General features: G+C 38.3%; 16 protein-coding genes and 1 long non-coding RNA gene across 30 annotated transcripts in view; 2 read left to right on the top strand and 15 right to left on the bottom strand.

Annotated features, from left to right (window-relative positions):
• The window catches only part of atp2b3b (ATPase plasma membrane Ca2+ transporting 3b), a 66,587-nt gene extending 30,104 nt beyond the window's left edge, over window positions 1–36,483 (bottom strand). Inside the window, exons 1-9 of one of the 5 annotated variants that reach the window (XM_065286006.2) lie at window positions 36,019–36,483; window positions 22,342–23,003; window positions 10,370–10,567; window positions 9,720–9,977; window positions 8,830–8,955; window positions 6,061–6,186; window positions 4,638–4,679; window positions 2,075–2,239; window positions 1,684–1,898 (exon numbers count right to left, since the gene is read on the bottom strand). In XM_065286006.2, coding sequence (XP_065142078.1) covers window positions 1,684–1,898; window positions 2,075–2,239; window positions 4,638–4,679; window positions 6,061–6,186; window positions 8,830–8,955; window positions 9,720–9,977; window positions 10,370–10,567; window positions 22,342–22,570 — 1,359 coding nt within the window. In that variant the 5' untranslated portion in view covers window positions 22,571–23,003; window positions 36,019–36,483. The remainder of the gene's footprint in view (window positions 1–1,683; window positions 1,899–2,074; window positions 2,240–4,637; window positions 4,680–6,060; window positions 6,187–8,829; window positions 8,956–9,719; window positions 9,978–10,369; window positions 10,568–22,341; window positions 23,004–36,018) is intronic. The other 4 variants (XM_065286002.2, XM_065286004.2, XM_065286003.2 and 1 more) reach the window with 4 other exon arrangements.
• A 3,980-nt stretch (window positions 36,484–40,463) lies between these two features.
• ccnq (cyclin Q) lies at window positions 40,464–44,858 on the bottom strand. Its single transcript, XM_065286000.2, has 5 exons — window positions 44,555–44,858; window positions 44,220–44,403; window positions 43,994–44,126; window positions 43,604–43,822; window positions 40,464–41,799 (listed from the first exon to the last, which is right to left on the bottom strand). The coding sequence occupies exons 1-5, from the start codon at window positions 44,658–44,660 to the stop codon at window positions 41,710–41,712; spliced, it is 732 nt and encodes a 243-aa protein (XP_065142072.1). The 5' UTR covers window positions 44,661–44,858; the 3' UTR covers window positions 40,464–41,709.
• Window positions 44,859–45,085: 227 nt separating this feature from the next.
• On the top strand, window positions 45,086–46,358 carry cfap126 (cilia and flagella associated protein 126). 2 transcript variants are annotated; one of them, XM_065285999.1, is made up of 5 exons: window positions 45,086–45,153; window positions 45,251–45,313; window positions 45,640–45,717; window positions 45,835–46,023; window positions 46,134–46,358. In XM_065285999.1, the coding sequence occupies exons 1-5, from the start codon at window positions 45,127–45,129 to the stop codon at window positions 46,347–46,349; spliced, it is 573 nt and encodes a 190-aa protein (XP_065142071.1). In that variant the 5' UTR covers window positions 45,086–45,126; the 3' UTR covers window positions 46,350–46,358. The 2 variants fall into 2 exon arrangements, with proteins under 2 accessions (XP_065142071.1, XP_065142070.1); XM_065285998.1 differs by having other exon boundaries at window positions 45,640–45,735.
• Window positions 46,359–46,470: 112 nt separating this feature from the next.
• Window positions 46,471–59,122, bottom strand: b4galt3 (UDP-Gal:betaGlcNAc beta 1,4- galactosyltransferase, polypeptide 3). 3 transcript variants are annotated; one of them, XM_065285997.2, is made up of 8 exons: window positions 58,379–59,122; window positions 58,009–58,097; window positions 57,236–57,675; window positions 56,338–56,543; window positions 55,732–55,922; window positions 52,830–52,952; window positions 49,159–49,263; window positions 46,471–49,072 (listed from the first exon to the last, which is right to left on the bottom strand). In XM_065285997.2, exons 3-8 carry the CDS (start codon window positions 57,495–57,497, stop codon window positions 48,748–48,750), a joined length of 1,212 nt encoding a protein of 403 aa, XP_065142069.1. In that variant the 5' UTR covers window positions 57,498–57,675; window positions 58,009–58,097; window positions 58,379–59,122; the 3' UTR covers window positions 46,471–48,747. The 3 variants fall into 3 exon arrangements, with proteins under 3 accessions (XP_065142069.1, XP_065142067.1, XP_065142068.1); XM_065285995.2 differs by having other exon boundaries at window positions 46,477–49,072; window positions 56,308–56,543; window positions 58,379–59,119; XM_065285996.2 differs by lacking the exon at window positions 58,009–58,097 and having other exon boundaries at window positions 46,477–49,072; window positions 56,308–56,543; window positions 58,379–59,119.
• A 577-nt stretch (window positions 59,123–59,699) lies between these two features.
• bgnb (biglycan b) lies at window positions 59,700–82,541 on the bottom strand. Its single transcript, XM_065285994.2, has 8 exons — window positions 82,297–82,541; window positions 69,833–70,107; window positions 64,650–64,762; window positions 63,606–63,819; window positions 63,370–63,480; window positions 63,058–63,151; window positions 60,759–60,897; window positions 59,700–60,668 (listed from the first exon to the last, which is right to left on the bottom strand). The coding sequence occupies exons 2-8, from the start codon at window positions 70,080–70,082 to the stop codon at window positions 60,471–60,473; spliced, it is 1,119 nt and encodes a 372-aa protein (XP_065142066.1). The 5' UTR covers window positions 70,083–70,107; window positions 82,297–82,541; the 3' UTR covers window positions 59,700–60,470.
• A 6,964-nt stretch (window positions 82,542–89,505) lies between these two features.
• LOC135775621 (extracellular matrix protein 2) lies at window positions 89,506–106,240 on the bottom strand. Its single transcript, XM_065285993.1, has 9 exons — window positions 105,975–106,240; window positions 104,191–104,252; window positions 103,392–103,854; window positions 103,084–103,199; window positions 102,396–102,528; window positions 100,714–100,871; window positions 100,299–100,438; window positions 91,695–92,021; window positions 89,506–90,133 (listed from the first exon to the last, which is right to left on the bottom strand). The coding sequence occupies exons 1-9, from the start codon at window positions 106,159–106,161 to the stop codon at window positions 89,956–89,958; spliced, it is 1,764 nt and encodes a 587-aa protein (XP_065142065.1). The 5' UTR covers window positions 106,162–106,240; the 3' UTR covers window positions 89,506–89,955.
• A 4,013-nt stretch (window positions 106,241–110,253) lies between these two features.
• On the top strand, window positions 110,254–115,541 carry tnnc1b (troponin C type 1b (slow)). The gene is made up of 6 exons (XM_065285992.1): window positions 110,254–110,443; window positions 111,420–111,450; window positions 111,603–111,749; window positions 112,250–112,364; window positions 114,921–115,057; window positions 115,138–115,541. Exons 1-6 carry the CDS (start codon window positions 110,420–110,422, stop codon window positions 115,167–115,169), a joined length of 486 nt encoding a protein of 161 aa, XP_065142064.1. The 5' UTR covers window positions 110,254–110,419; the 3' UTR covers window positions 115,170–115,541.
• Window positions 115,542–115,616: 75 nt separating this feature from the next.
• On the bottom strand, window positions 115,617–123,640 carry tktb (transketolase b). Its single transcript, XM_065285991.1, has 15 exons — window positions 123,489–123,640; window positions 123,280–123,390; window positions 120,657–120,774; window positions 120,456–120,569; window positions 120,278–120,375; window positions 119,876–120,067; window positions 119,366–119,493; window positions 119,084–119,280; window positions 118,820–118,984; window positions 118,507–118,663; window positions 118,238–118,368; window positions 118,048–118,131; window positions 117,658–117,754; window positions 116,522–116,641; window positions 115,617–116,370 (listed from the first exon to the last, which is right to left on the bottom strand). Exons 2-15 carry the CDS (start codon window positions 123,381–123,383, stop codon window positions 116,198–116,200), a joined length of 1,878 nt encoding a protein of 625 aa, XP_065142063.1. The 5' UTR covers window positions 123,384–123,390; window positions 123,489–123,640; the 3' UTR covers window positions 115,617–116,197.
• A 1,271-nt stretch (window positions 123,641–124,911) lies between these two features.
• lrrc23 (leucine rich repeat containing 23) lies at window positions 124,912–128,963 on the bottom strand. Its single transcript, XM_065285990.1, has 7 exons — window positions 128,593–128,963; window positions 127,876–127,985; window positions 125,935–126,197; window positions 125,732–125,862; window positions 125,496–125,632; window positions 125,127–125,345; window positions 124,912–124,958 (listed from the first exon to the last, which is right to left on the bottom strand). Exons 1-6 carry the CDS (start codon window positions 128,671–128,673, stop codon window positions 125,153–125,155), a joined length of 915 nt encoding a protein of 304 aa, XP_065142062.1. The 5' UTR covers window positions 128,674–128,963; the 3' UTR covers window positions 124,912–124,958; window positions 125,127–125,152.
• Window positions 128,964–129,165: 202 nt separating this feature from the next.
• LOC135775616 (uncharacterized) lies at window positions 129,166–132,343 on the bottom strand. The gene is made up of 5 exons (XM_065285988.2): window positions 131,358–132,343; window positions 130,863–131,257; window positions 130,628–130,788; window positions 130,416–130,548; window positions 129,166–130,331 (listed from the first exon to the last, which is right to left on the bottom strand). Exons 1-5 carry the CDS (start codon window positions 131,668–131,670, stop codon window positions 130,161–130,163), a joined length of 1,173 nt encoding a protein of 390 aa, XP_065142060.1. The 5' UTR covers window positions 131,671–132,343; the 3' UTR covers window positions 129,166–130,160.
• Window positions 132,344–136,600: 4,257 nt separating this feature from the next.
• usp19 (ubiquitin specific peptidase 19) lies at window positions 136,601–162,458 on the bottom strand. 5 transcript variants are annotated; one of them, XR_010543912.1, is made up of 27 exons: window positions 162,117–162,458; window positions 160,863–161,189; window positions 156,695–156,826; window positions 156,437–156,573; window positions 155,468–155,962; window positions 154,930–155,266; window positions 154,680–154,836; window positions 153,283–153,354; window positions 153,078–153,193; window positions 151,591–151,814; window positions 151,281–151,470; window positions 149,484–149,617; window positions 149,235–149,393; window positions 148,865–148,975; window positions 148,637–148,747; window positions 148,459–148,560; window positions 145,791–145,931; window positions 145,580–145,698; window positions 145,353–145,496; window positions 144,807–145,144; window positions 144,261–144,374; window positions 143,952–144,168; window positions 143,701–143,853; window positions 143,410–143,576; window positions 143,164–143,339; window positions 138,076–140,968; window positions 137,576–137,712 (listed from the first exon to the last, which is right to left on the bottom strand). XR_010543912.1 is itself a non-coding variant. In XM_065285986.1 (26 exons), the coding sequence occupies exons 2-26, from the start codon at window positions 161,023–161,025 to the stop codon at window positions 137,572–137,574; spliced, it is 4,350 nt and encodes a 1,449-aa protein (XP_065142058.1). In that variant the 5' UTR covers window positions 161,026–161,189; window positions 162,117–162,456; the 3' UTR covers window positions 136,601–137,571. The 5 variants fall into 5 exon arrangements, 2 of the variants coding, with proteins under 2 accessions (XP_065142058.1, XP_065142059.1); XR_010543913.1 differs by having other exon boundaries at window positions 151,591–151,808; XM_065285986.1 differs by lacking the exon at window positions 138,076–140,968 and having other exon boundaries at window positions 136,601–137,712; window positions 162,117–162,456.
• Window positions 162,459–163,052: 594 nt separating this feature from the next.
• Window positions 163,053–204,991, bottom strand: lamb2 (laminin, beta 2 (laminin S)). The gene is made up of 34 exons (XM_065285985.1): window positions 204,841–204,991; window positions 204,578–204,657; window positions 192,379–192,548; window positions 192,155–192,290; window positions 186,227–186,300; window positions 185,609–185,797; window positions 183,882–183,945; window positions 183,026–183,228; window positions 182,551–182,671; window positions 182,193–182,381; window positions 181,534–181,713; window positions 180,909–181,021; window positions 179,472–179,551; window positions 178,305–178,440; window positions 177,916–178,074; window positions 173,328–173,455; window positions 173,031–173,160; window positions 172,754–172,946; window positions 172,521–172,664; window positions 172,150–172,381; window positions 171,283–171,446; window positions 169,440–169,664; window positions 169,122–169,339; window positions 168,717–168,813; window positions 168,234–168,606; window positions 167,969–168,153; window positions 167,568–167,809; window positions 166,333–166,536; window positions 165,281–165,425; window positions 164,943–165,150; window positions 164,642–164,783; window positions 164,382–164,558; window positions 164,151–164,310; window positions 163,053–163,807 (listed from the first exon to the last, which is right to left on the bottom strand). Exons 2-34 carry the CDS (start codon window positions 204,606–204,608, stop codon window positions 163,671–163,673), a joined length of 5,349 nt encoding a protein of 1,782 aa, XP_065142057.1. The 5' UTR covers window positions 204,609–204,657; window positions 204,841–204,991; the 3' UTR covers window positions 163,053–163,670.
• A 485-nt stretch (window positions 204,992–205,476) lies between these two features.
• lamb2l (laminin, beta 2-like) lies at window positions 205,477–262,459 on the bottom strand. Of its 3 annotated transcripts, none has more exons than XM_065285983.2 (35): window positions 262,387–262,459; window positions 245,129–245,204; window positions 234,635–234,804; window positions 227,965–228,100; window positions 227,749–227,822; window positions 227,350–227,538; window positions 227,192–227,255; window positions 226,019–226,221; window positions 225,784–225,904; window positions 225,512–225,700; window positions 223,352–223,531; window positions 223,156–223,268; window positions 220,761–220,840; window positions 220,369–220,525; window positions 217,605–217,745; window positions 217,353–217,514; window positions 217,076–217,197; window positions 215,377–215,497; window positions 214,981–215,173; window positions 214,654–214,797; window positions 213,382–213,613; window positions 212,996–213,159; window positions 212,690–212,914; window positions 212,305–212,519; window positions 212,114–212,210; window positions 211,671–212,043; window positions 211,404–211,588; window positions 208,457–208,704; window positions 208,044–208,259; window positions 207,816–207,960; window positions 207,496–207,703; window positions 207,255–207,396; window positions 206,976–207,152; window positions 206,618–206,771; window positions 205,477–206,331 (listed from the first exon to the last, which is right to left on the bottom strand). In XM_065285983.2, exons 2-35 carry the CDS (start codon window positions 245,157–245,159, stop codon window positions 206,195–206,197), a joined length of 5,508 nt encoding a protein of 1,835 aa, XP_065142055.1. In that variant the 5' UTR covers window positions 245,160–245,204; window positions 262,387–262,459; the 3' UTR covers window positions 205,477–206,194. The 3 variants fall into 3 exon arrangements, with proteins under 3 accessions (XP_065142055.1, XP_065142056.1, XP_065142054.1); XM_065285984.2 differs by lacking the exon at window positions 262,387–262,459 and adding an exon at window positions 248,013–248,102; XM_065285982.2 differs by lacking the exons at window positions 245,129–245,204; window positions 262,387–262,459 and having other exon boundaries at window positions 234,635–234,841.
• LOC135776074 (uncharacterized) lies at window positions 240,938–241,868 on the bottom strand. Its single transcript, XR_010544028.2, has 2 exons — window positions 241,342–241,868; window positions 240,938–241,032 (listed from the first exon to the last, which is right to left on the bottom strand). It is a non-coding gene; the product is annotated as an uncharacterized lncRNA (long non-coding RNA).
• Window positions 262,460–263,226: 767 nt separating the features above from the next.
• On the bottom strand, window positions 263,227–266,148 carry LOC135776073 (uncharacterized). Its single transcript, XM_065286687.2, has 5 exons — window positions 265,571–266,148; window positions 265,106–265,195; window positions 264,885–264,985; window positions 263,624–263,709; window positions 263,227–263,500 (listed from the first exon to the last, which is right to left on the bottom strand). The coding sequence occupies exons 2-5, from the start codon at window positions 265,189–265,191 to the stop codon at window positions 263,324–263,326; spliced, it is 450 nt and encodes a 149-aa protein (XP_065142759.1). The 5' UTR covers window positions 265,192–265,195; window positions 265,571–266,148; the 3' UTR covers window positions 263,227–263,323.
• A 7,892-nt stretch (window positions 266,149–274,040) lies between these two features.
• LOC135775610 (phosphatidylinositol 4,5-bisphosphate 3-kinase catalytic subunit gamma isoform) lies at window positions 274,041–284,785 on the bottom strand. Its single transcript, XM_065285981.1, has 11 exons — window positions 284,638–284,785; window positions 282,241–284,153; window positions 282,095–282,160; window positions 281,756–281,981; window positions 281,582–281,676; window positions 281,278–281,424; window positions 281,109–281,199; window positions 279,658–279,788; window positions 279,367–279,478; window positions 277,653–277,810; window positions 274,041–274,915 (listed from the first exon to the last, which is right to left on the bottom strand). The coding sequence occupies exons 2-11, from the start codon at window positions 284,146–284,148 to the stop codon at window positions 274,658–274,660; spliced, it is 3,192 nt and encodes a 1,063-aa protein (XP_065142053.1). The 5' UTR covers window positions 284,149–284,153; window positions 284,638–284,785; the 3' UTR covers window positions 274,041–274,657.
• Window positions 284,786–286,607: 1,822 nt separating this feature from the next.
• LOC135776072 (olfactory receptor 2AG1) overlaps window positions 286,608–288,358 on the bottom strand; it is a 1,801-nt gene continuing 50 nt past the window's right edge. The window contains exon 1 of the mRNA XM_065286686.1: window positions 286,608–288,358. This exon is cut by the window's right edge and continues 50 nt beyond it. Within this exon, the coding sequence (XP_065142758.1) occupies window positions 287,186–288,283 (1,098 nt within the window). The 5' untranslated portion in view covers window positions 288,284–288,358 and the 3' untranslated portion in view covers window positions 286,608–287,185.

The raw sequence follows: 288,358 nt of genomic DNA, 5'->3' as shown, positions 1-288,358 counted from the left end.
CAGAATCACAGTTTAAACTTCTGAAAAGTGTTCATTTTTATATCTACGTTCAAGGTTTTAATGTATTACGTTCATATCAGACGCAAAAATTAATTAATGATCATCTTCTCTACTTTGGTTTTTGGTGTCTAATATTACATGATGGTCTTGTCATAATTATTAAATAACATCCTAAAATCTTTACTTTTTCATTCTTAAACACTGCACCCCTTGTACGCTATTTGCATAAAAATACACTTGTTGATTATGTTTATAACATTATATGGTGTGTAATAAGGTGAATGTTTATCAAGACTATTATTATTTTCTTAAGCTAAGTCTTACACAATGATTTTAAATGTTGTTATGGGGTATTTTTTAATGTGCATGATTAATTTGAATGTGTGACAGCCCTAAAAATACATGATTTAATTTTAGACTGGGCTTATGTTCTGCTTTAGAGATATAGGGGCAGTTTCCTAGTCAGGTCTTATCCTAGTCCCAGACTAAAATGCATGTTTGATCTGTCTTAATTTAAACACATCTTGCACTGATATATCTTAACATTGTCTCAAGACGCACACAAGTAATGTTTTTTGTAAGGTTTGTTTGTAAAAACTACTTGAATGCCCTAATAAATACCTATAGCAATAGGCCTAGTGCTGGATTAATCTAAACCCTGTCGGGAAACTTCCCTAAAATATAGTTCTATGATATATTTTTTATTTTAGGTTGTTTACTGTATGTGTGCACTCTCAGAAGATAATTTACACAAGCTGTCACTGGGGTGGTACCCTTTCAAATAGTACACCTTTGTACCTAAAGAGTGCATGTAATGGGAACAAATGTATATATCTGTACCTAAATAGTAAATATTAGGACCCATTTAAAGGGTACCATCCTAGTGACAGCTTTTGTACCTTTTGTTCTGAGAGTGTAGGGCCCAAAATTTATTCAAGCCCAGGGGCCTCCACCCTGGTAAGTCCTGCCCTGATAGAAGGTATGTGACTTTATTAAGTGCAAAATGATCCAGAAATGATTTTAAATTTCCAAAATTTGTCCACAGAATGAAATGATGTATTCATTATCATGAATAATAATATTAAGCTCTGCTCTGATTGGCTGTTTCTTAGAGCGGCTTATTTCAGTATCAGACGAAGATACATATTTTGAGAAATATTAAATTTTTTTGGAGATGTTGACTTTGCTGAGTGATAGGTTTGTGTTTTTTTAGTATAGACCTGCAACTTAGGCTAGTAAATAAACGCTAGTAAATAGCATTAATTAGCATATAACGCTAACTCAGCAGTCACAACTTTGTTTTTAGCATTGTAACAACATTGTACTTCATTTAATGTGTAATTTAATGTTGGGGCGCACATCCTGACTGTAACTTCACAGTTAGTGTTATGTTAACATTGGTGTGTTTTCCAGCTTGTGTCTTTTGCATGCACAAGGTTTACATAAGAAGGAGGAAACACTCATCTTTGAAGCTAACAATATGTCATTAACCTATTACTGTATGTACAAAACTATTATTATTCATCTATGCCTAGGTAAATAGTTTTACATTCTATGGCACCTTTAAAATATTAGATGAAATGAAAAAAAAGTTGTGTAAATGTGCTTACATAATCTGTTCTACAATAAAATATATTTTGCTGAATTAACACACACAAATACAGTGCACCTGGTCTGTCTCACCTTGACTGAGTAAGCTAGTGAGATGGTAACAGCGAGGGGAAGACCCTCAGGCACAGCCACCACCAGCACAGTCACCCCGATGATAAAAAATTTGACAAAGTACTGCACGAAAATGGGCGTGCACTCTGGCAACCAGCTCCGCCCCTCCACCACAAATGTCTCAATCACAAAGTACAAGACCAGGATAATAACTGTGATGGCCGACATCACCAGACCTAAAAACAATACAGACTTAAGTAAATTTTTACGTATCATTTTGTCTTCATATTTATGTAGCTTGCAGAAAGTAATGTTAATGCATATAAGCTATAACATCACAGTGATGCGACTGCAATCAACAGAAATTATTTATCCTATCACCTCATAATTGACCATGTGAAGTACCACGCACCTGCTTTGCCAATCTGTACAGCCAGTTTTGTGAGTTTGCCCTGTAGTACAGACTTCTCCTTTTTGGGCACGTTGGCTTTCTTCTTCTCTCTCTCCTCTACTTCGCCACCCTCCGCACTCTTCAGAGGCTGCATCTCCATGGCAACAGCTCCATCCTGCTTTTTGGCTGGTGGGCGGGACATGAGTTAGCGTCACTACATATGGACAACAAATCTGTCGTGTCACAACTCAGAGGCATCGTGAAAGGCCTCCACTGATAAACAATACTCATTTAAAGCTCTACATACATTCAAACATTTCACCTATGTTTTCTGTTTATCAGCAATTTGTTTCTGTTTTTATGTCTAACAAGACATTTTAGGATAACCATGTAGGACAAGATTTAGACTCAAATTAAAATCTAACTGAGATCTCAAATCTTCAAGGTATGAAAGAACAGCAATTCAGTTTTCCTCTAGAGAGACTCTATGTGGCACACACACACACACACACACACACACACACACACACACACACACACACACACACACACACACACACACACACACACACACATTACTAGACAAACAACAAAGGAAAGCAGGACAAAATGTGGACACACTCGTTAGCACATTTACCAAAGATGCACTATAAACAATGGCATTGAGTCAGATCACAACAGTGTCACTCTTCTCATATTCCACAGAATTTGCACTACAGTACTAAGCAAATGTGTTTGACCACATTTCCCTGGCAATGAACTATGGTTACGGTTTAGTAAACTACACTCTTTCTTTGGCTACATGGTTGCATAAAAAAACGTGAACATCAGAAGAAACTTTCTGTTTCATAAATGGTTCTTTGTGGTGCAAAAAGGTTTTTCAGATTATGAAAATGTATGAAAGAAATGGTTCCTTAAGGAACCAAAAGTTCTTTGGTTTTTTGAGGAACCAAAAGTGGTTCTACTATGGCATTGCTGTGAAAATCCCTTTGCAACACATTTTATATTTTTAAGAGCGTATGCTGTTGAGCAACCATCTGAGTTACACTATAATGTGTGGCTTACACAAAAAGCGTGTTGCAAACTCTTAAAAATAAGGGTGCTACATGATGCCATAGCCTAGAAAATTTTTTTTTGGTTCCATAAAGAACCTTTAAAGGGACACTCCACTGTTTTGAAAATATGCTCATTTTCCAGTTCCCCTAGAGTTAAACATTTGATTTTTACCGTTTTGGAATCCATTCAGCTGATCTACGGGTCTGGCACTACCACTTTTAGCATAGCTTAGCATAATCCATTGAATCTGATTAGACCATTAGCATTGCGCTCAAACTGACTTTGCTGCCGTACCATGGCTGCAGCAGGCACATTGATATTATGCAGCACCTGAAAATAGTCCCCTTGGTAACTTTCAATAGCAGGGGACTATTTTCAGGCACTGCATAATATCATTGCGCCTCTTGCAGCCATGTTACAGCAGCAAAGTCCTTGATTATTATGCCAGAATGAGAGTATAGTTCCTAGCCATATCTGCCTAAAAATCGCAACATTTAATTTTCTGTCGGTCTTAGTACGCGATGTAACTACAGAAGAGTCAAGTTTTAAGTAGGAAAAACTCTTTGGTTATTTTGAAGGGTGATGCTAATGGTCTAATCAGATTTAATGGATTATGCTAAGCTATGCTAAAAGTGGAAGCACCAGACCCGGAGATCAGCTGAATGATTTCAAAACGGTAAGAATCAAATGTTTAACTCTAGGGAAGCTGGAAAATGAGCATATTTTCAAAAAAAAATTAACATCCAAAGAATCTTTCTGTTTAACAAAATGATCTCTGTAGTGGATACAGGTCCTTTCTTGTATAAAAACGGTAAGAAATAAATGGTTCTTGGAGGGAATGGTTCTTTGGGGAACCAAAAATGGTTCTTCTATGGCATAGCTTTAAAGGTGACATAGAATGACTGAACGGGTTATTTATCCTTGTTCTGTGATGTGACATGTAGACAAAAATGTTTTTGTTTGGGTCTGTAATGCCTTAGAAGCTTCCTAAAACCCTCTCTCAGATAGCTCTATTAGGGTGGGGGATTTTAAACAAATGGTTTTGCACCTATTTGGCTCCCCCTACTGGCTTAACTTGCAATCTCATTACTGATTGGCTGACTTTGCTGCCACTCAAAAAATGTAGCCAATTATTTTAAATTGGAGGGGAAGTGAGATGCCTGTGATGTCATAAGCATCAGTTTTTCACATTGGGCCGTTTTCTGGCTGACATTTCTAACAGAGGAATTTCTATGAGACTGAGATGTTTAGCATGTCTAACACTTTTTGTATGTTTGTGAATGCGGGTAGACAACCATTATTCAACAAAGACAAGGTAAAAATTGTTTTTCATTCTCTGTCCCCTTTAAAGAACCTTTTGCAGCGCCTTTATTTTTATGAGGGTTGTCAAGCTCTATAGATTGTGTGTTTATACATGCTTATATTACACTTTGTTATACTCCTGAGCTGTGCACAAAAAGATTCCACAACATGAAATAAATTAACCCTTTATTCTCTCCATTCATCTACTATGCTGTCCTCGTGATACCTTTATTCTGATTGGTCTCCACACCAGGTTCTGGCTGCTTGCCTGTGAGTGAGTGAGAGAGAGAGAGAGAGAGAGAGAGAGAGAGAGAGAGAGAGGAGAGAGAGAGAAAGAGTGGAGAGAGAGAGAGAGAGAGAGAGAGAGAGAGAACAGGGGAATAAAAAGCAACAGACAGAGACAGAATGAGAGACAGAGCACATAGTGTTTGATGGGGAAAATGGGAGCACACAAAACTATGGAAACAAATGCAAACATATGACACACAAATACAATTCACCACACTACAATTCTGCTGAGGAGACTGGGCCAATCTGTCTTTATGCAGCTCTAAAAGTCCCTTTATCGTTATTGAGTTGTGTATTTATTGTGTATTGCTGCGTGCTATTTCAGTGGATAGTGGATTACATACCATTGGTGATGCTGCTCTGTTTGGCCATAGTAGTGGGTGAGTAACTACTCTCTTCTGATTGAATAATGAAACAAAGGGATAATAAGGGTCGGAACAAGGGAACCATGGGAAATTTAGAGGATTGGGCAAAAATTGAAGAGAAAGGGGAAACCAAAACAGTGGCAGTTATTCGGCAGGGGAAATTGATAGAAAAAAAAATTGCATGTGAGTTGTTGACATGAAACAAGCAGTGTGACTTGTTATATAAAATCTACAATAATTGTAACATTTTCTAATAATACTAGATAAAATGCAGATTGTGTAAAGATGACTTAAAGTACCCGGATGAGGCTGTGTTATTAGTTTCAAGCGCTTGATATCTGGGAATGTTCCCACTGGCCAATCAGAATCAAGCATTCCAGAGCGTTGTTTAATAAGTACGGGTATAAGATAAATGCAGGTGATGTCAAGTCATGTCTGGATTACAGAAAATGATTAAATCATCTTTGTGAGGCAGCTCGGTGACTGATGGCACATGTGAAGCGATTCACTGGGACAGTAAAAAAACATGGCGCCACTTCATTCTTCATCCACCCACATCCAACCCTCTCTCTCTCTCTCTCTCTCTCTCTCTCTCTCTCTCTCTCTCTCTCTCTCTCATTCCCTTTCTCTGAATAATTAATCAGCCTCCTCCAGTATAACTCCTAATCCCATTCCTCTCTCTCTAGACTTCTCACTAGGTTAAATCATCCATGACACGATCCATCCACGATATAAAGCTTACAGCAAAGCAGCTTGTATCTTACTGTACATTCCTCTGACCATTCATAAAAATTCCTTCAGGCTCCTCCATTCATATCAAACCCATCTTACTCTTACGTAAGGTTCTCCCACCCCATCTCTTCATTCTTTACTGGTAGCACTGCTTTCAATGTATCAGCGTGCATTTATTCTCAAGAGTCATCCTACACTCGATTCATCTTATTCTGTGATGGTGTGTGTTGGTTTTTCTTTGATGTTTTTCGTTTTCACACTTACCTTTCTTCTCTTTCTTCTCTTCCTCCCCTTCTCCAGCTCCCAGCAGAGTGAATATGATGCCAGTCTGAGAGTTGACTCCAACTGCAGTCACCAGCATCCTCCCTGAGCCCTCCATGACATGAGTACCTGAGAAAGAAAGAGAGATACACAAAACGTTACAAAAGAAACATCATTTTCTCTATTATTATTTTTGTCTTGGTTTTCATATCAATTTTGCTTAATGGGTCATTGACATGACATGCATATTTTTATGTACTATATTTTATGTACTATAAAAATTGTATATTTATGACTCAATTTATTCTATAAAACCTATTTAGTTTAAATAGTTTACATTTTCAGTATTTATAATAATAAAAAAAAAAAATTGTTTTGGTATATCAAACTTGCAGACAGTAAAATGGCAGACAGGGCAACTGTCTGTAAAAATGAGCAGTTTAAGACAACAAAATTCTAAATAGGATACTTTGGCATTATTTTATGTCCAAAACCTTTCCTATAAACACATGTCACAAATATCATTAGCCTAGTTGTTGGGAGGTTAGGATAATTGAAAACATTTTGTCCAACAATTTGGATCTTCTCAAATGTCTGGGTAACCGCAATCATGGGCCTTTTATTAAGAAGTTAATGGGTATACACAGTAAGCATGATGTCACATCATCGAGTGAACTCCAGGTTGTCTTTATGGCTAAATATAAAGTTTGTAAATTTCTCTCAAATACTGAAAAATAGCCACTTTAATGTAATGGGTAGGCTGGTACACTTTCTGTGTCAGGTGGTACAACCAATGTAAAATAGATGCAATGTAAAACCATGTTTTATTTGTTTTTAAAAAGATTATTTATGAAATAAAATGATATTTTTATGAAAAACTTGAACCAGCATCCAGGTTGTTGTCGGTTAAATGCAAATTCATTGCAAAGGTCAGGTGGTGCAACCAGAAAGTTAAAGGTCGCAACTGCTATAAAGGCCTCTAAGAAATAAAAAACATTACAGTAATAACATAGCTTATCATTTTAGTTTTAATAAATGCAAGCTAATGTTGGTATAATTTTATTATACCTTTTAATACTATTGTTCTTAAATGTATAGTTCTCAAATGTTCATTTTATGTTGAAGTTACTCATTTTCAGGATTATAATTTTAAATGCCACGATTTATAAATAAACAAACAATCAGCATGACACGTGGAGCGCATTAAAACTCATATGGCAATATATAAGCAAAAATTGGTTGAACAACCTGACATTTTTTAAATGTATATTTAAATAATAAAAAAAATTAAATCATTGAAATGTACTCAAATGGTGTTCAATAAAAAAACTTTTTAAACACATCCCCTCCAAAATATGCATTACATCAATTTTTTTATAAAAATAAATGCTTATTTTGTCATTGACCCGATTGTTAGTTCATGTATAATATGCATTTACTAACGAACACAACCTTACTGTAGCGTTACCAAAATATTTAAACATGCTTAAAACAAAATACATGGATTTGAATAGCAAACCCACACCCAGAGTCAGCAACAAAGTATTACAAATGCAAACACACAAACATTGTATGATTTATGGCAAACAACAAAATTCCACAGACTAACTGGCCAGCTACAGTTCATCATTAGCATGACTAATAAAGACAAACAACCCTACATCGTCTTCGCAACAGTATTATTGGGATATGATTCAATAACTTCATCAGTAGAGCAGGACAGTGTCATAAAGAGAATGGAGTCATCATTTCACGTGTCTAAGAATAGCAGAGAGGAAGGGTGAGGGCATGCACCAGCGCTCGCAGCAGGAAACACACATCCACAGATCTAATTAACAACATCTGGATGCCACTGCAGCATCTCTGTTATTCTGACATACAGAACATGTGTGATCTGAGAGACATTTATCTGTTTGATGGACAGTTCAAGTCCACCAGTGCCGAGAACACAAAACAATCTTTGACCAATCAAAACAAGAAGAAATGTTTTCTATATGTAGGCATCAACCTTTGAACAATTATGTTATTATATGTTTAACACACAGTAACTTTAATCATGAGACATTTTAAAGTTGCTTCAAGCGATTTCAGACATTTTGCAAACTTCCACCTTCAAACGCCCTCCAAAACTTTGCCAACCAGATGAATGTACAAGGCACAATATTTTGGAATGGCAAGTTGCTTAAAATAGTATTTTATTATTGGTATAACATGGCCAATAGTGCATCACTTACTGCGTATATAAGGTAACTTTTAAACCATACTTGATTGTTTTAAACCATACTGATTATTTGTTTTTTTTCTCAAAGTGATCTGCTGAAGATGGTGTGATCGGTGTCGATGTGTTATCTTACAACTTTTTTAAATGAATTTTAATAATATGATTTTCTACAGAAAAAATGGTCCCAAGCTGTCACTGGAGCAGTTTCTTTTCATATGTACAGGAAACACTGTTGCACTATACAATGAAACTCATTTCATATGCAAGTGTGAATGTATAGTGAATGTTATTTGGTACCAATACCTTTGAGGTACTAATATATGAACTCCTGATGTCAAGAGGTGTACTTTTTGAAAGGGTAAAACCCCAGTGACCACTAATTTAAAATGTTAAAGCCTTCACATAGACCCTCTCCTGGTGCTAAGTTTCTGTATGAGGTGGCATTACATTGAGAAATGCAATGAGTGAAATTTTAAATACTGCCTGCTGCAAATATAATTTTAGAAGTATGTACACTGCAGTGTTTTGAAGTGAGCAGCACGCATACTTACCAGAGAGAAGCATGGGGTCCTTGTCCGCTGACTTTCGAACATGATCTGATTCACCGGTCAGAGAGCTTTCGTCAATCTTCAGGTCATTCGCCTGAATCAGGATCCCATCGGCAGGTAGAAGGTCACCTGACAAAATAATACAAATGAGGACAAACTCAATCACAAAATAATACAAATATCATGCGATCACTAGAGTATCACTGCAAAAATAAATGTGTTTGTTTTTAGTATTAATTTCCTGCATAAATATCTAAGTAATCTTAAATCAAGATACATTTATTGACAAGCAATTAATAAATTATTAAGTCTTCAATTATTAAGTTTATTGAATTATTGAAACTTGAATTAAAGAGATTGTTCACCCAAAAATTTACATTTTGTCATCATTGTTCAAGCATTTTCTCACTCTCATGTTGTAACAAACTTGTATAAATTTCTTTGTTCTTATGAACACAAAAGAAGATATTTTGAGTAATGTTTGTAACCAGATGATCAGAAGCACAATTGACTTCCATAGCAGTAAAATAATCCTATGGAAGTGAATGGTGCTTCTGATCGTTTTTTTTTTTTCAGAAAGTTTTATTTTGCTTCTTAAGTAGATTTATCTCAATTTTTTATATTTTATATTGGAAAACAAGACATAAATACAAGTAAGAGATTTATTTTTTGCAGTGATCATTAATATCCCAAAAAGCATCCTAATTCTACCAGTAATGCAATAACACACAAGGTACATTATCAACAAATGAGTTTCTATCCTGATTTCTGCAAATGTGAACAATATTCTAAAAATATCTCTGTTTTAATCCACACCTTCCTCACTTGAGTTAAGCCTAATCTAAGCATTCATTTAATTTCCTGAGCATAATAGGAACCCAACAGTAACTGACCGTATTTGACTTGGGCCATGTCCCCAACCACCATCTCAGCAACGGGGATCTGGATGACGTTGCCATTGCGCACTACGGCGAATCGCTGCTCCTGCTCAATGCGGCTCTGTAGCCCCCGAAACTGTTTCTCTTTACTCCAGTCGTTAAATGCGGTCACAAGCACCACACAGATGACGGACAGCAGGATGGCAGCGCCTTCGATCCACCCAGCCTCCGCCTCCCCCTCATCTTCGACTCCTCCTGACACATTTCCACAGGCTGCGACGGTAAAAGGTTATTATTATAAGACACTTCAATAAAAAGGTTTTGGCTGTACATTGTCCCTAACCTGTACATACCTGCAGTGACATTAAAGTTACCATACAGCACTCAAAACCTGTTATTATAATATTATAAACGTACTGTTTGTCTTAAGCACTGCTAGACTCCTCCCCCTCGTTTTCTCTTTCTCTGCATTCCTGCCTGACATCCTCTTTCTCACTCCATTTTCTCACCTTCATTCTCACCTTTCTCCTCCCACACTCCCTTGATTCAGTTCTCTCTCTCTTTGCCCTCCCACTCTTTCCCTATCATTCCCTCTACCCACACCATCCCTTTAAATCCCTTCCATGACTGTTACATTCCTTAACATCTATCTGTCACTGTCTCACCCTCGCTCTCGTGTCCGGGTGGCTGATAGAAGGACAAGCCGAGAGAGATGATGGCTGCAATCTCCAGAATGATGAGAGTAACGTCTTGTAACGCCTCCCACACCAGCTGAAGGAAGGTCTTGGGCTTTTTGGGGGGTATAAAGTTTTGTCCGAATGCCTGTCTGCGCTTTTCCAGATCTGCTGGGTTATCCGACAATCCTGAAAGAAACATGAAAGGGTTAAACTCAGACATAAAGTACATTCACCTAAAGGGTTTCAACTAGATTATACACCATGCCGCATGTATCAAGTGGTCGTGGTTTGTCTGCTAGACTGCGGAACACAATCTGCACCTTAGTTTCATTGCATGTTTGATTCAGTGACTGCTGTACAGATATTATTTTTTATCATCTCAAAAGTAATATCAGTAATTTTACATTTTCAATCCAATATTGTGCAAATACATATAAACATTTAGCTGTCCAATCAAATTCATTTCTTCTTTTTAGCTACACTGCACATTTTCATGTCATTCCATACATGCATTGAATGTGCATACTGTGCATGGTATACATATTATATACTGCAAGTTTAGCAAGACTAGCATGTTACAATATTTAAAACACAGCCACTAGTGCAAGTGATATTTCTTTGGTGGCCATTTAAAATTAGTTAAATTAGTAAAATCCCCAAATTCAATTTTTTTTTTTTTTTACATAGAATGATCTTAAAAAATGAGCATTCTGTGAAAATACAACCTTCATATCTTTAATATTGACTTAGGCATTCAAATTAATGTGATTATGCAGTCTGATTTCACAAAAATTCCAACATATTTTACAAGTTGGCTAATTTATATGAATTAGTATGAAGTTAAACATTCAAAAATGCCCCTAATCCCAACGTTACAGGGCAAAGGCAAATCGTACAAAAATGTACAAATGTGGTTGTATGAATACAAATTAGCCACCTTTTAAAATATGACTGTATGAATTGCTATGAGATAGTGCTGGATTATGATATTATGAGACTGTAGCCAGGATTTCACAAACAGGGTCAGAAATATTTAAATATTTATTGAATTATTATTATTTATATCACAAATATTTGATTATATTACAGCTTGCAGGGCTTTTACAAGCATAATATTAGAATTAATCCCTACACAATGCCTTTTAAGAAACTGCCGAGCTCATGAAAAGACACCAGATTAAAAACTGTGTCCTTTTGAGGGGTTCTGCTCTAAAAATGATACAAACTAAGACTAATACAAAATTATAACAAATAGATTTCTCTAGTTATTTTAGACCTATTTAGACTTTGTGTTGTGAATTAAAGGCATGTGAGTGAAGAGCTAAGTCAAGTCTGTGAAAAACTCCTTTCCACACAAGGCGCCACAACTTCACACACACAAGCTTTAAATACACCATTGATCTAAATGACACCTTTAATAGTGCAGTCGCTCTTTCCCTCTCCTATCACCCAACATTTAAATAACTCTCAGATAAAAGAGTTTAGCCATCTCACAATCTCAAAGACATAAGACAGTTTCAGTGAGGGTCACTAAGGCATTAATGAACAAAGTGATTTCACAAGATATAATTCGTACAACTGATGATATATAACAGACTGTTATATATCATCAGTTGTACAAATTATATCTTGTTATTAACAGTATAACACAAACTTTTTTTTTGAATGAAATGAAATTAACTGGCCAATTTTCCCTGAAACTTAAAGTAAGTTACTTAATATTAATGTATCCGTTGTATTAAATGAATATTGGGACTTTTATTCTAAAATTCTAAACATGCCATGGCTTTTATAATATTGCTTATCATTATGCTACAAACTAGGGGAATAAGAAAATATCAATATATGCAAGTACTGTGATATCTTGTTTGGCAATACGACACCGATTAAAAAAAAGCAATATCGATATACTGTGCAAAAGTCTTAGGCCACCATGCCAGACTTAGATTTGTCGTTTTTGTAATGTTATAGTGATCATATATAATTGTTTCTCAGTCTATTTAATAAAATACATCCAGAAAATACAGGAAATGTGCATATAGTATTAAAAACTGTATAAAATGTAAACTGATGTGTCAGTTTTTAAGGCAAACTCCCCTTCCACTTGAGCAATAGCAGGAAACTTTTTTTTTAAAAAAGAAATTAGTCTTTTAACTTCATTCTGCTAAAAAACACTCAATATGCGCCGATGCCTAAAGAAGACATTTAGTCCTGAAAATGTAATTTGTTATTATTAATTTATAATTTTTTACATATTTCCTGTATTTTCTGTTTGTATCTTAATAAAATAGATAGAAAAATAAATATGAATGGACATTGAAACTTCTAAAGTCTGGTGGTGGTGGCCCAAGACTTTTGCACAGTACTGTGTATAAATATGTATATATATATATATATATATAAATTACCTATAGTAAATACCTATACTGTATAAAGTATGCTGATTGAAAATAATGAATTGCACATTTCAAATATAGCTGCTATAAGAGACGAAGACCAAGGGAACTAGATATGACGATATAAAGGCATGATGACACACACTGCATTTAATGTTACCCCCATCCATCCATGTCTTTCAATGTTTCTGAGTCTTTCTCTGTCTCTTTCACTCTTTCATAGATTTGTGCAGTTTCCATGGCGATGAAGACATCAAGCACAAATCGTGCCGTTTCTCAACTTCCTGTCTTCAGGCACCTTTTTCGCCCAGCTACAGATGATGTCATTGATTCAGTGCTGTCCGCGCTCGCCTCATAATAGATTTTTGATTGGTCTGCCGTTGAAGCTGGATTTTGCAGCGAGTTCTTTCAAAGCCGGAGAGAAGATTCATGATGTCTTTACTCCAAGTCAAAAGAGACGCTCAGAGCGAGCTGTAACCGAGCTCAGCTGAATAAGGCACTATTGATGTCAGGCTATGACTGTGTATGTGTATCATGGACGGATGAGGACAAGATAAAGTAGGAATGTATGGACTGTAATGTATGACTCGGCTGAGTCAGAGCGTCACACAGACTATGTAGCACCTGAGGGTTTTACACAGAAGATCATTCCATACTGGAACTTTGCTATTACCATTACTAAGTGCACGATTATACAACACTCCAGATAACAAGTGGATATGAAAATGAATGAGAGAGCAAGCGGGAGATAGACAGAAAGAAAGAGGGTGACAAAAAAGTGGATACTGTACTCTTCTCTAAATTTACAGTATAAAGCATCTATACTATGCATATTTAATGCATGCTTGGAAGGTCATGGGTTCAATTCCTAAGGGGCACACCTATTTTTAAAATGAATAACTTGTAATACACCATCACTATGGATATCAGCATCTGCCAAATGCATAAATGTGCATGTACAATCAAATGATTGTAACTTTATCCTGTGCTCGAAAGTAAACTAACACATACATTTTTAAAAAGTAGTTAGTAAGCTAGCATTTCATTATAAATATATAACCCACCAATGGTGCTGCAAGTGGAAAAACTCATGACACCTGAGGAAGGGGTTAAAATAAAACTGCTGACTAGCCATACCGCATCCCTTCGCTTAAAAGAATCTTTTGCTTTCCAAACACCCCCCTCCACCACCACTCACTCTCTGTCTTCATCTCCCCTTGGTGCGTCCTTGACAATGCGGCAAGCTGCACTACAATTCCTTCTCTCCCCCATTCATTCTTTACCTCTCTCTCTCTCTCTTATTCTCTCTCTTTCTCCACCCTTCATTTCCACCCCCACTGCTCTGAGATCTTAATGTCCTATTGCAGCAGGTATCTGTGTATGTTCAGCCTGATAGATTGATACGTACACGCCTTGCGCTGAAAATAGTGTTTACAGCAGCAGGGCTGAGATACGAGGAATCTGCGATGCGCTCACAGCTCTCACACTGAACACGTTGCTGGAGAAGGAGATGCATTAATGGACCTCCATTTTCGTGGCCTCATCTTCACAGTGTCAGACTTATTCACTGTCACATCTCATCTCCACCCCCTCTGATTTCTTCTCCTCTCCCTTGTGTCTGCTTCGTCATGACCATGTAACAGAATTAGTTCAGCTTCCACTTGTACTTAGAGGAAAACTCCACATAGAAGTATTTGCATCAGGAGACAGGTTTTATCTCCTTTCAACAACAAAGTTCCAGATGACAGATATTAGTTATTATCTCCATACATTAAAGTATTTTAAATTGTAACTTTGGTAGAGAGTTAAAGGTTCCTAAACACATGTTATTCTTTGGTTTACAGATGATATTTGAGGGCAACATTCAAAAGGGATTAGACATCCAAAGACTTGAGGTACATGTACTACAAATGTAAAAGTTTAACCTTTGCATCAAAAAGATACCGTTTATACAAATGACTAAAAATGACTTAAAATGCTGTATTATGCATGCCTGACCAATAGCTGATGGCTATAAATGTTGATGAAAATATTATGTTTAAACATGTAATATGCATAAATTTTAATTTTTGAAAACGTAAATTTTTTTGTAAGTTCAACTTTTTTACGTGCCTTGAGCACGAATATCTTTTTTGTGTCACTCTATATAGGGGATTATCACGCTTCCGGGTTTCGTGGGCGGGACTTGTCAACTTTGTGCATGTCCAGTTCCGGCGCAGTTAGGTTAGGTTAAGGCTATGTTCACACTGCAGGGCTTAATGCTCAATTCCAAATTTTTGAATTGTTTTTATTTTTTTGCAGAAGAGTACTCACCGGTCAACGACGCCACTCGTTGTTTGCGAAAACCGCCTGGTTCCGATAAGAGCCCTCGAGTTTGGCCTGAATAGAGCTGTCACCCCAAACATTAATTAAATCTGTGACCTCGCTTCCCCTCCATTGACTGGTTTCAGCAGCATTGTCTGCCATGGTTGTTGTTTATCTTCTCATCCCGCCTACTTCAACGCAGAATTATGACGTTTGTAGCTTTTCTATGACGTATGGGTCGGATACATGTGGCCTGGCCGTTCAGACGGAGATCGCATTTTAAAAGATTGGATATGTATCGGATTCAGGAGCACATACCCAAGTGGCCTGGGTAACATTTGAAAAGATCGGATCTGTGTCGTTCAGACTGTCATGAAAAGATCAGATACAGGTCGCATAGGGGCAAAAAATCGGAATTGGGTCGTTTCAGCCTGCAGTGTGAACGTAGCCTAACATCCTGATAGGCAGTGGTGGAATGTAAGTTAACGATGTACAAATACTTTGTTACTGTATTTAAGTAAATTTTCCACTTATTTGTACTTTACTTAGAATCTATAGTGCATACTTTTTGACTTTTACTTTGTTACATTTTGCAACAAATTATGTGTACTTTTACTTTACTACATTTCTACAACACCATTGCTCCTTTACGTACCTTTCTTAACAACTTTTCTGTTCAATCTGGACCAGCAGAACTGGCATTACGCACAAAGATCACTGAAAGCGGAAGATAATCCCACCATTTTCAATTTAGAATTTCTATAAATAGTTTTTTGTGGCTGTGACAAGACTTTCTTTTTTGTGTCATTTTATGTATTGTTTTCTCATTTCCCCCCCCTATTTTTAAATCATGGTCGTTTGGAGTTGGGGTTAAGGGGATCGCACACCAGCCGCGCAGCTCAGCGTCGCGTCGCGTCGAGTCGCGTCTAGGACAACTCGGGGGTATTGTAAACCGGAAGTGCACATTAAATAGCGCGAGCTTCGTCAGATAGCGTCTACTTCAAAATGCTAAATATACGTTAGCAGCCAATGTTAATCGTTAATGATTTGGGACAAATATGATGTTATTTAATGTTAAACTATGTGAGTGGCGCTGTGTGGTGCGACAGGGATTTGAGCAACTTCCTGAGTCACAGCTGGGCGGCACGGACAGGCGCCACCTGGCGGCACCGGTGGGCGTATACTCATAGAAAACAATGTGTTCGGTTTTTTTAGAACGGCGTGACGCTGAACGGCGCGGCCGGTGTGTGATCCCCATCAGAGTTGGGGTTTGGGTTAGGATGTCTAAAAATGTAACAGAAAGTGATTCTAACCCCAACCCCAAGCAACAATGGTAAGAAAATAGAAAACAATATTAGAAAAAAAGTTGTGCCACGGCCATGAAAAACTATTTATAGAAACTTGTGCAGAAGGCTGCAAAAGCTGAATTTCGTGCCATGGACACAAATAAATTAATTACAAATTTTTATGACTAAAACACGAGTTTAACTGTCAAAAAATTGCACTCTGAAACTGATTTTAGAAAGTTTGCATGCTTTACGTCAATATGCTGAATGTGTTTTCAGTTTTTTTGCTGAAAACGGTGTTGTGTTAACACTCTTATACTAAATATTCAGTACAGAATAGGGGTTTCATCGGAAAAAAAAACATAATATTTACTATAGTAAACTGTGGTAATATTTCACAACAACCATTATACGTCTTCAATTTCAAAATATATTATGCAAAATATAATTGCGGCTCCGTAGGTTAAAATGACCTAGTTTTGTTGTTGTCGTTTTAAGTATTTTTTGAATATTTAATTTGTTTCTATCAATGATTTTTAGTAGTTGAAGGCAAATATAAAGTATTAAAGCATACTACTCTTCATAGTTGGGGTACCTTTTAAGACAACTCTGGGTGTTTAAAATTTGACGTTTCATAGTGTACATTCTTGAACCCTGGGTTAATGTTCTTATTTGATCGAATGAAAAAGCGGCGCCAAACTGACTTAATAAAAACAGCCAATAACAAATAAGCGTTCGTCTGGCACTTCCGCATCAGTGACAAAACAGGTTGCCAAGTAATCCTTTTTAGCTGTTTTAAGTCTCCTATAGGACATCTTTTACTCTACTTCAGGGGTTGTCTGTGGTATTTAACAATATTTTTTAATTTCTCTCAAATGACAAAACAATGCACAGTTTGTAGGGTGCAAAGATTCTGTGACCGTACACACATGTGTTATGCGGTTTCTGATTGGCTTTCTCGTTCTGATTTGGCAGCGCTTACCTTGCTTCAGAGCAGAGTTTTTTATAACCCCTGGTAAAATGCGGTGGTAACCTTGATCAGCAGTGTGAGAAGCCCATTAGGGAATGAATTAATTTAAAAGGCATATAAACTGTTACTGACACTGCTTGAACAGTGAATGTCCTGAGCAATTTGTGATCATACTGATTCAGGCCACATCCACACGAAGCCAGAGCTTTCCCTATCCAACATTATTTTTCCTCATTATAAAAAAGTCTGTCAACACGGCTTCATCTCAAGAAGTATCTGCGTACACACGAAACCACTGAAACTGACTCAAATCGATGTAGTTTACATGCCAGACCACTATGTGGCACTGTAATTCTGCCACAGGGATACACTAAAAACCGAGAATACGACTTGGAGCATGTGCATAAACCTTGTTGTTAATCATTTGTTACTTATTGTAGTAACAACAGAGCAGAAAACTAATAGGCTTACTACCTTCTGCAGCACAAACACAAGCATGAAGTCCGCCATTGTTTTTGTTGTTGCCGTTACGTAGCAGTGTATTACTTATGTCGAGGCGCAGGGTAAGGACATTATTGTGTCATAAAATATATGGATTGCTTGGACACATAAAACCGCATGGGTGTTGTGTTCATAGTTATACACTCTGGGACCCGTTTTCAAAAAATTGCGGTCTGCTCCCAAAATGCCAGATTCGTCTGAATAAAACGCAGATACGGTATGGTAAAACGTTTTTACGTATACAACTAAATGCGTCTCCGTGTGGATGGCCCCTAAGATTGATTGAATGTACTTTTAAGTCAGATAAAATGCCAGCTGTGCACCACACATTTTGCTTTAGTTCCATTATTAAACAAATGTCAAAAGTCACAAAGTAAATCTGTGAAACCCAAATTCATCTGCCTCCAGGCAAACCTACTTCTCTTGAACAGGGCCATATACTCTAAAAACAAAGATCATTTTGCACTTTCATCCATCTATGTCCACTTTCACTTAGTTTTTATTTTAGGCCTGAAACAAACTCTATACAAGTGTGTAAAAGTTTCCAGCTAGGTAGGCTTGATTTCATGCGTCATTGCATTCTGAAAAATGTCAGAAACAATTCATAACTCATCACAGGTATGAGCTGCAGTCTCAGCATTACCACTGTAGTGGAACTGTAGGAGGTATCAGCATAACCTGTCACAGCAGCACGAAAATTAAAGTTAGCTAAACTACAACTTGTCAATGATGACACTTCCAGTTTAATGGTTACTTGAAAACTGAGGTTTGCCAACATTGTAATACCAGAAGCCTGTTAAAGACCCACTGAAATGCTTTTAAATGCACAACTTTATTAGATGCGTTGCTAAAATTTCCAAACAAACAGGAAGCTAGTGCAGTGCATCTGGTGGCTCCTCCCATTTTAAAATAACCAATAGTGTTAAGTCTGTTTCAAAGCCTGGCATCTGATGAAAAGCTGAAGCAGTGTTGCCAAATGTATGATAATTATTATATTTGTACCATAATGTTTACCTCTGTACGATGTACAATCAATAATGAAAAAAATACCATAATTATATCCCATAATTTCCACATTTTGTAACACCTCAAATGGTCGTTGCAATCATAGGGCTATATTATTGATCTATTTGTTGATCCTACGTCTACCATCGTAACTGTGAGGAGAATGCAAATGTATGTAACGCATGATTCTATCTCTTGGTTTTGGCAAGAATGGATACAGTCCTAAATCTTGCAAGATGTTAGGTTACACGCTAAAAACAAACGGTGCTAAATAGCACTAAAAGTGGTTCTTTGCCCGTGATCATAGAAGAACCATTTTTTGTACCATATAGCACCAGTGAAGTACCTGTGTAGACCATATAGTGCTATGTAGAACCATATGTGGTGCTATAGTGGTGCTATATGGCCCCCGTATGGTTCTTCATAGGTGCTTCACCAGTGCTATATGGCACTAAAAATGGTTCTTCTATGATTACGAGCAAATAACCACTTTTAGTGCCATTTAGCACCGTTTGTTTTTGGAGTGTAGGTTTGGGGAAGGATTAGGATAAAAACAGCGCTCATTTGGCGAGAATTCATGTGATTTCGGCAGTTGCTGTTTTCCTTCTTGCCACTACTCCATCTCTTCTAACGTTATGTCTTCTCGGCCAATCATCATTGAGAATGACTCTCTTTTTCTTTTTCCAGTTGTTTTAACCCCCCGACACTTAAGGGAACACTTAGTCATTTATCTACTGGGAAAATCTACAGGCTATCAAAAGTTGTTTGTCTAGATAAAATAGCTGTATTCTGCACATTTGACTTGTGTACGAACATTTTCTTAAAACACTGAAGTACAGAATCATGTCATTAAAATCATTGATCCTTCTATACTGGAAAAAGTAAGAGACTAGGTTTTGAATTCCTATATTTTCTAAATGCAAATGTTGTCAGTGAGTGTCTTTATGCAACAATTATGCTTAATAAACTAAAATAATGTGTAAGATCATGCAAAACGCATAAAATGGTTTTTGTTTATCAGCAAAAACCGATCGGCACAGGTAGTTTTTTGCTCATTACCTCGATTTCATGTTCGTGTAAACAACTTAACCGGCTTTCTTGCTATTTTGTTCATGTGCGCATGTCTCCCTAGCCTGGTTATACCATCCTCTGCTATTTTGCTTCGCTTCATAGACAGAGGCTGTTTCTCAATATGCGTTCTTCAGCGATCTTGTGTCCTTGTGTCCTCGCTCTACGTCATCATTAACAGTTGAAGTTCAATTCCAATTCTCAAGAACGCAAGTACAGAGGACGCATGAAAATACCCAGATGAGTTCTTGATATCGAGGATGCATCGAGTGCAGACTAGCGCGCTGAAATCTAGGGAAGTCACGTGACCAGCAGGAAGATCGCACACGTCTCAATTCTCACAGGTGCGTTCTGTGTTCTCGCGACCTTCTGAGTTCGTTCTTCCGAGGTCGCCTGGCAAGACCAGTCTCCACGAGAACACAAGTCCGTTCTTTGCGTTCTTGGAAATAAGAAACAGCCAGAGTCTGGCTGGGCATAATTGACAATCGTTTTCCTTCTCGTGGGAGGGGCTTGTCTGAAGTTTAAAATCATTGGTCTAAACGTAAGCCAATCACATAACGTTTGGATATGATATGATGCCTCCATGTCCACTACAAACTACAACCGTACATTCGGCGCTTAGCGTCTACGTTGCGGTTCTCAGCCCGACCTCGTTAATTGGGCCGTCGGTCTTGAAGCCGGGGGAAAACGGTTTGAATTGGAGGTATCTCAGACTGAGTACAGAAGCGTAATGAAATTTAGCAGAAGTACAAAGTCTTACGTAGTCAGGCGAAATGTAAAAGTCTCCATGTAAAAGATAAATGTCATAAGCGGAAGTATGCGTCAAGTAACACATAAAAGTCTGCAGTCAACTTATGCAGTTGGCAACGAAACTACAAAAAAAAGGTCATGTTACATTTAAAGTTATTGCAGAAGAGATACAACAGTATGGCTTAAAGATCACCTATTTTCCGATTTACGTTTTTACATTTCCTTTTGTGTGTAAGTGTGTATTAGTACATGTTAACGATATGCAAAAGGTACCAACCCCAAAGTAAACGATGACGCGAGTTATCATCTCCAAGTAAATCTATTTTCTTGGACTACAACAAACACACGTATTTTAGGCAACAGTTTACTTCTTGAGATTGGTGATGTAGACAAGACCGACATTATCATAATTCCTCCTGCTTTGGACTCACAGTCTGTAAGTTAACTACTGTTAGCATTGCGTTGTGAGTAAATCTTTTAAACATGGTAAGGAGCGTTACATTTCCAGCTGATGTCAGAGGTATTCGGCCTAATCACGACGTACAGATTAGCTGGCCAATCAGGGACACAGAGCTTTGCAGATCTGTGCATTTCAGTAAGAGAGTGAAATCTGGAGCTACAAAAATATACAGTATGTAGAAAATAATGTGTTTTTAACAATAAACCACGCGAACACATGGTATTATACCAAATACACAAATAACATTGTTTTTAGCAATGAAATAGATGTACTTTAAGACCAACTTTTTGAATGACTAGACATACTATAGGTGGTGTCACTGCCTGGGAGAAACCTGCCAAATCTCCAAATCCCTTGTGAATGCAGTTTTCTGCACAGCCGGATTATTTGAAAACCGGTTTCTATATATAATAAGCAGATTTTTGATGGTTATCTGCTTATTCTGTGCATGTAAACGCACTCAGTGTTTTAAAGCACACTAGTTATTTTTACAGCAAATATATTCATAATAAAAACTTTTATTTTGATTTCATGGGTGCTTTAATTATGCAAAACGGAATCAACGTCGGCCAAGCATTTAGGTCTGCATTTACGTAATTTCTTTGAGTGCATTGCACTACACTTCTAAAAATACTCACAATCAATAAAATTCAATTTGACTGCTATGGAGTTTATCTGTTTCTCGTGACTGAGCCTCATTTCTGCCGCTATCTGAATTTGTATCTACAGCCATCACTGTGTCATTACAGCAACACATTCAATTACGACTCTGAAGAGAATGGATAGATATGCCAAGATTTGTGACGGTTCCAAAGACCTTTAGAGTGACTGATGCTAGTGAGTGAATCTCTCCAACACTGTTTACCCACTAACCCCTCTCTCTACACCCACCTCACCACCGACAGCGCCGTCGCCTAGCAACCCAACACGACGCGTGCACCCAGAGTGGGAAGTTGGCCGAGTGAGACAGAGAAAGAGGTGGTGGACAAGTAGTGTGAGAGAGTAATAAAGAGAGAGGGAGAGAGAGATGGAAAGAAAGAATGATAGGACAGTCTTTGGGGTTATATGAATAATAAAATCTGATTTAAAGCCTAACGAGAGAGCAAGGAATGCTTGGTACTGTAACACTTCCATTTGGTGTGATTGAGATGGTGTGTATGACATTACACTTATACATTACTGTACATCTGAAACAGGAAGAACATATAAAGGACTCTCACCATCACTGGTGGAAGACTTGAGTCTCTGGCACAGGCCCTCTACATCTCCAAAGCTTTCCTGAATTTTCTGCATGGCCTCTGGTCCTCTCAGCTCCATCAGGGTTCGGAGCTCATCCAATGTCACCCCAAAGTCACCAGCATGGTTGGTTTCCACGCTACCTCCACTCCGTTTGGGGTAAAACTCCACCGCACTGTTTGCCATCTCACCCATGGTTGCCGTTGTAGACATCTTGGGCCTTTAAGGTGTTCAATCCACAATACTTGATTTAGATTTAACCGTGTCTATACAGCTTCACCGTCGTCCAGATCTTCAGATCTCCGTATTTCTGGCAATGCTTGACTTGACTCGTTTTTTGGTTTCGGTTTGTCTCCTCCACTCCTCTCCCACCCCAGTAGTGGCTCTTAGTTTTCTAACTCTCCATCGGTGGAGGGAAGTCGAACAACAGCACTTTGTGTATTTTGAGAAGTCCACTCTCTACCCTTTCACCCCAAGGGTCAACAGAACGAGGGATCTGGACGCTTCCAATCCATCAGGACACGCGGAACGACAAAGCGACAGAAGAGGACGAAAATAGAGAAAGTCGAGCAGAATATTTTGCAGATATGGGGCGTCGATGCGTTAAAATTCAAAGGGTGCAGGATGTGGGGATTGGTGAGGAAGCCTGCAGAGACAGACAGAAGAAAAGCATTACAGTCTTCAAAGTGCTGGTGTGGGCAGCACATTGAATTGCAGAGTACAGTAGGCATTTCTTTGGAGACAGAATTAATGTATAGCTCCTAGATGCATTCAAGCACACTAGGTACAAAGTCTCTTTTCTTATTTGAACTGAGCATTACCCTTTTCTTACTTTCATTAATGAGGTGTTACATTGGTCTTCAATATAATAATTATACTAAACAGATAAGTCCATCTTAAGCACAAAGACTAAAATCTCTAGGCATACGGTGAGGTATACAGTATGAGGAACGTGTGATCTCGCAGATGGTGATGAATGCATATAGCATGTACTGTATCTTTCAGTGATCCAGACCACTGCATTGGCCCATAGTTGCCATGGAAACCCACAGATGCCTCTGACTCCCACAAAGCTTCTTCGGCCTCGCTATACCCCGACACGTACACACTTTGTTCTTATTCACGCTGTTTTACAAACACTAACAGTTTCCCATCCGTCATTTTGGTTTTCTTATCATCTCTTGGCATCAGTTTCTCAGTGTCTCACTATCACAAAATCTCATCACTCTCTAAAATGTACTTATTAACCTCATCAACCTTTTCTGCTTCTCTTCTCAGATGAGCTGTTTTAAGAAAGAAATGTCAATTGATAGATGATCAAGTGTCTCCAGAATCTGGAGATTTTTGAATTTTCTGCTCTGATTCTAAGGCTTTTGCGGAATAGATGTAAAGGATTTTGTTAAAAAAAAAACTTACTGCTATGATTTCCGTGAAACACCAGAGAAGCCATCTAAAAAAATGAAGCAATAAAACCTGACCTATAATACAAAAACCTTTGCTTTTTAATAATGACCCTATTTACACCATGTTTATTTGTTGCAACTTTAAACTTTTTCTTCTGGTTTAAATAAATAAAATTCCAGATTTGTAGATTTCAGTAAAGCTTTGGCAAACAAACAAACATTCACGTGCACAAGTGGATCTATGCAGCCCCTCACTAACAAACTGCTTAACCATGCAGTTATGTTTCATGTGCAGGAGGCAGATGGCCCTGAGATTATGCTGAATATTCATATTGATCCATGTTTTCTCAAACCTTTCAGCAATTTACTGAGCTTTCCCAGGTCTCTGCCTGGCCCAGACAGCCCTGACTGCTGCTACCCAACCCAATCTTCTAAGTTAAAAGGGAGAGACAGTGGGCCTTAGCATTACATAAATTGTTCAGTGCCTTATGTAATGTGTCTAAGTACCCAACAGAAAAGTGCTCACTCTCACGCCCACTCACAGGCGAACACACACCGCATACTACCCCCTAAAGCAGGATGGAACACAAACCCATATTTAAACATTAGGACCGCAACGTATCCACAACATCAGCTGCGAAACAATGCAGGAGATGACATTGCTGATGACTACATCGGGAACACAACATAAAAATGGTCTGCTGCACATAACGGAAAGAGAAAAAAATAAGCAAGCAAGGGTTGATGAATCAGTGCGCTGCTCACTTTGTTCTGACTGCAGAGACTCAAAGGCACAGTCTGAACACGGAGTCTTAATGCTGAGCCTCAATGCAGAGTTAAACATTAGAGTCTTAACAGAGACTGAACACAGTCTCTCAATGCAAAGTTTTAACACAGTGTCAACATTAGAGTCTTAATATACAGTCTCAATGCAAAGGGTTAACAGATTGTCAACAGAATCTGAACTCAGATGCTCAGCGCAAAGACTCAACACAGTCTTAGTGCAGTGTCTAATCACAGAATCTGAACACAGAATCTGAACTCAGAAGCTCAGCGCAGAGTCTCAGAACAGAGTCTCAACACAGAGTCTCAACATTAGAAGTGAACACAGAATCTGAACCCAAAGTCTCAACACAGAGTCTGAACACAGAATCTGAACTCATAGTTTCAACGCAGAGTCTCAAAACAGAGTCTTATTGCAGAGTCTCAGCGCAGATTCTCAACACAGAGTCTGAACACAGAATCTGCAAGTCTCAAAACAGAGCCTCATCATAGAGTCTTAACACAGAGTCTCAACATTAGTCTCAGCATTAGAGTCTAAAACATTGAGTCTGAACATAAAGTGTGAACATAGGGTCTCAGAGTCTGAATACAAAGGCTGAAGTAGTTAATCCACACTTCTATTTACTTATGTCTCTCTTGCTTTGAATATGTATTGGATTTTGTAAATAGTACCACATGACCAATCACTGGTTTATTTGTCATTTGTTTTACAGACTGTTAAAACCATAGACATTATATACGTAGACACCTCATGACGTGCTGGAACGCATCAAGCGCCGGCGCCATAATGGATGGGTCTCCTCGCTGTACGCTAGCATCAGAGTCAATGGGAGTTAACGGAAAGAAAGCCATACTATGGCCGTATTTTGTGCAGCTTACGGTTGCAATAACCGGCGCAGTATTGATTCCAGATCACATGGGATTACATTTCACAAGTAAGATTGAACAATCATTTTGGTTATTTATTTTACGTTATTATTTATAATATTATGTCAATGTTCAGCAGGAACTGGTACTCTCTCTCATGATCTCTCGCTGTTTTTTCTTCACATTTGAAGGTTTCCCAGTGATACAGGCATGAGGAGGCAATGGGAAGTTGCTATAAAACGGGAGGGTTTTGTTGTGACAATCGTCAAAGCTCATAGAAGAACAAGAGGCGAAACTCTGATTCGTTTTTGGAAACAGCCACTAGATGTCGCTTCAGTAGCGCGACCGCCATAGGAATGAAAATTCTCACAGCCAATTCATTCTCAATTCATTCATATTAAAATTAATTTAATACCTAATTACATAAAATACTCAAATACGTAAAAATTACATAAGTAAAATATACTTTAGTACAAAATGTTTAAGTAAAAGTAAAAAAGTAGATGTTTAATGTACTTAAATATTAAATATAGTTTTCCAAAATAAACACTGATAAAATACAGATACTTGAAAATTTACTTCTATGTAGAGAGTAAAACACTTAAGTTGTGTCTGCCTCTGTCAATATGCCATACTTAAAGAGCATAATATAAAGTATTTTAGGATGAAAACAGTATTTTTCAATGTGTGGCAGCGTCCTGTATCATAACTAAATCTCTGCCGCTTATAACAACTCAAACCGTGTAAGAATCCAGTAAAAATTAGGGGAGTTATGATTATTCCTCTTTAGAAATGAATGCAAGGGAGCGCACTGGAGACCCATCCAAGATGGCGGTCCCCCGATACGTCAGCTCCAATAGGCAGCTCAGTCTACGAGGTGTCTACGTATATAGACCCTTTTACTGTTTGTACACAATGATGACGTGGCAGCGTATGCGCGCGCATTTAGGCAACGGAAGTATCGTAAGAATCAACAGTGAAGCAACACAAACAGTAAGTTATTTTAAAAAAATTGACTTTATCAACATTTTCAACACAGCTACCAGATCCGTGTACTATAGTGGAGTGGATAAAAGACGTTAGCAGATGGCCAAAAATAAAGTTGCCAGATACATATATACGTATATTAGTATATTATATTAGTGCAACCAAACGCAACAACTGGACATTTTGATGTTGAGAAACCGTTTTAATAAACTTTCTGAGTTGCTACCACGTTAGAACCAATGGGGAATAACACCACTTCTGTTGCCCAAATGCGCGCGCAGGCTATTTGATCACGTGAGCTGTAAAAGGGTCTATAATGTCTATGGTTAAAACAACCTAATTTGCATACATATATACTGCATTATATATAATCAGGTTAATTACATGTCATGTATCAGTATTTACTGAGAAAAGCCAACAAATTAGGATGTTTTTTGAAGGAAGATTATTGTAGCAAACATAGCAAAAAGTGTCTTTGGCACTGCTCATAGAGCGCTTAACGTAACAGCGCAGAGCGGCCATCTTGGTATGGTCAATTGGCAGAGGGCGTCATTAGCCTCTTTCACACAGTAATTTTGGTTAATTACCATGAATTTACCAGAATTAATTTACCAGTAAATACAAAAATGTGTTGTTCACACACGCAGTTACATTCCGTCTGTTTACCAGTAAGACATTCACACATCAGTATCAAAATAGCGGTAAATTCGTTGAGAAAGCGGAAGTTACCTGTGGAGCGTGGTGAGCTCAGTGTTGTATTTGTAAACAATCCACGTCGTTCATTTACACAGTCCGTATTTTGTTGTTTTCACGTCTGTGGTAAACGCTGATGGTCGTGAAGTTGCTCGTGACCAAACAACATTGCATTAGGCGACGTCAAACCGAAATTGCATCTTAAACAACAGTACTGTTTGCACATTAGGCTTTATGGGGGGCATGCTAAGGACGTCGGCAGTTAAGTAGATGGTAAGCTGTTAATTTCTTCACAACTTTAGTGAAGAAATTTGGACGTAAACTTCAGGTGTGCTCAACTTTCAAGCAGCGTGCGTGAAAACATCCGTTAACAGTGTGGGGGTAAATGCAGCATCTGTATTAAAACGTTATGATTGGTCCAAAGCTGTCAGCGCCGTCTGACGTCATACTTTTTTAAATGCCGTAATCTATATTTTGTGTTCACACATAGCGCTTACCAGTAAATTACTGGTAATCTTACAACCTCTCTTTCTGGTAAATTGGCAGTACTGATTTACCGGAAAGGTTCTGTTCACACATGACCTGTTAACTGCAATTTACCAGTAAATTACCAGTAAAGACTGTATGTGTGAAAGGGACTATTGACTTACATTCAAAATCATGATGTAAATTCACCTGGTTTACAGCGTATCAGTCACACAAGATTATTTTTTAGGATATGTGCACATAAATTAATTGTTACTTCTGGTGCAATGTTTATGTTTATGTTTAAATCGAGATTTATAGAAAACGTTAAGGTGAGTGTGTCCGCTGCATTCTGTTAATGACGCGGCAACGGGTATACATTTTTTGGCATTAAGCTACACCGTCAGCGTTATTTCTCTGAATAAGTTTAAGTAACTTGTAAAGATAACATAATTACAAAACCAAATTATTGCATGCACATACGGTACAAAGCATGGTTATTTATTTTGATTTCAGAATGAGCACGTTTGTCATTAATACTAAATATGCTGTGGTCTGTCCACTGATATGATACTGTAATGAAGATGAATGTATAGAAACTTACTGTTTAAAAAGCGAAATGTACAACTTTTAGTACTAACTATGTACATGCATGTCGTTTACATTGTAATAATGTAGAGGGAGACTTCCCTTATGAAATTAACCATGGTTTTACTACATTTAAAACCAAAAAACCATGGTTACTGTAGTAAAACCATAGTTACAACAAAGTAACCATGGTTTTAACAATCATGGTTTTCAAAAACCATAGTTAAACCATAGTTAGTGAAGTAAAACCATGCTTTTGCTGATAGTAATCAATAGACCAAAAAAACCATGGCTACTATACTTTTACCACAATAAAACCATGGTTAATATTCGTAAGGGTTAATCAGATATAAAAACGGAGACTAGTAAAGTTATCATTAAAATCTGATAACATCCATTGATTTAATAGAATTTGAGCATACCAATATGGCGGAGCAGTGGATTCGTTTCAATTGTGATGTCTTGTGCAATCCAGTCATTTATATAGATCAGTGGTCTTTAGAGGTCTAAGCATGTTTGTTTTGTTTCTTATGATTTAATAAGCCTATCACTGGCCTACAGTCCACATCAAGCAATCCAATCAAGGTTTTCAATTGTAGGACGTTCCTGCAAACTCTAAAAAGAGTCTGTGGTACTTCAAGCTTACAGAAATGTTCATTACTGTTCAAGGGCACGACTGATTGCACTTATTGTATATACTGCCACTTAAAGACTGCACACCCAAGACTTACACTCATGTACAAAAAACATTACAGTTCATGTTTTTGTGATAATCAAGTGATCTTAATACTTGTTAAACTACTCATGACAGTTTTGTAAAAAATGCTCAACACATCCCTAATTAAAATGGATACGTACACCAGTCGAATGGGACTGTTGCGGGTGAGGCAGATTAAAATAGCCCTCAAGAAAAGAAGCTGTAAGAGCGTACATTGAATCTGAACAGACATCAAATCTCTTAACAAATTAATATCCTGAAGCTAATTCACTAGTTACTTTAGTCAGAAAAAACATTTCCTCTGTTCTGCTTCTAAAAATAAAAATAAAGAGTAATGTTGCTCTGATGTGAACAGACAGACATCACTTGAGTTATTTTTGTACAAAGCCAAATGCAACTACACTTTACAGGATTATTTATCAAGTTGCCAACCGGTATTTAGTTATTTCCTCTCTACTACTTTTTTAGAACAAAAAGAAACTTAAATTTCCCATGAACTCTTTGCTCATGGTGAGTCTCATAACAAGGATAAATACAGCACAAAGGTCTGCAGACTCCGCTGATGATTAAACACAGTGATGGTAATGAATGTACTGTCATACAAAAGGAAGAGAAAATAGTTTTATTAAACTGATGGACTACAGCGTAGTTGACATATTCCCCTTCTGGAATATGCTATAAACTAATAATTATAAATAAACAGCACACAATATCGGCACACACACACAAAAACAACACCAACCAAAAAGTTTTAAAAATGCCATATTTTGACACACTTTTACACTCATTCTTTCACATACTTCTACTATGTGACACTTACAAGCACACAGTTGCATCTACATTTGCTGTTGCAGGTCTAAAATATTTGATTAACAAAAACAAGTTAAAATTGGCTCTGAGGAGTGAATAAAACCCATGTCGTTGCACTAATATTAATGTGGCACTCAATTTACATACTACTATATTAATCTATATTATTATTATTATTATTATTATTATTATCTTATTATATTTTATTACACGGCTCTCTGGAATGCTTGATTCTGATTGGTCAGTTGAGACATTTGCAGGTTCGTTCTTTTCAAATAATAACCGCTCCAAAGTAATAACGCATAGCCGGTACTACTTGTACGATTTAAATCGCTCCGCGCCAATAAAGATTATACTGTTTGGCGCCATCTTGTGACAAACACTGGACAACCACAACATTTTGACATTAATTTTAACATGTAAAAAACAAAACATTTAAACAGTGGATAGAAGAACGAACAACGACATAGAGAGACATAGAGAGCTTACTGAGACTGAACTTGACAAAATAGAGCATGACAGCTACGAAGCCAACACACAAAAAATACAGAATGGGCATTAAAACTTCTCAAAGACTGGTTAAAGAGAAAAAAATGGAGACAGACAAGTATGAAGCAGTGGATCTTAATAAGGTATTACGATCATTTTATGCATATGTGCAAAGTTTCGCGGAAAGATAAAAATGTTAATTCAAAACAAATATGCCAATAAAATGTTTCAAATTCATATTCATGTCCAGTTTTTTTTCTTATGTGGCAAGTAGCCGTGAAATAAGCGGGATAATGTAGAGGCAGCCGGTAGCTATCGGGAAATAAGCCCCTTCAGTGTGATACAAGACCCTCCGCTTCGCGTCTGATCACACTGTCGGGGCTTATTTCCCGATAACTACCGGCTGCCTCTACATTATCCCTTACATATTATATATACTGTGGCAGTGGTCTTTTTAAGAAGCCGTTTTGCTTTCCTGTATGTAGTATTGTATGTTAAGGTGACCAGACGTCCCCGTTTTCCGGGGACAGTCCCGTTTTTTTGGTGTTCTGTCCCCGACTGAAGCTGTCCCCGGAAATGTCCCCGTTTTACAGCATGTACAAAACAACCAGCAAATACACTGAAAACCCCGATCAACATAGCGTTTGTAGTACCAGACCTGAGAAATCATGTAATGATTATTTTTACCAGCAGAGGGGGCCGCGAGCTACGTATTACTTGCACACGCCACTGTTGTAGCGATGAAGAATTTACTACGAGACACGAGAAAGCGTCATTATACTCTTTGTTATCATCAATCAAGTTATCATAAGATATGAAAACAGTTTAAGTTATGGTGGCTTAAGGTACTAAATACTCATGTTAAATTAAAATAATAAACCAATGAGGTGAACTGATCACAGTATGTTACGGAGCATTTGTTTTGGCTAAATATGTTTACATTTTGCACTATTCCTTCTGTTCTTCACGTTTACAATGTTATGAAATCAGCTGAAGTAGTTTTGATGGGGTATCTCTTTTTTAAAAAAAGAAAAAAAACGTGAAAAAATAGATTTTTAGGATACAGAAATTGTTCAATTAATTGAATTAGAAACACTGCAAAAAATGACTTTCTTATTAGAATTTTTCTCTTGTTTTCAGTACAAATATAAAAAATTCTTAAGTCAAGATGTATTTTCTTGATGGGCAAAATGACCTAAGAATATAAGTCTAATTTTTAGACCAAAATATCAAATTTGTGCTTAAAACAAGCAAAAAAATCTACCACTACTTAATTCAAGAAAAAATTTTTTTTGCATGTTTTAAGCACAAATTCACTTCATTTTTTGTCTTAAAGATAGATTTTTCTTAGGGGATTTTGCTTACAGTATCAAGAAAATGCATCTTGATTTAAGATTTTTTAGATATTTGTACTGAAAATAAGACAAAAATACAATTAAGTAAGAAGTCATTTTTTGCAGTGAACCCACAACAATAAAAAGAAGTAAACTTTCAAAAAACATTTTGTCCCCATTTTTTAATTCATAGATAACAACAAATGAGATTTTAATAATATTTTGACCATTTAACTAGGAAATGTCCCCTGTTTTCATTTTAAAAATCTGGTCACCTTATTGTATGTGAGTTGTTATGTGATTTGTGATTTTGAAGATGCAGCATACATTATGCCCGAAATTCACTGTAGGGACAATAAAGTTTATTGTATCAGATATAAAATATACTGTATATTATCGTTTTACTGTTAAGCAAGATATAACTGGTTATATGATCTCAACATGTCCCCCATTTTTTAGGCATTAATGTAATTGGACACTTCTCTAAGAGTTATAGTGTTGCAGAAAATGATAGATCATCACTTTCATTTTGGACTCTGGATGTGATCATTTATTGGGTTCATTTCTCATATTGTTACAGGTCCTGGACGCTTGGATGACTGTAACAGTTTAAACTCTTTAACAAATAAAGAGCAGAGAGAGACACAAGAGTGTTGCTGTCAATCGGTGAACGTGATTTCACCTAGTAGGATGTGATGCTGAATCTGGAATATTTATTATTATGAATAAATATAATATAGGGGAGAGTGGGGCACAAAGTAACGCTTTTTGGCTTTGGCTCTATCATTCAAAAATATTTAAATTATATAGATTAATTGTTTTTTTACATAAGCAACAAACATCTCTGTTATAAATTAACACTTAAAGTTTGTTTGTGGGACCTACCATTATCGTCAGACTGATCTTACGGAAAGTCGTGTAATAAATTTGGTTTATTTATTCGTGTCCATGGCACAAAATTTAGTTTTTTTGTGCCTTGAGCACCATTGTCTTTTTTGTGTCTCTTGCACAAATTTCTATAAAAAGTTTTTTGTATCTGTTGCACAGCATTCTTTTTTATGTCATTTTATGTATTGTTTTCTCATAGTTTTTTTCTATTTTCTTACCATTGTCCCTTGGAGTTGGGGTTAGAATCCCTTTCTGTTACATTTTTAGACATCCTAACCCAAACCCCAACTCCATTCGAGAATAGTTTTGGAAGAAGTGGAAGAAAAACATGTAGAAACCAATACGTAAAAGTACATCCTAACACTAACCCCAAATCTAACCCCAAGCGACAATGATTTAAAAATAGGACAAAAAATGAGAAAACAATACATAAAATGACACAAAAAAGAAAGTCGTGCCATGGACATGAAAAACTATTTATAGAAATTAATGCGGGTGACACGAAAAAGACGTTCGTGCTCAAGGCATGAAAAAAATATGAATTTCGTGCCACACGAATAAATTAATCAAATTTTGAGATAATGTTGGTTATCGTACAATTACACCAAAAGTAACAGGAGTGCAAATGTTACAACTTACCCCATAGGTGAGGTTCATTGTAAGAAACTGAGGGTTTGTTTTAACACCTGCCAGAAAATTTTGTTTAAACACAAATAATTCAATATAATTCTGTCTATATACTAAAGGTGTATATTGTTTATATATCTGCCTATAATAAATAGATACCCACACATTCATCCATCCATGATCCTTCATCTAACCATCCTTGTATTATGCATCAATGCATAATTTTTTTTTTAAGAGCTGCACAATTAAGACAAAAAAATCATAATTGTGAATTATTTCCCCTGATATTGTATTAACAGTTATCATTTTGATTCATATTGTTTTCATTTCATTATCATTGTATAACTGAGGACTAATTGTAACACCGTGTTACAACTAACCCCACTGTGTAAAAAAATTTTCAATCCCACCTATCAGCTACTCGCAGTTGCTGACATGCGTCAAATGGTGTTATGTTTTCGGTAACAAGACAGTGATTAAAATAATCCACCCACGCCATTATCCTCAATCTTACTCTTTGTTCATCGCTCTTTTATTTTTACCTCTCCCCTTCCACCTTTACTGCAGTGGCCTGTATACATTGCACTGGTTACACTTTCGATGCGAGATGTGGACTGCATTGGCGTAAGAGCCTGTAGGAAGTAACATAAGCTCATTGCTCATTGAATATAAATACCTGTCATGGCCCAGGCAATTCTGTGATGCTGCCTTGGCATGTTTGAAGTTGACTGAATGGACGAGGATGAGATATTTGTTCTATTTAAGTGTTGCAAAGAGGCAGGAGTCATTTTTATCTGATGGAGATGAAATGTAACCTCCATCCCATGGACAATTTGTATTCACCAGGCCTTGATCTATTTACACTATATCTAACACGGCATTAGGCCCGCCATTCAGCATGCTTTAAAACTGCATTTTCTTGCAATTGTTCTTCTCTGGTATTAAGGTTTGTATGAGTATTCCAGCTGCTCAATATCTTTCTCATTACTTTATTTATATTCGATCAACCATGTAATAATTCTCACAAGATATCTCACCAACCCCGTCAAACGCATTTATGTATAAGAGTCAGTGATTTATAAGCATAGTCTGTAGCTGATTGTAAAAAGATGAGTTTCGAAGAGTGTGATTCATTTTCTGTGGCACTGAATTCGTTATATAATATAATGTATATATAATGTACATAATGTAATTCATACAATTTTCTAGGTCAATTTTCTTCATCTTTGCACAACGGCATTTAAAATAGGACAACCTGGACAAAGAACTGGAGCACCAGCAAGTTTTAAACTACTTTTAGTAAAATAAATAAATAAATAAACGAACGAACGAACAACTTAATAAATAAAAATACATGCAGCAATTAGTTTTAACTACAAATATAAAGTTATAAAACAGATAAAAGCAAAAATAATCTTAATTTGGGCTAGTTTTTAAAAAAGAATTAAACTATAAATATATTAAATGGTATATGACATAAGTGACAACTGAATTGAGATTTCAGCATAACCCATGAACTACAGCATTACTCAGCATAGACTCACATGGGAACATTTAAACATACCTATAGATATACATATGAAAGGATGTAACCACATATTGTGTATTGTACGGTATATGCAGATAGCATAACCCACTTCTTTATTTGATGGCATGCGGTATACCCACTTCTACTTTTTTTTTTTAAATGGGTGCATGAGTATACCCACTTTTCCAGGCACCACTACACCACTGATTGAGGAGACCAAATAATTTAAAAAAAAAATCACATTTACTGGTCATCCACTAATACGACAGCTCCCCAAGATGTCTTTGTCTGTAACAGTCCTGCATGTATAAATAAATAAAAATGCATGCAGAAAGTGATTTAACCAAATAAACATGTAAAAGCATTTAGAGAGCTGGTTTATTGATTTTTTCCTCCAATCAAACGTGAATTAAATGCTAATGTAACCATAAATTTGTACAGAGAGTTCAAATTAATCAGCATAGTGGTTTTTAAGTCAAGTAAAAGTGAACATCTCAATTGCACTAAAATGATGTAAACCCCCAGAACCGGGATCGTGACGGTCACATGTAAATAGCCAATCAGAATCGAGTATAGATTTACCAACTCATTACATGGTCACCGGTCTGTCTGAGCCATGCGAGACTACAACCACCCCTCCTCTACTCGTCCCACACCCAGCATACTCCTGCACCTTGCAGTAAGGGTCCCCGTTCCCTGTGAAATTTAAAGCGGAGCGTCCTTAAGCATCTCAGACAGTGAACTTCACAAATACTGGAAGGGATGCTGGTCAGGTGCCTCTCCGGCAGCCACCGCGCGCTTTCCTAAACAAAATGACCTTTACTGGTCACCTTCACGGGGCGTCTGGATACGCAAAACCCATGTGATAGTATCCTACTCGCAAACTAAACGCATCTCTGTGTTTCGTAAGTGTCTTGAAATGTTAATTGGACGAATAGCGCGGGTTTCCTGCTTGTGAGAGGATGGTGCGCCACTCGCATCCGGCACAAGCGCAATGCCCCATCCGCAAGGTGACCAGTGTGGTTACCAGTATATGAGCTCCCCACTCGTCGATTCGTAAAAACAACATGTTGTTTAAGCTGTACCATAAAGAGTAGCTATATATTTCCTCACAGATTTACAAACAAAATAAGAGTGCATACATTTTCTATTTAAGAAAATGTGAGCACTCAAATGTGGCAAAGCACACAGGCGCAACTAAACCGGTAAATAAAGCTCAACATTGATAAAAAAGCATAGACGACGTCTTTGTGAATAATCATATTCATATGAGCTTCAATGCAGTAGTTTTAACGTGCTTGACAGCTATCACTAATCACATGAAAAATGGCAAATTTGCAAAACATATGCGGGGGCAAATAATCAATTAAACAGATTGGCCCACAATAACGATTGTGTAATGATAACTATTCCAAAAGAAAGAGATTGGGGATTCCTAATTTTTCTAATAACTGGGATTGGTGTAAATGCGAGACACTCACCAGGCCATGCTCCAAGGACATTGCCGCGGTTCGCTGAGAAGGAAAAAATCCTGGATGCGCTTCAGGGAGATACAGATGAGCGACTGCATTCACTCAGTAGCTGTTATCGTGTCGTCCTTTATCACACAGGTGTTCAGCGGCGCATTTACCACGGACGGAGATCATGCATCCTAAAATAGTGCAGTTGCTGCCTGGTTAGATGGAGGATCCGCAGAGGAAAAATTTGGAGAACATCGTTTTGAGAGGACTGTCCCGACCAATGCCAAAACGTATTTTGTTCGCGGACGGTTTAGACGCTTAATCATTAAAGTGAAAATCAAAGAGGTGATAAAACGAGGTGATTTGAATTTTATATGCGATGTGTGATGAGTGCGCCCTCGCTGAGCTGCGCGCTGAGGACCGTGGACGCAGCATCCGCGCGGGCTGCTATGCGCGCAGTTGGAGAGGAGAAGGAGGGGGGAGACTCTCTCTCTCTCTCTCTCTCTTTCACTCTTTCTCTCTCTCCCCAGCCTCCGCTTCATCGCTCAAATCCCTCCCACTCTGCTCCGTTACAGTGTGATCACGTCAGCTCACACACACGTGCCACATGTACCGAGCTCAAACCCAGAACAGATCGGTATCCTTGTATGTACCTAATTGACTGTGAAATTTTGGGGCACAGGGGCAAACCTTGCTATGGGATGCAGGAGGCGCAGAGCATCCCATGACAGAATGCAACCCTACGTTCCCTATGAAGGTCATGCGTAATAGATGTGCAGAATTTGCACGCACAGATGATAATTATGTGATAATACATACATTATGTATGAGGCCTCAACACCAGATGCAAACTCCAGGCTTTTTTATTGTTAAGTGAACAGCCAATACGTAAACAGATTGGTAAAGTTGGGCAGAGCAAACACTATAAACAAAAAAGACAGGTTTTATATATGGCCTAGCCAAATCTGGATTGTAATCCTCTCCGTGTCACTGATAAGTCTTCCTTTCCCATTGTTTTCGATTCATAAATTCAGACACTCCATCCCACCCACGCAGGTGTAATCTTCTGCCTGTCTCCACGCATACAGGCCTCAAATCTAATAGCCCTAATGCAGGAGGCCTTTCAGACCAGCGAGGAAAAGCTTTTATGTTCTGACTCAAGTGTGCCTCTCCTGAAGCCTTCATATGCAAACACGCGCGCACACACGCAAGTGCTACATTCTCCTCACCAGATGTTCTTGTACTGTAGACACAAAAGCGCAATGGAAATACCAAGACTTACATCTGTTTTTTAACCATTGTTAGTTTGCACCTAAAGCAAAAAGCCAAGTGGATTTACCACTGCACATTAATCTACACTTCAATGCAACTACATTCTGGCATGCAAAAGAACATACATGGAGTTTAATTTTACATGCATGAAATTGCACCATCATCAACACTACTGTTTCTAACACACTGAAATATTTGTAAGGCACGTCCGGTAGAGTAAAGGGAAAGTTTCAAATGAGTCGTCGTATCTATAATTCAGAGGTGAGGGTTTAGGAGATGGCTTTCCCTCTGGGAGCTGCTGTGCATTTGCCCTGCAGGTAGTGCAGGAGCTTCAAGCCCAGCATTGCAGCCCAAGCCAACAGAAGGAGTCTCACTGTCATTCAAAACGCAATCCACCCAATCATGTGTTACATCTTGCCGTTTTACCGAGGAACTCCATCCACAAGCTACCCGCGTGAGACCGTTCCATGTCTATGAACTCCAACCCACATCTCCAAAACATAGTTACTTTCCTATAAATTGTGTTGCATCCAACTGCTCTCTATTCGGTGATGAAGATTAGATTAAAACCGACCACAATTTCTGTAGCTATTTTAGTGAGGTGGCTGAGCAGAAAGATTCGGCTTGCAGTTTTGCCACCTATGGACACAAACCTTGTAAGACTATTGTAGCCTACCCTGTCTCTGCTTATTTTTGAAAGGTAGCCGATTCAGCTACCCTACCTTTTAATTAGTCTTTGTTCTGTACTCACAAACGTATACATTACAACACTTTTATTTAGCTTTTATAGTTCGCCTCCTTGCGAGCTGATTGATTTGGCTGCAGTCCAAAAGCTGTCTGGTGTCAGGAACAGAAAAACACTTTATATCTTTGGTCTGCAAAAGATACTGCAGTACCTCCAAGATTTCACTAATACTTATACAGAAGGCAGAGGTATCCCAAAGGGTGGATTTGGTTGTTTGTAGGATGTTTGGTGCGGAAACTGAATTATAGTTAAACAACCTAAAATAGGAGAAGAGTTGAAATGTATATTATGAGACGAATTACCACCTATAATGTCCTAAAGCAGCTAGCTTGTTCTTGATATGGTTCAGAAAAATCTCAGAGGCAGTAGCAGTTTTAACATAAAGTGGCATGGCATCTTACGCACAGAAGCCACTGGCACGTGCCACTATGTTTAGTGGCACTTCCGGTTTCCATTGGCTCGTACCAGTGGCTCGTCGAGTGGCACTTCCGGTGTCCAGTGGCTCATGCCACTTTTTAGTGGCTCGTCGAGTGGCACTTCCGATGGCCAGTGGCTCATACCACTCCGTTTGGTTGCTTGCACACTGACACATGTCAGTAAAACTTAGGTCTGTTTGATTGAGGCATGTGGCACTGATAGTCACCGATCGATCATTACAGATTCGAGCGTAACTTACGCGTGCTGCTGCTATGTTCATTTAATTATGACACAATGATTTTGTGTGTCCTTTCTGACTCTGATGTTTCAGGTAACCGAATGCGTAAATTGAGTCGAGAGATAAATATATCATATTGACGCTCATTCATAAAGGAATTGTATGATCACAATATTTAAAATGGAAATGCATAATATGCAAAGTGTTTTCATTTAATAAAGCACAGTATTTGTCTGAGCCATGGTCGTGTGAACATTGTGCCTTTTCTTAATATTTAATCAGTTTTTGTAAATCTTTTTTTTTTAAGTAGTATGCCTAATTTAATTGAGTCTACTAGATACCCTTTAAATGAAAGACGAGATCGAAGAAAAAAACGGACTCCTCCTTAAAGCATACTGTCGGCAACATTTAGATCCAATGAAATGCATAAAATAAAGGAAAAAACTGTGTTTGATTTAATCGTTTGTAAAGTGTATTGCTAAGTGCTTTGTAAATCTGTTTTGCTTTGAAATAATCCAACAATTTATTTAAAATAATTACCATCTCATAAATGTTGTGAAATAATAATTTGTTCAAACCCTTATTTCTTATAGACAACAATCTATATAGACTATATAAAATGTAATTTTGAAGGGCACGTGACGTATCTGCACTGTCAACATCGTGTAAATATCAAGTTGTAAAAAAATAAAATAAATATCAAGTTGTAAAATATGTAATAGGACATTGTTTTTAAACATAAACATGGTTAGACTGACACCTACTGTTTTGGCGTGCATGTGTGTAAATGCGGTACTTTGCAGAAAAAAAATATTATAATATTCTGCGATATTCTTATAAATGACACTTTTTATTAAATACAACACATTGGCACTGTTTACAAATAAAAACATGGCACTCACAGACTACATTTTCACAAATAATACAATTAGAAAATTTATATTTAAAACTATTATACAATATACAATATAGCTCAGACAAATGTTGTGCTTTATTAAATGTATAAAATATTTGCCTTCCCATTTTAAATATTTACATTTTTAATACTTAATTTTTGAATTATGATCATACGATCATCAAAATGTCCTTTTTAGCTCTCGATGCATTTCAAACATTCGGTTACCTGAAACATCAGAATCAGAAAGGACACACAAAATCATTGTGTCACAATTGAATGAACATCAGCACGCGTAAGTTACTCTCGGTTCTGTAATGATCGATCGGTGAATATCAGTGCCACATGCCTCAATCCAACAGACCTAAGTTTTACTGACATGTGTCAGTAGACAAGCCACAAACGGAATGGTATGAGCCACTGGACATCGGAAGTGCCACTCGACGAGCCACCACTAAACAGTGACATGAGCCACTGGACACCGGAAGTGCCACTCGACGAGCCACTAAACGGAGTGGCATGAGCCACTGGACACCGGAAGTGCCACTCGACGAGCCACTGGTACGAGCCAATTGAAACCGGAAGTGCCACAAAACGTAGTGGCACGTGCCACTGGCTTCTGTGCGTAAGATGCCATGCCACTTAATGTTAAAACCCCTTCTCCTCAGAGGGTGGGACAGATTGAAAGTCAGGAGAAATGTAAAAAGAGGAAGATTTGAGGTGCAATCAATCCCATCCTTCCTATTCCCAGCACTGTGTCCCATAGTGAGGGCCATGCTGATGTTTTATTGATGGAAGAGAATCCGGCTGCACATGTACTCTCTCCATTATTCATGATGCCCAGCATTAAGGCCTGCGTGCTGAGAGATGTGTGTGTTTGTGTGTACATACTTGAATGTGTGTGAGGAAAAGTAAAACAGGAATGTTTAGATTTTTTTTAATCCCCAAATGACTAACAGCAAAGACGGGTTATCTATCTGCACTGCACTATACTGTGAATAGCAAAATTGTAGTTTTTAACACAATTTATGCAAATACATCCTCAAGAATGTAACGTTAGATGTACAAATAAAAACAATGCACGTGCATTCATTTTGGACGGATTGTAATGTGCACAAGTGAATTTTATGCAAAAAATCACAAAAATGCCTCTCTACACAATCTACAGTTGTACACTATAAGGAAAATCGGCTGCTTAACGTGTAAGCAATGACTAATTTAGTAAATAATGACTGAATTAGTACATTTTCCCAAGCGCAATTATTTGACGTGCCGAGGTTGACAGGTGTGCTATAATGGAGTCTCACATTTGTATGTTTCAAAGGCTTCCTTCACAATAGCAGTTTCCATAGTAACTTATTAAGATCCACTCGAGAGCCATGTCCTGACATAACTACATACAGGAATTTGATGTGATGTAGAACATCATAGATAAAAAAGGCTTTAGTAAAAAAAACATTATTTATTAAAAATTACCATTTTGAAATACAAAGTCCTTTAATCTGTTCATGTCTACATAAGGCAACGGAAATGGTGAGTTTACAGTCCCGAGCTAAGATGATGATGATGATGACGTCTACTACAATTGTGATATTTTGCATCATGCCATACATTAATACTGCCTTTTAGATAATCTTATTGGTATCTGTAGGGAAAGTAATTAAACTATAAAAGATCAAAGCAATGGCACATATCCAGTTGCATGTCAGCTCAAAAGGACAGATTGGCAGACTTCTTTTGTTTCATTCTACCTTCATCCAGCTAATGTTATTTCACTTCCTCTCTTTAGGGGGAAAATAGCACAATGTAGGAAGAAAGTAGGTCGGTAGCTGGGAAATGATTGATGTGGTGTGGCTAAATTCTGTTGTTTTTTCACACTGCCACGCTCCCACATCCAAACCTTATTCTTATCTAAATTCTCCTCATCATTCTTCACAATCAGTCCTGGAAAGCTTTTCTACACCTTCACGCTCTGTGATGTAATTAGAGCTCATTGGGTTATATCACAACATCAGGAGATGGCAGATCCAGCTTGTGTTAAACCATCGTCATAGACCTCAGGCAGTTACAGTCTCTGTGGAATATGGACAGTGGGAAGTGTCGGATGCCACGCCAGAGTTTTAATACCTGCTTATTTATTTTCTCTCAAGTACACTTGGCCTCCATGTCATAGAGCTGAAGTAATTCATTCATGATGGTCTCAATGTCATCCTTGGTGATATCTGCACAAAACACCTGCAGAAAAATGAAACGGCATCAGTGCAATTACTACCTGTCTGAACTAACCCTTTAAGTAGCATAACATAATCCAGTCATGGTTAATTTTATCATATTACATGTTTATTATTCTATTCTATTCAATTCTATTCCATTCTAAATAAAGTGAAAGAAAGGTGATGCCAGTCTAAAGCAGACTGTGGAGCACAGTGCATTTAATGAATTTTATAATAGTACTAAAAGCCTGTTAGTCTCAGACTCAGACTGCCCACCCACAGACTGCTCACAGTCCACTCACTAACAGACTGAGGCATATTAAACCTGTCTAAAACGACTACTTCCAATCTGACTGGCTGGCTTTATGCATTATCTAGGAATAGGGAAACAAACTTCTCATTAGTCACGTTCTGGTAGGTAGACAATGATGCAATAAGAGCTTTTGAGGAAAAGCTCATGAATAAATTTGCCTAAGACTGCAAGGTCAGTGCCATTAAATATTTAAATAAAAAAAGCTTTGTTTTAGGGAAATTATTGGCAAGTGCCTTACACTACTCTGCATAGAGCCCTTCCCCCAGAGAATCGTCAGTTTTTATTGACTGATGATTGGTTCTTTTAACTGGAAGGCGGGACTTCCGTAGCCAGAGCGGCCACATTGTCCCACTAGCAGTGCTCAATCTTGTAAAAATTCAATATCTTTAAGTTAAGCAAGATAAACACATGTCTGTAGAAAAAAATCACTATATTAAAGTTACTATGAAAATGATATAAAAAAAACATATTTTATGGAATATTGTAGTGTTTTTATAAATGACTTATCTGTGCACTTCCTTATTAGCCCTTATAATCAAAAACATTAACCTCCTCCCATTCTTGAAAGAGTGAGGGCAGGGCTATTAGAGACTTGTTTGTGCCCCGGAAAAGATCGCAGTGATTAGCAAATAGACACATGGCCCAACTTTCAACAATCCAATCTAGGGATGCTAAACAATTAATCGCGATTAATCGTTAGCAGAATAAAAGTTTTTGTTTACATCACATATGTGTGTCAACTGTGTATAATAAATATGTATATATATAAATATGAACACATTCATGTATAATTTTAAGAAAAAAATGTATATATTAAGTATTTATATTTAACTGACCCTTTGTGCTATTTTTATATGATGTTAATACAATTGGTTTCAATCACTGACATTACATTTTTTTATATTTTATTATTGTGGTGTAAACTATCTCAGATAGATCCATCCCAGCATATAACAAAATGTCACATTTCTGTCTTTTCTTCAATATACAGTCAAAGCCATTTATTTACAAAAAAATTATATTATTTTAAGTTTTGTAATAACTGAAATTAATCTGTTTGGCACAGGACTATTTTTGGCATTTTGCATTTAATCAGACACCTTTAGATTAAACTGTTTTGAAGATCACTGTTAACATTTCAGTCATGTATTTTAAAACGTTTGATCGGTAGTGTATGCGAGTTCCTTGAAATTTTTTTATGATTCTTGGTTTTACATTTTTAAAACTATTATTGGGGTTGTCACCAGGGGAACACAACTTGGAGGACAATACTATCTCTCTCAGACCAAGCGGAGACCATTAAGTGTCACTATTGCCATGGGAACAACTTTCAGGAATCTAAAGGTTACGGCATTTGTGGCTCTGCTGATGCTTTAATTTGGCCCTGGAACCATTGAGAACCAAAGCAGTCAACATTCACTCTCAGTGACTCAGTGCAGACAAAGCATTGCCAGCATCAAATGCTGCCAGGACAATTTATGTTGCTCTTCACATGAAACTTCGTAAAGCTTACCTGCCACCATTCTAGCTCGCCCCTGGGAAGCTGCACTCCATACATCTGGAGAGCAAGATAGAGGCAGGTGAGGGCGAGGTGTTGAGGCTTATGTCGGACACACACAAAACCGTGATAACTGTCTTTTAACATAGCCAAGGCCGTTTCAGCAATTGGGGTTCGAGACCAAGCATGGCGATTCAACAGACTCTTAACAGAAAGCAGAAAGTGTAGCAGGTACTGTGAAGACAAAAAGCGGAAGTGAAAGGTAAAAATACATTCATGTCTGCTCCAAAGAGTAGGTTTCATTCAGGTTATCACTGGGGAATTGCTCATAAACTTAAAAGCTAAATCACTTACAATAATCATTTGTTTACAACAAAAATAAGTATGCTTTAGAGTCATCATTACCTTGTGTGGATGCTCGAAGGTCACTTGAAAGTTAAGCTGTCGTAGGATGAGCAGCTCACACTGTACTATACTGTCCCTCAACTCCCAAAACTTCCCATCCAGTTCCAGTGGATCACTTTCTGGATGAAAATGCCTGACACACGGATTGAAAGATGTTGAATTGAGAAATGGGAGCTACGACATGTGGTCAAAAGGCAAAAATGCAATACTTTTCTACTTAATATACCTGTGACAGACATTGATGATGTCTCTTGTTCTGAGATGCTGCTCCTCTACTTTGCCTGCGAGGTAGATTGCAGACATGGCCACCAGGTATGGCTCATAGACCTGCAGACTTGCAGACTTGAAGAACTTGTGATACACCACACATGCTGTAGCCATGGGCACAGACCTCATGCCCAACTTTACCCCTATTAAATATATGAAAAGACATCAGGTGCGTTTAACAAACAAGTCTAAACATTCTTATACATCATGATAAGACAGAAAAGTGAGCAAGCATGCAGACACAACATTGCAAATCTGACAGGGATATAAATAGATCAGAAAGATTGCTAGTACCTGTTTCCATAATAAAGCGGCAGACTTTGAAGTGTATTTTTGACTCATTTTCAGTAAACCTGCGGTCTCTTGTCTCATTGTTAGCTCCAGATGTTGACGCTTGCATGTCAACTCTACCATAAACACGCTGTGACTAAACGCTTAAACTTATAAAGTACTGTTGTCTTTAATGCTGTAAAAATACAAGGTGTATCAATTTATATTGTTTGTGTTTATTTTATAAGACTAGTTTGCTTAATTAAATCGTTTGTAGTTGCAGACGTTCAGAATTCAGATGATTCTTCCTCGGTAACCTGCGTGGTGGTATGACGCAGTGCTTGAATGATCCACAGCGCCCTCTGCGTACGGGAAGACCGCTTCGCTATAAAACAGAACAATTATTCCAATAAATAATAAAATAAATGATTGTTAATAAAACAATCAATTCATACTTAAATAGTATTAATATAATAAGTGTTTAGAGGCTTTAAATAATATTTAAGCGACATCATTTAGCAAACTTCAAATGCGAACGTGCCATTTTTCCTCAGGTTGCTAAGAGACCACTGCCAACAACAAATTCAAGCAGAAACATGTCGACTAGCTTCTCTGCAAACCAGGTACAGAAATTCTCTTTTCGTTCCGGTAATATTGATTTAATTTTTAATATTTTATTTAACATGTTTACAATTGTTTATAATGTGTGTATGTATGCAGTATGAACGTGCTTTTAAGTCGCAAAAGCTTCAGAACTGGACCATCCCAAAACAGTTTAAAGAGGTAAGTTAACGTTAAAGTAACTAGTCTCTAACTTACTTTTCTAATAAATTTGTTTGTTTGTTTATAAAACTGTTGGACAAATTGGATTGCTAAAAATAATTGCTAACTTATTGAGAACACCAGTTCATATAGGAAGGAACCATACATACCGGTATTTAGGCTAAACCTCTATCTATCTATGTTGATCATCTTTTTAAACACAGCTCCTTAGACAAAATATTAAATGCTCTCTAATTTGTAAGTAAGTTACTTTGGATAAAGACGTCTAATAAATATATACACATACTGTATGTGTGTTGTTGATATTTACTTTCTTATTTATTTAGAGACCATCGGCAGCAGAGGGCTACACTACATTTATAGCTACAGATCGTGGCCACCTTCTACCTGGTTTGAAAACAAAGGTTGGCATTCATTTTTGCGCGAGTTTCATAGAATTTACTCACCAACCTTAAACAACACACAATGCACAGTTTACAAAAACAATAATATTTTTTCAACATATTTTATTTAATTGTCAGCGTGGAAGTGCATGGCCATCATTTCAGGGCACGTGGGATTTACCACGCCATATTCCCCCTGTTTATATAAACCCCACTGCCCGCTCACAAGAGGGCCAGGATCGACTCAGGAGGACCTGGGGAAAGACTAAATCCATCACAAGTCAGGCTCCTGAGGACCTTGGTGGGAGCCGAGCCTCTCAAAATGAGGTGGGCTTTAGTATCTTTTACTTCTCCCTCTTATGGTTACATGTTGTCATTTTGTCCCACTGGTGGTTTATACCTTTAAATAAATATAATCCTAATTTATATTCTAATAGGAAAATACAAATGTGATCCAGCATGCTGAAGAGTCAAAAATTATTCAAAGCAACTCAGACCAAGAAATACCAGAGATGCACACAGAGCAACCAAGGCCTAACTCACAGGACAACCAACCCCATTCTAGACCAACAAGCCAGTCTGGTCAACAAGTCCGGCCTGAAGAGGTAAACCTAGCCTGCTCCAGACCGGCCAGTCGGCACAGCCAAGTTTAGACTAACAAACCACAGCAGGCCAGCATTGGATAATCAGATGACTCCTTTTTGTGTTTTATTTTCAAAAAGTTAACGTTACAGATATTATTTTTGTGTTTCTGTTAATTTACAGCTGTACTCAGCTTTTCCACTACTACTTCTACATGACATTGTTTGTTTGCGTGTCTGTCTGAACACATTAACTAAATTGTTTCAATGAAGATAAGAGCTGAGCAGTTTTACTAAATAGCTTTAGTAATGAAATCTATTCAGATAAAATGCTGCCAGGCTGCAGGGTCAAGTATCACCAGAAAATAAACCCATTTCACTTTCATAATGCCTTAATATCTGTATTTTAATCATATTTTTAAGCGATGAAAACAACATCAGATATTTTCAATATCCTTTATTTGCTCTAATAATTGAATGCAATGTAGTCTCACTAGAACACAGCTTGATTCACTAGTTATCGGTTGATCTTTCTAGTACTTGGAAGCAGATGGATGGATTTTAACACTGACAAAACTTTAACCTTGAAGAACTTAAGAATATGTCCTAGTCATTCACAAGATTAAACGTAACTTATTCAACTCTCTGTTGAAAAACATACAATAAAACAGGTACGTGATCACAACGTTACAAAGATGTCCTCAATGCGTTTATTCACAACTGCACCGTATCTGGGGTTCTGTGTGATGATGAGTAACCTTCAGCAACATTATGCAATCTTTACATACATATAAAATCAACAGTCATCATAGTCAAACATATACACATTCAAAACATAACCAAACATGTCATGGCAGTAAACATACACCCTAATCCTAAAATCCTTAACATAAATCTTTTTTTCAAGAGTAGATCACAATATAGCTATTGAGTTCTCAAGTCAGAGACTATTTCTTAGTATAGCAGTATAGTATATCTGATATAAAACTATGTATTAAATATATACTTTATGTACTGTATACAGGAGTTTTAATGTACAAGATATTCCTGCAACATGCAACATTTTAATATTTAATTTACTCACTGTAAACAACTATAGCAGTAAATAATATACATCCATCACATAAATGTTTGTAATAAAAATGCGTAAGGAAAATACAGTACTATTGTCATGTACTTCAATGATATTCTGACTCTTTACACTAAGAACAGCGCAACAAAATCAGAACACATAAAACAATGATTGATTTATGAAAATGTATGTCCAGGTGTAAAATATGTTGTACATACAGTCCTAGGTGAATTTTTAATTATTTTGCAATAGATTGTCTCTGTATGCCTTTCCGCAGAAACCACATTAAAGCATGTTTAGACTATTATCTACACCAAATTATAAAAAATCTGTTAGTTGGTAATACTGCATGAATGTTCGTAGAATGTCAATGAAATGTGTTATGCAGCATGATTTTTATTTTAAAATATATATAATTTAACATTTTTAATAAGGTGATACAATTCAACCAATTTTTGACTAAAAAAAGGTAACTATGAAACTACATACCCATCACCTAAACCAATAATCTGTTTAATGTTTATAATATAAAACCATCACCTAATGCCTCACACTAAAGTCACACTCTAAACTTAATGCATAAAGTCTATTTAACAGAAATATATCTATATGCATATGTATTACATATGCAGTGTATAGAATAGTAATCTATAAGGTTTATAAATATTTACTTCATATGATTTGTTATCCCAATGATTGTCTACAACCAAAATGTACTCCAACAAAGGCACCACACAATACCTAAAATAATGTTTTATACTATAATAATAAAAAATATCTCAGCAGCTAAAAAAAAAAGAAACCAGTGCTCACTATTGAAGATCAAACCTTTCTAATTTCTAAGTTGGTACAGTACAACCATAAATAGACCACAGTGATACAAGTCTGCTCAAGCAATAAATCACAAAGCAGCATGTGCTGATAAAAGAGATTAAAAATTGATCTGAAATATGCAATTAAACTCTTATTATTTGTAAATAAATAACAGTGATGTGCAGTAAACATATTTTAACTGAGTTATGGCAGGTTGATAAGACATTAGTGGAAGGGCACGAAAAGGCACAGAAAAACAGACCCACTGTGTGGGGTGAAGAGCAGCAGCTGGCAGCAGATTGGCTCGAAAAATATACGGGTCTTGTACTGTTCACTACAATGATAGGTCACTGCTGAGACCGTTTGCAGCTTCACCCATTATGATAAAACTCCTACAGCAAAGATCTTCAGCGGATGCTTGCGGATTTGGGCAAATGTCACCAATAACAGTATTTAAAAAAACAACATTCAGAGGGTGGCCGAACAGCGTCTATTGGCGTTTAAACAGAGTAAACTTCCATCCACTCTCTGTTATCAACTCACCCTGAGTGTAGTCTTTGTGGTAACGACTATAGATGATCAATATCATCCTGCTTCTGCTTTCTGTTTCACAGCAGCCTTTTGAACAACATTTGAACTTTCATTATTGGCCTTTAAGTGTTTGGGTTCTAGTGTTCTAGCTTCAGTGACCACGCTCTCGTTTTTAGTCTTCGTCTTATTGGTTGGAGCAGGCTGGTGAGGCTCTAACTTTGGAATTTGAGACTTTCCAGAGGGATGGCGTGGATCCTCCCCAATGTTCACAGACAAATTCGTGTACAATGGCTCCAACTTTTTGGACAGTAGCTTGTAGGTCAGGGTATTCAATCCATCCGATCGCCAATTCATCCTCGTGCGCTTAAGCAAGTCAAACCTACGAGAATAAAAATGAATGGACTTCATAAACAAGGTGGATATACACAGAGATGGTCAAAAACAGAAGTGGTCATGTGACATCACCTTCTAGGGTTCTGCTCATTACCCTTATCTCCTTTATGTCTGATCATCTTAAAATGACCAATAGCCAAAGGAGGACGCATGATCTTCATCCCAGAAAGGCGCACTCTGAAAAAAAAAAACACAGGGCAAGTAGAAATAGTAATATAAAGACAAACATCCAGAAGAAATATTATATGAATTATCACTAGGGCTGCAAAACAATTAATCACGACTTATCGTTTGCAGAATAAAAGTTTTTGTTTACATCGGACTATGGGCCCTATTTTAACGATCTAAGCGCATTGTCTAAATGCACATGGCGTACGGTCTAAATGGGCATGTCTGATGACGCTTTTGCTAATTTAACGACGGGAAAAATGGTTTGTGCGCCGAGAGCGCACGGTCGAAAAGGGTTGTTCATATTCTCCTAATGAGTAATGGGTGTGTTTTGGGCGTAACGTGCAATAAACCAATGAGAGTCTCAGCTCTCATCCCATTTAAAAGCCAGTTGCGCTGGCGCTATTTCTAATCCCTATTTAGATGACGGACTTTGTGAACTAAAAACTTAGCAGAGGAAGAAGATCCTCATTTATGTCCAAGAGACTCAATAATAATCTTTTACCTTTCAATCCTTTAATCTTTCATATTTAAAAGCGTTTTTGTGCTGCTGCGCATTATGTGATAAGCAAACCCACATTGTCGTCCCGTTTATAGGCACATATTACTAATGCGCTCTTTAAATAACAAAAAAACATATTGCGACTTGACTTTAGGTTTTGGTTGGTCAATGGCGTAGTCTATTTTAGTTGCCTCAAAATAGCAACGCGCCAACAATGCGCCGGAACACACCTCGTTTTCAGACCAGAACGCCCAAGGGAGCAAAAGCGGGCGCAAATGCATTTGCTATTTAAACAACGTGTCGCTAAATGTGAAAATGATCATTGCGCCGGGTTGAAACTATCAAAAGACACTTGCACAAAGATATATATTTTTTATAAATATTTACATATACATTTTTATATTCATATATAATTTATATAATATATAATTATAAATACTTCATGTTGTCTTAAAATTATAAATGCATGTTTGTGTATTTATATATACATAATTATTATACACAGTACACACACACATATATTATGTAAACAAAAACTTTTATTCTGTAAACAATAAGTCGAGATTAATTGTTTGGCAGCCCTAATTATCACACAAGGACAAAAGAGTGCAGCATGAAGCAAAGCAGGTAAACATTTCCAACACTTCCTCAAGGTGGAGTACATGGATGTTGTTCACAAACTAAAATAAAAATGGAGGATTTGTGTGCTTCTTTAAACATAAAAACACATAATATATAACTAAACAACCACACCAGAAGGAAGTAAAGGTGAAATGAGATAAGCTATTGATGTTCACCACTAAATACTGGAAACCATGTACGAAATGTTTCATGACCCAATAACTCAAACCACATTTATGCTACATTTAACATTATGCAATGTTGAAATTTAGAAATGGGGCGCATACAACATAAGCTTGTAGCTTGTTAAAGGCGGGGTGCATGATTTTTGAAAAACACTTTGGAAAAGAGAGTCGGGCCGAGTACCAAAACACACTTGAAGCCAATCAGCAGTAAGGTGCATGTCTACTAACCGACATTGCTGCCTGGGTTGCTTATGTGTGGGGTGGGTCTATCAAAAGAAGAGATTCTATTGCTCCCCTTAGGTGGGGGGTCCCTCAGGGCTCAATTTTGGCTCTGATGCTCTTTTCCCTTTATATGCTCCCTTGGGGATCCATATTCAAAAAATTTGATGTGTCATTTCATTGCTATGCAGATGACATTCAGATTTATGTGCCAATAAAACGGACAGGAAAAAATTCACCTGAGCACCTGTTGACATGCCTAGATGAAATAAAGAAGTGGATGTCTGCTAACTTCCTAAAATTAAATGAAAATAAAACGGAACTTATTCTTTTCGTTCCTACTAAAAGTAGTTTAAACCAGCTTCTCGATGCATACACTTTTTTTGCCAGTAAATACTTCTTGGCGTTTCACTAGATAGTTCTCTGAATCTGGATAAGCAAGTAAATTCTGTTGTCAGATCTTGCTTTTTTCATTTACATATGCTGACAAAAGTGAAGCCTTTTTTATGCCCCCAATCATCTAGACTGGACTAATGTAATTCCTTATATTATGGAATAAACTCAACAACTCTTACACGTCTTCAAATAGTCCAAAATGCAGCAGCGCGACTTTTAACAGGCACTCGCAAATGTGAACATATTACTCCGATTTTAGCATCCCTTCACTGGTTGCCGGCCCGTTTTAGAGTTGATTTTAAAGTTCTTTTATTTGTTTATAAGAGTCTAAATAACTTAGCCCCCCTTTATCTATCTGAGCTTTTAGAGCAGTACAATCCTCCCAGAAATCTTAGGTCAGGTGCACAGCAACTTTTAACTATACCACAGTACAGAATAAAACAGAGGTCACCGTGCCTTTGCCATTGCGGGCCCGACATTATGGAAAACTCTGCCTAACCACGTACGTTCTGCATCTTCCCTGTTAGTTTTTAAATCACGCTTGAAAACATATTTTTACTCAGTTGCTGTAACCTGTTTCTTAATTTTCCTTGTTTATTGTGTGATATTTTATTGTTTTGTAAACCACATTGGTCAGCTTGCCTGTATAAATGGTGCTATATAAATACATTTTGACTTGACTTGACTTTTGGGGTAGGGGCGTGTTTGTTTAGGTGATTTCAAATATCAACATTGGCTTTCAAAGATCGTGCACCCCACCTTTAACAGCAGGTTTAAATGGAAGTCCCGTCTGAGATCATCTGAGATATAAACTTCACACATTTTAAGCAGGTTCATCTGAGGCTGTAGTAGAGTCTAATACAGGATGCAAATTTGGTTCTTGCCTCTGGTTCATCTGTGTCATCCACATAATGCACAGACAGTAAATCTTATTCCAATTGGGTTCTTCACAAGAGTATTCGCAGTTATATTCCCAATTTGATTTCTGGAATACTGTTATACTTTATTGTTCTTCTCCACATAACAAATTGTTTGCTTTCCGACTTGATCTGAAAACTTGCTCATAGTGCACTGAACTGTAAACTCATTCTAAACAACATAATGTAAAATACGAATAATCATTCATGCATTAAGAGGTCCAGCCTTGTCAAATAAGTTCAGCAGGCCAGTGTGAGCATTAGAGACCAGGACAAAGACACAGAGGAAAGAACCAACCACAGGGGAAGTGCGTCTTAAATCTACAACGCTATAAATAAACTACTAAACCTGACTCACTCTGGATTCGAGGCTTCAACACTTTTTACATCCTCTATAGTACACTAAGTTTCTAATTATCGCAGCAATAAAATTACTTGGAATTTATAATCAAATCCAAAGCAAACTGAAAGCTAAACTGTCTGAAGCCTCGAGTCCAAAGTGGTGATTCATGCATGTACTTACTTATCCCTCCTGTGGCTATGCGGAGGAGGGCATGAGGAATAGATGGATGTAATGAAAATGAGACAAGAAACAAACGCGAATGTGAACTGCAAAAAGAAAGATGAAGGACAGACGACAGACATGCGACACAAGTGCAAGACAAAATGCAATTTTGATGCAGACGTTCCAGTTATGGACATAACGTCTCATGAGTGCGTATTTTAAAATCTCACCGAGCTGCAATGTCATCATCTTCTCCACCCCAGCCCCAGTATTGGTTGGGGAAGCCGTTCATTTTGAGGTACTGCTCTGGGGTTACGGCTGAAACCCCTCCGAAGTATTGAGAGTATGGAAGTCTGCAGGAGAGAGGAAATAACTTCCTTCATCAATCATTCCTGCTGAAGTGTCACAGCATCCCCTGCAATTTAATGCCTGTCTGTACCTGTGCATAACATCATTACAGAAATTTCTAGAGGTGGATGGAAGACCCGGTGCCCTTATCAAGTTACCAAGAAAACTGATAAACTTGAGTCCTGATCATTTTGTCAGGAGCTGTGTTGGGAAAGAATACTACATCACCATACATCACTCTTACGGTTTCTGTAGTATACAGTAGTATGCATTGCATACCATAAATAGTATGGATAACCACATGACCTTTACCATTTACCAAAGGTGCACAATACAACAGAGCTTACTCTGCCAAAATAACCAAAAACAGTATTGGTTGAGATTTTTCTTAGCTATTTTTTTACCAGGGTGGCAAAGTTTGCCATGCTTAAAGAAAAACACCACCGTTTTTCAATATTTTACTATGTTCTTACCTCAACTTAAACAAATTAATACATACCTATCTTTATTCAGTGCATGCACTTAATCTTTGTACAGCATGTTGTGAATGTGTTAGCATTTAGCCTAGCCCCATTCATTCCTTAGGATCCAAACAGGGATGAATTTAGAAGCCACCAAACACTTCCATGTTTTCCCTATTTAAAGACTGTTACATGAGTAGTTACTTAGTTTGCAGCACTTCGACCTTGAGCACAGTAAAATTAACAGAAGTTTAAGCGAGAGAGGGAATAGTCAGGAGGAGTAATGATGTTACTGCGCGCCGAGGTCAAAGTGCTGCAAACTAAGTGCTCTTCCACCGTACAATATAGTTCTCATTTTTTATCCACTTAAAAATTTTGCCACTTTTTATTTTGTGCCACCATACTTACTCGTGTAACTACTCATGTCTTTAAATAGGGAAAACAAGGAAGTGTTTGATGGCTTCTAAATTCATCCCTGTTTGGATCCATAGGAATGAATGGGGCTAGGCTAAATGCCAACACATTCACGACGTGCTGTACAAAGATTAAGTGCATGCATGGAATAAAGATAGGTATGTATTAATTTGTCTAAATTGAGGTAAGATATTGAAAAACTTGTGGTGTTTTCCTTTTAGCCTAGGGCAAATGCAAAACCTTGCAAAGCATAATTTATTTGACTGGTACGTGTCCACCGTCATTCGACGCATGCGCATTGGGACAAAATGCAATGCATCTCCCGGCCTACATAGTCCTATACGCGCATACACACCCTAAGTGTACAAATTACACTTGTCTACAAAAATCCTGCGACGCACGTACAGTAAGGCATACTATTCTGATGACGAAATTTTTGTCACATGCACCGTGCACACACCCTTGTCTATGCGTATAAATGGGATTATACCTTTAGCTTTACAGAACTTGGGTTGAAATGACACATTACAAATGAATTATAAATGAAGGGCTACTGCTGCCTATCTTTTATCTCTGTGTAAATCTAACCAAGGACTAACTCAAGGTGTCTAAATGCTTTACCTGCATCAGTGAATATATCCTAGAGAGTTCCTGATGTCAGCCTTGGAGGCCTGAATATATACGAGTTGTTTTTTCTGCAATTTTGTCTTTTTCAGCAAATGTTTATATCTGGGTGGACACTGTGACTGCAGACTATAGACTAAATACTACATGAACTGAGATGTGCAGACCTGGATGTCAATTTAAGAGACCAGACCCATGAACTACAATGTTTACCTATGTCAGCTCGTATAATGAAGCGGAGACATTAATAAATTGATTGTACCATGCATGAAGAGAAAGAGGTTTTTGTGTCTGTTATATACCAGAGAAAATCAGTTTTTTTATTTCTTAAAGGGATAGTTCACCCAAAAATTTAAATTGGTCACCTTCTCATGTTGTTACAAACCTATATAAATGTCTTTGTTCTAATTAACACGATCAAAGATATTTTGTGTTTAGAAGCCCCATTGACATCCATAGTAGGAAAAAACAATACTATGAAAGTAAATGGGGCTCATGATAATTTTGGGTACAAACCTTCTTCAAAATATCTTATCTTGTGCTCATCAAAACAAATAAATGTATACAGGTTTGTAACAACATAAGAGTGAGTAAATGATGACAAAATGTTCAAATTTAAAGGAAAACACCACCGTTTTTCAATATTTTATATTGTTTTTACCTCAACTTAGACTATTTAATACATACCTATCTTTTTTCAATGCGTGCACTTAATCTTTGTACAGCGCATCGTAAATGTGTTAGCATTTATCCTAGCCCCATTCATTCCTTAGGATCCAAACAGGGATGAATTTAGAAGCCACCAAACACTTCCATGTTTTCCCTATTTAAAGACTGTTACATGAGTAGTTACACGAGTAAGTATGGTGGCACAAAATAAATATAGCGATATTTTTTTTAGTGGATAAAAATTGAGAATTATATTGTATGGCAGAAGAGCACTCAGTTTGCAGCACTTTGACCTCAGACATGTCTTTGGACTGTGGGAAGAAAACCGTAGTAAACGGACTTAACTCACGCTGACACAGGGAAAACATGCAAAATCTTCCAACCCAGTCGAGATAGAACCATTCAAATCTTTTTGCTCTGAAGCAACAGTGCTAACCACTGAGGCAGTATTATCCGTGGCATTTACAGTATACATAACCTTTGCACTGCTTTACCAATTGAGCTACAGGAACAGTACTTGACTTTAAATTCTTTATACTACATACATGTAAGAGAAATTGGTCAAGATGAGGTAACCTATAAACAAAAAAAAAAGTGGTAAGAGTGGGTCGGGTACCTGTATCTGAATTTGTCCATGGCCACTGACATATGTGTTGGGTACTGCGGGTGGCAGGTATAGGTATTGTGGTCATTTTCAGGCAGCAGATCTACATCATGAAGGAAAATACAACTCCAGTCCTCCTCTTTTAGTGCCTCGCGCACACCCACGTTCAGCAACTTTGCTCGGTTAAATGTAGAATTCCCAGACTGAAAACACAAACAGTAAATCAAGAGTAAGCAAATGCATTCGACAGCAAAAATTAAAGCCCGACAATAACCTATGATGCACACTTCAAAGCCAAATATATGGACACACCTATTATTTCAAAGCAGCAAATAACAGGGAAACTAAATCTGAATGTTAAAGCAACAACATTTCTGGGAACACAAAACCCAGACCTGAATTTTGTTGGAACGAATTGGAAAGTGGACTGCCTTACTGAACTAAAGCTTTAATTTATGAATAGGAGCAAATTGTGAAATTTAAGTTCAACGGACACAAAGTTGTGTGGTGCTCATTAAAACTATTTCCTCTACTAAGATTTTCTCATACAAAACATGCATCAAGTCAGCATATCAGCAAACAAGAGACCTGGTGCACAATGTAAATGCCGTAGTGGACCTGCTGCCGCTGCAGAAAGGGGTGCAGATGGTAGAGAAGAGCACGAAGGTGGGTCTGGCGGTTCCGGTAGGGGACCACGATGGCCGTGTGGTGCCGCGGCTCACAGTCTGGTGGGCGGTAATGACCCCCTAACGTCACCAAGGGGTTCTTCTCTTTTATCTCCTCCAGGGAGGGAAGTGAGGAGAGGTGGACTGAAATAGGACCCACTGCAAACAGCAGGAAAAGAGCACATGTGCACATGCCGTTTTTAATGTTGTTTATGTCTGTGGTGTTCCTCAAATGCTTTATGACAAACAATGTGAATGTTCATTCGCTAACAACACCAGAGTATTATCTCCTTTGAACAGCCAATTACAAAAGACAGTTTAAAAAAAGCGGTAAATGTTTGATCCGGGTAGATAAGGTAGTCTGAGCTGGTGTGATTGAGTGGAGGTGGGGTTAATTTGCATATTTATGAGTCAACGAATACTAAATTATGCAAGGGGGTACTGTAGAGTTATATTATAGCCATTTAAAAAAAAAAAAATCATAATAATAATAAATATATAATTTGATGTTCAAATGTGAGTTTTATGGAATAAAATTATTGACTACAGTGGGACTTTAATGGACCCGTTTTTAAATGGGGCATCAATTTACTTGGTAGTAGTTCTGTATGAAGCGAGAGACATGCAAGTCTACTATATACATTTAAATGCATAAACAGCTAATTAATTAAAATAATCATGCTTAACTATCAAAAGGTACAAAAAAAATTTCGGAAGGTGCATTCAAAATCCACTTTGTGCACACTTCAGGTCTATAAGCTATATTAATTTCTCATTTATCCAATGTAAAATTATTTAACCATTCAATAATTAATCATAAACAGATCAATGGGAATATATATACAGTATACCCAAGAATGGAGAGGGCAGTGCGCAGTCTCTGAGCTGCTGTTCTGGTCCACTGGGTCCTGGATGGTGGAGCAGCAGTGAACTGAGGTTGGTGTAGACGTCATGTGGTCGTGAGTAGTCGAACTCGGGCTCAGTGGAATGAACCAAAACAGACACTAGGCCCCGAAAACCTCCCAGAGAGAAGTAGAGGACAAATGCAAACTGGAAGCCTACCAACAGAGCCAGAGTGCATGGAGAGTCCAGTGCTCGACCACAACACATCATTATGACATCTGACACAGAGTGAGAGAGGAAGGGAGGTCAGGAAAGACACGGGGATGGACAAGGGAGAGATAAGGGAAGAGATGACGTGATGAGGAAGCAAGAGGCATCAGGTGGAGGAATAGCGGGGGTGATTCGGAGAAATAGAGAAGTTGTACATCTACGGCATGAGCGGATGTCACTGGAAACAGAGGAACAGAAAAATCAATAGCGACAGATCCATCACATCTAACTACAAAGGGAAACTTTAAAGCACCAGTGTGCTCAGTATTAAAGTGATAGTTCAGCCAAAAATACAAATTCTGTTATCATTTATTCACCCTCATGTCATTTTTTCACTTTCTTTACTTTGAGAAATTTCTGTTTTTTACAATGGCCGTCAATGGGTTATGTTTAGTTACCAACGCTCCCTCAAAATATTTTATTTTGTGTTCATACAGGTTTGCACTGACTTATTTTGGGTCACATACTATCCCTTTAAAACCATCAGTGATAAAAGAAACCAGCACTGTACCTGTAGTCTCTCTTCAACAACATGGGGGGAACCATAAGTTAAAGAGACCACTGTTCTCCTCGTCTCCACAATAACAAAACATCGTGCACCTTGAGATTAAAAACAAGCAGACCAAATCTGGACTCATTTGAATGCGCGTGATTACATTTATTTAGAAATGCAAACATGCCAATCCAATTCAAATCACAGAAGCATCAAAGACCATTGTAAATATACACCACAACCAGATGATAATAATAGTCGTAGGAATTATATTAATAATTATTTAATAATAATAATAACAACAACCGTACAATACGTTTTAACACGTTTAAACATCAATATTCTGGTGAATTAGAGAAGCTCAGGTCAAGCGTTGCCTTTGACTCACCCGGAACACAGCGTCGCATCAAATCAAGCCTCGGGGTCCAGGCACAGTCAATAACCAGGCCTTTTATTCAATATTCATTACACGACTGTCAACATTTATTTTTCAACGATGCGCTCGCAACAATGTGTCAGATACTGTAGCCTGTTGTCGCGCTGTGCGCAGTGCTGAAACGCGTCCTCCGCGCAGACGCTCGTGCCAGATACTGTACCAAACACAGGGCACGCGGCGCTGTAGAATAAAAGCCCCTTCGATTAATACACAGTTCATTGTGAAATCCTAAAATTGTGTACTGTAGGTTGTTTTCTACAGTACTATGGAAAAGGGGACATTTCGTGCATTCAGGTTAATTGCTTTTTTATTAATATTATTATAAAGTGAATATAAGGCTGTGAAATCGTTTCTGTTCAGCAAATTTAATCTAATCTTTATTTACAGAGAAAATTTTTGTGTTAGTAGTACATATAAGCAAGCATGATCTATTGGCTAACACCACAGACATTTAAAAATTGTATTAAATGTAAAAAAAATATTATATATGAATTATCATGGTACTGAATAAACAGTGTAGGTTACAGTGTTTTGTTATTTTGGTAAAATAAGGACTTTTTTAAATTAGGCATTAAAATTATAATTTTTGTAGGCAAAAAGTAGTTAAATAAATTACCTTTAAGTTTTTACTATTAAAAAAATATATATTGTATTTAAATGTATGCATTTGGTATATGCTTTAGTCAAAGGGCAATAGGCTTTGTAAGCAATTGAGCGACATAAAATTTTTTTTAGCGATTAATCGCATCCAAAATAAAAGTTTGTTTTTTACATAACATATGTGTGTGTACTGTGTGTAAATATTATGAATATATAAATACACAAACATTCATATTTAAGAAATATTAGCATTTATATACTGTATATACATTTATATAATTTATATTATATAGAAATATAAATATTTTATATATTAATATAACCAATTTTTCTTAAATATATACATGATTGTGTGTGTATTTAGATATAAATAATAATTATACACAGTACACACACATATGTTATGTAAACACAAGCTTTTATTTTGGCTGCGATTAATCACGATTAATCTTTTGACAGCCCTTATGTTAATGAAATGTGTAATTTCTCAGACGTGGTTTATCATTGAAAAACTCAAAAATACTGTGTTTGTCATTTAATCAATCAATTTGATTAAATCAATCAAAACACTGCAGAAGTTTTACTCCACTGAAACCCATCAAACTTGTGTTAACTCAATTTGTATTAGTCACAGCTTTCACACCTTGATGTAATTCCACTTCTGCTCCGGATGTCAAGCCATATAGATTATTTATTGGAACATGCGGCAGTGAAGAACACAGTGTGCATATGCATACAGAGCACTGCCACATTCAGCAGAAAAACGAGAAAAAAAGAACAAAACCCCACAAACAAAAGATTTGGAATTCATATAAACTGTGCAAAATAATAATACATTACAATCTTTTTTTGAATCAGCCTCAAACCCAATAGAGCTGGGTAAGGACATGAGACATTTGATTGACTGAATCATAAAGCGCCAACTGTATAAAGCGTGAAGAAAATTGCCACAAAAAAGAGAAAAAGAGGAATAAAACATGACACAGAGATGCAACTATTAAGCACGGTGAGTGAATTAAAAATCTAGTGTACTGTTGATTCAACCTTTCTATTTAAACAGTACATCCAAGCTTCACCATTAATGAAAAAACATAAATATATAAAATAATAACAATATAATAGCACATATCAATTATAGTAAGCCTACTATAAAAGTGTTGTTCAAACAAATAGCCCTTAAATTGATAATACATTGGCAAGACCTTGCTTTGAAACCATTATTCTGATTTTGGAAATAGAGACAGAATGTCCCAGCTGCCTCTATTTCTTTGAGAAAAAAATACTATTTGAACTTTTATGATTCTTTATTTCTAAATTCTCTGAAATTGTCCTTTGACCTCACAAAAACATCCTAACGCTGCAGAACAATCTGATATTGCCCCATGCACCCTTCTCTCTGTTTTGCTTCATTTCCAGCATTATTTGTTTCTCCTTCATTCTATATTTATTTCCTATAGTTTCCAAACTGAATGGCCAATCGGTCATTCACACACCGGAAGGTAGCAGGCTGCACCTCCCAGTAGTTAACTGGGTTACCATAGAGACTGATGCCATTATAGAAGCTTCTCTTTATACCAAAACCTTGGGGACAGAAGTCATCTATGTCCACTTGGCTGATGTTGTTGGAATGAAGGTAGACCACCTGAAAAAAGCACAGATCAGTGGTGTACATGTGTGAAAGGTGATCATCAGCATGATGCTGCGCACAAACTGTGTCCTGAGTATCCCTCACCTGAAGGTACTTCATATCAGGCAGACCCTTTGGGACTTTGCTCAGGCGATTGTTTTCCAAATGCAGCTCCCTCAGATTTGGGACATATGATAGACTCCCATTCTCAATCATGCGGATGTGGTTGTAACCCAAGCCCAACCTGGCAAATGAGGACAAGCACAACAATAAGCAACAGACAATAGATGGAAAGCAAATACTGCGGCAGGCACCTAGTGAGGTGGAAACACAATAGACTGATTTTTCTGAATAGGCAACGGGCCGACTGCAGCCACATAGCGGACGTCGTACTATACAAATGCAACATATGCAGGAATTTTAAACGGGACTGTTTATGTGAATATTTAGAGTGGAATAATGTAAGATGGCTAAGATGAGAGAGCTATTATGTCTAAATGTATACATTTGCTTTTATCCAATGTGACTTGTAGGGTATGTGGGTGATTCTCATGAAATTAGACTTATGAGGTGTCATGAAACATTTTGATAAAAAAGTAAATGCAAAGTAAGAGTGTCAAAATAAGAAGCATTTTGCACATGATTTCAAATGACATCATACAAACCAATTTTGTTGTTTTTTCCACATATAAGGGAAGATTTTCATTACCGCAACGTGTCCATGACTGGATTTGGGTTCTTTGACATGGAAATATTTATAATTAAAAAATCTAAAAAATAAAAAGCTTCAGTGCATGTTATACTATAAACATTTACAGTAAAGAAACACGTGGTGTTTGGTGATCATTGGTAAAGAGACAATAATAAGGAATATAAATGTGTCCAAGACCAATTTTCTCATCCTCCGCAACAATTTTCAATCATTGTTTAAGCCCTCAAGGATCTAACATTTAAAAAAAAAAAAAAAAAAAAACATTGTTGGAAGGGACATAATTGACTGTGACACTCAAGATGGCTACCAGGTAAGCAGTTCTTATTTTTTCTCTCCAGATAAAGTTGAAATTTTGTTTGTCATTGTACTTAGACACCTTTCTAGTTCTCATTACCGAAACATGAGTTTGTAAATGCATATATTTAATGTAATATCATGTTGCGGTAATAATAATTTTTGATAATGATAATCTAAAAAATGTAATTAATTCTATAGGAAATATTTTTTAAATCCTCTTAAAATAATGGTTGTAGTAACCCATGATCTTTGGCACTGCCAATGCAGTTCTCTACCAACTAAGCTACAGGAACACAGTTATGCTAAAAAATATTATTAATATCGAAAATATCTGTTTTGTACAAAAAAAGCTAATTTATGATTATTATCATTATTATTAATAAATTATTATTATGTTTATTTAATCATTTTGTCTTTGTAATCTACAAGCTAAACTCATACAGTTTTTCTGAATTGCTAAAACACTAAACCCCAATCTCTGAACCAAATTCATAGTGGCCTAAACCCATTTGTCAAATCATGCACTCTTTTTGCAAAATTCTAAACACAAACCTCTCACTAAAACACACATTTCACACTGCAATGCACTTGTTTTATAAATTCTAAACACAGGCAGGCAAAAGTTGAACACAACTAAAACACCGTTATCATCGAGTAAACACAACAACTCAAAATTCTACACACTTTTATCTAATAGTATTTTTTACCAATTGTGTGGATTGGAAACAGTCTGAGAGGCAGATGAAGAGTATGAGGAAGAAAAGGACACCAGAGACAATGCAATTGGCAAAATTTGCAGTTGGATTGATGACTTTTTACAAAATACAAGTGCTGCTTACAGTAATGTTGAAAACTTACTATTACTTGCAGTACTTACAGTAAAGTATTCACTATATTCACTGAACTAAACTTGTGGTTACAGTTATAGAGATTTTTAACAGTATTTGTCAAGTGTGTTGTTATGTACAATAAACATGTATTTTTCTGTAAGCAGATCTTCTGGATGTTGTGTTTTCCATTTTTTAAGGTAGTGTCTAATGGATGCTTGAAGTGTTTTATATTATAGACTTATGTGTGTATGATTTGAAAGCTTAGTTTGATTTTGAGTATAAGTGAAATGGTTTTGAAGCAATTGTTTGATTTTGCTAGAAGAGTCAGGGGTTCTGTGAATTTTGTTTAAAATTGGGATTTGTGTTTAAGGTTTTGAGAAAATGAGTGATGGTTTCAAAAAATGTGTTTTAGCAATTCAGAAAAACTGTAATACGCACAAGTCATAATATATTCAAATACCAATGTCTTTAAGTTTTCAGACACCAGGTGGTGCTGTTGCTTCAAAGAGATGGAAAATAAAGTGCACAATGAGTACTGGAGTTAATAATGTCCAGACTAACCCACCTATACAGGTGTTTATAGCGCTTCATGTCCTCTAGTTCGATGGCTTGGATCTGGTTATTGTCCAAATGAAGCTCATGAAGACTTTCAGGAAGATCTAGTAGAAGAAAAATGTATAAATATATTACGTAACGTAACCTCTAAAAACTTTTCAAATCATACAAATAGTGATTTATTGCTGAATTTATTTCCTAAAGCTCATTCAAGTAAGAAATTGTAGAGGACAATCAAATCAAAGTCAAATTTGAGGTTCTATTTAAAAAAAAATATGCACCTGTCATTTGACACCCTCAAGTTTTTATTAAAATGAATCACCTTTAGGTATTCCAGTGAGTTTGGCCTCAGATACGCGCAGGTAGTTGAGTGTTAGCCCTTTAAACGCCCCAGGCTCGAAGCCACTGTTCTGAATAGGGTTCCCGCCCATCTCTATAAGAAGACCAACATCAGACAGAATATCCCATCACAAAAACCAGCAGGCTCCATCTAAAAAAGGAAATGGTTTGGTCAGGCTGTAAACTCTGTACCACATAATGGCAAGAGTGCATACAAACCAATGCAGTTCATGCTGCCCAGACCAGAGAACGTTCCCTTTTCAACCTTCTTAATACGGTTGTCATGAATGCGCAGCTCCACCAGGGATGGGGGCAGGTTTTGGGGTACCACTGTCAGGAGGTTATGAGAAAAATAAAGCTTTTTCAAGCGTAGAAGGGGTGTGAAGCTTCTTGGGTGGACTTTGGAGATCTGGTTGTTGACCAGTGACAGGGCCTGGGGAAAGACGGTGAGAGGTTTTTGTTAAAAAAAAAAACATTATTAATACCATGTGGAAAGATGGTATTAATAAACTAATAATTTGTTATTTTTTTAGTTTCTTTTTTTCATAGACCATGTTAAATATTTTGGTTGGTTGGGACAGACTGCATAAATATTGAGAATAAATATTGTGAAAATTACGAGCACTAAGAAGGGAACTTAAATATTCAGTTTGGCAGTGGCATGTCTTTACAAAACTACAAGACCATTTTGCTTTAGAGACGGTGCAGACTGTTTTATATAGAGTGCCAAATGTAAGTAATGGGTGCTATAAATGACTGACCAGCCCAAACATGCTAGAAAAAAAGTTGACAGATGTCTTCAATATACATGTTATAATCTAAATATTAAAATGCTAAATCTTAAGCACAAACTAAAGCACTCAGCAAATATGGAATTTGATGACAAACGGCCATTAAAACTGACCAAGCAAAGTTTGAGACATCAATATATAGCACGTAATCCATTCAAAGAGTTACAATATTATAGACTCTTTTTTTTTTTACTAAAAATAAGTACATTTTATTGCTTTAGTGTACAGATATAGCCTCATTTTTATATGCATAGACTGTTTTATTGCTGTCATCTGTAAAAACTATTTTCAGCACAATTTACTTTGAATAAAAATATCGCTTTATCATACAGCGGTCTTTATCTTCCCACGTATTCATTGTTTCATGAAGAATTGGTTTATTATTTATTTATATTCTTATAGCCAAACTCAGCATTGTGTTTACTGATGCACCCTTGTTCCTTCAATCACGTCTCCAATTACCGTGCCTTACATAAAGGTTGGCAAGTCCTTTGAAGTCATTTTCCTTCAGTTCTGTGATCCGGTTGTTTTGTAGGTCCAGGAGTTTGGTGTCTCTGGGAATTTCCTTGGGGACTGCAGTCAAACCTACACAAAATGACAAAATGTTTATACGCCAGCTTACGCAAGCTATATACATCTCTGTACACAAGTCTGTTTACAGAGAGAGACAAAGATCATTAGCCCGCCATCTGGTTTACATTTTCTAGAGCCTCTTAGGACAGAGCTTCCTCTGTTTCATCAAATTAATAGTAAATACAATGGATTATCTTCAAAATGAAAAAAAAAACTAGTTATTGCGCCCATATGGTTATTTATGAAGCATCCCACCCAGAGTCTGATTTACATTCACATTTCGCCAAGTACACTCCTGTATAAGCACTTTTGAATCATTTGGGTTCGTTTTCCGCACACGAACCACATCACAAACTAGATCGAATTTATACCAGAGCCACATCGAAGGCATCAATTCAACACTGTGTCTGTTTAGGGAGCGCAGTGTCCAAGAATCTAAATCAGGCCAATGATTCATGATGACATCCAACAGAGCCCAATAATTTATAGTAGGCTGGGTTTGACCCCTGATCTCCATCCATTTATAATGTGCTTGCAAACCACGACTGTTAAGGCATCTTGCTGATCAGACGGGAGAAAAGTACTGTAATGTAGGAGGGGTGTGATGTATGTAACATGTTAAAGGGACATTCTGGATTATATACAATTTATATAAAACTTAAAGAGACACTCCACTTTTTTTGAAAATAGGCTCATTTTTCAGCATTTTAACATTTGATTTTTACCATTTTGGAATCCATTCAGCTGATCTCCGGGTCTGGCGGTACCACTTTTAGGATAGCTTAGCATAATCCATTGAATCTGATTAGACCATTAGCATCACGCTCAAAAATAACCAAAGAGTTTGGATGTTTTTTCTATTTAAAACTTGACTCTTCTGTAGTTACATCGTGTACTAAGACCGACGGAAAATTAAAAGTTGCGATTTTCTAGGCAGATATGGCTAGGAACTATACTCTCATTCTGGTGTAATAATCAAGGACTTTACTGCTATAGCATGTCTGCAGGAAGCGCAATGATATTACGCAGCGCCTGAAAATAGTCCCCTGCTATTGAATGTAACCAAGGGGACTATTTTTGGGCACTGAGTAATGTCATTGCTCCAGAATAGGCAAGTTTTAAATAGGAAAAATATCAAAACTCTTTGGTCATTTTTGCGCCGATGCTAATGGTCTAATCAGATTCAATGGATTATGCTAAGCTATGCTAAAAGTGCTAGCGCCAGACCCAGAGATCAGCTGAATGGATTCCAAAATGGTAAAAATCAAATGTTTAAAGGTGAAGCGAAGGATTTTCTCAAATTTTAGAAAAGATCCTACTTCTCCACTTAAAAAAAAAAATGCAATTGCGCAACACTCCTGATTTAGGAGGACCAATAGTCTTGATGATCCACCCGGAAAAAGAAAATCCTCCACAATATCTTTAACCCTAGCGGAGCTGGAAAATGAGCATATTTTCAAAAAAAGTGGAGTGTCCCTTTAAACTCTTTTGGCAACATCAGTGGCCTGCTGTCAAAATACATTTCACTGCTAACTTAATTTAGAGCCATAACCACATTGGTTACGCACATGGTAATCCAGTATGCCGATCATTGATCTATCAATATGGGTTTTTGCAATGGCATAGGCTTCATGGTCTTTAACTTTTACATTTGGTTCTATTCACATGCTAAAAGTATAATGAAAGCAAACAATTTTCCATAAGGTTTTAAAGTATGAGAAATAAAGCCTGTATATGCTATTCATGAAGTAATTGCTTATTAGTTCCTTTAATTGCTCTTTTAAAGTGGGTCTATTTTTTCCTAGTGATAGGCGATATTACTTTATCTCAAAGTGGACATTCGGGATGATCTAGTAGTTGCTTGTGTGTTTGTACAATAAACACCTCCATGGGATCCTCAAGAGCCATGCCTATCATTTGAATGAACAGGGTCCAGGAAAACATTTTTATATAAAGGGTCGCTCACATTAAAGACACACTTGGTGTTCCTCTTCATCACATTGCCCAGAAAAACGCTTTTGGTTCCAGTTTCTTTCCATCACCGAAAAGAAATGAACAGCTTTATTAGTCTGTCCAGCCTATGTGGGTTAAATATGATTTCCCTTTATAACTATTCCTCTTTAAAACTATTTCCCCACCTGCCACCCAAACCAACCAGTGCTCTGTGAATTATGCCAGTCCAGAATTGGCAGAAATAAAGCCAGACTACAGCTGCCCAGAAAATCCACATTTTTAAATATGGGCAAATTTAACAACGATGGAGGCACATGACTAACAAATATATACAAGCATATAAACATGTGTTATGAATAAGAATAAACAGCAATTAAATTGTAAACCATATGAGACAACAACTTCCAGATACAGAGGAAAATTAGAGAGCACAAACATAAAGATTCTGTGAAAGGGGCCTTTATAAAGAATCGCTAAAGAATCACAGAGAGAGAGAGAGAGAGAGAGAGAGAGAGAGAGAGAGAGAGAGAGAGAGAGAGAAAGAGAGAGAGAGAGAGAGAGAGAGAGAGAGACTATATATGTGTGCAGTGTTTTGTGTTTATGTAAGTCTTGTATGTTTGTCCATCCACAACTTGTGTATTTGTATTTAGAATAGTGATCATTCTTTAACTTCTAATTCTAATAACAATGGGAGTCTGCATGCCTCACATGAACAAATCACTTGAGTAAACAATAATGTTTTCTCTGTGATTGGGCATCTGTTACTTCCTGTTGGACAAATTGAAAGCAGAGCAGCCTGAAACAATCACACTGAAGTGAACTGCCTGTCATATTTAGGCCGTCAATTATGGGGCCTTGATAGCATTTTTTGTTGACATCATATAACTGCTGTTGACATAAAGTAACCAACATTTTCTTCCTGCCATTTTTAAATAAACAAACACTGTGAAAGACTTTCAGATCTTCGGTGTGCTGCACTCACACTCAACATCCTGTGTGTGCATCACTAAAACAACACAAAACTCCTGCAGTTCAATGTGCACAAGACCTCTGCTTGTACCCCAAGACTGTTATACAACAAGAACAATGATGATTATACTGATGATTAAAATGTATAACTAGAATACACTATAAGTCATTTTGTATAAAAACATTTACCAAAGAAATGCATATGATATCATTTATTGTGCATAGACGGTATCATCGGACGCACGTGCAGTGACGAGATTACACATCTGGTTGAAACTTTACTTCCGGTTCTGTTTGTTTAATAGTCTGACTAGTTGCTAAACTGAACTCTTAATAACAAAAGATAACAATAACACATTTTTTGGTTTCCTAATCTGTGTTGTTTATTTAGCGTGTTATATAAATAAACTACTTTAAAAGGACTTTGTTTTTATTTATTATTAGCGGAGTTTACCAGAAGTTACGTGTGTTCCACGAAAGCCGTTAGTTTATTAGTTTACTGCTGGAACCGTCTATATGAAGACTTTAGATTCGTCTAACATTTTTTCTTGTAAATGAGCATTTTTTCATGTTTAGGTTTAGTAAATTTTACTTTAATGGCAATGAAAGGGTTATTAGTCAGTAATTGAAATGCCGTATTTTCACAAATGTCATTTTAGTCAATTCATTGGTATTTTACAGATTTGACTGTCTTTCGCTGCAAAAGCCTCTAAGTACATGCAAGCTTTTAGGCAAAAATCTCCACTTCTAAAAAAGTCTCCAGATACTTTTCACCGTCCTTTCTTAATACAGGGAAAAGGCTTAAAGAGCACCTATTTCATTGCTAAAAAAACACTTTATTTTGTGAATTTGGTATAATACAATGTGTTTGCGTGGTTTATGGTTAAAAAAAGTTGATTTAAAAAAAACTGTATCCCTGATTGGAGAGCAAATCTATACGTTGTGATTGGTCTGAGTACCTTTGACGTCATCCGGAAATGTGACATTTGAAAGATTCGCTCACAATGCAATGCTAACAGAAGTTAACTTACAGGCTGTGAGTCCAAAGCTGGAGGAATTATGATAATGTCGGTCTTGTCTAACATAACCAATCCCAGGAAGTAAACTGTTGCCTACAATCCATGTGTTTGTTGTAGCCCAAGAAAAAGAGATTTACGTTGGAAAATATAACAAGCGTCATTGTTTACTTTCGGGTTTGTACCTTTTGCATATCATTAACATGTACTAATAATACACATCAAGGAAAATGTAAAATCGTAAATCTGACCATTGGTGCTCTTTAAAGCATAACTTAACCCCTGGTCAGAGCCTGACTGTACCCACTGGCAATATTTGAAAAATGCAAGAAAAGTAGGCAGATCCCAACAGAGATAGAGGGGATGAACTAAGAGATCGTGACAAGGGCGTGGTGAGCTTGAACCTGCTTACGTCACGAGGCATTTTTTGGACCCAACATCCAATAGGAAAATTCAACTGCAGTAGCCACCATTCAACCTGAAGAGGGCAACACTCAGACGTTTTTACACCATATATTGTAATATTGAAACACTTTATACCTAAATGTCAAGAAACTTACTAAAATCAATGAACAGCACTAATAAAGATCCATTCTTACAGATCATTAACTAAAAAAAGTTGGTTTAGGGTTTAGTTACGCTTTAAAGCATTGAAACATGCAAGAAAAGTGGGCAGACCCCAACAGAGATAGCGGGGACGAACTGAGCTCGTACCAAAGGTGTGGTGAGATCATAAAAATGGCGTGGTGAGCTTGAACCTTCTTACATAATGCAGTACCACAACATCCAATAGGAAAATTCAACTGCAATAGCCACCACAAAACAAGCAAAAAAATCGGCCAAATATTCTTGAATTTAGTGTTTATGAAACATTTTCACTTTTTTTGCTTACCCCATTGGCAGATTTTTTTGCTTGTTTTATGCACAAAATCACTTACATTTGATGCCTAAAAACTAGACTTATTTTCTTGGGTCGTTTTGCTCATCAAGAAAAAGCATCTTCATTTAAGAATTTTTTGATATTTTTACTGAAAATAAGCCAAAAATACTAAGCATTTTTTTCTTGAAAATAATTTTTTGCAGTGTATATACCTGACATGTGCATATCACACACACACACACAGACACAGAGCATGCTACTCACTAAGGTCTGAGCACTGGATCACATTAAGTTGACACTGGCAACCAAAAGGACATAAGGGCACATCGGGTGGCAGTTCCTCCCCCGAAGACCCCGAACCTTCTTCGTCTCTCATCATCATCGTCGTCAGATCTCCCCCGTCACCATCCATGCCGAAATCCCAGAATCCTTTCTGCTCAAAGGGCAGGGTCAGCGAAGAGGCCATCAGGGTGCAGATATGCAACAGCAGCAGAAGAGAGCGGCCGGAGAACATGACTGAGATACAGACACACACTGACCTACAGGATAAGAGAAAAAGAGGGGGAGAGACTTATGAAACCAATGACTCATAATAACTTACAATGTCTCTATTATGTATTAAGTGCCTTATAACCTGGCACTTGCTGATGTTATGCATGTTATTCACATCAAAAGCAAATACAGTAAACAGAGTCACTGGAACATTTGCCACCAGGTGTTTACAGTCTAAAATGTTTGTTTTTTTTCCTTCAAAAGCTAATGTTTGGACACATCTGTGGAATAATTTTTGCATTAACCCAAAATGAAATAAGAGACAAAATCCTCATTGATGTTGATCATCAGACACTGCCTCATCTGTAAAAATGCATGTTAGGAAAACAATTAAATCTATTTTCATATAAAGACCTGCAAAATATGGCTTCGTGGCTGAATTTTCTCTATCCACCCACTATTGGCAGATGTGGCATAAAGTTAATGTTGGAGCCTGCATACAGTTCTGTTTATGATGATTAAGGCTGTCTTCAAGTTCATAAGAGGAAAAGGGTGGTTCACGTTTGATATTTGAGTTTTTCTAGGAGGAAATTATAACATTGGCATCTGAAGGTAAGTACATCATTTAACACCGGACATGCCCTTCCTTCATAGAAAACTTTGACATATAATTTAGGCCCTGAACCAACAATGTGCCTTATTTTATATCTTTGACAAAGATATCTGACCCTGCCTGTGAAGGCTAAAGTGTCTTAAATATGAGATCAGGATCATCAAAGTTTCATTTCAATCGTTGGTTTTAAACTCATTCATGACCTTACTCAGTCAATATTAAATATATCAAGATTATATTTCACCGAATGTTCTTTACATTATGTAGGATGATTTTATGCAACAACAAAAAAATGTAAATCAACTGCAACACATGTTTAATGTTCATTACAATATCAAACAGGGCAATAAACCTTAAAAAACTATTATGTGGTTTGTTAAAGCCATGACCTAACAGTTAACACATGTGAGAAACAACACTGTTTTAAGACTGTCAAATATTGCAAGGGATGTAACATCATGATGAAGTCTGCCGTGCAATTGTTACAGAGACCCTACAAATAAAATGCTAAGTAATTTTTACTGTATGATACGATTTAGCATCTCATACACCAGACAGACAGTTTTTGGGTTTGTGTACATGTATGTCATGGTCCTGTCTTCAGGTCACAGTTTAAGTCATAGTGACAGGATCATGGCAGCCCAATGTTTTGTGTGAGAGCACTGGCTTTGTTTTTTCATTGCCATGTGCTTTCTGTCTCGTCTCCTGACCCCGCCCCCTTGTTTCCTCATTAATTATCCCATCATTGTTTGAATCATGTCACCTGTTCCCCTCTTGATTTGTTCCCTTATTTAATGCCCTTGTGTTTGCTGTCCTGTGCTTGTTCGTTTTGTACCAGTCCTGTTTGAGTTTATGCTATTGCTAGTCCAGTGTATCTTTTGTCAAGTTTATTGTTTTGCCAAGTCTGTTTAGTGTTAAGTCAAGTCTGTTTAGTGTTTTGTTTGCATAGTGTATTTCGCCCCCTCGTGGGTTTTGTTTTCTTGTTTTGTCTCAAATAAAAGTTTCTGTCAAAGTGTCTGCACCTGGGTTCATGTCGTGTTCCTGACAGAACGAACGAGCCAGAATCAGAACCCAGCAGACTTTATGGATCCGTCCTTGGTTGCTCACCGCAGCCGTTATGTTCACCGGCTGTTTGCCATGCAGCAGAAGGGTGCAGAGATTCTGCCCTTCGCCCAGAAGTTCCTGGACGAGGCTCGTCTTGCCGGCCTCAACGGAGAAGAACTTAAGGTGATCTTTTACGCCTGCCTCGATGAACCTCTTGGCTCCAGGGAGGTAGAGATGCTTAAACCCCTGGACTTCATTGATATGGTCCGTTATGTGGCAAACCGATCGGAACCCAGGGTCTTAGCTAAGGCTGCACCTCCATCTACTATGTCTACAATACCTGAGGGTCTTGTCATGGGAGTGATGACAGTGGGAGACCCGGCTATCACCACCTCGACCCCAGAGAGTTCAGTCCAACCTGTTAGCCTTCGAGGTAAGCGAGAAAGAAGGGTCTCATGGGAGTCATCATCTGGAGGGTCCTCTTCAGAGCCTGTCACTCCTGTCTCAGTTCCTCTCCCGTTTCCCGTACTCTCTGCACCTCGGCCAAAAAGGAAGAAGCGGAAGAAGGGATCTGCGGCCCCCCAGCCGCCGCTGCCCTCAGCGCAGCCTGCCCAGCCGCCGCTGCCCTCGACGCAGCTACCGCAGCCAGAGCCGTCTGCGCAGGCAGCCCAGCCACCGCAGCCAGAGCCGTCTGCGCCGCAGCCGCAGTCTGCGCAGCCACCGCTGCAGCCCCTGCCGTCTTCGCTGCCGGCCGCAGTGCCCCCTGTCATGGTCCCTGTCTCATCACCGCTGCCAGCCACAGCGCCCCCTGTCTCACCGGCTCCTGTGTCTGCCCCTTTCCCGCCCGGAGACCCTGCCTTGTTTCCCATTGTGTCTCCAGTCCTTCCTACCTCAGCCTTGCCTCAGTCTGCCCCCTCTGGACCTACCCCACCTACCAAGACCCCCAAGCCTGCCCGGACTCCTCGTCCCAAACCCTCTACCTCCGCCCCAGGACCCAAGATTCCTTGCCCTCACAGCTCCAACCCACCTGGACTTCCTCATGTGAACTTTTTTGTTCCCCCACCCCCCCTCCCTTTAATGATGTTTTTGTTATGTCACCCCAACCCTGTTATTTTAAGTTGTTGTTTGCCTTTGTGTTTGTGTATTATGTTTTATTGGTTTTTCTCTGTTTCCCAGTATGTCTTGTCTCGTGTCTAGTGTGTTCCCTTGGGGGACGCCCGGTGGCGTCCCTTAAGGGGAGGGTCCTGTCATGGTCCTGTCTTCAGGTCACAGTTTAAGTCATAGTGACAGGATCATGGCAGCCCAATGTTTTGTGTGAGAGCACTGGCTTTGTTTTTTCATTGCCATGTGCTTTCTGTCTCGTCTCCTGACCCCGCCCCCTTGTTTCCTCATTAATTATCCCATCATTGTTTGAATCATGTCACCTGTTCCCCTCTTGATTTGTTCCCTTATTTAATGCCCTTGTGTTTGCTGTCCTGTGCTCGTTCGTTTTGTACCAGTCCTGTTTGAGTTTATGCTATTGCTAGTCCAGTGTATCTTTTGTCAAGTTTATTGTTTTGCCAAGTCTGTTTAGTGTTAAGTCAAGTCTGTTTAGTGTTTTGTTTGCATAGTGTATTTCGCCCCCTCGTGGGTTTTGTTTTCTTGTTATGTCTCAAATAAAAGTTTCTGTCAAAGTGTCTGCACCTGGGTTCATGTCGTGTTCCTGACAATGTATGCAAGATCAATCCGGTCAGACAGTAAGGTGGTGCTGGAAAAACTCAAGACTGACCTTCTTAAAACATATCTTAAAACAAGCCATTCATTAGACAGGAAAGAGTAAGGAGGGAATATTTCTGGCTGTCTCTGTATTTGTTTGCAAGTGTGTGTATTGATGTCTAGGAGGGTGGAAAGCCACACATGATGTCACATCTGAATGAGCTCCAGCTGACTCATGTGATGTCATCACTAGAGTAGGGCTGAGATGTGGTTAAGGATTTGGGGTCTGTTGAACCCGCATTAGGGCTTTACTGGTACAGTCAACCTAAACCTCAAATCCACTGTTTCCACCAAACATCCTACACCTGTCCCACATTTAACTTGAATCACACACAATTTTAACACCTCACATACTGAATGGCAAAAGCAGAACTGACTAAATAACTAAGATTGCAGCAACATTACAAATAGTGTAATTCATGTTACTCCCTATATTAAAAATAAACACATATGATTGTGTAAGAGATCCCAGATGTCAGAAGAAATCAATTTGAGATGTCACATGACATTTGCTTTTGGAGAAACTTCAGTGATGTTTTCTAAAGAAGAGAAGTTCAATGTATTCTGTATTATTGCCCCATTACTCTTTACAGTCACATTCAAATATGTTTTCTCAGCAAAATCATCACGATTCAGTGTTTGAAAACTGAAAAGGCATGAGAGGCATGCGACCTCCCAAGTGCTGAATGATATTTCCTGTTATTGGTCTGGTTATTGGCAAAACTACCCACAGAAACTTTGCTTTGCATTCTATTAAAATTCAAGAGATAAAGGTGAGGTTTAGTATGTAACACTCATTACAAATCAAGTGACCTTTTTTGATTCATTTTTATTTTATGGTGTCTTTGTTACAGTGCACATTTAAGTACTAATAAGTAAGAGATAATGTAAAGGCAGCAGGTTGTAATTTATTTATTTTGCGATAACAACCGGCTCTATCCCGCTTATTACATGGCTATTAACCTCATAAGTAAGGTAAGGAACATTAAATATTGATTTGAAATATTTTATTATGAATGCAGACCTTCCGTAAGGGAAAACCTGTTTACTTTCAGTTTTTAGAAAACAAAAGACGTTCAGATGTCACAAGTACACTGTTTGGTTTAATAATTTGTAAATATAATGTCATATATGTTATTAAAAGACATATTTATATTTAATTTAGTTTAAAGGAATATTCAATTTTCTTAAAAGAAAAATCCAGATAATTTACTCACCACCATGTCATCCAAAATGTTGATGTCTTTCTTTGTTCAGTCGAGAAGAAATTATGTTTTTTGAGGAAAACATTGCAGGATTTTTCTCATTTAAATGGACTTTAATAGAGCCCAACATTTAATACTTAACTCAACACTTAACAATTTTTTTCAATGGAGTTTCAAAGGACTATAAATAATCCCAAACGAGGCATAAGGGTCTTATCTAGCAAAACGATTGTCATTTTTGACAAGAAAAATAAAAAATATGCACTTTTAAACCACAACTTCTCATCTAGATCCGGTCGTGATGCGCCAGCGTGACCCCACGCAATACGTCATGACGTCAAGAGGTCACAGAGGACGAACGCGAAACTCCGCCCCAGTGTTTACAAGTGTTGAGAAAGAGGACCGTTCCTACGTTGTTGTATGTCAACTGATACTAATTAATGTCTTTGTGTCAGTTTATTGTTTACAATGGTCCGCAAATGTGCGTTTCATATATGTAACACGTGACCTCTCTACGTCACTACGCATTTACGTTAGGTCATGCAGGAAAGGACCTAGACAAGAAGTTGTGGTTTAAAAGTGCATATTTTTTAATTTTCTTGTAAAAAATGACAATCGTTTTGCAAGATAAAACCCTTATGCCTCGTTTGGGATTGTTTATAGTCCTTTGAAACTTCGTTGAAAAAAACTGTTAAGTGTTGAGTTAAGTATTAAATGTTGGGCTCTATTAAAGTCCATTAAAATGAGAAAAATCCTGCAATGTTTTCCTCAAAAAACATAATTTCTTCTCGACTGAACAAAGAAAGACATCAACATTTTGGATGACATGGTGGTGAGCAAATTATCTGGATTTTTTTTAAGAAAATGGACTGTTCCTTTAATATTAAACTGTCAAAATGATTTGCAGGCAGTTGTTATATTGGAATGTCGCAATTGGCCAATCAGAATCAAGCATTTTAGAGTGCAGTGTAATAAGTAAGGAATAATTGCAGACGGGCCGTTGAATTATTAAAAAATAATGTGCATTATTTTTTAATAATTCAAGGACCCGGAGTCAATTATTCCACTTATACTACGGTTACCACACATCAAGACATCAATCACATGATATATTTAAGAGATTCGTCTGGTTTTTGTATTTAAATCGCTATTGTGAGTAGGACAATTTCTTCCAGTGACTCTTTTGCTTGTTCCTAAACATCATTTTAAAGCTGGCAATGAAGGATTGAGCCGTTGATAGCATTCTAATGCAGTTATTAATGAATTAATTAGAAAGAGAGAAGAGCGACAGAGACACAGAGAGAAAAAGAAAGGAAAAAAACAGCACTGTTATTGCATTGGAAAATCGTCTGTCATGTTGTTTTTGTTAATCCGTTATTACAGTTAACTATGCGAAGTGATATGGAACTGTTAAGCTGTCAAGAGAGCTGCCTGGAACTACGTTCGCCGTGCGTTTCCCAGAAAATAATTGCACACATAAGAATGTTCATCAGCCAATCAGATTCAAGCATTCAATGGACCCATAGTATAATAACAATTATACCACGGGCCTGTTAAATGCTTTATTCAGTAATGTTTGTGGTAACTGTGGTATAACAGGAATAATTGACTTCTGTCCTTTGAATTTTTTTTAAATAATGCACACGCAGTGTAAAGATACTCCGCTTCGGGTTGTGCCACACTACCACCTTGGGTGTGCATTATAATTTAACGGCCTGTCGTCAATTATTTCTTACTTAGCAACAAGTACTAACTATAGGGTTGGGTTTAGTATAAGGATTAGGTTTAGGGTTTTAAGTTTTATTTAAATATGCATAATTTACTGCTATTACTATAGTATTAACATGTAACAAAGACAACATAAAATTAAGTGTTACCCATTAGTTCACCAAAGAAATAACTTTTATTCTCATCTTAGAGGCTCAAAAGTTACAATTTGCTTTCAATACAGTTTCACGGCTGTCTTAGGAAAATAATGAAAATCTCATTTGTAATTTTTCTAGTCGTCAATTCATAAAGACCTCATACAAATTATTTAGTAAGATCATGTCTGCCTAATGTTTGAACTTTAGGGAGAAACTAAATGATTTCATTCACATCTAAAAGCCAAAAACCAGTCGCAGTTGCTATTTATATATAACAAACTAACAGTGAAGATTCCCATTAGATTCACAGGATCCCACACAAACATTATTCATAAAACCATGTCTCCATTGAGTCCTTTAAACGTCCCATCAAACACACCATTACACACAGTTTCAGGTTTAACTAAGTAATGAGAGTGAATGCTTTGGCTGTTCCTCATGGCAACTCCTAAACCATCAATCATTCTCAGACTCAATTCATCCGTGTTGTTTAAACCTAAGTCAATACAAGATCTTAAAAATATTCTCACAAAGAGACAAATACATTAAAAATTTGTCAAGGTTGCTGACAGTTTCCACAACTGACCATACACAACGTTTGCTAAATATCCATGGTAGCCATAACATCCTGAAGTATCATCCAAAGGTACAGCATTCTTTAACCTGTCATATCTACAACTATGTGTGCTCATGTCGTATTGTCTGCCCATCACTCACTTAAAAGTCAAACACATGGGACAGCGGCAGCCATTTTCCACGGTGATGACCTGAAATAAAGGCAAACAGGGAAAGAAAATGTACCAATTTGTAAAAATAGCAGCTAAATTATACCATGCACCCCAAAAAAGGTCTGGTTTGGACTGGCCAGAGGAATGCGAGAAGAAGGCAGATGCACAATTATACACAATCTCTCCACGGAGGAGTCTATATGCGTTATTTATGAACACAAGCAGCACCATAATATGCATACATAAGTATATGTGCCATTTTTATGGGATTAAATACTGTTGTGCTCAGCATTTTCACACTGTGACTTTACAACACGCAGCTGCTCAACAAAACAAAGTGTCTGTGTGAGATCTTAACAAGCGTGTTCACACAGCAGAGGAATATCGTTCGGTAAAGCAACAGTTTCTGTTTATATTTCGGTTATGAAAGAGACTGACATCCGCATTCGTTTTCCAAAGTGATTCACAGAGGTTTTCAGGCCTCATATACAGCACATACAGTACAAAGATGACCTTATTTTCATTCTGACAAAGGAAAGGAAAACAAACATACAGAAATATCAGCAGAGACAAACATAATCCTGTCCCACAGCGTGAGCCAAATGCACATAAAGAAAAACAATGCTTGCGGTAAGCACTTTATGCATTTGGCAGACGGTTTTATCCAAAGCGACTTACAGTGACTTCAAGGTATATATTTAAGCAGTATGTGTGTTCCCTGGGAAACAAACCCAATGTTAACACTATGCAATAGCAAATAAGCTACAGGAACACATAATCCATATCATCTGCATTCCTCTCCTATGGTGACTTCAGGAACGGCATCGTTTAGATCAGTGGTTCCCAAACCTTTTACAACAACAATAAACATTTCTGGACTCACACACGTTACAGTCCAACCCTATATCACGAAAATGCGTGACTATTTCACGCATGGACCAGCGTGACAATGTCACGCTTTGCCGCGTTTGAGCGTGAGCATGTCACGCTTTTCTGTTTGTGTCACTGTCACGTATTGGTTACTCAACTTTTTTGTCCTATTTTCAAACCATTGTCGCTTCGGTTTAGGGTTAGATTTGGTGCTTGTGTTATATGTCACTTTAAGTATTTGTCACTTTAAGTATTGGTTTATAAAAAAAAAAAGATACAATACTTATTCTTTTATATTTTCTAAACTTTAACCAATTGTCACCTGACGTTGGGGTTAGAGTTTGTTTAGGTAAGGGTGTCATTTTATGTAAATCTAACCCTAAACCGAAGCGACAATGGTAAGAAATTAGGACAAAAAAGTTGAGTAACCAATACGTGACAGTGACACAAACAGAAAGCGTGACATGCTCACGCTCAAACGCGGCAAAGCGTGACATTGTCACGCTGGTCCATGCGTGAAATAGTCACGCAATTTCGTGATACTGGGTTGTACAGTCATATAAAGGATACATGCTAATATATCATATTGTACAATATTCACTAGTTCGCCTGCACATTCAGGTCTTAATGATTAATGGGAAACAAACTTGGCTTGCTGTCCTCGAAGGGAGCTCTGTACCTGAGCTTATTTACCATGTACCTTATATACGCATATGATGATGATAATTGACAGGCCTGAATGTTTAGGCTCCTCCAGAACCTATGTTTAGAACTGCATTTATGTATAGTAGGTTATATTAATATTAAAAAAAAACATGCAACACATACTCTTGTTAGACCAAAATAATATATAGATTGATTGATTGATTGATTGATTGATTGATTGATTGATTGATTGATTGGTTGGTTCATTTAATTAGACCTTTTTATATTTTATCTATTGACACTTTTACTGTACACAGGAGAGTGCACACTAGTTTTGGGGAAAGTTACTTTTAAAAGTAATGCATTACAATATTAAGTCACTCTCCAAAAAAAAAGTAACTAATTGCATTACTTAGTTACTTTTCATGGAAAGTAATGCTTACGTTACTTTTAGTTACTTTTGCGTTACTTTTCTTGGCTGACGCTTGATCTCTTTCAGGCCTTGCAGGTGTTTTTATTACTGAAAAGTTCTGCATACAGAAATTGAATGCTTTATCTATGCATGCGTGTGTGCATAGAGTGCATAATGTGAATACATTTAGTTTAAATCAGTAAATAATTTTTTTTAATCAAATGAATTAAACTAAAAAGTAACTTGCATTACTTTTTAAAAAGTAACTAAAATATTCATGTGTACATTTAAAAAGTAATGCGTTACTTTACTCATTACTTCAGAAAAGTAATACTATTACGTAATGCATGTTACTTGTAATGCGTTGCTCCCAACACTGGTGCATACATTAAATATTTGCCTGTGAGAAATACATGTTAAAAACCAGGCCAAAGTCTCATCATCCATTTATGCTATTAGGAGCATTAAAATGGCCTTACTCTGTCAATGTTAAAGATATCAAGGTTATATTTTCACAGAATGATCCTTACATTATAGAGGATGATGTTATGTATAAACAGCAAATGACCTTAGCTGGGTTTTCACAGACACAGTCACATATGTGAACTCAGTTTCAATGTTGTTTTAGTCTTTAAAACGGTTTGTGTACCCAATTTACATTTCCATTTAATCTGGTGTTTCTGACAAAGCGAAACAGTAATTAATGAAATGTTAGATTTTAATAATAGAGCACATTGCAGAAACCTGTAGAGAAATAAAAACAGACCTGCGCAGTAGTGCAGCTAGAGTAATGTCTGCGCAGAAGAGCATGCAGCTACAGAGAAATCTTCCTAAATGCTTGAGAATGTTTGCTATGATTACTATAATGATAATCCTGAAACCCAGCAGTAATGCATTAGTCAAAGGGGGAATTTCCCTCAGCATTATCAGCCATACAGTACTGTTGTCTATATTGGATGTCTTTATTTAATTGTCTTGCTGTGTGCAGACATGATCATATAGCATCGGCATTAACATATACTGCTTATAAAAATACAAATCTATCCTTCCCTTTTTAGATGTTTGAATTATTAAATGTAAAAATAGTAAAATGATGCATCTTGTGATAAGATGAAGAAATTCAAGTCTTAATATTGACATCAAAAATGCATTTTTTACTTACTGGAAATTATTATTAGAAGATAAATGTAAAAAAAAATTATAGCACATCTCTAACTGACATACCAGTGTTGGGAGGTGAAAGTTGTTTGGTGTATTGCAATAAACTCACACGATGAATTTGTAACACAGTACATTAGAAAGGTCACCAATAAAAAAACCTCTCAAAACCACAGCTTTAACACAATACATAGGTTTAAAGCAAGCAAGAACACAGTTACTTTCAGTGTTTCCCAGCCAGTGAATGTTTGATATCATCAAAAAAGCTATATTCAAATGCATGCACCTCCTCTCTATCGCCTCATCTGAATTATAGCAGTGGGTAGCTTTGGGTTCATGCACTTGCCTGGAATGAAGTGCTTGCTTGACCGTGATTTTTTAGCAAAAAAAGCTATTGCCTGACAATGTCTGTGACCACTCTGCATGAATGTGGTGACAGAGACAACACAAAGTGAGGTCAGACCTGATAAGAGAGCACAGAATGAAGCCTCTGAGTGGGTTTTTTTTTTTCTCAACATTTTTGACTTATACCCTCACATCCGTGGGATTCAAGTACTCATTCATTGAAACAAACCAGAAGTGTTTGTTGTTATGGAAAGTGTTTTGTTATTTTATGCAGGTTGTTTGTTACTTATATCATTATTATGATAATATACCATTGATTCATCATGATTTATAACAATTGATTTGGTAGAAAAAAGTTACATAGAGCAGCTTCCTCTCTTTCTAATGACTCATGTGAGATTTTGTCTTTCACAGGTTTTAATAGGGTTTAGGTTTGTTAAAGGTTGAATTCACTTTAATAAAATCCAGATGGAACATTTATTAAAGTAATATCATTTGCACTTCTTGAATGATGTAATTTAAGCTCAGTTAAATGAAATGTCACCAATTTTAATAGACCATTACTGTCGGATGAATACAATTTCTAAATGAGAAGTACTGGTTGAAAAAGGGCCATTTCCACACTTTTTTTTTAATTATTGGAATGAAATAAGAAAAGGTAAGAACTTAAAAATGTATGTTTTAAAGTTGTCTAAAACTAAAATCTCAAATGATCAAATTATTATTTTTTTTGGTGGGGGGGGACACAACATGGTCACAATTAATATTAATGCAATATAATGCATCGCAAGGAATTGAAAACCTCTTAACCAGACCAAGACTAACTTCACTCAATATCTAAGCCTTCCTGTGCATCCCATCCCCTAGTGTGTCTCAGTGTTCACTGCATCCACTCCATATCCTATAAATATTTCACAGAGGTACTTGGAAAAGGTGCAACACGTCTGTATTAAGTGTTGTTTCATTAATCACTTACATCATGTATATAACAGCAATGTATTATCTCTACTCTCAGTCCCTATAATGATCTTAAAACACTATACCTATAAAGACAAACACTGAGAGTTTTATGTATTTATTTTTAAGAAACATCCATGAAGGTTACATTTGAATTTATTTGATTCTAATGCAAATCTATACAAGCTTATTATTTTAAAAATATATATTAGTGTATTTCTTAATGCACTTATCTATCTTAACCCAAAAACCTCTATGGACGTAACTCTAACCCTAACATTATAACGACAATGCCCAAGAGACCCTTCAGTATTAAAATATTCATTATTCACTGTAAGTGCAACAAGTTTGCACAGACGTGACCTGTATATGTGTATCATATCTCGATATATACGTCATATAAAATGGAAATTAAATCATTAATCATAAAAAAAATCTATTAAAACTAATACAAAAAAATCAAAAGGGTTAACGTTAGAAGGTAGCTACAGTAGGCTATATTCATCGAAATAACATTATCAAAAATAAGCCCACAAAATCTAATTTCGAGTGAAAACTATAATTAAACCAAATTATTTGTGACAAAGACTTTTAAAAAAGTTTGAATTTGGTGAATATTAAGACTGCATATCTACTTACCTTTAACTGAGGTGAAATATTTCCACACTGCGCTCGTGCGTCTGATGATAAATGCTTGCTATTTGGTTTCTGAATGTCGGACTTTCACACAAAGATATTGACTTCAAAGCGTCTTTGCCTCTCATGTGTCAGTGAGCAGAGAGCTGCACACTGTTGAAATGGGCGAACACGCGCTTGTGGGTTTGGGGTGGGATGAGCCAAAAACTCACATTGACTCATGTCCAGATACCGGTAACACCAAATAAACGCATTTAAAGATCAGTTATGTTGTTGTTCTCAAGTGTAACCAATCAAAACATGTGTTTCTAATCACGTGTTTCTAAGTTAAACTTATTTATACTCAAGAAAAAAGCATCCTATCAGATAGCCTACGGTTATTAAAGGGATAGTTCACCCAAAAATAAAAATTATGTCGTCATTTTCTCATCCTCATGTTGTTCTAAATCTGTATGAATTTCTTTTTTCTGTTGAACACAAAAGAAGATATTTTGATAATGATGGTAAGCACACGTAACTGTTACGATGGGATTTAATGGGTACCGTGGCGGCTTACCATCATTTATCACAATACTTACTTAATATTTGTTTTTTTCTACTATGGAAGTCAATGGTTACAATCAGGCGTTCATAAAAATAAGTAAATGTTCATAAATTTTAAGATTTTAAGTTTAAGTAGTTAACAGTTAATTATTAATTTTAGAAGAAACTCAAGTTAAAAGATTAAACTTTTAAATTAAAATATTTAGTATTAGTAGATGTTGAAATTAAGATGAGCGAAGATTATTTACAATGTAGAAATATTGTTCAGTGCAGTGGCGGCTGGTGACTGCTCTTCCGAGGGGCGCAAATTCAAAATATGTGTTTGAAGTGTCGTGTGTTGCTTGTGTTTTCAAAATAAGTGCCTGCTGCACATGTGTTAAAAGCGGTTATGATAAAAGAGACACTCACGTTCACAAAATACACGCAAGACACTCCCTTAACAGTAATCTCTGATTACGCATGAGATTATAGGAGTATCTGGCAAACGCGAGCGTCTCTTTTATCATAAACCCTTTAGATGCATCTGCAGCAGGCACTTTCGCACCGAACACATATTTTGAAATTACCAACCACACACATGATGGACTACATATATGTTGTGACGAACTTTGCATCAATTGCCCTCGAAAAAATAAGTCACTGGCCGCTACTGGTTCAGTGTTAGTTTATCTTAACTAATGTAGATATGATTAGTTAATGCTACAAAATAGATCCTTTTTGTTAAGTGTTACTTTTTTAAATCATTATTCACTGGGTACATGACAGAACATCAGTTTTACCAGTTTAGTAGGCTCTAATAAAAAACTAAACACTGTAATAAAACATGTAAACTAAAGTTTAGTTTATGAAGATGTTACTTCAGGTCTGTTTTCTATTTTCCATTGGCAAATTCTGCTGTTATTCATTTTGTTATACTGCCAACACCCACTTACCAACGCAGCTGGAGAACATGAGAATTATTCTGTACCCAACTGTTCCTCTAAATGTATTTGTGGACATCAGATAATCTGGACCTGTATATGAAAGCAAGGATTATCTTCTTTCTCTTGTTTGTGGGTTTGCACTTTAGTGTATGTACTGTTTATGTCTGAGGTCATTCAAACATAGGCTACTGAACTACACTGTACTGGATGCAATGTAGTGATGTCTGTAAATACCCCTGTGTTATGAACGCTGCCTGCTTTCTCTTATCTTTTTCACTCACTCATTTTTTGTCACTGTATGTAAGGCTGGAATGCTGCATGCTGCCTTTGGGTCCGAGCGAGGGGTGGTGTTTTAATGGGCTGCTGCCCCCTTCTTACTTTTCTAATAACAAACACAGGAAGTTGCTCTTGCTGGATAAGGGAAGAAGAATGAAAACATGGATGGATAAGATTTTTGCACTGTTTGAAACAAGTTTAATTCAAACCCGCACCAAATAAAATGCTAAATTTTATGTCAATGTATTTATATAGCACAAATGTTCTGTACAACTTAAAAAAAAAAAAACTTAAAGTTAAAGCTTTCTAATAGCCTATTTGGTCTCAATGTAAATAAATGAATACATACATTTGATAAATATTGATGGAGACAAGTTTTAAACAAAGGTAACTGGCTTACCAAGAAGGTAAATGAGGTGCTAAGATGCAGTTTTGGCATATCTGTGAGTCTGTAATGTGACTTGCTTTCAATGGCAGAGCACTTTACATGCAAAAACAGCTTGAAGAGTAAACAGAGCGTGTCTATGGGTCAAAAAGGTAAATGAAGGATGAGTTGGATCCCTCTGGGTTAAAAAACTTCTTAGAGCTCCAATTCTCAATCCAAAAATTTGAACCAGAATCAAGAATCGGTTTAGACCAGTTACTTACACCGCCATATACCCATGCCATCATTAGTATATTTTGGAGATGTTCTGATAGACTTGAAAATAACATGACTTTTTGTTTTGTTTAATTATGCTCCCTTAAACTAAAAAAAGTCTGATATATAGAACATGAAAAGCAAGAACATATCTGGTTGTGGTGGATGCTTGCTAAGACCACAATGCAGACTTTTTTCAAATGACTGTACAATTATGTTAAGTCAAGGTTATGCTGTGTGCTGAGAGGATAGCCAGTAGCTCTGGCCAGTTCAGTGATGCTTATAGAGGTAATGTGTCATTACATGCTCAGCTCGTAGAAAAGACTTGCTTTGGTTACAATAAATATTGTGAGCTGCACTGTGTATTGTGTTCCAGATGCATGTATTTTTATTCTGGGACAGCTGGCTTTTTGAGCATTATGACACACCATTATCATCTTATTTTGTAATTCTTTAAAACCAGACTCAAGAGAGCAATACATTTGGGCATGATGTCCATGAAAGTGATGAAAATAGTGAAAACAATTGTATTTATTATAAAAAAATTATGTATTTAAACTAAAAGCGACACATGATAAATGCATCAAGTTAAGATCATTATGCCCACAGAAATGTCACTGACCCTTGTGCTGAAGAGGTGCACAAATACGGTACAGCATACTGTATTGGACTCAATACCTTTAAAAGTATTTTTCCTTTCTGCCCCGCTGCTCTAGGAACAGTGAAATGCTGTGTGAACACAGGCTTTGTGCTTTGCAAGCAGACCATTTACTTTGAAAATGGAAAAATGGTAAATACTTCAATCATGCACATTTTTATACCTCAGAGCTATTATCAGTGGTGCAGATAAAATGCACGTTTAGCTTAAAACATACAGTACATAAGACCTTTATGTGAGATCTCATTCCATTTTATTTTAAATCATGTAACTTATATTTGCAAACACAAACATTCCTGTTTAAAATGTCCAGCTGCTTTCTTGATCCCAGGATGTTGATGGGGTCAGTGTTTACAAGATGCGAGTACACTGTAAAAAATAATATGCCCCATCTACTCAATAAAATTGTGGCAACAGATTACAAGCAATATCATTAATTACATTAAACAAATCAAAATTGATTTAGATTTACTCTATAAACTCCTTAATATTTACATATTCAAAAAGCCAAACTGCAATTTGCAATTAAATTTTTTATTAAAATTTAAACAAAAATATTGGGTATACTAGACAAAGATCTAGCACTATACAATAAAAAATATTATGTGATATCTACCCAATAAAAGTGTGGCAACAGATTACAAGCAATATCATTAATTAAATTCAATAAATAAAAATTGTGTTAGAATCACTCCATAAACTCTTTAATAGTAACCCATTCAAAAAGGTAATCTGCAATTTGCAATTAGAAATTAATTTAAATTTAAACAAAATATTGGGTATACAGGACAAAGACCTAGCACTATACAATAAATACTATTCAATTATACTATTTTAATTTAACATAATCCATTAATATTTTTATTAGTAATGAGTATTATATCTGATTTCAGAATGACAGACAAAGATGAATCAATTCTTATTTTATTGCAGTCAAAAGAACAGGAAAGCATCTCATTTTAATGATGTATTTGTAACAGTGTAAACTTCAAAAAGTATTTTACAGTCTTTAAAGAAAACCGTCCACATTTCCCGACGAAAGGTTCCATGTTTGTGTTCTGTTACATTGATTCACACCCAGAAAATCAGACAGCAGTTTAGACTTACTGTACTGTAATCAGTTCATAAACTTTGAAGAATCCAGCTCCAAGAAAAGTTTCTGAAACACCTGAAAAGATGCCTGGGATACTGGAGATTCAATGCATAGATCCAAGGATAAAGCATGCCCTGTGAACACCTTTAAGGCCTCAATAACAATTCCAGCATCCTTTGGGCTTCCACTCCTAGAAGATCCATTCTTTACAATTACAGCCATCACAAGCTGCTCAAGTCCCGCCTCTTCATCTTTATCCTGCAACATTAAACAGCAAATATGTCTTAAAACCTTTATAAATGTATACAGCTTGAATATTGAAATAATCCACACATTAAACTTGTATATTAAAATGTTTTAAAGAAAACTGGAAGATATGTGTAATGGAGTTCATCTGAGTTTGTGGCTTATTAGGTATGTTTGAAATGTGCAATAATATTGAAAACTGATAAAAAAATTCTCATTGGAATCACAAATAATATCAAAAAATGTTTGAAAAGATATATAATCTATATTTATAATTAGGACAAATCTTTTCCCTACATTTTTTTCTGTCACACGACAGTCACATATTTATTTGTTAACCAAGTTACTCACATGTGTATATACACACACATACACTATATACACAATATAATATGTACAATTTATTTATTTAATAATATTCCTCACCTTTTGTTGTGAATAAAGTTCTCCCTCAGCAATGTTTCACGTTGCCTGCAGGAAGCTGCAGTACGTTACAGGCCTTCATGAACACACAATTTAGATAATAGGTCGCGAAATTAATAGTGAATGTTCAATTTACATTATGTAGAAAGCTTAAACATTTTAAAAAGACAACTTATACATTTAATATCTTACTCACCTTTTGTGGAATTAAATGAATAATGTTATATTTCCCCTCAGTAATGATACTGTACTCGCGGGAAAATTCAACACAGGGCGTCGCAATTTAGCACACAATTAATTTACAGCGAAGAATAGTTTTACATTACCAATTTATTCGAATATAGTTAACACAAAACTAAATAAACCGAAAAAGACCGCAGTAAAGTCACATTTATTTTTATAACACGAACCAAGCGAGAGAGCGAGCAGAATTTGTCATAATAGATACATACATGATACATATCTATGAGAGTTAGTGATAAGAGAACCCACCCATTCAGAGGAACAGTATGATTGGTCAGTTTTTCTGTCACTCAAAATGAGTTGCATCTGGACCACCAATCGCAGCATGCGAATCGACGAATGCATCCTAGATATGCGACCTCCTGGGTCCTAAAGCTGAAGTTACGTCCAAACCCAGTTCATATTAATCCTTATTGTAATTAATATTTACAAATTACAAACAAATTATACAAAGAAACCCTGCTTATAGACTTATAAGACTAAATATTGCCCGTTAAATTTACCCGAAATGAATTTTATCCACAGTTTAAACACTACATTGACGTCACAGCCAGCGGAGATTTTCAGCGACACTGGCCGAGGTGAGGCGACGTTGTCCGGTATATTTACGCGCGGAGCGCCCGCTGATTATCTGGAGCTCCCATCGCCACAAAACTCGAAGGAAATGTTTAAATAGGCGATATCTTTATGAACCTACTGCAGATTCTTGTTTAAAAAACATACATTCTCGACTGAAATGCTTTCAAAACTTTGAATTTTGGCACAATAACAGAAATATTTCCTAAATCCGTCTGCTCAGCGCTCACGACCTGCAATACAACCCGGAATGGTTTTTGATTTAAAACAGCTCATTAATATTACGTTGGATTTATTCAGTATTCGCTACATGCGCAGATACACAATAAGAATAGCTAAATCCTTCACAAAAACAATAAGTTGTTTTTATTCCAGTCATTTTTAAAGAATTTTAACACAAAAAAAATAACAAACTACATGAAATTAATTTTATTAAATAAAGTTTACATATTCAATTTCATAAAATCTACAAGCCTGCAGAATGACTTTTTACAGTGTATACATTACATCTAAAGGAAGCCGGAGACGGTATGCAGCAGAGACACAACTCATAAAACATAAATGGGGCTTCATTGCAACACTCAACGTGGCAGCTGTAGTAAATCCAAGCTAACATGTAAATAAAGCATTTTTTTGTGCCTGGTCCTTATTCCATAGTGCATGCATACATTAGCTGTGCTAATCCTAAAGTATACATTTTTTTAATCTGATTAATAATTATGAATATTATATATTATAAATAAAAAGTTTTAGAGATTTTTCTGAACTTGCATGACTCAAAAAGTACTTTTAATGGGCTTAAATGTCTTCAAAATAATATAATTCAAAGCAAATGTATTGTGCCTCTGAAGTATCAAACTAGGACATTGATGTCATCCACAGCTTGATGCTAATGATACAGAAATGTGATTTAGATAGAGATGTCCAAAACAAACTTATCTTGAGGTTAGGAAACAATGTTTTAAGCTACACTGAAGTAAACCAGTCTGTACCCAAAAGCAAATTGAGGCCTCATTTAGACCTGCAGGCGTCAATTACCGCTGAACCCAGCAGACATCCCAGCTCATAAGTTCTGTCTCATTACCTGCCCATTCAAAATCACATCTGCTCTGTGACTTCCAGCTGCTCACCTGAGAAATCCTGCAGTGCGTCTTCAAGGTCATTGATCATAAAGATGCTGCATAAACCTTCACAGGGAATGCACATAAAAATTGCTGTGAGCTTTGCTGTCTATGAAACACAGCTCACAAAATACAGCGGTGCCTTAAAAGTCAGACCATGAAAAATATGGGTCTAAAAAACTCATGTAAACCTGAAATAAGGTAAATGAAAATGTTTCTGTAAAAAAATTATGAATTAAAAAATAAATTCCATTTTATTCTAAACAATTTATTGGTTATAAAATGTAAGCAAATTTGTGCTATTGGCCATTTTTACCCTTAAAAGTTAGATTTTTCCAAATACTAGGAAGTGTTGAACATTTTTACTTTCATTTTTAAGCACTTTATAATAAAGTTTAAAATAACAGATGTATTTCACAAGTGATTTTAGATTTTTAGACCCTATTGTATTTCCAGATACACAGAAACTGTTGTAATAATTTACTTTATTGCATTCAAAAATAAATACAAGCCAAGGTCATTTCAAATTATAGTATTATAAATTAAAATGGTATAACATATCAGAATAAAAAAGATAAATATATTATTGCAGATGCAAGTGTAAATGGATATAGTGCAATAAAAGCATTGAATAACTAAAGTTTCTGTGTAATGTTATGAGCTTCACTTAAAGGAAACCAGAAATGATATCTACCCAAATATAACCATTTCAAGAATCATGTCAGCATGCGCATTTGTAAAGCTTTAAAGACTAAAGCTTTATAGTCAAATCCCTGGAGTGACACTGAAGTTTCCAAAATAAAAGGTCACTATTAGCACACAATTAGATCTAATGGACATGAAGTTTACAGTATTCAAGTAGGATAAAAGTGGATGAAAGGAGAAGCAGAGAGTGAAGTGACAGATGTTTCTGCGGGAGTTTACTGTAACACAGCGGGGGTCTGGGGCTCCAGAATGATCCTGTTGGGGTCCTGGATGCAGGAGAAAGCTTTACGAGGGATTTTCTTCACGTCAATGTAGTTGTACTCTAAATGGACATCTGACAGCAGAGACTTCTCAGTACTTATAGCCTTACATACAGACCTCACTGGAACAGAGCTGAAAAGACAAAGCAATACATTTGTTTTATTTCTTGAAAGTTTTGTTCCAGGCTGTTTGCTGCAAATATACAAAGGGGAAACCCAGCTAAACTAAAATGTATTTTTCATATGGACTACATACAATAATGCAAAATATTTTTTTATTGACAGATAACATGACTTATGGTCAGTATTTCTTCTCAGTTATTTCACCAAATGTGTGTCATAAAGTTCATTAAGAAAAAAGTAATCTGATGTATATCAGAAAACCCATAAAATTACTGGCAAAGGCCCAAAGCAAAAACACAAATATTCTTATTAGCATGGGGTTCATGTAGTTCACTCGGCTGAGTCTGAAAGTGAGAGCGCTCACTATTTATTCTTTCATACCAATTCCAATATAGCCTGAAGGTGCAGACAAGTTTATGGTTTTGAAATGCAAACTAAGACAATAAAAAGAAGTGAGATTAGAGAGTAAGAAATGAGAATGTTTTAAAGCAAAAATCTCAGTAGTCGTCTGAGCATAAAGAACAAGCTGGTTAACTTTTCAGAAATCTCTGAATCTTAAGGTATGGATTTGTTCCAAATACGAATATGTTTTCTACACATTTAAAGGCATTGTAGTGTTCCAGACATGAATAATGATTAAAAGAGACAAGACTTTTAATATGTAAAATAAATCTTTGGTGTCCCCAGAGCACAAGTGATGTTTTAGCTCAAAATACCATATAGATAATTTATGCTAAAATGGCCACTTTGTAGGTGTGAGCAAAAATGTGTCGTTTTTTGGTAGGGATGCACCGATACCGATACTGGTATCGGCCTCGATACCACATTTTCTAAAGTACTCATACTGGTTAAAAGTCCCCCGATACCTGGAATCGATACCACGGTCTGAGAAATGTTTATGTTTGAGCGGCGTGTAAGGGGTTAATGCCTCTTGTGTTGTCCAAAGAGACAGAGTTTACAACAAACTGGAAAACTAGTCCCTTGTTTTTTTTTGTTAAATTATATGACTAAAGCTGTTACCTGTAAATTTAAATCATGTTTTTTTTAAGTACTCGGTATCCGTATTGGCAAGTACTGAAATGCAAGTACTCGTACTCGTATTCAAAAAAGTGGTATCGGTGCATCCCTAGTTTTTGGGTGTGTCCATTAAAATGCAAATGAGCTGATGAAATGCAAACACTCATCGCCATCAATTGTGGTGTCAATTATTTTTTTCTCTTTCCCCCTTTCTGCACTAAATGGCAGTGCCGTGGTTGGAAAGTGCAGATTAAGGGGCGGTATTATTATGAATGGTCAGAAAATGCTCTCTAGCTGTCACTGGGGTGTTCCCCTATTTTAAAGAGGACACATTTGCACCTAGAATTCATATTAGTACCTCAGAGGTACATAATGATACCAAAGAGTGCATATTAGTACGTAATGTTTGCATATCGGTACCTAAATGGTACATATTAGGACATTTTATAAGGGTAGTACCCCCAGTGACATCCTAGGACCATTTATTGACCATATTTTTGTGTGAAGGCAGCTGCGTACAGTATGTAGGCAGTATGCAGGTTTCGTGTACAAACCTTATACGGTTGTGATCTAGACGCAGTAGCTGGAGATTCTTGAAGTGGCGTATGTTGCGTGGCACAGTTTCAAGCCTATTGTTGTCCAAGTGCAGCTCCACCAGTGTTTGATAGACTCCACGAAACGATCTTCCCAGCACTCTCTCCTCCTCCAAAAGGTTGTGGGAGAGATGCAGAGACTGTAAGCCTGGACGAAGGTGACTCAGTGAGTTTGGTGGAATGGCGTGGATGTGATTGTGCTGAAGGGAAAGCTGACGCAAGGCTCTCGGCAGGTGTGAGGGCACCACGGCCATCTGGTTATGAGACAGGTCAAGAACTTCAAGCTTCCTGAGAAACAAGAGTGAGAGAGAGGTGACGTGCTTACTTATTTTCAACTAATAATGGTAGCAGTAGTCAAATAATATGAACTGTCCAAATATTGCACTTAGATGCTCATTGTAACTTCAATGTGCGTATTACTTGTATAAGTGTAAACTATGTGAAAATATTGTTTGTGGTAAGCATACATTAGTCACATCACATTATAAATAAGGAGTTTCTTTCAAGTGTGTCCAAGAAGAAAAATAATCAGCAGTGTTTGCACAGAGACCGGGCCCCTGGGTGGGTCATTAACCCAAGGCGACTGGAGCCAAAAATACTGTGTGCACAACAAAGAGTGTGAACTTTAAAAATGTGTGTGTATGAGAGAGAGAGAGCGAGAGAAAGAGAGAGAGAAAGTGTATATGTGAAAAGGTCTCAAAGTGGAGTCAGAAGCACATTTAATATGCAGCATTGATGGTTAACCAGCACACAAGGACACTCAAGATAGCTGCAGCAGGTAATATTATTAATAAATCAAAGCTACTGTACAGTACAATGACCTCTATGTGGTTTTTATTCACCTAACAAGCTCTGCTACTATCCATGAGATGAGAATTGCTCACTGCCTATCAATTAGGAATTTTCTGTGGGACATTTTCAGGAGTACATGGGAATACTGTGCTATTATTTTCAGCTCTAATCTAAAGTTGTTTAGTGTGCAGAGAATACAACAATAATAATAAAATGCTTATTTGTATGTTATAATGTTATCTTATGCTATATTATATTGGTAGTATTTGAGATCCTTAAGTTCTATTTGTGAAATAAGTGTAAATGCTAATAAACAGTGGGAATTCTTTCTCTTTTTAGGAGATTTTTTATAGCAGCTGGGTTGTTTTATAACGTGAATATTTCCACAAATGTTTCATAATGTGTGTGTGTGCTGTTGAAATGAAATAAAACTATAAAGCAAACAAATAATTTAAAATAATAAATAAGGGCTGTTCAGTGTTGACGTCAGTTCATAGGTGAACTCAGAAGACAAATATGTTTCTCTCAGAATTTGTAACAAATGCCGCCAATGTTGTTTTGGTAATAGGTCTAGATCCTTATACTTCACTAGACTGTGCATTATGTCACCGTTATTACAGATTTGCATTTACTGTATGTAGTTTTAAACGGAGACAACAAGGCGTAGGTTTCAAAAAGGTGCACTTTGAAACAAAAAAAGTCTTCAAAAGTTTGCGTTTTCAGGACCCCAAAATGCCATTGTCATGTAGACAAACAGCCAAACCGAATAAAAACGTTTCCATTTACGGTTTAAAACATTGTCGTGTAAACTGTGGTTAAAGGGATGGGCCAAAAATTATAATATACCCATGATTTCTTCACCCTCAAGCTGTCTGTGATAACCTGGTTGAAACCAGGCCATTCTCAGTAGTAACTGAGTTATGGTCTGGCAAAGCTTCATAGACAAATTATTTCCAAAGGGGCGTCACCAACGGACGTCTCTCAAATGCTTCTGTGTCCAATTGGATAGACCTAAAACCAATCACAGCAATGAAGGAGATGACGTATGTAGAGCTATATCAGACTTTTGCCGGATCCATTTCAGTAAGACAGCGATAACATATTTTTTTAAATATGAAGGCTTCAAGTGTTGTTCTTTGCTCGGGTCTGCTTCACCGTCGCTGCGCTGTTGTGGTTCTCCTGATTTTGCCAAGTGGTTGATGATGGGCAACATTATGTACATTTTGTTTTAAGTTTAAGCTTCCAATCAGGATTAGCTTACTGTTTTTCACTTATCATGTCCCTCTGATTTTAGGGTTTGGTTATGGTTAGGGTTGTGGTTTGGGGTGGGTTTAGGTTTTATTTAGAAAAATGTTGTCCTTGGGTCAACACAATATGTTGCCCTGAAGACATCAACCACTTGGCAAAATCACTTTGAGCGTGCTGTCGTCATCGTGTAAAGCCCGCCCCAACATTTCTGATTAGTCCAGCGATTTCTCAGCACTAGAAATGGCCTTGAATGGCCTCTTTGCAAGACTACTTGCAGAGCAAATCTAAATTTGCCGGAAGTTGTCTGGGTTTTCCCAGGCTACGTCCGAGATGCATAAGTCCATACGATCACATTTTTAGCTTTTTTTAGAACATGTCCTAACTCTTCCAATTATAATGTATGAATATGCGGGTCCACCTCCTTTAAGGGCGCACTCACATTATCTCAACCAAACCAAACCATGCCTGGGCGCGATTGCCACCCCTCCCTACTCCCCCAGGTGCACGCACTCACCACACTGTACTTCTTATCGATCCGAGTCCGGGCGCGCTTTCGTCATTAAGATGCGATTGTTTTGAAAAAGCAGGAAGTAAAGCGCTCTCTTAACACTGGAACCCACCGTAATGATAAGTCTGTGTTTTTTATTCGGAGTCGTTTGGTACGCGATTACAGACAGCCCTCTCACATGTCATCATATTGCTTAGTTGATCTGTCACGTGCGCAGCTCGGACATTCACGTAACCCCGCTGCGCGCATCAAAAGGTTTTTACGGAGGCAGATGAAGGTGAGTGGTCGCGCAACTGACGTCTTCACCTTTTGAATCGCGCTCAGGCGCGATTGCGCTCACACCACAGCCTTCCGCGCCTGAGCCCAAGTGAACCGCGCTCCGGCCCACCTCTGCAACCCGGCCGCGGCGCGATTAAACAATCCGCGCCCGGGCGCGGAACGAAGCGATCACACTAGTCAAACAAACCAGGCTTTGGGGGTCAAACGCGCCCGAGCGCGGTTTGGTTTGGATAATGTGAGTGCGCCCTAAGCCCAAAGATTGTGTATCCATCTTTCACATCAGTAATCTAAACGGCTCCAGGGGGATAAATAAAGGCCGTCTGAGGGTAATCCATGCAGTTTTGTCGTAGAAATAACCTTATTTAAAACTTAACAAACAAAAGTAACTAGCTTCTGATAATGCCTCCATCTTAGACGTCTCTGCATCATTCATGCAGAGGGTTCTTTGCTGCTGCTTTGTGTCTCCACCCTCCCTCTGCATTTGTCATACGTCATATTATCATTTTTGGACCAACTATCTTTTTAAAGCAATAAAGCATAAGTACAGAACAGGACAGTCACATTTTGTAAAGTGGTTTTGCTCTTCAGAATTATTGGCTTCCTGTTGCTGAGTAGTGACATTGTTCCTCCATAAAGATCCCCTTACCATCAAGCCAAGTGCAATAAATGATAGCAGTGATCCTCAGAAATCAAAGCAGTAATGAGGAACAGAGAACTCGCCTGCCACCACATGAACTCAATCACTGGTGCCAGTGCCAGCATTGCACAACTGGCCTTACGTAACCTGGCATGCAGGACAGGAAGACCACTGCTACCACAATGCAGATTTCATGCTGTATCATTCTGCAATGGCCCTCTTTCCTGACAGGACGAAGTTTTAAAAACATTTTTCACACTCATGGCTTTATCTACCGAACCAGTGGCACGGTTGTGTCCTCAGTCATTACAAGATGAGAGTCGACTTCTTTTTGAAGCACAACTGCACCATGCTGCGCACTAACTCGTGTTTTTGTCCCCCTTTGAGACAACTTGGGAAAATTCATGCGAGTGTCCTCTGTTTCACCCTAGTGCCTCTAGGCTTTCTGCTTATTCCCGTAAGCTTAGTCCAGCAACGCATCAACACTGTCCTCTCCATACGCCTCCTCTGAGTCTCAGGTCATTGGCCCTTTAACAGCACACCCTGTTCTTGACCCCAGTCTTTCCAGAACCCAACAACACTTCAGATGACATGGGCCACATTGTGTCATTCTCTCTCACGCATCAACAATTGTGCACCTATATAAACACACAGGCATATGAAATCCACATAGTGTTCTGCACAGTTTTCTAACCTCACTCGGCACAGATTTTGATATGAACCTGGTCATGTGACACTATGCATCACAGAGAGACACACTATATGTGGGTCGTATATGATATTTTACATTTACCGGGCATTACAAAATCTTTTCTTCAGTATGTGTGTCCCCTGGGTACAAACCATAAACTATAAAAAATATGGACGACACGTCTCCATAGAATTTCACTGTAAAAAATGAAGCCAAAGTATCTCAAAAATTGCAGATGACATCATTTGGAGCCAGAGTCTCAGTGGTATCAAGGCCCCGCCCATTTTCCATTTAACTCAATCACGAACACACAAATCAAGTCATCACACCCCTTTAAATCTTTTAATTTTCTAAGTGCATGATTTTTGAAAAAAAAAAAACACTTTGGAAAGGGAGTCGGGAGTAAGGGACATGTCTACTAACTGTCATCGTTGCCTAGGTTGCGTATGTGTGGGGCGGGTCTATCAAAAGAAGGTCCAGATTCTATTGGAATAGGTGATTTCAAATATCAACATTGGCTTTCAGAGATCATGCACCCCACCTTTAAAATAACTAAAACAGTAGAAACCATCCTTGGGAATTTTTTTTAAGTGTAATTAGATTTTTTTTAAGTTTGGCTCTCGTCCCATTCGTTTACATGAAGAGGGTGGGGTTTATGACCTATATTGCAGCCAGCCACCAATCGAAATGTTTTGGCTTCACTTTTCAGGACGTGTGTGGGACCAAAAGCATCTTAAACTGTAATTTATTAACTGGCCTTTAGAGACATGCTCCAAAAGTCAATCCCGCAGACCCCCCCCCCATGTTAAAATGCCCAACTTTATAGCAGAAAAAATATGTTTACAGCCTGGTACAAAAGTGGTTATTGTCTATATTTTGCCCTTCATGACAACTATGAGGGGGTGAATTTTCTTGTAACTCATCCTCAGCTCCATCCACATTCCACCTCTTTGCCCATTTTTGGTTTAAAGATGGCGACGGTCAGCTCCGCCCACTTTGGGTTTCTAAAATGCTCTTCAAATGCTCATATTTTATACAAAATATAATGGCACCCTTTGGTTCGAACCCATGACCTTTTGTGCTGCTAACGCAATGCTTAATCACTGAGCTATAAAAGAGCACAATTTAAAGTGAGGATGAAATCCCACTTTTAAATTGCAAATAACAAAATGACTAAATAAGCTACAAACACAGTATCAGAAAAAGTTTGGACACTTTTTGGACAGTACATTGTTTTACATTACTTTATATTCCTGTACCTCATTTGGTAGAGCATTGCATCAGCATCACAATGATCATGAGTTTGAATTCCAGGGAAAACATATATATTAATAAAAATGTATACTTCAAATGCACGATAGGCCACTTTGGATGGAAGCATCTGCCAAATGCATAAATGTAAATGTAATGACTCGGATTGTTCAACGCTCTGCAGTTTGTGCTGCTTGAGTTAATGAGTGAAAGTTTGAGAAATGCATGAAGCCTTGAGGGGTGTCGATGAAGCTGGGATTTAAAGTGCTATTTAGACTGGGTCTGAAATGTTATTTGGGCTGAAAGGCACTCATAAAGGCTGAGGAAATGAAAGCAGACAGTAAATGTCCCAGGGAGGTTCACAGATTTATGCTGAGATAATAGCATGGTGCTGGACTGTGTTTGGGTAGATCACAAGACAACACGCATGAATGTACACACGCATGCATTTACAGTAACAATTAAGAGTACGATTCGGTGACAATGTGACACTAGTTGTGACATTAAGAGCCTGTAAAGTTGAGCCAATTGCTGATCAAAGCTCACTTACACTTGCTGCGGTTAATTATGGGTTATCGTAAAAAGAAAACAGCATCAGTGAAATAGCCATGGCCAAAGCTCCAGAAATAATTTCCGTTTTCGTGGTAATGCAGATGTTGATGATAATAAAAAGAGAGTAAGAGAGAGAGAGGGAAAGAGAGAGAGACAACAACTGGGCAATGCAAAGTTTACACGTTCGATCCCAGGGAATGCTGGCATTAGGCATGGGCCGGTATAAGATTCTGGCGGTATGATAACCTTTAGCAAAAATACCACGGTTTCACGGTGTTGCGGTATTGCCATTGCAACACTAAAATGTGTTATTTTCAAATGCCAGGTACAATAAAGTCTTTAAATTATAATATGCTTTCAAAACATATATAATATTTTCGTAATATATATTAAATGTAAACATCAAATCAATCACATGACTTCATGATTTAATGAATTTTGTATAAACACAGCTCATACCTTGGAGACGGTATCACAGAACATTTTAGTGGTTTTGAAACCTTGACTGTTTTAAACCTCGGTATACCTTGAAACCGGTAACCGGCCCATGCCTAGCTGGCATACTGATAAATTGTATACATTGCACTGCACTGTAAGTTGATTTGGATAAATGCATCTATCAAATGGGTTTCCTCAATAAAACTGATTACTTCTGACTTTATCTTTTAATTCCCCGCATCTCATATTTGCTGTTTTTGGCTTTCAGAAATATGTCTGGTCATATTTGGAAGTATTTGGCCCATGCATTCACCACCACACAATCTTATAACTATCACTCCAGTTAACCCATCAACAACCAGCCAACACTGTAACCTGTTATCAATGACAATGAGCTGATGCTCAACTATAAAATAGGTCTTAGTAACGCTCCCTGCACAATACTGACAAAGTTGATAATACGTTTTTTTTATAAAATGCCTTTCCAGAGCCCAGGGACGCTCAATGATATTCCTCACGAAATGAAGTTTTAGTCTCCAAACAGCTGGGTCGTGGTGTGTTTTCAGTCTTGTTTTTTTAAGACACAGTAGAGAGCAGAATGAGTGATGAGAGAATCACTTCTGCCTCCTGTATAACACACTTGAACATGAGTGATGCGAGGCCTTGGAGATGAACATCTCCAGTCGGATCAAAACCATGAGGCAGATGCAAGCTGACAGTCAAGCCAGAATAAATGATCTTACTTCTCCAACTGATTCTGGTGATGGGGAATGCACAGGTACTTTTCTAGCACAATGCATGTGATTATAGGGTCAAAAACAGTGTGTCTTGTGCACCACCTAGTGGCTAGTACCAGAAATGGACTTCAGTTAAAATTAAAGCAACACTATGTAGTTTTTTTTACCTTTAAATAATGTCTCTAAAATTATTTCAGTGATAGAACAACTTTTAACTGGACAAATTGTACTGTTGTTGCAACCTGAGCAGCCTCCTAGCTGCTACAAGCACACTCTGAAAGTGGCGGTGGAGGGTAGGAAACACAGCCCCGCCCCTCCCCCTGCCTGCAGAAGAGTGTCTGATACCAGGCACTGTTGCGCTTTTTAACCACATGGGGGAGCTGTAAGTCATTTTTACATGGAAACTACATAGTGTTGCTTTAATACATTGATTATGAAATTAAGAGCGTAAAAGTTTGAATGTGATTTCAGACTGATTTCAATCTTTGACCTGGCTTTACTTAGTCAATATGAAATATATCAAGGTTATAATTTTACATGATATTCTTTATGTAGGATGATTTTATGTAGAAAACAGTAAATCACAAAAAATGATCGTAACTGGGTTTTCACAGGTCACGTATCAGTTTATAAAGATAAATAGCTGGGCCCGGTAGTAATTTGTTAATTATGATACATTGCACGGGGCGAAACATAAAAAGAACAACAAAGAGAAAAAAAGTTTAAAATATATTTTATACGGTTTACAATTTCTGTAATGTAGCCCGTCGTGTGTGTGGTTCCTTATTTCAAAATATGTTTTCTGCGCATCCAGAGATCCTATGTGTGCATCATGTGTCTTGACAAAATAAGTGCCTGCTGCAGGGTTTATGATAAAAGAGACGCTCGTGTTTGCCAGATACTCGCATAATCTCATGCATAATAATCACAGTTTACAGTTAAGGGAGTGTCTTGCATGTATATTGTGAATGTGAGCGTCTCTTTTATCATAAATGGTTTTGACGCATGTGCAGCAGGCACTTATTTTGACAAAAAACGTGATGCACATGGTTCACATGACACAACAAACACATATTTTGAAAACTCAAGCAACACACATGACACTGACACTCCCAACACTAATTTTGAATTAGCGCCCCTCGGATGAGCAGTCACGAGCCGCCACTGATATTTAATGTTTCTGTCCTTAACTTATGAGGTAAATAAATACCGGTACAGTGTGTGTGTAATAAGCAGGATAATGTACAGGCAGAAGGTTGTCATCACAAAATAAGCCATTAACAGTGTGATACAAGACCCTTCGCGTCAGGTCCTGATCAAACTGTTGGGGCTTATTTCTGCGATAATAAACTGCTGCCTATACATTATCCCCTTTGTAAAAAATAGCTTGTTGAAAAAAGGTTGCGTTTTGTATAAAAAGTGTGAGACTTACGGCAGGTTGATCCAAGCCCTGGGATAGATGTTGTTCTCTCTCAGAAGATTGTGACTGAGATCAAGCACTCTTAGGTGTATGCATTTATGCAAAAGCCTATCCTGCACCTCCACAATTTGATTTTCTTGCATTCTCAACTCCTGCAAATACACAAAGAAAAAAAAACAATTAAACTATAATAGAGATGTGCACTGAAAAAATGGTTCATTCAATTTACTAAATTGAATAAAGGTAAGTGGTTACAATCAATTTATTTAAGCTACATTTAAACAAAAAAAATTAGGAATACAAAATACTTTTGTTTAAAAGTAGCTTAAATAAGTTGATTGCAACCACTTACCTTAAAAAATTGAGTAAATTAAATGAATAATTTTTTTCAGTGGACTGACATTGGCTGGGTGACATTATAACTGACCTCTAGAGATGGGGGCAGTCCTGCTGGGATGGCACTGAATCGATTTTTATCCAATCGTAAGAACTTCAGCGCTTTCAGGGGTCTGAAAGCCCAGGGTGCGACGCTGCCCTCATACAGCAGGTTACCTGTTAGCTCTAAGACTTGTAGATTGGTCAAGCCTATGGAAAAAAAGTGCTTTGAATTAAAAGGGAACACAGACAACAAAAAAGGTGAGTTTTTTTCAGTACATCTTCTCATAGGTGCTGCTATTTAGATGCGTTCTAAACAACTGGCATGCAAATATTTTAGCATACCTTTCCAAACATTTATGGGTTGTATATGTTGATAGGATTCTAATCTTGGTTGTGTCAAATGGGTTTGTCCATATTTTCCCAACCCAGCATTTTTTTGAGTATACTGACACCTAGTGGCACAATGGGTGCCAATACAGAAATGCTCTATTCAGACAGATATGATCAATTGGTGTTATGAACGATATTGAGCATATCATCCTATACAAATTTAGGCCAATGACTTTTTATTATAGGATTTTATTTTGGCTACTGATATAACTATGGAGTGTATAACTATATAACTGGAGTCCATGTCATGTAATGGCGCTTTTCCATTGCATAGTACCCCACAGTTTGGTTTGGGTCGGGTCTGCTTACTTTTGGGAGCTTTCCACTGGGTTCAGTTTGTAGTACCCGATACTTTTTTTAGTACCACCTCAGTTGTGGTTCCAAGTGACCCGAGCTGATACCAAAACGTGATGCGAAAACACTGTAGATCACTGATTGATCTGAGAGTATCGTCACTACCAGCGTCATCACTATAATGTAAAAGATTAGCTTTACCTTCATGCTAGCTTGTCTCAAGTAAACCTGTTGTCCTCTGTGCATTGCTGTAAGTTTCCAAACTCCCTTTTAGTGATGAAAAACACTCACAGGTTGAGAATCAGGAACACCATAAAATAATTCCAGACTTGCAGTTTGTGGCGGCACATTCACGATGCGCACGTCCGCATATATGCTTAAATGTGACTTGAATGAGGCTCAGCGGAGCGCGTCGACTGACGCCACGGTGTTTGTATCTATTTGTGGTGGTCAATTTTTATTTTGTGGCAGACTGAGAAATAAATGAATGTATGGGAATGTATAACGACGCTCTCACTTGTATGATGTCACAGCTGTAGGCAGTGCAAATATAATGACACGCCTACAATCCCTCCCACTCCGAAGTGTTATTAAACTCGATGGAAAAGCTAATCAAGCCAAAGAGAGGTGAGCTGACCGGACCTGACCTAAACCAAACTGCGAGGTACTATGCAATAGAGGTTATCTGACTTTCGTTGTTAAAAAATTTGTACATCATAGGCAGAGTTTTGCATTTGTGCTTGGGAAGCCTATCGGCAAACAAGGGTACATCAATACTTTTAGATTAGCGAGAGAATGTGGCTTCATGGTTTTTAAATAAAGTTTAAATTAATTAAAACTATTTTAGCCTTAAGTTACTTAGTCTACCTTTTAAAATATTAAGATTAGACAAATAAAATATGAATTTTTATACTTCTCAGACAAAATCCTAATTGGCTCTGGCCCTGCCCCACCAGAACTCTGCCAATGATGTACATCTAGGTAGCAGAGCTGTGAACAAATAAACTTGGTTTATCCCATTTGTGCAGCTGAAACAACAGCACAAACCTTTAAAGTTGTGTGAGGCCAGCTGGTTTATTCTATTGTTGTGTATCCTTAGCTCCTCCAGAGAAGATGGCAAATGTGGAACTGCTGTAAGTCCATTGCCATCGAGTTTCAGTCTTCTCAGATTTGTCAGATTCTGGTGAGGAGAATAAAACAAACTGTTTACTGAGGAGCGGTTAAGTCCTGTCTGCATTGGGTTTCATGACCCTGAAGACATCATTGGTTTAAATTGTAAGAAAGTAATGTTTCCACTGTGCCTATACCAGCATGAATGAAAGGTTTAAGGTAAGAACATGTCCTTCAAACCCCATCTTTACTTTTTGAATACAGCTCTCTATCATTTGTACAGTGTGGGCACTGTAATATTTGAACTTCCCTCTTTAATGAACATCCTTCTTAGTTGCTTCCGGTCCACAAAAGTCAGCAACATTTTCCAGAATGTTTTTATTGGAGCTATGTTTGATTTGAGAGGAGCATGTGGTCACTTTATAAAGAGGTTACTTTATAGGAAAAGGATGTATTGTGGCTAAACTTAGCACTTACAAGATATAGCAGTTATAATTTAAACCTTTTCAAATTGTGTATGTTGAAATAAAAAAAAAACTCTTTTAGGGTGGAGGCCTATACATATTCTCTAAAGACTGCAAAAGTATATATTTGGTGTAATTAAAGGGACAAGAAATAACAGTACCGTGAACAGACTCATGTCGAAAGACGAATCCTCCAGCATATTCATACTTAGATCAACCTCCTCAAGATTTGGCAGTCCGGCAAAACCACCGGGAGGAATTGTGCTCAAGTTGTTCCCTATAGAGAAGAACATTGGATAATGGTTATTATTGCAACCCAACATATGGTATACAACAAATAATCCGACTTACGTAACCACAAAGTCGATTGACTTTTGTAGTAAGGATAAAAGGTTTTGAAAAACATTTTTAAATTACAGTGTCTGGGTGATGTATATAATTATGTCGGTCCTTTATGTCCAGCGCTTACCAGGCAGTTCAAGTATGGTGACTCCAGTAATGTTTGTTATGATTGGCAGATGAGTCAAGCAGGAGTTGCAAAATATTCGAGCTCCGTCCAGTTGGCAGCCTTCTGGTAATGAAACTATGCTCAGGGTGCTGTTATTCACATCGGCCTCTTCCTCTTCCTTTCCTGCTTCCTCCTCTTCTTCCTTTCCTGCTTCCTCCTCTTCTTTTTCTTCTTCTTCTTTTCCTTCCTCCTCTTCCTCTTCTTCTTCTTCTTCTTCCTCTTCTTCTTCTTCCTCATCATCATCTTCTTCATCTTCATCCTCTTTCTTTTTGTTTACTTTTTGTTCTTCACCTTTGTCCATGAGACGCGTTTTCTCTTCGTTAAGCCCTCTCAGGATGGTATTGAGCTTCCCTATTGTTCCTCCCCATCTCTCTAATACAGCATTGAGCTCCACCCACACAGCTTCCGTTCGCCCCAAAATTGACTAAAGGTACACAATACACACACACAGGGAATCCATTAGTGACACAGGAATGGTCAGAAGCAAATGGAACATACAAAATATAGTGGATAAATAGGACAGGCAGGAATGAAGGAGGAGGAAAATGAGAGGCTAAACATTAGGAATAAATTTAGGTATGGTTGTGCTGTCTCAGACTGCCAGATTACACATACTTGTTTCCCTCTGACAACAGTAGTGGCCTAGGCTCCAAATGGATATCACTATGGTGTTCAAGTGTGGCCAAAAATAAAATATTTACTTTTCCAGCTGCTTTTTGATTTAAGAACTACACAAAGAAAAATGTAGTGATTCCCTCACCTGTTTATTTTCGGTGCCTGCGGCCCTTAAGTGCCTTGATCCTTGTGTTTGGTTTGTTTCACCTGCAATTATACAACCATGATTTAAAAACGATGACACCAAAAACAGTAGCTGAACACTGATCTGTGTGTTAACCAACCAACCACTTAACCAAAGACAGAAACAGCTACACATACACGAGAGCACGTATTTATATTTTCTTACATTTTGCAGACGTTTCTACACTGTAAAAAATTCTGTATAATTTGCAGCTGGGTTGCCGGTAACTTACTTATTACTGGCAACATTTTGTTCAAAGTTAAATGAACATTAAACATTTACAAGTCTTTGTCTTTACAGAATAAAACTAGAAAAACAGCATCAAGCAAAACATTCTGGGAAACAAAATCTGAAGCAAATTTCTGGTTCCCAGAATGCTTTGCATGAGGCTGTTATTGTATAGTTTTAATTGTAAGATCTCTCTCTTTTTTTACAGTGTATTCAAAGCAACTAACAGCGCATTCAAAGTAGATATTTAGTGTATCAGTGTTTTTTGCCAAGAAATGAATTCATTGAACCAATTAATTTTACGATGCTATACCATTTGAACCACAGTAACAAATGGGTCAAAGACGTGGCGTTAATTATTTTGTGTTCATACGGATAAATTAAATGTAAAAGGTAAAAATTTCATAATAAATTTGCAGATTACTTGCATACATTATCTTTTTAAGGAACCAGTATAATATTTCTGGTTTTATTTCATTTTGAAAGCAGATTTGGGAGATAATTGCAAAAATGTCAATGTGGTGTAACCGGTCTGTGTCAATTGGTGTAACTAATATTTTTTCAAATTAAAATATAAATATATTCATTAAAAAATGTGGAATAAATTATAATCATCTAGTTCAGTTTATTAGGATTTTTTTACATACATTATTACACAATTTGTCAAAGATTATTTAGAAAACAGAGCTGTTTTCAGCATATGTCAGGACAAATATTACAAAAACGCATTAAAATTTACATTTAGAAATAACCAATAAAATTATATTTTAAAATCATACATTTTTTTTTGATGATTAGGCTTACATGCTATCAAGGTGGATAAAATATTTTATATTTCTCATTCTTTGGCACAACTGGCGGTTTCACCATTTGACATTTTCAGGTCCATTCAGTCTTAACTTTCATAAAAATGGTGCAAATGAAATCATAAAATTAACAGAAATACACTGTGAATTGAAATAAACCTGATGCATGGTTTTAAAACAAGTTTTTTTTTTTAATTCTCATCTTGCCAAACCGTTTTTGTCACTGACCCATATAAGTACCTACACATTACAAACACATACAGCGGCAAATTTAACAGAGTAAATTTAAATAAATGAATGTCATGAATTAAATAACATATAACCAAGTGTCATTTATTTTAAACAAAGATTTTAAAAAATTATAATTTCAAGCAAATAATTTTTATTCAGAATTATACAATAAAACATCACATAGTGTTCAAACAGCATTTTTTTAGGCTTGAAAACTTGCATCCTTTACTTAGACATGCTTCTTTTTGATATATGGTTGCAGTATGTAATGCAATAAAATAAATATATGTTAAGAGTGTTAGAAATGTCCAAATACATTTTGGGGCCATTGAAAATACATTACGACTATAATCTTCTTTAAATGTGCTTTGAAACAATACACATCCTGAAAGCTTTATATAAATAATATTTATTTTCATGACATGTCCAGAAACATCCTGTGCTACTTCTTTAAAAATATATATTATTGTTGCTACTCACCTAATGCTGGACTTGAATCCTCCAGTTGATGTTGTACGAATGAAACATCAGCCTCAGGTGACAAACTGATGTGTGAATCTAAGTCTGTTATTTCATTTCCCTCTGTGGTCTTATCCAGTTCATTCAATGCATCTGCTCTCGCTGTTAAAGTTCCCAAGCAGACACAAAGCACCACAAGAGCCTGCATGTTTCTGATCCGCTTACGATGTACCTGAATGCTCACCTCTTGCTGGCCTTTTAAATTCCCTCATAGCCAGTCGTGAGATGTAGGAGGAGAAAAAAAACAGGGTGGAGATTGCAGATCTGGGGTTAGACGTGTACAAGGACGTCCGTTGCCAGGATTCAAGTTCATCCCATGTTCACGAAAACATCATTCCCTGCTTGTAAAGTCAATGCCTGTGCCAACAGACACTCGAGTTTATAAGAGAGACAGAGAGAGGTAGAGGAAAGTGATGGCCAGTGTCAGTCATTTCATGTTTGTCACAATGAAGCTGTGTTCACACCTTGCTACACTTGAGATGGACAAATGAGGGAGCTATTCAAACAAGAGGGGGTCAGGCGAGCAGTCTGACTGACCCGTACACAACTTTCTCTGGCTCCATGTCTCGTCCGCAACATATTCCTGTCTGGCACACTGCCATTAGCACGTATGTAAGAAGAAAAAGACATTGCCAAAATAGAAAGACTTGGTAACTTACTCTTTAAACAAACAGATGGAGACAGCCATAATGACAAATAAAGTGGCTTTTAAAATCATACTCTTTGTTAAAGTTAAAGTCATAATGTACAGTGGCCAAAAAAGTATTTGGACGCTTAAGTCGCACTTAAAAAGTCCTGTAGTTTATTTGGCCTATAATTTGACATTTTTCATATTTGTGACCCAGCCTGTGAAAACTTAGCTGAAATCATTTTTTTGTGTATACTGTTTTCTACATAAAACCATCCTAGATAATATAAAGAACATTCTGTGAAAATATAACCTTGATAACTTTAATATCAACTGTGTAAGATCAGGCCAAAGATTGAAATCAATGTGAATTCCAATTTTGATGCTCCATTCTCAAAAAGATTAGATTATGAGCCTGGATTTTAAAGACAGGGTCACATATAATGTACTTTAAAGGGCACATATTATGCAAAATCCACTTTTACAAGGTGCTTGGACATAAATGTGTGATGGCAGTGTGCGAACCCTCTTCCTTATTTATTGCCAGTTAAACTAAAGCAGTCTCATTATGCTGCGTTTACACCAGCTGTGGTAAAGGCGGCAAGCGCGGGTGATTTACATGTTAAGTCAATGCAAAGACGCAATTACACGCGGATTATTATCCTGCGGCGCAGTACGCGCGGATGGCGCGGAACTGAGCAATTGGAATTGAGCGTTGCCGCGGGAAACGCGCGAGTTGAAAAATCTGAACTTCGGCGGATTTCCGCGCCGTGTTAACCAATCAGGACCTTGCTATAGTAGTGACGTGATTACAGGAAGCCGTCTCCGTGGAGTCGCAGAAGCCCCTCCCATACCGCGGATTTCCGTGTGAATTTCTCGAATGACTAGAATTTCACGCGCGGATGAAGCGAGTAAACTCAAATGTTCAAGCGTCCAACTACGTGCGAATAGCGCGTTTTGCTGCCCCTTCTGCGGCTGGTGTAAACGCAACATTAGACACGCTGTTTTGATTCTCTTGTTAATGTGATGTCACACAAACAAAGCCCCACCCACGGTCCCTGACTGACTGGTTAATTTTACCCGAAAGCTTTTCTAAATATGTTTATTAGCACATTGCATCACTAATACGGAATATCATTGGCGGCTTGTGACTGCTCTTTCGAGGTGCGCAAATTCAAAATATGTGTCATGTGTGTTGCATCACATGTTTTGTCAAAATAAGTGCCTGCTGCACACGCGTCAAAACCGTTTATGATAAAAGAGATGCTCACGTTCACAAAATACACGCAAGACACTCCCTTAACAGTAAACTCTTGATTACGCATGAGATTATGCGAGTATCTGGCAAAAGCGAGCGTCTATTTTATCATAAACCCTTTAGATGCATCTACAGCAGGCACTTATTTTGACAAGACACGTGATGCACATAGGTTCACTCGACACACCGAACACATATTTTGAAATTACGAACTACACACATGACGGCTAAATACATGTTGTGACGGACTTCCCATCGAGCGTCCTCGAAAAAAGAAGTCACTGACCGCCACTGCTAAATATACTATTATCTCAAACTGTATTCACAGGAATCAGATCTATTTTTAACCGAATGCGCTCACTGTTGGCTTACTCTGTTGGTAAGGAAGTGAGGAGCTGTGAGGAGCTGTAGCTCATTTGCATTTAAAGCTACAGACATGAAAAGAGCGCTTATTTGGAACAACAAATGGTTTGTGGGGTATTTTGAGCTAAAACTTTACAGACACACCTAAGACTTATATTACATCTTGTAAAATTTCCATAATTTGTGCCCTTTAAGTGTTTAAATACAATTACCAGTTTTCAAATAGTTCAAATAGAGTGGCTATACATTTTCAGTACATATGATCTCATTTTATTTAATAAAAAAAACTGATGTTTAAAAAAATCTAACAACCTCCGGTGGAGAAAGGCAGCGTGTTAAAAAAAGCTTGAGGTTTAAGGTTGGGCCGGGGTCTTGCACACACATACTGTATACAAATAGAAGAGCTCTCTGGGTCACATTGTAAAGGAAGAGATTGTTTGCATTTACATTTACACCACGAAGTATCACTGCAGAGTGATTTGCCTGTTTAAATTTGCTCAGACAACATGAGCTACAAAATGTGCAACAACTGTGTATATGTTGACACATGAAGCATATTTCCAATGTGCACACCTTGAGACAACTTTATACCTTATTTATACCTAGTTTTCCAACCTCATTAGAGATTCGCAAACTGTATATATATATATATATATATATATATATATATATATATATATATATATATATATATATATATATATATATATATATATATATAGTAAACCATCCAAAGTCCAATGATGGTGTCAAATTTTAAACAGGTTTGGCATATACACTGTAAAATTATTCTCCAAATCTCTGCTTCCTCAAGTACCTCTTTAAACAAATGACCCTTTATTACTCTCCAAACAAACAGTGGGTAAGAATGAGACAATATCTATAAATTTACACTATCTGCCAAAACCTGATTCATGCCCCACATCCAAATGTCTGTCTGTAGTGAGTCATTGGTGTCAGTCTGCTCTACTGACACCCCATTCGTTCTTACTATTATGTCCCAGACCGGCCTCTTAAACTGTTTGGTGTCTCAGCTGTTACATGTTCTCAAAATGAGGTGGTTGTGGTGGGTGCGAACACGAGCAGAGACATGTGCCTTCTGTAACAGAAACCTTACATTTTATTATCAGGAGGTTCTGCCGGATGGAAAATGTTTGGAAAGTGAGACGAGCCTACAACCTTGCTTAATGTTGTTACACAATTATCGTGTACGTCTTGTGTGTAAGTGTGGGTACAACTTGGATACTCTTTTAAGGGAAGGTTTATGGCTAGTAGGCGTTTCTTCTCTTTAGGACAGAGGGATCTAGAATGGCTAAGCATATCATTGTGATGTCAGCTTCACAGGCATTAGTCAACGCTTTGATGCACATACTGGCCTAATGTGACACTGACAGTGATACTGACTGATGCAGGCATTATAAATAGATTCACGTATAAAGAGAAGAAGAATATTTTAGTGTAGGGGCTACACAATGCCACAAGAACCATTTTTGGCTGTATGGTTCCATAATGAACCTTTCTGTTTCTGAGGAACCAAAAAAGGTTATTCTATGGCATCACTGAAGGACCTTTTCTAGCACCTTTTTGCAGTCAAAAATGAAGTGATAGGGGTAATCAAACCCATTTGTTGCTATAACTGATAATGCTAGTGCCACCACAGGTTCATTTCCCAGGTAACACTCAAATTGATATAAAAACATAGAGACAATGCCTGCAACAGGAGTGGAGCCGTGATGCCATTCAAAAGTGATTGGCAAATGCAGGTGACCGCTGGATAAGTTTAGCACTTGATATGGGGTGTCACTCAGGCTGCCAGGGCCACCAGTGCCAAGGACTTATTGTCATAACTCGAATCCTCCTGCCTGTTGTCTCTGACATTCCTCCCCTATTTATAGCCCATACCATCCCAAAGCCCTTTTTGCCCCACTCTCTTTCCTTTTCTACCCCTCTCTCTCTCGCTCTCCCAAATGGAAAGGGGGAGTGACAAAAGGCTTTGTCTTTTCTAAGCCATAAAGGCCAAGACAGGTGGCCTTGGAACTCTTCGTCCTGTGTCTGCAGTGTTAAGAAGTGTGCGGGGTGACTGGGCGTTAGTGCTGGATTACCTGCGTGAAGTCAACAGGACGTTTTGAAAAAGAAGATCCCAGATTCAGGACAGCCATGGATGATGTATACAAAGCAGCGGTAAGTTGGGAATCCAAATGGTAAATGACATTTCACCATTTTGCCCTTGACCAAGGTAGGCTTCTTCCTGTAATGAACAGTCATAAGTTACTTGTGGAAATGTGTTAGTGAAATATAAAGGAATAATAATTGTTTTGTGCCATAATATTTGAGTTATTAAAAAGTAGTAAAGTAAGTGAAAAATAGTGTTCTTGTAGCTCACTTGGTAGAGCATTGTGTTATCAGTGCAATGGATCAATGGTTGAATCCCCAGGGGAATATAACAACTGATAAAATGTATGCTTTGAATGCACTGTAAAGACTTTGAATGAAAACTGCCAAGTTCATAAATGTAAACGCAAATAATGCATACAAAATGCCCTATACAATTTATATATTGTTCTCTAGAGGACAGATTTCTGCACTATAACTCAGTCAGTGTCATAGTATTTGGCTTTGTGGCACTCAAGGTTAAATCAATAAATGGAACACAGGACATTTGGTGCCCTTTTAAGGGCATATGACCTAACAGCACAAAACACTTATTATTATTTATTAATAGTTTTTTACTCTTAAAAATTATAGTTCTTCAGTCAAAGATTCTACAAACAACCATTTCTTTAATACCTTTTTATAGCGAACCGTTTTCCTTTACAAAGAACCTTCACCTTGGATGTTAAAGGTTCTTTATGGAACCTTAAAGCCAACAATGATTCTTCTTTGGCATCATTTAGCCTCTGTATTTTTAGAAGTGTATTGCCTAACATCACATACAATAAAATAAGAACATACACGAAGTGATTCTTATTAATAGCACTGTTTTATAAATAAATATGCAACAAATCTTTCCCTAAATTCCTAAAGCATATTTTTGCGGTGGGGGTAGGGGTTGAAATAGTCAGGATTCATAAAGAGACTAAGATTAAAGCCTTTATAAATAAGTCAGGGTATAAACACGTCATGTGTGTCTTAACATTTTCTCTATTTTACCTAACAGGTAGAGAACTTAACAGAAGAACAGAAAAATGGTAAGTGCCTGACTTTCTTGGATAACTCAACAAATAGCTGCATAAGTACTGTGGTCCATTATAAGATTATCTCTGCAGTTCTTTTTGTAACACCGTTGTTGACTTGTGACTCTTGGCTGACATGCGGTTATCCTCTTAACTGTATTTGGCAGAGTTCCGTGCTGCCTTTGACATCTTCGTGCAGGATGCTGAGGATGGGTGCATCAGCACTAAAGAGCTGGGCAAGGTCATGAGGATGCTGGGTCAGAACCCCACCCAAGAAGAGTTGCAGGAAATGGTAGATGAAGTAGATGAGGATGGTACGTTGGCAATTACAGTATAAACTAGGGATGCACCGATACCGATACTGGTGTCGGGTATCGGCCTCGATACCACATTTTCTAAAGTACCCGTACTCGTTAAAAGTCCCCCGATACCTGGAATCGATACCACGGTCTGAGAAATGTCTATGTTTGAGCGGCGTGTAAGGGGTTAATGTCTCTTGTGTTGTCCAAAGAGGCAGAGTTTACAACAAACTGGAAAACTAGTCCTTTGTTTTTTTGTTAAATTATATGACTAAAGCTGTTACCTGTAAATTTAAATCATGTTTTTTTATTAAGTACTCGGTATCGGTATCGGCAAGTACTGAAATGTAAGTACTCGTACTCGTACTCGTACTCGTACTCCAAAAAAGTGGTATCGGTGCATCCCTAGTATAAACTTACATTGAAGAGTGGACAGTCCCACATTTGTCTGAAATAAACTAAGGAAGGATCATGTTCGTGTGTCTGTCTACAAAATATGGATTGTGTGTTGGTAGGGAGCGGGACGGTGGACTTTGATGAGTTCTTGGTGATGATGGTGCGCTGTATGAAAGAGGAGAGCAAAGGAAAATCAGAGGAGGAGTTAGCCGAAGTCTTCCGCATGTTTGATAAGTATGAACTGTGTTTTCCCAAAGGACATCAATTGTACATCTTAATCTTAAAGGTCACATAACAAAGTGTTTCTGCTAATCTAATGTTAATCTGGAGTACCTATAGAGTAGTATTACATCCTTCATATCTCCAAAGCGTCTTTACTTTTATCAGATTTATAAAAAACAGATCAGCTGTATTGCTACTTTCCCAGAAAAAACAAACCCCTGGAGGCGTGGGCAGAGCGAGTAACAAGCAAAACATTATCCCAGCCCACTCTCTGTACAACTTATGTACAACTTATGATTCATCAACTTATGATGTTCACGTTGTTTACATTATATGCACTTATGCAACCATTGTCAATAAAACACAGTTTAAAAATCTAAACATTTGATTTTACCACATTCATCTGATCTCCAGGTCTGGGGGTCCCACTTTTATAGCTTAGCATAATCCATTGAATCTGATTAGACCATTAGCATCGCGCTCAAAAATAAGTTTTGATATTTTTTTTCCTATTTAAAACTTGACTATTCTGTATTTATATCGTTTACTAAGACCGACAAAAATTAAAAGTTGCGATTTTCTAGGCCGATATGACTAGGAACTATACTCTCATTCTGGCGTTAGAATCAAGGACTTTGCTGCCTTAACATGGCTGCAGGAGGCGCAATGATATTTCGCAGCGCCTGAAAGTAGTCCCTAATCCCCTATGGTAACTTTCAATAGCAGGGGACTATTTTCGTGCACTGCGTGATATCATTCCGCCTCCTGCAGCCATGGTACGGTAGCAAAGTCCTTGATTATTACGTCGGAATGAGAGTATAGTTCCTAGCCATATCGACCTAGAAAATGGCAACTTTTAATTAGTACGCGATGTAATTCCAGAAGAGTCAAGTTTTAAATAGGAAAAATATCGAAACTCTTTGGTTATTTTTGACTGCGATGCTAATGGTCTAATCAGATTAAATGGATTATGCTAAACTATGCTAATGGTGCGTTTACACCAGCCAAGGTAGAGGCGGCAAAAATGCGATATTCGCGCATAGTTGGACGCTTGAACATTTGAGTTCACTCGCTTCATTTGCACATGAAAGCCGCGGATGAAATACTAGTCATTCGAGAAATTCACGCGGAAATTCGCATCATGGGAGGGGCTTCTGAGACTCTGCTGAGACTCCGCCACTCCGCTCGCTTCCTGTAATCACGTCACTACTACAGCAAGGTCCTGATTGGTAAGCGCGGCACGGAAATCCGATGAAGTTCAAATTTTTCAACTTGCGTGTTTCTCAATGCTCAATTCGCACGGTACATGCGTAAATCTAACATGTAAATCACCCACGCTTGCCGCTCTACCGCGGCTGGTGTAAACGCAGCATAAAAGTTGTACCGCCAGACCAGGAGATCGGCTGAATGGATTCCAAAACTGCAAAAATCAAATAGAAAATTAACATATTTAGAAAAAGTGGAGTGTCCCTTTAAACAAACACACTTTTACAACTGCGCTGCTACCTGGACAAACAAACTATATCCATTGTTTCCATAATGCTGGGTTCTTCGGAAATCTGAACAAGCTTTAATTTCCCACACGAACAAAAACACACCTCCCTGGTGACGTAGGTTGGTGTGTGCATGCACTATTCCAGATTAAAGGGCGATTTATAGTCGTGCGTAGGTCCTACGGCGTAGCAGCTACGGCAAACACACGCGAAACTGCTGGTTGGCAGTAATCACGCGTGTAACCACAGTAGCAGCAGAAGTCGTCAGAGAAGAAGCAGCTAAGCAAGTTAACCCACAAACGAAGAAGAAATAGCAACTTGTTGTGTATAATTTGAGAAGACCAGCAATGATGGAAGTAAATAAACAGCGACTTATGTTGCAGTTTGAGTTAAATCACTCCTCAACTTGGCTCATCTTTGTTTTCACCGTCTCAACCGGAAATACCTATGACGCAGTTTTTTAACCTGACGGGAGGGGTTCTGGTGGACCAATCACAGAGGTTGCGGTCCGCGTAGAGCCGACGCGCTGTTAGGAATTTTGTGAGGTGCGCGTCAGGCTACGCAGAGCTACGCACAGGCTACGGATAGCCTACGCCGTAGCTACGGCGTAGCACCTACGCACGACTATAAATCGCCCTTAAGTGCCCATATAAGGACTTCCACTGTACTTCCAGGACTGATAAAAGAATTAAAGCACGATTGTTATATAAGATTATCCCATGTTTGAAAAAGACTTTCCGAAACTTGTATGAACCCTAGCGAAGTGCATTCGACACAGAAATACTCTGTGTCCAAATAGTCCAACTGCTTTTTTGACACTTTGCCTAAGTGTAGCATGAGGAATCCAACTTAAGTCAGAATGCATGCAATAGCTTTAAAAATAAATGTGCTAATGTGCTATAAAGCGTTCTTTGGAGTGATCCCATAGAAGACCCATTTTTGGTTTCCTATAGAACCTTATAGTAATTTATTACTACCTTTTATACTATGAAAACCCATTTTCCACTACAAATAAATGTTCAGAGGCTGTTCAAAAGTGTATTAATAAAGAAATGTTCATTGATGTCTTTGTAAGGAATGGAGATGGATACATTGATTTAGACGAGCTGAAGAACATGCTGGAGTCAACAGGTGAGGCCATTACCGAGGACGACATTGAGGAGCTCATGAAGGACGGAGACAAAAACAACGACGGCAAAATTGATTACGACGGTAAATCACTGGCATTACAGTTTGTTACTTGCATATTTATCCAGTGCTCCACGTATAATCCATGACTTTAAAACTTACAGAGTTCTTGGACTTCATGAAGGGTGTGGAGTAATTTCCAGCCTGAATGACCCAAAGACCCCGAAACCAGTCTGCCCCAAACCAGTCTCTTTGACGTCACCACACAACCGGCACACAGATACAAACTTCAGACTTCTTGCGGCGGCGCAAGAACCCACAGGCGGATGACATCAAGATACCGCGAGAGCGAGAAGAGAAATCATACCGATCATTCTGCTCTCGTGGTACTTTGACATCATCAGCCTGTTGGTTTGCACGGCGCCGCATGCAGTCGAACACACGTCACAGAAGATAACGAGATTGTGTCATCTGTATTTCATAGTCTCTTGTTTGTAATACAAAGTTAATGGTGGCTCGCCGCATTCAACAGTAATATTGTTTGTGCTCAATAAATACATTTTCTGTAGCATTATTTTTATTTTATTTCAGGCATTTATCTGATTGTTTGAAAAAACTTGAAATGGTTAATTCATAGGCAGACTGATGTGAACATTGTGGTACTTTTATTAACACATTACATCAAATGCAGTGAAAGCCAAGTTCACACAATACAGTAATAACACGAAGGGCCTCCAGTCACCAAAATCAAACCGTTGTTAACACCGGTAGCTCACATGACAAGAAAAACATGTAAAAAAAAAAAATGACAAATGCATATTTTTACTGAAAGCACCATCGCAGATCTGGTCAGATTCACTTATTTCATAACATAAGCTTTTTAGGCATACAGAGCTACAGGGAAGCTTAAATCAGAAATGTGAAATGGTCATTATCTTAAGATGTTCATAAAATGGAATGCAGTCGGATTTAATCTATCATTAAACCTTTAACAACCAGCATTAATGCAGCATTTAAAGCTTTCAAGAAAGCAAACCTGAATGAAATGCAAAGCAATGGGAACTACAGTGCACATGTTAGAAAAAAAACACACAACCCCAGTTTCTTCTCAGTGAAATATAAGGTGGTAAACTTCTGGAATGATACTGATGTCGTGAGCTTGGTCTCTAGATACAGGGTAAGGAGGGAGGGTGTAGTTCAGAGCCATTTAATGATGGGAGGGTTTCAGTTGGCAAAAGTGCTCTTGACGGCCGCAACGATACATTTGGCACTGATGCCAAACATGTCCAGAAGCTCCTGCGGTTTGCCGCTCCGGGGAACGCGGCTCACAGCCAGCCGGTGCACCACGATGCCGGGCTCCTCACCCACTGCAGACAGGACAGCCTCGCCCAGACCACCTACACAGTGAGAACAGAGGAACAACCATAAATAACCTCCCAAACCACAGGGGGGAAAAAATGCCCAAACCAGGAAGAGGAAAGAAAATATCTACGGTCTTTCTGGTGTTTTCATAACATTTGAGATGAGAAAAATCTAGAAGCTGCTCACCCTCTTTGTAGTGGTCCTCTACAGTGATCACTTTTCCTCCTGTAGCACGAGCACTTGACACGATAGTTTCAGCATCCAGAGGCTTAATAGTAAATGGGTCAATCACCCGAATATTCACACCTGGAAGACAGATGAAATGTAAACAATTTAGCACAGAAAACAAGTTTCATGCCATACAATTTGGTATCAGATTGAAAACATAATAAATGCAAAAATGTAACGTAATGTCCTATTAACCCTTATGGGTTGTTGAGGCCGTTTTGTTTTTTGTGTCTTAATTTGGTCACAACTTTCTCTGCATTTCAGCAAATGTAATAATTTTTGGTGAGAAAATGCTTTGAAATGTTTCAAAAACTCAAAACACTGAGGGCAAATTTACTACCATTTCAGGTTGTTTGTTTACAAAAAAGCCACCAAATTAATCAGATTAATATTTTTTCCAATTTTTTTTATAAATCTGTTAATCACCCTTATTAGTGATCAAAAATTTCCATGATTTTAACTCTTTAATTGCCAAGTTCATATTTGGCGTCACTGATTTGATGGGAAAAAACCCCACAAAATTACCGATTTTCAATATAAAAAAAGTGATTGTGGACTGGATTATTTTTACCTTTTTCCACAGTCTAGGGCATGCCAAAGATTGGTAAAAACATTGGCTTTGATGCATTTTTAGTTCTTGTGCAGCATCAGTTTTTTTTCTCCCCAATTAGTTGTTCGTGGCTTTTTTGCCCCATTGACTTCCATTACTATCATGCATTCTTGATTGTTGGCCATTTTTTCTTTTGCGAAGAGGTCAAATTTGTCATTTTTACTGTTGATCACCATGTGGCACCATTAACCTTTTAGTAGGCCTGTGCAAAAAACAGAGCTTAATTTCTGGCTTGTACATAGAGTTTGGCTTGTACAAATTTGTTATAATGGAAGTCAATGGGGCAAAAACAGTTAATACGGGAGGAAAGAAATTGAATCTGAAGCTGCACAAAAACTAAAAATGCAGATTTATGAAAAAAAAAAAATCTGGATACATTTTTACAGCCATTTAATATAGTGGCCATTTTTGTACACAAACAACCCGAAAGGGTAGTGAATCTGAACAACCCACACGGGTTAAAGTCAGTAGGGGTTACACAAACCTTCTTTAGCCAGTTGTTCATGTGCTGCAAGTGCCTCATGCAAAGTTACTCCAGCACCAATAACAGTCACTTGATCATTTTCAGACTGACGCACCACCTAGTGGACAGACACGGAAGTGTTACAAAAAATTAAATAAACATAGCTGACCAACAGGAGGCGCCATGTGCACACTGCATTACATTTCCCTATGTGAGCCGGTCTGTGAAAATCCTGCTGCTATTTGTTTGTGATTTACATAAATTAATTCTTCATAATGTAAAAAATATTCTGTGAAAATATAACCTCTTTAATACCTTCAAGAGGATTTCAAAGGTCACAGTGTTTTTATTTCTTTACTATGGTTTATTGTCATTTTCTCAAATGTATTTTGGTCTGGTTTTTCTCCTTACCATGGCTTTGCCAACTTCAAATTTCTCTTCAGGATTATAGATGACTGCAGTGTCAGGCCGGCTGGTGCGGATGAAACAGATACCCTAAAAACAGAATAAGTAAAAAAAAACTATTAAACGTCTACCATTAACAATGACAATACCTAATTGAATATGCAACAGTAAATTAGGGGGAACCCAAGAACCTCACCTTTGTATTGGCTGCAAGCTCTACGGCTCTCTCAGTTGATACTCCATCACTAGGATAAAACACAGTGCATGTCGGGATAGCGCGGAACATTGCGAGATCCTCCAGGGCCATCTGTGAGGGGCCATCCTCACCTGGACAAAATCAAAACATTTCATAAAAAAACAGAACTATTCATCAAAACACAAAAACAGAAATCAACCAAATTGTAGTCAGGACTTTGTGAAGTCCTGACGAACATCAAAAATGTACCTCGCATCACAATGTCTTACCAATAGAAACGCCACAGTGTGAGCCAACAAGGTTGACGTTGGACTGGGAGATCGCTGCCATGCGAATGTGGTCATAGGCACGAGCGAGGAAGGCGGCAAAAGTGCTGGCAAATGGAACGGTGCGATCACGAGTGGCACAACCGATGGCCACGCTCACCTGGAAAAGCGACATAAATGATACAATTATTTAACACAACCAATATGCTCTTAGAGTAACTGTATACCCAAGTAGACAGTCAGGTTTACTCATTTGCCTTGTCATCATGAGACAAACAATGTCATTTTGCATAAATAAAAACATTCAGTTACACACCATGTTTTGCTCAGCAATGAAGCACTCGATGAAGCGATCAGGATGGGCCTTTTTGAAGATATCAGAGAAGGTTGAGTTCTTAGTATCACCATCCAGAGCCACCACACGAGTGCTTGCATCACCCATCCTCTTCAGAGCGACACCATAAGCCTTCCTGGTGGAGACCTGAAGAGGCAAACAAATCAGAAGTCATGCTTAAATACAGGACTGGGCAATATTGCCAAAGTAATATATATTTTTCAAGTAGTGCAAACATCAGTTCACCTTGTCTCCAATCTTGTATTCTGGAGCGGTGAGCAGGCGAATAGGTTTTCCGTCAACTGGAGCAGCGTCCTCTTTGGGTAGATGAGGGTGGATGGGCTTATTGGGAGACTGGATCTGGCTCATGAGCTCTTTTATGAGCTCATCGGCACGGTCTTTAGGCATAGGCTTCCCATGCCAATTATCCTGGTCTTCAATACCTTTACACAGATGCACAAGACAGTGAATAAGAAATCTCAAGTGTGAATTTCAAATGAACTCAATCCAGGTCTTTCAGTGACTTACCTTTAAGACCTTTACCCTTAAATGTTTTGGCAACAATGGCTGTGGGCTTCCCTTTCACTCGCTGTGCATCCCATAGAGCCTTGCACAGCTCCTCCACATCATGGCCATCCACCACATGGGTATTAAAACTGAAAAACAAACAAACAGTTTGTATATGAGGTAGGGCTGGGACGATTAATCGCGATTCATACCAATAACACCTGTCTGAATCGATTCGGAATCACAAAGGTGATGTTACACTGCAAAAAATTATGTATTTTCATGATGCGCAAAATGACCTAAGAAAAAAAACATAAAATTTAAGTGAAAGGCAGAACACAAAATGTTGATTGAATTTGTTACCCCAGTTTATTTGTCATTCTGCTCAGATGCATTGCATTATGGGAAACAGAATCCCCCCCCAATGAGCTCTGTTGTATACTTCTTATCCAAACATTCCAAGTGCAGTGAAATTCCACAAAACGCGTAAAGCAGTGTGTATATTACTAAATCAGAATAAGCGAGACATACCCAAATGCCTCACAGCGATCCTTGTAGACGTTCATGTTATGCTGAAGTGGGGCTGCCTCGCTCTGGGCCAGGCGATTCACATCAAGGATGGCCACCAGATTGTCAAGTTTGTAATAGGAGGCAAAAGCCATGGCTTCCCACACAGAGCCTTCAGAACACTCACCATCTCCCAACATACAGTACACACGGTAGCTAATAAAACAAAACAGACAAATTCAGTTCAAGGACCACTGTAATCGTAACTCAATTGGTAGAGCATTGCATTAGCAGTACAAAGGTTGTGGGTTCAATCCCAAGGAAGACACATGTTGATAAAAATTTATAACTTGAATGCACAAAGTCGCTTTGGATAAAAGCATCTGCTGAATGCATAAATGTAAAAGAGTCTAAGAGTTAGGGTACCTGGACTTGTCCAAGTATTTTCCAGTGTATGCCATACCACAACCAGCACCCAGACCTTGGCCAAGAGATCCGGTTGCAACATCCACAAAAGCTAATTTCTGAAAAGTAACATCACAGTTTGGTAAAACAGCTCATCGTGTGAGGTTATGTGTGGTGGTGATATACAGGTTTTACTCACAGGAGTGGGGTGACCCTCCAGGTCAGAGTCGATCTTGCGCAGGTTCAGCAGATCGGACTCTTTGATGTACCCGGCCTCTGCCCAAGCTGCATATAAAATTGGAGCAGCATGGCCCTGAAAACATGAGATAAAGTAAACACAGTTAATACAGGGATAAATACTATAAAAGGTCAAATCTGCAATGAAGGAACGACAGCCCACCTTAGACAAAATAAAGCGGTCGTTGCAGGGGTTGCGAGGATCATCAGCTTTGTAGCGCATGGTGTGGAAGAACAGTACAGACATGAGCTCGGCAGCGCTGCAGCATGAGGTGGGATGTCTGCGAGTATGAACACACGCCAGCATCAGCAATCAATTTATCAACCATTAACTATCAGTTTAAACATGCTTGATGTTAAAGACCACTCAAACATGCCGGTTATCTTTCAAACGTCTGTTCGCTTCAAAAAGTAGAACACTGATTACAAATAGTACTAAAGGGCAGATGTTGCTAGTACCATCATCACTGGAGTTTAAGGTGTAGTAATAGACCTTATCAGAAACGAAAATGACTTAACTACTGACAAACCAGCCAGTTGTTTACACACACAGTAACCAAGCCATATCATGAGGAGTGCCTCGGGGCTTTCAATAGTAGTGTTTAAAAGGAAAACATCACTGTTTTTCAATATCTTACTATGTTCTTACCTCAACTTAGATGAATTAAGACACACATATCTTTTTTCAATGCGTGCACTTAATCGGTGTACAGCATGGTGTGAATGTGTTAGCATTTAGCCTAGCCCCATTCATTTTTTAGGATCCAAACAGGGATGAATTTAGAAGCCACAAAACACTTCCATGCTTTCCCCATGTAAAGACTGTTACATGAGTAGTTACACAAGTAAGTATGGTGGGACAAAATAAAACATGGTGATTTTTAAGCAGATAAAAATTAGAACTATATTGTATGGCGGAAGAGCACTTATCTTGCAGCACTTAAACCTCAGGCACAGTAATATTGACGGAAGTTTGAGCAAAAGCAGGAATATTTAGTAGTGATGTTACTGCACGCCGAAGTCGAAGTGCTGCAAACTAAGTGCTCTTCCGCCATACAAGAGTTCTCATTTTAATCTGCTTAAAAAAAAAAAAAAAAATCACTAAATCACTAAAAAAAAAATATTTTGTGCCACCATACTTACTTCTGTAACTACTCATGTAACAGTCTTTAAATAGGGAAAACATGGAAGTGTTTGGTGGCTTCCAAATTCATCCCTGTTTGGATCCTAAGGAATGAATGGGGCTAGGCTAAATGCTAACAAATTCAAGACGCGCTGTACAAAGATTAAGTGCACACATTGAAAAAAGATAAGCATGTATTATTTTGTCAAAGTTTTGGTAAGAACATAGTGAAATATTGAAAAAGAGTTGTGTTTTCCTTTAAATAAGGGGACAAATTATGTTTATTTTTTTTAAGTACTTAGTAGGTTTAAGTAATACAAATGTGTCAATATACCTTTACCACATTTCATAAGGAGCATGCAATGCTCTACAAATGTGTTTTTATTAGTTTGTTTCCCAAAAAACTTTTATTGTCAGACAAATTCTGAAATATTCATGCAACCAATGCAGACAACTTTTCAAGCTAGAAAAATTGTTACATTTATTATTATTTATTGAGAGTTCAAATCCATGCAGTCTCTTGTTATTGTTCAATTCTCACTTGAGAAAATACCAATAAATTACCATCGGTCACATAGCAAGATTCAATTGTGCTGAAAAATAAAATTGGAAAAAGGATTAGGAAACACATCTCACTCTCAAGTGATTAGTTGCAGAATGAGGACTTTGATTTCAAATGGGACTTCCAAAAGGTCCCAGACAGTCAAAATCAATACTTCCTTATGGACATTTAAAGGAAGTACTATGTATAAAACGACTTTTAAAGTGAGCATTGTAGTCTAAAAAGGAGGAAGTGTTATAACTGCAAAATGTATCAGATAAAATTTCAACACTCGGGGAAATTCCTACACAATATTTTCAGTGAAATAGACAAAACAACCATTGTTGAACCATTGTGAATAAGCGTGTGTGCAGTGTATTGTACCCAACCCAACCCTAACTAATTACTGTAACTAATTCAATTTCACTCCAGGTATGGTGTCTGCTACAGTGCGCAGATCTGTAAAAAAACCGCCAACCACATTTAAAAAAATAAATATAAAGTATTGATGCATATAATACACGTGGGTTACAGGAAAAGTTTAAGGTGGTTATACGCGTAAAAAAACTCCCCGAATTTCAATGCATGTTGAGAAATATGTGGCAACAAATTGGTCAGAGTAAACTGACGAGAAGAGATTAAGCAATCGTAAAGCAAAGTTTTCCTTTCATGCTAGATTCACACGAAGCCTCTGCATAACATTACTTCATTAAAGGAGGCATTTAATTTTTTTATCAGACTACTGCTTCGGGGACACAGCCTGGATATACGCCTCCACGTGACAACCTGTTAGTGAAGAGAAACGTGCAGTCCAACTCGTGGTACTACGCTCGCGAGCTTTATCCGGGTTTATTTTTAATTAACTTACGTGCATTACTGCATGTTATTATGCACTAACAAATTACAAACGGTGTACTGCTATTTCGTCCCATATTATATTATAAGAGCTAAAACGACCATACCGTTTAAGCCAACAATGACCACACTATGCCCAACTTCACGTTATGCAGGAAAGTTAACATTTGCAAGAAAAAATAGATAAATGTAAATATAACTGCATGTGCCTAACCTAAATAACTGTTAAGTTAATATTTCATTTTAATAACAGCATTAAAATCTTACCCGGAATTTGATGCGCATGTTTCCTTGATGGAGTGAATCCTGAGCTTGTTCGCGATGTCTTTCAGGCCCTGAAGAGTTTTCTCGTCGGGTTTGTGGTAGCTCATGGTTTACCTGTGTGCAGGAAAAGCGTTGAAATAAATACAAATGTTGTGACTCAAAGTTAAAATGATCCGACGTTAATCTGCAGTTTATAACATAAACGCAATAACCTTCGGAGTAGAGCACGATGTGGGACTGTGAGACACGGTCGGTAACGTGGTGCGCTGTAGCTTTTATGTGACGCTTTACGTCAGCTGTCAACTCATCCTATGAGGCGAACCATTGGACGACGCACACAGCAAGGGTCAGACTGCTGCAGCGCCAGTGAGATTGCCAGATCTGTTTTGTAATATATGTTAACTTAGTTATATTAATATTTTAAGACGGAAATGTGTTGAGCTTGGATATACTAAAGTATTAGGGATTTTGCTCGCGCTGTTGTAGTAAATAACGCTGACAGAGTATCAAATTAAATAAATAAATCGTTGAGTCACGATGATAGTCATAAGGAAAGGGGTGTGTATCTATTTCAAAATAGGCTCTACCACTTTAATATGGGATGGGTTTGAACCAACAGGGAAGTACATTTTTTCTTGCTCTCTCATCCTTGGACGAAAACCAAGAGGCGTGTTCGACTTTATGCTGTGTTGCGCAGATAGGTCGGCATTTGACATCAAAGTACCGCGAGAGCACGGCTTTTGAATTGCTCTCGCGGTACTTGATGTCATATGCTCATTGGTCTGCGCATGAAATCGAACACTCATACAGTGTGTGACATTGCAGAAATTTGTATTATATACAGAGGCGGACACTACTTTAATATTTTTACTTTCTACATACAAGTAAATTGTTAAGTATTCGTATTTTATCAGTGTTTTTCTTTGGAAAACATACATTCCAAAGCATATTATCATAATGTTTACTACACTACATTTCATAATTTCACATAATTTTGGTTTATATTTAATATTTAAGTATATTAAACATCTATTTTTTTTTTACTTTTACTCAAGTAAAAAGTACTTTTGTACTTTTACTCAAGAAAAGTATTTATGTAATTAGGTATTAAATACATTTTAATATGCAATATAAAACTAAATACACAATATGATTCTGTGCTTTAAAATATAGTGAAACATTTTTAGTAAAGTAAATTTTTTTCCCAAGACAAACACTTTGATAAAGCACAGATGCTTGGAAATGTACTAAAAAAAGTGAAGTTGTGTCCACCTCTAATATATCTGTTTTAATTATTTTATCCCTATAAGAATTTTTAGTTTATTTGTTATGTTACTGTATGTACACACCCCCTTAACATAAATTCCTTTCAGGCACTAGATTACAATGGTATGTTGCTTGTTAAATCAATTGACATGTGCTGTTCAGTATTTATAAGGAAAATTTGAATGAAATGAAACCAGATAAACACAGTGATTTTACTTTATTGAATACTATTATTTATTCTTGTAATGTTTATATATATATATATATATATATATATATATATATATATATATATATATATATATATATATATATATATATATATATATATATATATATATATATATATATATATATATATATAGGTGATGGCTTTGCTTCATACAGCATATTCAGTTGTCTGCATCTTCAGATTCCTAGAAAAAATTTATTTGAGTGTTGAATGAAGTCAATTTATTGAATAAAATACAGATTTATTTATTTATTTGTTTGTTTTTGTGTTATATTTTGATCCCTTAATCTATATAATAACCCATCTCAGACAAAAAAAAACACAGAATATGTGATACACAACAGGTCCACACCTGCTTCTCCTGGGCTTCATACTCATTCATTCATATTCATTCTCATCAGCAGTAATGGGATCCTTATCCAGTCGCTCCAGCTGGGGGAGATGTGAGATCACATAGAGCCTATAATCATCAGTCATTGCTAAAGGGTTGTCAAGAAGTACAAGGACCTTCAGGGATTTCCCAACACTCACTAGAGTTTCCAAAGCACTCTGAGAGGATATAAGGTTACCCCTTGAATTGTAAAAAAATGATATGTTATCAAATAATCATAGTTGATAAACACTTTTAATAATTACTTTCTTGCAAGACGAGTTCATAAATAAACATGAACCACTAGATTGATATTGAATGATCATAGTTAGGCCTACATATTTCTTTTACCTGATATTAAGGTAATGTAGACTTTTCATGCTGGCGTTGATTCCATTGAGTGATTCTAGTTGGTTATCTCTGAGGTGTAGAGTGTTAAGATGCTCCAGCCTCTCCAGACCCTCCAACTGCTTGATGTTGTTCTTAGCCTGTATTATTGGGTGAAAGTGCAGAATGGTCCTGTATATCTTTTGAAAAAATGACCAACTTGCAAATGTATCTACAATAAATGTCACTGGCTGCCATACCAAGTATAAGTGCCGTAAATTGGGAAGGTAAATGCCATCTGTAGTTTCCAAAGAATTTCCTCTAAGCTCAAGAGTCACCAGATTGGTCAGTTTATGATATTCCAAGCCTTGCATTGTCCGAATGCCATTACCTAAAAAGATAGAGGTTAAACTTTGCTGTTCAGTGCTCAGTGATATAAAAGCGTAGAAGAAATGTCACTAACTAGTAAGATTGAGGCTTTCCAACGCTGGAGCTCCAAGGCCTTTCACATCACACAGGCGGTTGCTTGCAAGGCTGAGCCACTGTAGATAGGTTAGCTGCTCCAACCAGTGCTCTTCAAACTTTTCAATCAGATTAGAATCTCCCTTAACCCATAGCAGATGAGTTAGGCCAGTTAATGGAGAGAGGTCTGACAAACGATTGGAGGAAATGTCTAAATAACGCAGATGGATGAAGGAGCTGAGCAAGGCCAAATCTGAAAGAGCCCTGGTTGAGAAAAGGGTCATGCATTTATGTAGCAACTTACAGATATGAGTAATACAAACAGAAGCAATTAATCAAACAAGTAAGAAACAATTCAGTTTTTATCAAATAAAACTGGGATGTCAGTTTAAAATAGGGTTTAAATTTTAACATACAGTACAGCGGGGGAAATAAGTATTTGACACATCAGCATTTTTATCAGTAAGGGGATTTCTAAGTGGGCTATTGACACAAAATTTCCACCAGATGTAGCCATCAAGCCAAATATTGCATTCATACAAAGAAACCTTTAAGTATACAAGTTGAGTCATAATAAATAAAGTGAAATGACACAGGGAATAAGTATTGAACACACTTTATTTAATCCATTGTAGAAAAGCCTTTGTTGGTGATTACAGCTTCTAGACGCCTCTTGTATGGAGAGACCGATCGTCTGCATTGCTCAGGAGTGATTCTGAAGTTTCTTGGGTCTCTTTTATAAACTTTGATCTTCAGTTTTCTCAATAGATTTTCTATGGGATTTAGGTCAGGTGATTGCCTGGGCCATTCAAGCAACTTGATTTTCTTTCTTTGAAACCACTTCATTGTTTCCTTGGTCTTGTATTTGGGATCATTGTCTTGCTGAAATGTCCACCTTCTTTTCATTTTCAGCTTTCTGGTAGATGGCAGCAGATTTTTATCTAGAATTTTTAGCCGCCATGGCGGTTCAGTGCATTGCTTATAGTTTTCTTTGAAAGGCCGTCAATTAGCACTAAAGCAGCTGATATCAAGTAGTACTGAGAGGGGCCAGGGTTTCTCTCTCAATACTGACAGATTTCAGGTGATCTCCTGGCTTTCTATGCCATTTTGCACCTGGTTCTCTTCATGTCTTCAATACTTATTCCGTGTGTAATTTCACTTTATTTATTATGACTCACCTTGTATACTTAAATGTTCTGATTTCTTTGTATGAATTAAATATTTGGCTGGTAGAAATTTTGTGTTAATAGCCCACTTAGAAATCTACTGATAAAAATGCTGATGTGTCAAATACTTATTTTTCCCGCTGTATATGTATGTATAGTAATAAAACCTTGGCAGTGTTGGGGAAAGTTACTTTTAAAAGTAATGCATTACAATTTTAAGTTACTCCCAAAAAAAGTAACTAATTGCGTTACTTAGTTACTTTTCATGGAAAGTAATGCTTACATTACTTTTTAGTTACTTTTGCATGACTTTTTCTTGTCTGAGGCTTGATCTCTTTCAGGCCTTGCAGGTGTTTTTATGACTGAAAAGTTCTGCATTCAGAAAACGCATATTTCGTCACAAAAATGTCGAGCTCTGGTCTGCCACCTCAGTTTCTGACTCAAACGGTTCCCACACAGGCATGTACGCATAGAGTGCATAATATGACTGTGTTTAGTTTAATTCAGTACATAATTTTTTATTGAATTAATTAAACTAAAAAAGTAACTTGCATTACTTTTTTTAAAAAGTAACAAAAAAATTAATGTGTACATTTATAAAGTAATGCGTTACTTTACTCGTTACTTCAGAAAAGTAATATTATTACGTAATGCACGTTACTTGTAATGCGTTACCCCCAACACTGAACCTTGGCATATAAACAATATGTCACATAAATCAGGCATTATTCTTTGGTGTTGCTATTTTTATCCTTTACACATTTTATTAAGCTTACTTGTTTTTAAGGTCAAGTCTGACATAGGCATGGGATAGGCCATTTCCTGTGCGGCACAGTAAGGATAAACCTTTAGCTATAATGTCCTGGGTTAGTGAACATGGCTCAGTCTGATAATAAAGAAACAAAAGAAGAAATCATTGTCTTATCTGGTATAAATACTCCAAAATGTATTGAATATTTCTGTAGTTGGTGGATCATTTATGTATTTCAAAGGTTTTAGGGTCACTGGACTGAAATGTCTAGTATCATGATCTTGAATTTTCTGAAAGTGTAACTTAAATGTTTTAAATTATTTTTTTTAACTACATTATAATTGTGGCACCATGATATCTTTCTTTAAAAAACAAAACATTTATTTGAAAAAAAAAAAACTTGATGAAACTATGATGCACTATGAAATGCATAACTAGGAGTAAATAATGAAGTAAAAGCATAGCCAATAAAAACACAGAATACATGTGAGCTTCAGTACTGCATACATCTCATGGTGAGACCTCAAGAAGCTGAGTGATAAACAAATGCCAATGCTAACATTTTTACTTACACTAAAATTCCATTAGCCGTATTTTAACTCAATTCTTACAGTAAAATGCGTGTTATTTAGTAGATTTGATAAGTTTACAATTATTCTAAAAGGTGGAAATTTTAAAACACTGACTGACTAACATTTGACAGGTAACGTTAGATTTAGTTACTGGTCTTCTTGTTCTTCACCTGTTCGTGATCATTCTCTCGTTCCTGCTCCTCATCCTCAGAGTCCGCTTTAAGTACCTCGTCTTCATCAAAGTCTGACATTTTTTATTTATTTCCTCGATTAATTCGTTCACACCAACACGTTAGAGAACTAGAAATCAAGTAACATGAAACGGAAATCAAACAAAAACAGCTCTTACCCGTAAAAAAAATGAAAATAAGATTTATTTTAGTACTTGGAGCTGAAGTTTTCGGTTTCACGGGCCTTTAACCGACGTGTTTAACATGGGTGTTTATACGCGTTACCATGGTAACACACCAGCGCAAATGATGTGTAAGATGTAGAATTATTTATTAGTCCTATTTATTATACGCACAAATTTAAGTCTTAAATTATTTAGCTCGCTTGCATTGTCATGTCTATTATTTGTTACTTTTATCAAGCGTTAACAGTGATAGGTTTACTGACTGACTGTGTGATTAAATCAGTCTCAACTCTGGATCACTAATAAATACAAAGGCATACCAAATGTTCCTTTTTAAAAACTATTTAATAATAATCCAAAAAGTACTACTATACTAAACAACACACACAGAACACCGTATATAAATATAATAAATAATAACCATTCAAAATTGTAAACATATGAAGCAACAGCTGTGCAATGACAATCTTCAGTAGTGCAACACATACCTTACAAAATGAACTAGTACGTTTTTTTTTTTAAGAGAAAGAAAACTATACGTTTTACAGACTTAAAGCAATAATTACTGAAATAAGTTAACAAAATGAGCTTTTGACACTGCAACATAGGCTGCTGATAATAGCAATGGCTAGATTTGCAGTCTTCTTGCTCTTACATATCCTATGTAATGATAATCTTTGTGATAATAACAAACAAATGGCAAGAAGGCAGTCAATTAAAAAAGGAATATAAGTGAAACTGCTCAATTGTATATGTAAACTTCTAAGTAACTTAATCAACCATCAAAACGCAAAATTCTGCTTTGGTTAGTCTCATATCTTCAAACTAGGTGTTAGACGGATCTATAGGAGCTTTAACATACAAGTGCAAAAACAGCAAATTTAAAAAATCTAAAAATTCTTAGTGTATCAATATCAAACTTGTTTTGTTAAATGTAAACAAATGCATTAAAACAGAAATAACCCTATATGTTCACAAACCCTGAGAATACTAATGGCATTAAATGTTTATGTCTCTGGTCATGCGCCAGAGAACAATAGAGCAGCTGCCAATGCTTAAGCCTATATTACATCTATGACAACCATGGCATATGCTGTCCGACATACAACCTGTCACATGCAGGTTCAAAGGCCTCGCTCCTTCAACATTCAGTCTGCCTTATTCACACCTTTGAAACCCTAAAGCTTTGTGATCGGATTAGTTAACCCAAAACCATAATACATGGTAGTAAAATATATAGCTATATATCTATATAAATAATGTATTTCTTTATATGTAACATCCTTAATTAGGTAAACAGTGTTGATTAAAGTAGACACAGTAGTTTATGCAAAATCTCATCATTTGTCTGCTTTTGCTTATACGTTTTCTTGTATGGTCCAGCTACCCCTTTTGAACATTCCCCTCATAATTCTCTATGCAGATCAGGATGCGTTGGGTAAAATATCCCGGGTCAGAAATGGCCTTCAACAGATCGTTCTGGACCAGGCAAAGATCATACAGCTCCGATGTTGAGGCTGTTCGAGTCTGTAATCCCTCTGGGTCCAAAAACACCTACAGGCACATTAAAAAGCATGTAGTGAACCTGTATGATGCATGAGGTGGACATTCTGGAAAAAAAACCCACATCACACACACCTTTGGGTGGACGATAGTGTCCTCGTCATTTTGTCGAATATTATCATCAATGAAGATATGCTGAACCTTGGAGTCGAAAGGGTCAATCCAAAGCGGTTTACCTCCTAAAATGGAGTAAGTGTTACGTGCCCACCTATTGGGATAACAAACAACATTTTTATTTATAGTCATTCGGCACAAAATGGTGCTCATCCTCTGTGGCTTCTCCTCACCAGTCAAAGTGGTCCTGAAAGCCACTCAGACCCTCAGCCGAGCTCAGGTACTGGTACACAAGCCCCTCCCCTTCTTGCGTGGCCACGCGCTCCTCTCCACGTGTCAGCACTGCACCCTTACCACTGCACCTGATCCGCCCAGCAGTTACATTCACTTTCAACTGTGAGGGGAAACATTCATAATAATTAAGGCTCATATAGGATTACTCAACAGAAGACTTGCACCCTCAAATACCTTCAGAGCCGGGAGGTCGGGAAAGAGCGGATGAGACCCCTGCTCAACAGCACGTCGGACAGCGGTCAGAACCCTAGGGAGGTCTGCGCCAAAGGTCCGGAAAATGATGGAGAAGTCCACACCTTCTAATGTCAAGTCCTGCAGCATCTGGAAGAAGGAAGGAAGGATCCAATGGTACAGCTTCCCATCTTCTCCCTTAACAGACAGCTCTTTGTCTTCACGCAAGTGTGACGGCCATCGAAGGAGTTCCAGGTGTTCCTCCAGGACCTTTCGGAACCGTCGACCAGGGCCTGCTGTGGTAAAGCCTGCAACCCTGCCAAACTGGGAGTAGTATGTGACAGCACCATCACACGGCTGAAGTAGAGAGGGCGAATCTGACAACCACTCCCATTTTCCTGTGAACAGTGAGACCATTTGTTAAAATTGTGTTGCGTTTGTGACAAATGTGGTTGGAATGTATAGGTTATTTTCAAACGTTTACACTAAAAGTATTGCCTTTTGTCATGCGCCCCCAGGTCACCGTAGTCAGAAAGTATTCCAGAGCAGTTACAGAGCCTAGTCTCGTGACTGCGTCAGACACGAGGATTGTGTTGTTGAGGTCAAAGTGAAGAATAATTTTTTTCTTCGAGACTTTATCTTTACATGTCCCGTCAGAGTTCGTGATATTTCTGCATCCATTGGTTTGGAGTTTATCCAAACTTGTTTCAGGTATCCTCTCCAAGTTATACATAACGTTAGCGTTAAAATGTTGGTATGGCTTAATGAAGATAGACGATCTAATGTTATTTGGGGATAAGCGACTGCTCATCCAGATTCCATGTTGGTTATGCACATGACTAACGTTAACATCCTAACCATTTGTACGTTAGTAACACGTGCTGCTCTATCTATTTATAGACCTTTAGATAAGTTAGATATTAGGCAGTTACTTATCTTAATCATTCGTCGAGTGATTCGGTGCGAAAGTCTGACAGGGCGTTTATAAATCACCGAGTTCTCAAAGCCGGTGTAGCAGCCGATTCTGTTCCCCTCGGAATTTCTGTTCCCCTTTACGCAATCATACTACTAGTCGTGCGTAGTTACCGAGTTACCATACGTGCCTTCAGAACTAACGTAAATACGAAAACAGCTGCATGTACGGGAAGAAAATCGGTTCAAAAAGTACTGCATTTGTCCGAAACGTGAAAATGCTTATAGACGTGAGATTTCCCGTTTTTCAATCTTTTGAACTTTAAACATTGTTTAAAATGCACGGTTTCTTTTTCCTTTGGTTTTAAGGAAATCTATGTGGCGCGTCTATTTGTATCAATGACGGTCACGGTTTTTTTATTTATGAAAGAGAGCGCTTCACAATTAGTTTACAGAGCACTTACTAAAATAACTTCTATAATCACATAAGTTAAAGCCAGTGTTTTTGGTGCAGTAACATGGACTTATACCTTATAAAAATGAAGCCAAAGTAACAATGTTTTTTTATTGGTTATGTTTTTTTAACTGTAGTAAAACCATGGTTAATTTTCGTAAGAGATCACAATATAACTACAAAAACAATTGTTTATTTGTAGTAAAACAATGTTTGCTTTTCGTGTTGTTGATGCAGTTATTTACCAAAAGTGAAAAATGATGGATGAAATGAACTGTACAGAAACAAGGTAATAGTGTCATGTCATTTATTGTGTTCACAAGAAAAACATATGTAAACATGGAAAGCTGAAGGATCCCCCACACACCCTGCATGGAACCATCGTCCACAGCCATCACAGGAAATCTGTTAAACAAAAATGTAAGAGTAAAAATATAATTTTTTAAAGCAACATTTAAAGCATTTATATTGATTTGACTGCACCCTACACAAACTAGAACTGTTCAGCCATAGTTACCCAATTAACTTCTACAGAGTCATCAAATGTATCTGCCTCCCCACAAAAGCGGCACAGGTCACTTAGGTCATCTAGTGCAGTACAACATGAATGAAAGAGATGCATATGGTAAAGCGCATGTCAATAGCATGAGTTATAGTAGACATACCAGATTGGCGGAGTATAGTCAAAGCTATTTCCATTCTGATTCGCTTTATTTCTTGTGGTGTATTTGGGAAGTGAATCTGAATATTTTGAAGAATGTGTTCGGCAAACTGGGGAAGTAACAAGAAAAGTAAACTGCAAACTATCATTCCATTTTCATAATAACTTACTATTTGCTATAATCACCTTCAATGCAAACACACCACATGATGTAGCATCCCTCTGAAGTGGGTGAGGCAGAGTTTCACACACCCAGTGTGAATCTGGAATGCCCTTTTGTGTCATCATTGTGTTTAGGCCTGGTGGATATGTGCCTTGACCTTTATAATTAACAATTTCCTCATACATTTTTGGATCCATTGTTGCAACAAGCCAGCAAGAATATAAATTCAGGGGACCACATCGTTTGGTCATCTTTCCAATTTATAATGTTATCTTAATTGAATAATTGATTGATTGCTTTATAATAAATGACTAATTTTTCATTGCTTAATTGCAGGAACTGATTTGAATTGTGTTCATTATGAAAATGAAGTTATGTTGCACACTAGTTATCTTTTTAAATAATAAAAGTTATATTTTTATGCACTGAAAAAAAAAGATTCATTGAATTTAATGAATTTTTTTAAGGTAAGTGGTTGCAATCAATGTATTTAAGCTACATTTAAACAAAAGTTTTATATTTTATTTTACGTTACTAATCTTTTTTGTTTAAATGTAGCTTACATAAATTGATTGCAACCACTTACCTTAAAAAAATTGATTAAATTCAATGAATCTTTTTTTCAGTGTTTTTAAATTTACACTGTCTCTACACAGCGAGTAGGGTTAAAAGTTACTCCACAAAAAAGTAGTATTCTTTTTTTGTTTCCATTCATGTCATTGTTTTAATAAATAAGACAATTTTGCCATGAAAATCTGATGTTTATTGAGGTACAAAACATGGTTTAAATACCAATTTAAATTACAAAACCGTTCATGTAAGCAGTACAATTTAAAGTAGCAAAACAAAATATGGTGTAAACACATTTTATACATTAAAATAAATAATATGTAAGAAAAAGCACACGTACAGTCAAATAGAAGGCCACGACCCACTACTAATGACCCTTATATATATAAAAATACATAAACCAAAACTAAAACAAACTAACACAAACACCTGCTTTCAGTGACCATATGCACATATAATAAATAAAAAGGACATCACCATTTTTCAACAAATAGAGTAAATAACCCAATTAAAAAACTGTTATGCACATAATATACAATGGATTGTGAGAATATTTTTGTTCGCTACTGTAGAAAGACATTTAAATAAAGCGCAAAGACTTTTTGGCCTTTCTCGCTTTCCGTACACCCAGCTGTGCTTACGCGCTTGCCCATGCGCCGTCAGGAGAAACACTTTTTCGAGGGGGAACAGGAATTCCAAAGGGGAACAGAATCGGCTGCTACACCGGCTTTTCAATGACAACAACACGCACGACCTCCTAGTTAGTGGGCCAAATATCGCGATAAAGAGCTGCGCACTGTTGTGGTTGTAGGGATTGGAAAGTATTGGACTTTAAACTACCGCGAGATCACGAAAAATAGTGCACTTTCGAATCACTCTCGCGGTACTTACTTGATGTCATACGCCGAACGGTCTGCGCATGCGGCACTTGAAATCAAACAGTAGCAGTTTTAATATAAAGTGGCATGGCATCTTACGCAAAGAAGCCACTGGCACGTGCCACTATGTTTAGTGGCACTTCCGGTTTCCATTGGCCCGTACCAGTGGCTCATCGAGTGGCACTTCCGGTGTCCAGTGGCTCATGCCACTTTTTAGTGGCTCGTCGAGTGGCACTTCCGCTGTCCAGTGGCTCATACCACTCGGTTTAGTTGCTCGTACACTGACACATGTCAGTAAAACTTAGGTCTGTTGGATTGAGGCATGTGGCACTGAAGTCACCGATCGATCATTACAGATCCGAGCGTAACTTACGCGTGCTGCTGCTATGTTCATTTAATTGTGACACAATGATTTTGTGTGTCCTTTTTGACTCTGGTGTTTCAGGTAACCGAATGCGTAAAATGAATCGAGAGCTATATATATCATCTTGACGCTCGTTCATAAGGGATTGTATGATCACAATATTTAAATTTTAAATGGAAATGCATAATATTTTGAGTGTTTTAATTTAATAAAGCACAGTATTTGTCTGAGCCATGGTCGTGTGAACATTGTGCATTTTCTTTATATTAATCTGTAGTATAGTATAGGCCTAATTTAAGCGAGTCTACTAAATATTCACACCCTTAAATGAAAGACGAGATCGAAGTAAAAAAACCTGCCCCTTTTCTTAAAGCATACTGTAGGCAACATTTATATATTGAAATGCATAAAATAACTGTGTTTGATTTAATCATTGGTAAAGTGTTTCTGTCGGAGCTTATTTAAAATCTTTTTTGCTTTGAAATAATTTTAAAATGTATTTAAAATAATGACTAATTCTTATAAATATTGTAAAATAATAATTTGTTCAAATTAACAACCCTTACTTCTTATGGATAACAATCTATATAAAATGTAATTTTGAAGGGCAAGTGACGTATCTGCACTGTCAACACCGTGTAAATATCAAGTTGTAAAATATGTTATAGGACATTGCTTTTAAACATAGGATGTAAACTACCAACATGGTTGGACTGACAGCTTCTGTTTTGGCGTGCATTTGTGTAAATGCGGTACTTTGCAGAAAAATATTATAATATTCTGCAAGATTCTTATAAATGACACTTTTTATTAAATACAACACATTGGCACTGGTTAAAAAACATGCCACTCACAGACTAGATTTTCACAATTAATACATTTAGAAAAATTATATTAAAAACTAACAGTATTATAAAATATACAATATTGCTCAGATGCAATCAAAATCAAATGCTGTGCTTTATTAAATATACAAAATATTTGCCTTCCCATTTTAAATATTTAATTTTTTTAATACTTAAATTGTGAATAATGATCATCATACAATCCCTTGTTGAACGATCAAGATGTCCTATTTAGCTCTCGATGCATTTCACGCATTCGGTTACCCGAAACAACAGAGTCAAAAAGGACACACACAATCATTGTGTCACAATTAAATGAACATAGCAGCAGCACAAGTAAGTTACTCTCGGATCTGTAATGATCGATCGGTGACTATCAGTGCCACATGCCTCAATCCAACAAACCTAAGTTTTACTGACATGTGTCAGTAGACAAGCCACTAAAAAGTGGTATGAGCCACTGGACACCGGAAGTGCCACTCGACAAGCCACTGGTACGAGCCACCTGAAACCGGAAGTGTCACAAAACGTAGTGGCACATGCCACTGGCTTCTATGCGTAAGATGCCATGCCACTTAATGTTAAAACCCCTTCTCCCTAATGTTGTGAGAGCGCGACCTACGGGTCTGAAGTTACTGCAAATGTTTTATTTGTAGAAAATGTTTAAATATGGAGTATTTTGAATACATTATGAATGAGTTTAAAGTATAAAAATAAAGCATTAGTAGAGGGTTATATTTTGCACAATGAAGCCAATTTTTTACCATTAATATATTTTTTCATTGTAATATCACATTCATGCGTTCGTCTTACAACTTAGTTCATTCAATGTTTCCAGATTAATTTTTTTAAAATGTTGGATTTAAAACAAAATATGGACACACAGCCATGACCTTTAATGTTGTTACGCAAAAAAGCTTTTATTTATATTAACCATTTGTTTTATTCACAGCAGCATTCTTACGATCAACCCCAGTTCCCGTTTTACTATGCAGTCCAATACAAAAACAGTAGGAATGGGGTAACAAGACAATCCACTCAAAACCTAGAAAAACAAAAGTAGAGATGGTATATAATACACAGTACTATAGGACTACTGTAGGCCAGCATGCACCTCAATCGATCAAGCCTTTTGTTGCACTTCACATATATGCATTTCCACAGGTCTACCATGGAGTTAAAAGAAAATCAATCACCGGATTGTCTAAATAAGAAAAAAAGGGACATCAAGTTCACTAATGGCCTGAGTGTCAGAAAAAACCCTAAACAATCTGCTTAATCCACAATTATAATAACGTTTACAACTGCATTCACTTTGCAAATCACTTCAAGACACTAACAGAGGAAAACATCAGGCCAGGTGACACCTCAGTGAAAAAACATTTAAACAAGCCGTTTTGTGCTTTCACACAAATCATGTTGTTCGCGCTCATTGTTGGGTTTTTCCAAAGTTACACCTCATGTAAATACAAGCAAGATAAACATTAGAAACCTACCATGTGAAATTGTGAATGATGTAATTCTTAGGTGTTAAAACATTTACATGTATCTTAAAAAACCCTACAGATCTGTGCATGATGAAAAGAAAACTTTCGTTTGATTTTTGTGTTTGAGAAATATTAATCTTACCGTATCCTTTACCTTATTTGTACATCATCTGTGCATACAGCCCATTTATGATGTGCGGTTTTCAAACAGTCTTAGTATCGGAAATGTATGCACAGCTTTACTTGTCCAAATTGCAAATTAAAAAAGTGCAACATGCTAGATCCGTGAACAAAAACGTCTTTGATTTTTTTTGAGGAAGCAAAGCTCCCCGAATGGTGGCCATCGGTCATCACAGTCCTAGGCTTTAAGGTCAAGTTTTAATCCACCTCCTCCATGCTGCTGTAGGACGGGGCAGAGCATTCTCCAGAATGTGCAAACATGTCAGAAGTCACGTCCGAGCTCAATGAAGGGGATCCGTCTGGGTCCAGGTCAGTCCCAAACAGAGTCTGGCTAGAAGCCTGTAAAATAAACCACCATTATAAAACAAGAACATTTCTACATCTTCCACGAGACATGAATGCCATCTGTTGATAATGAACGATCCACACCAGGAGTGACAATTTATAAGAAAATCCAATAACTGATATCAAGACAGGGAGTGAGCTTGAATTTTTATTTATGAAGGCTGTGGTACAGGCACCTTTACAAGTGTGCAGCATATAGACTTATCAGTTTCATTTATTGCTCAGACTTAAATAAATAACATAAACATTGTCATTTTAGGACTGATATATTTTTTAAAAAACGAATCCAAACCTGTTACAGTACTGAATAAAAAGATATAGTTTGGCCAAAAATGAAAATTCTGTCCATTTACTCACCCTCATGTTGTTCTAAACCTGTATGAATTTCTTTTTTTCTGTTGAACACAAATAAAGATATTTTGAGAAATCATAATAAGCACACAGTTGAAGGGAACCATTGACTTCCATAGTATTTGTTTTTCCTGCTATGAATGTCGATTAGTACCATGTAGGTTTAGATCAACGTGAGGATGAGTAAATATTAACAGGATTTTCATTTTTTGGGTGAACTATCCCTTTAAATAATGTATACACAAGCAGGCATGTGATGACATTCTTTAAATTGTGCTGGTGCCCTTAATCAAAGATTGCAAAAAGATTTACCATCCAATCAGAACCAGTAACAATTCGTTCACTTACATGAATTCACTACAAAAATCAGAAACAACCATTATTATACTCCTGAAACAATTTGGACTTGTGACCTTAATTAAGCTGGTTTCGCATTTTTGTCACTGTATCCAAAGAAGTGGTTTAAGATCAGCTGAGGCATTCACAGAAGCCAAAATGTATTCAGGCTTTATAGTGTAGCCAACCTAATGAACCATTATTGACCACCAGCATCCCTGAGACTGTTGGAACGGCAACATCCCCACCAACCCAAGTAGCATTCATCTTACAATATGTGGATTGCCTCTTGATTTACAGAATATAGAGCTAAACTTTGGATCAACAGTGAAGAATGAAGAAAAACTCACAGATTAGTGTACTGGACTGAGCCCCATTAAATGAAAAATCAATCTACAAAGCAAATCATAGTTAAACATTTCAGACAAACTGGTAAACTATTAAGTATTAAAACAAACAAACACACTAATTGGTTTTGTCCACACAAAAATACATAAATCCAAAATATTTTAAATATAAATGAAGAAAAAATAAAAGACTAGAGTCTGACTACATTTCCTTCACTGGGAAAAATTAAGCCACTACCTTATAGTGGCATAAAACCTATGATAGAGATTGATTAGTTAACAGCAGTTTATCTGCCTATATAGCCTAGGGAACATCATCATTATTAGGGCTGCACAATAAATCACATGCGATAGTCATGCGCAACTCGTCAGTAAAGCCGGTTCCTTGATTAATAGTAAATTGCCATCACCTGCTTTCAGATGGGGTGGAATTTACTACACAGAGCCCTAGTTTATTGACAATCAGGGCAATTTTGCATTAATTATATGGACGTATGGCCTGCGATATGGCCCAGCTTGTCGAGGAACTGCGGCTTTTGTGTAGTAAATGCTGCTTCATCTGAAAGCAGGTAATGTCGATTTACTACTAATTAAGGAACTGACGAGATGCACCTGACTATCGCATGCGATTTATCGCACAGCTCTTATCAGTATAGGAAAACGCTAGCAAAGGGACGGCAAGTTATTACATTTTAATGTCAATACTAAGACGGTCACACTTTACAATAAAGTTGTATTTGTTAACATTAGTAAATGTATTAGCTAACATGAACTAACAATGTGCAATGTAGTTTTTCAGAATTTATTAATCAGTCCTTCTATAAAAACGCAATTTTTTGATTGTTGTGGGCAAAAAAAATCCTTGATCTTGCGGCACGTTTTCTTAAAAAATGTGATGGAATATGCGGGATATTTATGCAATTATATTTATGCGGCAACTTGCAAAAACTGTTTGCAGCTTTTAAAAGATGTTCACGTCACATAATCAGGTCACTTTATAATGTCCCATGGCAACAAGGGACACGGCTGCACCTCTGTGAAGTAAATGCAACATTTTTCAACTAGATATATGTGATTTTTGCTACAAAAATGCAGGGAATATGAAATGCAAGCCCCGCATATTTTGCGCACAGAAATCTGCAATTTATGCTGGGAAAGTGTGGCGTATTTGAAAAAAATGCGGCCCCCGCATAAATATGCAGACTTTGGCTGATTATGCGTTGAATCATGTGATCGCATAATCGCGTTTTTCTGGGGGGACTGATTAATCTTGTCAATACATTTGTTGATGTTAGTTCATTGTGCATTAACTGATGGTAACAGTTACAACTTTTGATTTTTAAAAATGTTTACATGCTAAAAGTAAATGCTGAAATAAACAAAAACTAGGATAAGGTATGTATAAGAAATGCTGTAGAAGTATTGACGACCCTGGCTATACAATGACCCCTTTTTCTAAAGAATTTATCTTTAAAATAACATGCACTGATTCAGATGGAATAGTTGAGCTCTGACATCACCTATAGATAAGAGTAAAAAGCTACGGAAAAGTGATCATAGTTTAAAATGCTGCCATTATGTTTTAAACATATGGCTGATACACAACGATTACGAATCAACAGCTGGGACAAATAAGAGGAACAGATCAAGTTTATCCATCTGGCTATTTGTTAATCTTTATGTTGCTTACTGTTAAACATTCATAAAAGACATTTCCTGAGTGTTTTTAAAATTGAATACATTCTTTTAAAATGTAAGTATCACCTATCAGGCTGTGTATTGTGTTATAACCTGAGTTAGGTTTAATTTCAGTGATGGCTAACAGCACAATATGTACATATAGATTTAACTTAAGTAACCTTTTTGTTACTGCTGAGATTGCACTACTTAGAGTACCATCATTAGCTGTTGTGTCATGATTGTAAAAAGTACATTTAACCCCGGTAAGGCCTGGAAAACAAAGGATAAATGAAGGTTAACAGCACTGCTAGGATTGCTGCTAAAGTTGCCAGGATGAAGTATCTCATACGGTCACAGTCTGTGTAATCTGAAATGGTGTCTCGTCTGTGGCGAGACATCCCTCCCCTGCCCTCCTCTTCTCTGTTCGTCCTTGCTCTGGCTCTTCTCCCACGCACACCGGGGCGAAACAGGCTTCGAAATGAGGCGTCCCGCTGCCCCACCTCATCCTCCTCCAGTTCCTGCCATATCAGAGACGCCTGCGATTGGCGGAAACCTATGTCAGCTTCTCGGAAACGGCCTTGCCTCAAAAAAGCACCACCAGTACATCGCAGAACAGCAAATCCCCACAACAATACAGTGAGTATCTGAGAGCTGACTGCTTCAATTTCATGCTCCAGTCAGGCAGATGGGCAGGCAGATTAACAAATTAAATGGATGGCCTAGATGGACTATGAAAGGCTAATCTTTATATTATGATGGACATCATCTTGGTCTGGTTTCACAGACTAGGCTTAGCGTAAAGGGCACCTATTTCATTGCTAAAAAACAATGTTATTTTGTGTATTTGGTATAATACAATGTGTTCACGTGGTTTAAAGTTACACACATTATTTTCCAAATATATCGTACATTTTTGTAGCTCCAGATTTCACTTTCTTTTACATGCGGAGACATGTGCACATGAACAACGCATTGAGGCTGCATTCGACTGTGCACGTACGTTTGCGTACACAAAAAACAGACTATACTTAAGACACTTTAAACTTTCATTTTAGTCTGGGACTAGCCTTAAGCCTTGTCTGTGAAACTGGCAACTTGAATAATAGAAGCTGGAATTGAAGCTGCATTCACTGATGAAGGACATTTACTCTAAGGTAAGTTGTTTCCCCAAGTCAATATGATTCAGAGATCAGAATGCATTCATGTATGGATCACGTCACCATTGAAAAATATATACCCCAAAATATATGACAGTTCCAGAGATTAGATGATTTTCCATTAACTGATATTTTATTAAAGTTCACCCCAAAATTACAATGTTATCATAAATCTTTTACCCTACGCATGCTGCTGACGTGACCTGCTGACGTAGAAATTTATACAGGCGGTTTACCGTATTTTCCGGACTATAAGTCAAACTTTTTTATAGTTTGGCGGGTCAGGTGCCACTTATACATCAAAATTATTTCATATGAACCAATAGAGACCATTACCGTCTACAGCCGCGAGAGTCTACTCTATGCTGCTCCTGTATTTATGTAATTCAATGGATTCAGTGATGCGTAATGACTTTGTGACCTTTTTGAACTTGATTTGGCTTGTCATGTTAATTTAGTCTCCCAGGTATATTCTCTATGCTATTGTGTATGGTGTAAATAACTGCTTATGTTACTTTAACATGTACGGACACCTATTCAGCCTGCTGTTCTGTGTTATTGTTTAGTTGAATAAACTTGCCTTTCCAGATTAAATGTCTATTCTTCGGATTGGGAAATCATTTTCTAAATAGACACGACGTATAGTCCACTGCGACTTGTATATGTTTTTTCCTCTTTAAAACGCATTTTTGACTGATGCGACTTATACTTTGGCGCGACTTATAGTCAGGAAAATACGGTAAGTATTGTTTACAATGTTTGAATAAAGGTTTAAATAAAAACGTGAAAAAAACAAAAAAAAACGTTGGCAACTATGTCAGCAGCATGTGTAGAAGTCTGCTTGTGAACACGCACTGACGGACCAAGGAGAGCAAATTGTTAAAAAAAATCTTTTGTTTTGTTTTCTTTGTGCACAAAAGTGTTCTCGTCGCTTCATATTATTATTTATATTGTTATTTAAAAATGTACCTTTTTCATTCTTGTCTGCTCTTGATTGTGTAAATCGAACTGCAGTCTATGGGGCAGTCACAAGCATCCCGGTTTTCGAAAAATTTGTTTTGAAAACAATCGAAGGACTTTGTGGTTTAGAATGACACAGGGGTTAGTGATTTATGATAAAATTGGCATTTTGGGGTGAACTAACCCTTTAAAGACGACCTCTTAAATTTAATTTATACTGCAATATTAAAACAGCCCTTTAATTCCTGTGCATTTTGTTCAAGTGTTGTATTGTTATAACATAGTACTTTAATCTTTGACATGGCCTTACTAAGTTAATATTAAAGATATCAAGGATATTTTTCACATAATGTTCTTTACGTTATGCAAATCACTATAAATGACTTTGGTGGGTTTCACATTTGAGTAAATTGTATTAAGCAGATGTGCACACTTGGAAAACACCAGTTTTTAAACACCTCAATAAAAAACTATGTTTGTCACAAAGAGCAACTGAACAGTAACATAACCCCAACAATCCTCTGCAACATTTATGAACGTCTATATAGCATAAGTACCAACATTAACCTCATCTTCTATTAAGCTGAGGTAACATGAGAAGTTACTGAGCTGACCTGACTGGCAGCACCACCCGTCGCAGCAGAGGATTCAGCACCAAGTGGCCCGAGCAAGCGAGAAGGTCTCTCTACAGGAGAGTTTCTGCGTCTGTAGAAGAGCACGTAGGCGTAACGCGTCACCACCTGACTCTCTTCCACCGTTGTCACTGTGCTGTCATCAAACAAACGCCAACCTGCAACAGTACAGGATGCAGGGTGAGATATTTTATTTGCTGCCGTTGAGCTGGAGGGGTTCACACGTACCGACGTCGCTGCGCTGGCTGTTCTTGTCGCTGGGGAGACGAGCGTAGGCCGTGTAGTGTCCTCCGATCATTCCCCCATAGTGGTTGATGACAGCGTAGAGGTCGTAGATAGGAGGCTGCTGGATGTCACCCTTATGACCGATACAGAACTTACTCAGGTCCAGGTTTCTAAAGTGGAGAGAAAACTTTACAGTCAAACACACAACTGTGGCTCAGTCAAAACATGGATAACACACAAAGGTTTCAAAAAAGATAATCTTATGTTATATCACACCAGTCTACGTCAATGTACCTGACAGGAAAATCGACCATATCATTAATCTTGTCCCTCCAAATGAAACTCCTGAATGAGAAGCGCTTGAGCTGGATGATGAGTACGTTAGGAAGACGCCACAAAAGCAACTGTTTAGATGCCTCCCTGTGTTGTTGACACTTAGGACAGTACCTGCACCACAGAAATAGTTGTAATATTTAATTTCAACTCATACTAAGACTTAAGTGTAATACAGCTTGACATTGACAAGTGCAAGAGTGTGTCCATACCAGGCCTCCTCAGGGGCTAGCACCTCAGGTTTGGTGAAGAGGTTCAGGCACTGCTCTAATGTGAAGTGTCCCGCCCTGGCGGTCTCCGTAGCAGAGCCTGGGTCCTCATCAAACTCCAGCTCTTTAGATCGCACCAGCACATATTCCTTTAAGCGCTCATTGTTCTTCCACACCAGCTCCAGCGTGCAGTCATCCGGCAACTCCAGAACTGCATCGCCTGTAGGGGGCACCAGTCAGTACAAATGCAAACAAATCCATCCACGAAGACCATCTATGAAACAGAATCAGACCAAATGAATGGTGACTGACCTTTGTCTTCAACTTTTATGTCCTCCTTTTGATTCGAATCCAAAATTGAGATGTAGAACTGAGAGGCGCTCCCACTTCCGGACTCAGATGGCTGCTGATAGCCGGTTACTACAGCTGCCAAAGAAACAAAATGGCCTATTATTCCACCAGTTACAAGCACAGAGGCTATAATGTGTATATATATGTACACATATATATGCCCATCCCTCTATGCCCATCCCTCTATGCCCATCCCTCAATCCCTATCCATCGATCCATCTATCCCTCAATCCCTAAAATCCCTATCCATCTATCTCTCTATCCCTATCCATCTATCTCCCTATCATCTCCATCTATCCCTATCCATCTATCTCTATCCATCTATCCCTATGTCTCTATCCCTATGTCTCTATCCCTATCCCTCTTTCCCTATCCATCTATCCCTCAATCCCTATCCAGCACTCTCTATCCCTATCCATCTATCCCTCTATCCTTATCCCTATATCTATCCAAATGGAGGGAGGGAGGTAGGGAGGGAGCGAGAGAATATATTTTCAAAATTTTTACCTTCCGGTTTAACAGCCTTTTCGCATGACGTTTCTTTTTCTGCCACAGAATCTTGGGAGCTGGTGGCGAGCTCACAGCAGCCTGAGTCCCTGGTGTATGTGGAGACGGTGTCCCCGTCTGCCGTGGGAAGCCTGGACACAGTCTCTGTTTGCGAGGGTGTTACAGATGCACTCTGCGCCACTTCATTCTCAGTTTCTTTAGCAGATGAAGTCTCCTCATCCAGCTCCTGACACTCTGAGACGCTGCTGGCCATGGATGTAAGATCAACATGGGACAGAATAGCATCTGGGGAGGTTCGACCAGATTGGAAAGGTGGCTGGAAAACATTGACAGAGTACCTGCAGGGAGAAATATAGATGGTGATGGATCATAAGATGACAATAAGTCCCCAGGCAAGGTCATAAACTTTTCTTTTTAACTAAGGCTGCACAATAAATTGCATGTGACATCTCATGCAGCCCTATTCTTAAACGTATCATTCTACCATTTTTTTTATATCATTTTCTAAATTCATGACCCTAAATACACAACCAAGATTTATTATACCTAGAGTAGCCTTCCAGAAGCTGTGTGAGGCGACTGTAAGTCAGCCTGGACTCGGGCACACTAATTATAAACGGCAGTCCAATATTCTCCATGTTAGGCCGACACAGAGTCTTGTGATTTTGCCAGTGGTTCCTCTGACATGCCCTGTAATGAGAGAAAAAACACTAAAGCCTAACTGAAACCTATGCCCAATCTCACAGACTATGCTAGTGTAAAAAACAACTCACTGATTGCAATAGCCCACACGGTAGCAGCGTGTGCAGCGCCTGAGCTTCTCATCGTCAGATGCCGGAGGCTTCGAGCAGCCAGCACACTTTGTGATTGTGATGCTAGGAACCTGCGGTCTCTGAAGATCAACATATGGACTCAATCAATGCATGGTGAATTAAATCTCAGAACAGGAATTATTCATCAAAGCATAAGTTTAAAATGGTGTACCTGTTGGACCTTTAGAAGCACCACTCTTTCTTTGGCCAGATCTTTTGACAGCACCTCGAAGCAGAAGAGCAGGTCACTAGGTGAGACTGTGTCTAAGGAGTGAGATGGTAAGAAGATCTTGTGGAATCGGTTTTTCACCACCTGAAGGAAGACAAGGGAAATAATTCAGAACAACTTCAACTTCCTGTAAGTGCTGACTGATGCATGTTTCTGCCTTTTAAATTACAATTACAATACAAATGTACCCAGAGTGACTAAGAGTGTTTTCAAACTATATACATTTTATCAGTAAATATGGCCTGTGGGTATCCAACACACAACCTGCTAAATGCTCTACCAACTGAGGTACAGGTACAAGCTGGTTTAGGATTTTTTTCTGGAGGTATTCTGATGCACACATGCATGTGTACCATGGCTCAACCACACACTTTACACTTAACATATTTTTAGTGTTTAATAATTAATTTATTAAAGAAAATGACAATTGTTAACTTTATTTTATAAAACATTACATTAATTAAAAACAACATAGTAGCAGAGTTTATTTGCAGTTAAAAATCAGCAAAGCTGTTAAAAATGTAATGAAATATATTTTAAACATAACAGTATTGCTAAATTGTGTTAAACTTGCATCTCTGGTTTCAATCAGTTTTTATATGAATGCATCACCTCATGTCAGTAAAAAAACAAACTTGTGACTTGTCAACAATTCGTAAATAATTTGCTTACTAATCTTACTAATAAGTCTTAAAGGGCACATGGCATGAAAATTTCACTTTATGAGTTTTTTTAACATTAATATGAGTTCCCCCAGCCTGTTTATGTCTCCAAATTGGTTAAAAACGGTGATAGGTGTAAACTGAGCCCTGTGTATTCTGCTCTGCCTTTGAAAAAAGTCAGTTCAGATGAGCCGTTCAGCAATGTGCCGCATTATGTCGTCAGAAGGAGCGAAGTTAGCCCGCCTTTCTCTGCTTTGCCTGCTTAGAGCATTTGGGCCCCGCCCATTAGGGTAGAGAGTAGAGCCACCGTACCGTTAGCCTGGCTCCGCCCTCTTACGTGCTTCCGTTTAATTTTCATTTCGCTTCAGTACTACGTCTGGGACTGCTGTGTAGAGTTTCGTTTTCTCCTGCAAAAATCTGCAGGTCCAATCAGCGAACAGAGGGGGGTGGCTAAGAACGATGACGTTGAGGTCGTGCGTCAGTTTGAGTTGTAGTTCAGTAATGGCAGCGGAGAAAGACGTGAGAAAAGCTATTCGGTCCGTTGTTGCAAAACTGCCGTATATACACAAGTTAAGCAAGAACCAGGTTTGCTAAGTTTTGTTGGTCTCAATATTCAGACTTGTTTCCAGCCGGTTTCGGTGCATGATATACGTCATGACCACACGTTAGCGATCGCCTATGGAAGATCCTGAGTGAATCTGGGCAGATCCAATAGTTTTAAACTTCAACAGAGGACCCTCCTTAACGGAAGTAACGCTTTGCAATGGAGCGTGGCCAGACTCTCTGTACAAATGAAATTAATGTACGAGAGTCTGGTTGGACCAGGTTACCGTACCGTAAGCGTGCCATTGTTTTTCATCGAGACACATTGAGAGAAGCATAACATTTGCTCCGTGTTTACTGGATAAAACTTTGAGGAACAATCTACAGGTTAATGCTGGATTTGAAGAGAGACTACGTTTAAAAAGCAATGCGTTTGTGTTTTCAGAGTGTCGTGTGTTTCGTGTGAGTCCAAAATATGTGTTCGTTGTCTCATGTTGCACACGCCTGGAAAGTGTTTATGATAAAATACACATGTGTGTGTGTTGTACACGCATCGAAAGGGTTTATGATAAAATACTCGCAAGACACTAACTCAACAGTAAACTCTTACACACGAGATTAAGTGAGTATTGAAAGCTAGTTTGACTACGAAAAACTGTTATCCAATCATAGCAGTGGGAGTTAATGCGGCCCGCCCATCAAAACCAAGCACTTCTCAAGTCAGCCTCTAAACCAGGGTAAAAAATAGCTGCTTACTTATGGCTTTTGATGTTTTTGGATGTAAAAATCATCGGAACATCATAAGTAGACCTCAGACAACAGTATTAAAACAGTAAAATACGACATGTCATGTGCCTTTTAATAACATTGGAGAAAAGCTCTCACATCCTCTGTTAGCTCTGATTAATTTACTTGGCATTTCAACTGTTCATTAAAGTGAATCGACTTCAAAGAATCATTCGTTTTCAAGTCATTGATGGTTAAACACGCGAACACGATTGCGATGTTGAATAACAGAACATGTCATGCAGGAAACACTACTGCATCAGATTGTGTCTGTAGTGATTCACCTGCACAACACCCACGAAATATAGCACCAAATATAGCTCAGGAGGAAACTCCATAAATTGCAGTCCTTCTTGTAAAGTTAATCTGCACCTTATTGTGCTGACAAATGAAACAGCGCCACCATTGCGGCTTAAGGCTGCAACTGCACTTACAAATGATAATCCACTGAGTGCAAGGATTGTTGTTTATTTTTTTCCGTAAAAAAACACATGACAGAAAAACCTGTCAAGAGCCAGAGGCGGCACGGAATTTGGTTAAGACGTCCGTCTCCAAAATCTCTATGCAGGAAAAACCCTGTAGGAGCAGGACTAACAGACTTCAGAGAAAAATCATAATACCTCTGCCAGTCTCAGGTTCTCTGGTTTGATCCTCACACTGCGAGATATTGACTCCAGTACTTCACTTGTGTTTGAGTTCTCCTTACTCACGCTGACCAAAAACTACACAAACAAATAGATTAGCTAAAACATTTAAGGACTCGATAAGGTACTTCAGCAAGCTGTGTTGTTGTTTTACCTTGATTGGTTTCTTGTGAGGCTCTTTAGAAAAATAGAAAACAGTCAGCACCTTCTGTTTTTGAGGTAGGGGAACAGGCAGGTATAGGAAGGGATCAAATGTTATAGAAACCTAAAAAAGAAAGATGAAGTAACAGATGACACATCTCTTATAATCAAACCTCTGAGAGCTACACGCACAGAAATCCAGTCTTATTTCACAAACATGAATTCAAAAGCACTGAATTACCTTAGAGCAAACTGGGCACACCAGCTTTGACTTGTACTGGCCCTGAAAGAGGTCAACAATAAAGGAATCGTTCCTCATTTTATGCCTCTGCCACGCCTCCTCTGCGACAACCTGTAAAACCATAAACATGAACAGCGTTTGGGAGATTTATTAGCCATGAGAATAAAGCTTACTAGGTTAATGAAAATTTTCCTGTTGCAAAATACCTGCTCACATAACAGCTGATTTACATAAAAAAAATTACCAGAGCCATTCAGAGTACCCAGAAGCATGTGCTTTAATAAAAGCAAGAAATGCCGACTTATTGTAAGAAAGTTTAGTTCAATTAAAACCTTTTACATTTGATTGTAAGCAAAAGCAATAGGCTCACTTCATCCTGCCGGCCGTCTGAGTCGACGGTCTCTGTGTAAGGTTTGTTCTGGATGCGGTTCAAGTCCTCATGCAGCCCATCCAGCAAGAAAGCCATGAACTCCTGAGCATCATGCTGTGCGTAACCTGTAAACTGACTGGCCTTACTGGCAACTATAGCCTGTGAAGACAAATTCGAATGAAAAGAGAGTCAGGCATTACGAAACTCATCACATTAAGGAAAACTAGAAGGTTTTTTTCTTATTAATACCTTTAATTTGGAAGGCTGAAAGGCATGGTGAGTGCCCTTCCACAGAGCTCGAAGCAGAACAGCAAAGCCAATGGCTAATCGACCACCCGTGCCCAATGGGTTACTACAGTTGATCTCAGATTCAAATCCCCGATCTGAAACAACATCACAAAAAGTAAATTACTTGACATCATCTCCATTTTCATTTTGATTTATCAAACCGCAAATCCATAAAGGATACAAGTAAAACAATGTATACTAACTAGGCATGCCTTTATAAGTAGGGATGCACCGAATATTCGGCCACCGAAAATTTTATTTTTAGACTTTTATCACCGAAACAATACGGCCGAAATGTTGTGATGACGCAAACAGAAACCGCGACCTGCACGTGCTTGTCTGAAGCAACATGTACAGTATGCGGTGTGGATGTATTTAACCGCAAAAAGGCGCTAAAGTACGCACAGAGGCACATGCGGTTGTGTCCGGTCCAGAAGTGATCATCACAGTGAGTACGCCCTTCAAAGATCAGAACTCTTGATGTGTAAACTTTAGAGAGAGTTGCGCAAATGTGTCTCATAATGTATAGTCCATTAACATACATGTGCCGAATAAAGCAATGTAAAACAACGTAACATTTTTATGCTGCGCTGTTTGGGATTCGCCTTCGTTCTCTGTGTGCACGCGCGTTTAAGTGCCCTGAATAGTGCACACACGAGTGAGACGCAAACAAGCGAACGTAAAATCTTTCTGTTCTTGACAGGGCACATATAAACAAAATTATCTCCAAAGTATTCTTTTTCTAATAAAAACATTTGTTTATGTCTTAAGTGTATGTATAGATTACAGTCATAAACCAGTCTCTGCTTATTTAAAGAGACAGTAACCTCAATTAACCTACTTAAGTCTAACAAAGAGACCAATAGCTCTAAAAATAATAAAATATTTAATTTATACAATAAAGACAGTGTTATGACTCATTTAACTCTTTCACCGCCAGCGTTTTTCAAAAAAGTTGCCAGCCAGCGCCAGCGTTTTTCATGATTTTCACCAAAGTTTAATGCCTTCCAGAAAATGTTCTTCTTTAAATATATAAACATACAAATACCAAATGAAAGAACAGACCCTCTGCCTTCAAACAAAAAAAAACGTTTCATCCTACCTTTAGTGGTTCTTTTGCAATCAGCTTTTGAATATGGGTAGTTTTTTGCAAAAACACCATATTTTGAGCAAAAAGCAGAGATAATTAAATTTTTATGACGGACTTTTCATAGAGATCCCATTCAGAGCGATCTTTAAAACAGACACGGACATGCAGCAGCTTGCCATAGGGCAATACTTCCGGGTTTAAAAAGTTACGGAAGGGCGGAAAGACGGAAAATCTCGTCATTTGCGGGGAAGCGTTTTCTCTTAATTGACGAGATATCTCGTCAATGGCGGGGAAAGAGTTAATTCGATTTCTGTACCTAATGCTAATGTTAGCCCTTATTAATGTGCAGCTTTGTTCTTTTTTATAAATGTTTGTAATTTCTTTATTTGTTATTAGATTTTCCCCACCCCCTTTTTGCTGATCTGAAAAATAATCCGATCCGTGCCTCAAAAACTGTAATGTGATCTGAACCGTGAGTTTTGTGATCTGTCACACACCCTTAGTAAAGTTAGTACACAGTGATAGCCATAAATGCATTTGTACTAATAATTGGCATAATCATTTATTTCGGTGTTTTGGTTTCTCGGCCTTGGTTTCCTCATTTTCGGCCAAGAATTTTCATTTCGGTGCATCCCTAGTTATAAGAAAAGCAATAAAATGCCCCTTACCATGGAAATAATCCCTGAGCTCCCGTGTGTTTGACAGGGACTGAATCACACTGTTCATAAAGCAGGTGTTTCCCAGATTAACCAATCCTGTGAAGCCGGGTAGACACACCTTCTTCTCCTCCACCTCTTCAGCTCTCTCGCTGCCTGCAGGAGTGTGAGTCATGGGCTGCACCATGCAGGTGGGCTTGGGCTGTGGACCGGCAAAAAGAGGTAGTAACCAACACATCTGAGGCCAAGTATAGGCTCTTGCAAACACTGGATCGTCACATGCACCAAAAACAAAATGATGCGCTGCCTTTTCTCTTATTACCGTGGTAACAGTTGGTTCCTGTTTGAGGGGCATGTGTTCAGAGACTGAGCGAGGAGACACACTATCCAGACCTTTGTCCTCTGTGCCTCGAGGAGGTTTGGCTTTTTCTTCTCCTACTCGAGGATCTTCTTTAGCAGGAAGTGCATGCTGGCTGCTTCCTGGCTGACTCTTTTCAAGTGAGGAAGGGCTGGAGGGCACAGCAACTTTGGCGCCCCCCACTGCACCTTAAACAAGACAACGGAGCTTGTGGTTAGCAGCCAAAGGTCACAGCTAAAGGTTACTGAAGAGTAGGATGATTTATTCATAATTATAATGTATATGATATGACATAATCAATATAAAAATCAAGTAATGATGAATCGATAGGCAAGCTGCTTTAGGGGCGGTTCACATTTCGCATCTAAAATGCAGGGTAAACGCAACAGTCGGTTGGTTCTTGTCACATGAAAGTTTCCACTTTAGTTGTCTTGCTTCATTAAAAAAAGCAGGATAATACTGACTCAATATCGGTATAATTGCACATGAACAGCACTACTAAATCACAATGATCCTAAATTGGCAGCTGAGTTTGAGAGAGGGCCATGTAGAGCATCTTGGGTCGGGTGGCTTGGCACCAAGACAGGGACACACTAGCACATTTGGCTTGACCTTGTTTTACACATATTGAGTTACTGGGTTAGTCCCTGTAGTTACTTTCCACCTTATAACCGGGGTGGGGGGGTAGTATTCCAGAAAGCTGGTTGTGTCGAAAACGTCTTCGTGTATTGCCCGCGTCTGCGCATTAACTCTAGAACCCAGAACCGACATGATCAGGGTAAGCAGGTTTTAGGTTAATCAACCATTCAGGGTCAATGTTTCACTGAGGGTAAGTTAACCCCGCTTCTGGAATACACCCCTGGTGCCCTCATTTCAATATGTAAACAAACACAATCCAAATTTTCAGTCTCATGTATGCTCCCTATTAAAGGGATAGTTCACGGAAAAATAAGTTGTTCCAAACTTGTATAAATTTCTTTGTTCTGTTGAATACAGAGGGAGATATTTTGAGGAATATTTGTAACCAAGCAGATCTAGGGCACCACTGACTTTCATTGTAGAAAAAATAACACTTTGGAAGTAAATGTGCCCCAAATCTGTTTGTTATTAACATGTTTCAAAATATCTTCCTTTGTCTTCAGTAGAACAAAGAAATGTATTCAGGTTTGGAACAACTTGATGGTATGTACTGTAAATTACAAAATGTTACTTAATTTCACTTTAAACATACCAGTTAGACTCATAGCTCTTTGAAAGGAACAAAACCTACGTAAGCCAAAGCTTAGTCACGGACATCCTTTTTAGATGTGACTTTATACAGAAGCATCTGTTCATTGTGATTTGCTTAGGTGACCAATGTAAACAAACTGAATGAGTATAAATTATCTGCAACATGAGCGTGTGTGTTTTTATAGGGTTGCCCAGAAGCAAATAGAATTCAGGCAGCAGACCTTGTGTGGCAGGAGCCTCCAGACCTCCCCAGCGCTGACTGTGTCTCTTCTTTAGAGTGATGTCGATACGGGACGGGGTGAAGGCGTAGCTGGACTGATCCGGATGGATTAGATTCCTAAAACATCAGCAGATGGGATAGAACAAACCTTAAGAAATGCACACTTAAGGTCAACGAATATTAAGAATGCCATCCAAAAATCGTACCTGAGTTTAACCTGCCATTTGAAGACAGTGTTTGGTCCACAATCCGGATGAAGGCGCAAAAAATTGGGATCGCTGTGAAAAGTGTTTGAACAGTAAAGAGAAGAAACTTAAGAGCACCTTTACACCTGGTATTAAGATATGTTTGGCTGATCGGAGTCAGTGTTCGAAAGCGTCTCTTTTGTCCACTTTCAACAGCTTCTGTCCTGATTACTTTTTTGGGGGGGTCTATGGGCAAGTTTCTAAAATGCAAGCGAGAGAAATTACGGGTTTAAAGAGACACTCCACTTTTTTTGAAAATAAGTTCATTTTCCAGATCCCCTAGAGTTAAACATTTGATTTTTACCGTTTTGGAATCCATTTGGCTGAACTCCAAGTCTGGCGTTAACACTTTTAGCATAGCTTAGCATAATTTATTGAATCTGATTAGTCTATTAGTTGCGCTAAAAAAACCCCAAAGAGTTTTGATATTTTTCCTATTTTTACATTCTACATAGTTACATTGTGTACTAAGACCACCGGAAAATTAAAACTTAGATTTTCTAGGCAGATATGGCTAGGAACTATACTCTCATTCTGGCGTAATAATCAAGGACTTTGCTGATGTAACATGGCTGCAGGAGGTGCAATGATATTATGGAGTGCTTGAAAATAGTCCCCTGCTATTGAAAGTAACCAAGGGGACTATTTTCGGCTACTGCGTTATATTATTGCACCTCCTGCAGCCATGTTACAGCAGCAAGTATCAGAACTCTTTGGTTATTTTAGCATGCTAAAACTGGATGCTAATGGTCTAATCAGATTCAATGGATTATGCTAACCAACGCTAAAAGTGGTTCCGCCAGACCCGGAGATCAGCTGAATGGATTCCAATACGGTTAAAATTAAATTTTTAACCCTAGAGGAGCTGGAAAATGAGCATATTTTCAAAAAAGTGGAATGTCCCTTTAAGTTGACAATGACATCCACTAATATTATGAGAGAGTCCCCCTATTTGTGTTTTTAGTAAACATGCTGCACAATGTTTTTTACATGTATACGTAAAGGCTTTCTCAGATATTTTAATTGATGAAATAAACTTTGTCACAAAATGAAACAGTAATGAAAGAGGTGGAGAGCAGCTGCTTTAGTTTCATCAATGAAACACTGTGGGTTTTTGCTAAACGTCAGTAGCAATTTGCTCGGTACATTACACATTATATCAATAGGTGGAGAGTAGGTGGTCTTTTGTGGCATAAGTGTATAACCCATAAAAGCAAAACCTCTCAGACTCTTTTTACACCCGCATTGCCCACTTGACCAAAAAAACGATCAACCAAAACGCATCTTAATACCAGATGTAAACAGGTAGTAATTTGCAATGTAATTTGACTCCTCATATGCCTAGTAGGCTTTCTCACCTGGTCTGGAAGATAAGAGTGAAATCTTGTTCCCTGAACAGCACCCTGGACGTCTCTCTGCAAATTTCTTTCATGTAGACATTAACAACCATCAGATCTGTCCCTTTTTCATACGAGTCATTCTTTACAAACGTCAAGTTCACCATCGGCTCTGGACCTTAACACATATTAGTCAAGAGTAAGAAAGATACACATCAATTGGTACTGATGTAAAACACGTACAGGAAACCCACAAACACTCTGTACTGACCTTCTATGCACTCCTCTTGGTTTCCTACATGTGGCTCTTCTTTAGACTTGTCTCTCTTTTCCTCTGTGCAAGTCTTCTGAGGCGATGCCTCTCTTTTGGTGGCAGTTGTTGAGAAAGGCTCTCTAGATCCCAAATTAGGAGACGGAAGCTTTTCAGGATCCTGGGCATCTACTTGTGGCTTTTTTTCCTCCTCTTTGTTTTCTGCCTGGACTGATGTTGTTTTTTCAGCATTTGTGTCACAAGAAGCGTGCATACTTACAAGAGGGGAGGAACTCTCCTGTTGTGACACCTTTGGCTCACACGCTGAGGAAGCAGTTTTGCTAGCATCTGCCTCAACCTATAAAAACAACAATGGCAACAGGAAGTGAGAGACTTTTTCCTACCAATCCCCTTTTTACCGATTTAAAAATATGGGCGAGTAAAATTTAATGAAGTCAGAAAATTTCAGAGTATGAGAACTGCTCATCATTACAACTGCAATTGCACACAGAGCAATAAATACAAGTTATTATATGGCAGATGATCAGTAGTTTCTCACCTGAACATTGCTTTTTGACCTCCTATCCATCACTTTCTCCTTTTGTGACGCCTGGCACCCTTGACCTTTGCCCTGTGGTTGAGCACTACTGTCTTTAGCATTACTACATGAAGCGGCAGCATTGTTAATAGCTGGTGCCTGTGGCTTGCCATTGACTGCTGGTTTGGATTGAGGCTCTTTTTCTACACAGGACACGACAGGGGGCTCCTTTGTGTTTTTGGAGAGTTGTGTGGTGCGCTTTGCACTGGGCTCATTGTTTGGGTCCGTTTTATTGTTTGATTTAAGCTCAGCTGCTTTCGCACCTGCATTCTCTACCTGTTTGCCCTTCATCCCTCGTTTCAACCCTCGGTCTTGTTTTACCCGTTTCTGCTCAACAGAGGTCAAGGCAGGTGTTTTCTCTGTTTCAACAGATTTTTGTGAAACCCCTGTGGTCGACTGTTGGTGGGTGCTTCCGTTCTCTCGAAGGGTGTCCACTGGCGCGGTATCTTTTTTGCTCTGTGTAAAGGAGAACATAATCAAAACTCTGAAACAAATATGATCACGCAAACACACAAGCATAATGTTTCCACTAAGCAAACCGGATGTGCGGATTCACATTTCTGGATTCTGCGCAGATGGCAGACCCCAAAAAAGTGTAAAAAAACAACATTCGACCTCGATAACTTTGCAAGACATCATGAAACAGTTAGCCGAAATATTAGATTTTTTTGTTTTAACCTTAAACGTTTTCATTCCTTAAAAGGGTTTTTAACAAATCACTAGGGGTTTAAGCCCCCAAAGTCCCCCTGACGACACCACTGTGTCTGGTACACTTGTTCCGTTTGGTTAGTTGAAAGGTCTGCACAATTGAAACAGACTGGGCTCAGTAAAGACTTTAGTACAAATATATACTGATTCAGTTTATGCTTGTCTGAATATATGACAAGTTGCATTTATTATAATGACAGCAGGGTCAGCAGGTGTTCTTACAGCGAGGGTGGGCCAGATGTTGAGGGGGATCTTCTTGTGCATGACAAGCTGCAGAACGTTAGCTTTTTCTTTAAAGAGCAATTTAGTGCAGGAGGCCTCAATCTCCTCATGAAGACGACAGCTCCATTCACGACCATCTGAGAAAATGCACAAAGACCACAGCACACGCCAACATTATAAACCGGAGATGGCATACAATAACAAAACATGGGTTTCATAACATGGATATATACACAAGCACACACACGCTCCTCTTACCTGGCAGGCGGATGTGGCAAGTGGTATCGGTGAAGGCAGAGTCGATATCCTCGACTTTTAGCACCCCAGCATCTCCACAGTTAAGTCTGACGATCACATCGTATGCGCTCTGCTTCCAGTCCAGCAACAAATCTGCAGACAAATGAACAGACATTTGCCGTCAAAAAAAACAAAATCTTCTTTATATTCAGCATAAATAGGTCATCTTTATTATGTCAGGCACTCACAAGGATCAAATTGTAGCTGATTAAATATAATAAATAAATAAAATTAGGTCTGGCATAACTAAAAAAAAACCACAATGAATTTTCAAAAACATTACCTGATATCATGATAACCCTTACGCTACATAACCAGACATCCAGATACAGCATAAACTCCCCTCATCTTAAACAAGTGCATTAAGCAAGGAATCCCTTAGCTGTGGTCCTGGGTTTGGCTTAGATTTGCATTTACATGCATGTTAGTAAGAAGGTCCGAGAGAGTACAGGAAAGAGCCAGAAAAGGCAGAGAGCGGGAACGAGAGCTTGTTTATATCTATGGATCATGCTTTAGAATCAAATGACAGTCCAGTAGTCCAGTCCCTACTCTCACACGGACCTTCTTAAAGGTCATAATGAAGCCAACGCGCCCCAGAGTCGAGCTCCTATTCCATGTGATGTAATCTCTACTCTGTATCCCATGAGAATCCCCTGCATGCCCTGGGACCCACTGCACTTTTCACCTTCTAAGCTCACAGAGAAGATGCACAAAACTAGGATAGGACAATAAAAAAAGGATCCACCGGTAGTTGGGAAAAAAATTAAGTGTGAGGAATACTCTGTGTGGTGTGAGGAGTGTCAGCCGGAGTGAAGTCTTCCCAAGCATGTGCAAGGCAGAGCCACATTACTGACCTTGAAAAAGCCCTTCATTACTGAACCAGAGGTTTAGATTACAACAGTTCAGCACTCAGCAAAGCACTGCAGAGGCATAACACGCCCAGCAGACGGGGCACAACACTGACTGGCAAACACGGAGACTACGCAAATAAAGCATTCATGTAGACTTGCCACCCTAGTAATCACGTTTCAGCATATATTAGGTATCTTTCATTAAAAACATCACCACACAAAACAGGTACCTATGTCATTTTCTGTTAAAGAGCGCACCGTAGGATGACTTCTTTTTGTAGGCCAAAACGGAAGTTAGCAGGACACGAGGGCTGTGTCCCAATTCAAAGGCTGCGACCTTCTAAGGACGTATTTTAAGACCGATTGCATCACGGCAGCGCGACTTGAGGCTAGTAAGGCCGTCCCAATTCAAAGGATGCTTAGAATGAAGCCTCAAAATGCGTCCTCATTTCTCCGCGCTGTTAAGGATAGAACGAATGTTTACTTCACAGCCGAGGATATCCCAAGAGTCATTGCGAGTCTGCATATAATAGATGGATATTCTAAAATAAACAATTAAAACCTTTATTAAATAAAAGTGTATTTATCAGAAAAAAAATTCTTGTCAATGTCTTAGTATTATAAGTTATGTTTTGTGTTAATATTATTCTTTTTATGTTACACAGAAAGCCCATTCATTTTTTCCAGACTTTTGGATTGTCGCAAAGAGAAGCTCATATGTCCTGCCAGCTTTTTATATGACTAGGTGGCCTAGACGCACTTTTCTTCATAGCCAGTTTATCGATTTGCATGCAAACACATGAAAACAGGTTTCTAAAATTAGCTGATTTTTGATAGATATCTGCTTTTTTACATATAAACAAACTCAATACTGTCAACAACAATGTAAAATTTCAACCACCCTTCTGTGAGAACTGAAATAATAATAATGACACAAAGCCTAAAAGTCAATTTGGCTATTGTTGAGGAATGAATATCTGCACAAACTCTTAAACACAAACACAGTATATTATCTATATTTCCACTTTATTTTACTTTTATTACTTATCAGTTCCTCCATTTAAAGACAAAAATTTGATTAATGATTACCAGAAATGATCGCCTAAATAAAAACCAGACGTACAGCATACCATTAAACCACTTTCTTATTGCAGAAATTTCAGAACAGTCTAGGGCTCGGCTACATAAACTTACAGGTTTGACACGTTGCCAATTAACACTGAATAGCAAAGTGTGGAGGTCTTGTTCACATTGTGCCACATACAGTTTCACGTACACTTTGACATCACCTTACGGACTGACACCATCCCAGTCTTACACAACACTTTAGGGCGCACTCACATTATCCAAACCAAATTGCGCTCGGGCACGTTTGACCCCCAAAGCCTGGTTCGTTTGACTAGTGCGATCGCTCTGTACCGGGCACGGTTTGGTTAATCTGCAAGCCGGCCGGTGCACAGTTCACTTGGGCTCAAAAGGAGAGACGTCAATTGCACGAACACTCATCTTCACCTGCCTCCGTAATAACCTTCTGACTGTGCGCAGCAGGGTTACGTGAATGTCCGAGCTGCGCATGTGACAGATCAACTAAGCAATATGATGGCATGTGAGAGGGCTGTGTGCGCAAAAAATGACTCCAAATAAAAAACACAGACTTCACATTAACATTACAATGGGTTCCAGTGTTAAGAGAGCGCTTTACTTCCTGCTTTGTTCAAAACAGTCACATCCTAATAACGAAAGCGCGCCCAAGCTCAGATCGATTAAAGTACAGTGTGAGTGTGTGCGTCTGGGGGAGTAGGGAGGGGGGACAACCCCGCTGAGGCATGGTTTGGTTTGGATAGTATGAGTGCGCCCTTAGTGTCTTTTAAGGACAAGTTCGGTATTTTACACTTAAAGCCCTGTTTTCAGATTGTTTATGATGAACTAGAACGGTTTTGACTGAAATTTGGACATATGATGCTGGTCCAAGAATTTTCGGTTTCTTTGGTATCAATCTCATTTCTGATTTGTTTTGGATGAACTACAGTGATGGACACAGAAATTTTGACAGTGGGTCGTGTCTTGACTTTTTGACTCGTTTAGAAGCGTCTCTTGACTGCTTCAGAATGGAAGTCAATGACCATGCACAAACATGTCATTAAAACAACACTTAACGTTAATTTTCAAAACTGTGCTACTCACCGAGTGGTTTGTGGTGTTTGTTGATAATTAAAAACAAGTTTTTGTAAAATTCCATTGACTTCTCTTGGAAGACTCATTGCTCGCTGATATATCACTCCGCCGCCGGGAAACAGAAAAGGGTCTGTTTAACATGTGGTTGTAGTTTTTTCGCTCGGTTTCTCTCAGAAGAAATTTTTCCCATATTTGATGGCTCAGTGACCAGCTTTAGGTTTGAAGTTGAGCTCGATTGTGACGCTAGACACCGAGCGTACTTGTATGGCAAAGTGGTTGTCGCCATCAAGTGGTCGGAAGTGTGCTAACGCTTCAGACTCAAATATAGAGCGGAAGTATATACGCGGTTGTGAGGTATCTGAAAAAATAGATCCACTATAGCAAATAACATGGATTGAAATCATACATTGCGCCAATATATTTGTTTTTAATCATCAACGAACACCACAAACCACTCGGAGAGTAGTACAGTTTTGAAAATGAACGTTAATGTTTTACTCAAAAATAAAAACATAATTTCTTCTTGACTGAACAAAGAAAGACATCAACATTTTGGATGACATGGTGGTGAGTAAATATCTGGATTTTTTTTTAAGAAAATGGACTAATCCTTTAAAAGGAGAAAAGATAAGCGATAAAACCAACTGAAGTAAAAAGCCAAATGAGATCAACAGATTCAGACCTAGTTTATAAGTAGGGATGCACCGAAATTTCGGCAACCAAAAATGACTGATGATGCCAGAAAAATAGCCAAAAATAAATGGTGCTCCGCTTCTGAGATTTTATTTTCACTGCAGCCGTTATCACTGTGCTACACAGCGACACCAATTCTGTGTGATCCGACCACCACTGCCTATGATCATGTTTTAATGTGTCTCTTGCATCGCATATCACGCACTTTGACTTGCACCTTTTTTTTAAAGTCAAGTTCAGGTCCTCTAAAATGCAACAGGCTATCAAATATATCTCGTCAGTAACTGATTATCGAGTTTTGGTGTTACTTTCAAATAACTTTGATTATTTCTGCCCAGACTTTTCATTTCAGTGCATCACTATCTATGAGTGTATCCAAACAATGGATAAGAACACTGCCCTCTCTTTACCTTTTTTAGTCTCTGTGGTGGTTGAGGCTGTCCTCTTGGCCTCCCTGCTCTCCTGATTAACTCTGTCCTTCTGCTTCTTCCTGCTGGTGCTGGCCATGTCGTCGGGTCCTCTCTGACCTCGTCTACGGCCGGATTCATTGGGTCCTGTACTGCTGCTGGCCATCTTGAGCCACTTTCCACTGACGGGTCGGCCGTCACCCACCTCGCTCCCACTCCCGGAGCTGCTTCCACAGGGGTCTGGATCTGAGCTGTGACGTTTCCTGCCCGGTCCAGCTATCTTGGCGGCGTTTTAAGTGAGAGTACTCCCAAAAGAGAATCAGAGGGAGACTGTAAACAAAAAGAGAACCATGATGCATGTAATTTGGTTGAATGACAAAAAATGGTTTAGATTAACAAATGCGACACACATTAAATACGAAATCAATTTTAAGTCAGATATAACTGGTGTGAAATGATAACAAGATTACATTTACGAATTAAATAAAAGGGTAAAAAATATCAATTATATTATCAGGATAACAACATGATGAATCATGACCATGGTAAACTTGATCAGTGACCTAAAATGTAACTTAGGTTTACGTTAAGAAAAAATCCTGTGTGCTTTCTCAAGCTTTTTTGACCACAGAGGTTTACCATTAAAATTGTGTCTTCCGACTAATAAATAATCATTGCTTTGTAAAAAATCAATCTTTAATTTCATTACTTTATGGCTTTTTAAATGGCTTGTAACGTTAGTGGACTCCGATGCCGTTTGCTGTTCCTGTGGTGACACTCTCTGCCTTACACACAACAAAGATAATTTCCATCACATAGTATAAACAAAATATTGTCAAGGAAGTCTTTAATATTTATGTTCTCAGTTGTCATATGAAAGGACGGCAACAACGGAACTCGCTAAATCCGCGGCTGCTAACCCAACTAGCTTAGCCTGACTGACTTTTGTTTCACTCTCTAGTTCTCCCCATTGGTTCATTAACGTTACACCGGTGCCAAATGATATTCTTTCTTAATATCACTTGGCTCTGTAATAAGCTATTTGCCCACTTTAGATCAAAAGAAATCGCAAAACCTCACCAACTACAACGGGAGTTGCACGCGCGAGGGCTAATCATACAGCACGCGCTACTGAGCCGGAGCACTTTACCGCAAGGTCGGATAGTGCGGCGTTGTCGGAAGTATGCATATGTTGGAGGCAAAGACGCTTTGTGTGATATCTGAGAAATGACAACTGCAGTTTTAATGAAATCTTACGTTGTTTGTCGTTGCTTTGTTGTATCGAGGAGTTGCGGCGCGTGTGCTTTCTCTCCGTTAGCGGCGACTGCGGCTTAATTCAGCCCCAGGCTTCAGACAGGGCAACGGGCCGCCGACAGCCCCGGAGCCGCATTAGCGCTCTCCTTAAAACTAAATTCCTTATTTCCAGAAGGTTCCTAGCCTGGGCCCATTTTGCAGTGCTTAACCAAAAACCGATCCACTGGGAATAGAAACAAAGAAAACGACGCTACTCCTCCACTTGATGAGCCTACCCAATGCTCTCAATGACTAGCACTTTCTTGGAGAACAAAAACAAACCGAGTTCAGACGGCGATCAAGCCAACCTGCCTCATAGTTTGCTTCATGCGGCGCTGCGAAGGCCGCTATGACATCAAAATACAGCGAGATCGATTCAAAAGCACATTTAACCACTCGCTCTCGCGGGAATTTGATGTCATACTTCGATTGGTCTGCGCAGCAACGCATGAAGTTGAACACACCCACAGACACAAAAACACACACACACTTCCGGATATTTATTAGCTTTTGTGATTTAGCGACCAGGCAAGACTTTAGTAGAAAGCCCGTTAAAACAATTGACATATATGCAAACTATCTAATATTTGTAACATATTTATTAAAATGACACAAACATTGCAGTTATAATTGATATACTACAATGCAGAACAAAGACAACTTGTAAATTTGCATTGATTTCTTTTCATTTGTGCTCTAAACAAAGTCTTTAAAGTTTTTCCACAGTAAAAATGATAATACGAATTACTTAAATTATTTATCAAAAACATTTGCAATCAAATTAGCAATTTTCGCATTTTTATGCATGGATTAATGTCAGATTGTCTCAATTTCTCGATCTATAGCAACCAACGTGATTTTTTACAATAGGACAAAATTAGACAAAAATTTAGACTAACACATGAAGAATTATCATTTTATTTTTTATATTGTTATTTTATCTTTGTTAGAAGTAAAACAGGTACAATACACAATGGGCATTGATGTCACATTAATATGATGTCATTAATCGGCCATATTAAACACTGAACAATTTATTTCTACAAAACCTTTTGTGAGTTACAATCAATGTACTTATAAGTACATTTTTCAGTAGTTTCACTTAAACAAATAGGCAGAAATTGTATGTAGTATAAAACACATCTGTTCCAAAATAGTACATGTAAAAAATGTATTATTGGGTGTTCCATTGTCGTTTGTGGCTTTGGGTGTTTTGTTTTAACTGAAAAATAACAAGCAAAGGTCCATACACAACATCTTTAACTTGATTTGAACTGTATTTTACATTCAGTATTAAACCCAATATCTTCATTATACTGTATACAGTATTTTAAAAGTAAGTGTCAATAAGTGAAATACTGTACATATTCAAAACAGTAGCCCTTCATTTCCAGACGTTGTATGTAATTGCAATGTGGCATCTTTTTGTAGGTTTGTTGGCAAAACTGTAGCAGCATATAAAAGATGAAAATGGCAGATATTTTTACAGCAGAGCATCCACTTAGCTCTTGGGACAGTCTATTGACAAGTGTTGTAGATCTGAATCTGCCTGTTAATGGCACTCAGGATAGCCTTCATTTTGTCTTCAAGACCATCCAGGTTCCTGGCTTTATCCTCCAACACCCTTTGATTTTCCTCATAGTCCTTTTCAAGCTCTGTGGATACACAAACATATTTTACGAGCAAATAAAACAATGACCACTGTCTTAGAAATCAATAGTACTTGTTACCACAAGGGGGCAATTTATTGAAGGTTTCCATTCACTTGACTGATAATTTCTTTAAAAACACAGTTGTTGTTATTTTTCTTTTCAACGAAAATAATATAGTTTGTAATGTAATTACATTTCAAGGATTACTATTATATATTTGTATATTTTTTTGCACTAAATTAAAAAGGAATCAAATATACTCACACACAAATATACACATTTTTCTTGTGGTCTCAGATTTTAACTCCCAAGCAATTGATGTCTGTTATCTTAATGTTACACTCACCTGCCAACCTCTGAAGTTTATCCTGAGCGTCCTTTAGCAACATCTTTGCTTCATCTCTCAGACGCTCAGCTTTCTGCTTGGCAGCCTGCATTGTCTTTGCCTTACTGTCCATTAGACCCTGAACAGTATGGTATTTATCGGACAGCTCTCCATCCAGAATCTAAAACAGATGAAATTTACTAAATCTTGGTAAACAGAGCACAAGTAAAAATTTAGCAGTCACACACGCACCTCTTTAGCTTCATTGGCTTTTTCACGTGCCATAGTGGCGGTCTCCTCTGCCCGCGCTGCTTCCAGGCTGTTGTGGGCACGTTTGGCCTTTAAAGCCTCAATCTGGCGCCCAAGATCTCCTAACCTGTCCATTGCATCGTCAAGATCTCTCTCCCGTTCTGTGGTCTCTGATTGGATCTTTAGCAAAACAATTATGGAAGGGGTCGTTTAGAAAAACAAAACTTAGGTTCACAAAAACCCAATTTCTGAAGTAGCTTTACCTGCGCAAGCCGGTTCTGAGTCGATCCGATGTCATTCCGTGCTTTTTGTATGGCCTTTTCTGCAGCAGCCTGTGCCTTGCCAGCATCATTCAGAGCTTGTTTTACAGTCTCCGCTGTATTCTTCACCCCCTCTGCCTTATTTCTGTGGTAATATTACATTCAATAACAAAAGGGATCTTAACAAAATTTTACAGGGCCTTGGACAAAACATTTAAGTGGACTATCGCTTCTCCAGCACCTGTGTGGTAATATCACAGATTCCCAGGGCCTGTTTAATCAATGCACACATGAAGACAAATACCTGGCTTTCCTGGCATTCATCAGCAGCTGTTCTGCTTTGCGGACATCATTCTGGGTCTGCTCCAGAATCGCATCCACATTGGACAGACTCTTGACCCGGTCTTTAATCTCATCCGCAAGGTGTCGGATCTGCTTGGGTGAGGCAGGAATAGACAACTCCAGAACCCGATTGGCTATCGCCTCGATGCTGTCTGGATCCGCTCCCTCCACTGCAAATATTTAACATGACATGAAGCACATGACAAAGATATATATGAAATGTTTGCAATCATTTTTATGACCAGCTTTCAAAAACGACTGAACATTCTTAAAATTCAGATGATTTTAAAAACAACTCACTCATGAGAAATTCACGAATCTGTTTGATGAGGTCCCTCAGGTCATTGTTAGAATGATGCACCTTGTTTTTGGCATCGCTAGCTTTTTCCAAAGCTGCCTGAGCTCTTTCCTTAGCTTCCTGAGCTTTGGCCTTAGCATCTGCCACCTTTTACAGGCCAAACAGAAAATATAAAGAGGACAATAAACATTATTAACGTAATAAAAAGCAATTAAGAGGACTCTAAATCATGTCCAAAAATTAAAAAATGTCCAAATCACCTTGTGAGGTGTCCATGAAACATTTTGATAAAAAAAGTAAACGCAAAGTAAGAGTATCAAAATAAGAAGCATACAGTTACAAACATCTCTTCATGTACTATTTTGCACATGATTTCAAATGACATCATACAAACCAATTTTGTTGTTTTTTCCACATTTAAGGGGAACATTGTCATTACCGCAACGTGTCCATGACTGGATTTGGGTTGTTTGACATGGAAATATTTATAATTAAAACATTTAAAAAATAAAAAGCTTCAGTGCATGTTATACTATAAACATTTACAGTAAAGAAACATGTGGTATTTGATGATCGTTGGTAAATGTAGAGACAATAATAAGGAATATAAATTTGTCCAAGACCAATTTTCTCATCCTCCGCAACAATTTTCAATCATTGTTTAAGCCCTCAAGGAACTAACATTTTTTTTTTTAATTGTTGGAAGGGAGATAATTGACTGTGACACTCAAGATGGCTACCAGGTTAGCAGTTTTTTTCTCTACAGATTGAAAAAAAGTTGAAATTTTGTTTGTCATAGTACCCAGACAACTTTTTAGTTCTCATTACCGAAACATGCGTTTGTAAATGCATATATTTAATGTAATATCATGTTGCGGTAATGATAATTTTTGATAATGATAATCTAAAAAATGTAAATAATTCTATAGGAAATATTTTTTAAATCATCTAAAAATAATGGTTATAGTAAGTTCAGACCTTAATCTTATGTGTGCAAAAATCTAATGCTGGACCCCTTCTAAATCTGGATTTTGTGAGAATCACCCATCTATACCTGCTTAAAGAGATCTTCCACCATTTCCATAGCTTTGTTCAGTTCGTTTTCTGCATGCTTGGATCTGTCCAGGGCATTGCTGGCTACTGCTGCAGCTCCCTTACAATTCAGGCCTCCACAGTGACGCCTGCCCTCATCGTCACGGCAACCAGCACCACCGCAAGGGCTGTCACCACAAGGAGCATCACCTGGTGCTCCACATACCTTGGAAAATATTAAGCAAGAGCCCATGAAGCAGATAAAAGGGAAAATCATTCATGTGCTCAAAAACTACTAAGGGAGTTTCATTTGTTAACTCTTTCCCACCCAGCATTTTTTTTTATTTGCCAGCCAGCGCCAGCATTTTTTATGATCACAAAAGTTGAATGCCTTCCAGAAAAGATAATTTTTTAAATATATAAACATAAAATGAAAGAACAGATCTTTTGCTTTTAAACAAACAAACAAAAAACGTTACATCCTATCTTCATTTGTTCTCTTTTCATAACCTCTCAAATATGGTTTGGTTTCTTAAAAAATACCAAATTTTGAACAAAAAGCTGAGATAAATGCATTTTTGTAAAGAATTTTTGTAACAGATCGGATTCAGAGCAATGATCAAAACACACAGACTATTTACTGAGTTTGAATACATACATGCTATAGAGTTTTAAAAGTTGGGTAGTAGCGCAACCTAATGCATAATAGTGAAAATATGAAATGACGTAAAAACTAGTCTTTGGCAGGGAAGCGTTTTCTCTTAATTGACGAAAATATAAATCTTCAAAGGCAGGGGAAAGAGTTAAAGGAACAGTATGTAGGATTGTGGCCAAAACTGGTATTGCAATCACAAAACTTGTGGCTGAAAATGGTACTGCAATCACACAGCTAGTGGCTAATACACAAAATGACAACATAAACATCAGTTGAGGGCTGCAACTTCACTTTTTAAATGACAATATCCTGGTCAGACCACTTTTTCAGTGATATAAGTATTTGAAATGGAAATGATTTCTTAATGTCTAGTGACATATCAGGGCCATTTTATGATTAATTGATATACATTTCTTACATACTGTTCCTTTAAATGTAATTATTTAACTTTTATGGAATAACCCTGATTCTTAATAACATCTTTAATGTGTCTTTGTATCCACTCAGCCTTTTATTTTACATTGCTACTTTGTTCCTTTAACAATATGTATAAAAACTGCATTGAAATATCCTGTTTCATTCCACTCAAAGAGCTTCTTCACCTTTTCATTTATCTTCTTGATGTCCAGAAGTTGAGCTTTCGCATTTAATTCTGTGAGTGAGCGTCTGTTTGCAGTGTTTTTGCGGTTGAAGTCGTCTTTCTTTGCGGCAATCAGTCGCTCTGTTTTCCTACGAGTGTCTGCTGATTGGCTCACTGTGCTGGGAACGTCAGTGGTGGATTTGTTGGCACGGTTTTCGGCATTACGCGAGGTGTTGTAGGAGGCCCGGATGCTGTCGTATGCACCTGTTGAAAGGATTTAAAATGTTAAATACTGAGATGAGCAATACAGGTCTTTTGAAGAAAATAGTTACATTGCTGAAATATAAAGATCCATAATATACAAGAAGACAAATTAAATATTCACTTTGCTCTTCATTTTTAGCTTAAGACAGCATAACTAACCCAAGAAGTTTGAGTTCTTGAGGATGTCAAGTTGACGGTTAAGCTGATCTGAGTTCAGCTTGAGCTCTTTCGCTTCTCTGTCCAAGGTGCTTAATGCATTACTGGCCTCATAGTTACTGTCTTGCACCGCTGTCAGGTCTCCCTCCAGCTGGTTCAGGGTGTCTGTGGTGTCACCAATCTGTCCTCTGTAAGGGGAAAACAAAACCTTGCAGATTAGAAAGCACAGCTTTCAAGTAATACAAGAAAATCTGTCTCTTATTAGTACCTCAGGTCCTCTATCATGCCCATTAGAATGGTCACAGCCTCAGCGGTAGCATTGCGGGCATTTACGATTTCTCTCGCCTGTGCCAGCTTGTCCTCCAAGTCCTTGAATTTTCTCTCGAAGGCTCGAGTCAGGCCGGTAGTCTGTAGTTCCTTCGCTCGGTCCGTGAGAGCTTTGGTTCTGGATGCCAGATCCTGAACGATGCGGTCCCAGTCACCGAAGCACTGATGGCAAGGTTTGCAATCCGGGAATGTGCCAGAGAATCCACGGGCACACTGATCGCAGCGGACGCCAGACACACCCTGCCGGCACGAGCAATGACCGCTCACACGATCGCACTGAGATGTCTCAATGCCACGCGAATCACAGTCACATGCTACAGAGGGAGAGGTTACCAAATCAATTAGATTTTTTGAGTTATTAATTCTCAGTAAAATATGTATATAATTAGCTAAACATATTTTTGCATTAAAAGTGAATAAATACCTCTGCACAGGACTTTTGGGTTTCCCCAGTGGTTTTCTTGGCAGTCTGTACAGGTCTTTCCTCCAAAGCCTGGCCTGCACTGGCACTGGCCTGTGAACTGTGCCAAAAATGGATTCAAAAATTACAAAGAGAAGAAACAAAATGGCAGTATAGTATATCCAGGGATATCATAATTGTAACTAGCTGTGTGTAGTTATTTCTGAGTCTTCTTTCATCTCTTCTGAGACATAATCATATTTTAAAAGTTTAAGTAAGAAAAAAATGCAATGGTTGCATAAAACAGCATTAAACCAAGCCTTTAGTTAACTAAGATAGCATCATGTTATAAAATTAATATTCATGATCCTCTCCCAACAAACACTGCAGCTTGAAATGGTTCCTGTTTGTATGTATGAATTCTATTACCTCATTGCAGGCAGACGAGTAGGCATTGTTAGGGTCACAGCCGCATGGCTCACAGCCCCGCCCACTGGCTAGGTTCCAAAAGTTTGTGGCGCAGTGGTCACAGGTTTGTCCAATAACATTAGCCAGACACTGACATTGCCCGGTGGCACGCTGGCACACACATTCATCTCGGGATTGGCACTGACTACGCTCCGTCCCCAAGAAGTTGCAGGTGCATTCTGGGTAGGCAGTACCAATAGGTTTGTGCATATGGCAATATGTGATAAATAAAGTGTTAGTAGTCAAAATATTGTTGTATGATATAGGAACTAAACTCACTCCGACAGTTGCGACGAGAAGCATCGCCATAGTATCCGCTCTTACACATGCCACATTCGGGTCCATCGGTGTTGTACAGGCATTTGAGACAACGGCCAGTGCTCTTGTCACATGCATTAGGGTCTGACAGGTCAATGTTGTTACTGCAACGACATGGTTGACACTGCCCATCGCGTTTGGAGGGGTTACCAAAATAACCAGGACCACATTCTTCACAGCGGGAACCTGGTTGATGAAGAGAGGGGGACCAGAAAATAGAAACAGAATACAAATTACATTGAGTGTACATTGATGACATTAATTGTTTTAAGCTCATATGAAACTACATGAAATTCTTTTACTCAAATAAAAAATTAAATAGAGAGTGTGGACAAAATGTATCTAAAACAGTTCTCAAATTTGATAAAGAGATTTTATATGAAACAATATAATATCCTCTCAGTGCTAAACTGATCTTACCCAACCATATGGACCAAATGCTTTAGACTTGTTTATCTTTAATCTTTCTGCTTGTGGCTGAAAAAACATTGAAAACTTGTTTCTCTATAAATTATAATACTATCAGTGGAGGAGGTCACACTTTTGAATGTAGAAACATTGCCACTTTCATGTAAGGTGATCCACGTGGCACCTTACATGGAAGTGGCCATGTTTCTATAGTAGCCCTAAATGGACAAACTGTTCTACAGAGCGCATTTCAGCCTTACGTTGATGACACCATGTTTGTCTTGTGGTTGCACTTAGCTTTTTGTTGCACTTCGCAATCTCACCATTAGATGCCACTAAAATGTACACACACCCCTTAAATAAAACCTTAGGATGGCTGGTTCAACCTTGAACTGAAACGCAGATTATTATTTTTTTAAAGTATTGTTTTGGGGTTTCACCATCCACTCCAATAGTAACCAGAAAATCCAAAAAAGTTTCAAGAGGACCGAAAAGTGTTAAATAAATAACTCCATATGACTTGGGTCATATATTTTAAATGTCCTGAATACATTTACTCCTATCCTTTCTTGTTCAGACATAGGGAATGTGCACTGAAAAGAGGCACAGGTCAAGACTTTCATTAAATAATGGATTATTTTTCAGTTTTACCCTTTTGAACGTCTTACAATACACTTAAAATATACAGCATGAGTCGAGTGGAGTTATTTTTTAAAAACTTTGGGATCTTTTTGAAGCGTGAAGATGGAGGTCACCATTCACTTTCATAGTAACCAGAAAACCCAAAACAAAATTTTTTTTAAATCTGCGTTTGAGTTCTAACTAATAAAGAAAGACACTGTGGAATCAAACAACACGAGGATGAGTAAATAATGACAAAGTTTTTGTTTTTGGGTAAACTATCCTTTAACCACACTAGTTTCTTTCACCAGTGAGCAGAGCGAGTGGGACATGAAAAAATTTGGACTGGATCAACAGTTTGCAGAACTGTTGTATAAAAGCAATATCATACTGACAATTGTGCTGTTGTACTGAATAAATTCAGTTCAAACTTTAATAATGACCTATTCAGCTGTGTTGATATTAAGTACAACTTCATCACTCAGATGTTATTGCGTAATTGTGTGGATTTTCTGCATCATACTCAGATGCAGATGGACTCAGGGTGTTAAGTGGCGATGTAAATTACCAACCATGCATGATCAATAAGGGATGTCACACAGTAAACCCATTAACTTGTTTTCTATCTAAACCTCTGTGGTGAATGTGCAAGCAATGTAACTCAAACCTCATTTATCCACTTTATCTCATGTGTCTGAGAAAAAGAGAGAGAGAGAGAGAGAGAGAGAGAGAGAGAGAGAGAGAGAGAGAGAGAGAGAGCAGATTGGTATAATACCTGTGTAACCCTGATTGCAGTTGCAGACCACCTGCTGGCTGCGGTTGTCTTGGTAACAGGTGGCGGCAAAGTGACGTCCGCTGTTTGGACCCTCAGGACAGGGGCAGGGCCGACACTGATTCCCTAAACCAAGGGCTGGGTTTCCATAGTAACCATTAGCGCACCTGTCACAGGAGGTATTTTATTACATTAGCTTGGGCTGAGAATGAGTATAAACACAAAAAAACGCCTGCAAGCTGAATAAAAAAAAACGTGTTGCCCTATACTTTCTCTTTTAATATCTTTTAAGTTTTTCTTTAAGCAGTAATTATCAATACATACAGTACCACCAGACTTGTTGTTTTAGAAGTTTTTATGTAAATCCGTATTTATTTTTTTATCTATTTTATTAAGATACAAACAGAAAATATGTACAAAAAAGATAAAAAATTTAATTTTCAGGACAAAATGTCGTCTTTAGGCATCGTCAGTGTTTAGTGTGACCTCTCTTGGCACTAAACACATATTGAGCGTTTTTGAGCAGAATGAAGTAAAAAGACTAATTTCTTTAAAATTAGAAATTAGGATTTAATTTTATTGAGGTTTAAGAGATCCTGCAGTTTCCTGCTATTGCTCAAGTGGAAGGGGAGTTTACCCTAAAAACTTGACACATTAGTTTACATTTTTATACCGTTTTTAATACTATATACACATTTCCTGTATTTTCTGGATTCTACTAAAGAGCCTGAGAAACAATTATATATGATCACTATAACATTGCAAAAACAACAAATTTAATTCTGGCATGGTGGCCTAAGACCTTTGCACAGTACTGTATATTGTAACCAAAGGTGAATAAAAGCTGATTGTCTGCTTATTTCCTCCTACCGTTCACACTTATCTCCTGCCGTGTTGCTTTTGCAGTTAAGACAGGCTCCGGTTCTCTGATGGCACTCATCTGCATGACCGCTACACTGGCACGGCCTGCAGTTTGGGAAGCCCCAATGCCCAGCCGGGCAACCATCACAGCGCTGGCCAAAGGCACCAGGACGACAAGGACACTGTCCTGTGTGCTGATCACAGAATCGACTCTGAGAGCCCTCCAAACTACATTCACAAACTACAGAAGGAAAAAGAAAACAAAACAACAACAAAACAAAGTACATTAGTAAATAGTTTTGGTATTGATATACCAGAGTAAAAAAAACTAAACAAACAAATCAAAACAAAAACTTTTTTTTTCCAAATACGAATCTTACGTTTGCATCCGGAAGGTCCAAAGCCCCAAGTCCCTGGCGCACATCTATCACAGCGACGACCTGATATGTTAGGCCTACAGCGGCACTGACCACCACGTACATCACACAGAGAGCTGAGCGAACCTTGAGGATCACACTCACATGCTGCGGAAGAAAGATTAATACTTAATAATAACAAACACAATGAATTCTGAATCCCCTTCTTTGCCACCTCCACCTCTGTTGACACTTACGCAGTGCACCGTTGTTAATGAGTGCAGACATGCTGGAGATGAGTTTGACGCACACTTCGCTCATCTGAGGGCGGGACACACTCTTGGCGGTCTCGTGGCAGCGGTACCGTTCATAGCTCTGTTTACGCGTGACGGAGGCGGGGTCACCCGCGGCAAACATCTCGAGAGAAGAGTAGCGAGGCAGAAGGGCGATCTACAGAGGTGAGGAGAAAAAAGGAAGTAAAAAAAAGAATGGTGATTGGTAGTTCGGATCTGAGTTGACCTGAGTACTACTTACAGAGTCAACCAGTACAAAGGCATTAGTGGAGCTCGGTATGCTGTTCCTGTCGGCGTAACGAATGAACTCCACACGCAGTTTGTAACTCACTCCTTTCTCTAAACACACCGGGTGAGGCAGAACCACAAACCTGCAATCAAGCAACACAAAATGTTTTAATAAATTGTATTTTTTATAAAGACTTCCTAACAAATTATAAGGTATATCTACCTTAGTATAATAGTCTGAAACCAAAAATCTAAAATGTAAAGAAAAAACTTTTTCTCATACTTGACCATTTGTGGGTGTTTTACAGACCTGGCACCTGAAGGGAGCGATAGGGTTAGCAGGTCATCTGCAGGAATTGTGTTTCCACATGGACTGCTAGTGGGTATAGGGCCAGGTCTAATCACCAGTACGCGAACCTCTTCCCAATCCCGTGGCATCTGTACATTAAAGCAATATGATATAACAACAAAAAAGTCATATGGCATTTATACAATTGCAATGCATAAACACGCACTGCTCAAAAATAGTCCCCCTTGGTTATTTTCAATAGCAGGGGACTATTTTCGGGCAGTGCGTAATATCACTACGCCTGCTGCAGCCATGTTACATCAGCAAAGTCCTTGATTACTACACCAGAATGAGAGTATAGTTCCTAGCCATATCTGCCTAGAAAATCACAACTTATAATTTCCTGTCAGTCTTAGTACATGATGTAACTACAGAAGAGTCAAGTTTTAAATAGGAAATATATCAAAACTTTTTGGTTAGTTTTTAGCGCGATGCTAATGGTCTAATCAGATTCAATGGATTGTGCTAAGCTATGCTAAAAGTGGTAGCGCCAGACCCTGAGATCGGCTGAATGGATTCCAAAACGGTAAAAATCAAATGTTTAACTCTAGGGAAGCTGGAAAATTAGCATATTTTCAAAAAAAGTGGAGTGTCCATTTAACCTCTTCAACCCTGAGGACCCTGTCCCGGGTCCAGAATTTCGTATTTTGACTTAATATAAAATATTCTTTTAATCTTTGATACTCCGTCATGGACCCCAGTAACACATATGAGATACTGTTTGAAAGCTTAGAGTCTCTACTTTCTGCAGATATGCATCACTTTGACACATCTTTTACTGTAAGAAAGTTATTTACACTTAATTTACACTATCACCCCCCCAATATTTTTTGATATCATATAATATTCACATATTTCATATTTTTCAAAAATGACAAACATGGGCAAGTCTTATATCAAATGAAAGCTCTCACTCTCAGGAATAAGGCTACAGCATTATTTTTGTTCTAATATCAACACATATCCAACAATCATCGAATGAATAATAAGGTAAAAAATGGTCTTTTGTAAACATATGTGAAACTTGAGCGTGAGCTGCCTCAGATAGCACAGATAGCCACAAATGATACACCATCTTTTATTTTAGGTCCTACTCTAAACAATGAGTCCATTCACAGCATTTTCTTTGGTTGTTTGCATAATTAATCCCTTGCTATTTATTATATGTGCAAAACAAAAAAATAATATTTTTATGAAAAATGTATTTCCGCACCCTTCAGTAAAATAAGAATATCTTTTGAATGCGACATGATAAAGAGTTCATTCTTTTTTTGGGTGTTTACTGTCTGCTGCTGCTAACAACCAGAACTGTCTGCAGTCTGCTAGAGCACCCAGAACCAGAGTTATACACTATCAAAGACAGTGTTTACAACATAAAAAAGAAAATTTGGTGTTTCATCATATGAAAAAACAACATAAATAACGATATTTGTCACAAACAGCAGCTTTTTATGTAACTTCAAAGGGTTTTCTTTAAAATGATATAAATAAATTGCATTTATTCCACTGTATGTGGTTATGGGGACACTTCAAATGTTCTTAGGCAGAAATTGTATACAAAAAGGGTATTATTCCTCCCTTCAGTTGGAGTAAAATAACTTTTGCATAGATTATGATAGAGAAAAAATTCCTTTTTCCTCTGTAAGCTGACAATTGCTGGAATCAAACAAAACTGTCTGCAGGGACCTGAGATACCCAGGGCCAGAGTTATATACTTTCAAATAAAAACTTTAGAAAAAAACATCAAAAAGCGCCTATTTATTTTTGTGTTTATTAGAGGACTGATATCACATACAACCATGTTTACCACTTTTAACAGTGTTTTATGTAATTTCAAAGGGTTTCCTGTAAAATGATACCAAACTTTTGTATGTAAACCTCTGCATGTGGGTATGGGATGCTTTTGAAATTGGGTAGGCCAAATCCAGGCGAAAATCCCCAAAATAGCTTCAGGGTGTAAGAAGTTAAGGGTTAGAGAGTTTGGCTTGTTACCCAAAGGTTGCCAAACTTGCCCCCTGTTGTGAGTTTTTATTGCACGTGACGGAATCAGGAAGCGTGCGAGACTATAGGCAGCTGAAAAACACTTATAACTAGGGGTGGGAATCGCTTGGACCCTCATGAATCGATTCAGAATCGATTCTTAGGGTCCCGATTAGATTCAGAATCGATTCTTGACGTACTAATTTGCATATCTGTGACGTCATTACGTCGCATTTGCTTTCAAAGCCAGGTTAATGTTTGCGCTTTTGCTAGTCTCTGAACTGTCATATACTGTACTTTAATGCAACTAGGGATAAATAATGTCATTCTTATATACATACATGTCCTGTTTCTGTTGTAAGACATTAAAACCAGTAAAAATATTAATTTAACGTGACATATTAATTCTATATGTTAACCGGCATTAACTTCCACGAACGTTAAGCGTCTAATCATCATCATTATACACAGTGATTGGCAGTATTACTGTATTTATATAATGCAGCGCACCCAGCGACTGAATAACAAACTATGTGCATATTTTTACAGAAGTATATTCATGTTATATCTAAACAGTCTGCGGATGGTTTAGGGCAGGGGTGTCCAATACGTCGATCGCAAAGGCAATGCCGGTAGATCGCACAACTGCTGCTCCACGCGCAAAATTGTCATTATGGTCTTTTGGAGTAATTGTGAAACATGCAGGTCTTTTTGAGTTGCTGCGCCTTTCTTCTCAAATGTGTTTTGCCATGCCACTGCAGCTCAGTCGTCTTTAACTTCCAAAATTCACATGGATGCGCATTCTTGCCTCACGCAGTTCCTGATTCACACGCACGGTGTGTGTGAGCGAGCAAACGAGAGGGAGAGAGAGGTAGCGCAGCGCTGATTTGTATGCTTCTGATACTGTTTCACTAAACCGCATCTCCGCTATTTTAAGGAGTACTCGACATGTACTCAAGGATTTTTTTTAAAACTCCTCAAAAAGAATAGAGTAATGGTGACAGCCCTAAATTCAATGTAGAGATATATGCAGTATAGTCCTACAAGCATTTAAAGTGTTCTTTCTCTTCTGCTCTTGTAAGCTCCGCTATGCGCTCTTGCAGGGCGCGCTCTCTTAAGTTGTCCGTGTGCATCACCGCTCCCCCAGTTGAGTTCCGCCTTTTGGTTCTGATAACGTGACGTTATTTTGTAAACTAACATTTAAGAATCGATTCTTGACATTTGTGAATCGATTCAGAATCGTCCCACGTCCGAATCGCGATTCATCTAAGAATCGATTTTTTTTGCCCACCCCTACTTATAACAAAGCTTATAACACTATATACCCATCAGGATACGTGTTAAAAACAAGCTGATATTGCGTTTATAATCTGTGCTAATAGTTGGTGGCAGTATGTACACTACTTGGCACTACTGTGCAAACCACCTTTTAACTTGTTAATGAGATGCATTGTTACTTATAGTGCCGAAACGATAGAGGAGAGCGGTGCTGGCAATCACAAATAATTGATTTAGTGGTAAAAAATAGACTATCAGGGTTTCGTAATCCTCATGCGCTTGTTTTGGGTGTATGTGACATAAATAAAGAGCGCCTGAGTAGGTGAATGTGTGCTGCATTTACACCAACCGCGGTAGAGGCGTGAAGCGCGAGTGATTTCAATGTTAAGTCAATGTGAAGACGCGTTGACGTGCGTCAGTAGGTCCCGCGGCGCGGAAGAGGCATTCGGCGCGGAAGACGCGTTTCCACCTCTTTCGGACGTGAAGCTCGCGCGAAAGGCACGAATTGAGCGTTGTGCGCGATACGCGCGGTAAGCGCGAATGGTGCTTTTTGTGCATCTTGCGGTTCACACGAATTTGCGGCTGACGCCCGAGTTGAAAAATTTGAACTTTGGCGGAATTTCGCGCCGCGTTAACCAATCAGGAGCCTGCTTGCTGCTATGGTGGCAGCCCCGCCCGGAGTCACTCATTCAACCAAGGCTTGATATTGTCCATTATGTCACCCGGAGCTATACGACACAAGTTCTTATTTCTATAGAGGAGACAGGAATAAAAAGGACCTCGCTTGGAAGAGTGTCAGTGAGGACATTGGGCAACCTGGTAATTGTAATACACACTTCACTTTTGAGTCACGTGACGTTTATCGACCCGCACCGTTTATTTCCCCCTAAAGTAAGGTTACCAAATACAAACTGGTAACTCTCTCGATTAATGCACAATCAACATCAGTCATTTTGCAAACAGACAACCGCATAGCACTTGCTCCTCCCACAAGAAGCGGATTGTTTGCCTCTGACGCGCGTCAGATGCTTGCTTTTTCCGCGCGTGTAGAGTGGAGTAGAATGCATCTAAATTGTTCAAGTGGTAAACCACGCACGGCAGACGCAATTTTGACGCCCGAAGCGCGGTTGGCGTAAACTCAGCGTGTGACGGTATGCTCTGATACTGGTGGAATATCGCAGCCTATCAGATTTGAGAACCAGAACAAACTTTTGGATTCAAATACATATACTGTATTCACAACACACTTCTTTCTCTAAAAAGGGGTGATGTGTCTAAAAGTACTCTTTACCTGAAGCTCATAGCGAATGAGGACATCATACTCCATAGAGTACGGGATATTGTTAATAGCAAACTCCAGTGTACCACCTTCAGGGACTCGTGCAAATCCAGTGCCTGTCCACGAGGAAGGCCGGCCAGGTTGGTACTCTCTCTCCTCAAAAGTGGACCCCTATAAGACAGAAATGTGTTAACATTCTGTATTGCCTTCCATTCTGGACACTATGTCAGATTAAAAATATTGTTCTGTGGTTTATTAAACCTGTTATTTGCTAAATAAAAATAATATGGATGACAGTAAACAGGTTAAAACTAAAGCAAATGTTATAGGCAACATCTTGAAAGTATATACTATAATGTACTGGATTCTGTTTCAATAGTTTCTCTCAGTTATTTACTTACTTGACCCAATTTGCAAGTTTCAGCCTCATAGATGTAGTGGTCCAGGGCCATGAAGAAATACCCGGACTCCACTTGGTTACACTGACGACCAACCATGTGATTTCGACAGTGGCACTGCCCTGTTTCCATTGAGCACCTAAAGAAAGTTAATGACAAAAAAATACATTATTGTGTTATGTAAGGGATAATGTATAGGCAGCCGGTTGTTATCACAGAAACAAGCCTCTTTAGTGTGATACTTCAGTATCTTGTATCAAACCGAAGGGGCTTATTTTGCGATAACAACCAGCTGCCTGTACATTATCCCGCTTATTACACAGCTATTTACCTCATAAGTAAGGTAAAGAACATTAAATTTTGATTTAAAATATTTTGTTTGCTCGTTTTTAACGAATGCAGACCTTCGGCAAGTAAAACCTGTTTATTTTCGGTTTTAAAGAGCACCTATTGTCCGTTTCACATTTTTACATTTCCTTTGGTTCCATGTTAATGATATGCAAAAAGTACTCCAACGTAAATCTCTTTTTTTGGACTACAACATACACACGGATTGTAGGCAACAATTTACTTCCTGAGATTGGTGATGTAGAGAAGACCGACATTATATACATAATTCCTAAATACCACGTCAGAGGTATTTAGGCCAATCATAACGTACAGATTAGCTGGCCAATCAGGGACACATAGCTTTTCAAATCCATGCATTACAGGAAGAGAGTGAAATCTGGAGCTCCAAAAATGTACGGTTTATGGAAAATAATGTGTTTTTTAACCATAAACCAAGTGAACAAATTATAACATACAAAATACACAAAATAACGTTGTTTTTTGCAATGAAATAGGTGCACTTTAAGATAAGACAAGGCAAGATGTTTAAATGTCTCAAACACACTATTTGGTTTAATCATTTGTAAATATAATGTCATATATGTTATTAAAATACATATTTATATTCCATTTTTGTGTAATATTAAACTGTACCTGTCAAAATGATTTGCAGCATCTGGGTTACCGTGTGTTAGTTTTGAGCGGTTGTTATCTGGGAATAACAAACTTGCAAATGTCGCAACTGGCCAATCAGAGTCAGGCATTACAACGAGCAGTGTAATATGTTAGTTTAATGACTGCAAAAGCTCATTAAAGTGCCATAAATTGCACAACACTCACTGGTTATCTGTGGCTCCGCCCACATCACAGTCACATCCTCTGCAGCCACTGGCGTCGTGACTCAGGGCCCAGTGTTCAGGCTGTGGGAGGAGCAAATAAAAACCAAGGCAGGTGTGATATCTGATATATAATATAACTGAATAATATAATATATAATTTTTTATAGTCAGATGGTAACAGTATTGTGGTACAGTGATGGTATCATATTACCATGGTACTGGATAATTGTGACCCTGTCTTGACCTATATATATATATATATATATATATATATATATATATATATATATATATAAAATGCTTTTTATATTATGTAGGATGATTTTATGTACAAAAAGTAATTCACAAAAAATGAATATACTATATTAATATACTATGACCACTAAATTACCATGCCACATGTCTATAGTATGTTTTATTAGAGTGAACTTTTTTAAATAATATGACATCACTCATACTAAAGAGATTTGCTGCTTGTCTAATTACAGTATGCTCTTCTCTTTCAGTCCATTTTAAGTAATGTGTAAAACTACACCACCTGTAGGGGTCATAAACCTATGAGCTAAATGCAGACCTACTGTAGATTCTTGGTAAATGTTACTGCCCAACAGAGAAGATAAACCAACTAAAAATAAATACCAATACAATCTTACTTTTATCATACTTTTTATCAGATTATTTTATTTATCATTGAGGTGGATAATTAATATAAATTCATACAATGTCTTTTAAACCAATCTGCTTTTTCCCTAGTGACACTAGGTTTAGGGGTGGAGTAGGGGCGGAGCTTAAATATTGCTTTAATGTATAATAATAATAATATGTGACCCTGGACCACAAAACCAGTCATAAGGGTCACTTTTTTAAAATCGAGATTTAATTAGTAAGATTTCTATTGATGTACGGTTTATTAGCATATTACAATATTTGGCAGAGATACAACTTTTGGAAATTTGGAATCTAAGGGTGCAAAAAAATCTAAATATTGAAAAAATCACCTTTAAAGTTATCAAAATTAAGTCCTTGGCAACACATATTACTAACGATAAATAATTTTTTATATATTTATGATCTTTACTTAATATCCTAATAATTTGGACCCATACAATTTATTGTTGGCTATTGCTAAAAATATACCCATGCTACTTATGACTGGTTTTGTGGTCCAGGGTAACATATGTTTTTGTGCGATTCACATTGTACGAATTCATATAAATTAGCCACCCTGTAAAATAGTTACAATTTCCCATGAGATCAGGCTGTAACAAAATGCATATTAAATGGAATCATTATTAATTATTTTGTCTGATTAGACTGGCAAGAATTTTAATTATAAGGGTAAATTAATTTAGGTAATCTATACTTTCCTAATCTAGACTGTGATGCCTTGTAAGCAGACTGTGTTTGTTGTGTTTATATCTGTCACAGCTATACTTACCAGACATTGGTTGCAGCTGTGTCCAGTAACCAAGCGTTTACAGAAGCAGTCTCCACTCACAGGGTCGCATGCCGGACCACCGGACACCGTACCTCTGGGGTCACATTTACAGGCTAATGCCACCAGTGAGAGGAAGTGAGAATGATTCATTATCATGTGTAAAAATATAACATAAAAATAGACCAGTCTAAAAGTGCTTGGGTGTTTAACTCCTTCGTTACCTTGACTAAAAATGTCTTTAAAAAACCTATCCAGCCACTTGCTACTGACTGCCTGATAAATTATTTAATCCAAATGTACTACAGTTATAAAGTCAAAATAGGAAGAGGCCTTCAGGAGCAACCTTAAGTTAAAGGCAGGGTGCATGATTTTTGAAAAACACTTGGAGTCAGGCAGAGTACCAAAACACACTTGTAGCCAATCAGCAGTAAGGGGTGTGTCTACTAACCGACATCGTTGCCTGGGTTGCGTATGTGTGGGGCGGTCTATCAAAAGAAGGTCATTTCAAATATCAACACTTAGCTTTCAGAGATCATGCACCTCGCCTTTAAGTGCCCTAAAATTTTCAAAGATGCTTTCCTAGGAAATGAACCTACAACCTTTTAGGGTTCTGTCCTGTACTCACGTTGGCATCCACGACGGTCACTGGCACTGAGCCCATAGTAACCAGATTTGCATTTATCACAGCGTGGGCCTTCAACGTGGTCTTTACAGCGGCACTGACCAGCGATCATGCCCAGAGAAGGGTCATCATGTCCGTCACAAATACCACCATTTAGAGAGCCATCTGGGTCACAGTCACAGGCTGGCAAAGATAACAGATACGGTTTATAGTTATAACATGTCATTTTATAAGCTATAAGGCATTCACTCAAACATTTGTGACCCTGGGTGTATTTCTAGCAATAGCCCAAAATACATTATATTGGTCAAAATGACGATTTTTGCCAAAAATCATTAGGATATTATGTAATGATCATGCTCCATGAAGATGCTTTGTACATTTCCTACCGCAAATATATCAAACGTTATTTTAGTAAGTAGTTGCAGTTGCTTTATTTGCACAACTTTAAATGCGATTTTCTCAATATTTAGATTTTTTTTGCACCATCAGATTACAGATTGTTGTATCTCGGCCGAATAGTGTCCTACAAACCATAAATCAATGAAAATCTTATTTAGTGAACTTTCAAAATGATGCATAAATCTCAATAAAAAAAATTACCATTATGACCGATTTTGTGTTTCAGGGTCACATTTAAGGTTTTAGTTTCGTACACTTACCCACACATACACCAGGGTCTCTGATATCTCTAGCTGGATCCTGATAGTAGAAAGGTTTGCATGTCTCACAATTGCGACCCATGGTATTGTGGAGACAGTTGTCACACACGCCTCCGCTGATGTTCCCCGTTGCCAAATATACCGCCATGTCAAAATGACACTGGTTAGAGTGGCCGTTACAGTTGCATTCTGGGAAAAAGTGAAAATTTGATTCAGTTTGTTTATATTTCATAATCTGTATTATTGTCATGTTTCTAAGTAGAAATATCTAAATTTTCTTAAAACAATAACATTTTACTAAGCAAAAATGTGTATGTCTGTACGTATAAATTGGATTACTTCAGTAATGAATAATTACTTTTGCAGGCATTAGTGTTGCGACCCTCAGCTGGTCTCCAGGGCAGGTCATTAAAATAATCGTCACATTGCTCACAGTTCAGTCCTTTTGTGTTGTGATTGCAAACACATCTCCCGTGAACCTAGAAATATACGTCTCTCAATTTAAAGGCGGGGTGCATGATCTCTGAAAGCCAATGTTGATATTTGAAATCACCTAAACAAACACGCCCCTACCCCAATAGAATCTGGACCTTCTTTTGATGGACCCGCCCCACACATACGCAACCCAGGCAACAATGTCGTTAGTAGACACACCCCTTACTGCTGATTGGCTACAAGTGTGTTTTGGTACCCGGCCCGACTCCCTTTTCCAAAGTGTTTTTCAAAAATCATGCACCCCGCCTTTAACTGTTCAGCTTCTCTGATATAATATTAACATCCCAGTCTCTTACTTTTAATTGATGGTTACATTTCAGTCCAAGCATCATACTCACCATGCCCTCTATGTCATCCCTAATCCCGTCAATTGGTGCACACTCGGAGGCGTGGCCATAGCAGAAGCAGTTGCCCCTGACAACCAGCTCATACATGGCATAGTAGTACTTCTGTTTGATCTCAGGGCGTGAATCCAATAAATTATCACCCAGTGTGTGCAGTTTGGTGAAGTTCACACGGAGGTTTGTGATCTTCAGTTGATCTGTGGCAAAAGAAGACATGAAGTTAATGGAAAAACTTGACCCACCAAGCAAACAGATCTGTGATGTAACCCTGGAAAACTGGAAGCACTCTGTTGGTCCACAAACTAATAAAAAAGGCCTCAGGTTGGTGTTACAGGAAGCGTACACACAGTGTCATAACCCCTTTAAATAGCTGTGTGATGATGGCCTCAGGATTTTGGTGCTTTGGTAAACAGAGCAGATCATGACAAACTACCATGTAAATCCGACCACCCAGTTCTGAGAACATCCTCCAATTTTTGTAGTACTTTACTAATCCCTGTTAACCAATGACCTCTGACCCTGTCTCCTCTGAGCCATATGCACAGTCCTTAGTTGGAGGGTGCAGTCAGTCAAGCGTGGCAGCCTTTAGCAGAAGTGTGCCGGATGGACTCTAGTTACGCTTCACAGGCACTCAGTGAACCGGGACTTGTGTGATTTATAAGATAAAACTGAGGACCGAGAGAGGAAAAACATGGAGCTTTAAAGTTGCATGTGTGTGCGGGTGACTGAGGGTATATATATATCCCAGCAGAGAAGATCATCCAGCTTCTGTGCACAGGCTGTTTCTTTCAGTCATGTGCTCTTTATGATTTGATGATGGTCATGGTTTGGAGTGGTAGGGTTAACTTACTTTGAATGCGGGGACTGTACGGGTCATCGATTCGTATAGCAGGTTCTAGGACACGATAAATAACCTGAAAGAAGAGAATGTTAATGTGCATTTCAATAAGAAATAAGTACTTCAGGAATATTTTCAGATTTTTCAGATGCTTTTATGTTGACGTACCTCAATTCGCATAGAATTGCATTTGCATGACAGAGATTATGGGTTAGATTTCCAGGGAACACACATATTGACAAATTTAAATGTATTGCTTGTATTGCACTGTAAAGGGGGTCGCACACTGGACGCGCAGCTCAGCGCAGCGCCAAACCGTTCTAAAATAACCGAACACTTTGCTTTCTACACATCCCTGTCCGCGCTGCCCAGCTACGACTCAGGAAGTAGCTCAAATCCCTGTCGCGCCACTCACATAGTTTAACATTAAATTACATCATATTTGTCCCAAATCATTAATTGCGCTATTAAATGTGCACTTCCGGTTTACGATACCTCGGAGTTGTCCTAGGCGCAACTCGACGCGACGCTGTGCGTCCTGTGTGCGACCCCCTCTAGTCGCGCACACACCAAACGCAAAGTGTGTATTCGCATTATGTTCCTCGGTCAATATTACTCGCTGGATTTAACGTTGGGAATGGCAAATTTTTCACTCGAGTTGAATTTGAACTTTTCAAAGTTTGAGGCGAATAGTGCGTGTTCACGGCAATCGCGCCGGCCATTTCTTCTGGTGTGGCATTCACACCAGACGCGGAAGAGGGGGCAAGCACGAGTGATTTACATGTTAAATCAATGCAAATACTTGAATAGGCTTTCAACCAATAAGGAGCTTGCTCTAGTAGTATTACAGGGAGTGAGTGGAGTCGCAGAAGCCCCTTCCATGATACGAATTTTCGCGTCAATGTCTCCAATTACAAGAATTTCAAGCACAGCTTTTACGAGCGAATGAAGCAAGTAAACTTAAAATGTTCAATCATCCAACTACGTTCAAATAATGAGTTTTTGCCGTCTCTACCACGGCTGGTGTGAACACAGGGTCAGGGGTGTATCAATACATTGATATGGATCGATACATTGTTTTTTATTTCTAACGATCTGATGCATCGATGCCACACATAAAATTTTTTATTTGAGGTACCTTTATTTTGTTACTCCATGTTGTTATTCCTTGACGTAACGTCCATCTACGCATTTCCACCAAAGTGTGGATATTTGTTTATTTCATCTGCTAGTGTCAGCAAGTGAATGCGATACAGCAACAAAGTGGTTGTAGCAGTGAAAACACAACGAAAGAGACAGAAGGCACGTAATATAATATAAATAAATTAACCAAACCGGTTTGTATTGTAATCGCACCGAAGAAGCGTTAAATTACATCACTGGCGGAGAAAATCTATATTTTAACACATCGTTATGAACTGTCCGATTTACAACCCTACCAATTCGAGACATCGCCCTGCACGAATTCGCGTCTATTTGCATCTTTGCATTGACTTTGTATCTAATCTACTTGCGCAAATCGCTGAATTCGCGTTTGGTGTGTACGCCCTATTACAATGCATACATGATACATTTGCATTTTATCACTATAAGTGTTTTCTTGGAATTGAACCTGAGCATCATGCTCTACCAGAAAGGTTATGGGAACATCTGCATATTTTAGCAAATTAACCGGGGCAACATTTGTCTGTTTAGTAACAGCAGCTAATAAATAATGACCTCATTCTCACTGTTCTTACCTCTCCTTCCGCCGATGGCTCAATGTCGGAATACCGCGACTCGCAGATGATATCGTCAATATTGCGTAGAGGACCGTGGGAAATTCCCGGGAAGACGGCATCGCAGTCATGAGCAAAGTAACGATACACCTGCCAGGTGCGTCCGAAATCTGCCGATCGCTCGATCAGCATAGCTTCTGGACGAAATGTCTGTGTACAAAAACAATTAAATGAGACTATATCCAGCAAGCAAATTATCCATTTAAAAGACATCAACAGCCATCCAAGCACAGCCCGTATGTCTAAAACAAGGCAAAATTTGCCTCAAATATAAATAGCTCAAAAATAAAAATGAAACCAAACACCTCGTAATAACTGTTACCTTTGCTTACATGATGGAATATCATATATCTCACAAGTTATTTTGGCAAAAACGACATAACCAAATTCAAGGTTATTTTGGCTAGAAGTGGGTTACTCACTATATCGGGCCTATAGTTGAAATTATGGCTATTGTTTGGTAGGGAGCTGTGTTCATTGAGGAGGGGATATCTGTAGATTTCACCTGACAGAAGCAGACATTTATGTATATGTATAATGACCAGTGGGTACATTTTCCTGTGCTACATATGTTCTTACCTTGAAAGTCATGATGAGATGAGTAAAGTGAAATTCTGCCTCCAGGTCCAACTGAAGGTAAACATCATGCTTTCCTAGCGAGAGAAAAGTGCTCTGCATTAATTTTTTAAGTCACAGATTTCAATATGAACTCAAACATTTCTCATCATTGCATCCAAGTGTACCAAGGATTGTTTATTTCTAATTTAGGAGAAACACCTATATAAACATAAAGCATCCAGGTCTTTTAATAAAATGAATAGTAACATTATGACAGTAAAAACAGTCCATGACAAGGACTAAATGTGAAATATAATAATGTCACACCCAAATCACTGTCTATTTTCTGTCACCAAACACTAGTGTAAATTAATAAGGGTCTGGCTCATATATTTAAAACCACAATAATATGCCCATCATCTCACAACATGCTAGTACGCAGTCAATGCAATGTCCTGAAGTGACTAAACAGAGCTAGATAAACTGTACATCAGGTGTTTAGCTCTTAACATGACACTTTATTATTCATCTGGGACAACGAGTCTGCATGATCTGTTTTAGCATTGCATTAGCAAATATGTAACACAGACTTCTGTAGGTAATGTGTGTCTATTACAGTGTCAGTCTTATAATCAAGAGCTAAGCAGAAAGGAAAGGAAAGTTGGAGAAAGCAGAGACCGCATGTTATATAAAAGCTGCAAAAAATAAGGGGGCAGGGAAGGTGAAGTGGAGCACATAAGGAAATTCATTTAATGTCTTGCTATTTTTGACAATTCATGTTTTAGTGTTTTAGCCGAAGGAGGAAGTAGTTAATCCTCAATCCAGAACCCCTGGCAAGGAGCCATTGAACAGACTACTGTTGTATGTACGAGTGTCTAGCACCTGCTTTCTCCATGTATGACATACTAAAAGACATTCACTATAGAAATTAAGACAAAAACTCTCTCAAGTGCACTTCTGCACAACCCTAATACAGGGGTCACGATGGGGGACTTTGTCCTAAACAGACGGACACTTAAGGATAACTGGTCTACTGTTCAATACTGTTCATTGTACAACATTGTTTCTGAAAAGTTTTATGCACCATGGCGACATGTTTAAAAATAGTGAGCATTTCCTTTTAATTCCCATATTATTTTTTTCTTACTTTAGTGTGAACAAAAGAGTCACTCAGCTGACACACAGGGGCCTGTGTTCACAAAATGTAAAAAACTCAAATAAAACTGAAAGATTTTAATAGAGCATTGTATCAGATGAAAGTATTGCATTCAAGATATTTCAGATATAAATATATTTAAAGGTAAACACCACCATTTTTCAATATTTTACTATGTTCTTACCTCAACTTAGATGAATTAATACACCACTATCTGTTTTCAATGCGTGCACTAATCTTTGTACAGCGCTTCGTGAATGTGTTAGCATTTAGCCTAGACCCATTCATTCCTATGGCTCCAAACAGGGATGAATTTAGAAGCCACCAAATACTTACATGTTTTTCCTATTTAAAGACTGTTACATGAGTAGTTACACGAGTTAGTATGGTAGCACAAAATAAAACTTTTGTTTGGAGCTATATACTAAGAGTAAAAGTGCACGCATTGAAAAAAGATAGGTATGTATTAATTAATCTAAGTTGAGGTAAGAATATAGTAAAATATTAAAAAAGGGTGGTGTTTTCCTTGAAATATAAAGCACGCAGCAGCTTTAGGAAAGCTGTAGGAACTGTAGGAAAGCTTGGCTTAAACAGATCTTTACTGTATGTTTTTTTTTTGGTGTTTTGGTTCTCGTTCATGCTTCCGTGAGTCTCTTTGTTTGTATGCCAGCAGCAGACCCTGTCTGTAATTATCTTTGATACTTCAGGGTTTGGGGAGTGTGTGTCAGGGTAAGATTGGACTCTGAGCTTTGATAAACAGCCAAGTTAACCAAAAATCCTTCTTCATATCTCCACTCTTTTACTTTCATGTATTTTAGTTCTTAGTATCTGCATTCATTTTACTTTCAGGAATATTCATTTAAAAGGGATAGTTCACCTAAAAATGAAAATAATTTAATTCATGAAAAACGTCAAAAATTCCGACTTTATTCAACATTGTCTTCTCTTCGCGTCTGTTGTGAAGCGCATGTGCGAGACTAAAGTCACGTGACTGCAGTGACGCGGATGACATACGACGCGGCTGACGTGTTATCTGGTGCGCCCCAGCTGTGTATTTTTTGTGCGCATGGGCTTCGTTTACAGTCTGAGGGAAATGCACGCTGTAAGCTTGAAAAAAAACTTTGCAAACATGTCTGAGGATAACACGTGATCCGCGTCACTGCATTCACGTGCAGTGTTGGGGGTAACGAGTTACAAAGTAACGGATTACAGTAACTACATTACTTTTTTGGGTAACGAAGTAAAGTAACGCATTACACTAATAATATTGGTAACTACACTACTTTACTAGACTATAGGAATGCGCTTTCCAGCGTTACCCAAGCAGTGTTTGCCTGGGTGTTCTGTCTGTTTAAGTGGTGCGTGCATGCGTGTGGCTGTACGTGTGCCGTTGCCATAGAGATTGATTTTGACGTAGCTGCTGGTGCAAAGGGGAGCGGGAAATTAAGACGGAGAGTTGCGATGAGCAACCTGTCTGAGCATTTGTAAGCCCAACACGGCAATACAACACTTGTGGCGAAAGATCCTGCTTACCCGTCATTTAAGAGGTCCCCAACCACCGGGTCGCGACCCAGTACTGGGTCGTGGACAAGTTGCCACCGGGTCGCAAGAACGTCCCGAAAACAATGTGTATAATAGCCACGTAATAGCTTAATCGGGTATTTTGTACTGTAAGAGCCGACTTCAAATAACATCAATCATTTCTCTCTTTTTCTCCGCCTCTCTCTCTCTACCAGCGCATCAGCGATCACATTGCTGTCATTAGAGTTTGAGCATACAGTACTTCTAAAACACAATCGATCAAAGAATTGCGGAGGTATGAGTTTATGAATCATTTGCAAATGTAGGTCGCAATGATGTACATATGCGGAGACGTTCAAATGTGTGACAGCGCAAATGACTGAAAAGTAATTATTTTATTCTTTTTTAATCTTCTTTAAAGGAGACATATCATGCTAAATCCACTTTCTTGGCTCTTAAATGCATTTTGTTGTATATTTGTAGTGTTTATAAGTACATAAAAGTTGAAATAAGTCTCTTCAGGTGCTTTGTTGATATCTTTATATTCTGTTTTGGTCATATTTTCCAACCGGTTCTGATTTTTCTATTATCTATTACGTTTTTTGAACAATTACGTCACAGTATTTGCAGCGGAACTGCTAAATAAGGACATCGACTTCCAGCCCAACACTACGAGCAATCCGCCATTTTATATTTCTCGCTGCGATATTGTAGTCCAAGCTCAAGGATGCAGAAGTTACGAGAGCGTAAGAAATGTACTCACATCTGTGGATAAAGTCATTTTTGTGTGCCCGAGGCACTTTAAGGATAACTACTTCACCAATCTCCGCCAGTATAAAGAAGGATTTACCGATAGACTTCGTCTGATTGAGGGGTCAATTACTTCTTTCTTTGGAGACGACGAGCAGAGCACTTCGGTAAGCAGTTTATAACTTAAAGTAAAAAAGTAAAGTACACGGTGGTCATGGTTTAGCAGTGCTGTTTCTCACTCCGAAGGCTGCAGCCTGCGGAGATCGCTTTTGGGCATCAAGCCTGGTTTAAGTTAACTGAGCATTACATTTGCAAGTCATGAGCATATTACAACAACTTACGATTAACTAAGAATAATAGTAAACTTTATAATTGTTAATATTCTGAAATAAGACCGTCTTGATGACGCATGCAGCCTAGATATGCGACCTCCGGAGGCTGCAGCCTCACACCATTGCGATACCTTCATATGAAGACGTTGTTCTGCAGGTTCGTCGTCTTCATTTTCCTCTCAGTCCGTTTCCGACTCTGGCGCGAACATATAAGGCTGGATGGACAAGTCTTCCGTTGTTGACATTTTGTGAATAACGAGTAAATAAAAAGTTTCTGTGCAGCTAGATAATCGTATCTCTGCTATAAAACTACAAAAATGGCCGAACGGGGTGGAGTTTAACCGAGTGTCACCTCTGCAACCTGGAGAGGGGGCAGGGTATGACGTGCATTTAAAAAGACAGTACCAAAACGAGTTGCTCTCAGATGCACATCAGAAAAGGGGTAGAAAGGGGGCCTGTGGGGCTATAATAATGAGGAATTCAGACCCAAGCATTGCAGTTTCGCTTTACATAGACCACAAATAGATGATTTATATGTAAAAAGGACAGATTTAAAAGCATGATATGTCTGCTTTAAAACAACTTCAGAATTATCCATCGATCGTAGCACCATGATCAAAATAAACTATTAGGCTAATAATATTGTAACGGCTACACTTTTTACGTAGGTTTGAAAGGAACCTAAACTTGTCAATCATCATTAATCATGGTAAACGGGTAAACGTGAGTCTCCGTGCCTCTGCGCCCAGCCGCAATTCTTCTGGCATCTCTCCTCCTTCACTGCATTTTTCTTCTCTTCTGTTACTTGTAATTGGGTCTCGAGCCTGACCAAGATTCGAGCTGCCTTCGAGAACAGCAAGCCAAGTTCGTTTAGGTTCCATTAATTATTAAGACTATAGGGGCAGGCAAACTAGTAAAAACAATGAAAGTAAAAAACAATCCGCCAAAATATGGGTTTAAACGTCTATAGAAAATATACTATAGCCTAAATAAAGCAATTATAAATTTTCCTAATGCATGGTTGTTATCTTTACTTCCGTACATTTTCAGGAGGATTTTCAGCACGTTTGAACAGCAACTCAGCGACCCCCCCCAATCTCACCCCTTGTCCGCGAAATTTTTTTAAAGCTGAAACCGGTCCGTGGTGAAAAAAAGGTTGGGGACCATGATTTAAAGGAGTCACTCATCATCAGCCGACCCGCCTAAACCATGTCCATGTATCTATGTGGTAAATTAAGAAAAAGGAAAGTAAAGTAATAAGTAGTGAAGTTACTTTTCAAATGCAGTAACTAGTAAAGTAATCTCATTACAATTTAAAGAAGTAACTAGTAACTAGTAACTAATTACATTTTTTGAGTAACTACCCCAACACTGTTCACGTGACTTTAGTCTCGTGCATGCGCTTCACAACAGACGCGAAGAGAAGACAATGTTGAATAAAGTCGGAATTTTTGACGTTTTTCATGAATTAAATTATTTTCATTTTCAGAGAAGACTGCTGAATAAAGTCGTAATTTTGGACCAAAATGTATTTTTGATGCTTCAACACATTCTAACTGACCCACTGATGTCTCATGGACAACATTAATTATGTTTTTATAACCTTTCTAGACATGGACAGTATACAGTACGTAGATTTTCAATGAAGGGTCAACAAGCTCTCAGGCTAAATATAAAACATCTTAAACTGTGTGTTGAAGATGAACGGAGGTCTTGCGAGTTTGAAACGACATGAGGGTGAATCATTAGTGACATTATTTTCATTTTTGGGTGAACTATCCCTTTAATTCCATCCAATTTTATATAATTCATTCTGTGCACAATCTTCAAGCTCTCGGTGCCTATGATATTAATAGAGTAGCCTGAACATAAACCTTCTATTATTAATTATGCGTGATGTGTTTCAGTCTTTGCCAAGCAACTGGGTTTGTAGGGCTAAGAGAGATAATCAGATTTCCTGACAAACATATTACTTTACATTTGACATGATTCACAATCCTCAGAGAGCAAGCGGATGTGTGTATTTCCATTAAATCTCTGCAGATTAGCAATCTGGAAATAAATGGATCATCCGCACGTGTTTGAAACAACCTGAGAATGAGTAAATGATGACAGAATTTTTATTTTTGGGTGAACTATCCATTTTATAATATAAATTGAAGGGTCTGGAGATATCTCCCATGCTCTTACCATTCTCAGACTGCCACCAGGACGTCTTGCGGTGTGGTTTGAAGGTGGTGATGACATTCTCAATACGGTGACTCATGGTGTTAGATGAAGGATTGTAAGGCCGTCGGGAATCACAATGGAAACAATTCTTCTCTTCCTACAAAAGGTTGGTAATGGAAAGGGTCAGCATGCGTGAGCTTGATAACTGTGTGCACATGTCTGTGACAGTCACTAAGGGTCTTTACCTGCAGGTGGCTAACAATACAGTAGGGTTCTCTCCTATGTATGCCACAGGTGGATGATGCCTTCAGGTTCTTCTCCCGGCCCACTAAGAGGTCACCAGTCGCTGGATAACAGCTTCCATGGTTACAGCCGTGAGCATGGTCAGGCTCCTGTGCGCTGGTCATTGCCAGGACTTTTATAAAAGGGGTTATAAGAATTATGATTTATTATTTTATCATGACTGTTGAGGTGTAAGCAAGACTAGATACATTTTTATAGTAGAACTTTATGTCTTTATTCAAATAAAAAATTTTTTCATTTTCCACTAACTTTTACTTTACAAGGCTGCATTTAATGAAAGATAACTTTTTAAAAATCACAGTGAGTCTAATAAATATTATAGTAAACAAAGAATTTGACTACCGGTGCTTGACACACACAACACATGGACAATTTAAATATATGACACATTTTTGTCACTTATATATGTATATATGTGTGCGTGTGTGTGTTAATAGGCTATGGGTCAATTTTCCAGACAGGGTTTAGATTAATCCAGGACTAGGCCTTATTTATTTAAGAAATTTAAAGGGACACTCCACTTTTTATTTTAAATATGCTCATTTTCCAGCACCCCGGCGTAATAATCAAGCACTTTGCTGCCGTAACATGGCTGCAGCAGGCGCAATGATACTATGCAGCACCTGAAAATAGTCCCATGCTATTGAAAGTAACCAAAGGAACTATTTTCGGGCAGTGCATAATATCACTACGCCTGCTGCAGCCATGTCACAGCAGCAAAGTCCTTGATTATTACGCCAGAATGAGAGTATAGTTCCTAGCCATTTCAGCCTAGAAAATCACAACTTTTAATTTTCTGTCAGTCTTAGTACACGATGTAACTACAGAAGAGTCCATTTTTAAATAGGAAAAATATCGAAATTCTTTTGCTATTTTTTTGCGCGATGCTAATGGTCTAATCAGATTCAATGGATTGTGTTAAGCTATGCTAAAAGTGGTACTGCCAGACCCGGATATCAGCTGAATGGATTCCAAAACGGTAAAAATAAAATGTTTAACTCTAGGGGAGCTGGAAAATGAGCATGTTTTCAAAAAAGTGGAGTGTCCCTTTAAGTAGTTTTTACAAACATACCTTACAAAAACGACTGATGCACATTTTGAGGCAAAACAATTGCTCTGATGTATGTTAAGATATGTCAGTACAAGGTGTTGTAATTTAAGGCAGCTCAAACACACATTTTATTCTGGGACTAAGATAAGCCATGTCCAGGAAACTGCCCCTAAATGTTTCAGAACAAACTTAAGCAACACTTAACAGCTGTCAAAAAGTCTTGCCAGCATCCCAAAAATGATATGCTTATTGGGATTTGGAGAACAGAGAGCTACACACACAAAAGCAATCTGGCCTTTATATCATTTACTTTAATAGACTGCTAGCTTTCAACGCCTTAATATCTAACAGAAATTAAATTAACACCATACCATTAGAAAGTCACATGAACCGACCTAAGATTTCTGAGAAACTCTTGTGTACAAAGTTTACGGACATTATCACCATAGACTTGATTCTTCGATACAACACAGCTGTGTGTCTGAAACCGTTCCATTTCTTACCACTTTGCCACCACACACCTAACACGTCCTTGTACAGTAACACACTCTACAACCAACACAAACACCTGGCACCAAACTTCTAAATAAAACCTCATGGTAAACTGCAGGGAAATAAACTCGGAACTGATGGTTCCAATCCAAACTCGAGGGAAAGCAAAGCAACATTCTTTCCCCTACAAGCTGAGTCCAGATACACAAAATGCAATCATTCAGAGATGACAAATCTGGCCCTGGCATTACATTTAATCTTTCTGGCAGCAGGCTGACCTAGGAAATAGTGAGAAAAAGAATACACAGGCTAAATTATGGGCAGCAAAGGCTGCAATGTAAGTAACATACACTTGGCTTATAATGACACAGCAGGTTGCAGAACTAAACAAAATGTTACTTTCAGAACTGACAAAGGGAAACACCAGTTATCAACTTGACCTGTAGTGTACAGTATGCTGTTAAACGTCCCTTTCTTTATTTTTAAACTGAAAACATGTCCTTTATTCATGATTTAAACTGATAGGGGTCAAACAGAGAGGGCGGTCAGCAAGTTATAGCAGAGAGTTAATAAGTATACCCGCAACTCATTTTCAGTTAGGGAGGCGGGCAGAACAGACAGCTGTTACCATGTGGCATGGTTTTGTAGCTGCGCATTCGGATATCTAGCTTATAAACCAGGCCCGGAGGTTTGGTTAAGAAAAGCCGCCACTCTTTTCCTGCCTTACATGGACAAGCTATCAGGAATGTGGGTGGACAGCTGTCAGGGCAGGAATACCTCAGAGTTAACAAAGCCCTGCTGTTGCCTTACTGTGCTGGCCGACATCTAAAACCTCACAGTTTAGTTTCTTAATTCAATGAAACATAAAATGTACATTGTCTTGTGCAGCCTATTGAAGTATAATTTTCAAACCACCATAAAGAGTTCTTGTAAATTAGCATTTTTTATCAGGCTCTTATGTTTAATATTACTTTAATGGCAATGAAAAGCTTAGTCAGTAACTTAAACATTGTCACATTTCACAAATGTCACTGTTTCACAAAATTGACTTTCGCTGCAAAACCTTCTAAGTGCATGCAAGCTTTTGGGCAAAAAAAATCAACTTCGTAAACAGTTGCAAAATCACTAAAGATGCGACTAGAAACATTGCAAATGATGAAAGTCAGAATTCGTTAATAAATAGTAAATAAAGGAAAATTGTATTCCAGGACCAAATTCGTCTTCCGATTTTGCTGGATTCTGCCAAGAAACCGGTATATATGAATGGCCTGAGGCTGGGGAAAACAGGTTTTGAAGCTAAAGTATTTGATTAATGTATACATGACCAAATCATTCGGTAATATCATGATCTGATTTTCGATGTGGCGTTTAGTGGCTTTTGCATCTGAGCTCTTCATCCATTAAATTATAAATGTATAATATTTATAACCCTCAAATGGTCCACGTTTTTTGTTTACACTACTGGTCCTTGGGGTCTATATGACCCCGAAATTGAAAGCATAATTGTAAGAAAAATATATATTTTCAATAATACAAATAATAAATCTTTTTTTTTACTTCTCATCTATACAATAAAGCTGCTGTGTTATGAGAGATTTGAAGTACTTTTGTACCCATTTACCACGTAAATCCTCGACTACACCATTAGCTTGCATGTGAAATTTAGATTTTTTTATTTAAAAAAATCACTTAAATAGTTATCTACATTTAATTTAAATTGTTTCTGGATATTGATCTAGGTGTAAGTTGTAGAATTCCACTTTTTGCTGGCCATAGAAAGCCATTCATTTTACTGGATATGGGCAACTGCTCACATTAATACTTTAGTGATACATTTTGTGAATTTACATATATAAACATGAAAAGGACATTAAAAATAAATATTATTTCAAATAGTAGAATATTTTGTAGTTTTTGATGCATTTTGAAATGTCTGTTTTTTTATTTAGGAGTCACAAAATTGTATATCTCTGAGATGAAGGGAACCTTTTTTTTAACCAATGAAATGTCGTTTGGGAATCATATAGACCCCAAGGACCAATATATATATATATATATATATATATATATCTGAATACAGTCACAAAGACTGTAGACAGGGCATTTCCCATAATGCTTTGTGGTCTCCTGTTCGTCCGGCCCGAGTTAATCTCCTGTCATGACCCACCGAAGAAGACAGAAAGAGAAAGACTCTCTTTATCTCTCTCTCTCTCTCTCTCACACACACACACACACACACACACACACACACACACACACACACACACACACACACACACACACACACACACACACACACACACACACACACACAGAGTCTTGTTTTATCACAAATAATTTTCCAGTAATTTTAATATACCTCCATGCCTCTCTTATCTCCAGTCTTCTGTTTCTGCTGGTTTGGGTTTGGCACAGTACGTGAGATAGAGTTTATCACAGATGGGACTGTGTGCTTTGTTCAAAAGCTGGATGCCAGCTCTACCTTTCCATTTTCCTGCATCTCAGCTTTCAGAGGTTGATTGTTCTCCACCAGGAAAGGCAGAGAATCACCCCCTTGTATCTGTCTCTATCCCAGAGCGTAATACTAATCTTGGGGACTGTTTATTGGACAGGCGGTGAAAAAGTGACACTAACTGGGCACATTCTTTTCCAGATGAGTGACAGAAAGCAGCCGGTCATATTCTAAATAGTCCATTAGGAAGCAAAGAACATTTATTAACTCAAATACTGACCAAGAAGGAAAAAACACCAGTAACAACTACTCTGGCGTGTCAAATGTCAACAGTATTTTCATATCAAATCTTTCCAGTAAGTAGTTCAAACTGACTCTTTCCTGTTTTGATCCGACGTACTGTCCACCCTTGTGTGGCTCAATGCAGACTTATTTGTCCACCTGTTCTAGGAATGCAAAACAGATTCCAGACATAAAAATCCTTTAGGGAAGGGATGGTGGATGGAAGCCAGACCTTCTGAATGTGTGCCGACCCTCTGACCCTTACTTTGATACAGCTTCTGATAATTTAATCCAAGGCACACAAGGTCCCTGCTGTCTCCACATGCACAAGTGATTGTGGTATCTGCTATCAACCCTGTATCATGAAATTAAGTACTTATAGTCACATAAATTTGTGAGTCTTTTCCGTGACACTAACACGTTATGCCTTTTTGCGTGAACATGTCACGCATTTCTGTTTACGTGTCACATTTGTTACTCAACTGTTTTGTCCTATTTTCAAACCATTGACGCTTCGGTTTAGGGTAGATTTGGTGTTTTCGTTAGGAAGTCACTTTAAGTATTGGTTTTCACCTTTTTTTCATTTTTTTTTATATTTTATGATTTTTAAACCATTGTCGCCTGGCATAGGGTTAGAGTTGGGTTTGGGTAAGGATGTCCTTTTATGTAAATCTAACCCTAAAATGAAACAACAAAACAGTTGAGTTACAAATACGTGACAGAAATGCATGACATGTTTACTCAAAAAGGCGAAAAAACGTGTACGTGTCACGGAAAAGACTTGGAAAAACGTAATTTCATGATACTGGGTTGCTGCTATGCCGTAGCCAAACCCCAGAATATTTGGACAGTTAAAGCAAACTTATAAATGTCCTTGCATTTGCTTATACAACATCAAATCAAGTGGCATCTGCAAACAAATGTTGCTAGAGCTTTTTCTGGGAGCTAACAACACTTCTCTAAACCAACTGTTACCAAGGCCATTTTTAGTGGCTGTATAATGTCAGTCACACCAGTCAGAGATAATATCAGGAGATTCATAAAACGTACATACGATGTCTGTCAGATAAAAGAGCCAATTACTTCTTGATAAAAGGTCATCTGGTACATCATCTGGTTTTTATGATGTAAACAAGTTTTTTTTTAAGTGAATGTCTATATACGTCTATTACTTGTACAATCACACATTTTTTTTATAAATAAATGCCACATTTGTCTGATATCAAAATCCATTTGGGAAGTCCATGTTTGCAACAACTCCAGGCAGTTTTTACAGTCATGCAAGACTAAATAACTATTTATACTTCAATGGGAAATGGACGATTTTACTAAAGCCTCATGCTAAAAACCTTTCAGGAGTTTTTATTTTTAAGAGTGCACTAAAACCAACACCCCTAACTTTCACACCTCTCACACTACTGTCACAGCCCTGGCAACAGAATCACTGCAATGATTATACAGCATTCAGAAACATTTGTGGGCAAATGTGAAATACAGTGAATAGATGTGGATGAAGTTGTGCCATGTTTATTTTGACATTGTTTGTCTGACATAGTAGTTGCTATTTGCAGCCCACAGCCCAGTCGCTCAGTCTGCCCTCTTCTCTAACCCTGCTGCTATTTCCAGCACTCGCAAATCCACACACGCCACTCATGATGCCCTTGCCCCGAACCCTCCAAAACTGTTCATTCACACTGGAACTGCACAAAGCTCGACATAAACAGTATGATACTTATAAAACTTTAAACTTATAAAACTTGTTGTTCATTCAAGGCAAGTGCTTTCTGCTGCGAGACGTCCACCTCTTCACTCAGCCAGTAAATTATATTGGTAACATGGTTAATTGACATTTTTCTAAATGATTCGGGAGTCTGGCTTGTTTGTGAATCTAACATATTAAGCACCTAAGTCCTTGAAAACAGATGCTTGCTTATTATAACACCCCTTCTCAACATTACAAGCCTCTTATCCAATTAAAAGAATAGTTCACCCAAATTTGACAATTCTCTTGCATGTCTCATGACTAGTTGTCACGTGTTTGGCCATGACACGCAAAAGCCAGTCAGATTTGAGTTTATCAAAATGCATATTTAAATTGACCACGCTGTTGCCATGGATACATGGCATAGCTATCACTAAATACAGTAACTTAAAAACAATATATGTATTGTTTCACTTTAGAAGACATATTAACCCACTAAAGTCATTTGTAATAATGTATAGATGTTCCATAAGGTAGGAGAGGCTGTGCTGTATCATCATTGCTGAAAGGCGCAATATAAAGCAAAAATATCAAAGCAAATATTAAAGCAAAAAATATGTATCAATGCAATTTTTATGAAGTAAAATCAGTAAAAACCTTTCTTCCGCTAGATAAAAGTCAAGACAGGCCTACTGAGAAAGGTGGAAGATAGTCTGTAAGTATAATGTTATGTCTGATGGTAATGTGTGCTGTCAATGATACAGAAAAGAATGAAACTTCTTGTTTCTTTTCTTTACCTTTACTTTGCTGCGTTAATGTGATAATGTATACAGACAGACATTGGGTCTCATTCACTAAGCATGCGTACGCAAGTTTTTACTTTTAACAAATCAGGATTCAACAAAAACTTTCATACTAAAATTTATTTTAAATGTATGCAAAAAAGTAAGAACAACTTAGACTACACATACGCAATAATCATGAACAAGGAAAAATATATAAAGTATATAATCCAGATATATATTATAGGGTTCTTTTATTCTTGTTCATGTTTATTGCGCACGTGTGGTCTAAGTTGTTCTTACGTTTTTTGCATACATTTAAAAAAAATTATTATGAAAGTTTTTGTTAAAGGGGACAGAGAATGAAAAACCATTTTTATCTTGTCTTTGTTGAATAATGGTAGTCTACCCGCATTCACGAGCATTCAAAAAGTGCTAGACATGCTAAACATCTCAGTCTCATAGAAATTCCTCTTTTAGAAATGTCAGCCAGAAAACGGCCCAATCTGAAAAACTGATGCTTATGACATCACAGGCATCTAACTGCCCCTCCACTTTAAAATAATTGGCTACAGTTTTTGAGTGGCAGCAAAGTCAGCCAATCAGTAATGAGATTGCAAGTTAAGCCAGTAGGGGGAGCCAAATAGGTGCAATACCACTTGTTTAAAATCCCCCACCCTAATAGAGCTATCTGAGAGAGGTTTTTAGGAAGCTTCTAAGGCATTACAGACCCAAACAAAACATTTTATGTCTACATGTCATATCAAAGAACAAGGATAAATATAGCTGCAAGCAGCAATTGCGGGGCCAAGCACCTTCAGCGCAATGAGCACCCAAAGCACAGCAAAAACCACACGACGCAGCAAATGCGCAAAGCGCAGAAAGCGCGCAATACAGAGGCCGAACCCGAAGCAAAGCAAATGCAGAGCAGAACCACTGCAGTGCGGAGCAACAACAGTAAAGATGGCAAAAATATAACACGTGTGGAAAACCAGACAGGTCGAGAAGAACGTGTTAAAGTGAACACAAAAGGAAATCTCAATAAGTGAAAGTAAGAGCTGGGATTCAAACCCATGACCTCAGGTTCCCAAAGCACAGCAGTTACCGCATGCGCCACTGAGTGAACGATTAAACCGCTGAGTTGGTGTGTCCAAGCTATAGAATAGAGATTTAGAGCTGTAAACATTGATATCCAGCAATTACCAAAAGTGCAGAAATTACAACAGAGAGCACAAATAACTGAAATACAATGTATAGTATGAGATTCACAAAACTTAAGTGAGAAAAAAGTTAAGACAAAATATCACTGCACATGGGATTCGAACCCATGACCTCAGAATCTCATGGCATGTGGTTAACCAGATGCACAACTTAGTTAACACAGCTCAAAGGGCAGCAAAAAAACAGCTTAGGTGCTGCAAGGATTGATATGTGCCAATCAACACAGATGCAGAACTGACAGTGCAGAGCAGAACTAACAGAAATACAATGTATATGAGAATCAAAAAGCTCAAGTGAGATTGAAGACAAGAAGATCATTCTGTATAGTAATGCTATACAATGTAATATACAGTCACATTAATTTACTATGACAAATAGACAATGTCACAGGCACGGTCAACTTTGGAGTGGTATTTCTAAGAAAGAGAACAGAATATCAAAAATCTGTTCGGTCATTTCTGTGTGGATTGCTCCAAACATTATACGAGCAGTACCTGGCATAAAATAAACAAAATTTGTAAAAGGAGTAGCGAAAAAATCATCTACCATATGCTTTACAATAACACATGAACAGAATGTTGGAAAATGACAAACGAGGTATCGTTGCAATCGGCATAAACCAGTGAATACAATTTCACAAAGAAATTAATATCAGACAAAGTATTCAGAAGTTATAAGCAGTTCCATAAGAACTGTTATAGTTTATAACCCCTAGGTGGCGCTGTACTCTGACTTCCCAGGTACCTTCAGGACATCATGTCGAAGCTCCTTACTAATTTTTGCGCGGATATGTCCAATAGTTCAAAAAATATAACAAATTATGTGAAATTTCAAAATGGCGGACAGGCGGTTCGGTCAAACCCGGCATAATACACATCGACAGATGCGGCATGAGGTAAGCAATCCATAGACATCAAGATCATAATTTTCTGACAAACAGTTCAGAAGTTATGGGCAAAAATAGCCTATTTTCATATCTCATGACCCATAGGTGGCGCTGTCACCAAATTTGGCATGAACTCCAAGTTCATGGTCCACATGAAGTGTACCAAATTTCATTTCAATTGATCAAAGAATGGCCGAGCTACAGCTTCAGAACCGTTTTTGCGTCAACCCGCGTTAAGTTTGCGCATTTATTACTTTTGAAAAAAGATAAATATCAAAATTCTGTTTGGTCATTTCTGTGCGGCTCACTCCAAAGATCATCTGTGCCAAATCTCATAACAATTGAACCAAATTTGAAGGAGGAGTAGCGAATAAACGGAATACTGTACATTTCAAAATGGCCGCTACTGTAATGGGTGGAGTTTTACTTTAAGGTATTAAAAACAACAAGCATGAGGAGAGCAATCACGTGTACTAAGTAGAATTTTCATAGATCAAGCGGATCAGCAGTTATAACCATTTGAACATTGAATTTTTGCACTGCTGGTGGCGCTATAGAGTTAGGACTAGAGACCCCATTTTTGGTCACATGACTTTTTAAGACCACCACTACAACTGTGCCAAATTTCATCATTTTCCTACGTACGGTTCATAGGGCTGCCATAGACTCCCATTGGGGAAGATGAAGAATAATAATACTGACAGTTCCAATAGGTGCCTCAGCACCTTCGGTGCTTGGCCCCTAAATACCCCGTTCAATCATTCTATGTCACCTTTAAATCATGATCTGTAAGTTAAACGTCCGTAAATTTGTGCGTATGCATGCTTAGTGAATAAGACCCATTGTTTTCACTTGAAATCACATGAAAAATTGTATCCAACTCATCTTACATAAACATACATATTTGTATTTTACTGTATTTAAAACATCTCAGCATTTTGGGTTGAAATAGCCCAGCATAGGTTTAAACTCCCTTAACAAATGCAGTTTCTGCATATATGATGTTAATGTACTTATAGAGAGTAGTATTACATCCTCTAAATCTCTGAAGAGTCTTTAGTTTTATTAGATTTATAAAAGAAAGATTAGCTCTACCGATTCTTTCCGATAACGTATGAAAGGAGGAGTCACAAGCTGTGGAGGAGCGAGTCATACACTGGATAACTTATGATTCACTACATGTTCGTGCCATTTACATTATATGCACTTACGCGCCAATTTCCAACATAACACAGAAGTCTTACTTTCTAAATGCTACTCATGACCCGGTTGGGACTTTTTAAATAAAATCCAGTGTTAAAAAAACAAACACACATGCAAAACTCTGCTGCTAACCTGGATAAACTATATCCATTATTTCCATAATGTGGGCTTACTTCTGCTTACATCCAAAAACACACTTTTTCTTTCGTGCCATTTGAAACAAAGCTGTCGCGTGAAGTGATGCCTGTGACATTTAGCGTCCTCGGTTCTCGCTTTCCCGCTGATTGATGTGTGGGCATGCTTTACCGGGGGAAGTGCCCATAAAAAGAAATGATATATATGGACCCGTATTTGAAAAAAAACTTTCCAAAACTTGTACGAACCCTGGCAAAGTGCATTCAGCACAAAAATATTCTGTTACACATCCAACTGCTTTTTTGACACTTTGCCTATGTTTAGCATGAGGAAACAACTCTTAAACTGTGCTAATAAGTCAGAAAACATGAAATACCATTAAACCTCCTTACAATTATAATCTAGTGAGTTGGTTTTGTCAATTTTTGACCCAATGCTGTGTTAAAAACATAAGCTTATTTTAAAGTGCAGTGAAGAAATACTATGACAGACGGCCGAATTCACAGAACAGTTTCTATACATGCTATTACCCATTATCCCCATAAAACCACCACTGTTTGTGAACACTGTCCAAGTCACAAGCTCCATAGACAAGGTTTTAAAAATTATATTCAGACAGGCAGCAGACAGTCTATGTGACTAGAACAAAATCAAGAGCATCTCATCAGCTGTCTACCTCCCACACCGCTGCTACTTTCATTAGAGCATTACCAAAAATAACACTCCCACAAGTCTCATCACTGCTCTGTCTCTGACACCTTCACGGTCTCCACAGCTCCACATGTCAGCTTTATCATTCATCTCAGACAGAGTGACTCCTGTTGGGCATCTAACATCACCTACAAAAACTTACAGTGGACAGTTACACTAAAAGATGAAGAAAGGGACTATGCAAATCCATAGTGGAGACTATGGTTTAATGAGCGAGCCTATTAAAGCAGAGGAACTTGAGAACATCACAGTAAGACGTTAAAAAAAATAAAACATGTCAGATGCACTTGGATGGTTTTGCATCTGAGCTCTTCATATACTAACAATTATTTTTATTATAAAACATTATCTGCTTAACTCAAGAACATTAATGATGTGACGCAACATTAGCCCAGTAGCTTTCAGAAGTCTTTCAAAAGGTTTCATTCATCAATAAACACACCGTAAATAATGGATTTACCTGTTTAACCCTATTATAAAGATGAGCTAACTCAATAAGTCCAAGTCAGTTTAAAAATACTGTTCCTGACTAATTTAATACACCTGATCATTATCATATCTCCCCCTGTAACCGGCTGACCCCTTCTGTACCTTTTTCTACCTTCGTGACTAGACAGACTGAGGAAATAACCAATTAGGTTAAATGGGTGGCAGAGAGGGAAATAACATGGTCTGCAGACCCTTAAGAAAGAGCCTTTCTTCAGGTTCAAGTTGTTCAGACAAATTGTTCCTGTAGCTTAATTGGTGGAGCACTGCGTTACACACATACTCATATAATGTATAGCTTGAATGCAATATAAGTCACTTTGGGTAAATGTCTGCCTATGTCATGGGTCTTGTTTGGCAATAAAGTATAGTAAGTTACTCTTTGAAGAAGGATCTCTGATCACAAACACTTATCCTAAACAACTTTCTGAGTGGCAACTTAACACTTGGAGAGACCAAAATAAATACTGATCAATTATATGCATGACTACAAAATAAAAGCATATAGGCTTTATATTTCCAAATGTAAACCATTTAAACCATATAGTAATGCTCTATAAGCTTCTGTCATCCAAACAGGTGCAGAAAGTGAGGTCACACAGTCCTGCTAGAGTAGTGAACTATTTTAATTGTGAAAATATAGTTACATATGTTTATGTCTTGTTGGATATTGACAGTCATAGTTTCTAGCCGACACAACACATGATGATGCTCATGATCCCCTTATGTTACACTTACCAGAGATGAACAGTAACAGAGGAGCGCGCATGGTTTTCTGATAGCCGACTCCTTTATTTCCCTTGAACGGTCGCGCGTCTCTAAATATATATATTAAAGCCATCAGTCAGATATCATAACATCCATCAAAACATCATACATGTAACAACCAGACTAAAATGTTCATATTAAACACTCTGTAATATCATCAATAATAATAATATAGAGAAAAAGCCCAAATGAAAACACGTACATGTGACGTTTACCTGCAAGGGAGTACTTACATGTTTATTCTGGATTGTCAATAGTCTGCTTTTTATGATAAATCCATTTATTTGCGAATTGCCACAGACTTTGAGAGCTATCAAAATCACAGACGGACTTTCTGAAGTCTCGTTACAGTTGTGGTGACTGACTAACAGAAACTACGCGCTGGATTTCAGGGAACGCAGGATACATTCGCCACGATAAAGCTTGACGGGATCGACTTCTTGAGGTGCAGCGCAGACTGCTCGACGTATGACATCAAAGTACCGCGAGAGAGATTCGAAAGCACAGCACTCGCGGTGCTGTGATGTCATACACGGATCGGTCTGCGGTTCATCCCATGAAGTCAACCGATGCAATGATTCCCTCAGAGAATTAATCCACTCCTTGTTTTTCGGAGATCCCATTTCGTGAATGCGCGTATTGGAACAGGAATGCGCGCTCTTGAGAGCTGATTTAAAATGATATCCCTCTACTTCCACAAAATAAAACAAACGTCACACAATAACACTTTTATTTATTAAAATGGATGAAGAATGATTTACGAAATTATGTAATGCGAGACTGTAGACAGTTTTTACTTAATTTAAAGTTATTATTTTAAGTTACACTGTAAAATAATGTTGTATAAATAAGTATTGTTCCGTGTTAATTCATCTTAGTTAATGCATTGTTCACAAACACATATTTGACTTAAACGACTAATTAAATGTTATCAAGAAAATGAGGAACAGATTCAGTTATGAAATACAAATCAAACACAAATTTGTTAACTCCCCATTATGAATCACTATACACAAAGACAGAGTCACCTTATAGGCATATGGGGAATGTTTTGGTGTTTCATTACAATATTCCCACACGTTATTGGGTTTCAGTAGTTTTTCTACGTTCTCTATCGCCCCCTTGTTGTGGATCCGATGTACTACATACAGCTATCAAAACATTTTCAATAAAATACCTACAAATGAGAACAACAATCACATTTGGTTTCAACATTAGGTGTTTAATGCATCTATATATGTTTCAGACAACACAGAAAAAACATATTGGGTATGGCATGATGTGTGAATGCATGTGATAACTAGGTTATACAGCTTGGCTTTGCAATCATTAGAATACAAATGAGACCCAGTGCTTCATTCCAAAGTTTATCATCAACACATAAAAATAAGAGCTTTCTGATGAATAAATGCTGAAATTTTTTAGACCCTGCATCTTGGAATTGGCACAAATTCATCCAATTTTGTACTGCAAACTCTCTTTTATGTTTTTAAAATGTCATTTTTGACAATAAAACATCTGCATATTAAAAATATCTTTGTCAATGATTTACTGGTTCTTATTTCAGATTGGCTTTAGTATCTGTTTTTACTGACAGTTGTTGTAGCCCATGACTTTAACGCGGATGGATTCTCTGACGTCTGTAACATTTTTCTCCAGATCTGCAAGTTCATTCTGCTGCCGCAGCATCTTCTGCTCATTCCTGTTTAACTTCTTCTCCAATTCTTCAAAGAAGAAAAAAAAACGAAAAACAAAAGGATGAGAAACCATCCAAATATGAAGACAGATACAATTTAATAATAAATAAGTAAAATATTCAAATTAAATGTATTGGTAAACAGCACTGGTACAGCTTTCTAGAAAATCCCAGATTCTGATTGGTCAACTGTGTCATTCCATAAATAAATGTATGTGTGCAATGATCAATGAGCTATATTATTGATCTCATTTGCAGTTTTACTGGTATATAGAGGAATCAACAAGGTTTAATATGATTATGAGTGCACATACTTCTGAGCTTTTCCATGCCCGTGGTGGCTTTATTGAGCAGATCCTCTGCCTCTTTTTTCATGTCTGTGGCTCTCTGGTTTACGTTTCCTTCTTCACCCACAGAGTCCACCTTCTCTTTAAGTTCATTATAAAGATTTTCAGCATTAGATAGATCCTGAGAAACACACAAATAAACCTTAAACATGAATGTCATAAAGTAATACATATGCATTTGGCAGAAGCTTTTATATAAGGTCATTTACATAGAATTAATGTACGTATTCTGTAAGTGTGTGCATAGGGAACCCATAACCTTTAGCTACAGGAAAAGGTTTAATAAGTACAACTTATAAGTAAACACATGCACGCACACACGCACCTCTTGAAGTCCATCTGCCTCTTGAGTAGCATTAGTCGACTGGGCCTTAGCATCCTTTGCCATCTCTCTGTTCAGTTCTGTTTTATTTTTCAATAACTCCACCCCTTGGGACAAATTGGCCAATCGCATCATCAAATCCATCTGATTGTCGTTGAGATCTAAAACTTTGTTGTCAACCTGGAGTTTGCAAGACAGGGGGTTACATTAGATCATAAGCATATACTAATCTTGCACTACAAAATGAGCTACAGGAACACGACGTATATTAGGCACACACACCATGGTGGTGATGTTCTTGGCAGTGTTCAGGTTCTCCAGAGCTGTGGTCATTGCATCTTCCGCTTTCTTAATGGCTGCCTGAGAGCTTTCAAGTGCCTCTTTGGTTATATTGATATTGTCGCTCACTCCCTCCGCTTGTGCACTGTGCAAACACAACATCGAACGCACAAGCAGACACAATTTCGGTGAAAATAGTTGACAACATTTTCTCTCAACAGTATGCCTTGCTTTGTCTTCTTACCTCGCGTTTTGCGCTCTTTTAAGAAGATCTTTGGCTTTGGCCAGGTATTCTGAGGTTTGGTTAAACACATTCTCCACATTGGTGAGGTTGGTGATGCTGTCTTTGATCTGCTGGACTATGGTGACTATTTCAGTCCTGTTGACTGGCAAGGAAATGGCCAACACCTGCAGGGCCACCTTTTCTATGCTTTCTGGATCCGCTCCCTCCTCTGAAAATATAAAAATCATATCAAATTTTGGTGCATTTCTTGGATAATTTGCATGTAAATTAACTAGATCACAAATGACACAAACCAGAATTGTATAAAGATAACAACTGACCCATCAAAAAGTCTCTGATCTTCCGAATGAGGTCTTTCAGTTTCTTATTGGAGTCCTCAAATTGTTTTTTCTTTCTGTTAGCTTTATCAAGAGTGTCCTTTGCTTGTGTCTTGACATTCTCTGTGAGCGTAGCTATGTCTTGAAGCTGAGTGGAAGTTGAGATTATTCAAACTATTGAATTTTACAAGCGAGTGTACAATGCACAGGTTCAAAAGAAGACCTTTATACCTTTTTAGCCATTGTTTGTATTTCTTTAGCAGTAGCGGTCAGGTTTTTACGAACATCATTGGCTTGGTCCAGGGCCGAAATTGATGCACCAACCGTTCCGGTACATCCTCTCCCTCCACACATCAGCGCACCTTCACTGTCGCGACAACCAGCACCCCCACATGGGCTATCAGGGCAGCTACTATTTGTGCCAGCACTGCCGTGGCCACCACAAACCTTAAAGCATCAGAATAACAAGAACAGATGATTTTATAGTGTGTACAAAACAGTCGATCACAAAAATAACTTTAGTTGGGTTTTCACAGGCAGGGTCACATATGGGCAACAAAGTATTTTACTGTAGGTTCATAACCTATCTTTCCACCTGAGAAACCGAAGACCCCTGATCTAATGAGCAGGTCCAAAGTCTCTACCTTGTTGCTTAGGCGTTTGAGCTTTTTCTCCATCTCATGAGCTTTATCCTCCAGCTCAGACAGGGACTTGTTGTTGGCAGCGACCGTACGCAAAAAGATGTCCTTCTTTTCTTTCAGTAGGACTTCTGTGCGATTGCGTGTGTCTTCAGACTGTTGCACAGGACTTTGGGGTCCGTGTACAGAGGCATTACAGCGCTGTTCTGAATCCAGTGAACTCTGGTAATACTTGAGCACTTTCTCAAACTGCTCTGTAGAAAGGAAACAGCAAAATATATGTGCATAAACTGATGTTTTATAGAAATTATACAAAAAAAGATGGGTTCCTCAGATGTAATCTCTAAACTTTAAAAAAAGATTCATATAATTCACTATACATATATTTATAAGATAAACAGTAGTACTGTGGCCAAAACATAGAACAACTGACATCTTTGGTTTTAATAATACAAAAATGCATTAAAAACGTTGTATGCATGTTGCATTGGTTTGTTTGGAGTATAAACTGAGGTTCAGCTTTGAGGAGAATTTAAGGAGGCTTGACAAAAAATTACACATGTGCAAAGTTTATAAATACACATAGTCTCTAGGTGACACCCTTTCAAAAAGTACACCTTGCCTCAGGTACATATTAGTATACATATCTGTACCTAAATTATAAAACTTTTAAAATGGTACTGCCCCATAAAACTGTAGTCAATACAATGTATGCTTTATTACCTGTGTTTTATATACTTAATAGTCTGTGGTTTGCCTCTACGCCAAATTATTTTGTCCAATAAATAGCTTAAAATTTAAGTGTGTTGTCTGTTTTGTACGTCATAGTTTGATTATGAGCATTAAAAAGAAATATTGCACATATTTCACCACTTAGACCAGGGTTTTCTAAACTGGGGTGTACGAATCCCTGGAAATTGCAGGGGGTACTACAATATATCAGAAATATATTATGCAAAATGGACAAATATGTTTATTGTTTCAATTAAAGAAAATGACCAGATGGTCCAATATATAACATGTCAAATACTACTAATTAAAAAAAAAAATTTAATTATGAAAAAAAAAAAATTGTAATTAAACATGCAATTCAAATGTGCTATTGAATGATTGAAATATTTACTTAAAGGGGACATATCATGAAAATGTGACTTTTCCATGTTTAACTCTTTCCCCACCAGCATTTTTCATGATTTTCACAAAAGTTGAATGCCTTCCAGAAAATGCTCCTTTTCAAATATATAAACATACAATATATGAAATACAAGAACAGCCCCTCTGCTTTTAAACAAAAAAATCAGTTTCATCCTACCTTCATGTGTCCTTTTTTTAATCACCTCTCAAATATGTGTAGGTTTCATCAAAAACACAAAATTTTGAGCAAAAAGCTGAGATAATTCCATTTTTGTGAAGGACTTTTGATGGAGATCAGATGCAGAGCAATCCTTAAAGAGTAACTAAACCCTAAACCAACTTTTTTTACTTAATAATCTGTAAGAATGATGCTTTATTAGTGCTGTTCATTGATTTTAGTAAGTTTTTTGACATTTGGATAGAAAATGTTTCAATACTACAATATATGGTGTAAAAATGTCTGAGTGCTGCCCTCTTCAGGTTGAACGGTGGCTACTGCGGTTGAATTTTCCTATTGGATGTTGGGTCCAAAAAATGACTCGTGATGTAGGCAGGTTCAAGCTCACCACGCCCTTGTTACGATCTCACCACACACTTGGTACGAGCTTAGTTCGTCCCCTCTATCTCCGTTGGGATCTGCCCACATTTCTTGCATTTTTCAAATATTGCCAGTGGGTGGAGTCAGGCTCTGACCAGGGGTTTAGTTATGCTTTAAAACTTACACAGACATACAGCTGTTTGCCCTCGTCAATGGAGGGGAAAGAGTTAAGTGCTATAACTGGGTTACCAGTGCTTCTATCAACCTAGAAAATGTGTGAAAGAACAACCCAGTAACCCAGTAAAACCATTCTCTGTAAGCAGGTGAAAAAATAGGGCAGTAAAATCTGGGCCCCCTTGTGATGTCAGAAAGGGATAATACCGCCCCTTAAGAGCTTGTTATAGTTGTGCGTAGGTCCTACGGCTTAGCCGTAACGGCGTAGGTTCCGCATCAGTTTTAATTGATACTTTTGTGTCGTTGTCCGCGTCGACTTGCAAACACATGCGCCGACCGCTGGTAGGCATTATCCACGCGTGTAACCACAGTAGCAGCGTGACCGTCAATCAAGAAGAGGCTTGGCAAGTTAACCCACAAACAAAGAAGAAACAGCAACTTGTTGTGTATAACTTCAGAAGACCAGCAATGATGGAAGTAAATAAACAGCGACTAATGTTGCATGTTGAGTTAAATCACTCCTCAACTTGGCCCATCTTTGTTTTCACCATTGCAAATTGAAATACCTATGACACAGTTTTTTTTACCTGACGAGAGGGGTTCTGGTGGACCAATCACAGTGCTTGCGGTCCGCGTAGAACTGACGCGCTGTTAAACATTTTGAGAGGTGCACGTCAGGCTACACACAGGCTACTGATAACCTACGACGTAGAGCTTACGCACTACTATAAATTGGGCTTTAACATGCACTATCAAACCACAGCACTGCCATTTAGTGCAGACATCAACTCATTTGCATTTAAAAGGACACACCCAAAACGGCACATTTTTGCTCACATCTACAAAAGTGGAAATTTCAACATGCTATAATAAATTTTCTATATGGTATTTTGAGCTAAAACATCACATATGTACTCTGGGGACATCAAAGATTTATTGTACATATTTAAAAAGTCCTGTGAATGTCCCCGTTAAAATCTCAGGGGGTACTTCAAGTAAATAATTTAGGTCAATATGTTCGTCTGACAAAAAAGGTTAAAAAACCCTGCCTAGACATTACTTTTGGCCCCTACTGTATATTTAAACAAACAAACAAACATGATTTACCTTCCAACCCAGCAGTTCGGAAGTTCTCCAGTTCTTCAAGCATTTGCTGAAGCGTATTATTCAAGACTTTAAGTTCTTTCTCCAATGCAGTCAGGTTCTGATTCAGAGCATTGTCATGTTCTGCCGTCGCGTTAAGGTCCCGAACCACATCCATCAAACGGCCGTTAGTCCAAGCTATCTCAGCTCTGAGACAAAGAGCACAAATAAAGTGAAGACACCTTTCATGTAACCTAAAGACAAGCACCAGATACTGTGTGCGGGGTATACCTCAAATCATCGATAGCCTGGCTGATTAAGTTATAGGTTCCCTCTCTGTCTCCATCTCGTATCAGATCCTGAACCTGCGCCAGCTTCCTCTCCAACTCACGAATGCGGTCATCGCTGACCCCGGGCACCTCGCCCTTCTCCACAATATTGGCAATGACGTCTTTTATGTGGGTCAGATCACGGCGTAACTGGCAGAGGACATCATCCCACAACTGGAAGCAGGGGTGGCAGCGAACACATTTGGGAAAGGTTCCTGTGAACCCGCGGGCGCACTCGTCACAGCGACGTCCCGCTACTCCCTCTTTACACTCGCACTGCCCCGTCATGCGATCGCACTGTGCCGTCTCTGAGCCCAGTGGGTGGCAGTTGCACTCTGTGTGAGATAAATAGGATGAGATGAACTGGTCTGTGTGTGCGCGCACGTGCGTGTGTGCAATACTCACCTTCACATTGCACTCTGGGATCACCCCAATGAAACATCTCACACTCATTGCACTGCCTCCCTCCAAAACCTGGCTGACAATGACACTGACCACTGAACTAAGAGCATAAAGAGAGACAGGAGTGATCAGAGGAGAGTAATAAAGACAGCATCTATAAGAATGCTGACATGACATCACAGGTCACACTGTACCATGTTGCAGTGGGTGGTGAGTGCATTTGGTTGGGGGCATCCACAGGGTGCACATCCGCTATCTGAACCGAAGTTCCAGTGGTTGGGGGCGCACTGGTCACAGTTGTGGCCAATGACACTTCGTTTGCATGGACACTGGCCGGTGCGACTATCACAGTGACAGACCTCATCAGTGCAATAGGCTTCTAAAGTGCCTGCGGTCACACAAGTGCAGCCTGTAGGACAAGACAGTTCAGACGTAGTTATTAATACATACCATATATATATTGCTTTAAAGACACTAAACAAAAATTATCATTATACAGCTTTAGAGGAAACCAGAACTAACAAATAAATGCTCTACTACCAGAGTTTTATTTCTTATAGGAACAGTGACTATACTTACGTCTGCAGTCCTGAGCAAGTGCGTTTCCATAGTAACCGTGTTCACATTCAGAGCAGGATGGGCCACCCGTGTTATACAGGCATTTAAGGCATTGGCCGGTGCGTGGGTCACACGACTTAGGGTCCAGGGGATCGATATTCCCGCTGCACTGGCACGGGCGGCACGACCCACCGGGCTGCTCGGGGTCACCATAGTAACCAGGGGCACATTTATCACAGCGAGGACCTGAAAGAGGTCAGTGTTAATCACCTAGTTGATGAGAATCTCCTACCTTGTTGTAGTTATGTATTATAATTTAAATTTTACCTGCATATCCTTTGCTACACTGGCAGAGTATCTGGTTGGAGGCATAATCTGCATGACAAGAAGCTCCATTGGAGTGTCCACTGTCAGGGTGGCCCGGACACGGGCATGGTCGACAGTGCTCACCAGAACCCACTAATGGGTTGCCATAGAAACCATTCATACACCTAGATTCAGAAATGATAGGACACTTAATATACGTGACCCTGTCTGTAAAAATCAGGCTAAAGTCTTATTATTAAAGATATTAAGGTTATATTTTCACAGATTTATAAGAAAACAGTACGTTGCATAACTGACTTTAGCTCAGGCACAGGCACTTTCTCAGTTATTTTCTCAGTTAAGGGTCCTAGCAGGTTGCACAAGTCTGTCTAAAGTTAATCTCTCACCTGTCACACAGTTGTCCTGATGTGTGGTCTCTGCATTCGTAACAATCACCCGTTTCTGGGTCACAGCTCTCTGCATGTCCATTACACTGACACGGCCTGCAGTTGGGGAATCCCCACTGGCCCAGCTGGCACTCAGAGCACTGACGTCCAATCGCCCCTTGCCGACACGGACACTGACCCGTCACCGGGTCACACTGATGACCCAGAGACCCCTGTGAGTGACAGTCACATGCTGTTGCAGAAAGAAAAATGATGATATGTATGTAAAATCATTTATAGTTTGCTCTCAACTATGCAATTTCAACCACGGCTAAAAGAGGTAAAGTTCAGTAAAAATTTTCCTATTGTTATGCAGGGTACGGTACACCGTCAGAAAAAATGGTCAAATAATTGTCCCTGGATGTCACTTTGGTGGCACATTTTTGCACCTCAGGGGCCACATTTATAAAATGCTGAGTAGAAACCGGACTAAATTTGAGCTCATAATCATTTCTAAAAAGTGCGTACGTGTGATTCATAAAACGAGCGTGCGCACAGAAAACACACACATACATGTGAAATCTATAAATCGCAAATTATCTTAAAATGATGCGCAGCTAAATAGTTTCAAATATCCGCATTTAAAAGATGCCTAATTAATGTCATTGACATATAAAAAAGCACCTGTCAATGTTCAAATTCTTTACGAGCAGCAAGAAAAAACCTTTCCAAAAACCTGCAGCAATCGGACAAGCAAAAGTGCGTACGTCTGCTCAGACCCTGACGTGACACTTAGTACTTTTCCACATCAAAGACAGTTTTTGTAAATATTACAAAAAATATTGTAAAAGGTACAAACTGGTACCAATTGTATACATAAATGTACCTAAATGGTACATTTTAGGACCTTTTTAAAAGGTACTGCCATTGTGAGCACTTGGGACCATTTTTGACCATTATTTGTGACAGTGTAACGCAAGTAAATGACTCTAAAAATCAATAAACACAATTTTATTTATTATTAAATATGACTTAATATGGAACTAGACCCATGTGCATGTGATAATAAGCGAGGCTTAGTGATTAAGCAATTTAATATAAGCAAAATGGCTTAAAATGCATGTAATAAATTTAAATTAATAATATGAGGGACTTTAATTGATCTCTTTGGGATTCTAAACAAGCGTAAAGCCCATGTGATAGTGTAAATCAATTAAATATCATGTACTTTAACAATTTAAATATCAACAAAGAGATTTTCTCAAAATCTCTGACAATAAAAATATTTCTTACCAGTGCAGCCATTTGGGCCAAATCCGAACGTCCCTGGCGCACACTGATCACATTTACGACCAATAACATTGGGTTTGCAGTGACATTGGCCTCCAACTTTGTCACAATCTGCTTTAAGGGAACCCTGAGGGTCACATTGGCATGCTGCAGAGACAAAAATAATCACTTTATTATAAAAACATTCATCATGACGTAAACAATGTATCAAATGTTGAATTGATGTTTCAACTTTCATGTCAAATAATGAAGTGCATTTTTGTAGTTGTGGACACAGTCATTACACTCATGAGACTCACTTATCTATGACCCTGTCTCAGTGTGACTCACCCAGGGCACCGTTGTGTATGATAGCTGAGATGCCGCAGATGAGTTTCGTGCACACCTCTGCCATCGCAGGCATCGGCATGGTCATGAATGAATCCAGACACATGTACAACTCCATCTCCAGACGTCGACGCTCATCTGGGCCGTCGCTTCCCTGGAAACCAGGGAGCTCTTCATACTTGGGTATCAGCACAAGCTGTGAAGATATGGAAAGAAAGAGTGAGCAATTGTCATCCATCCATCCATCCATCCATCCATCCATCTATCAACAGGTAGGTTTCTCACGGTCAGAGTGAAAAAATTCTGGAGGAATGTGCTGTATTCAGTACACTCCTACTTCGTTCAGCAACATAACTGCACCAGCAGGGGTCAGTGTTTGTATTAGTTGTGAATTCTTACCGAGTCTATCAGGATGAAGGCTGTGAGATGTCGGTGAGAGACAGCATGACGCTGGAAACGGATGGATAGCACATAACGGTTGTTTGGCTCAAAGCAGAAGGGCCTCGGCATTTGAATATACCTGTCAGGAGTTACAATCCACAATGCATTAACATTTTTAATATTTCTTTATTCTATATTCTACCTTATTATTATATTGATTCTGATTCTGATTATTATTATTATATTGTAATTATATTATAAGTATCAAGACACACAGTTTACAGTATGTACTGTATGTCACAATCCAGCCCAGTCTCACGAAATTTCGTTATATAGTCACGTATTTTTTTGATTCTTTTTTCGTGCTATTATCACGAAATTTCGTGTTTTTTCGTGATCGTATAACGAATTCCTGTTTTCGTGTGATTATCACGTATTGGTTACTCAACTGTTTTGTCCTATTTTCTTACCATTGTCGCTTCGGTTTAGGGTTAGATTTACATAAAATGACATCCCTAACCAAACCCAACTCTAACCCTAACGCCAGGCGACATATAAAAAAATAAATCAGAAAAAATAGTATAAACCAATATATAAAGTGACATTCTAATGCAAGCACCAAGTCTAACCCTAAACCGAAGCGACAATGGTTTAAAAATAGGAAAAAGCAGTTGAGTAACCAATACGTGATAATCACACGAAAACAGGAATTCGTTATACGATCACGAAAAAACACAAAATTTTGTGATAATAGCACGAAAAAAGAATCAAAAAAATACGTGACTATATCACGAAACTTTGTGAGACTGGGTAGCACAATCAGGTTACATCATACACATCTGTAGAAAGTTAGGATTGAAAGATGAGAAAGATGAACATGAATCATTAAATAAACACAGAATCACAAAAAATGGTGTGGCTTTGTGGTTTTTGTTGTTTAGTTGAAGTCCAGCACAGCAGGTGGATCTTCAGTTCATTCATCCAATAAGATTTGAGCTGCTCAGATCACTCGCACAACATTAATGTAAATGCCTTTTGAAATATAGTAATACTTGTCACAAAGTGGGTTGCAATGACCATTATTTTGCACATCTGAAAGAAGTCAGCAATGTTGTACACACCAAAAATAAAGTTGGGCACAACCCCATCTTGAACATCTGAATTCAACCTTGAACAACATTCCAGAGTAATGATGTGCACATACAACACTGCAACGCTTACCTTTTCTTGCCAGTGCCAAAAAGCAACCCCACCTTCACAACCCTGATAATACAGTATCTGTAAAGTCTTATCTCCTTCCTGGTGTTTGTTTACACAAAGAAAGACTTAGACTGGTAATTTATCCAGAGTGAACTTCCTATACCCTACCTACTTATTCATCTCTCTCACTTTCAGGCTTCTAGTTTTTAACGTACTCAGTGTTATCAAAAGAGGACACGCAGCTTCTGAGTGGGTCTAATGTGCCCAAAAGCCAAATCCTGCATTCCCTGAGCTTTGGGATGAGGCCAAAAATCAGATGAGAGTCCGATTACAATGGCACCTAAAAACTCGCAGGAAAATGATCAAAACAACTATGGGTTCTCACGAAGCAAGTGCATGGCAAAATACTTGCATGGTGTAAACTAAAGTATGCATGCAAACAATTGTGGATGTGAGCTTGCATGCAAAGGCAAAAGTGCTTACAACATATCAGGTTAACTAAATAACATCACATTACCTCCTGTGATGGGACATTTTGACCGTGTACAACTGTTCTGTGGGCAGCATGTTTCCACATCGGAGACTAGTGGGCAGATCTACGGATGTAACGCTCACTAAAGCCTCCCAGTCCTCTGTAGACTGCATACAAACAATAAGACCATTAAGATTATTATTATTAGTTTAGGAATTGCCCACTAATATAAAAATGTGTTTCTTTTTTGCATGGGACAAAGGGTTGATAGCATATTATATTATTTGAGGTGTTTGGAGATTTATAATATACATATACACACCTCTGGCTCATATCGGATCATGATGTCATATTCCATAGCGTGAGGGATGTTACTGATTGTAAACTCGAGGCCAGCGCCGTCTTTAACCCGAGCAAAGCCCGGTCCGGTCCATGTGACCATCTGACCCGGCTGTCTCTCTCGGTGCACTGTGCTCACGCTGGGCTGAAAGCACACAGATTCATTATAAACTTTTCTTTTTTTTAACTGAAGTGATTGATTAAGGCTAATGTGGTAATTTATGGGTAAACGTACAGTTTGCTGCAACTGTCGGATGCGTCTCAGTGCTGCCCTCTGTTGCTGGGCGGTGGCAATGCGGCGGTGACGGCGATGTCTTCTGAGCTGATTGTTGAGATGCTGAACACAGTCGGTCTCAGCCTGAGGCCTTGGCTTACCCTGAGCAAATTAAGAGCAGATTTATATTAAATACATATTAGTACATACATAGACATACATAGAAAGAAGCTTATGAATCTAAGCAATAAAAAATGTAAGGGCTCAGGTGCAAAATCTAATGTTTTCTTGTAAACGAGCATTTTTTTCAGACTCTTAATGGATTCTATCAACAAACCGGTATTTCTGATTGACCTAAGGCTGGGAAGTAGATTTGAAGCTAAAGTATTTGACGAATTAAAGCGTGCCGAGAGCATTCGTTTAATATCATTATCTAATACGGCTTTTGCATCTGAATTTTTTAGGTATGTGACGATAACCGGATGCTACTCTTGAAATAAGCCCTGCATTATATTGCATGATATAGCAATGTAACACGTTGCATTCGGTAACATTTTTTAAAGGGGACATATCATGAAAATCTGACTTTTTCCATGATTAAGTGCTATAATTGGGTCCCCAGTGCTTCTATCAACCTAGAAAATGTGAAAAAGATCAACCCAGTAACTTTGTTTTGGTTAACCATATTCTGCAAGCATGTGAAAAAATAGGTCTTTGACATTTGGCTCCCCTTGTGATGTCAGAAGGGGATAACTCCGCCCCTCAACCTGCATTATCCAACCACAGCACTGCTATTTAGTACAGAGATCAGCTCATTTGCATTTTAGAGGACACACCCAAAAACTTATTTTTGCTCACACCTACAAAGTGGCAATTTTAACATGCTAAAATAAATTATCTACCGGTATATGGTCTTGTGAAATGTCCCCTTTAAATAGTAGGCATTTAACAGCGCATACGATACAGTATGAAGTATGTAGTAAGTAGCATGTGTATTTTGAATACTTTACAGCTGTTCTGACGAGTGACTGAGGCTACGTTTACATGGAAACGATCTGAAAAGAAACCGCAAAAGTGGTGTTGCGTTATCACTTTTTATTCCGCGTTTATATGAGCATTTTGAGGGGGAAATCTGCGTGCATATGGTGACGCAAAAGTGTGTGATATTCGATGTAGTATGCACTCCAGGCGGCTAGGTGGCAATGTGAAGCACTGACACACAACAACACCAAGTCCGTGAGCCTGCGTACAACCTTCTTCCTGGTTCTCCCAGGTCTCATTCAAAGCCGTCTGGTTTGCCTCCGACGAATTGGCGCATCAACAGTTTCACTGAGGTAATTAATGTGCCTTCTCTGATCAGTAATACTTGCTGTGAATAATTCGTACAACTGCTGGAAAGACTTGTATATTTATCAGAGCTGCTATGGCAACTTGAAGGTCCGACGTATGGAAATAATCTGACATGTTTGTTGTTATTTTCCTGAACTGGCGCATGCCTGTGACGTAAACGTGTGCGCGACGAGAGCCACCGTGAGCAGACTTTTGCGTTTTTACTCTTTAGACGAGAACGCGACGGTAGATCGTTTTTAAGATTTCCACTCTGAAGGGTGGTTTCACTTTTTTGCGTTTTTAAGCCCCCAAAACGCCGTCGCCGTGTAAACGAAAGGCACATCCGATAAAATATTTTTACGTTTTTAACCTCGAGCGTTCTCGTGTAAACAGGCCCTGAGGTGGCACAGTGTAAATGTGAATGATGATGGAAATAAACGGACTGTAAGAACCAGACAATGCTAGTGTGTGTTCGTGTGTGTTACTGTGCATGTGTGGCAGGCATTAATAACGCTGTCTGACAGGTTGGCATCTCTGCTTCTCTCTGATCTTATTCTGGGTCACTTCAGCCATGGACACAAAGCAAAATCTACAGGTTGTGTGTGTGCGCTAGAGTACAGGGACTTTGTGTGTAACCATCACTGTGCAAAACGGCGAAGCGTATCCTGAATGACACCCTTAAACCTCATACAATCACAAATGTCCCACAACCATTGCAAAAAAGTGCCACACTCAGCATTTATATTGTGTTTTCTAGTAAAGTGTCCGATTATTGAAACAAGATTAATTTAAGTTTAAGATTTTGGTAAGTAGATACAGTATACTGATCTTAAAATTACTTGATTATTGCTTAAAACAAACAGAAAAATTACCTTGATATATTTAATACTGACTAAGGCCACGTCAAAGATTAAAATCAATGAGTGAAATCAAACAGGGTCTCATATATTCTCAGATAAGTCTTAATATTTAGTATTTCTGCAGTGCAGCACTTTAACCAAAGATAGCAACAGACCACAGCTTGGATAACAGATGACATACAATATTTTGGTATATTGTACCCGCTAATGTACAGTACTGTATGTGTGATATGACGATAAAATGACATGACACTATAAGCTATGTTTGCTGTCCTGCACATTAAAGCATCATGGGAGGGGTACAAATCAGATTTAAAATATCTGACAAAAGTTCTCATTTTAATGTTTAGTTGTTTAAAAAGACACTAGGGACGCCTGCCCCTGTTTAACATATAGTGTAGCCCTTAATACCAGCATCACCTCACACAGCAGAACAGGCAGTTTCTCATTTAACAATAGAAAGATTTATGGCAGTGCCCTGATAATATACCATGCCGTCTGAAAGTTTAGACTACCACTAGTTAAAACAATAAACATGAAAAATGCCAGCATCAGGGTGTTTAGATTTAATGATCTTGATCACTGTCTATACTCACTGGAAGTGTGATGTCATCAGGCTGGTGCCCAATTGCTTCCTCTGCCTCATACTTGTAATAATCCAAAGCGGCACAAAAATACGCTGGCTGCACTTCGGCACACTGCCGGCCAATAAGATGAGGTCGACAGTTGCACTGACCGTTGTCCATTATGCAACTGAATGTGAGAAACACAATGGAAACAGATGTAAGGGACAACTGGAAAAAAATGCTTTTAATTATTTTTAAATAATGAAAAAGTCGTAAATTATTTATGTAAACCCTTGAGTTTGTATCAAAACTAATCATACCACAGATCAATACAGGGCTTTTATATTGGCATATAAGTCCCAATCAGACACTGTTTAACTGCTAAGCAAAGGTATTTACATTCAGACACATGAGTGATTCACCTGTTGCTGGTTGCTCCACCAAAATCACAGTCACAGGGTCGGCAACCACTCAGGTCATTACTGAGTCCCCAGTATTCAGGCTGTACACATAAAAAATAACATACACAAGCATTTGATATTAGAAGATAAAAAATCATATCTGTATACTACTTTAATTTTTAATTTAAGTATAATGCAGTGAGTGAATACAATTTAATGTGTATATAACCTATAAGAAAAACCCAGACAGGGTGATCAGGTCTTATGCAGGGTTCATAACAGACACGGTTGAGGCGGCAAGCGCGAGTGATTTACATGTTAAGTCAATGCAAAGACGCGATCATGCTGCGTTTACGCCAGCCACGGTAGAGGCGTCAAGTGTGAGTGATTTCAATGTTAAAGGGATAGTTCGGCCAAAAATGATATTAAACCCATGATTTACTCACCCCAAAGCTCTCCGAGTTGCATATGTCTATCGTTTTTCAGACAAACACATTTTCGGATATTTTAGAAAATGTTTTACTCTAGCCTAGAAATCTAGACGCACCCTAGCGGCCGCAAAATATATTTGCTGCCAGGGTTTAGTCTAGGCACTCACAATACACTTAACAGCTCCAAAAACCAAAATTTGGTCAGGCCAATCACATCGTGTGTAGCGTCTGTGGGGCGGGCTTAACATGATGACGACAGAGCTGCAACGGTTCCTACTTGAAAACAAAGAATGGATGCTGCTGCTGGCGAACAGCTTTCTTTTGAAGCGGCTTTGGCCGCGACTCTGGACTTATGTTTTTCTTTGAGAGAAGAGCAAATAACCCTACTGAAGTCCTTTTTAAGCAAGAAAGATGTGTTTGGAGTTTTGCCGACTGGTTACGGTAACTACGTCACCTTCTTCGTTGCTCTGATTGGTCATAGCGCTATCCTATTGCGTGCAGAGGCATTTTGAGGGACAACCTTATATCCCGCCCCTTGCATTGAGCCGTTTGTGTGAAGAGTTGCCAGACCTTACATCTTGATGTAGGTCTGGCTAACCAGGCTAGTTTTACTCATTACTCTCTCCTGAATACAGAGGAGTCTAAGATGGCGGCGCTACCAGAAGGTATTATTTACGTTAATAAAGTTTTAAATATGGATATTTCTACAACAACACGTCGTGGATTACCCTCAGAAGACCTTTGTTTATCATCCTGGAGCCTTTTGGATTTAATTTGTGAAGGATGGACGCACTTTTTTTGGACTTGAAGGTCGTGGACCCCGTAACATTACATTTAATCAACTAAAAGATCTAAAACATTTTCAAAAATATCCGAAAATGTGTTTGTCTGAAAAACGATGGACATATGCTACTCGGACAGCTTGGGGGTGAGTAAATCATGGGTTTAATATCATTTTTGGCCGAACTATCCCTTTAAGTCAATGTGAAGACGCGTTGACGCGCGTCTGGAGGTATCGCGGCGGGAATAAGGTGTTTAGCGCAGTAGACGCGATTCCACCTCATTTGCGTGTCTAGTTCGTAATGTTTAACTTTATGAAAATTGTGAGCGACATTTTGGAGTGACTACCAATGAGAACAAAGCAGGGGAGTTCACGTCATCCATCTCTCTTCAGTTACAGGAGTGGATGGTACTCATTTGTTTATGACAACCAGATATAGAAACGCCTCTTTTGAAAGAGACAAGCGACACACAGCGACCAAGTCGCTTATAATGTGAATGTACCTTGAATGTCTCGATGACTAAAATTTCACACGCGAATGAAGCGAGTAAACTCAAAATGTTCAAGCGGCAAACGAGACGCGGCAGACGCGAATTTTATGCCTCAAACATGGCTGGTGTGAACCCACAGTTAGGCATCCTGCGACGCGGTACGCACAGCGCGAATGGTTGAGCGTTCCCGTGGAAAATGCGCAAGTTAAAAAATCTAAACTTCTGCGGATTTCCGCGGCGCATTAACCATTCAGGACCTTGCTGTAGTAGTGATGTGATTACAGGAAGCAAGCGGAGTCTCAGCGGAATCGCAGAAGCCCCTCTCATGACTAAAATTTCACGCGCTGCTTTCACGCACAAATGAAGCGAGTAAACTCAAATGTTCAAGTGTAGCGCGAATAGCGCATTTTTGCTGCCTCTACCGCGGCTGGTGTGAATGCACAATTAGGGTCTAACATCACCCTGAAGAGGTTTATTTGCTATAACAACCAGCTTGATGTACATTATCCTCCTTATAACCTTATCGTTTCCGACTACTTGGCATATACTGTAAGTAAATATATGGACAAAAAATATTGATTTAAAGACAAGAATTGGTATTGGTTTGAAGACACCTTTTATGAAAGGTTTTAATCCACTTCAAATGTTGACTAGTGTATATTAACATATAAAAGCAATGACATGGTTATCCTTTAAAAAGTTTGAACTATTACCAAACACTCGTTGCAGTAGCGGCCAGTCACGTATCTCTTGCAGGAACAGTCTCCGCTGATCTGATCGCACGGGCTCCCCAGCGTTGTGATGCCACGGGGATCACAGTTACATGCTGCCAATGACAATAGCTAAAGTAAATATCAGCACATACATTGTGAACATTCTCAAGTCAAACTCAGATGCACAAACACTTACCCTGACATCCCAGTGGGTCGTCAATGCTGAGTCCATAGTGTCCCTCTCTACAGTAGTCACAACGCTGACCCTTGACATTCTGCTTACAGCGACACTGACCGCCAATCATACCCAAATCCAGATCAGTGTGACTGTCACAAACTCCGCCCTCTAAAGAGCCCTCGGGGTCACAGTCACAGGCTGCACACATCAGAGAAGTTTAAAATACAAACCAGGGTTCCTACAGGTTTCTTCAAGTTAAATTCAAGTCTTTTTAAGACCTTTTTAAGACCATTTATATAAAAAATTAATACCCATTTCACGTCCCTACCAGCAAAGAAAAACTAAAATACTTAAACTTGTGTTCATTTATTTTTCCGATGTGAAATGGGTAAAAAGATTATAAGCCAAGCAAGTGTGAAAAATTTTTTTCAGTAGGCCACAAGAAAGTTTGCCAAACAATGTTAAGTTGTTAAGGAATTTCTGAGATTTTCTTTGATTTTTCCCGCTTCTCCTTTGCCTGTTGCTGTGTTGTGTTGCAGTCTATGATTGTGGTGATCTTCATTTACTGAAGGTATCACGTGTTCGCAGTATTTTGTACTGTGACCCGGGACTGTGTTGCGTTCTCAATTATTGGATCCGCCACTCTTTATTTATACTACTTTATTAAACAAACAGAGATGCAAACACATGTATGTTCAAAAAAGAGAAAGGTAATCTAAGCCCTCACACCCAGGCAAATATCCAGATACTTAGGCTACATTGCCACAGACCCCTGCCATCCCTACCAACCTAGGTATATAGAGAAAAATGAAATTCGAAAATCAAAAGACGCCGACATTAATTTGGAATATTCAATTTCATTTTTTATGTTAAACCAAAACTCTTATTGAACTATCTAGCACTTCTTCTTGCTTTACTCCTTCTTCCTCTTCTTCCTGGCCACCTCCTGCAACGTATCCAGGGCCTTCCATCTGGCTGCATTCATTTATATTAATTTCACATTATATTTCATAAATCCAACCATAAATGAACAAAGCTGACAATGTTTGTCAAAGCATCACAAAACACTTTACTGTTTTTGCACTGACATATGAAGCAATACTTGTGTAGATGACCCCTTTTATCAAACTCTTTTGAATACAATAATATGTATAGTATATTAATGATAGAAAGTGCAGGTCTAGAGATTATAAATGTAATCGGTGTGTTATGGTTTATGTAGTTTTCTTTCCTTTTTTAGATAGAGCAGAAGCAGTAAAAGTGCCTCTTTTAATTCCTCTCTTGCAGATTAAAAGAGCTTAATCCACTTATTATTTTAGATTCAAAAGTCTACTTGCTGTCCCAGTGACTGGTGACTTTATATTAGAGCTTTGCGTTTTTTATATCTAGAGTCAGCTTGAGCTTTGCTCGTGCAATGGGCTTAATTAACATTCACATTGCTTTTTTGCTACCATCTTTGTGATCTTTGAGCAAACTTTTTAGATATAAAAAGATGGTTCATTAATAAGAATATTATTAAACAAAGGGACGGAGAAAGAAAGTGCAGCGCGTGGTCGTGACTTTCAAACCAAGCCAGTTGTTATCGCAATAGAAACGGAGGCACGCAGCTTGAAACTGCACGTGAACATTAGCGCTGACTGACTCTGATCACGGCCGTTTTCCTATCGACTCGGGTTTTACACATAATGTTAATCGGACCCGGTCCTCCGTGAAAACCTCTATGCATACAACTCTGCTCAAGTTCAGAAACATGTTACGCTGAACTCGCTTCATGTCGCACCCAATTCATCGAGAAACAGAGAGCATGTGAACGTACAGCAGACTCATCGGGAGAGACACGATGTGCTCGCAACCAAAATGCCATTAATAATAAAAAGGCGCAGGCGCTGAAAAGCGATGTGCTTGCATCCCTGATTTAATCAAAATGTGGTTGACAAGGAAACTTTTAAGGAAAAATACAATATGGAGAAGTTACATACAGCACAATTTTTAAGACCCAGACATCAAAATTTAAGACTTTTTTAAGTCTTTTTAAGGTATTATTTCCAAATTCATAAATTCAATGCTTTTAAGGCTTTTTAAGACCCCGCGGGAACCCTGACAAACCTTATGTTGCTGCAATTGAATCTGAAAGCGTTTTTTTTATAACAAATACCTGAAAGCAGTGAGTTAACTTACGGATACATGCCGCAGGATCTCTGATATCTCTAGCTGGATCTTGATAGTAGAAAGGTTTACATGTCTCACAATTGCGGCCCATGGTGTTGTGAAGACAGTTGTCGCAAACGCCTCCACTGGCGTTTCCCGTCGCCAAATATACAGCCATGTCGAAATGACACTGGTTAGAGTGACCGTTACAATTGCATTCTGGGAAAAGTTGAACATTTTGACATTTAGGTTCACACCTACAGATTTATCATATTTTATGGGTCTGTGTATGTGTGTCTTACCCCTGCAGGTGTGTGCATTATCAGTCTCTGCTGGTCTCCAAGGTTCATCATGGTAAAAATCTTTACAGCGCTCGCAGTTTAATCCCACTGTGCTGTGCTTGCACATGCAACGTCCATGAATCTATCCAGTGAAAGAGAAGAGATGAAAAAGGCATGGACAATTGACCAATGGCACGAAACGTTGTGTTCCATAACCTTAAGTTTATTATCTGAACTCCCATAATTCCACACTCACCATTCCATGATCTCTGGTGGTGACCCCAGGCACAGGCAAGCACTCTGATGCATGACCATAACAAAAGCAGCTCCCACGCACAACCAGCTCATACAAAGCGTAGTAATATTTTTGTAGCACGTCAGGCCGTCGATCCAGGAGGTTGTCACCCAGAGTGTGCAGTTTAGTGAAGTTAATCCGAAGGTTGGTGATCCGCAACAAATCTGTGGGTAGATTGTTAGTGCATGTAAGGTTTGACAGCTCCTTTACTTAAATTGACATTTCACTTTTTTTGAAAATATGCTCATTTTCCAGCTCCCCTAGAGTTAAACTTTGATTCTTACAGTTTTTGAATCTATTCAGCTGATCGCCGGGTCTGGCGCTAGCACTTTTAGCATAGCTTAGCATATTCCATTGAATCTGATTAAACCATTAGCATCGCGCTAAAAAATAACCAAAGAGTTTCGTTATTATTTTTTTCTATTTAAAACTTGACTCTTCTGTAGTTACATTGTGTACTAAGACCAACAGAAAATAAAATGTAACATGGTGGCAGCAGGCACTGCCCGAAAATAGTCCCCATCTATTGAAAGTAACCAAGGGGACTACTTTCGGGCAGTGCGTGCGTAATATCACTACGCCTGCTGCAGCCATGTTACAGAAGCAAAGTCATTGATTATTACGACAGAATGAGAGTATAGTTCCTAGCCATATCGGCCTAGAAAACTGCAACTTTTAATTTTCCGTCAGTCTTACTACATTTGAATAGAGCCGTGTTACCGCTTTCGGACATGTTTGACTAAAGCCACGTCTTTCCTTCTTCTTCTTCGTTGGATAACTTCTCTCCCGGGGGCTCACGGGATATTAAAGTGTCCATCGAATGAACACTTCTGGATCTTGCCGGTCATGCAAGTACTTTTCGCCTACTTTTTTAAAATACTATAAATTCAGACATACTTTTCGCCTCACCTACTGCTTTTCGCCTTCTATGTAGTATGGAAGTAGGCGGCTTCAGACACAGCGTTAGATTTTTGTATTTTTTTTTAATAATAATAATAATAATGCAAAATTAATATTTAAAAATAATAATAATGCAAAATGCATGGCCAGAAACATTTACTGCATGGCGTAAATTCATTTTGGACCCTGGGTACAGATTTTCGAAAGTGTTTTTAATAGGAGTACTGCACTAACCCTGTATGTCAAGACTGTATGGATCTTTCACATGAATTGCAGGATCAAGCACTTTGTAAATGACCTAAGACAAAAACACAATTTTCAGTATTAGTATGATACTAAGTGAATACTGTGTATTGAATAAAATTAGAAACATGTGTATGAATACTGCTCACCTCTCCCTCAGTAGAAGGCTCAATGTCAGAGTAACGCTCCTCACAGATGACCTCATTAATATACCGAAGGGAATGAGAGGGGACTGTTGGGAACGTCTTGCTGCAGTTGTAGGCAAAGTAGCGATATGGCCTCCACGTACGACCAAAATCAGAAGAGCGTTCAATCATCATAGCAGCAGGTCTGAAGGTCTATGGAGATGAGAACAGAAGCAGGTAAGGTTTGACAGAGCTGAAGTAATCTGGTAAAAGCCATGCTTTTACATTTATGCTTTAATCCAGTGCAAGTTACAGCACATTCAAGATATAGACTTTATTTGTCTTAAAATTGGGTGGGACACATATAATAGTTCCTACGCCCATGTGAGAAATCCTCAACGTAAACTGACATACAGTACATACCTTAAACTTCATAATGAGATGAGTAAAGTGGAACTCTGCCTCCAGATTCAGTCTGATACTGACACTCTCCTCGCCTGCACACACAAATAAATCAAACTGTTATCACAAACAAAGTCATAACACACAAATATTCACTTAACCTTATACATGCACATTTAATTATACCTCATTACATTAAAATTGTTTACTACATGTCTTCATATAAATCTCACACACCATTGACAGACTGCCACCAGGTGAGTTCTCCTCTGTTGTCTCTCTGGTAGATGACGTTCTTCACTGGGTGGCTGTTTCGGCGATGATATGGATCGTATGGCTCCATAGAGTTACATATAAAGCACTTATCTGACTCCTAGAAATAGAGAGAGATAATGCTAATTCTAGCAAAAAGTACTTAGGAAACCCTTGTCCCTTTCTCCAGCTAGCATTTCATTTGAGGAGGTCAGATGCTAAACAGCACACAAGTCACAAATGAGTTTCCGATATTAACCGAATGTTCTCAGCATGTATTATAATGTTCATTAAATACCTTTGCGGCCATGTGCCACGTCAATTTATTGTCAGAATCTTCTAAACGCCACGTTGACTTTAAGTGCACGAAAGATGAATTAGATGAACGACGATGTGCAAACAACCGTCGATCACATTTAAACTTGTGTCCCATGTGAGTAGTACTTGGACCTGAATACAATGCGTATGTGGCAGTCACATGGATCACAGCGACCCGTGAATGTTGCAACTTCTTAATTTTTTTCATTCTGGCTATTTGCAATGTTTAGTTGCATCTTTACTGATTTTGCAGGTCTTGTCTTAAGAAATAGATTTTTTTCCACAAAAGCTTGCATGCACTTACAGGGTTTTGCCGCTAAAGGCAGTCAACTTTGTTAAATAACAATGAAATTAAAAAAGTGACATTTGTGAAATTAAAGGGGCCATTTCACTAGCCTGGTCCAACCAGACTCTCGTACATTCATTTGATTTGTACAGAGAGTCTGGCCACGCTCCATTGCAAAGCGTTACTTCCGTTAAGGAGGGTCCATTGTTGAAGTTTAAAACTATTGGACCTGCACAGAGTCACTCAGGATCTGCCAAAGCCAATCGCTGACGTGTGGTCGTGACGTATATCATGCACCGAAACCGTCCGAAAACAACAAGTCAGAATAATCAGACAAACAAAACTTAGCAAACCTGGTTCTTGCTCCGGCTTTAACTTCTGTATATTCGGCAGTTTTGCAACAATGGACCGAATAGCTTTTCTCACGTCTTTCTCCGCTGCCATTACTGAACTACAACTCAAACTGACGCACGACCTCAACGTCATCGTTCTTAGCCACCCCTATCTGTTCGCTGATTGGTCCTGCAGATTTTTGCAGGAGAAAACTAAACTCTACAGAGCAATCCCAGACGTACTGCTGAAGCGAAATGAAAATTAAGCGGAAGCACGTAGGAGGGCAGAGCCAGGCTACCATTTCACAAGAATTTTTTAATATGTCAAATAAATCTTTGGTGTCCCCAGAGTACATATGTGAAGTTTTAGCTCAAAATACCATATAGATAATTTATCACAGCATGTTAAAATTGCCACTATGTAGGTGTGAGCAAAAATGTGTCATTTTGGGTGTGTCCTTTAAAATGCAAATGAGTTGATCTCTGCACTAAATGGCAGTGCTGTGGTTGGATAGTACAGAATAAGGGGCGTAATTATACCCTTCTGACATCACAAGGGGAGCCAAATTTCAATGACTTATTTTTTCACATGCTTGCAGAGAATGGTTTACCAAAATTAAGTTATTGGGTTGTTCTTCTTTATGTTTTCTAGGTTGATAGAAGCACTGAGGACCCCATTTTAGCACTTAAACATGGAAAAAGTCACATTTTCATGATATGTCCCCTTTAAGTTATATCACATCATGCACTGCCAAGCAAACATTTTCAATTTGACCACATTGTCTACACAGCAAAAACTGGAACCTCAGAATAACCCTATAAGAGTTAATTTCAACACTTTAAAAGTGTCTCATGGGGTCCACTCCCAAAAGAGTTATTTTAACACTTTTGAAAGTGTTGGCACATTGACTCTTTTAAAGTGTTAGCATTTGACACTATTCAGAGTTAAAAAATACTATACATATACTATAACTATAAATGTACACTAATCAGTGTTAAATATTTTTTATTTGTTAAAAATTAACTCCCTCGGTGTTATTTGGTAACTCCAATGTGGTGTTATATTTTTAATACTTTGGTGTTAATATAGTAAATGTAAAGACAGACACATATTACGGTACTTTTGGGACAAAAAACTTTATTTTTAAACAGTTTTTTTTAATGTAACAATACAGCAGTATAATCTACACTCTAAAAAAACAAACGGTGCTATATAGCACCAAAACAATTGCTTTGGATCGTAACAATAGAAGAACCATTTTAGTGCCATATAGCACCGGTGAAGAACCAGTGAAGCACCAGTGAAGCACCAGTGAAGCACCAGTGTAGAACCATATAGGGGCCATATAGCACCACATATGGTTCTACATAGCACTATATGGTTCTACACAGGTGCTTCACTGGTGCTTCACTGGTGCTTCACTGGTGCTTCACTGGTTCTTCACTGGTGCTATATGGCACTAAAAATGGTTCTTCTATCGTTACGATCCAAAGCAACTGTTTTGGTGCTATATAGCACCGTTTGTTTTTTAGAGTGTATCATTATCATTATCATTTCTTTTTTTTAAATGTCATCTGATCAACATTTATTTATGACAGAAAAACTGTCCTCAATGTATCATGCATTTAAGTGTTCATTAAATTAACATACACTCTAAAAAAACAAAAGGTGCTATATAGCACCAAAACTGTTGCTTTGGATCGTAACCATAGAAGAACCGTTTTTAGTGCCATATAGCACCGGTGAAGCACCAGTGAAGCACCTGTGTAGAACCATATAGTGCTTTGTAGAACCATATGTGGTGCTATAGTGGTGCTATATGGCCCCTATATGGTTCTACAAAGGTGCTACACAGGTGCTTCACCGGTGCTATATGGCACTAAAAATGGTTCTTCTATGGTTACGATCCAATGCAACAGTTTTGGTGCTATATAGCACCGTTTGTTTTTTTAGAGTGTATATTAACATCCCAGACAACTAAAAAGCACATTCCCAATGTATAACAAAACTACAGATATTTATAAACAGGGTTTATGGGATGCTTCAGTTCATACAAACAAGTTTGACTTCATTTCAATCCAAAATCCATGTTTTTGGTCTTCACATAATAACAGCAGAACACTCTAAAAAAACAAACGGTGCTATATAGCACCAAAACTGTTGCTTTGGATCGTAACCATAGAAGAACAGTTTTTAGTGCCATATAGCACCGGTGAAGCACCAGTGAAGCACCTGTGTAGAACCATATAGTGCTTTGTAGAACCATATGTGGTGCTATAGTGGTGCTATATGGCCCCTATATGGTTCTACACAGGTGCTACACAGGTGCTTCACCGGTGCTATATGGCACTAAAAATGGTTCTTCTATGGTTACGATCCAAAGCAACAGTTTTGGTGCTATATAGCACCGTTTGTTTTTTAGAGTGAATATGATGAACCAGTAGCTGTAAGGAGGTGATATGATCCTCGACGGTCAGACCTTCAGACTTGATATTGAACTTTTCTTTTAATAAAACAAAAATAAAAGGGAAAAATTCATTATTAAAAAACAATATCTAAGTATAACACCACATAAACTAATATTTACAAAATACATTACAGAATTCACATACAGAACACATTACAAAATACTTTGAAAATAGTTATACATTTATGTTTTGCACAAAATACTCACTTTGTTATAAAATTGCTCTTCGTCAGAAGAAATTTTCATATAGGCCTATTTCTGTGCTCCTCCAAAATCCCCAAAGCAAATCTCCTGCACACATTAATGTATAATATATATCTTAAACTAAAACAGCATATAAAGCAAAAAAAAAAAACACAAAAACTCCCAAAAACATTATACGAGTATGAATTGCTCCATCTGAGGCTAAGACCTAAACTCAACTGCTGCATTCATATGTAAGGGATAATCCACGGCTAGCCATGCATTAAAGGGTTTTAATGCACGACGTAGAGGCGAAGAACCACCCGACGCGTAGCGGAGGGTGGTTGTCTCTGCGAAGTGCATTAAAACCCTTTAATGCATGGCTAGCCGTGGATTATCCCGCTTATACCTTGGTTATTTGCCAAGTTAAAGCTGTAAATAATGTTTACAGTGTAATTTTTTAACAGACGGGTAAAAATGACGGTCATTTTCTTAAGTTAAGACTCGCACTCCATCCGCTTTAAATAAAGTAGTGCTGAAATAAAACCTGTGCACTTTAAAGAGAGACGCACTTATGTCTCGCTCGCTCGCTCGCTCTCTCTGCAAGTGTAACTGTGTTACTATGGTTACCAATGTTTATAGTAGCAGAATAATTTCTAACTGTAATCAAACTGACTGGAACTACCTGTGCATTAAACGGTTTTAACGCACACCTTCCAGCCAATCAGAATCAAGTATTTAAACAGACCATGGTATAAAATGAAAATAACACATGACTCTTAATGTTAAACTTGATACTAACAGCAATATAAAACATAACACCTCACAACTCTCAAATGTAATTGATCAAAATTGTATTTATTGAACATTTACTTACCATTTGAAAGAGATGACCTTCTGCTTGAACTGCATCATCCAAAAACACGGTTCAGTGTGTGCTGTAAAGAGGGGGAGGTCTTCTCTATTTAACACTCTAGGAGTTAACAAACATCACTAACAAAACACTGTAGGAGTTGTTTTTTTAAAAAAGGGGTAACACTCTGTTTTGACACCAACTCTTTATTTTTATAGAGTTAAATAAAATAGTTTTAACTCAATCCAGTGTTAAATTAACTCCGAACTCTTTATATTTCCATTAACACCGTAATTTTAACTCTGCTAAATTTGCTGTGTAGTTACCGCCAAAATCAGTATTGTATCTGGTCATTATTAAAATGTAAATTCTTAATTTTACGCAAAATTCAATATCCGCTGTGTTAGTCCATCATCTTTTCTCCCTTTTTTTCCCCAAAACACCTACACTCCTCATTTGTAATGAAAAAATTGGTGGCTCAGGTAACGGTCAAAAGATACAAAAAGACTGTGTCACAGCCTGGGCACAATGTGCCATTAGAATGAGTGGCAACCTGGAAGAGGAAAAGGGAACGAGCCTCACGGATTCAGGTCAGAACATGAGAGTTAACGTGGAAGAACGCCAAATCACTTGCTAGGCTGGGTTGTAGTCAAGGGCAACAAAATCTCCAGCGGAGGCCTGGGTAAAACACAGAGACACGTGTGTTTCTGAAGCACTTTCGGAAATGTCACAGCAAGGAGAACCTCAGTATCTATTTCAGGTGTTCACAAACTCTGCAGGCAATGGATATCATTACATCTACAAGATCGTGCTAAATGATATATCACATAGACACACAGAATTACTGAAGTAGACTGAGCAGCCAAATGCCAACAATAGGATTAGCAGTGATCTCCTTTATGAACTACAGGAATGCCCTGCAACAACATTTCTAATTCCTCTACCTACCACAATTTGAAAGATCTATGGTTTCAGACAGCTTAAAAGTTCATGAGAAATAATAATTATTGTAATATTTCAGGGAACTATTTGGGATTGTATAACCTAAAAACGTAACTATTTTAAGAGGTGAAAATTGGCATAAAGCAAGCATAAGGATCTACTTCTAAACGCAACCGTCACTGGGGTAAAAGCAGATCGCATGAAAACGTGATGAAAAAGACATTTTGCAAATTCATACAAATAAGCCACCGATTAGCTAAAATGTAAATCATAAAAAATGACTTTAGCTGGATTTTCACAGGCAGGGTCACACATGCTGATTTAAGTTTTATAAGTGGTTGTCGGTTTGAACCCATGGTGGTCTCGACCTTTTGGGCGGGTTTAAAGGATCAATAGCAATACCACTTATAAACAAACAGAGCAGTTTATTTAAGCCGGCATTCTTTGATGTATGTATCACAACACAAACGGAAATAAGGGGAACGCTGTAGACACTATACTGACAAATAAATTGACAGGCGCTGACAGGTAACACCTGCACAGAGGACAAAATGCGTGTCCTCTGTATGTCTGAGATGTGTGTAGCCTCTAGGCAGGTAATTCATTTCAGTGTCAATTTTCTGCTTTTAAAGTGTTAAAACTACACCATCATAAGAATTCAAACAGACATTTCTAGAGCGCCGAACATTACACATAAACATGGAAGTCATGAAATACATTTTATGAGGAAAAGAAATGATTTACAAAGACCTGAGGGAAAAGGGTGTGTGTTTCACAATGAAAAAGAAAAGCAAACAGTGGCAGATGTAAGCGATGAATATGAGATCTTTGAAATCACCCACGTATCGAACAAAAAAAGCCACAGACATACATGGGGGATTTTAGAGAGATAAGCAAATCATGAAACAAGCTAAGAATGTGCAAGTGTGTCATATTAATACACATAGTCACATGCATAGTTATTACTGATGAATGCCTAGTTTTCGTGCTTAAAAAACATCTTACATGATTTTAAAGGGCTGTGTGTACGTGCACATCTATCATCATGTGACAAATTATTTCCATTAGCACAAACTGCAGGGCAAGGCCATGCATGCAGGTACAGAGAGCAGCAGCACATTATTTACTCTGCATGAGATCACGCCATCATTTTCACAGAGTTGTGGGTCTATGAAGTAGAAAGACTTACAGAGGTGCCCAGAAAGGATTAGGACTTAAAAAACCCATAAAATGCCATTTATACTGTATAAATGAGTCAATTGGATCAAATTACCTGTAGATGACTGACAATGCAGTATTGCTCAGGTCCATCCAGACCACAGGTGGAAGTAGCAGTCAGGTTAACAGCTCGGCCAATAAGAAGATTCCCTGTCGCCGGATAACAGCTACCTTCCATGCATCCGTGTGGGGCTGAGGGCAGTTCCTGGGCCACCACTGGAAGAACTTGAGAAAACACAGACATGAAGATGATCATTAACATTTTGTTTTTGCAATTGAACCATCTTCGTTGAGATAATACAAAAGACGAACACATTTCACAGTCACTGATTGACACATGGCATGCAACCTGTGCGGCTTCTGTTTGATGACCTCACCTCACGGTCCCACGCATGCATGGGGCACAATCAAAGCAAGAGTGTTTGGTTTCCCATTGAGTAGGAAAATAACTGGCTTTGTTCCACATGGTTACCTCTGTAAAGACAGGGCTCAAAACACATTGCTTTGACTTTCAAAACCACACAGCTCATTATGGGTTTACCTGACACTTTCAGATTAGGTGTGGGAGGTCAAGGCAGATTTTGAACCATCACAGTACTGGCCTAAAGACCATATGATGTTTGTGGGGTTCTCAATTATCAGGTCTTAGGGATCAGTGGCCTCTAATAGGTTCAGGCATGTCAGAATTACAGTTATGCCCCTTACATTATGTAAAATTACAAAATAAATGGAAAAGCTGTGTGTAAGCCTGGACTATACACTGAATATTCAGTATATACAGTAACTGTATTGAATTCGCTGGGTTTAAAAAATAATAATTAAGTACTCATGTGTGATAACACTGCAAAAAAAAAAAGATACAACAATGGCCCCTGGAGCATTACCCTTTAAAAAGGTCCTTATATGTACCATTTAGGGACAGATACTGTATGTACATTTGTTACCAAATATGTATCTCTGGTACAAAGAGATCTTTAGGTACAAAGATGGACTTTTTGAAACGGGTACCACTACCAGTGAGAACTGGGGAACATTTTGTGATCATTTTGACAATGTATGATACTGAAGTTAATTCATTTTGGATTTTTCATCGGATGCATGCTCATTGCCACTGTTATGTGCCTGGCCCGAAGTTAACTTCTGGTCTGTGCTTGTTTATCAATTTATCAAAATTATATTGTATTATATCATATTCAGTGTAGTCACCCTTTGCTTAGAGTTTCCAGAAATGAAAATAGATGTCTAAAAGTACAGTAAAGTACCGTAAATCATTCATTTCAGCACTACTCCTGTCCTTGCATGAGCATGCAGCTTATGACAGTATTGTTACTTGGCCACTTCCCACATAAAAAATGAAAAACAGGTGCCATAAACCTAATCATCCTGCATACACCCAATGTATGCACATTCTGTGGAAGTGAATGGTTTTATTGTTAAAAGTAACATACTGTAAAATTTCACATGAGAGCAGAATAAAGGCTCGGATATTTGGAATGTGGGTCTGTACACATCTGACTCTCCCTGGGTAAAGAGTCATGTTATATGTGTACAGGGCAATAAGACTGACTATCTAAACTGCTACACAGCTTGAGAAATAGAGATGAGCATTTAAAAATTACTGTAGCAGCTACTATCTAAGATAATACTGATGATGCAACCCAGTATCATGAAATTACGTACCTATAGTCACGTAAATTTGTGAGTCTTAGCGTGACACAGAAACATTTTCCGCCTTTTTGCGTGAACACGTCACGCAATTTTTGTTTTTCGTTTCACTCTCACATATTTGTTACTCAACTGTTTTGTCCTATTTTTTTTTACCATTGTCGCTTCGGTTCAGGGTTAGATTTACATAAAATGACATCCTTACCCAAACCTAACTCTAATTAATTAATAATAATTAATTAATTAATTCTAACCCTAACGCCAGGCGACAATGGTTTAAAAATCATAAAATATAAAAAATAGTGCTGCACAATTAATCGCATCGCAATCGCAATGTCAGCCTGTGCAATTATATGACAGCAAAATGTTGCAATTATATTAAATAAATAAATGTGTGGACTTGTTAACACAAACCTTCTGATAACAGTTTGATGATTTTCCTTGCTGTTTAAAAAAACAAAGAAAAACGAACAAAAAAGGCAGTGCACGTGTGTGGTGTGCGTCGTCACTTATACCAGAGCGAAGATGGATGCAGAGGAGGTTGACAGTGATCTGGTAGCTAAAAAAACCTCTATGTCTGTTGTATGGCGGTATTTTGGATTTAGGATTACTGACACTGAGCAGTTGCTACATCACGTGGCAATACGAAAACATTTCTAGTTTTACAAATACACATTTTAGCTAAACTGTGTGTGGATTTTCCTTAAAACCCATCAAGTTGACTCATGATACCATTTAATATCATCACAATCGCACATCGCAATATTAGCATCAATAACCGCAATGGGAAAAATTACCCAAATCGTGCAGCCCTAATAAAAAATAAAACCATGAAAAAAGGTATAAACCAATATTAAAAGTGACATCCTAACGCAAACACCAACAAATTTAAATCTAAAAATATTACATGTAATCTGTGTGTGTGGGGGTTGGCATGTGGTTTACGGGGACATGAATAGTGTATAATGACATGTTTATTATGCTATAAACATGGTTTACGTAACTGAACGGCTTAAAAAACATACTTAATAGTACTTTTTAATAAATGTAAGACACTTTTTTTGTGATGTTTGGGGTTAATGACTGGGGTAGGTTAGGGTAATAGAATATAAAGTTTGTACAGTATAAAATGCATTGCGTCTATGGAATTGTGCCCGTAAAGCACATATGCCAATGTGTGTGTGGGTGTGTGTGTGCACATTTGGTTTGTGTTTCTTTGGGAAAAACTGTGAAAAGAAATAAAAGACAAAGCACTGGTATAATCTGATTAATATCCAATGTAATTGTTATATTCTTAAGCATTGAAAAGATCAAATAAAGGGCTAATTAATTATAATTTTTATTTAAATGAACTTCAGTAATTATTTAAATAATCTGACCTATAGCCTACCATTGGTTCTCAAACTTTTTCTGCATGTGGCCCTCCTTGTGTACGGTGCATCCCTTTTGGCCCCCCCAAAGAAAATTTATGACATAAAACATTGTAAAACTAAATATTTAATTATGCAATGTAGTTTTGTTGGTTAGTAGCCTTATTTTTCTGAGATTTAAGTACACAGAATTTATAATAGATTATTTGTATTTTATAAAATGTTATAAAACTGGGGGGCCCCCTGGCACCATCTCGTGGCCCCCTAGCTGGTCCCAGTTTGAGAACCACTGATCCTGTAACCCAGAAGTAACTAAAATAACTCCATGAAGCAATAACATTGCCTCGGGGATTCTCATGCATGTAAAAGTCTTGGCAAATTTCATTCACTTCATTCATCTCACTTGTTTTCTGGGTTGTGATAGGTGGTGTTTTGGAGGCTTATGTTTGGAGTTTATGTTTTGTAATTACAGGACAGGAATCTAAGGAACCTAAAAATAAAAGAGCATGGTTCTGTCTTCACAGGCCACACCCACACACCCACAAAAAATAAAAAATTTCCACAAAGTGTTTTTGCCTTATGAGACCTGACACTGACGTTTCCATCAAAACAGCTTCCCTGAGGTCATGGATGTGTTTAACACTTTATCTTTCTGACTTCTCATGTTCTGACTGGCAGAGGCGAACATGTGACTGTGGAAATGTGTGCTTTTCGATCACAATTTGTCAAAACGAAAATGTAAAAAACAGCGAACGAAAGGCAAAATTTTCAATACAATTATGTGATGAAAATCAGATAAAGTAAACATGGATGATTTCAATGCTATCTCATAAAAATGGTACATATTTTACGAGTTGGCTAATTCTTATTAATTGATACGACCACATTCGTAAGTTTTGGTATGATTTGCCTTGACCCCTGTGACGTTGGGGTTAGGGGCGAGGTTAGGGGTATCAAGTTGAGAATCGTACGATTTTGCACGATTAATTCTTAAAATATGTAAGATTTTTCGTGAAATCAAATCAGGCTGATGATTCTCTCTTAAATCTATAAGAAAATTGTACAAATTGTTTAAAGTAAAACCACATCTAAAGATATAGAAACAAAACAATGCTGTTATCTTTCCCATTATTGGAAAAAAACAGTCTTATTTGTACTCATGAATAAAATGTAATCAAAGACACAAATGTACAATAAAAAGCCAATGGTTTACTTGTCATATTTGGATAAACTTCTGCATAAAGAAAACCTTTGCTCCGTAACGCTGTTCTGACTGACATCTTGCCTTTATTTCAGCACAGTAGTTTTGTTACCAACTAATCTAGTCTGAAAATTTAAAGTGAAATAATGGACTGTGTGCAATTAGCCTTGTGACATTTCTGGTTATAACTCTTTACAATGTGCTGTAGCTGTCTACCTGTCTATCTGTTTGAATACACACTAACAACAGTGTCTCACTGACAGATGTGCATGTGTAAAGAAACAGTAGCACAGGAATGACACGCTAGGAAGATGTCATTCATTAAGAAAAAATCCAGGTGTAAAAGTATCTGACAAAGGGCCTTACAAAATGCCCATCTGTAGCTAAGGAATGCCATTCCTCATGTCAAGGACGAGTCCTCACATGTGCTGCACTACCCAACACAACCCCATCATCTCCAAACAATGATATCTGAAACTCAAGACCCAGCAGGGTAATGAGGGCCCTGATGTGAAGAAAAGTTCTTAGTATACAGCTACTATTGAAATAAATATACTGATGTGAAATTTTGAATTATTTTAATATCTTACAATGATATTTGTAAAAAACTGAAAAATTAGTTGACTGCAGAGTGATATGACATACCATTGGTTGCTGCCATGTCAACAACAATAAAATATATATTATACCAAACATACATCCAAATACACAATTGCCCAATCAGAAACTAGAACTCAAGAGAGTCGTCTAAAAGAGGACGTAATGCATTACAGTATGAATTATACAGTAAATAGAAAAATGACTAGCACAGACAATGCAGTGAAATTGTTCAATGGAATGCAAGCTAAAATCTGATATTGAACATGCAGGAACAGACATGGTACCAGTAGTCATAATTGTTTGAAATGAAACATAATCACTATCTAGATCGCCAGATATTTTTTCTATATAGAGATCCAGCTGATAATAGTACAATAAGGAGCTTATGCCCTAGAAGGTCTAAACATTGCACCCTATACCATACAGATGTACATTAAATAGATGTTGTCTTTAGATGATGTATATATACAGTGTATGCCAAAGTTCACTCTGTATAGTACATACACAGGTTTATAAAGGAGACATTACACATCCACACACACACACACACACACACACACACACACACACACACACACACACACACACACACACACACACACACACATTCTGGTTTCCATGTTTTGTGGGGACATTCCATAGACGTAATGCATTTTATATCATACAAACTGTATATTCTATTCCCCTTACCTGCCCCATTCCCTAACCCCAACCATCACAAAAACCTTTCTTGTACCTTAGATTTTCAATAAACATCATCTTGTTTGATTTATAAGCTTGTTTCCTCATGGGGACATCAAAATGTCCCCACAAGGTCACAAAAACACTGGTATTCCTATCTTTGTGGGGACAATTGGTCCCCACAACGTGATAATTACCAGCAATGTTCCCTCTAATTTTTTTCAGCACTGAGCAAATAATTTTTTTTCTGAGCACACATTTCAGTACTGTGAGGAATTCGCAACCACACGACCTGCCGAAAATGAACACGAGCCTGCGTTAACCATAGGAGATTCAAAGAGATGACAGTGTAGCGTGTAACGGGGTTTAGTGTATACACACGTATAATGTTCAATGTGGGCCTGTGTATAAATCCCAATACATGTAATTAACACTCTCTTTGAATTTACCAGGTACCTGGGTTTAGCAGATTGAACCGTTCACCTCAAGCTGAAAATCAGTTCTCATATACTACAGTGCAAATAAATAAATAAATAAATAAAATACTTGTAAAAGTGTAACACTGTTTCATTTTGTTTGTAATCCAAATTCATGATTCACTTAAATGACTCTGTTGGGTTGAATTCATGAATCAATTGACTCGGTTCAAAGGACCGTTTGTTCCTTTATATAGTTCAAATAGTTCAGTTCAAAGTCAGTGTCCTGTCCTTTAAAGAAAATCCAAGAAAATACGGAAAATGAAGTTTCAGCGAATTCACGTCCTAGTAGTTGTCCGAAACAAAAAGGAAAAATACCCTCCTACCAGTTCTGATGAATTCAAAGCACAGCTCTGGTTGGCTCGCCTTTTTGTATACACCTTCACTTAATTGTCTCGCGTGTCCAAGATGGAGCAGGAGAACTTTACAGATGTTCGAAATTCTCACAAAAAAACCCAGCCTTGTAAAAACACAAGGCAGAACAGTAATTAATCTTCAGTTCAACAGATTTATCAATAAGCATCATGTAAACATTTCAAATAACAACCTAACTCAGGGTTTCAACACTTATTGAACATATTGACACTTAAAATTTTATTTTTTAATCACATTTACGTTACTTGACTATTAACTTTCACATGTAAATAGCTTCAGCTCGTTCGTTATATACCAACGGCCAATGTAAACAAACTAATAAAACTCATAGTTTGCTGCCAAATTTGCAACACTTATGCCACAATGTCAAGTTAATATTTAGAATATAACTCACCAAAGCATACATTTTAACTTCTTATTTAAAAGAAGAAGTTCATTCGCAGTGTTTTGATGCTCTGTGATTCTGCATCTGCCTCCGTTCTAATTCTCTATTTTGCTCTCTCCTCACTCTAGCGACAGCTTTTCCAAGTTATCGCATCACTTCAGGAATCCAATAATTTGTTTTAAATCACTGTTTTGAATCTGAACTTTTTCCTCTTAATAAATATTTTAGTTTCTTGAGATCGACCCGTGCAGCTGCTCATCTGGCTCGCTCTCACTCTGTGCTCGTCCGTGCTGGCAGCGTCACTGTGTGAACTGAATGCGCTGCTACCATTGGCTCATAAAAGTGTCTGTCACCGTAGCAAGATCAGCGATTGGTTGAAAGTTTCTTCTCCTTCTAGAACACTCGCCTTCTCTCTCTCTTAATTCTTTTACAACAGCAAATGCATCAATGAATATGTGCGGTCTGAAAAATGTGCGCGGTCTGACAAATCTATTGCGCGGCCACTTTGGCTGGCCTGCGCGGCCGCGCACGCGCGCAGCTTAGAGGGAACATTGATTACCAGGTACACACACACACACACACACACACACACACACACACACACACACACACACACACACACACACACACACACACACACACACACACACACACACACACACACACACACACACACACACACACACACACACACACACACACACACACACACACACACACACACACACACACACACACACACACACACACACACCTTGATCATATTCCTTCTCCAATGATTAACACATATCTCCTCTGACCCACATTGAGCAATGAGCTCACAACTCCTAAAAAAATACATAAGTGTTGTGCCAGAGAAAATGACTGTGCCAATCTCTCAATTCTGCCTTCATTTGCTTATTCTTAAGTCATTTCCAAGCCCATAAGACTGTAGGCTATTTATTACATACACCAATGTTTTTTCCACAGTTTCTGTCATTAAATAAAAAACCCTATAATGATTTAAGGCACTAGTTTTTGTTTTTTTACATTTTGGATTTTTTTTTTTTTTACAAAAAAACACTTTGGTCTCTACTGACTAGAAGCCCTTTATTTACACAGGTTTTTCTAAACATATATTTTAAAAGTCACTTTTGGAAATCACACACCTGAAGCTGTTATCATTTCCATAACATTCCATGCGTGCTTCAAATTCTTTAAACTTTAAACATTAAACACTGCTTTCTGATTTATAAAAACAAGGTGTCAAATAAATGAATGCAGATAATATCTGCAATATCATTCAATTTTAAAATTCAGATAACTAGAAGATATTCTGTTTTCATCCTATTTAGAGGTCACGTTCTTCCTGATCCCATTTTCCAACTTTAGTTAGTGTGTAATGTTGCTGTTAGGGCATAAATAATACCTGCAAAATGATAAAGCTCAAAGTTCACTGCCAAACGATATATTTTCTTTAACAGTATTCCCTTTTCAAAGCCTACGGCGAACATCCGGTTTGGACTATAGCCCTATACTTCCCTGTTGAATGATGTCAATATAAGAGTTTTTGACTAAACTCCGCCCACAGGAATACGTCAGTCGCCAGGTTTGGCTCAAACGACTCTGCTAAGCTAAGCTGCTGTTGAATCACAACACACTAAACAAACTACAAATCAGAACTCATTACGTATTTCTGAAGAAGGGACTTCATAGAACAAGGAAGACATCAGCCCGTTTTTAGGAAAGTGAAAACAGAGCTATACAGATAAGTAAATTGTGTAAAAAATACCGCGTTTGTTTTTTACACATGAAACATGAACACGTATATTGCGCACTGTAAACACAATCAAAGCTTCAAAAACACAGGAAGACGGGACCTTTAAAACCTAGTAAACATTAAATGTTAAAGCTGACACATTAAATATGCAACTGGTGAAAACACGGATCCATCCATCTGCCGCTTTTACAAATATCATGGTGACAATGGCTGCATGGTCTCGTTGTCTACTATTTAAGTCAGCATCTCACAAGCAACTGAATTGAAAGCACTCATAACTTTTATTTTTAAACTGTTTAAAAAAATTAGCTAAAAGGAAATAGCATTTTGTTGTTTAGAATCGGCTTTGTGTTCAAAGTGCACCTATTACATCTAAACATGTTATTTAAATAAACAGCTCAGTAAAATTTGGAACCAAGCCAATTTTGCTGCACTTATTTCTATTTATTTCGACCAATTAAATGTAGCAATTTAACTGTGGCATATGCATTAAGTCATCTGGATGAATAAGCAATGATTGAGCACATAAGGATGAAATAAACTGATGGACTGATAACAGTTGTGTGCTGCAATAAAAGAATAGGCCAGACTATATTTGTGGTGAACAAGTATAGTCACAACTAATGACTATCCACTACACTGTTATCATTCCATTCATTGTGAAGCACACAATACTTCCTCTACTCTTCAGTGTTTCAACAGAGATGCTAATGAACTTACTTTCTGTGTCACCCCCATTCAAACATACGCAATTGTCTCTCTAGCTTTGCGTTTTTCTGATCCATATAAATTCATGTTTTATTTAAAGTTTACAAAGTTTTGTGTTAAATGCTTGTGTATTAATTTACTTTACAAACAAGCAATCAATACTGTACTTTTTTACATTCCTCAGAAAGAATAACTTCACATACTGTACTTACATTTTTTGTTTCATATTTGCCAAGAAAATTCCTCTGGAAGTACTTTTACATTACATGGACAATTTTATCTAAAGCAACTTTAAGTACATTCAAACATACAACCTATGTGAACCTGCATCACCAGCATGAGCTCAGGGGCTATAGGTGTCAAAAACACTTGCGCAAACCTCTGCACCATAAATCCTATATTTGAAACCCTTGGTATTAAGCGTGAAATAATAAATCTTCCCCTATCTTTCTTTCAGCACCTTAAAACAGCCCCTTGAGAGAGATTATATTCTTATGCTGTGTTTGGTAAATAGCAGATTATATTGTTGATACTCTAGAGTTTTTAGACACTTTGAGAACATAATGCAAAGGAGAACATTAGGTAACATGGCATTAAAAATATAGCGACAGAGACATTGTGACCTACACTCTTCAGTAACACAAACTGTCCAAAGACCATCATAAAAGAAACTTAAAGAATGAATTGGGTTTGCTGAATGTGTTGTATATTTGCAAAGGCTGTTTATATTGTTTTAGCACCTATGCATGCCACATTTTCTCATTACCAGTTTTTTAAGCAGAAACTTGACAAAAGTGACAACTGTTTAGCAAATGTGGCCCATGTGTCCACGAAGTATGTGCAGGGTGGCCACCACAGCGGTTTGCATACCCTGAGTGTTTTGCATACACTGAAGGGACAGTTTCTTGGATGTTGAAGCCCCAGGTGTACGGTTTCATTATAACACACAAAGCATCAAACACAATGCCTTTGATTACTTCTCTTCAGAGAGTTAAAGAAGAGAAAGGGCAGGCCCAGATGCTACTGAAGAGAGAAGGGTAACAGGCTGGTCATGTTTTTGTTGTTTAACTGAAGATTGTTCTGTGTTGAAAAGGACTCAAGTGGGAGCTACTGTGAAAGACCTCCAGCGTGGGGGGCAGGTGAAGGTCTGTGTGTTTGAACTTCACTTTCTTTAAAAGGCTTATGTAGCGCGCACCACACTGGAGATAAACACACTAGATTATCTGAGTTGTCATCAGTCATTTTATAATCCTGATTTTTGTCTGATGTCTGGAAGATAGAGTGAAAATGACCAGCATGCTGGTGTGTTGGATGTCGTCGGTGGCTTACCTAGAATGAGGATACTGAAATATCTGGACATCGTCGCTGGTTATCAGACGAACATGAGCAGCTGATATCCAAAGACCTGAAATACAAAAGAAAAGTTTAAGAAATCTATATAAAACTACACTGAAAAAAATGATTAATTGAATGTAATCAGTTTTTTTAAGGTAAGTGGTTGCAATCAATCTATTTAAGCTACATTTAAACAAAAGTTTTATATTTTATTTTACTTTACTAATCTTTTTTGTTTAAATGTAGCTTAAACAAATTGATTGCAACCACTTACCTTAAAAAGATTGATTAAATTCAATGAATCATTTTTTTCAGTGTACACTGTTAGGAATAAATTGTCAAGAAATGGCCCCAAGCTGTCACTAGGGCAGCACCATTTGAAAAGGTCCTAATATGTACCATTTATTTGGTAATGATATGTACCTTTTAGGGACTAATATGAACTCTTTAGGTGAAATGTGTACTACAGGTAAGGGCTGTTTTTTTACATGTTTTTCTGACAGTGTGTGAAGGTACGTACAATAAAGTGCCATTTTGCCCCCTTTTGCAAAACAAAATTAAACATAATGCACAAATTAGCATTTTTAGTTTTGCAATAAAGAAACAACCATACAGTAAGTGGTCATGCTGTTTCCTGAAAAATGTAAATGTAAATAAAATAAACAAAAACGTAAAAATCCAACTCCATGATTCAAGCTAATGTTTGTTAAATCATGTTAAAATATGTGATAGATCTATATGTGATCTATAAAAACCCAGCTAAAGTCATTTTTTTGTGATTCAATGTTTTCTATATAAAATCATACCTAATGTAAATAATATTGTATGATTATATAACCTTAATATATTTAATATTAACCGAGTAAGGTCAAGTTAAATATTGAAATCAATGTGAAATCAAACCTGGATGCTACAACTCTCATAGTTAAGAGTATGAATATTTAACCCTGATTTTGCAGACATGGTCACATCACATATGTTAAATAATTGTAATACTTTTATTACTACACAATCAGAACTCAAGGAGGGACTTCATAAACAAGGAAGACATCAGCCCGTTTTTAGGACAGTGAAAATAGTGCCATAGAAAATAAATAATTAAATTTTGTGAAAAATAATGCGTTATTTTACACGTGAAACATGCACGCATGTTATATTGCAAAAGCAGGGTTCCCACACCTTAGTTAACTTTAAATTGAAGGACCTTTCAAAGATTTTCCAGGTCTAATACCCTTAAATTCAAGGACTTAATGTGGGGACACATTTCAAGGGAGAGCAAGGTTACATCGTGTTACCTTTTAAGATACATTGTTACAGTTCCCTTTCGAGGGAACTCACGCTGCGTCACTGCGGTGACACTTTGGGGACGCCTCCAAGGGTAAGTGCGTCTGAATGTGTATCAAATTCAACCAATGGTGAGGCTTAACAACAAAGGGTGACGCAGGAGCCAGGAAGAATATCGCTATCTGAAATATTGCCAAAGATGGCGTTACAGGGACATAGGAAGAATGGTAAGGGAGATGTAGCACCTCGTTCCCTTCTCAGGAAACAGCATAACCCGACACGTTTTCATTTGTCAAACACAACTATGCAAAAAAGCATTTTGGTATGAATCAACATTCGCATACAGAAGATATAAGCATTTAAAGCGAACAGTTTTGCATGTGTGCTTAAAAAGTCTAGAATTTTTGTGATATTATCCTACACTACATAGGGAATAATATGGATTATTTTTCTAGAAAACTTTCAATGACCTTTATCTATGTATATATAATTTCAAAAAAAAAATTCCCCCAGATTCACAAACTTTCAAGGATTTCAAGGACCCATGGAAACCCTGCACAAGGTAAACACAATCAAAGCTTCAAAAACACAGGAAGAAACGGGACCTTTAATAGGGTTCCTGATTGCCCTTTATTATATATAGTACTACTCAACTGAGCACTTACAAACAGGACTATGGGTAAATCAATGAAAAAAAGCACTTAACCATTGACCAAATCAATGCAGTAACTTGCAGTGCAGCTCAAACTATTGACAGTCATCATTCAGTGCATGATGCTATTGTTGTGCTCACCCAGCATGCACTCCAGTGCTACATCTATGCCCCAGTTATTAATGTGTTAATTGTCTCCAAACATTATGAAACAAGGTTAAATAGCGAGGCCTGCAAAGATAACTAATATACGCAAGCTTTACGTAACACTTTACGTGTAAAATGTGGCTCACCAGTCTATTTGTGAGCTATATTGACTGACTGTATAGAAAACTGCATTGTGAATACACAGTTTTGACACTATAAAAAACAATTATCTAAATCATTAGAGGAGCACTGGGCCCCTTCTTCAGTCTGCTGGTGAGAGGACTGACAGGTCAGCTTTATCAAACAATACCAAAAACCTCAGTTTCCCACACAGCCACCAGTCCTCCAGCCTCAAAAACACTTCACAGGCAACAAATCCTCTTATACTTACTTAGTAACTAATAGAAAGAGTAGATTATTTTACTGATATATATGATATAATCTGAGTAAAAGAAAACACCTTTTAAACACCTTTTCTACAATGCAGAAACAACAGTAAATGTACTTTTCTTGTACAATACAAATATCCCATTCATTAAAATCGGTCTAGATAAAACATCACTGGACAGTTATCATGCCTCACAGATAAAGACCCCAACAACACACTCAAATCTAAAAAGATATAGATGCATAACTAGAGGAAGCCATGTAAATTACAAAGCAAAGGGTCTAAACTGCTTGGCACAGCAAAGAGATAAAACCAGCATGACATGTGCATTGCCTACATCTGTATGGACCGACTACTGTAAACAGGAGAAAAGATTTTTTTTACAATACAAGAAATACAGTACTCACGTAACCAAGCTGATAAAATCTCTCTTGCAAAGAGTGTAAAGTTAAGCACCCAAAAACTTCACAAGCACAACTGGCCTTTCCAGACCAAAGAAAACAGAGCGCATGCATGACATAAACCAATCAGAGTGGACGAAATGCCGTCCCCCCGCTTCTGTCACCACGGCAATGAAGTGAATGAAAAGCAATTCTCATTCAAATTCTGCTGTCATCCAAAAGGCACCGTGTGAAAGGGGTAGCCCGTATCTAGGCTGAGGGAATGCACTGAACCATTCTTTAGGGGGCGTTGAGCTGGTTAAGGGGTACAGTGGGGGGGTAGTCATGCTTTGGGTTTTTTTGACCACACACACCTTCTCCTCCAATACAACCCCCTTAACCCCCAGCTCTGGGGTAAAAACCTGACAGAGATGCTTAACTGAAGCTGAAGACGTCTGATAACAGCATCTCTCTGTAATGCAGTTTAATATAGTTAATCATTAACTACCACGTCAAACATGAACTTCACTTAACATCTCAAAGGTATTTTTACTGTTACTGAAATTTCCGATAGAATTACAGTATATAGTATAGCACACATCTACAGTATTTACTGCTCAGTAAAGTACTCAAACCGCCCTTACACAAGAAACTTTCAATAAATACATCTAACATTGCATAAGCAATGCGCATTAAAATTAATACTTAATATATTTAAACTAACCCAGATATAGTATATTATAGAAGTCAATTTTAATACATAAACTTCTATGACACATTCACACCAGCTTAATCTTATGGGAGTGCAAATGTATTTGACGAGATGGCTAATCCCAACCTTAACCACCTGTACACAAAGTATCAAATGCTTTTTATGTACTGTAAGTAATGGGACCCAACATAACACAAACTATAAACTGTATTGTATTAGTGAATTCAGAGAGATTAAATGTGTGTTACATGGCACTCTTTGTCATTGTGGATGTAAAAAAATGCTAATACATTAAACAAATGTTTATATCTGATAGCAATTCCTGGACCCTTCCACCCATATGACTAAGACACAATGATTGTGTATCAGGGAAGCAGAAAAGAAAGGACACAGATTTATATTTACAATTCCTTGTCCAAACCTGTCAAATGTCTATTACAATAGCTTTATTAAATAAATTAAATAGAAAAGTTTGCATTAAACAGTTTGCAAAAAAAACATTACTGTGTAACGGGAATATGAAGGAAGTCATAGATGTATACTCTTAGAAAAAGGTACAAGAAGGTACAAAGTTGTCACTGGGACTGTGCCTTTTAAAAAGTATATATGTACCACTTTGGTACATATACAGTATGTGCCCTTGAGGTACCAGTATGCACTTTTAGGTAAAAAAGTTTACTTTTTGAAAAGGTACCGCCCCAGTGACAACTTTTGTACCTTCTTGTACCTTTTTTCTGGGAGTGTATATGATCTGTTTACTTTCCATGATATCTGGCTGTGCAAATCCATATAGGTGCACATACAATTTCCTTACAGTTTTGTTTGCTTTAAATTCAACCATAAAGCTGAATTTGTTTAAGACAGACTAAAGCCGAAAGTATACTAGGGACGTCCGCGTATGCGCGCCGTCCGCATGACGTCATTTTCGTCATCAAAATTTGAGACCGCGCGGACAGTGCGCGTACAGTCCGCGTACAACAGCGCATGCGCGTGACAATATTTAGACAGTGCACTCCACTATAAACAATTATACAAAGGAAATAGACAGCATTTGCACACACACTATCATTTTTCTTCTTTAACTTTTACTTCTTCCAAGAACAGAAAGCTCTGGAGCATGTTTGTTTGATTCCTGTTCTTTGTTGTCTTGTTGTTTGTTCTAAACTGTGTTTGCAATGGTGGATGAGTTACTTTTCTTCTCCTATCCTAATGTTTTAATGTACTGTAAATGTCGCCAAATCAGTGCTGCCCTGACAGCCTGTTAGACTAATAATTTGAATAAGAAATCATTTGTATTGCGTATAGTGTCGAACGCGGCCATCCGCGTGTAGCCGCGGGGAGTATACTCGAAAAGCTGCGCGGACGCGTGCACGCACGAGCCGGACGCGGAAAAAAAGTATACCGCGGCCTTAAAGGGATAGTTCGGCCAAAAACGATATTAAACGTCTCGGTTACGGATGTAACCCTCGTTCCCTGAAGGAGGGAACGGAGACGTCACGTCGTGACCGACGAATTGGGAACTCGCTTAGAGAGACCAATCTGCTTCGAATACTACTAAAACGCCAATGAACTTGGCATTGAGATATTTGCATAATGCTGGCGCCGCCCCGCCAGGTGCGTATATAAGCAGCAGGTGCAAATAGGGAAATTAGCTTCTTTTTCGCTGAGAAAGCCGGAAAGTGTGACCGGCCGTAACAGCAGGTGGCAGCACCTGTGGCGACGGGACGTGACGTCTCCGTTCCCTCCTTCAGGGAACGAGGGTTACATCCGTAACCGAGACGTTCCCTTTCAGTCGGTCACTACGACGTCACGTCGTGACCGACGAATTGGGAATCCCTACCAAAACGCCACTAGGGGCTGACCTCTTCCAGTGACTGCGTAAAAGCCCTCCGGTTCCACTTAAGGAGGAGGAGGTAGGTTTTAAGGCAGAAGGCCGGGCACTAGATGTTCCTTTAACCCCACAGAAGTGCCAGCGACTGGGAAGCGCCCTACCTGAGCGGGATAGGAACGCTGCGGAAGCCACCACCCGTCTTAAGGGCTAATGGTGGGCGAAAGTCAACCGTAGTTGAGGAATAAAGACAGCCGTGGCTGTGTAAGCAAAGCAGTGCTCTGCTAAGGGAAACGTGGGCTGGTAGGATTAACCCCACGGAAAAATACTCACAAAGGAACCCGGTGGGACACAATGTGGAGCCCGAGCCAGACACGTAGGTTCGCGAGGATACAGCTAGTGAAAGGCTGACAGCCAATGCTCCGCAACAAAGGCTGCCAAGGCAGCGGAGGAAGAACAATTCAAACCATTACGCATTTTTGTTCTGAAGGCCTTCCATACTGACAGTTATGAAGCATCAGTTGGAGGCTGCAAGCCGACCTGCGAGACTGTTCTCCGTGCCCTCCCTGGTGAGGAAAGAACACGAGAGGATACAGGCTCGATACGAACACTGTAAAATCTAATGAACCTATTAGGTGTCGCCCAACCAGCAGCTCTACAGATGTCTGTTAGCGAGGAACCACGAGCTAGAGCCCAAGATGAGGCAACGCTCCGTGTGGAGTGCGCTCTCAAATTAAAGGGGCAAGGAATACCCTGAAGATTATAAGCCAGGGCGATAGTATCAACTATCCAATGAGACATCCTCTGCTTAGTGACAGCTTTCCCTTTCTGCTGGCCACCATAACAAACAAAGAGCTGGTCTGAGGTCCTGAGGCTTTGCGTGCAATCCACGTAGAGTCGCAGTGCGCGTACGGGGCACAACAAAGCCATGGTTGGGTCTGCGTCCTCCGGAGGCAGCGCTTGCAAGCTCATCACTTGGTCTCTGAAGGGAGTGGTGGGAACTTTGGGCACGTAGCCTGGTCTGGGCCTCAATGTTACGCTTGAGGCAGCAGGACCAAACTGAAGGCATGAATCGTCAACAGAGAATGCATGTAAATCCCCTACTCTCTTCACTGAGGCCAATGCTAGTAGGGTCAGAGCTTTCATTGATAAAAGCTTCAGACTCGCAGACTGCAAAGGCTCGAACGGGGGGGCCTGAAGGGCTTTCAGCACCATGGACAGGTCCCAGGGAGGAATAGAAGGAGGGCGCGAGGGGTTTAGCCTACGAGCGCCTCTTAAAAATCTAATAACCAAATCATGCTGGCCAACTGATCTGCCGTTGATAAGTGAGTGATGAGCAGAAATAGCAGCAATATCAACTTTAATGGTGGAGGGTGACAGCCTACCGTCTAACCTATGTTGAAGATATAAAAGCACGATGTTAATAGGGCATTCTCTGGGGTCCTCGCGTTGCGAAGAGCACCAGGTGACGAAAAGGTTCCATTTAAACGCGTAAGCCCGTCTCGTGGACGGAGCTCGTGCCGCGTTGATTGTGTTAGATACCGCTTGCGGTAAATCACCTAAACCTTGCGCGCGCTCAACGACCACACATGGAGATCCCACAGGTCGGGGCGCGGGTGCCATAATGTGCCCCCTCCTTGAGAAAGAAGGTCCTTCCTCGCGGCAATCCGCCAGGGAGGGGCTGTCGCGAGGAGCATTAACTCTGGAAACCAATTCTTGCTCGTCCAATATGGGGCGATCAGTAAAAGGCTCTCCTCGTCCTGCCTGACTTTGCACAGCGTCTGTGCGATTAAGCTCACTGGGGGGAATGCGTATTTGCGCATCCCCCGAGGCCAGCTGTGTGCCAATGCGTCCACGCCGAGGCTGCCCTCGGTTAGTGAATAAAATAGGCGACAGTGGGTATCGTCCGGCGACGCAAACAGGTCTATCTGCGCACGACCGAACTTCTTCCAAATTAGCTGGACCGTCTGGGGGTGGAGTCGCCATTCGCCGGGGCGCGCAGCTCGAGAAAGCGCGTCCGCTGCTGTATTGAGCGAGCCCGGAATGTGAATGGCACGAAGGGACCTCAGATGCTTCTGACTCCAAAGGAGGAGATGACGAGCGAGATGCGACAGGTGACGGGAGCGCAAACCGCCTTGACGGTTGATATACGCAACGGTCGCAGTGTTGTCGGTGCGTACTAGTACATCCTTCCCTCGCAGCTCCGTAGCGAAGCGTACAAGTCCCAGATATACTGCCCACAACTCTCGGCAATTGATATGCCAGTGCAACTGGGGTGCTGTCCACACCCCTGAAGCCGTAAGCTCGTCGTACGTGGCACCCCAGCCCGTGTCGGACGCATCTGTATGTACAACAGCATGCCGAGCGATCTGTCTCATGGACACACCGGACCTGAGAAACGCGGGGTCCGACCACGGGGGGAATGTTAGGCGACACGCAGGTGTAATGGTTACACGATGGATGCCGGCGCGCCACGCTCTCCTCGGGACTCGATCGTGAAGCCAACGCTGAAGCGGTCTCATATGGAGCAGCCCGAGCGGTGTCACGGCCGCTGCTGCTGCCATATGCCCCAGGAGCTTTTGAAATTGTTTCAGCGGGACCGCATTCTTCCCTCGGAATGAACCGAGGCAAGTCAGAATTGACTGGACGCGCTCTTCTGTCAAACGCGCCGATAAATCGATCGAGTCCAGTTCCATCCCGAGAAAAGAGATCCTCTGCGTGGGGCAGAGTTTGCTCTTTTCCCAGTTGACCCGAAGACCCAAACGGGCGAGATGCCGAAGCGTTAAATCTCTGTGTTCGCAAAGCGTCCGTCGAGAATGCGCTATTATAAGCCAATCGTCGAGGTAAGCCAATATGCGAACGCCGCTCTCTCTGAGGGGTTTTAACGCCGCCTCCACTACTTTCGTGAACACACGGGGAGAGAGGGATAGCCCGAACGGTAAAACTTTGTACTGGTATGCCCGTCCCTCGAATGCAAACCGGAGAAACGGTCTGTGACGAGGGAGAATGGACACATGAAAGTACGCGTCTTTCAGGTCTATAGCCGCAAACCAATCTTGGGGGCGAATTGAATTGAATATTTGCTTCGGTGTTATCATCCTGAAAGACCTCCTCTGCAGAGATTTGTTCAGAATGCGCAAATCCAAGATCGGTCGCAACCCCCCGCCCTTTTTGGGTACTATAAAATACGGGCTGTAGAAGCCCGATCTCATCTCGGTTGGAGGGACCGGCTCGATCGCGTCCTTCGCCAGCAGGACTTCGACCTCTGCACGCAGTACATGTGCATCGGACGCTTTCACCGTGGTGAAACGAATGCCCGAGAATTTGGGTGTGTGCCGGCTGAATTGTATTTCGTAACCGAGGCGGACAGTGCGTAAAACCCAATGAGACGGGCTGGGAAGCTGAAGCCAAGCCCCCAGGGACCGTACGAGGGGAATTAACGGCACTACCGGGGTACCCGCGGGGGGGCGGCAGAGCGGGACAGGTAGTACTGCCGGTACGTCTGCTAGGACAGCATAAGTATCTACAGTATGTGTGTGTGTGACACTGACCTGAGCCCGCTGAGGGTGACGGTCGTCTGGTCTCCTCAGCGGAGAGCACAGACTCCGATGAGGGTGCTGGTGGTCCCGTCTCCTCAGCGGAGAGCTGGAACTCCTCAGAACACCCGCTGGCGATAGAGGAGAGGGAGGAAGAGCATGTGAATGCCCGCTCACATCTCTCTCGATCCTCTGAAGACCTGGAGAAGGAATAGGAATGCACTCTTTTTGTGGTTTTGTGGGTGCCGGCTGAGAAGCCGGCGGAACAAAAACAAAACGAAACCAAGGATTCTCCATCCGGCCCTCTACCGGTGGAGGGAGCGATGCCGTCACCGTCTCCCGAAGAGTGATCCCATCCGATTCCAGGTCGCCCGTCTCAGGGCCGCTTCGATTTCCGTTTACCACGGGAAGCGGGCGGGGCGGGCTGCCGACGGCTGTTCCCCCTCCGTGGCCTGGAAGATGTTCTAGTGGGGGGGGTGGAGGCAGCCGCCGCAGGGCGCCCTCGGCGAGGAGCAGACGAGCCCGCCGGCGCTGGAGGGCGAGATGCAGGTCGCTTGCGCCGGGGCATGATCTGAGCGATCGCCTCTGTCTGCTTCTGGGCGGCGGAGAACTGCTGGGCGAAGGACTCCACCGACTCACCGAAAAGGCCAGCCTGCGACACTGGAGCGTCCAAGAACTTGTTCTTCTCCGCATCCGACATGTCCGCCAGACATAGCCATAAGTGGCGTTCCTGGACCACCATCGTGGACATGGCACGACCAATCGCCTGCGCTGTCACCTTCGTAGCGCGAAGAGCCAGGTCAGTGGCAGCCCGGAGCTCCGAAAGGACAGGCGAGTCGTGTCCTCCCTCGTGCAGATCCCTCAAGGCTTTAGCTTGGTGAACCTGCAGCAACGCCATTGCGTGCAGGGCTGAGGCCGCCTCTCCACATGCCTGGTGGGCAGCGCCCGTTAAACCGGAGGACTGTCTGCAGGCACGAGAGGGGAGGGTTGGGCGGTCCTTCCAAGAGGGAGCGTGAGCCGGACACAGCTGCATCGCGACAGCACGCTCCACGGGAGGGATCCCCGTATAACCCTTAGCGGCTCCGCTGGTGAGGGAGGTGAGGGGGGAGGGCTGAAACGGCCGTAATCTCGTGGAAAACGGCGACTTCCAGGTTCTAGTCAGCTCCTCGTGCACCTCGGGGAAGAAAGGCACCGGTGAAGAGGGTTGTGAAACCCGGGCAGCTCCAAAGAACCAATCATCCAGGCGGGACGGTTCGGGCTGAGGGGGGGGAACCCACTCTAACCCTACGGTCTCCGCCGCTCGAGCGAGCACGGCCACCATCTCTGGATCGAACTCCGGCGTCCCAACCCGACCAGAGGGAGGAAGGGCGTCGGGGTCCACGTCAGGGGGAGGAGGCCCACCCTTGGATGCTGCGGCGTCGGTGGACCCGGAGGGCGGCACGATGGATTCTAGAGACATCGTAGAACACGACGCTGAAGTCTCCATCGGCACATCAACCGGCTGTGGATGAGGAGGCTGAGAGCCTGAGGACGAATCCCCCGCTCGGCTCAGCACAGTGATGCGCAGGTCGTCCTTTGAGAGCTTCACAGCCGCACCGTGGCGGCGTTCAGCACTCGCATGACGAGGGTTGCGTTTTTCCCGGAGGAAAGACAACCGTCTGCGCAAATCCACAAGGGACATGTTCTCGCAGTGAGAACACTTACCCCCAGCGAACGCTGCCTCTGCGTGCTCGATGCCCAAACACGAAAGACAACGCTCGTGACCGTCCTTCGGACCCATGTATTTGCCGCACCCAAGATCGCACGGACGAAAAGCCATCCTGAAAAGGACGCTGATGTCCGGATATACGAGAGAGTGGCTGCCTTTAACAAGGCACAAAGCTCTCTCGTATCACTCTTTTAGGGAAATTCACTCAGATGCTCAGTTGATGATGCGCACAGGGAAGGCAACGCACACACTACTCAAAACAACAAAACAGGTGTAGAGCCGTGGAATTAAGCGAAGCGTCCGCTGTGGTACTGCTAGTCCAACCAACTTCAGCAATCGAATCCCACCAGAGTAAAGTAGCTTCTCAGTAGCAGATACTGCCGGCTTTCGAAGCGATAAAAAGCTAATTTCCCTATTTGCACCTGCTGCTTATATACGCACCTGGCAGGGCGGCGCCAGCATTATGCAAATATCTCAATGCCAAGTTCATTGGCGTTTTAGTAGTATTCGAAGCAGATTGGTCTCTCTAAGCGAGTTCCCAATTCGTCGGTCACGACGTGACGTCGTAGTGACCGACTGAAAGGGAACCCATGATTTACTCACCCCCAAGCTGTCCGAGTTGCATATGTCCATCGTTTTTTAGACAAACACATTTTCGGATATTTTAGAAAATATTTTAGATCTTTCTGTTGATTAAATGTAATGTTACGGGGAGTCCACGACCTTCAAGTCCAAAAAAGTGCGTCCATCCTTCACAAATTAAATCCAAACGGCTCCAGGATGATAAACAAAGGTCTTCTGTGGGTAATCCGTGTGGTGTTGTTGTAGAAATATCCATATTTAAAATGTTATTAACGTTATAAACTACCTTCCGGTAGCGCCGCCATCTTAGAGTGATGCGCATTCAGGATGAGAGCTTACGCAGCGTACAGAGTTTCTCTGCTGCTGCTCTGTGCCCCCGCCCTCCGAATTTGTCATACGTCACTAAGAAAAGTGCGTACACTACGCTAATACTCTCTCCTGAGTCTAAGATGGCGGCGCTACCGGAAGGTAGTTTATAACGTTAATAACATTTTAAATATGGATATTTCTACAACAACACCGCACGGATTACCCACAGAAGACCTTTGTTTATCATCCTGGAGCCGTTTGGATTTAATTTGTGAAGGATGGACGCACTTTTTTTGGACTTGAAGGTCGTGGACTATTGCTGGACCCCGTAACATTACATTTAATCAACAGAACGATCTAAAATATTTTCTAAAATATCCGAAAATGTGTTTGTCTAAAAAACGATGGACATATGCAACTCGGACAGCTTGGGGGTGAGTAAATCATGGGTTTAATATCGTTTTTGGCCGAACTATCCCTTTAAGCCATTTCAGCCAGGAAATTCATATTCATTACACAATTGAGGAGCTCAAATGTCTAAACGGCACCTCCCTCAAAAATAAGATAATGATATTAACCGAATGCTCTTGGCACATATTATACTGTACGTCTATCAAATACTTTTGCTTAAAATCCACTAAATCCTGGCCTTAGGATATTGGGAAATACAGGTTTGTTGGCAGAATCCATTAAAGAACAACTATGGTCCATTTTTTAACAGTTCCTTCGGTGTGTAACTGTGAATTAGTGTACATGTTAACAATATGCAAAAGGTACAAACCCCAAAGTAAACGATTATGCGAGTTTTCATTTCCAATGTAAATTTCTTTTCTTGGACTACAACAAACACACGGATTGTAGGCAACAGTTTACTTCCTGGGCTTGTTGACGTACTGTAGACAAGACCGACATTATCATAATTCCTCCCACTTTGACTCACAGTCTGTAAGTTAACACCTGTTAGCATTGCATTATGAGCGAATCTTTCAAACATGGTAAGGAGCGTCATATTTCCGGCTGACGTCAGAGGTATTCAGGCCAATCACAATGTACAGATTAGCTGGCCAATCAGTGACATAGAGCTTTTCAAATCGATGAGTTTTGTACAAAATCAGAGTGTTTGAGGAAAGCAGTATATCTGGAGCTACAAAAATTTACGGTATGTGGAAAATAATGTTTTTTTTAACCATAAACCATGCAAACTCATTGTATTATACCAAATACACAAAAAACTTTTTTTTAGCAATGAAATAGGTGCACTTTAAAGGTGATATAGAATGATTGAACGGGGTATTCATCCTTGTTCTGTGATGTGACATGAAGACAAAATGTTTTTTGTGTATTTGGTATAACACAATAAGTTTGCGTGGTTTATGGTTAGAAGCTTCCTAAAAACCTCTCTCAGATAGCTCTATTAGGGTGGGGGATTTTAAACAAGCGGTTTTGCACCTATTTGGCTCCCCCTACTGGCTTAACTTGCAATCTCATTACTGATTGGCTGACTTTGCTGCCACTCAAAAAATGTAGCCATTATTTTAAAGTGGAGGGGCAGGGAGATGCCTGTGATGTCATAAGCATCAGTTTTTCAGATTGGGCCGTTTTCTGGCTGACATTTCTAAAAGAGGAATTTCTATGAGACTGAGATGTTTAGCATGTCTAGCACTTTTTGTATGTTTGTGAATGCGGGTAGACTACCATTATTCAACAAAGACAAGGTAAACATGGTTTTTCATTCTTTGTCCCTTTTAAGAGTCACATTAAAAAAAATGCTCATTTACAAGAAAACATGTCAGATGCACTTATAGAGGGTTGAAAATGTTGCTTGTTTTACTTTTAGGAGAAACAGTTTAAAAATACAGTACATGTTTTCCAGTAATAATAACATCACAAGTCTCTTATGAGGGTGAACCTGAAAACACAATAGGAGGTTAGGGTGGAAGACATGTACAAACCAAGTCCAAAGCCTCTTTTCCCTCCCATAAATCTGTACAAGATTAGACCAGTATTCATTGTGATTCGGCTCAGCTTGTATAATAGAACAAGTAAACACTGAACACAATGTCAGAATGACCTGCACATTACAATAACATAGCTCTAGGGAAAACTGTGATTAATAAATCAATGTTTACATTCTCTGAAAGACCTAGAAGCTGGTGGTGCATGACCATCAAAGACATCTTCTGCCATCAACTACAACCACATGATAATGTATATTTGGGTAATTTTATCATGCTACAAACTGTCTATGCATTGTACAAGTTTATAGTATCTGTTACAAGAGATATTAAATATCAGTGCAGAACAGCAGCACCTGGCTGACTGTAAAGTAAGGCCTTATATATAGGGTTAATCTCTAACCATACAACCTGAATACATTCAGGTGAGCTCACTCACGCCCTCCGGCCTTTCCGGAGCAAAGAGACCAAACAGTAGCCAAAAGTAAACTTAAACCCTGACTAAGCACTTCACCTTCAGATCCACAATGAGTCATGAAGAGCAATTTCCAAAACTCTATTCTTTACTTTCACAATCAAGCTCATAGAAACACAGACTAAAGTGTTGCATTGCATACTTGTCTTATAAACCAACTGACTCATTATAGTTAATAATTTGGCTTATTATTTACATTTACACATTTGGCAGATTATTTTTTTCAAAGCGACTAACACTGCATCCAAGCTATACATTTTTATCATTATGTGTGTTCCCCCAGGGAATCGAACCGATGACCTTTGTGCTGCTCAATACAATGACCTACCAACTGAGCTAATTGATGACAAAATAATATATCATATACATTATGTTGTGTATCGTGATTAGGGCTGGGCAAAAAAAAAAAAAAAATCGATTTTTCGATTAATCGTTCTTTAAAACGTGGTCGATTCAGAATCGATTCTCAAAGAGCAGAATCGATTTTCTTCATTCATATTTATTTCTGCAAACATTGAACGAAAGATTAACATTAATCGAATTATAGTCTTCTTCACTAGATGTCACCCTCTTTTTTGCCTAGCGCATGTTAGGAGCAAGAGGCAAGCCTGTCATTCATTCATTCAGTGCTTAAAATGGCGGTTTCAGGTGCTTCGTCGATTTTATTAATTACCTACTTGTAACCTGCTGTTCACTGTTCTTTTTATTAAAATAGTATTTGTATTAAATCTATATTCATTGAGTTGAATAGAGTATAAAAACCGCCTGAGAACCAGAACCGAAAATGAATCGAGAATCGAATCGATTTGGCAGCTTGTGAATCGAAATCGAATCGATCTGGAAAATCTGAATCGATGCCCAGCCCTAATCGTGATCATACAAGTCAAGACCAACACAGCCTGCATGCATTCAGAATGCAACTCTACATATTAACTGAGATGCTGACGCTTAGGTCAGACCAAAGCTTAATTAGATAATTCGGCTTTCAAAAAAAACCCATTTTGTTGTTAATAGCTCATTGGATTGGCAATTTGTGAAAACTAACATCTATAATACATGAGCAGACACACAAAGTCGTAACAATATAAATTGAAATATGTTTTTGTGACGATCATCTTTGAACTTCACCAGAATGAAAGAATGAAAATGATAGCATCATTCGAGAATATTCAGTGAAGTGATGAGCGATATTCCGGAACTGGATCATTTTTAGCATTCCTCTCAGAGTGAGAGAGGGACATTATTCAACACTTGGCATCAGACAATTTACCCAGCTTGAGGTCATGTATTAAGATACTATTATGACAAAATTTTACTCATTTTAATAACATGATCATGTTAGTTACACACAACACTGTAAAATAAATTTTTATCCACATGTGAGATCCCTGGGATGACTTTGGCGTACTGTGTTTTAACAATCTTTTTTACATTATCCTACATAATTATTATTGACGTATTGAAATCAAAGTTAAATCAATGGGTCAAATCACACTGATGGAGTAGATTTTGCGACTTTAGCCTGGATTTCACAGAGAGGGTCAGGTATAACATGGCCAATGACGGCATTTCTCCTAACAGCAAATTATTATAAAAACATAAAAGCACACAAGGGTAAAATTATCATGGCTTAGTACTGCACTGCTGTGTGTATATTTTGAGGCAATTCTTGTTTTGATATGCATAACGTTTCATCCTCTCAGACATGAAGATTCAATGTGATCATCATTCATCTTTCCATCGACTGATGCTGCTTCAAAAATCTTAACATCCTGAGCTACAATCAGACGGCTGACATTTAAAATAAAGCTCCAAAGACCATGAGCAGCCAACAGAGCTATCAGGAGCAATAGAGACACAGAATATGTTTTGACAGCTTTTACTGCATCTGGGAGTAATTTTTACAAATGCATCAGATGCAATCAAGCATTTCCCAATTTATGTTTAAACTACAGAAATCTCAATGTGCAACTGTGATTATAAAGTTAATTAACGGATGTAACTGACGGTTGCCAAATATTTTAAAAATCAGTTATAAACCATTATATGTCACTTTGGTCTCAGTGTGATCTAAGTTGAAGGAACTCCTTGAACTTCACTATCACCCACAGCAATAAGGGGTAAAGGTCAAAAGAGAGCCGATTTAAGTTATACTCAGAAACAGGGATTGTTTCCCATCTTATGACTCGAGCTGTACTACATATTGCCATGTGACAGCTTACAGCCCTTTAGATTCTTTAAATCTCATAAAAGATTACACAGATTATTACAATAATGAAACTATGTCTGTCCAGGCAGTTCCTAAATCACCATGTACAGTATGAAAAACACTTCTGCAACAAAGAGTGAAATACTTAAAGTACAGATCCGTATGCAAGGAATGCAATAATTCATGTTTTATTAACCCAGAGATGGCCCATGGCAACAGTGGTACAAAGTCACTTTCGAGTTAAATGTTTTTGTAAAGGACAAAGGTGATAACTTAATATGTCTAAAGGGTCGAGACTAACACAACAGTTTCAAAACAAATTATCATTCTTATTGCAATTGCTATAGATCCATAATAATTTTACTAGTCACAGTTGGCATGAAAAATATAAAGAGTCTATTGCTTGGAATGCGATACCACCTTAAGAATGACGTCACCCATCATTTACAGTTGCGTACACACAGACTGAAATTTAAGAAATAAAGTAAATAAAATAAACTTTAGGGTTTTAGGTGTGCAGGAAATGTTCAGGAACATAGAAGGTCTCTGAAGATGATAAGGTGTAAATGACAAAACAAAATAACTATTTTCCCAAATTCTCCAAATTCGTTTCACAGTTTAATATGAAGTGAATCTGGCATTTTCCAGTCTAATCAAACCGATGATTTTATATGAATGCATTATAAATTATTTTTGCTCTTTCTCAGAATTATTTTTTTCTCACACAGAGTGTTCAAAACGAGTCTACTACACTCTTGACAGAGACCAAAAGAAGCGGGTGCCACAGAAATGCACCTTTCAGTATTTGTCATTTAGTATATTATTAATCTATTAGATCCTGATAAAATTAGATTTTTTATGAACACCAAAACGCTTTAAAAAGCACGAATCTCCTTTTACAGGCAAATTTGTAACTCTGAAGAAACGACAAGAAAATGCTCGCAGAATTTATTGAAGTTGGTCAACTGCATACAACGACCAATCAAAAGATTTTCAAGCTTTAAACGTATTAACTTGAAATATCAAGTGTACGAGAATATGAATAAATTCATTTAAAAATGTTAGAAATACAACGGCATACGCTTACCTGTGCGTTCACCAACATGAAACCGCGCGACGCTCCCCCTCCCGCGAACGAGCTGCGCGTTCACCTGTTCAACTTCAGACAGCACGTGCTGAGGGAGGAGGAGTTCAGATCTCGCTGTTATAAACAGGTAACAGTGTTTGTATGATTAGCTCAGGTTTCGTGTTTTAAATAAATCCTTTCGTGACAAGTTTATATGTGAAGGACACTTGTCGTATTAAGGTAAGTAAATTAAAAGTGCATTCAAAAGCTGTGAACTGTATTTGAGCCCCAGTATACTAAAAAAGTAATTGGAGAAAATCATAGCTTTTCATCTTAAATGCAAAGCATGGTTAAAGATTCTAGATTTGTATTTGTTTTATTCCATATACAGTAGTTTTAATGAGATCCTATTACATTCCCAGGTTCGTTTACTGTAGGTAGATCAGGAGACTTTTGACATTCAGATCAGATGATTGTCAACGTCCCTGGATACACCCAGACTTTATCTGAGCACGTTGTTATTGTTCATGTGTGAATAAGAGATGTTAAAGTAAATAGTTCACTCAAAAATAAAGAAATATCCCATGATTTACTCACTGTTCAATCACATTACAAAACCAGGACGAACCAAAATAATATATAACTTACTGCCCCCTTATGGTAGTAAAGGGAAAGTACAAATGCTTACTAAAATCGATTGAAAATTAAATATATAATTTTATATATGATAAATAAAATATAATTGCTGTCAAAGATTTTGTTTAATGTTTAAATATTATATTTAATTTTAAGTTTTTTTTAAGTGTAATAAACCCTTAACATATTTAATAATGACATTTACAGAAAACAAAATAACCTCTTCACAAAACACTCTTTAATCCCATTAAATGCCGTAACAAATCAGCAGTATTAAACTAAATGCAAAAAACTCTGTGCAATAAGTATTTTTCATACTACTTCAGTGAAGTTTGCTCTTTTCTGGGCAGAAAGGGTCAAATCGAGGATTACTTTGCATAAGGAGAGCTGTGATGGCCTGGTTACGCTGTGCATAACGAAACATGCATCTGGTCCCTGCCAGGTGCTCCAGATGGTCCTGTTTCTTAAGCGTCTTCCAATCCACAACCCTTCTCTCAATCTGATGAACAAGAACAAAAGATGTTGTTGCTGCTTGTTTTTTAATGAAGGTAAGCAAAGATATTAGAAGTAAATGAAATGAATTTGGTGTAACAGAAACACAGGTCTTTTTTTTGCTGATCACCATTGAGGGCTCTGTATTTGATTCTTGCAATATGTGTGTAGAGTGACGTCTCATAGCATCCCACAGGGCTTCTGCACTCATGTGATCTAATAAAACAGACCGCAAAGTGGATGAGCGCGTGAACAAAATGCATATGATATCAGATTACAATGGTATTACTTGTGCCTTATGATATTAGCCAGACCATTGTAAAATCTACACCTATGCTTGAATACCAGTCATTTAACAGTTTTACACATCTACATCCCTTGCATTTGTGTTTATTTTTTTCATTTTTAATTTGATTGTTTTTAGATATAAGAGCACAGATTTATGCTAAATTGCACCTATATAATTCTGCAGATAAAAATCTAAGTATAAGCTTATTATTATTATTACATGGTGCTTGTCTTTATATAATTTAAAAGAGTTGCATTGAAGAATAATGGGTGCTTAACCCCAACTGTATGAGGCACAATCTGTGTGTAAACAATATCATGTTTGCAAAAATATTTTATTGTCCTTAATAAACAATAAACCATTTATTATTAAAGTCAACCGATAGTCCTGCAAAATTGTGATAAAATACTGTAAAAATGCAGCATGAAGTTTTGACAACTTAATTATTAATTAAGTAAATTCAACCTACTTTTTAAATTTTGACTAATGATTAGTTGACATAACTTAAAAAAAACAAGTTTTTTTTACGTAATGTCACTTGGGTAGTAACCTTTCAAAAAGTACACCATTGCACCAAAAACCTTCATATAATTAGTACCTTGGAGGTGCATATAAATACAAAATAGTTCATATTAGTACCTCAACACATATATACATATTGGTACCAAATGTATACAAATCTGTGCCGTAATTAGGACCTTTCAAAGGGTACTACCCAAGTGACATCTTCGCACCATTTCTTTTTTTTTACCATTTAGTTTAGGGCTTTTTCTTTTTTACAGAACAAAGACAAAAGAGAACAATTGAGGGACAGATGCACAAAAAGACAAATTATTAAGCTGAATACAAACTCGTAAATGTTGTAGAGCCACTTAATCCATATTAAAATAAAATATCAATTAGCCTTATGATTAATACATTATAACAAGAAAAATAAAATGCATTATCCTGACTATGTCAGCTGTCTAAAAAAAACGTTGAGCACTACATTACACAGATAACCAATATGTACAAAGAGGTTATCTTCGCACCATTTCTGACCAATTTTAATTTAAACGTATTTCTTATATCAATTTGTAAACACTTTAGTGAAATGTCATACCTCTCATGTCATCTTGTAGCTGGGAAAACCAATGAGGTATGTCTTTTGACCGGCGAGAGAAAGGGCTGAGAAAATACTCAGCTGTTGATTCGCCAAACAAACTGAAAGACAGATTACCAGCTGATCAAATAATTACAATACGCGGTTAAATGAAACGCAACTTGATTTACTACAACCAAATAACACACACATTGTAATCATGTGATTTAGACACACCAGACCTGATGAGATGTTCCTTGCACTTAAGATTGCAGTCATCATGCATCAATTGATTTTCCAGCTGGTCTTTCTTCACATTTTGATCCATTATTCTGAAGAGTTTTGGACAGCACAAGCACATACAGGCAAGCAAAGGATGCTTTTTCAGTCAAAACCAATAAAAAGATTCAAAGATATATGACATGCTGACATATCTTATCTCGACATGACCTAAGATGGAAAAGAATTTGCTTCTATTACACTTAACACAAATTAAGGTCCTACAAATAGATTTTTACAGCGATGCCATATGAATCATTTTTTGTTCTTATATGGCTTTGTGTAGCATCGTGTATCTTTAGTTATATGAGTGTAGGTTGATACTTAATACTAGCAAGCTTTAAAAACTATGCAAAAGAAATTAATAAACACATGTTATTGACCGAACCGTAAGAAGCCACAATACAAAAAACACCATGCATTCTTACCTATATATAGATATATATCCTTCTTACTGCCACTTCTTGTAAACTTAACATCCAGCTGACTGAGACAGGATCAAATGTTACAGATATTGCCTGTGCCATGCAACTCGGTTCAGGCTGTGGGGTAGTTGTGACATCCATGGAGATTCAGTTACCCAGGTGACAGAAAGCACCTGAATCCTCTAAGGAATGAAGATGTCCCATCCCTTCTGACACATTTCCTAGGGAGTGTGGGATAGTATGTGTTGGCCCAGAAGTGATGTGTCCGCATGTGTTTAATAATTGACTCTACAGCTGCGGGTCCAAACATGCTCTGTTAATACCAAAGCTGACTATGGAAAAAAGAGGGACACAGATAAAAGCTAATATTATGGTAATATAAAATCATCTAATCTAATAGTTTTAGAAATGACCTGTATGACTTTTTTCTCTGTGAACACAAAAGAGATGTTGAAGAATGCACACGTCACTCTTTTTATAATAGATGAAGACTGGATATTTTAAGTTTCATTAAAGCATCATTAACGTGCTCCATATATCTTCTGCATCATACTGCAGCTCATGTAAGAAACATCCCAAACACATCACTTCAACAGTTTCCCTTTCAGCACAACCGATTTCAAATGGTGCTAGAAAGCTCGAGTCCACTCTGAACACCAGAAGAAATCAGTCGTGCTGCCTAAGGCACAGTAGAGTCACAACAGAGATCTATTTCTGTGAAGCATCATTTAATCAGTTTAATAAATAATGTAAATGCATTTGAATGGGCAATGTAAAAATAAATTGAATACCAACAGCAGTCTATATACTCATACTGATATGTGGATCGCTTCAGGAGGACATTCCCATACAGCATGTATATTGTTGATGTTAGTTGATGTGTCTCTGTTATAACCGGAGGGCCCCTGTGAGGGACGCTGTGTGTGTCAGAGCAGCTTAGCCATGGACCATCAGAGCAGAAAAGAGAGGAGCTCCCAAAGTCAGCATGACATCACTCTGTGTGAGCGGATGAAATGTGCATAAACACGCTTTAATATTGAAATCATAAACATATAGGAAATTGAAAAAGTAACAATACAATAGGGTTTGAAAAATGTACGTTTTTTTATTCAAACATTTAATTACAAATTGTATCATCAGCATAAAAGTTTTCACTTGGAAAATTATGAATTTCAAATAGTCTTAAAAGTAGGCCCGGTACTAGGCTTGCTGGACTGGGGGGGGCAGTCAGGATTTTTGGGTGGGCAGCCATTTCTCGACTAAAATGATTCATACACTAAAATTATGGATGTTTCAATCCAATATTACTTTGCATGTCTTATAATAAAAGGCAATTTATATGTCATTTTGCACGTTCACATTTTAAAAGTAGATGCAATTAGATTAATGATTTATAATGTTATAATGATTACACTATTTTGACACATTTAGTCACAGTTAATGAAATCAGGCAAGCAGGTGATATAAATATAAAGCTGTACATATAGCTATATTTTATTAATGTTTACACTGCATTTAATCTATTATTTTACTTATAGATAAATTAAAGCCATTCTTATACCTACCCTTCCCAACATATGCCTTTATTCTAAATAAACACTTGTTAGGAACTTTATTTCCACTTCTCAAACATTTTCTTCATGTAAAATAATGTATTTTCAATGTGATAAGCTGTATTGTCATTAATTCCTGACCCTATCATTGCTGCTGCAGCAACCTCAAATATCACAACAAAGAACAATGCTTTAAATAATATATTGTTGTATCATGTAAGCAATTTGACATGCATGAAAAATTCGTCAAAGGTTATCCTGTTTGCCTATAACAGCACCAGACAAAAGCACAAGCCCTAAAATACTGTAAGTGTGATTTGCGACGAGACCAAAGATAAATCACACTGCTTTGTTTATAACACAGCAAATTAGATATTATAATACAACTAGGGATGTCCCGATCAGGTTTTTTTGCCCTCGAGTCTGAGTCCGAGTCATTTGATTTTGAGTATCTGCCGATACCGAGTCCCGATCCGATACTTTTATAATACATAAAAAAAAAGAATAAAGAAGAGCGAAAAAACAGAACCAGTCCAGGATGTTCCTTATGTCATGAGTCTAACTCTGTGCCAGCGCATAACTACAGATGTGTTAAAAAATAATGAATATATACTATATATGTTCAGGGGTTAAATTGGGGTTTGTTTTGTGGGGAGGCTCTGTTGGGAGGGAGGGTTCGAGGGGTAACATGTTTAATCCTGATGACAGCAAAGCCACTGGTGTGTTTCAATGACATTTTGTATCTCTGATAGGATTTTATAAGTTTCAGTTTTAAAGCTGTGCCACATGTTGACCCAAACTTTAAAACCTGAACTTTAAATTATGCAAATCTATGAGTCTGACACCCTATATGCATTTGGTGCACATGTCATTATGCACAATTGATCAAACTTTGAATGAAGTTATAAGACTTAACCTCCTTGACTCATTCTAGGCATAAGATGGGCTACCCAAAAAGACTCAATTAACAAGAAAAACAACATACTGATTCAGCAATATCTCTTATAAATTAGCCATAGAGATTCCCTAAGCTGGTCAGCAGTTAGTTATAAAATACCTATAGTTAGGTCGTGATTCATTTGTATAATCAAAATACATTATTTTATTAAACTATACAATCAGTTGTATCCAGTTAGCTAGTTAACATTTTGTAATGAGATGAGTGACATGGCTATACATACTTTAATACTTTGTTTCTAGACTTCTATTAATTTTTTTCGATATGGGCACCATTCTTACCTCTCTTTCTCACTCTCTCTCTCTCTCTCTCTCTCTCTCTCTCTCTCTCTCATCTCTACAGTAATGTCAAATGATCCTGCGCGAATGCGCGTTCTTGAGGTTCTGAGTGAGACGCGGAACTGCGTCTGAGCACATGTTGACAATAACGATCAACGCATCGTTTAAATGAGCGGTAAAAACGCGGTTTTGTCGTGGGTTCCTTGCACGCACGAGTGTGAAGCCTATGAATGAAAGCACGTCAATAGGCTTGTTCGACTTCATGCGGCGCCGCAACAATCGACAGCCGGGTGACGTCAAACTACCGCGAGAGTGATCCGCGAAATCATACGGAGGAGTTTGCTTTTAAATCGTTCTCGCGGAACTTTGACGTTATGCAGCACCACAAGAACCGGCAGCCGGATGAAGTCAAACAAGCCTATTCTCTTCAGTTCACACGCACCAGCGCAGCGCGTACACTGGCGCGGAGCAGAGCGAGAACTTAATGGATTTTAAACCCTGCATATGTATCCGAGTCCTGATCGGGAGGTAACGTCCGATTCCGATCGAGTCTGAAACCACGTGATCGGGGCCGATTTCCGATCACGTGATCGGATCGGGACATCCCTAAATACAACGCAACATTATAAAATACAACGTTTTACCTTACGATGACCTTGCGGAGTGAAAGCTCCTCTTGAACTGAAAAGTCTGTAGATTTTTGCGTGTGAAGTTTTTCTCAAACGCGAGCTGAATGAGCTGATGAATGACGATGACAAAACCGCTAAAATTTGATTTTAAAACTGCACTGCACGCGATGCTCAGCTGTTACAATACTGTATATTTACTGTATAACCATCTTATGTCATTTATATCTACTATATAGTATGCCACAACCAAACTGCATATTCTAATTTTAATAAACAGAACTACGTCTAAAACAAACACATTAAATGCTGCTGGAGACTTGCCATTGGCTGTTGTATTTGCATGAATAAATAATGAGGTGAGTCTAAGAAAGGATAAGGGGCTATTTTGGGCATGTTTTACTATAAAAAAAAGTTTAAATTTAATATGTGTTGGGTTATTACGTTTATTTAATACTAAATTGCATTGTTTTTGATATATATTTTAAAGATGCGTTTTTTTTTTTAGTTACCGTCATAGAGAACAGTAGTACTTTTCCTGTGACTTAAATACTGCTGAAAAAACCTCCAAGGTTTGAATAAGCTAATCAGACGTTAGTGGGCGGGAGCTGTAAACGCTTGCGCTGCCCAAAGAAGACGTTTTTTATGTAAAGAGACTCCGTTATTTTAAGGTTGACTGGACATTTTTGGGGGGGCACAAGAAAAATCTGGGGGGGGCAATGCCCCCCCCAGCCCCCCTGTAGACCCGGCCCTGCTTAAAAGCATTTTTGGTATTCCAACCCAGTCTCCTGAGGTTGCGTATAAATAGCACGAAGTGTAAAACTCGTGCAATACATACGTCAAATTCCACTTTGGTGTGCATATGATACGCAAGTCCTTCCCATTCACTTAAACGGGGCATCTTTTTTTGTCGTTTTATTTATTGGTTTCTCAATTTTTTCTGTTTTTTAAACCATTTTCGCTTGGGTTTAGGGTTAGATTTTAGATTTGCTTAATGAGGTTATTTAATATACAGGTTTCTCAATGTTTTTGTCCATATTTAAGCCATGGTCGCTTGGAGTTGGGGTTAGAGTTGGGGTTTGGGTTAGGGTGTCATTTTTATATAACAAAAAGTTGTTCTAACCCTAAACCCAAGCGAAAATGGTAAAAAATAGCAAAAAAATTGAGAAACCAATAAATAAAACGACAAAAAAAGATGCCCCGTTTAAGTGAATGGGAAGGACTTGCGTATCATATGCACGCCAAAGTGGAATTTGGCGTATGTATTGCACGAGTTTTACACTTCGTGCTATTTATACGCATTTTTAGGAGACTGGGCTGGGTATTCCCTAATTAATTTATTTTTATATTGTATTATTATATTATTGCATGCTAATATATTTGAATTTATAACACGGGGCTGTTCTGATTGGTTGAGAAATGTTCCACGGGTATGCATTACTTTTCAATAAATGCACGCCTAACCTGTCAAATGTCTTAAAATTACCACCAAACCAATGTCTGTGGTAACTGAAACTGTGAAATTTGATTCAGGTCCTGAATTTGAAAATAATGGATACCCAAGGCTTCGTGTCGTGCTGCTAACACCTTGGGTGTGCATTATTTTTTAATAATTCTATGGTCGTATTCAATTATTCCATACTGTACATACATCATCTTTATCTGTAAAAAGTAAAAGTGGGATCAACTTAAAAAAAATATGTTAATTAGTAACACCTTTTTTCAACCTTTTTTGCTTTAAGTAAAAAATTTAAGTTGAAAATGTTTAAATATTTTAGGTGTTGTTAATTGATGTATTTTATTTTAATTTCACCTTAAATTTTCACTTGAAACTAATTTAAAACGGCCTGAGCCTCACATCAAGCATTTCAATGCACAAACTGTCACTGACATTTGTACATACCCACTGTTAAAAAGTTGGTTTAACTTAAAATAGTAAGTTAACTGCATGGTAGGGTTGGGCGATGTCCCCTAAATTGGCAGTTGACGATGGTTTACGTCAAACCATCGCGATGGACGATGATATTGTTAGGCGGGGGAGGGGGGTATTTTTACATTTTACGAGGTATTACGTTATTATATAATTATTATTTGTTATTTTACTTTATTACTTCCACTTAAGAAGAGTTGTGCACTTTTTATTTTAATATATATTTTTACATAAATACTATTTTGTACTTGAAAGCTATAATTTTGCTATTTTACTAACCCAACGAATGACTCTTTCCTATAGGTTGCACATAAGGGGGAAAAGTAGCTTTATTCCACTTAAAGGATTAGTCCATTTTCTTAAAAGAAAAATCCAGATAATTTACTCACCACCATGTCATCCAAAATGTTGATGTCTTTCTTTGATCAGTCGAGAAGAAATTATGTTTTTTGAGGAAAACATTGCAGGATTTTTCTCATTTTAATGGACTTTAATGGACACCACCACTTAACACTTAACTCAACACTTAACATTTTTTTTCAACGGAGTTTCAAAGGACTCTAAACGATCCCAAACGAGGCATAAGGGTCTTATCTAGCAAAACGATTTTCATTTTTGACAATAAAAATAACAAATATCCACTTTTAAAGCACAACTTCTCGTTTAAATCCGGTCGTCATGCGCAAGCGTGACCCGACGCAATACGTCATCACGTCAAGAGGTCACAGAGGACGACCGCGAAACTCCGCCCCAGTGTTTACAAATGTGGTGAAAGAGGACCGTTCCTACGTTGTTGTATGTCAACTGATACTAATTAATGTCTTTGTGTCAGTTTATTGTTTAAAATAGTCAGCAAACGTGAGTTTTATATTTGTAACACGTGACCTCCCTACGTCACTACGCATTTACGTTAGGTCGCGCTGGACCGGACCTAAACGAAAAGTTGTGCTTTAAAAGTGTATATTTGTTATTTTTCTTGTCAAAAATGACAATCGTTTTGCTAGATAAGACCCTTTTGCCTCGTTTGGGATCGTTTTTAGTCCTTTGAAACTCCGTTGAAAAAAAATGTTAAGTGTTGAATTAAGTGTTAATTGTTGGTGTCTATTAAAGTCCATTAAAATGAGAAAAATCCTGCAATGTTTTCCTCAAAAAACATAATTTCATCTCGACTGAACAAAGAAAGACATCAACATTTTGGATGACATTGTGGTGAGTAAATTATCTGGATTTTTCTTTTAAGAAAATGGAATATTCCTTTAAGAAGAGGTGTGCACTTTTAAGCACTTTTTTAAAATATCTCTTTACATAAAATTTTTTTCTATTTAAAAGCTATAATTTTGTTATTTTACTAACCCAATGACTCCTCCGCGCTTTCCAATACCAGTACTCCAGCACCGCAGGGAGCAGCCAGCACTTCAAAACTAGACAAAGTGAACAAGTTGGTATATTCTGGCCAGAAACATTGAAATTTAAACATGGTCTGTGTATGTAAATCCCACGTTTCGGTCAGAGTGTTGTTCCCGTTTTCTTGTTCTTGGCGTTCGCTGAATTCTGGGTTTATATTTTAAACTGCCGCTTCAGTGCAGTATAGCCACATAGCTATGTAACAATGAGCACAATACATGATATTGAGATCGTCCATTGGCACAACCCTACTGCATGGATTCCTTAAAATTTTCACTTAAAAAATATTCATTGACGAAAGTAAAAGTACACAATTTTTATGTAATTAGGCATTAAATCAATTTTAAAATGCAATATATAATGAATACACATTATGATTCTATGCTTTAGAATGTAGTGAACATTTTTTAGTAAAGATAAGTTAATTTTTTCCCTGATACAGTCTGATAAAGCACAGATGTTTGGAAAATTTAACTAAAATACTTAAGTATTATACACCTCTGAACCTATAGAGATGGAGTTAATATTAACAGGGCACACACACAATGCATTTTGGAATTTGGAGGATGCTGGTTAAACAGTCAGACCTGAACTGCAGTCATCTTTTCAGGACTGGAAACCTTTACTGCTTGACTGGGTCCTCCATGTTACCAATGTCCACACACACAGCACAGATATGACCTGACTCGCCCTCTGATGCATCCTCATTACTGGAGCTTTTACATCTTTTCAAATATTAAAATTGGGTTGGACCAAACATTTGCCTTGTGTTTTTTGAGGGTGTGACCCTGTCCACATGATGGTGCAAGTTTAAAAGCAGGGTGTTACAGAGAGGGTTTTTAAAAATGTTTTAACAAAATGTATTTAAGCGAAGAATGCACATCACCATAACATACAGTATATGTATTTTGCAGTTTATTTAAGCCTAAAAGTAATAGATTAAAATTCAAGAAACATATCTATTTTATAAAACAAGAAATATATAACTGTAAGAAAATACTTAGATTTTCATTATATTTTGTATAAAGAATGATTACCTTAGAAATCCTTGTGCATCTAACACCGGCACTCGCCTCTGGGCTGGAGGAAGATGCTGGACAAGTCTTGTGGAAACAAGAAAAACAATATTGGATATCGCATATAATTATTTAACTATAAAATTATAAATATAATGGTAAAATCTTACCTTTTAAGTGTATTGGTATAGTAAGGGCAGCCCCATCCCAATGCAGACAGTCAATGGTCTAACCATGTGCTCATTCAGCGGCACAGTAATGCAGTCTTGGCATGTTTGTGTATTTGTGTGTGTGTGACGGAGAGGAGAAAGAGTAAAATGTGAGATAAGAATAAAATAAATACTTATTTTATAATAGTTTATAAGTAAACAAAAGCATGCTAAAGATGAGAATGAGAGAAGGATGCAGTATGAGATGCAGGATGCAGACTCGCCTGTCTGGCAACAGTCTCTCAGACAGACTTGACACCCTCCCACCCATACCCCCCAAACCGCCGGCAGTGACAACACCCCTACACGCCCTCCCTTCTCTACACACCCACCCTAAAAGCAACAGAACCCCATCTGGTAGAGCAAGCGTGGTGGGAGTGACAGATATGCACTAATATAATAATCACAAACAAAACATGTTGTTCAGGAGCATTTTTATTGTTAAGTGTTTTATCAGGTTATCTCTGCTGTATCATGACCAAAAAGCACGTGGGGTGAATGTGGGCCAGGGTGCCCTCTAAAGGCAATGGCTATAAATAGCAAACCCCTTTTTTTTGGTGTCATCCCGACCCTGTTACTCACAGAACCATCATAAAAAAACTGATCTAAGGGTCTTTCTCTTATTTGTGACTCGGTTTTTGCAAGATTGTTTAAATGATAAACAGTAGCACCTACTATAGCAGTAGCCAACACACTCAAAAATATTGTTTGTTTTTGAACGAATGACGAGTTTTAATTTTTTCTTATTTTGACAGGATACATTTAAGGTGCCATGGCTGATTTGTGTGATCCCAGTACAATGGTGCAAAAAGCTTTAAAGAAATTAAAAGTACCTTTTCACAAGAGTTAACATGTTTTTTTATTATAATTTTGCATACGTTCAGTGGCAACCCAGATATTGCGCAATGCAGCAGACGACCTCGGGCCGGATCTGCACCGGAACCGCACCAGAGCTGCTAACTTTGGCCTGCATCCGGAGTGGCTCCGGCCTGGAGTCGTCTGCTGTCTAATAAAGTCGTCTTCTACATTATAAAACATAGCAATTTTTTTTACATTTTTTTTTATTTCATAAACTTCATTTTAGGTTTAAAATCAATTTTCAATGTAATTTGCATTCTATTTGATTCCAGCCATCATGTGAAACCACCAGTTGGCTTGCACGGTCCATCCCTTCTGCTCACAGAGGGCAATCTGCTGCAGAAAGTGATTGCGAGCCTCATTCTCAGTTTGATCCTGCTGCAGCGCGGTACGTAGGTAGCGCATGTCCTGCGATGTACTGAGCTCTGGAATTCCTGTAAGCAGCATGAGAGAAAAGAGCGTGACGAGCAAGCGGGACTGAGAACGCAAGGACAGATAAGCATTGATGCAGGTGTCCTACAAAGAAAAAGAAAAACAAAACAAATAGAGGTTTACAGCTGGATTTTTGTTTGGAGCTCAAGTACAATACATTTAGTTGCTTTGATCAAACCGTAGGCATTGTTGACAGGGCTGTGTATTAAATGAATCATGTCAAGCTTTCTAAATTCATTGTTTTGAAACAGGCTTTATGCTGTGTGCTACACTCTCAGAAACAATGGACATAAATGTTCCCAAGATGTCACTGGGACGGCAGCCTTTACATAGGTCTTAATATGTACCAATATGAACCTCTGAGGTACTAATATGAGCTCTTCAGGTGCAAAGGTGTGCTGCCCCAGTGACAGCTAAAGGGACCATTTATTTTCTGACAGTGCATGTGGACCAAGCTTTGGAATATTTATATAATTTGGGGGGAAAATAGTGATCTATATAAAAACATTAAAATATTATTAACCAGTGGCGGCCGGTGACTTCTTTTTTTATGGGGGCTCTATGCGAAGTTCGTCACAATATGTACAGAGTGTAACCCGTCATGTGTGTGGTTCATAATTTCAAAGTATGTGTTTTGCGCTTTGAGTGATCCTATGTGCATCACATGTCTTGTATAAGTGCCTTATAAAGGGTTTATGATAAAAGAGGCGCTCACTTTTGCCAGATACTTGCATAATTTCATGCACAATGAGTTTATTGTTAAGGGAGTGTCTTGCATGTATTTTGTGAACGTGAGCGTCTCTTTTATCATAAACGGTTTTGACGCGTGTGCAGCAGGCACTTATTTTGACAAAACACATAATGCACATGGTTCACATGACGCAACAAACACATATTTTGAATACACGAGCAACACACATGACACTTCAAACACTTACAGTCTTGTTCAAAATAATAGCAGTACAATGTGACTAACCAGAATAATCAAGGTTTTTAGTATATTTTTTATTGCTACGTGGCAACCAAGTTACCAGTAGGTTCAGTAGATTCTCAGAAAACAAACAAGACCCAGCATTCATGATATGCACGCTCTTAAGGCTGTGCAATTGGGCAATTAGTTGAAAGGGGTGTGTTCAAAAAAATAGCAGTGTCTACCTTTGACTGTACAAACTCAAAACTATTTTGTACAAACATTTTTTTTTTCTGGGATTTAGCAATCCTGTGAATCACTAAACTAATATTTAGTTGTATGACCACAGTTTTTTAAAACTGCTTGACATCTGTGTGGCATGGAGTCAACCAACTTGTGGCACCTCTCAGCTGTTATTCCACTCCATGATTCTTTAACAATTCATTCACATTTCTTGGTTTTGCTTCAGAAACAGCATTTTTGATATCACCCCACAAGTTCTCAATTGGATTAAGGTCTGGAGATTGGGCTGGCCACTCCATAACATTAATTTTGTTGGTTTGGAACCAAGACTTTGCCCGTTTACTAGTGTGTTTTGGGTCATTGTCTTGTTGAAACAACCATTTCAAGGGCATGTCCTCTTCAGCATAGGGCAACATGACCTCTTCAAGTATTTTAACATATGCAAACTTATCCATGATCCCTGGTATGCGATAAATAGGCCCAACACCATAGTAGGAGAAACATGCCCATATCATGATGCTTGCACCTCCATGCTTCACTGTCTTCACTGTGTACTGTGGCTTGAATTCAGAGTTTGGGGGTCGTCTCACAAACTGCCTGTGGCCCTTGGACCCAAAAAGAACAATTTTACTCTCATCAGTCCACAAAATGTTCCTCCATTTCTCTTTAGGCCAGTTGATGTGTTCTTTGGCAAATTGTAACCTCTTCTGCACATGCCTTTTTTTAACAGAGGGACTTTGCGGGGGATTCTTGAAAATAGATTAGCTTCACACAGACGTCTTCTAACTGTCACAGTACTTACAGGTAACTCCAGACTGTCTTTGATCATCCTGGAGGTGATCATTGGCTGAGCCTTTGCCATTCTGGTTATTCTTCTATCCATTTTGATGGTTGTCTTCCGTTTTCTTCCACGTCTCTCTGGTTTTGCTCTCCATTTTAAGGCATTGGAGATCATTTTAGCTGAACAGCCTATCATTTTTTGCACCTCTTTATAGGTTTTCCCCTCTCCAATCAACTTTTTAATCAAAGTACGCTGTTCTTCTGAACAATGTCTTGAACGACCCATTTTCCTCAGCTTTCAAATGCATGTTCAACAAGTGTTGGCTTCATCCTTAAATAGGGGCCACCTGATTCACACCTGTTTCTTCACAAAATTGATGACCTCAGTGATTGAATGCCACACTGCTATTTTTTTGAACACACCCCTTTCAACTAATTCAACTAATTGCCCAATTGCACAGCCTTAAGAGCGTGCATATCATAAATGCTGGGTCTCATTTGTTTTCTGAGAATCTACTGAACCTACTGGTAACTTGTTTGCCACGTAGCAATAAAAAAATATACTAAAAACCTTGATTATTCTGGTTAGTCACATTGTACTGCTATTATTTTGAACAAGACTGTACTTTGAATTTGCCCCCCTTGGATGAGCAGTCACGAGCCGCCACTATTATTAACAAAGTCATGCCATTTTTCATTTGGTGTGGATCTATGCAATTTCTTGATCTTGCACCTAACCCAGACTTTTTCACTTGCTACCCCCCCAAAAAAGGCAAGCTTGACCTCTGCTGACAAGAGGACCAATCAAAAGCTTATAATAGAAAATAAATATGGTTGACCCTGCTACATTAGAAAGGTTTTGAAGAGAAACCCTGAAACTGAACTTACCCTGAATCGCTGAAAGTAGAGACTAGGACGACCTTTTACTCTTCCCATGACATAAAGAAAGTCAGGGGTCAGGACAAAGGGGACTCTTTCTCTGTTCACCCCCATGAAGCTCTTGGTGTTTCCCAAAATGTGTCCAAAATCAATGTGGAATAAATTTCCTGAGGAAAACAAAGCAGGCAAAAACAAATTCTTAGTGGAAATTGTTCACATAATGCTCTTTGAACTATATGATTTTAGTTTTCATATAATATTCATTTTTTGATAAACTATTCCTTTAAATATTGTTTTATCCATTATTTTCTAAGTTATTTTTAAATGTTCTTTCACATTTGGTTTTAATTATATTATATCATCAGTTGTGAGACCTGCTGTGTAATTAAACTCAAACTTAACCAAAATACCCTTTTTGTTTAAAAGAAATGCGTCAAATATATGATATGACTCAATTCTTACAACAATTTGTTATTATATCTTGAACAATTTAACAGACCATTACTGTATTACTTCTTTTTTATAATTCACTGGTTGTGCAATTACGTCTTTTTGGTTGTGAATGAATTTAAAGGGACACTCCACTTTTTTAAAAATATGCAAATTTTCCATTGCAATCTCATTACTGATTGGCTGACTTTGCTGCCACTCAAAAAATGTAGCCAATTATTTTTAAGTGGAGGGGCAGTGAGATGCCTGTGATGTCATAAGCATCAGTTTTTCAGATTGGGCCGTTTTCTGGCTGACATTTCTAAAAGAAGAATTTCTATGAGACTGAGATGTTTAGCATGTCTAGCACTTTTTGTATGTTTGTGAATGTGGGTAGACTACCATTATTCAACAAAGACAAGGTAAAAATGTTTTTTTTAATTCTCTGTCCCCTTTAAACATTTGATTTTTTACAGTTTTGGAATCCAGTTAGCCGATATCTGGGTCTGGTGGTATCACTTTTAGCATAGCTTAGAATAATCTATTGAATCTGATTAGACCATTAGCATCAAGTTTAAAGATGACCAAAGAGTTTCAATATTTTTCCTTTTCAAAATTTGACTCTTATGTAGTTACATCGTGTACTAAGACCGACGGAAAATTAAAAGTTTCTAGGCCGGTATGGCTAGAACTATACTCTCATTCTGCCGTAATCAAGGACTTTGCTGCTGCAACATGGCTGCAGGGGGCGCAATGGTGATACACAGCACCTGAAAATAGTCCCCCTTTCAATAGCGGGGGACTATTTTCGATCACTGCGTAATTTTATTGCGCCTCCTGCTGCCATCTTATGGCAGCAAAGTCCTTGAATGAGTGTATAATTCCTTGCCATATCAGTCTAGAAAATCGCAACTTTAAATTTTCCGTCGGTCTTACTACACGATGTAACTACAGAAGAGTCAAATTTTAAATAGCAAAAATATTGAAACTCTTTGGGTTTTTTTTAGCGCAATGCTAGGTCTAATCAGATTCAATGGATTATGCAAAGCTATGCTAAAAGTGCTAGCGCCAGACCCGGAGATCGGCTGAATGGATTCCAAAACGGTAAAACTCAAATGTTAGGAGAGCTGGAAAATTAGCATATTTCCAAAAAAGTGATGTGTCCCTTTAACATTTTACTCATTTGGTGAACACTTTTATCCAAAGCCGAATTATAGTGCATTAAAATTTTAACACTGGGATCTAAACTCACAACCTTTACAATGCTAACCCAATACTCAACCAAAACCTTTACCTTGATCTGTTATCATAATGTTGTCATTGTGGCGGTCCCCTATACCCAGTACATATGTGGCCACACAGTATCCAGCACACGAGTTCACAAACTTCTCTATAGCCTGAAAGTGCTGTTGCATTGAAGTTTAAAACAAAAGGAAGAGAATCAGATATATGCTTATTAGACTGTAGACTTATTTGTCATGTTTTTGTTGGTAGACTTATTTGTCGTGATGCCAAATAGGCCATAAAAAAAGCATTGTAGTGGAGAGGGAAGTGAAGGCTCCCATGGGAGAATTAACAAGCTTACTTTTTCCTGTAATGAGCACTTTCTCTCAAGCCAGTCATACAAAGCATTATTTTTAAATGCCCCCGCTACACCTCCCTGACTCCGCTGGACAGAAGCGATAGTGACTGCATTTCGTACAATCTCAATCATACCTGTATTAAAAAAACTTTTATGTAAATGGTTATACAATTATATTTTTGCAGTGTTCTTTATATTATGTATAGGGGCGGTTTCCCGGACAGGGATTATCCTAGTCCCAGACTAAAATGCATGTTGGAGCTGCCTTAAAAACACCTTGTACTGACATTTCCTAACATATATCAGTGCTATTGTTTTGTCACAAGATGCACACCAGTATTGTTTATTGTAAGGTTTGTTTGTATCTACTACTTAAAGGAATAGTTGGGCCAAAAATGATATTAAACCCATGATTTACTCACCCCCAAGCTGTCCGAGTTGCATATGTCCATCGTTTTTCAGACAAACACATTTTCGGATATTTTAGAAAATGTTTTAGATCTTTCAGTTGATTATGTAATGTTACGGGGTCCACGACCTTCAAGTCCAAAAAAAGTGCGTCCATCCTTCACAAATGAAATCCAAACGGCTCCAGGATGATAAACAAAGGTCTTCTGAGGGTAATCCGCGCGGTGTTGTTGTAGAAATATCCATATTTAAAACTTTATGAACGAAAATAAATACCTTCCGGTAGCGCCGCCATCTTTGACTCCTCTGTATTCAGGAGAGAGTATTAGCGTAGTGTACGCACTTTTCTTAGTGACGTATGACAAATTCAGAGGGCGGGAGCACAGAGCAGCAGCAGAGTAGCCTCCGTAGGCTTCGTAAGCTCTCATCCTGAATGCGGACGCAACTAAGATGGCGGCGCTACCGGAAGGTAGTTATTTTAGTTTATAAAGTTTTAAATATGGATATTTCTACAACAACACCGCGCGGATTACCCTCAGAAGACCTTTGTTTATCATCCCGGAGCCGTTTGGATTTATTTTGTGAAGGATGGATGCACTTTTTTTGGACTTGAAGGTCGTGGACCCCGTAACATTACATTTAATCAACTGAAAGATCTAAAACATTTTCTAAAATATCCGAGAATGTGTTTGTCTGAAAAACGATGGACATATGCAACTCGGACAGCTTGGGGGTGAGTAAATCATGGGTTTCATATCATTTTTGGCCCAACTATCGCTTTAAATGTCTTAATTTAACTAAGGCCTGTCCGAGAAACAGCCTTTTTATGTAGTAAACAGTAAATCACAAATAAATTAATTTAGCTTTAATTTTCATAGACTTACGTCACATATGCGCTAAATGTTGCAATTGACCAATCAGAGTAAAGTTTTTTACATTGTGGTGTAATAATTACCTATAACTTTATTGAGTTTCTGTTAATATTTGTTTAATGTTTTATGTGCCCTTACTTCTGTATTTTACTCATAAGAACACTGTTCATGTACCTATGTTGTATCCTGTTGAAATGCATCCATAGGGCACAAGGTTTAAGTTTAAACCTTTCTCTTGCCAAATTGAGTCCATCACCATGAGTGTCTAAACAATTTGTGTAAAAATGTTAATTTCTGAATTACAATTCAATTGAATACATTTCTCATTGGTTGATTTTTTTACCTGGATGACGAGCATGTCCTGTCTAAGGTCATCTCCATGCTTGAAGATAATGCCTACATATGGTGAGGCTGGAGCTTCTGACTCCATGCAGGAGAACTCAAGCCAAAGTGGCTTTTTCTTCGACGCCATCACTTTACATTCTTTTAGCTGTGTGGGGAACGGTTTGTGTCAGGGAATCATTTTAAAGGGGTCAGGTACAGGGTATAGTTTGGGATAAAGCTAAGTAGACAGCACACCAAACATAGAAAAGCTCACAAAGAAAGAGCTTTAAAAATTTTCATATTTAACCATGCAAGTAACTCACCATGATGGTTCCCGCTCTGACTCGAGGATCAAATGGCACCTGGAAGTTGAAGGGTAAACCGCACTCTTCCAGTAACTCCTGGAGCTTCTGAGGAGCTGATACACAAACATTTTTTATAGCAATACCACTGCCACAAATAGGTCAATAGGGGATAGGTGTTTGAACTACTACTACCTGTAGGAGGAAGATCAGTCTTATCTGGATAAAGGCTCTTCACCGTTAGGGCAACATCATGCAGGCACTTGACAACTTGTACTTGACGCTGGAACTCTGTCAACATGGCCTTCCCACAGCCTATCAGATATGCCTCTAGTATGACAGCCATGCGTTCCCGAAAAAACGGGCACTCTGCCACCTCACTCTTCATGTACCAGAAAAAGAAATGTCCGATTCTTTTGCTCTGTGTAGCAGATGTTAAAAAGACAAGCAGTGCACCTTTCTTCTGACAGGTAATATTGTATACCCTTTGTATTCATAATGATACAAAGGGTGATAAGATGACAAATTGCTTACCCTGAGTGACCTTTTGAGGAGGAATCGTGCCAGGCAACTGTCATGATACGGCTCAACTTTAAGGGTCTAACGTATAGCATAATTAGAAAATGTGTTGTACATGTGACACTATCTTTAAAAAAAAAACCAAGTTTCAATAGCTTTACCTGAACCAGTTGCAGCAGGTACTTAAGCACATCTTCATTGCTCAGCATCTCTAATCGTTGAACAGCCAATCTTCTGACCATCACATCTGCATAATCCACACTCAGAAGCTCAAGGGCCACAGATAGTTCAATGTCCTCTGGTTCCCAGTGACTCAGGAGCCAATGGACATCTTGGACACCGATTGGCTGCATCCAGTCCACTTTGCGAAGAAACTGTGGTAGATTTGAGGCATAGTGAACGCTTTCCTCTTTGAACCACCTCAAGGAATGTTTTCCAGGTTCTGGGGAACATGTATCTGATATAGGAGATGCACCACTACAGGGTAAGAAAACACCAGAGGAGCTTTTGGTATTGGGCAGGATAACGGGGAAGCTGTAGCGATCCAACAAAAATGTAATAGCCATCGATTTGGCCACATCAGGGTTAGTGGCAGTAGAAAGCTTATCAGCTTTATAAGTAAACAACCCCTCGTTGCATTCTAGATAGGGCCACATGTGCAAAGTGTGTGGGCCTTGGCTAAGAAGAGATCGGTGGTCAATTAACTGGAGGTTTACGAAATACAACCCTTTAACTTTTTCCTTCTGGCAGTCTGGGACTTTAGAGGAACTTGACTTTGTGACTTCCACGACACCGGCATTTATGGTGAAGCCTAATTTAGCTCCATAAGGGATATCTCTGATGAGAATATCAAAGTCCAGCCAGGTGTCCCACAGCACTTCATCTGCAAACTCTTTTGAAGTTGAACGAACCGATGACACAACCTTGCCGCCATAGATTATAGTGGCTTCAACGTGAACAAACTGAGGTACCTTACTCGGAAGATCTGGGATGTCAAACCCCACGAGTTTAACTCTGAATTTTCTGTCACAGTCCCACATAGACATCATTACGATTTCTTCCACTTCCTTTCCTGTGAGGGAAAGTTCCTCATGGGAGATTGAGAGACCCGTGAGACTGTCTACCAGTGGCCAAAACTCTTGTTGTACCGTGTCATCTGGGAGGGATGAAACGGCGACTACTGAGAGATGAAGCTCCAATGTGTTCTTCAGGCAATGCCTGACCCATAAAAAGTCTGAAAGCATAAATTCCCCACTCAGGAATTCCTCTCTGCCACACACTTTGAGTACATAATCAACAGACCACTTGTCAAATGACCGGTCAACCATAATGACTGGTAATGATTCCCATACGATCTTGAGGAGATAACTGGGTGTATGTTTTATGCTAGTTATAATGGAAACACTTGAATTATTGTGATAAAGGGTCACTGGGAGTTTCCACTGAACTTGATCCTTTTCGTCCATTGGAAGTGCCGTGGAAGTCGTCCACGGTTCAGTGGCATACATTACTGGATCCCGTTTTTTCAGCTCTTCCCTTCGCGGTGTGGCAAACTTTCTTTGGGTAAAGCAAAGCTCACTTAAGCGATTAGCGTTCGAGTCCAAATCATAGCCGATCAGCTCATTCAGAATGCCTTGGAAGTGAATTCTCTCCTCACAGGCAGTCTGTTGAGCCAACACGGTGACACAGAGGGTTTGAAGACCATCAGCACCTTGAACCCAGGGTGCGTCCAAAGTTCGCAATACCTGATAGTCGTCATAAATTTCATACCACTCGTCATCCTTGAGGTACAACAAACTGTATCGCTCTGGGTCAAGAAGGACAAACGGTTCAGGAAGTCTGTTGGTCTCCTGTGCTAGCATGCACAGGCGTACACGGAGCTGGTGGACATTGCATTGTGCTGGTAGTTTGATCTGAACTGAATCCTGGCTGTCTACTGCCTGAACACCTTCTCTGGCAGCAGGTAACTTGCAGGTAAATACCAGGCTTTGGACAGAAGAAGGAAAACGTTCAAGTTTTCTTTTAATAAAGGGTTCTTCTTGCTGGAATGCATCCAATTTGTTCTCCATGGATGCTAGATAGAATGAAATGAGCAATGTTAATTTTATAAAATAATTGTATTTTTAATATTTAAATATTTATACTAAAATGTTTACATAAATCAACAGTTACTAACATTGTAACCATGTTTAAAGGAGAAAAAAAGTGTTGCTTCTTTACTTTAATTTCTATGTTCAGTTTGCAGACCCTGTCTGCAGGTTAAAGGGATAGTTCACCAAAAAATGAAAATTCTGTCATCATTTACTCAATCTCATGTTGTTATAAAACTGTATGAATTTCTTTGTTCTGATGAACACAAAGGAAGTTATTTTGAAAAATATTTGTAACCAACCCGATCAGAAGCCCCATTGACTTCAATGGTTTTTTTTATGAAGTTCGGGGCTCACCTTTGGGTGTATCTCTTTATACTGACATTACAATGTTTTATAAGCAAAAGTCTGATACTAATGATCTAAAAATAAAGACTAAGAAAACATAACTGCAATCATAACTCTTACCTGTATGCGTGACTTTGGTCTCAGTGAAGTTTTTCTCTCTTGTGCATGAGAGAATGTGTCTGTTTTATTTCCCTTCCTGTTATATGCTCACTGTTTGAAGTTAAGTGCAGTTCGTTGCATAATGGCTCATTACTTCCTTGTTCTTTTGTCTCTTTGCACCTAAGAGGAAGACAGTAATTTACTCTGTAATTTAATCATTTTCTCTCGGGATTCGTTAACAGCATCTCAGAATCGATTTTCCATTTTTATTGTTGGTAGGTTTTATTTAATTCCTATGTGATTGTATGATAAGTGTTTATCTGTATCTTCTCCTCATTAAATAAAATGAGGCTTTAATCTGCATCCCTGGCAAAGTGGGAAGGGAGTGTTTACAGCCTCAACTGGAGAACATGTTGCTCTTTACAACCACTAGAGGAAGCTCTCCTACACTTATCTACTTTGGTGAAGGACCTGTTGGATTATCAGACCATGCACACACTGCACACTTTTAGAGCATGCGACCCTCTGTTAAAGGGATAGTTCACCCCAAAATAAAAATTCTGTCATCATTTACTCAATCTCATGTTGTTACAAGCCTGTATACATTTCTTTGTTCCTATGAACACAAATGAAGATATTTTGAGGAATATTTGTAACCAAACTGATCAGAGGCCCCATTGACTTCCATAGTATTATTTTTTCTTACTATCAGTGGGGCCTCTAATCAGTTTGGTTAAAAACATTTCTCAAAATATCTTTTATTTGTGTTCATTAACACAAAGAAATGTATTTTAGTTTTGGGTAAACTCCATTTAAGCCCTAATTAAAACGGACACAAGGTTCAGGTCCACCCAAACAGATACATGAAATAAAAGATGTCAGGTAATACTGAAACTTAATTGTTTTGAAAGCTATAGTCCTGTTGTGAAAGTGGGACTTGAAGGTCTGGTTGCTATGCAATATTAGCAGGCACTTCAGAATATGTAATGCTATAGGATCTGTATTAACATATTTGTGACAAAAGAAGTAAGTGAGGTGGTCGCTGAGATATTTGTGCTATCTGTGTAGTCATTACAGTTTTATAATTGAATTCATTTTCAAGGGTTTAATAACCACAGGAACCGCAGATAGCAGACATCTCTATGGAGATACCATAGATTGGTTAATTTCCAATCTATTTGAACAAGATATGAACTCTTAATATCTATCTATATATATTTTATTATGACACCTTATTATATTTATATCATGAAATACATCTAAAGCAAGCAAACATAAAAAATGTGAGCATTTTACGAAACCTTTTATTTTGTTTTACCTGATGCTTTTTGCACAATTTCACATGTAAGTAAAAAAGCTACATTTACCAATTTGAACAAACCCAGAAAGAAAAGGGTAACATTTATATTCATGCATATTTATCATTTTTAGGTGTCAATGAAATTACATCTAGAAACACATCTAAAGAGCCTTGAACACAAAATGATAACATAATTGATGTAACTACATTACTTAACATGAACTAATAATGAACTGCACTTATACAGCATTTTTAATCGTTGTTAATGTTAATTTCAACAATTAGTAATACTTTATTAAAATCTTGTTAACGTTAGTTAATGCACAGTGAACTAACATGAACAAACAATTAAAAGCTTTATTTCTATTAACTAACATTAACAAAGATTAATAAATACTGTAACAAATGTATTGCTCATGGTTTGTTCATGTTATTAATACTAATAATACTAATAATGTTAACTAATGAACCTTATTGTAAAGTGTTACCACATTTCTTAAATATAAAATATAAATTTTATCAATTTATCAGAGCATCTGCATTTTATACAAAAAGGTTAACCTTTGCTAATACCTCATAATACCTCATTATTATGTTATTATCAGTGTGAATGACATGATACTTTATAATATTACCAGGAATTTAAGAGTGTGTATTAAATTTTATAGGCTATACATATACATTTGCCTATATACACTTATACCTATCCCACTTAGGATATCGTGTTATACCAAAACTGGTTTACAAAGGCACACTGCTTGTTTTCAAATGTTTATATTTATGGTAAATAGTGAAATAAGTATAATAAATAAGTGAATGATGAGTTAAAAAAATAAACATCAGCACTATGCATAACAGATGCAAAAAAACATACAAAAACATTTAAGAAGACAGATTCGATGTAAATAAAACTACATTAATAAAATCATTAAATGCATATTCAGTGTGCATTAGTAAAGTTTACAAATATATTCATCTTGCATTAATGTACTCTATTGTGCATTTTATTACATAATAATTTACAATATTTTTAAACACTGTACATATATTTTAAGGTATTGGTTTAAGACATTGCATTTAAAAAAAAACTATTTTTCACAATAAACTTTAAAAAGACAAGAGTTACGCATATAAAACAAAAAAAGCCACATGTTTATTCTTAATCCTCTCAAACCATTCTGCGTCTTTAAAATGTTGTGAAAGGACTAAAAACCTCTTGAAAGATCTCAAGAGTTGCCTTTATTGATTATCTGTAATCCCTGTCCCTGCCTACGCACGGTCTCTTTGTTGTTTCCACCACAGCAACCTAGGCAGAGCTTTCCTCACCTCCTTGTTATGCAGACCGTAGATGAGAGGATTTATACAAGGTGGCACTTGCAGCAAGACCACCAACATGATGTGCAGAGTCCCTGCTGAGGTCCAGCCAGGGGGGTAATTCAGTGAATGGATCATCGCTATGGTGCCTTGAAGTTCCCACAGAGCATCGGACACAATCTTTAAAAAGATGGGGAGCAGCTGAAGTAGAAACATGGAACAGTAGAAGAGCACGGTTTTGCGTGCCCTTTTGTTTACCTGTTGGAACGGTTGTACGGCGTTGCTTGCCTCCTGATACATCCTCAAATATGAGAAAAAATATGAAAAGACACAAAGAATGGTCAAACCAAGCCCCACCACTTTACGAAAGACTGCTGGAGCCCGTGGGAAACCCAGGTGTGTCTCTATGGTGTCTGGTTCACAAAGGAGTCCCGTAGTTGGTTGTCCCAGCAATGAGGGCTTATGTCCTGCAGTGATCAATCCTGTGGTTACTGCAGAAAGACCTACTGAAATAAACCAGGTGAGCCCAACTATTAGGTGAAGGCGCTTAGTGGTTAAAATGTACAGGTAGTAGATAGCATGGCACACATACAGGTAACGCTCCAAAGCCATGCAGGTGACCGTAAGCACAGTGCAGAAAACACATATTGTGTTAATGAAGAACTGCATGAGACACCAAGCTCCGTAATCCAGCGTGGTTTTCTGCAGCAGGCAATATGTCACTGTCGGACCTTGGGTGACAATGAGCAAAACGTCACTCACAATAAGATTTTTTAGCAGAGCAAACCTTGGCTCCCAGGATAGATCTTCTGAACTTCCAATACTTAGCAACGTGCAACAATTCACAAAAAGCGAGATGATGGTCATCATCACAAAAACACAAACCAGTACCTGTACTGCTGTATCAGATGGCAGAATGGATCTGAAGAGGCAGTGTCCATGTTCCAACAGCTGGAGGTTGTCAAATGTGCTGATGTTGACGTCCAGCTGTGTAGCACAGCCAGCAGCAACAACCCAAAGCATGAAGCATGGTGTGGCATGTTTAAGATGCATCTGGACGGCGGGTGTAATAAGGATCCACGTGTGATGGATGTTGTGCGCTTTGAGTGATAGCTTCGGGGGTTTTAA

This window comes from Paramisgurnus dabryanus, chromosome 21 (genome assembly GCF_030506205.2).
Source record: "Paramisgurnus dabryanus chromosome 21, PD_genome_1.1, whole genome shotgun sequence".
In the NCBI taxonomy this organism is placed as follows: domain Eukaryota; kingdom Metazoa; phylum Chordata; class Actinopteri; order Cypriniformes; family Cobitidae; genus Paramisgurnus; species Paramisgurnus dabryanus.
This window is presented reverse-complemented; position numbering and strand designations above follow the sequence as displayed.

What these genes read in the sequence shown, in the direction of transcription:
- ccnq (XM_065286000.2), bottom strand. Translation starts at nt 44,660, where the DNA reads ATGCAAGCGTCAACATCTGGAGCTAACAATGAGACAAGAGACCGCAGG. An exon ending in ATCATCAATGTCTGTCACAG is followed by an intron (nt 44,127 to 44,219) that starts GTATATTAAGTA and finishes TCCGTGTGTCAG; the next exon opens with GCATTTTCATCCAGAAAGTG. An exon ending in GCGAGCTAGAATGGTGGCAG is followed by an intron (nt 41,800 to 43,603) that starts GTAAGCTTTACG and finishes ATTTTTCTGCAG; the next exon opens with GTGTTTTGTGCAGATATCAC.
- cfap126 (XM_065285998.1), top strand. Translation starts at nt 45,127, where the DNA reads ATGTCGACTAGCTTCTCTGCAAACCAG. An exon ending in TCCCAAAACAGTTTAAAGAG is followed by an intron (nt 45,314 to 45,639) that starts GTAAGTTAACGT and finishes TTATTTATTTAG; the next exon opens with AGACCATCGGCAGCAGAGGG. An exon ending in AGGTTGGCATTCATTTTTGC is followed by an intron (nt 45,736 to 45,834) that starts GCGAGTTTCATA and finishes TTTAATTGTCAG; the next exon opens with CGTGGAAGTGCATGGCCATC.
- b4galt3 (XM_065285995.2), bottom strand. Translation starts at nt 57,497, where the DNA reads ATGATGTGTTGTGGTCGAGCACTGGACTCTCCATGCACTCTGGCTCTG. An exon ending in ATGGACAAATTCAGATACAG is followed by an intron (nt 52,953 to 55,731) that starts GTACCCGACCCA and finishes TCTCTCCTGCAG; the next exon opens with ACTTCCATACTCTCAATACT. An exon ending in AATGAGCAGAACCCTAGAAG is followed by an intron (nt 49,073 to 49,158) that starts GTGATGTCACAT and finishes TTATTCTCGTAG; the next exon opens with GTTTGACTTGCTTAAGCGCA.
- bgnb (XM_065285994.2), bottom strand. Translation starts at nt 70,082, where the DNA reads ATGTTCTCCGGCCGCTCTCTTCTGCTGCTGTTGCATATCTGCACCCTG. An exon ending in AAGGACTTGCCAACCTTTAT is followed by an intron (nt 63,820 to 64,649) that starts GTAAGGCACGGT and finishes GTCTTTCCCCAG; the next exon opens with GCCCTGTCACTGGTCAACAA. An exon ending in CGCTATAAACACCTGTATAG is followed by an intron (nt 60,898 to 63,057) that starts GTGGGTTAGTCT and finishes CTCATTTGCCAG; the next exon opens with GTTGGGCTTGGGTTACAACC.
- LOC135775621 (XM_065285993.1), bottom strand. Translation starts at nt 106,161, where the DNA reads ATGCAGGCTCTTGTGGTGCTTTGTGTCTGCTTGGGAACTTTAACAGCG. An exon ending in CACCATACTTGAACTGCCTG is followed by an intron (nt 103,200 to 103,391) that starts GTAAGCGCTGGA and finishes TCTTCTCTATAG; the next exon opens with GGAACAACTTGAGCACAATT. An exon ending in GACTGCCCCCATCTCTAGAG is followed by an intron (nt 100,439 to 100,713) that starts GTCAGTTATAAT and finishes GTGTATTTGCAG; the next exon opens with GAGTTGAGAATGCAAGAAAA.
- tnnc1b (XM_065285992.1), top strand. Translation starts at nt 110,420, where the DNA reads ATGGATGATGTATACAAAGCAGCG. An exon ending in ATGATGTATACAAAGCAGCG is followed by an intron (nt 110,444 to 111,419) that starts GTAAGTTGGGAA and finishes TTTACCTAACAG; the next exon opens with GTAGAGAACTTAACAGAAGA. An exon ending in GTCTTCCGCATGTTTGATAA is followed by an intron (nt 112,365 to 114,920) that starts GTATGAACTGTG and finishes TGTCTTTGTAAG; the next exon opens with GAATGGAGATGGATACATTG.
- tktb (XM_065285991.1), bottom strand. Translation starts at nt 123,383, where the DNA reads ATGAGCTACCACAAACCCGACGAGAAAACTCTTCAGGGCCTGAAAGAC. An exon ending in AAATACTTGGACAAGTCCAG is followed by an intron (nt 120,068 to 120,277) that starts GTACCCTAACTC and finishes TTGTTTTATTAG; the next exon opens with CTACCGTGTGTACTGTATGT. An exon ending in ACACTGTGGCGTTTCTATTG is followed by an intron (nt 118,369 to 118,506) that starts GTAAGACATTGT and finishes GATTTTGTCCAG; the next exon opens with GTGAGGATGGCCCCTCACAG.
- lrrc23 (XM_065285990.1), bottom strand. Translation starts at nt 128,673, where the DNA reads ATGTCAGACTTTGATGAAGACGAGGTACTTAAAGCGGACTCTGAGGAT. An exon ending in GGAAAGCCTCAATCTTACTA is followed by an intron (nt 125,863 to 125,934) that starts GTTAGTGACATT and finishes CTATCTTTTTAG; the next exon opens with GTAATGGCATTCGGACAATG. An exon ending in ATTTACGGCACTTATACTTG is followed by an intron (nt 125,633 to 125,731) that starts GTATGGCAGCCA and finishes CCAATAATACAG; the next exon opens with GCTAAGAACAACATCAAGCA.
- LOC135775616 (XM_065285988.2), bottom strand. Translation starts at nt 131,670, where the DNA reads ATGAGCAGTCGCTTATCCCCAAATAACATTAGATCGTCTATCTTCATT. An exon ending in CTGGGGGCGCATGACAAAAG is followed by an intron (nt 131,258 to 131,357) that starts GCAATACTTTTA and finishes CACTGTTCACAG; the next exon opens with GAAAATGGGAGTGGTTGTCA. An exon ending in TTTCAGGACCACTTTGACTG is followed by an intron (nt 130,549 to 130,627) that starts GTGAGGAGAAGC and finishes TTATCCCAATAG; the next exon opens with GTGGGCACGTAACACTTACT.
- usp19 (XM_065285986.1), bottom strand. Translation starts at nt 161,025, where the DNA reads ATGGCCAGCAGCAGTACAGGACCCAATGAATCCGGCCGTAGACGAGGT. An exon ending in CAGACGGCCGGCAGGATGAA is followed by an intron (nt 148,976 to 149,234) that starts GTGAGCCTATTG and finishes ATGGTTTTACAG; the next exon opens with GTTGTCGCAGAGGAGGCGTG. An exon ending in CATAAAAGTTGAAGACAAAG is followed by an intron (nt 144,169 to 144,260) that starts GTCAGTCACCAT and finishes TGCCCCCTACAG; the next exon opens with GCGATGCAGTTCTGGAGTTG.
- lamb2 (XM_065285985.1), bottom strand. Translation starts at nt 204,608, where the DNA reads ATGCGCGCTCCTCTGTTACTGTTCATCTCTG. An exon ending in GTATTGTTAGCCACCTGCAG is followed by an intron (nt 192,291 to 192,378) that starts GTAAAGACCCTT and finishes AACCTTTTGTAG; the next exon opens with GAAGAGAAGAATTGTTTCCA. An exon ending in TTCTCGTCGCAACTGTCGGA is followed by an intron (nt 169,340 to 169,439) that starts GTGAGTTTAGTT and finishes CTGCCTACCCAG; the next exon opens with AATGCACCTGCAACTTCTTG.
- lamb2l (XM_065285982.2), bottom strand. Translation starts at nt 234,841, where the DNA reads ATGTTAATGATCATCTTCATGTCTGTGTTTTCTCAAGTTCTTCCAGTG. An exon ending in GCATTGTCAGTCATCTACAG is followed by an intron (nt 228,101 to 234,634) that starts GTAATTTGATCC and finishes CTCTATTTCTAG; the next exon opens with GAGTCAGATAAGTGCTTTAT. An exon ending in AGCCTTCTACTGAGGGAGAG is followed by an intron (nt 227,256 to 227,349) that starts GTGAGCAGTATT and finishes TTTTTGTCTTAG; the next exon opens with GTCATTTACAAAGTGCTTGA.
- LOC135776073 (XM_065286687.2), bottom strand. Translation starts at nt 265,191, where the DNA reads ATGGATCAAAATGTGAAGAAAGACCAGCTGGAAAATCAATTGATGCAT. An exon ending in TGCAAGGAACATCTCATCAG is followed by an intron (nt 264,986 to 265,105) that starts GTCTGGTGTGTC and finishes TCTGTCTTTCAG; the next exon opens with TTTGTTTGGCGAATCAACAG. An exon ending in GCTACAAGATGACATGAGAG is followed by an intron (nt 263,710 to 264,884) that starts GTATGACATTTC and finishes CTGTTTTATTAG; the next exon opens with ATCACATGAGTGCAGAAGCC.
- LOC135775610 (XM_065285981.1), bottom strand. Translation starts at nt 284,148, where the DNA reads ATGGAGAACAAATTGGATGCATTCCAGCAAGAAGAACCCTTTATTAAA. An exon ending in AGTGCTCATTACAGGAAAAA is followed by an intron (nt 279,479 to 279,657) that starts GTAAGCTTGTTA and finishes TCAATGCAACAG; the next exon opens with CACTTTCAGGCTATAGAGAA. An exon ending in TCTACTTTCAGCGATTCAGG is followed by an intron (nt 274,916 to 277,652) that starts GTAAGTTCAGTT and finishes TTTTCTTTGTAG; the next exon opens with GACACCTGCATCAATGCTTA.